Source organism: Pongo pygmaeus, chromosome 15 (genome assembly GCF_028885625.2).
Source record: "Pongo pygmaeus isolate AG05252 chromosome 15, NHGRI_mPonPyg2-v2.0_pri, whole genome shotgun sequence".
Lineage (NCBI taxonomy): Eukaryota > Metazoa > Chordata > Mammalia > Primates > Hominidae > Pongo > Pongo pygmaeus.
Genome location: NC_072388.2, coordinates 39,719,005 through 40,007,362, shown reverse-complemented (window position 1 = coordinate 40,007,362; position 288,358 = coordinate 39,719,005). Strand labels below are relative to the sequence as shown.

At 34.5% G+C, this 288,358-nt stretch overlaps 1 pseudogene; it reads left to right on the top strand.

Annotated features, from left to right (window-relative positions):
• The first annotated feature begins 21,859 nt into the window (after positions 1-21,859).
• On the top strand, positions 21,860-22,302 carry LOC129012965 (ubiquitin-conjugating enzyme E2 D3-like; annotated as a pseudogene).
• Positions 22,303-288,358: the final 266,056 nt, after the last annotated feature.

The window sequence follows — 288,358 nt, the reverse complement described above, 5'->3', positions numbered from 1 at the left end:
TTTGTTTATTTGTTTTCAAAGCAATCAAATCAGGTTCTGAAATCACTTTTTCATTTTTCTCCTTCTTAGTGAAAACAAACATCACATAAATCCCCATGTGAAGGGAATGCTGAGAGAATAACTTCTCCAAACAAATTTGCATATGCCCACAAACCAAAAGCATTTCAATGGGGCATTTTATTTTAAATTTTTAAATTTTAATTTAATTTTATCATCATTTGCTTATTAATACACTTTTAAGACTTTGTGGTTGAAAAATTCTTTAAACTGTTTTTAGATGATAAAACTCACTTATTTAGGGAAATGACAAGTCATATCATGTATACTACTGGTAGCTCTTTAAATCACAAGAATATGCAGACATATACGCAATTTAATTTTAACTTTCACTGCTTGATTACAAAATCATAAGCAATTATTTAAAAATATTTTATATGTTAACATACATGAGCATATGCCATGAATCCATATACATCTTTAGTTATATGTAACATAAAATACCAGTTTCCACGTGTATAAATACAGAATTCACTTTATGCAGAAAACATGTTTAAAAATTTTCCACCTGATACTTCAAATACCACCCGAGGCCAAAAATGTTAAATTAAAAGAAGTAAGTGTGTACAAATACATGTGAACATTTTTTAAAAAGACTAAAAAGGTTTATTAGTCCATTTTCACACTGCTATAAAGAAATACCTGAGACTGGGTAATTTATCAAGATAAGAGGTTTAATTGAACTAAAGTTCTGCACTAAAGTTCTGCATGGCTGGAAACTTACAATCATGGCAGAAAGGGAAGCAGGCCATCTTACATGGTGGAGGCAAGATAGAGAGTGTGAAGAAGGAATTGTCAAACACTTACGATCATGAGAACAGCGTGGGGGGAACTGCCCCCGTAAGCCAATCCCCACCCCACCTTGTCCTTCTATGACACATGACATTTACAATTTGATACGAGATTTTGGGTGGGTTCACAGAGCCAAACCATATCAAATGGTAAACACCAACACAGTAAAGTGATTATTTCAGTGTTGTTATTATGGTTGATTTTTAAATCAATTATTGCTGATCTAATTGTTAAAACTGCTTCATGTTTATATTTTATATCTTAATGCTTTAGGTGTTTCCTGTACTGCATGATTTTGTGTTATTTTCTTAGTGATTATCCTGGTAGTTACAATTTACATATTAGTTGAAAATCTAGATCAGATTAATACTGAATTAATTTGGATGACATATTTAAAAAGTTGTTACAATACAGCTCTATTTCTCCTCCTTTGTATAATTATTCTCATACAAATTACATGTCTATGCATTACTAGCCCATCAACAATATTTTTAAAATATTGCTTTACGCAATTGTGCTTTAAATCAAACAGTAAAATAAAACAATCGCAAATAAAAACTACATTTATACTGTCTATTTTCCTATATAGTTAGATTTACCTGTGTAATTTCTTTTTATTTTATTTTTTTGGATTCAAGTTAATATTTAGTTTTCTCAAGCGTAAAAAACTTCCTCCTGGGGTTCATCTGTTAATGATACATTCTCTTTTTATCTTGGAATGTCTTAATTTGTCTTTGATTTTTGAAGAATAGTTTTGCAGAAGATAGAATGTTTGGGCTGGCAATCTCTTCTTTCAGCATTTTGAATATGTCCTTCCACTGACTTCTGGCCTCTATGGTTTCTGATGTCAATATTATTGAGTATATATGTGAAGTCATTTTTTAAGCTACTTTCAAGGGTCTCTCTTTGTACTTGCCTTTCAAAGCTTTGATTATGATATGTTTACATGTGGATATCCGAATTTATCCAGCTTGGAGTTCTTTAATCTTCTTAGATGTACAGATTAATTAAATTTGAGGAGTTTTTAGCTGTTATGTATTCAAATATTTCTTCCTTCTCTTCTTTCCTTTAAAATCTCCCATTATATATTAGTGTAATTTATGTTGTCAAACAGATCTCTAAAGCTCTGTTTATTTTTCTTCATACCATTTTTTCATTGCCTTAAAATGGATAATCTCAATTAAGCTATTTTTGAAATTGTGAATTCTTTCTTCTGCATGCTAAAATATGCCATTGATCCTCTCTAATTAATTTTAAAATCCCATTGTACTTTCAACTCTGGAATTTTTATTTAGTCATTTTTAAAGTTTTTATCTCTTTATTTCTATCTTCTATTTGGTAAGAAATTTATCTCATATTTTCCTTTAGTTCTTTAAACACGGTTTCCTTTGGTTCCATGAATATGTTTTAAATGATTAATTTAAAGTCTTCACTAAGGTCAACATCTAGGCTTTCTTGGAAGTAGCATCTATTGGCTGCTTTTATTCCTGTCTATGGCTCATATTATCTTATTCTTTTGCATATCTCATAGCTTTTTTAGCTGGACATTTTAAATAATATGATGTTTCAACTCCGAAAATCAAATCACCTCCCTTCTTACCCTGGAGATTGTTATTGTCACTGTTCGCTTGTTTAGTTACTTTTCTGGACAAATTCTGTAGATTATGATTTTTTTGTCACATTTGTTAGCCAAGTCTCTGCTTGCTTCAGTTAGTGGTCAGCTAACGATTGAACAGGAGATTTCCTTCAATACCTTGAACTAATGAATTTGCCAGACATTGCTTACGAGCGCTGTGTTTGTATTGGAAACACACCTTCAACTCTGTAGAAGGCAGTTGACAACTCTGACTTAGTGTTCACTTTCTGCTTGCGCAGACCCTCAAGGTCAACTAAGTCGCAGGGATAAGCACTTTCTCATGTCTTTCACTAGTATGTGCACAGCCTTGAACAAGAATGTGGCTTTTAGATCCCAGATATATTAGTCCATTTTCACACTGCTATAAGTAACTAACTGAGACTGGGCAATTTATAAATAAAAGAGGTTTAACTGACTTGCAGTTCCTCATGGCTGGGGACATACAATCGGGAAACATACAATCATGGTGAAAGGTGAAGGGGAAGCAGGACATATTTTGCATGGTGGCAGGAGATAGAGAAAGGGAGGGGGGAAATGGAACACTTTTAAACCATCAGATCCCATGAGAATTCACTCATTATCACCAGAAGTACACAGGGAAAATCTGTCCTCATGATCCAATCACCTCCTACCAGGTGTCTCTCCTGACATGTGGGGATCACAATTTGACATGAGATTTAGGTGGGAACGCAGAGCCAAACCATATCACCAGGACTTTGTTAGAGCTTTGAAAGCCCCCTGTGGACATGTTATTCCACATTATTTTCTTTTACATTTTTTGATCAGCCTCTTATTATCTCCAACTGGTAATCCTACCCAAGCAGCTATGATGACAAACAAGTGCCACTAATTGTTCTTGACAAATATCTTGAGGATAGGACTATTCGTGCAGAGGAATCCCTCTGTTAGATCAAATGTAGACAAGCCCTGAGAATAAAGCTTTTTAGTGAGCTGCCAGATAAGTCAAATAATAACTATAATCTGGAATTTTGGAGTGCTCCAATCTCATTTTATTCCCTCCAAGTTTCCAAATGGTGGTTTTACATAAATTTTTTAGTTTATTTGGCTGTTAGTTTTCAAGGCTACTACAGAATTGGGGAGGAAGAAGATTGGAATAAGGCATAAAACACATAGCTCACTCTTCTTGTTGAGAGTAAGCTATAAAAAAAAAAAAAAAAAAAAAAAAAAAAAAAAAAAAAGCTCTCTATATTGTTGCAAGTCTTTAGTTAATTTCCAGAGTCCCAAAAAGGTTGATTCCAAAATCTGTGAATTTTGACAGTTTTTGCATTTGTTCTCATTGTTTGTATGGAGTAGATTTTTGGATATTATTATTTTACTTTTCAGAAGAGGCTCTCTCAGGAACTAGAATTGTGGCTTATATAACTTTCCTCCCTAACTAGTGTTCATTTGGATGACTTGCTGTGTCCAAACAATTCGATGACAACCGTCTGCCTACTTATCTAGATATATCTCTGAAAAATCACTTTTTCCTAGATTTCACATCAAGTAGACTACACTAGAGCAGTCATTCCAAGCTCAAAGTCATGAGAGTAACAATTTGTATGTGAGCAACATTATTCCCACTTTGTTGTATTTTTAGTCACATTCTAGGGGTGCGTAATTCTACATCGGTTCTCCCTTTTACTCCAAAACTGTGCTCTCATACAGCATTCCCTAAGATATCTTGACAAAGGAGCAACATATTGGAGCACGGATCGCAGAATACCCAGCATGATATGCTGGCCAGCCAGATGGGCATTGCTGTAGTCTCACTCAGGTAGGGCCCTGAGAGGCATGCAGGAAAGAATTCTTCCAGTGGGCAGAACATCAAGTAGTGCATCCTGTTGTCCACATTGCTTATAATTAGAGCTGGCCTAAAATTAAAATCCGTATTGCTTTCTGAGAATACATGGAAGTTGGGTAGCATAGGATTGGAAAAAAAACAGGAGAAATTATGAGGAGATTGATGGAAGAGATATACAGGTGGACCACTAGTAATGGACATACACCCACAATTTAATAATATTTGTATGTTATATAAATATTCCCACCAATATGTCCCCAAAATAAGTAAAGTAAAAAAAAAACTGCCCACTCAGTGCTTTCTAATAAAGCCATAAAAATACCATCGTAAAACTGGAGGCTATTCTCGGACTCAATATCAACATTTTCTCACAACAAGGCTAATTTGGCTAATGTCTCAGCTAAATGCCTGAGTTTCTAACAGAAGCAGCCAATATTGAGCCACAAAACGGGATGCTGCCTTGAAACGACATGCACTGCAAGCTACAGGTGAAAGTTTGATTACATTAGACCCACTTACTTGAGCTAGTCTTGTTCTCATGTGTAAAAAATAGTATAGATTTAAATTTTTTTATCATATTTCAGCTAGAATCATCCTTCGAATTTCTGAGTGCCTTATAGAATGTCATGATATTTCACATAATATTACTTTCTAAAATGAACTTATTCTACAGTAAACAAAGTGAAATGATTGACAAATGTTCAGATAATTCACTGTTCGTATAAGGTTCTCCATCAGCCAGAAGTCACTAGACATAAAGGAAACTGGAAGGCTTATTAAGGCAACAGTTAAGAGACAGTACCTTGTCAATATTGGGATACCTTCTAGCAGTGTGTGGTATGTGCTCCAAGCTGGTGAGCAATATAAAATATTTTCTTTCCCCATAGAATACATAAGTTTGAAAATAAAATGTAGAAATAGAGGTGGTATCTCTCACTCATATATATCATGACTTATTGGCAAAAAAAACAACAAAAAAACAAAAAAAGAACTGCTTTTCATTTCTATTACTTGGGAGTTAGTTGGTTTAGAGATTGTAAGGTCCAAGGAAAAATGCTCCTATCAGTCTCTGTATCTTCAGTAAATAGACACAATAGGGTTGTAATGTGTTGACTGAGGTTATGGTGTTTACTATCAAGAAAATAACATGATGCCAGAGAAAAGGGGAAGGGAAGAGTATGAACAAAATCTAGGGCATCCTCTGAGGTTTCTCATTTATGTGACCATCAGTGCTAAATATTAGAGGAAGAATGTTGACGGGCCAACTAAAGATTCAGATTTCTTAGAAATAAAGCTTTCACTCCTCTAGTCTCCATCCCAAGTGGATAATCAAAAAAATGTCAGCTGAAGTGTTGGATGAAGGAAGGGAATTTTGAGTAGCTGGTAAAGAAAGAAAGGAAGTTTTTTTTTTTTTTTTTTTTTGAGATGAAGTCTCGCTTTGTCGCTCAGGCTGGAGTGCAGTGGCGCAATCTTGGCTCACTGCAACCTTTGCCTCCTGGGTTCAAGCAATTCTCCTGCCTCAGCCTCCCAAGTAGCTGGGACTACAGGCGCGTGCCACCACGCCCAGCTAATTTTTATATTTTTAGTAGAGACGGGGTTCCACCATGTTGGCCAGGCTGGTCTCGATCTTTTGACCGCGTGATCCGTCCTCCTCGGTTTCCCAAAGTGCTGGGATAACAGGCATGAGCCACCGCACCCAGCCAAGAAAGGAAGATTTATTCACACTCTTCATGGTCTTGTATTCGTTGCAGATGCACTGACCCTATCTGCTATGTTTACTTGATTTCCTGTAATTAAATTTCAAATTTTAACTAATTTTTCTTTTTTTATTCCATTCTTCCATTATTCTATTTGTAGAAGTTTTCTTTATAATTCATGTAACAATATCCACAATGCTAAACAAAATATAGTACACTGTTCTTTTTTACTAAAGTAAAAAATTTGATAAACTTTCTAAGATTTCTCTGTTTTTTAAGGGAACAGAGATTTGTTTTAATTTTACTTACAACTTTGTAGCCTAAACTTTAGTAAAGTGATAATGGGCTAAGTACTACAGTTATATTACTGAAAAAAAAAATGTTATGCCTAAAGTAAAAATGATTAATTAGTCTTCTTTTTTAAAAAATTCCCAGTTGTAATGATTGTTTATGTGTGTGTAGGAATTCGTGTATTGGGAGATTATTACATATCTGCAGTATTAATAATGTACAAAATTCATTTGCTGATATTTAAAGTCAAGAATTCAACACTTTTTCACAATTAATGGTATGAAGTTACCGTGAGGCTTTTTCAGATATTAAAGTTCACATATACTGACAATCATTGCTAGAGAAAAGCAATTTATTTTGGAAGTTAGAATATTATAGCCAGCAGAAATCTCTTCAGCTATTACATATGTACACAAGTTAGTGTTATCAGCAGAGTATAGGTGTATATAAATGGAAAACTTTCACATTTAACCTATTGCCAATTATATATCATAATTAGCTTCATTCCTTTCTCCTCCATCTCTTCTTGATATTCACATTTTATATATTTACTATTAAAACTTCTACCAAGGTGTTTTTGGAGAAAGTTGTGGGAGAGATTTACTTTCTTTTAAATAACAGGTCAGGACATAGACAATAAAATTTGAATTTTGAAGTTTATTTGTGACTGCTGTTTCTTTCCACCATATGATCTAAGAAGACTTGGATATATTAGTGTGCACATAGGAGATCTCACTTAAAGCAGTATTTTTAAATCTAATAGATTTGGAAATTTAAATACTAACCTGTGGATTATTAAAAACTGTACAGATATTTTGATGTTTCTCAACATTACACAGGAATCTACAAGGGTGGTGGAATTTGGGCATCTATATCTATAAATTTCATGGACTCCTATTATAATTATTCCTAGTAAATGATTCCTAATTAAAATGTCCACAAAATTGACACTTATATTCATTCAGGTTAGGAAATGATTTTTTTATATACTTTCAAAAGTAATTTGAGCACGCATGTGAAGAGTCTACTCACTTTCTTATATTAATTTCTATAAGAAGAGCTGCAAACAGAAACTCATATGGAGTTGAAGGAAACAATTTGTAAGTGTGGATTTTCATAAAGAGCAAGTCTTTGGCATGTATAGAGAATGCAGCTATATCAAGTATATTTTGAGAGATGATGCATGAACTGACCCTGTTATAGTATCTTACATTCTCACATTGCTCACTCCCTTAGTCTCAGCTGAGAGGATAATAATTTTTAAACTACAAAAACTTTAGTTTATAATTATGTTTCAGATTAGATAATAATGCACCTGGATTGAACCCGCATGAAGAAGGGGAGAAAGAGTAACAAAAGCTGAAGCAAATGTGCTGTTGGCAAGGGCACTGTGGATACTGCATTAGGAAACCCTGTTTTGACAACAGAGGGTTCCTGGAACTGGGAGATAAAGTACTAATTTGGGGGCAGTTGACGTGCACTAAGCATTAAGCTAAAGGAATTATTCTCAGATTGAAGTAGAAGAATTGATATAATGACTAGCATTCTATAGGAACTTAAACAGTAATTGAAATGAGCAACCCCTGTGTTTACATTCACTCATTATACACATACATTGAAATTATACAAAAACATTCTGAATTTATCATTTGGCATCTGAAAGCAGAGGTGGCAAACTCATCCATAGAAAGAGGCAAGTTCTAGAGCTTTTTGGCAGCCTCATATTCTCAAGCAGTAACACCCTTTCTTTCCTTTTTACAAAACTTATGCCTTCCCTAGGACTTATATTACCTGGAGAGTAATTTATTATAGGCACCAGTGCATTTCTGTGTTGAAAAACATGTAAAAGTGTTCATACGGTCTAAGACAGCAATGCCCTTACCTGGCACTATTTTGTGGCCATATGAGAGGTTTCTGAAAACCTCTTCCTATTTCCTTGTTGTTTCCTTTCATGGATTTTGTGGATTAATTTCATTTTTTTCTTTTGGATGCTCAAAAACATAACAACTTTAGATCCTAATAACTAAAATAGGCAGCATTTTATTACAATTGTCTTTAAAAATACTGTGATACATGTGTACTCTTAACAACAATCTATGTTTTTGTTAGCAATCATAAATTTTCAGATATTTAATTTCTGCTACTTCAAAATCTTTCGAATATTCAAGCTTTCTGCTATCTGTAGCACAGACAGATAAGGATCAGTTGTAGTAGTAGAAACTAGAAACATTCATTTAGTAAACTAATATTTGTTAAGTACATAGTATATGGCAAAGATGTGGCACAATTGTGAAGTCCTATCGGATAGCCTGAAAGGCATAGGAAGAATATCAAACAAGGTAGGAAAGTGCTTGGAGACAAGATGGCATGAAACAGTTTTGGACTAAGACATGTCTTAATTATTTCTCAGTATATATTCACTTACTTAAAAAAATAAAATAAGATATGCATGTGACTAAAGAAATAATATATTTGTTGATATACAGCAATGGGGAGAAGGGGATTTTTCTTTTAGTCTGAGGCCAAATACCAATATTGTAACACAACACTTAGGTGACTCATCTTCGCTTTATTTCCCTTGGAAAATACTACTGCATGTCTTCATATTATCGAACTATTTTCTAAGCACCAAATTTGTCTTAATAAAACTTAAGTTCTTACATAGAGATTATTTTATAGTTTATTATCTAGAATCAATAGACTAATAATAACATAGTCAAGATAATACTATTTAATAAATCCATTAACTGTCATAAACATTCTGGTTTATAGGTATTAGAGGTTTTCTGAAAGTCATTTTTCCCCTAAATATGTTGTCATACTAGAAAGAATTACATAAATAGGGTTCTGGTTTTTTAAACAAAGGATAAATGCAGACTATTGAGTGTGTGCATACACACACACAATGTTAACTCAAGATTAACCTTTGTTGTTAAATGAACCAAATTTTATGTCATCAGTTACATTTATTTCATTGTGATAAAGTAATATGACCATATTGTAATAAAGCAAAAGAATAAAAAATTAATTCACACTTTCATTATACAATTCAGAATTATCCTCTAGTCTTTGTCCGAGCTTTAATTTTTTTTTTTTTTGAGACACAGTCTCACTCTGTCGCCCAGGCTGGAGTGCAGTGGTGTGATCTTGGCTCACTGCAGCCTCCACCTCCTGGGTTCAAGCAATTCTACTGCCTCAGCCTCCCAAGTAGCTGGGACTATAGGCGCGCAACACCAAGCCTGGCTAATTTTTGTATTTTTAGTAAAGACGGGTTTCAGCAGCTTTAATTAATTTTAAATGCTAAACACATCTATATTTAATGGCAAAGCCAATATACATATTATGAATAAGTTAGAAGAAAATTTGGAAATGTTCACATTTAGCCAGTTTGTTATACGGTAACTTTTATACCAATAATTGTCTAAAGATTTTATTTCCATCCATGATGAAAAGACACAATGCCACCATTAGAAAATTATAAACACTGTGTCCAAGTACTTTCAAGTGTCACGTTTTGTTTCTAAAATCCAGTCTGGATTCTGCCTTGCCACTGGCAGGCAGCTTTAATGAAAATCATCTCCCAGGCAGCTGAAACTTCCACTTCAGTTTTAGTCACAGCAGCTCTCCTGATTAGCACCTGCAGGAGCTGCCACAAGGCTGAACCTAAATCTGCTCTCCAGAGTCACGGACATGCGTACCACACAGCCACTAGTTATCAAAATTTGTAAACGCAACGTGATAACCTTTCTGTTTGGCTTAAACATTTTGTATGCTCAGAATAGCCATAGATGTTCCCATAATACACATTGTTAGAACTTTGATCATAAGGCTAGTAATTTGTTATTATGTGATTTTTGCCCACTAATGATATATGATGTACAAGAGCATGGAGAACTAAAATAACAGCAGAAACCATAGCCACCTAAGGTTTCATTCTATTCTTTTGTATTTAATTGCATGTGTTTGCATTCTTGGTTTCCTGTAGGTTTTCTGTATAACTCAACAGGTGCAGGATCTGCACAGTTTTCTCCAATTCTTATGTAGAAAAGGCACAGCATGCAGGTGAGCTTTTATTTAGAATAAATTTTACCATCAGAAGGTCTAATTGAACAGTCCTTATGCTGGGATAGATTGTTTTGAACATGCAAGGTTTTATTATGATACAGTTGTAAGTTTGGGCTTTGTTTATTCATTCTGACAATGTACTACGAAGTCTTATATTCTCACTAGTTATTCTGGACTCAAGAAAAAATTTTAATTCATGGATGTGCAAACATGAGTATGTGTTTGTGTGTGTGTGTGTGTGTTTGTGAGCACGCGCTTTGGTACATCTATCCCATTAGATAGATGGGGTCCTCAAGGGAGCTAAAATTGGAGACAAAGGCATACACAGAAGTGGTAATCAGACAAAGGACAACATAAGTTGAGCAATTTTAGGAGTCAAATGGAAAACAAAATTAGGGTGTAGAGTGGGTAGGGAAGAGTTTGAGAAGTGGGAGGTTCTGTTTTATGAACAGAAAATCAAGTTGGAAGGCAAATATGAGCACAAGACCAAAGAAGCTATGGTAGGAATTTGCATGTTGATATGGTTTGTCCATGTCCCTACCCAAATCTCATGTTGAATTGTAGTTCTCACAATCCCCATGTGCCCTGGGATGTACCCGGTGGGAGGTAATTGAATCATGGGGACAGTTACCGCCATGCTGTTCTTGTGATAGTGAGTGAACTCTCATGAGATCTAATGGTTTCATAAAGGGCTTTTCCCCCTTTTCTTGGCACTTCTCCTTCCTGCCACCATGTGAAGAAGGAGGTGTTTGCTTCCCCTTCTGCCATGATTGTAAGTTCCCTGAGGCCTCCTCAGCCATGTGAGACTGTGAATCAATTAATTAAACTTTCCTTTATAAATTACCCAGTCTTGGGCAGTTCTTTATAGCAGCGTGAGAATGATCTAATACGCATGGTATCTCCACATCCTAGTAAATAGTTCCATATGAGTCTAAAATAATTGGAGGTTTTAAGAAAAGCTTTAGGTCCACTTCTCCCTATTTCCCTGCATCCCCAAAACACTTATGTTTGGGTGAGAGAGGGAGGAGATACTTGAGCTGCGCTACACAGCACTGGCAATTAATTTCAGAGAAAATCCTAGACCCTGGTTTTTTCCAGAGTCTGGAATGGGTAGAAGTAAAATAATAATATAAGCTGATACTTATTGACTAACATATCTTTGTTGGGTCCTCTTTTAAGAGAAAGCGGCAAAAAAAATAATAAATTTTAATGTGGTTTTTGGACATGAAAAATGAGGTAAAGCTGAGTACCAATTGAGGACGGAGAATGATAAAGATATGCTTAGCATAGATAAATGATTGATGAAGGAGACTAAGGGAAGACAGAGAAGGGAAAAGTGTATTAGAAGAATTGGAGGAGGGAGTACAAGAAGGGTGTGGTTGCATGAGTCCTCTCAGTAAAAGCATGGCTCAAGTCCACAGTGTGGGTACACAGTATGAGGTAGCACTCAGAGCTTGAGCAGGAGGAGTGGAGTCTGTTTGGATTCCCCTGATCTAGACACCAATCACTGACATATTTATGGTCATTATATAACATGACCATTTAATTCAATGCGTGAATTGAATTGGATATAATAGGGTAAGGAATGGAATTGACATTGAGAGACTTGGAGAAGCATTTCAGATTCCGATCCATGTAAATAGATGAACAGATCCCAGGTACAAGGCTGCCTGCCCTCAAACCTTATCTGAGCAGTTATTGTGTCGTAGCTGATTAATATGGATGCCCCAGTGATGTTGGGCTGTTTGCGAGGAGCAAAGACTCTAGACAGAACTAGCAAAGAGGCACTCAGAATAAAGCTAGGAGAGGTGCCTTTTCTTTATATTTAAGTTACAACATACACAAACATGAACACCAGGACTAATATCCTTTATGGAGTAACTTCACCCCTTTTTTAAGTTTCGCATCAGATATATTCATAGAGAACAGTGAGGGGATCACTTCTGTAAAATAGTATTTAAGCAAAAAAGTAGGATTCAGGACTGGGATTCAGCAACATGATTTCCAGGAAGATGGATTAAACAAAATGGCACCATCTCAGTAAATGCTCATGTGCTCAGGGTAAATGTACAAGTTTGTTACGTAGGTAAACTTGTGTCATGGGGGTTTGTTGTACGGATTATTTTGTCACTCAAGAACTAAGCCTTGAATCCAATAGCTATTTTTTCTAATTCTCTCCCTCCTTTCACCCTCCAACCTGTGTCTGTTGTTCACGTCTTTGTGTCCACAAGTTCTCATCATTTCAGCTCCCACTTACAAGTGAGAACAAGCAGTATTTGATTTTCTGTTCCTGCGTTACTTTGCCAAAGATAATAGCCTCCAGATCCATCCATGATCCCACAAAGACATGATCTTATTCTTTTTTGTGGCTACGTAGTATTTCATAGTATATATGAACCATATTTTCTTTATCCGATTTTTCATTGATGGGCTAATTCTGCGAAGAATGTTATTGGTAGTTTGATAAAAAACAGTATTGAATCTATGCAACTCTTAATCCTTCTTCATTTCAGCAAACTCTCTGTTCATTTATTCATTGAGGCCTAGGGCTAATGACAGCTTCAGATTTACACTCTAGTCCTTGTGATTTTCCCACACCCTTCCCATGCTCTGTAATTAGTTGTTTGCAAATAAGTTTTCCTCAAAAGATCCTAATGTGAGTGAGCCATCTGTTTGCTGCTAGTGTCATGAATAATAGAATCTCTAAATTAAAAATAGCTTGTATAGTCACTGATTTTATTTGTGAAAGAAGATATATTCCAGAAATCATTTATTAACATATAAGAAATAGCATTCCAGAGACTCCTTAAATAATTCCTTGGTAGAATGAGGAATTATTTAAATAAATAAAATACAATATTTATGTTATTGAAATAAATTCTTGACTCACTTAAAACATTCCAAATAGTGTAGACTCATTTCCAGTGAAAAATATTTTATAAATATTGTATAGAAATATCATTGTTTTTGGCTATTGCCCTTCTAAGTCATTTATGTTTTTCAAGTATCACCTGAATCAGGATTAGGAAAACGAATGACTACTATAAAATGGTCAAGTTTGTGTTTAAGATTCATTTACCTGCAAACAGGATCATATAGCAAAGGTTAAATCAATAAGCAAAAATATCAAAATGAGGGGCAGCTTGATCAAAAGAATGTCTCAGTAACAACGGATTATCACAAGGAATGAACTTTAGAGACAAATAGGCTGGCCTAGAACCCAGGTTTGCTACTTAATACCTAGGTGAACTCAGACACATCACTTAACCTGTTCCATTGCTTATAAGAATGTAGATAATAGGACTATCATGCAGCATTGTTTGAATGATTAATTAAAAATGAAATGACTGATGGTACAATGTATTACAAAGAGCATAGGCTTTGGAGTCAAAACATTCGTGTCAACACTGGCTTTTCCACTTAGTAGCCATGTTCTTTTTTTTTTATTTTTATTTTTTATTAAACTTTAAGTTTTAGGGTACATGTGCACAATGTGCAGGTTAGTTACATATGTATACATGTGCCATGCTGGTGTGCTGCACCCATTAACTTGTCATTTAACATTAGGTATATCTCCTAATGCTATCCCTCCCCCTTCCCCCCATCCCACAGCAGGCCCCAGTGTGTGATGTTCCCCTTCCTGTGTCCATGTGTTCTCATTGTTCAATTCCCACCTCTGAGTGAGAACATGCGGTGTCTAGTTTTTTGTCCTTGAGATCGTTTGCTGAGAATGATGGTTTCCGGCTTCATCCATGTCCCTACAAAGGACATGAACTTATCATTTTTTATGGCTGCATAGTATTCCATGGTGTATATGTGCCACATTTTCTTAATCCAGTCTATCATTGTTGGACATTTGGGTTGTTCCAAGTCTTTGCTATTGTGAATAGTGCTGCAATAAACATACGTGTGCATGTGTCTTTATAGCAGCATGATTTACAATCCTTTGGGTATATACCCAGTAATGGGATGGCTGGGTCAAATGGTATTTCTAGTTCTAGATCCCTGAGGAATCGTCACACTGACTTCCACAATGGTTGAACTAGTTTACATTAAAAAGTCAGGAAACAACAGGTGCTGGAGAGGATGTGGAGAAATAGGAACACTTTTACACTGTTGGTGGGACTGTAAACTAGTGTAAGCCATGTTCTTTTAGTCACATTCATTATTTAACTTCTCTAATCCTCATTTATCTATCTGTATAATTATATGGGAAAATAATACCTAATTTATATACTCATTATAAGAATTTAAATGGACAGAAATTGAAGAATGCTATTTGAATCCAGGCATCAAGGTGCCAGAATACCGGAAGCCTTCATAGCAAGGCCTTTCTTTTATGTTTCAAGAGGGCAGAGTCTCATATTGGTTAAAGCATGTGACCTCTGATGTCAACCTGCCTATCATCAGTTATTGTCTGTGTGACATGTTCCTAAGCAAGTTACTTAATCTCAGTTTCCCTGCTTGAAAACTGTATATAATGATAGTACAGAACTCTTAGAATTATCATAAAAAGTAAATGACACAATGTTTCCAAAGCAGTTTATAGAGTAGCTGGCAGATTGAGTTAGCGTTCAATCAGTGTAATGTATGTATAAATAATAAAGATGGTATTCAGAAAATTAAACAAAAGAGGAGGAACACATAACTGTGTTGATTTTCAAGAATGTTATCATTTTGGTCTATCATCCTTCTAAGTAAAAAGGAATAGAGAATTGTATGTAATTATGTATAATTAACTGTGAATTTGGGGTCAGTAGAAATATATCTAGACATGATATTTGGAAAAATATAAAAAGACCAAAAAACCATTTTAGATCTAAAATTGTGTAATTACACATACACACACAAACTCCTACTAAATTTAGATTTATTTGGCTTTAGATTGCATAAAGAAGAAAAAGAAAATTTCAACCTCCCCCATGAGAAAAATTAATTTTACTTATTCTTGAGTTTTCATGTGAAAATACTATGATTCTTCATAGCTCTTATGAGAGACATAGAATGGTGCTAAACCTGATGTCTCTGAGGCCACCAGGAGCCATCTCCCTCTGCATGAGTGAGATGATGTTCATCTCAGAATAAAGATAATGCAATTCTTGAGCTTCCGTTTCTGTGTACGTATTTTACTGTATAATTTTTAATTGAGAAGTTTTCACATTGTTATTAATTAGGAAATAAATCTATCTCTAGGAATTCTGAAGGACAGAGACTCTTCACTTTGTTGATATTTACATATAGACCAGGGGAAAAGTAAACAGAGAATATAGTTTTCTTCTAGAGTTTTCTCTCATTTACTGTTTACCTCTTCCTTTTGTAGTTCCATGACTAGTTACTCCTCAGCAATCTGAGAACCTGCTCTTCATTAGGCATCTGTTATAATTTCAGTCAACTTTCTTGTGGCCTCTTCAATGTAGGGTCCCTCTTCAGTGTAGTGTCCCACATCTTTGTGCTTCTTGAGTCATTTCCTAGCTTGTGTATCATGATTCCCTAAGAGTTTTAAGTTACCTGTTTTATATTTGCCAAAAAATATGGTTTAGATCCTTGCTGACTAGATTTCTAGGGCATAATTCTGGCTTTAATTGCAATTTCATGATGTACATGGATGTAGACATTTGCTCTATATTGTAAACACAGACCTCCTTCAAGGACTGAAAAATCTTAAGTCTCCAGGGGTAGTCTTGATTGTTGTAAGAGGGTGATGACCAGAGCTTGAATCAGTTGTATCATCAGAGAAAGAATGCTATAGCTTAAAGGAAAACATATATAATTGAGTTTTTTTTTTAAATGGTTTTATTGTTTAGGGTTTAGAAAGAGAATACTTGGCTGGGCATGGTGGCTCACACCTATAATCCCAGCACTTTGAGAGGCTAAGGTGGACGGATCACTTGAGGTCAGTAGTTCAAGACCAGCCTGGCCAACATAGTCAAACCCCGTCTCTACTGAAAATACAAAAATTAGCCGGGCATATTGGTGAGCCTGTAATCAATTCTAGCTACTTGGGAGGCTGAGGTGGAAGGATCACTGGAACCCGGGAGGCAGAGGTTGCAGTGAGCTGAGATTGCGCCACTGCATTCCAGCCTGGGCAACAGAGCAAGACTGTCTAAAAAAAAAAAAAAAAAAGAAAAAGAATTCTTGATCATAATAGCACATAGAACATGTGTTTTGTTAATTTATCAACTTTTAATTTGAGATTTAAAAATTTACCCTATAGCTAAACTGGTCTCCTAAGAATCCTGGATAACACTATACATTGTCAGTTATGTATTTTAATTAATAATAATAATAATATATTTTCCATTTTTTTTCCTGGGGGAAAAAGCTTAAAAACAATTGCAGAGATACTTGTACAATTATATTAATGTAGGGGCCAGCCCACTCCTAAATATCCAGCCAACTTCCCTATAAAGTTAAAAGGCTTGGCAAGCCTTATGATTAGTCTGTGTTTGACACAGTTGTGGCCTTAATAATAAAAATTAGAAAATATCACATAGATTGTTTGGTTTTCATAAGTATTGTCTCCAACATTAAATATTAAGGCATTGGTATTTTGTAGACTGGAGAAAAACTACAGATGAATAGCATCAGTAATTACATAATGTCTTAATATTTGTGGGCAATAGACTATCAATCTCTGATGTGCTCACCTCTTACATTAGCTGCATAGCAATTGGTAGCTGATGACACTATACATTCTACTAATGCTTTCCTATGTGGAACTCTCCAACGACTTGCAAAGGGAAAATTCAATTATATCCGAGTCTATGAAAATGCTAAAGGGCAAATAACTTTGACAAATATATCTTATCACAGGCAAGTGTATTTACCAGGAGGTTTATAACTATTAAATTTTATCTTTGATGATGTCTAGCATCTTACCTAGATACTAGACACTCTGAAAACGAGATACGAGACACTCTGAAGCTGCTCAATTTTAATACTTATCACACTGCAGTGATGCTTCTCCTGGGTACTCTCTAGTCTAGGCTAATGCATGCTAGACGATGAGCTTGTTAAACAGAAAAATCTTTCCTTATATAGTTCAACCAAACTAACATCAACAGCTGATCTTTACATACCACCTACTATGTTCTAGACACGATTCTAGGTGCTTTGTATAAGCTAACCTACAGTCTTCTAATGCTGCTAAGGAATTTGTATTAATGTTAGTGTTAATCTATGTTTTACAGATAAGGAAACTAAAGCACAATTATGAAGGAACTGAATTCCCAGGAATTTGCTGAAGCCTCACAGCTGATTAAATATCTGATCCCAGTCCACATAGACTGACATCTGTGTTCTTAACCACTGTAAAATGCAGTATGTGCTTCTTAGTAGTTCACCAAACTTTGGTTGACCTAAGATAAATTATATAGTATTTCTTGTAATTAAATTGTACAGCTTCTGGATCCAGAACAATATTTGGAATTACCACATGGAGAAACCTTCCTTTCTTTCTGATTATTCCACAGGAGGAGAAAGTATTCACTTTTTTTCCTCTGGAAATTATAAATTTCCCTTTACATGCTTATGAAAATCTTATTCTTGACTGGCAGTTTGTAGAATCAGGTTGATATATATATATCGTAAAGACCATTATATTAATACCATAACTTGCTTTCAAATGCCTCATAATTCAACTGTGCTTACTTTTTAATGTGCCTGAAAAAGCGTTTAAAATGCATTAGATAGCACATTTCTTTAAAGGAATTGTATGATAAATTTCTTTGCAAAACAAGAATGTCTGACATCATACTATGAACTCATTTGTGGGACTGGATAGTCAAAATTACATTGCATTAAAATGAGATAATTATTTCATTAATTGACTACAAAACATATATAAACACAAAGTCGTGTTTCTATTTGTTCAGTGGTGTAAAGTACATTCTTCCATTGTAATAGACACACAGACAGAGAAAAAAATAAAATGTAAAGAATTGATTAAATTTACTGCTGCCAAGGATTATAGGCACTTCATTTCTTGTTAGTGAGCAATAAAGCTTATCCATTTTTAAACAGTAATTTGGCAATTTCTACATCAATTTAAAATATGCATGACACTTGAACCTAGAAAGTTTATACCTCAAAATCTTGAAGAAATTTTTATAAGATTGCACATGCATATGCATGGAGTTATGCATACATTTTTCAAGGGCACTTTGTTTCTTAAAGGCTAGAATTTGGCTTTATCAATTATAGGGCTTCGAAATTTGGATTTAGTGGAGAAACAATTCAGTCTATAGTAAACGGTCTCAAATTCACAGGGCTCATGTTAGGTTTAAAAAAGGTAAGTGTAGGAGAGGCAAAACTTCACCTCTACCCTCTAGTGTCCCAGCTGGGCCCAAGAATCAAATTGACATAAGACAATAGAAGAAAAGTGTACACATTTCATATAAGTTTTACTTGACATGGGAACACTCATAAGGAAATGAAGACCTAAAGAAGTTGCAAAACCTATGCACTTCTGTATTAGGTTGAAAAAAGAGAGGCTATGGTGGAAAAGTAACTAAATTGTGTGAGGAGGCTAAATAATAAGAATTATTTTAACAAGGTTTGTACGTAATAATCTTGACTATGACTCCCCATTGAAGAGTGTTTATTTTCTCCTGGTACAAGGAGGACATCATTCACACAGGAATGTTTTTTTCCCTGTTTTCAGGAAGAAACGGGGAAATTAGCATGTTCTTCTTGCATCTGCTGTTTTTCAAGTGCTATTAGCTTGAATTAATCCTTTTGTCAAAGTGGCATATTTTGGGGTGGCATATTCTGCCACTCTTCATAAGCACATAATTCACTTGGCACAGTGTAAACACTCAATACATTAGAGATGACAGTGTCTTTACTACAGCTGTTGGTTATGATTATTCAGCTTAACAATGAATCAAAGTCAAGCTATTCCAGGCTGCTCATACAATATCTCCCTGTATTCTGCAAAATATACTGTTTTGTTCTGCTTAGGCTATTTCTTCACTATCCTATAAATAACAAAACCCTTTATTCCTCTGTATATATGTATGTATGTATGTATGTATGTACATATATATGTGTTGTCTAATATTGTTATTTTCCTAGCATCAAATAAAAACAAGTCTGGACTTAGATAAGGAGGGTTTATTTGAAGACTGTTGCAAGACTGGGAAAGGGATGATTACAATAGGGTGAGAGGAACCACTGCAATAGAGAGAATACTCTGACCAGAAGACCTGCAAGTTATCTCAAAGGTCATGGAGAAAAGGGGTTTTCTTTTATAGGGAAAGGTAAACAAAGCTATAAGAATCCTGGTGAGAGGAAGCGGGACAACTGGGTGTTGTGATAGGATAATTGGTTGGGGAATATCCTTACTTGCAATCAGCTGATTCTTGGAATGGGCCCTTACAAAGCTCAGGGTGAGGATGGGTCACAGTTTGTGAGCCTGGAAGAAGGGGAGAAACTTATGTTTGGTCAAGTCAAGGAGCATTTTGTCCTGATTGGTCAATAGGGAAAAAACATCTCAGATAATTATTTATGAATCAAAGAATGAAAATTTGGAGGGTCTGTGTCTGGCTGTGCCTTAAGTAAAGAAGTAGGACATCCATGGTTATTATCTAAATCACATGGGGGAGGATGATTATTTGAAGCAAGTTGTTTCCCAGAAAACAGAAGGATGGGGATCTTCTTAACAGTTGCTCTTTTCCAGGAGCAAAGGACTCAGGCAGGAAAATTTAATCTTGTCACTAGAAATATTCTCTCGTTTCCCTTTCACCCATATAAATCTTAATCTCTTTCAAAAGGTTCACTTCCTTCATTAGATCTTACCAAAAATATCCCACAACTACACTAGTTTATAAAAACCAAGTCCTAGGTTGGAGTATGAAGAGTTAAAATTCTGACATGCTTTTTTTTTTTTTTTTTTTTTTTTTTTTTTGACTTCTCTACTAGAGAGTAAGGTTCTGGGAGAACCTTTGATTTCTTGTATCTCTTCAACTTCCTTACCTTGTAGGATGTGATGCTCCTCATACTCACTATTGTTTTCTTCAAGTGTGTGGGTTCTAGAATCAGATGGTGCAGGTGGGAGAGCTACTCAAAACATCCTATCTAGGTAACCTTGGATAAGTTACTTAGGTTCTTTGTGCTAGAGTTTACTCATATATAAAATAGAAAAGAAAACCAGTAATAACTATCTAATTGGATTATTGTATGGATTATAAGTGTTCAGAATATTTTCTATCACATTGTTAAGTGCTCAATAGATATTAGTCAGCTTTTAACATGTTATAAGTACAGATTTTGAAAACAGAATGATGTTACCCTTATTGAATTCCAAGTGATACATGCAGTAGATTTATTTGTGTTCTACAAACTTTTTTTTAAAAAGAGGGAGAGCACTCTATGGTACAAGACAAGCAAATTAGTCCTCTTAACACTCTGAAAGTCTTCCTAAATATTGGTCCTTTTTATTTTTTTACAAGACCAATGAATATGAACATCCTCCTTGTCCTCCTTGTCTCCTGTATGTAATTTACCATTATAGTATCACATAACATAATAAAATAAATATAATTATTACCATTATTATTGGGGTCAGACCACAGATTTGGCCCTCTGAGTCCTCTGGCTCTTTGTCTAGTCTTCAGGAACCTACCGGGCTATTTATTGACATAAGAACTAATCTCTCACTTTCTTTCCTTTCTCTTGACACTCTATCAACAAACCAAATGGTGTCCTTCATTTTGTTCATTTTATTCCCCTGGTTTCCTGATCATGATCACCATGTCTACTTTATCTTGATATGTTTAATACAGGAAAAAGTTATGTATTTATTCATATTACCATCTAATAAGAAGAATATAGTAACAATACAAAGTAGGAAGATGAAGGGAAATTGTGTAAAAATGATATAAGGGAGAGGACTGGTGAACAATAAAGACTGACAAAGATAATGCCATCTAGCAAAAGCACATGGAAATTGACAACACTGTTCTTACCCACATGATCTTTTATGAAAAGAAAAAATAAGGAAAAGAAAAAACTTAAAAACACAAAAACAAAAAAGACGTTTAGGCAAAGCTAATTCTATTGACATGTTTTCTAAAGTTCTTCTTCTTGTCTATTCTTAACAATTCTGCCCTAGAAGTTATTTCCCACTGGAAACAAATCTACCATATGACTTTTCTCTTAAAGACTTATTTTATAATTTCTTATTAACAGAAATAGCAGGAGAATAAGGCATTAGTACTATTTTCAATAAATCATTTTCTTATCAAATATAAAACATTTTCCACAAATATTTTCACTAAAATTTTACCTATCTAGCCTCCCATCCCATGATCTAAATCTGTCCCCTGCCCTCCTAGTTCCATCCCCAATCTGTTTAGTAAGGTGACTGTGTATGTCAGAGCAGGTGTGACAGTAGACAATCCTTCCACGCTGCTTGAATAATCGAGTTTTGGCCAGTCCTTTAAACACATACTGAGATAGTGAGGAGCCAGATGAAAAGTACAGACTATGCCACAAAAAATGGATTAACACAAACTTAGTGATTTGGCCCATGACCTTCCAACTCAACGTTCTGCAGGTCCAGCTGGAGACGATATGTTTCATTGGCAAGCCACAATTATGGAACCTAATAACAGCCCATATTAAGACTGTGTGTTCCTTTTGAAAATTCACTTTCCTATAGACTATCCCTTCAAACCACATGAGGTTGCACTTAGAAAAAGAATTTATCAACCAAATATTAATAGTAATGATAGCATTTGTCTAATATTCTAAGATTAAATCTTCTGCTTTAACTATTTTCTGCTTTAACTATTTCTTCTGCTTTAACTATTTCTAACATTCTCTTATTCATTTGTTCGCTACTATGCAATCCCAACCCAGATGACTTCTATGTGCCAGAGATTGCAGGGAACAATAAGACAAACAGAGATAGGTACAAAAGAATATCTCGAAAATGGACTTAGAAGTATGCCATGTGATGCTTCCTTAAAGTCAAAATGAGGTGCATTGTAGCTCAAACATTAAAATATTGTTCAAATGTTTATAATTAACATTATACACACTAAATTATTGTTCTTTTATACATACCTAACAAGCTCAAAACAGAATGTCTAATCAAAAGGAACTAAAGATTAATTTTGATTTTGCATAATTAAGTGGTCCTTTATCATTTCAAAGATGCTTCCTTAATTGCCTTATTTATTTTACACATGAAGTACAGAGGTAGAAAGAATCAGGGACACATTACCTTATTTCTCTGTTTTGCACTGCCAATTTATGGTAAGCTCAAATAATAACTCAGGTCTTCTTACTGTCTCGCAAAACTTGAATGCCAGTTGCGGTATGCAAATTATTCAACTCATTTTTCTTAAAATAGTTTATTCTCTGAAATTGGTCCAGTTTGTGAATATAGCCAGACCCTCAAATTGTTTTGGTACTAAAATGCATGGACTTGGATTATTTAAATCGCTTTAAAATTTGCTCAGCTCATGGCTGCATGTTTCCCTTTTATATACCAATGTTTGTGATGAGAATAATAATGAAATATTCTGCTCCAAAATGTCTAAATTGCCTCTAATATATTTGAAAAACCTTGAATTAATGAAAAAGTCTTTAAAAAATATATTTCTAAGAGGAAATCCTGCTTTTCTTTCTAAGACATTGTTTGTTCCAAATGAGAAGAGTTTCTACCAGGTTCTTGGCATGCTCACAGTACTATAAAGAAACCAGTCAAGATCAATGGAACAGAACAGAGCCCTCAGAAATAACGCCACATATCTACAACTATCTGATCTTTGACAAACCTGAGAAAAACAAGCAATGGGGAAAGGATTCCCTATTTAATTAATGGTGCTGGGAAAACTGGCTAGCCATATGTAGAAAGCTGAAACTGGATCCCTTCCTTACACCTTATACAAAAATCAATTCAAGATGGATTAAAGACTTAAACATTAGACCTAAAACCATAAAAACCCTAGAAGAAAACCTAGGCATTACCATTCAGGACATAGGCATGGGCAAGGACTTCATGCCTAAAACACCAAAAGCAATGGCAACAAAAGCCAAAATTGACAAATGGGATCTCATTAAACTAAAGAGCTTCTGCACAGCAAAAGAAACTACCATCAGAGTGAACAGGCAACCTACAAAATGGGAGAAAATTTTCGCAACCTACTCATCTGACAAAGGGCTAATATCCAGAATCTACAATGAACTCCAACAAATTTACAAGAAAAAACAAACAACCCCATCAAAAAGTGGACGAAGGACATGAACAGACACTTCTCAAAAGAAGACATTTATGAAGCCAAAAAACACATGAAAAAATGCTCATCATCACTGGCCATCAGAGAAATGCAAATCAAAACCACAAGGAGATACCATCTCACACCAGTTAGAATGGCAATCATTAAAAAGTCAGGAAACAACAGGTGCTGGAGAGGATGTGGAGAAATAGGAACACTTTTACACTGTTGGTGGGACTGTAAACTAGTTCAACCCTTGTGGAAGTCAGTGTGGCGATTCCTCAGGGATCTAGAACTAGAAATTCCATTTGACCCAGCCATCCCATTACTGGGTATATACCTAAAGGACTATAAATCATGCTGCTATAAAGACACATGCACATGTATGTTTATTGCGGCATTATTCACAATAGCAAAGACTTGGAACCAACCCAAATGTCCAACAATGATAGACTAGATTAAGAAAATGTGGCACATATACACCATGGAATACTATGCAGCCATAAAAAATGATGAGTCCCCTTTGTAGGGACATGGATGAAATTGGAAATCATCATTCTCAGTAAACTATCACAAGAACAAAAAACCAAACACCGCATAGTCTCACTCATAGGTGGGAATTGAACAATGAGAACACATGGACACAGGAAGGGGATCATCACACTCTGGGGACTGTTGTGGGGTGGGGGGAGGGGGGAGGGATAGCATTGGGAGATATACCTAATGCTAGATGACGAGTTAGTGGGTGCAGTGCACCAGCATGGCACATGTATACATATGTAACTAACCTGCACATTGCGCACATGTACCCTAAAACCTAAAGTATAATAATAATAAATAAACATAAATAAATAAATAAATAAATAAATAAAAAGAAACCAGTCAAAATCTTCATGAAATTGCTTTTTTACCAGTCAGTGAAAACCAACTCTGAAAAGGTCATTTTTATTTTGTTTTGTTTTGCTTATCAAGATTAATCTTTTTTTAGAATGTAACCTTCAGTCTATTTTGTCAATATAGCTATCGGAGATAGGAAAATATTATGTTATTTTATTTTCTGAATTATAGGAGAAACCTGATTTACTTATTGAATAAATACATGAAAGCTAGAGGAGGACAACTAATGAACAGTTGATTCAGGTGAAACATGACTTTTAGTGATTGGGAACAGTCTTATGAGTTAGTTCCCCTATGTTAGCTCTAATGTCTTTTCTCCCTTCATCTTTCTCACTCTCCCTTATTCTGTTATTCTGTTACTGTCTTTATTCCTTCCTTTCAAGCCATCTGTTGTTGCAATATTTCCAACCATAGAAGGCCCAGAGTCCCAGTTTATGGTTACCAGTCACATTTCTCTTCAGCTGATTAGCCACCGCTCACTGACTTCAGTCAATGTTATTCTTACTTTTTTTTTTAACTTTTATTTTAGGTTAAGGGGTACATGTGCAAATTTGTTATAAGGTAAATTGTGTGTCACAGCGATTTGGTGTACAGATTACTTCATCCCCCAGATAATAAGCATAGTACTTGATAGGTAGCTTTACGATCCCCACCCTCATCCCACCCTCCACGCTCAAGTAGGTCCTAGTGTCTGCTGTTCCCTTCTTTGTGTCCATGTGTACCCAACATTCAGCCCCCACTTATAAGTGAGACTATGCGATATTTTGTTTTCTGTCCCTGTGCTGCTTTGCCTAGGATAATGGTCTCCAGCTCCATCCATGTTGCTGCAAAGGATATGGTCTTGTTCTTTTTAATGTCTACATAGTATTCTATGGTGTATGTGTACCACATTTTCCTTACTAGTCTACCGTTGATGGGTGTTTAGATTGATTCCATGTCTTTGCTATTGTGAATAGTGCTGTGATGAATATATGTATGCACGTGCCTTTATGGTAAAAAATTTGCATTTCTTTGGGTATATACCCAATAATGGGATTACTGGGTAAAATGATAATTCTGTTTTAAATTATTTGAGAAATCTTTAGACTGCTTCCAACTAATGAACTAATTTACATTTCTACCAGCAGTGTATACGCATTCCTTTCTCTCTAAATCCTCACCAGCATTTGTTATTTTTTGACTTTTTAAAAATAGCCATTCTGACTGGTGGGAGATGGTAATTCATTTTGGTTTTGATTTGTATTTCTCTAATGATTAATCATGTTGAGGATATTTTCATATGCTTGTTGGCTGCATAAATGCCTTCTTTGGAAAAGTGTCTGTTCTTGTCTTTTGCCCACTTTTTAATTGATTTGTTTTTGCTTGTTAACTTAAGTTCCTTATAGATTCTAGATATTAGACCTTTGCCAAATGCATATTTGCAAATATTTTCTCTCATTGTGTAGGTTGTCTGTTTTCTCTATTTTTCTGCAGTACAGATGCTCTTTAGTTTAATGAGGTCACATGTTTCAATTTTGTTTGTGTTGCAGTTGCTCTTGGCATCTTTGTCATGAAATCTTTGCCAGGGTCTATGTCCAGAATGGTATTCCCTAGGTTATCTTCCAGGGTTTTTATGATTTTTATAGTTCTAGGTTTTTACATTTAAGCCTGTAATTTATTTTGAGTTGATATTTGAATATGCTGTAAAGAAGGGGCTCAGTTTCAACCTTCTGCATATGGCCAGCCAGTTATCCCAGCTTTGTTTATTGTATATGGATTCCTTTCCCCATTGCTTGTTTTTGCCAACCTTTTTCAAAGATCAGATGGGTGTAGGTGTTGGGCATTATTTCTGGGCTCCCAATTCTGCTCCATTGGTCTATGTGCCTGTTTTTTTGTACCGGGACCATGCTGTTTTTGTTATTGTCAGTTTGTGGTATAGTTGGATGCCAGGTAGTGTGATGCCTCCAGCTTTGTTCTTTTTATGCTCAGAATTGCCTTGGTTATTTGGGCTCTTTTTTTTGGTTCCATCTGAATTGTAGACTAGTTTTTTCTAATTCTGTGATGAATGTCACTGGTAGTTTGACAGGAATAGCACTCAAGTTTTAAATTGCTTTGGGCATTTTAACAATACCAATTCTTCCTATCCATGAGCACATAATGTTTTTTCATTTGTTTGTTTCATCTCTGATATCATTGTAGAGATCTTTCACCTCTCTAGTTAGCTTTATTCCTACGTATTTTATTCTTTTGTAACTATTGTGAATGAGATTGCATCTTTATTTGGCTCTCAGCTTGGATGTTGTTTATATATAGAAATGTTACTGACTTCTGTACCTTAATTTTGTATCATGAAATTTTGCTGAAGTTGTTTATCAGATCAAGGAGCTTTTGGGCAGAGACATGGGTTTTCTATGTATAGATTACATCGTCCTCAAACAGAGATATTTGACTTCCTGTCGTCCTATTTGGGTGCCTTTTATTTATTTACCTTGCCTGATTGCTCTGGACAGGACTTCCAGTACTATGTAGAATAGGCTGGTGATTCTTGTCTTGTTCAGGTTTTCAAGGGGAATTCTTCAAGCTTTTGCCCATTCAGTATAATATGGTTGTGGGTTTGGCAAAGATGGTTCTTATGGAAAATATTATTTTAAATGCTGTATGAACAGTGACTATGTCCCCAATTAAAGAGAATGGTACTTTGTTGTGTGTCTCTCTTTAAATGAAGAAAACAACTCACTTCCATAGAAGCAGTTGTAGCTCTCAAATATGAAAATATAAGCATTACTCTTGATGCCTGATCAGGACCTAGGCACCATTTATTTTCCCATCATAGATAAATAAATAAGGTGCTGTGGATGGGTGGTAGAGAAGAGGTGTGAGTAGACAGAGACAAGCAAGGGGGTGGGAATTGACTTGTACTAAAAAGACAATCATCTAAATGTCAGTGCCTGCATGTATATATAAAGCATATATTATTTTAAATCTGATTATTTTGGATCATGTGCCCAAAACAAGAGTGATTAATTTGTTGTTTTTAATCTTAAGGTTAGTAGATTCTATTTTCCATTTAAACATATACATATGACTGGGTATTTTTTTAGTTTGAAGTTATTTCTATGTGAATGTATGTCACATAGCATATATTGTTTACTCATGACAACTCCTCACTCCCGATCCTGGTTGTACTCAGCTCTCCTCCTTCTCCTTGTTCATATCAGGCAGCAAACATGGTCAGAGAAAAAGGCAAAATTGTGCCCATTGGTCTCACTTTAAATTAATGCACAGTGACCTACCTATTTGGCCTTTAGCACTGCCTAGGAAGTCTAATACATTTCTTAGTTGTTGTTTTTTTTTTTATGCTCCCAATCTGAGACTACTATTTTGCCTCCTTTCCCCTAAGTCCTTCCTCGTGCTTCCTCCTTCCTCGTGCTCACTCCCTGTAGTTATTTTGCCTTCTGTTTCACTGAGAAAATAGAAGAAAGGAAATTATTTATACACATTCCCATACCTCATTACTCAATCTAGTCATATTTCCTCTCTGCCCTCATTTCTGTTATTTTTATTTAAGACCATTTATATTTAAGAACAACCCTTCATTCAGTCACACCAGCTCTCATCCACTCAAGTATGACACTTAAGCAATAGACCCCTTCTGTATTCCGCAACATCAAATTTTCCACTCCAATCGAGTTATTCTCATGATCATTCAAACATGATGTAATACTATCCATGTTAATTAACAAAAACCTTGAACACACATATATCTCCAGATACCACCCCATTTCCCTGCTAATTTTAAAGCAAAATTTATTAAAAGATTTGTTAGATTTTCTATTTATAATTCCTTTCATTCAGCGTTGAAACTTCTCTAATTAGGCTTTTTTCTCACAACTGCAATGAAGCAGATTTTGTCAAAATCACCACTGGCTGTTATGTTAATTTCTGGTTCTCAATCTACAGTTCTCATCTTCTTAATCTATTGACTTTATTACTTTCTCCTTCTTCATACAGGATCTAGACAGGGTTCTCTTCTTGTTCTCCTCATACTTCATTGGCCATTTTTCTCTAGTCTTATTTATGAATTCCTCCTCACCTTCCTATGAATGAATATTGGTGTGCCCAGGTCTAAGTTGCTGACAGTTCCCTTTTATCCTCACTCTCTTAATGATCTCATCATATGGCTTTAAACATTGTCTATGTCTCGGGGGAGGGTTGGTTGGTTGTTTGTTTTTCAAGACAGGGTTACTCTGTTACCCAGGCTGGAGCGCAGTGGCATGATCTCAGGTCACTGCAACTTCCACCTCCCAGGTTCAAGCGATTCTTGTGCCTCAGCCTCCGGAGTAGCTGAGATTACAGACATGCACCACCATGCCAGACTAAACTTTGCATTTGTGGTAGAGACAAGATTTTGCCATTTTAGACAGGCTGGTCTTGAACTCCTGGCTCCAAGTGATCCACCCACCAAAGTGGCTTCCCAAAGTGCTGGGATTGCAGGCATGAGCCACTGCGCCTGGCCATCATTTATTTTAAGAACACGTGATTCCAGACTTCTAATTTAACAACAGCGTTGCATTTCCAATTGTTTATTTAATTCTATGCAGTTTCTAATATGCATTTCAAACATCACATTCTCAGATGTATTTTTTATTTCACAACTTCTCTCCACCTATTTTTCCATAATCTTATCCATCTCTTTAACTTTAATTCCTTTCTTACAGATGCTCAGGGAAAATCCCTGGGATCCTCTTTTACTCTTCCTTTTTAAAAAATCATACCCATAAATCTGTCACAAGTGCTACAATTTACAGCCTCAAAGCATATACAGAATTTGGCCATCTCTACAACATCCACTTTTACTATTTTTGTCCAAAATCATTTCTCTCCTTGCTTCTGCTTTTTTCTTCTTAAGTCTCCGTAAGCTCAAACTAGAAGGTCCTATTAAAACAAGCCAGATCCTGTCACTTCTCTTCCTCAAATCCTGTAATGGCTTCTTATTTATCTCAGACTGAGAGCCATAGATTTTAGAATAGCTGACAAGGCCCTTCTGGAACTTCTCTGCTCTATCTCTTACAATCTTTTCTTCAAACCCTGCACTCTTGCACACTGGAGTGATTCAACAAATATTTATTGAGCCCCTAGTATAAGGTCAGCACTTTAAAGATAGTACAAAGTAGTAAAAAGCGTATCTTTTTACTACTCCTCCTTGTTTTTCCTCAAATATAACATACCTGCTACACTGGATCTTTGCATTTGCTAGTTATGCCTGTAAACTCTCTATTATTGTTTGGGCTCAGAAGATGGTACACCAAAGTGTGATACTTTGGCATGCTGACTACTTTGAACTGAAGGAGATGGGAAGGCCTCAGAAACAGCTTCATAAGCAAAGTCTGTCTCTGATCTTTCTCTGCCTTCTTATTTTCTGCCCCTCTTACCAACCCCCACAAAAGTGAGTCATAAAAACCAGAATTATTATTTCCTAAGGTGAGTCATAGAAACTAGAACCTCTCTTTCCCAAAGCAAACCATTCAACCTAGAAATATGCTCTTTCTCCTGCCTTTCTGTGTAGAAGTTGCCCATAGAGAAATTCTCTGACTTACCTTGTCTGATAGTAAGTCTTAAGACCCTAATTCCAGAGGAGTCCTGTCCCCTACCTAGGACGAAGAAATGCCACGCAGAGAGGCCATAAAGCATCTGAATGGACAGGCCTTACCAGATTTTCCTCCTCAACCTGCTACCATTAGATGTATCCTCTTCTCAATCAGATTTCTATATGGCTTTTCATTCTTTATTGAAGCTATGAATAAAAATAGACAGTTTTCCCTAGGTCTTTGGGTCTTCATTTCTGAACACTCCCATATCACATAAAACTTTGATTATATAAATTTGTCATTCTTTTCTCTTGTTAACCTGTCTTTTGTTACAGGAGTGTTGGCTGTTATTGTTATGATAGGTGAGGAAAGTATTACATCATCATATAGTCATATGGATGGCTCCCTTCCCTCCTCTCATCTTTGCTGCAGTAAAGGCTTCACTGATCTCACTTCTTTCTCATCCCCTAGCAGTATGCCCTACACTTTAGCTCTCCTTTGTTTTTCTTCATATCACTCATCACTAACCAACATGCTCTATATTTAGCTTTTTTTATTTGGTTATTTAGTATCTCCACCCATTAGAATATATTATTTTTTTTTCTGGCAATAAAATGGGATAGAAAAAGAAAAGGAAGAATAGATTTATAAGTTATTTTTAAAAGCAGGGATATAAATAATGCAGATGAAAAATTTAAAGCTACGTTTATTACAACATTTTTCATTTCACTGTTTTGTTCATATACCACTTTCCCCAAAATCAAGTCAACAGACCCCTACTTGGCTTATTTAGATTTACTTGTGAACAATACTTCATTAACACAAATGGTTTACTTGGCTTTTTAGGGACTCATAGCAGAATAGTGCTAAATAAAATCTTTCTGATTACTTGATTATCAAAATATTATCCAAATCCAAGCACAGTGCATACAGCCAAAACGTTGTTTATGCTTATTGAGAATTGGAGTCATTGCTGGGAGAATCCAAGTAGCTCTCTATGCTATTCATGGATAAGAGCCAACCTTAATCTAGTTGCTGGCTGGATTCATCACCCCAAAGTATTTCTACAGAGTCTATTGCAATCAGAGTCTATATTTAAATTTATATTTATATTTTGTTTATTTGTTACATGTCATAAAAATCTTGTATATAATTTTCAGCCTTTGTTATCTGAAGTAGTCATCTTTTCATTAGGAAAGCAGAGAAGTAGAAATCATGATTGGAAATTGGATTGCTTATGAGGCTAATGTTCATGAAGCTCTCATTTCATTGGAGTTGTGTGACCTGCCATTTGGCAAAACCATCAACAACCTTGGATATGTTTTGAAATATGATTTTATCATAATATTATCTTAAAATATATTTTTTAAATTTAAAAATTATATTCATGAAACAAATATTGTTCCAGTATGTTTTAACATATTAGCACTTTAGTACTTGATGGAGAAAAAAAGTCTAATTTCTTATCTTAGCGTTGAGGATCTTCCAAAACATGCCCTCAATCTATCTTGCAGTCTTCTAACCCACAACTTACCCTAAAACTGTCAGGGATTTTCACTATTTCTCAAATACTTGCTTTGCTTTCATGTTACTCAGCCTTTGTGTGTGCTATTGTTTTTTCAGTCCCCTTATACATTTTTTGGTCTACTCATCTTTGAAGTCTGCAGTCACATTTCACTTCCTTTAAAGAATATTTACTGATTTTTCTTCTTACTTACTTTTCCTCTGAATTATTTTACTATGTTTTCACAAAATTTTGCTGAAATGTATCTGCTTATACTAATCACAAACTGATTTGAATTAGGTGAACTAAAATACATTTTTAGTAAATATTTCTTCCTTACCAGACGATAGCTACCTTGAGGAAAAGAGTGACTTCTTAGTAGGCATTTCAATACCTACTAAAGTCTAGCACAGTGATTCTCAAATAGGAGATGATTTTGCCCCCCCAGGAGACTTCTGAGAATGTTTGGGGACATTTTTATTGTTATGACTTGGGGGAGGGGGTGAAGTGACACTGGCACTTAGTAAGTAGAGGCCAGAGATACTTCTAGACATTCTACAGCACACCGGATGTCTGTCGCAACATTGTCTGGTCCAAAATGTTAATAGTGCCAAGGTTAATAAGCCCAGCATATGCCCACCTGTGGTATCTACCATATTCCTTCTTATGAAATATGTTCATCAAATTTAGGATATCTGAACAGTTCTGCCAAAATTTCTTTTAGTTTGTTTTTCTGTTATACATTTTCAATGATCATCTTCATTTTCATACAATTTATTAGGACTTACGACTCTAAGTTAGTTCCCAGCTTTTTCTCTTGCTTTACCACTCTCCTACAAGCTTAACGGTAGCAAAGAGAGGGTGAAGATTAAGAGAACGTAGTTGTGCAGTACACTGACCTATAAAAAAATTGTGATGGTCTTCTCTACAACCTACTGAGCTGCATGCCTCACCTTGTCATTCCCATGATAGGAGACAACCTATAGCCTCACTTGTTCCGTTCATGGCAGTAAGTTCAGCCATTTTATTTCCCTGAAGATTCCCCAGACTGTAAGGTTATAATATTTTTTAGTATAACATAAGAAGAATGCAAAGTAGAAATATGTAAGATTAACCAGTCAAAAGATCTTGTGCACATGTGGGCTATAGTTAAAATTAATGTACTGTATTCAAGAATTTTGCTAAATGACTAGATTATACCTACTCTTGTCATGTTGGGGGAGGGGGATGAGTAACTATGTAAGATGATGGATATGCTAACTTGTTTCACTATAATAACACTTTTACTATATATGTATGTATCTTAGAACATCATGTTTTATACTTTAAATAGATACAATAAAATTTATTTTTAAAAATTAAAAAGTTTTAAAATAAAAGTATAAAATTCTTTAACAGAACTACTCAAAAGAAACAAACCACAGAACAAGACTAGAGGAAAAACATTGTGGGAAATTGACCTTGGATTTCTGACCTTGTATTTCTGACCTGGAAAGGAGAAGAGGGAAAGAGAAGTCTCTGATTATTGCTCCCATTACTCTCTTGTTCCCCCAAGCCCCCTGCTCACAACTATCACATCACCTTAATTATTTTGTATGCTTTTTTCCAAGTCTTCTGAACGTAGACTTTGCTTCCTCCTGATCTCTTAATTTCTCTTCTGGGTCTTGGTCATCCCACTTCGTTTTACTGAAATATCTTTCTGTTTCCTTTGATTATTTCTTCAACTCTTATTTAGACTTTAGGAGTATGCCTAACTATTAAGTCAAAGAAACCTTCCCTGGTTGCCCACACCTCTTAAATGAGGATTAAATGTCCTTCTAAGTAGTCTCTTAGCCCTCAGTGCTTTCTCCTAACAGAGCACTGAACACACTGAATTACTTTCTGATTCCCTCCGTGAGGAGAGGTATCGTGTCTTCCTTTCAGTGCTAAAATAATTATTTTTTGAACAAATGGTTAAGAGGAACAAAATAATGAATGAATAATACAAGTCATACTGAGTATCAGTTGCAGGCTTTTGAAGTACTGAACAGTGAGGTCCACGGAGGAAATGTCCAAGGAGTTATTCTGCTCTTTTAGGCCTATGTGAGAGGTAAATATTTAATAACTGGAAAAAAAAAAGGAAAAGAAAAGGGCTGGTCATGGTGGCTCACACCTGTACTCCTAACACTTTGGGAGGCCGAAAAGGGTGCATGGTTTGAGCCCAGGAGTTCGAGATCAGCCTTGATAACACAGTGAAACCCTGTCTCTAGCAAAAATACAAAAATTAGCAAGTCTCATAACCCGGACTCAAGATAAATAAATAAATAAATAAACAGATTAATGTGTTTTAAAAATGCCATTATGTCACTCTATTTCCCATGTGACAATATTGCCTTGTTTGTTATGTAACTTTCTTTTTTTTTATATTAGCTGTGAGCTTTTAATAAATGGCCTTTGTTGAGGGAATTTCCTTCTGTACTTATTTTGCTGAGAGTTTTTATGTTTTAAAATCCTGAATGGATATTGAAGTTATCAAATCTTTTTTCTGCATCTATGGAAATGATCATTTGGTATTTACCTTTTATTTATTTACCTTTTTGAGGGTGAATAGTTTGTTTCTTTATGCACTGACTATTACAGAGGGTATAAAAAGAGGTGTTTTTACTAATATGCACAATGTTTTTATATAAAATGTTACTATACCATGCAGTAATGTGTGAAAAAAATGAATGTGACAATATTCAGTTAAGAGAAGTTCTGTTTCTGAGACAATTCTTTTTTATTTATTTATCTATTTATCTATCTATCTATCTATCTATATTTATTTTACTTTAAGTTCTGGGATACATGTGCTGAACATGCAGGTTTGTTACATAGGTATACATGTTCTGCAACTAACTTTCTATTTGAAAGAAATATGGCAAAAATTTCAGTTTCTTGTATCCCAGTATCTCTGCAAAATAAATTGACCAAAAAAAAGTAATATTCTATCTGACACTAACTACTTGGAAAATTTATGTAAAATATAAGAGTTAACATAAATGTAAAATGAGAGCTTATGAGCTGATTCTCCATAGCTACATCCTTTTGTGAAGGCATGGGTATTAATCATAAAATCTAAGAACTGTAAGACAACTCTTGTATCATCTTATCCTTTACTTTTATCCTACAAAATTATAATAATCACTTCCATGGAATAAACAAAATATATTGAATAGTTGGAGACACCCTTCAGTGGGAAGCAGTGGTTGAATAGTTGTAAACGCAGATGTTATTCTCAACATGGTATGCAGTAACCTTGAAGTGGCTTGACATCAGACACAGCAAAGGTATTTGATTTCTCATCCTAACAGCAAATAATGCTGAGACTTAAGCTGACGAAACACTGTAGAATAGTATAGTAGGATATGAACTGTCCTGATGATGTCCTGATGATTTAGGTAGAAGAGGTTAACTCCCAGAAAGAGTCATCTGCTCCCAGGTGTAGAAAAGAAATGGGGCTCATGTGAAGGACCGATCCCTTCCACTGAACTGTTCTTAAGCACTCAGAACAGGTGCTGCTTATTTCAGGTTCAGTGGTAAAGAGCTAAGATTATATAAATAGATGCCAAAAATGAGCACAGTGGAAATGTTGTAAAGCCACCTGATGTTTAATGTAATATAATCATATCTTCTTCTGGGAACTCTCAACCCACATCTCTTCACAAAACCTGGGAATACTTCGCATAGAGAAGCAATACTCTTACAGCAGCAATAGTATTTGAATTCTCTGAGAGTACTGTGAGCCTTCTAAGAGGGCTCATCGATCAGGAAGAGTCATAACAGTCATGCACTAAGAAAAAGATGATGCCAGCTGAAAAAATCTATCCCATTGTGAATCAGAGGAAAAAATGGCAGTTCAAAAGACTGAAACCCAGGGTAGACATTGAAGTTTTCATTTTTATTTTATTTTTCACAGTGAACTAGAACTCAAGGTGGTAAAAATTTTAATTACACCTAATAGCAATATCTATATCCTCATTTCAAGATCCTAGTGCCCTGGGTCAGCAAACCAGGAGCAGCAATTGTAATGAAACACTGCTTTACCCTGGCTTATTTTTGAATAGGCAATGAAAACAAGGTTCAGAGGTGGGGGCAAAAGATGGGCAATTAGACAGCCAGAAAGTACTTCTCTAAACCTGAGAAACCAAAACACCAAGTAAACCATCACACTTTCAAGAGATCTTTTGAGAAAAAACACTGAAAGTCAATGGAGAGGTAATGCAGACAAGAGGTGGATGTTTCAGGAAGCTAGGAAGCATGCAGAGTTGCCAAGTACCAGGACCAGCTTCCAGCCATGAAGAATTCCTAAAAAAGGGATAAGTGAAGAACCTGCAGGGCAGCACACTCCTGCTGTGGACCTCTGGGAGTCTACTCCAGGAGATTCCACAACCCTCATAGACATTTGAATTGGCAGGGGGAACCGCTCAGAGAGGAGGCAGAGACAAAGCTGGAGCCTGTGTGGTTATGTGTGAGGGGCAACTGCAGCAAAACGTTCCCATAGGCACCCATTCCCTAAGGCTTTGAGTGGTTCTGGTCCCTCTTGACTGCCAGCCCTCTTGACAGCAGGGCTGTTTTTCCTGTGGAACCAGGGTGCATCCAACCTACATGCCCTTTGTCAACCAGCCCCTCCAAAGTCCCCTGTCTGGCTGCTCCCACAAGGGCATATGCACAGCACATCCTCTACTTTCCCAACTAGGTGTTTTGCCAGTGGCCTGGGAGCACTTCAGCCCCCCGGCACAGCTGGTGTTTGACCCTGAGGAGCCAGAGGACAAAATCGTGGGACCGGTCCCCATCCCCCAGGGTGTAAGGACTGGTACCAATCCCTCAGCCCTGGAATATGGAGCTGAGATCTGTGCCTGGAGCTCAAGTAGCGGGGAGCCCCCACTCTCTGAGCACTGGGAAGGGTGAGGCATGGGTTCATGGGCCAGCTCAGGAGCTGGGTATGCTTCCCTCAGTAAGACTGGTCCAGGAAGGATGTAGCCTGTTTGCCATCCACAGCATTTGCCTAAGGGAGCCTTGTGGCCTGGAACACCAAACAGCCCAGTGATCTAGGTGCAGAAGGCTTGGGACAAAACTAGCTGGTTGGGCCAGCTACTGGGACAGACATGGGAAGGAAACCCAATTGCGGCACTATGAGGTAGATGGTACCCACAGCCCTTTACTGGGCAAAAATCTCTGGGCTACGGGCACCACAAAGCTGCACACCACCCACAGCAACACTCTCCTGCCTGGGAACCCTTTGCCTTTGGCCCAGTACATCAACAGACTACCTCCAGACTTATCTCACAAACCACTCCAATTCTGCCAAACACAGAAGACCAATAGGCCCCTAGAAAATTGCAGGTCATCTGGCAATCTAAACTTTGGTTCCAGCTGCCCTTAAGGGAGGAAGGAGGGCAGCCCACTAGGGACCCCGTAAGTACTAAGGAAATGTGGGCATGGCCCCAGTGACTGGAGAGAGTTCCTCAAAGGCCAAAGAATGGATGTAGTAAGTGGGTCATCTCTTTCCCACCTCCTGTCTTCCGCACCCCAGAACACTGCTGTGAAAGTGCTGAAATACAAAGGAGGCATGTAGTTGAACCTATCTGCAGGCCTTTACTTTTAACCACCATCTACTGGATTTCAGCCTGAATTACACCAGCAAACAAAAATTATTTCAGCACATATGGCTGGGTAAAACCCAGTGCAGGAATATAGCTCCACACAAAGATTCTGCACAGAGCCTTGGCCCTCTGAAAGCACACTGAAATGAAGTTAATTGACTACACTCAACACACATCACAGTCAAATCCTCAAAAGAAATAAAGACAACAAAAAACAAAAAGCTTCATTTAAATGACAGCAACTTCAAAAAGATAAAGAAACACTAGCCCTCTCAGATATGGAATAATTAGTACAAGAACTCTGAAAATTATAAAAGTCAGAGCATCTCCTCATATCTAAGTGAATGCATTAGCTTCCCAGCAATGGTTCCTAACTGGAATGAAATGACTGAAATGACAGACATAGAATTCAACATCTGGATGGCAAAGACACTCAATGAGATTCAGGAAAAAGCTGAAACTCAATCCAAGGAAGCCAATAAAGTAATCAAAAATTTGAAAGGCTATTTTTACAAAGAACCAAACTTAATTGCTGGAATTGAAAAAAACTCACAACAGGAACTTCACGATACAGGGGGAAGCAGTAACAGCAGAATATACCAAGCTCAAGAAAGAATGTCAGAACTCAAAGACCAGTCCTTCAAATCAACAGTCAGACAAAAATAAAGAGAGAAGAATTTAAAAGAATGAGCATAACCTCCAAGAAATATGGGGTTAGGTAAATAGACCAAACATATGACACATTGGAATTCTTGAGAAAGGAGAGAGGGTGAGAAACTAAGGAATATAGTCCATAAAAATTTCTCCAGTCTCACTAGAAAGGTCGACATACAAATTCAAACAACTCCTGAGAGATACTATACAAGTTAACCATCCCTAAGAAATATAGGCAAAAGATTCTCCAAGGTAAACATAAAAGAAATAATCTTATGATCAACTAGATAAAAGGGTCAGGTCACTTACAAAAGGAGCCTCATCAGGCTAACACAGGACTTATCAGCAGAAATCTTACAAGCTAAAAAACACTGAGCGCCTATTTTCAAAATCCTACAAGAAAGAAATTCCAACCAAGAATTTCATATCCTGCCAAACTAAGCTTCATAAGCAAAGAAAAAATAAAATACTTCTCAGACAAGTAAATGCTAACGGAATTTGTTACCACTTGACAAGCCTTACATGTGGTCTTCAAGGCAGTTTTAAAAATGGAAACAAAAAAACAATACCTGCTGCCACAAAATACACCTAACCACACAGCCCACAGACCCTACGAAGCAACTACAAAATCAAGGCTACAAACTACCAGCTAACAACATGATGACAGGATCCAAACCTCATATAACCTGGAAGGTAAACAATCTAAATGCCCCCACATTTTTTTTTGAGACGGAGTCTCGCTCTGTCACCCAGGCTGGAGTGCAGTGGTGCAATCTTGGCTTACTGCAAGCCCCGCCTCCTGAGTTCACACCATTCTCCTGCCTCAGCCTCCTGAGTAGGTGGGACTACAGGTGCCTGCCACCATGCCTGGCTAGTTTTTTTTGTATTTTTAATAGAGACGGGGTTTCACCATGTTAGCCAGGATGGTCTTGATCTCCTGACCTCGTGATCTGCCCCCCTCGGCCTCCCAAAGTGCTGGGATTACAGGTGTGAGCCACCACGCCCAGCTAAATGCCCCCACTTAAAGGGCAAAGAGTGGCAAGTTGTATGTGTATATATATAAACTTTGTATATATATATTTTATATATATATATAAACTTCATATATATATATAAACTTCATATATATATAAACTTTATATATAAATATATATAACTTCATATATAAATATATATATAAACTTTATATATATAAACTTCATATATAAATATATATATAAACTTTATATATAAACTATATATAAATATATATAAACTTTATATATACTATATATAAATATATGTTTATATATATATATAATTATATGTTTATATATAAATATATATATAATTTTATATATAAGCTTTATATATAAATTTATATATAAAATTATATATATAAACAAAAAGCTTTATATATATTAATATGAATATATATAAATTTGTGTGTGTGTGTGTGTGTATATATATATATATATAAAAACTTCTGGCTTCTGTCTTTAAGAGACCCATCTTACACATAAAAATACCCACAGGCTCAAAGTAAAAGAATGAAGAGAGATCTGTTATGCAAACAGAAAACAACAAATAAGTGACCACTGTCACTTATTCTTGTACCAAATGAAACAGACTTTAAGCCAACAACAGTAAAACAGGAAAGGAAGGGCATTACATAATGATAAGGTGTTCAATTCGACAAGAAGGCATAACTATTCTAAATCTTTATACACCCATACAGCCAGATTAATAAAAAAGTACTTCTAAACCTATGAAAGGACTTAGCCATACAATAATAGTGGGGGCCATCAACATCCCACTGACAGTGTTAGATCATCAAGGCAGAAAACCAGCAAAGAAATTCTGGACTTCAACCCATGCTTGACCAATTTGACCTAGTATACATATACTGAATACGCCACCAAACATCCAAAATAACAGAATATACAAATATATATTCTTATTTGCACACAGAACATACTGTAAGACCAATCATATTCTCAACCATAAAGCAAGTCTCAATACAATTAAAAAAATAAAAATCAGACCAACCATACTCTTAGAACATATTGCAATAAAATTAGAATCCAGTGCCAACAAGACCTCCCCAAAACACACAATAACATGGAAATGAAACAACTTACTCCTTAATGACTTTTGGGTAAACATAAAATTAAGTCATGCTTACAAAATTATGTGAAATTAATGAAAACAGAGATAAAGCATACCAAAATCTGTTATTCAGCAAAAGCAGTGTTAAGAGTAAAGTTTATTGTGCTAAGTGCCTATATTGAAAAGTTAGAAAGCTCTTAAATTAATGCTCTAACATTACACTTAGAGGAACTAGAAAAACAGTAACAAACTTACCTCAAAGCTATCAGAAAAAAATAACTAATTAAATCAGAGGAGAACTGAACAAAAGTGAAAACCAAAATCCATACGAAAAATCAAAACAAAAAGTTGGTTTTTTGATGGGATAAGCAAGATTCTTAGGTCACTAGCTGGATTAACAAAGAAAAACGAGAGAAGATCCAAATAAACACCATCTAAAATGAAAAAGTTGACATTACCAATTGAACGCATAGAAATACAATAGTATTTGTATTTCAAATCCCCAAAGACTGTTGTGAACACGTCTATGCAAACCAACTGGAAAATCCAGAGATGGTGGATAAATTAAATTCCTGGAAAAACACAACCTTCCAAGATTAAACCAGGAAGAAATGAAAACATTAAATAGATCAATAATGAGTTCCAAAATTGAATCAGTAATTTAAAAAACATATCAAACAATGACAATAACAACAACAAAAGCCCTGGACCAGATAGATTCAGTGCCAAATTTTACCGCATGTACAAAAAGGTGGTATAAGCCCTGCTGGAACTATCCCAAAAAGCATGGAGGAGGGTCTCCTTGCTAGTTCATTTAATGAAACCAAAATCTTCCTAATACCAAAATCTGTCAGAGACACAAAAAGAAAACTACTGACCAAAATCCCTGATGAACATAGATGCAAAAATTGTCAACAAAATACTAGCAAAATGAATCTAGCAACACATCCAAAAGTTAATTCACCATGAGCAAGTAGGCCTTATTCCTAGATTATAAGATTGGTTCAACATATGCAAATCAACAAATGTGATTCACACATAAACAAAATAAAAAATAAAAACCATATAATCATCTCATTAGATCTGGAAAATGCTTTTGATTAAATCCAAGATCGCTTCATTTTATAAAACCCTCAAGCAACTAGGTATCAAAAGAACAGACCTCAAAAGAATAAGAGCCATCTATGCCAAACCAACAGCCAGCAACATACTGAATGGGAAAAAGCTGAATGCCTTCCCTTTGAGAAATGTAACAGGACAAGGATACTAACTCTCACCAGTCCTTTTCAATATAGTACTGAAAATTCTAGCCAGAGCAGTCAGGAAAGAGAGAGAAATAAAAGACATCCTAATAGGAAAAGAAGTCAAACTATTTATCGTTGCTGACAATGAGATTTGATACCTAGAAAACCCTAAAGAATCCACGAAAAGGCTTCTGGAACAGATAAAATGTTTCACTGAAGTTTCAGAATACAAAATCAATTTTAAAAATTAGTAATATATCTATACATTTATAATGTTCACGCTGAGAGTCAAATCAAGAACACAATCACTTTTACAATAGCCAAAAAAAGAAAAAAATCCAAGCACGTATGTAACCAAGGAGGTAAAATATCTCTATAAGTAGAATTACATAACACTGCTGAAATAAATCAGAGATAACACAAAAAATGAAAAAAAAAAATCTATGCTCATGGATTGGAAGAATCGATATTGTGAAAACTGCCATACTGCCGAAAGCAATTCCCAGATTCAATGCTATTTGTATCAAACTACGATTGTCATTTTTCATAGAACTAGAAATTAAAGTATTATAAAATTCATATGAAAACAATAAGAACTATATGGTAAGGATACAGTAACTCAAACAGCATTATATGGATACAAAAACAGACCTATAGAACAATGTAAAATTCATGAACTATTGTTCATGAATTAAGCTGCACACCTATAGCCATCTGATCTTTGACAAAGTGGACATAAACAATAGAGAAAATACTCCTTATTAATAAAGGCTGCTGAGATAGGTCACTATGAAGCAGAAGAATGAAACTGGACCCCTTCCTTTTGCCATATATAAAAATTAACTCAAGATGAATTAAGGATTTAAATGTAAGACCCTCAAACTATAATAATCCTAGAGTAGACATAGGAAACATCATTCTGGACATGGCAAATTATTTATGACTATGTTATGAATAGCAACATAACAAAAACAAAAATTGACAAGTGGAACCTAATTAAACTAAACAACTTCTCCACAGCAAAAGAAACTACCAACAGTGTAAACTATCTACAAAATGGGAGAAAATATTTATACACAAAGCATTCAACAGAAGTCTTGTATCCAGAATCTATGAGAAACTTAAATAATTGAAAAAGCAAAAAACAAGTAACCCTGTTATAAAATGGACAAAATACATGAACAGACACTTCTCAAAATAAGACATACAGATGGCCTGCAAACAGCTGAAGCAATGTTCCACATCACTCAGCATCAGATAAATGCAAATCAAAAACAAAAAAAGATGCCATCTCACACCAGTCAGAAGGGTATTATAAAAAATGTCAAAAAACAACAGTTGCTGGTGAGGCTGCAGAGGAGAGGGAACATTTACACACTATTGGTGGGAATGCAAATAAGTCCAGCCACTGTAGAAAGCAGTTTGGAGTTTTCTCAAGTAACTTAAAACAGAACTACAATTCAACACAGTAAGCCCAATACCAGATGTATATCTTAAAGAAAATACTTCATCCTATCAAAAAGATGTAGGCACTTGCATGTTCATTGCAGCACTATTCACGATAGCAAAGACATGGAATCAACCTTGGTGCCCATCAGTGGTGGATTGGATAACAAAAATGTGGTATATATATACCATGGAATACTACACAGCCATAAAAAAAATAGTCTTTGCAGCAACATGGGTGCAGCTGGAATCCATTATCCTAAATAAAGTAAAGCAGGAAGAGAAAACCGAGTACCACATGTTATCACATATAAGTGGGAGCTAAGCATTGTGTACTTGTGAACATAAAGATGGCAACAATAAAAACTGGGAGCTGCTAGAGAGGAAGGGAGTGGGGTAAGAGTTGAAAAGTAACTAGTGTGTATGATGCTGAGTTCCTGGGTAATGAGATCATTTGTATCCAAATGCCAGCACCATGCAATATAGCCAAACAACAAACCTGCACATGTTCCCTCTTAATCTAAAATAAAAGTTTAAAAAATTAGAAATTACCTAAGAGAAATTACAGTGGACTTGTCATCAGAAATCATGCAATCAAGAAGAGCATGGAATGAAATATTTAAAGTGTTTAAAGGATAAAACTCAACAACCTTGAATCATATATCCAGTAATATTGTCCTTTATAAATGGAGAAACAAAGGTTTTCTAAGACAAAAAACAAAACAAAACAAAACAAAACAAAAAACCCTGCAGGATATGTCACCAAAAAAAAGTTGAAGAAAATATTTTCAGGGAGAAAGAAATGATAACATTATGAAACATGGTTTTACATAAGGGAAGAAAGAATGTCAGATAAGGAATATATAAAATAAGTACAATCTTTTATTTTTCTCATTCTTAATTTATCTTATGGACCTCTGGATTCAAAATAGTAATAGTAATAATCTATTGTGTGATGACAGTGTATTTATAAAGGAAATAAATCAAATCAATATTAATAAAAACTGGGGAAAACAATTAGGAATATTCTGTTACAAGTTAACGGCACTACACCTGAAGTTCTATAGTATTATTTGAAGGTAGACGTAAATTATCTAAAAAGACATATTGGAAACTTTAGTGCAACAACTAAAACATTCTTTTAAAATATAATTGATACAATAAGATATGAGATAAATGGAAACATATAAAACATTCAATTAAAACCAGAAAAGACAAAAAAAGAACAAAAACAAGAAATGTAATGACTATCAAAAAGTTATAAATATGGTAGATATGAATGTGACTATCACTTAAAATGTGACTAATTTCAGTGTAACTATTAAACAACTGAGGTTGTCAGATTATATAATAAAACAATAATCAACTGTATGCTATATGTAAGAAACCCAGTTAAAATATAAAGACTCAGGTTAAAAGTAAAGGGATAGAAAAAGATATACTACAGCTAAACAAAATGTTATCAGGACCCGGGTGTCACAAGTTCCTAGGACTAGTTATTATTTTATCTGATTAATTGATCTAGTTTTAATTACATACATAGGTAATGTGCAAAAATTAAGTGTTTTAATTTTCACAAGGCAGTAAAAAAATTCCAAAAAATTACATATATTATGTATAATATACTCCTTTCTACTAGAAAATATCTGCAATACTACTATATGAGACAGCAAAAACATTATATTCTAATGATAGTAACAATAATAACTTTCTAGATCTTTCTGTTTTCAGAAAATTATTATTTTAAAATCAATAGCTTAATAAAATTGAATCTTATTTTGGTTCACAGTTATGAGTCACTTTTACCATAGAGAAATAATACCTAGTATATTTATTCCAATAGACAAAATTTCTAAACTAAACTTTTATTTAATCTTGTACACACGTTTTACAAAATAAAATGAATTATCTTCATTTTTATTTCTACTTCTACTTTTTCTTATATCAGTTATATATTGCTAGAGTAAATACATGTGGTAATATCAGAACCTTGTTATATCTCATCTCTGAGTTCTATTTTTACTATAATAATAAACTATTTTTACTATCTGTACTGTATTAAAGATGCTCAAAAAAACTAAAAGATGAGAAACTCAAGAAAATTCTGCATTAACAAAATGTTAATATCAATAAAGATAAAATATATAAAGAAAACAGAAAGAAATTCTAAACTGAAAAGTACAATAAATGAAATAAAAATTTTACTTGAGTAATTCAAAGGCATATGTAAACAGGCAAAAGAAAGAATCAGTAAACTTGAAGATAGAACAATAAAAATTGCCAGTGTAAGGAACAAAAACAAACAAAAAAACATTGAGGAAAAGTGAACATAGCAAAAGGTGTTTGTGGGACAACATCTTGCAGACCAACATTTGCAAGGGGGGAAGAGAAAGAGAAAAGGGCAGAGAAAGTATTTGAATAAATATTTACCCCAACTCCCCAAACTCAATGAAAAACATGAATATAAACAACCAAATATCACAATGAACTTCAAGAAGAATAATTAGAAAAAGATCCACACTAGAGACATTATACTCAAACTGTCAAACCCGACAGAGTTAATTTTGAAAGGAGCAAGAGATAAGTGAATCATTACATATACCAGAACCTCACTAAAATTATCTGCAAAATTCTCTTCAGAAATTTTGGAGACCACAAGGCAGTGGGATGATTTATTTTGGATATTAAAAGAAAAAAATGTCAACTAAGAATCCAATATCTGGCAATATTGTTCTTCAAAAGTGAGAAAAAAATTAAGATATGACCAGATAAACAAAAGCTGAGATATCTGCTTACTATTAGACCTATTCTGCAAAAAATGCTAATGATAGTCATGCAGGTTGAGATGAAAGAACACTTTAGCGTAACTAGAAGCAATCAGGAGAAGTAAAGATCTTAGCCAAATAAATATATGAATAATTATAAAAGCTAGTATTATTGTGACAAGGGTGTGTAACTCCAGTTTTTGTTTTCTGCATGATTTAAGCAATTAATACATTTTTCAAAACCCAAACACTTATTAGTTTCAAATATAGTATTATTGTAACTTTAGGTGGTAGCTTTACATTTGTATTTTACATAACTTAAAAGTTTAATACATTTTAAAATTATTAGTTTATGTTTTTGGACACAATTTATAAAGGTATAATTTTGTGACATCAACAATTGACATGGGTGGAAACAGAGTTATCAAAGGAATAGAGTTTTGGTATGTTATTAAAGTTAGGCTTGTAATTATTCAAATTAGAGCATTATACCTTTCAGCTGTTAAATACCCATGGAAACCACAAAGAAAATATCTTAAAAATAGGTACAAAATGAAATAAGAAAGGAATTTAAATGCTTAACTACAAAAAAAATCAGATAAACACACAAATAAATAAAACAGTAATGCAGGAAATGAGGAAAATAACAGCATATGGAAAACAAATACCAAAAGGACATAAGTAAGTTATTAACAATTACTTAAAATGTAAATGGCTTAAACATTTCAATCAAAAGCCCGAGATTAATAGAGGGTGTAAAAACACATGGCCCAACTATATTTTGTCTATAAGAGAGTCACTTTAGATTCAAAGACACATGTAGGTTGAAAGGATAAGGATGGAAAAGGATATTCCATAGAAAAAATAGTAAGCAAAAGAGAGGAGGAGCAGCTATATTAATATTAGACAAAATAAATTTTAAATAAATAAATTTTAGACAAAAGACAACTAAAGACATCTATATTAATAAAAGTTTTAATGCAGCAAGAAGATATAACAATTACAGACATTTACACTTATAGTAATAGACCATAGAAATATAAAGGAAACACTGATGAAATTGAAGATAGAAATAAAAGTTCTATAATAATAGTTGGAGACTTCAATACTCCACTCTCAATAATAGAACAGCCAGACAGAAGATAAGTAAGAAAATAGAGGACTTGTATAACACAATAGATTTAACAGATCTATAAGAACACTCTATCCAATAAAAATAGAATATACATTTTTTCCAAGTGTACAGCTGACATTTCCCAGGATAGATCATACGTTATTCCACAAATCACATCTCAGTATATTTAAAATAATACATATCTTGCATAGTATCTTCTCCAAACAAACTGGGATGGGTTTAGAAATCAACAGTAGGAAAAAACTGAAAGATTCATAATTTTTAAGACATTAAATAATATACTCTTAAACAAGTGAATCAAAGAAGAAATCATGAGGTAGTTATGAAATACTTAGAAACAAATGAAAATGAAAACATAACATGCCAAAACATAACATACAAAAACTGTGGGGCACAGCAAAAATAGTGTTAAATCAATATTTATAGCTTTAAGTGCTTACATTAAAAAGCAAAAATGATCTCAAATCAACAACCTAACTTTAAATGTAAGACACTAGAAAATAAATCAAACTAAACCCAAAGCTATCAGAAGGAAAATAATAATAGGTATCAGAACAGAGATTTTTTTAAAAATACAGAATATAAAATAATAGAGAAAACCAATGACACTGAAAGTTGGTGCTTTGTGAAAACCAGCAAAATTGATGTCTTAATAGACATATAATTGGTATGATGATTAAATCAGCAATCAAAAATTTATTGGCAATTAAAAGCCCTGGACCTGTTTGCTTCACCAGTGAGTCCTACAAAATAATGAATACCAATGCTCCTCAAACTTTCTTAATAATTTTGTGAGGAAATAACATACTCTAACTCATTCTGTTAGTCTAGCATTACCCTGACACCAAAGACAGACACACACAGTTCAAGAGAAGAAAGCTGTAAAACAATTTATGTTATAAATACTGATGTAAGGATCTTTATCAAAATATTCACAAACCAAATTCAGCAGCATATTAAAAGGATTATAAACCATGACCAAGTGGAATTTGTTCCTGGAATTCAAGTATAATTCAACACACTAAAAGTCATCAATATAATATATGACTTAACAGAATGAAGGAAAAAAGAACATATGATCATCTTGATGGATGCAGAAAAAGAATTTCACGGAATTCAACCCACTTTCATGATAAAAAAAAAACTCAACAATCTAGGAATAGAAGATAATTACCTTAACATAGTGAAATATACATATTAAAAAAACAGTGAACCTCATCCTTAATGGTGGAAGATTGAAAGCTCTTCTTTTAGACTAAAGAACAAGGCTAGGATGCTTACTTTCACCATTTCTATTCAACTTAGTACTAGAAATTGGAGTCAGATAAAATAGGGCAGAAAAAAATCCAAATTGTAAGGCAAAACAAAATTATTTTCATAGATAACAAGTTACATATGTAGAAAAAATCTAGATTCCCCTCAAATCAGAACTAATAAAGGATTTTAACAAAGTAGCAGGATACAGAGTTGACACAGAAAGATCTGTTATGTTTCCATACACCAACAATAAATAATCTGAAAAGAAAATTTAGAAAATGATTCCGTTTACAATTGCATCAAGAAGAATAAAATACTTAGAAATTAATTTGACCAAGGAAGTAAAATACTGTACAATTAAAACTTCAAAATATTGCTGAAAAAATTAAAGAAGGCATAAACAAATTAAAAGATACCCATGTTCATGGATTGGAAGCCTCAATATTGTTAAGATGTCAGTATTATCAAAAGCTATCTACAGATTTAATGCAGTCTCTATCAAAAATCACAATGACATGTTTTTTAGAATTAGACAAACCCATACTAAAATATATATGGAATCTCAAGGGATCCCAAATAGCTAAAACAATCCTGAAAAAGAATAACAAAGCTAGAGGATTCACACTACCAAGCTGATTTCAAAACTTACTATAAAGCAATAATAATGAAAACAGTGTGGTACTAGCATAAAAAGAGACACACAGACCTGTGAAATAGAGTCTAGAAATAAATCTTAAAATATATGTCTAAATGATTTTCTACAAAGGTGCCAAGACCATTTGAAGAGGAAGAGTCAATCTTTACAACAAATGCTGCTGGGAAAACATACAGTATGTTCGCATAAAAAAGAATAAAGTTGGACCTTACCTAACACCATATATAAAAATTAACTCCATGATCTATGATCTAAATGTATAACCTGTAACTAAAAATCTCTTAGAATAAAATATAGGACAGAAAATTCAAAACATTAAATTTGGCAATTATATTTTGAATATGACATCAAAGGCACAGAAAACAAAATAAAAAGTAGATAAATTGACCTAAGGAATTTCTTTTAAATATGCATCAAAAGACACTGCCAACACAGTGAAAAGGCAACCTACAAAATGAGAGAAAATGCTTGGAAATCATACATCTGACAGCGTATTATTATACAGAATATACAGAGAACTCTTGAAACTAAACAACAACAAAAAGCAACCCAATTAATATTGCTCAACAAATTGTGCAATGTTCAAAGTCACTAAAAATTAGGGAACTATATATCAAAACTACAATTAGATACCACATCACACTCATTAGGATGGTTACTATAAAAAATGGAAAATATATTGGCAAGCATGTGGGGAAATTGGAACACTTGGACATTGTCGGCGAGAATGTAAAGTGATACAGATGTTTGTGGAAAATAGTATGGTGTTTACTGAAAAAAATAAAAATATAATTAGCATATGATACAGCAATTTCACTTCTAGATATTTGCTTGAAAGAATTGAAAAGAGGGTCATAAAGAGATATTAGAACATCCATATTCATAGCAGCCTTATTTACAATAGCAAAACATGGAAGCTACTCTAGTGCCCGTGAATGAATAAATGGATAAGCAAAATGTGATATATGCATTCATTGAAAATTATTCAGCTTTACAAAGGAAGGAAATTATAATATATGTCATAACATAGTTGAATCTTGAGGAAATTATAAGTAAAATCTCAATCACAAAACATAAAACATTATAACATTCCACTTACATGAAGTACTTAGAGTAGTTGAAATTATAGAGACAGAAAGTAGAAAGCTTGTTTTCAGGGTCTGAGGGGAAGGGGGAAAGAGGTGGTTATTTGTTAATTGCTATAGAATTTCAATTTTTTCAAGAATAAATGAGTTCTGGAAATGGCTGGGAGAAATGGTTGCAGAACAATATGAATGTATTCATACTTACAAATTGTATACCTAGAAATAGTCAAGATAGTACAATTTTTTGTTATATGTATTTTGCTACAATAAAATATTGGAAATATATATTGCATAGTGTGTACATAATAAAAATAATGAGTGTTTAATGTATTATATAAAATGTGTATATATTGAGGTAGGTAACAACATATCACATATATGTATATAATATATACAATTATGTCTATACATTATGAATCTCAATATATTCATAGTTTTATACATTTTAATTGCTGAAAAATACCATTGATGGAAGATTTTTTTTCTCCTTTATTAAACTTGCTTCCTGGAATTTGGAGAAATAAACCTCTCTTACATCTTCCATTGTTCAATTTAGTTTATATTTAGTTGTATGACAAATCTGACACATCATTCATCAACATTTTACCCTCAGTAAGTGGCTAAATATTAGTCAACTGTGATGGCATTACATCAAAATACCAAATATTTTGGTTTAGGCTTTCTCTTAATTTGTAAAAAGTAAAATGCTTTGTCAAAAAATAAATAATGCTATTTTTAACAATAAAATTCTATGCAATAGTTTGACAGATAATTTTATATTTTTTATATCGGGGGAAGAGTGATCAGCTAAACAACTTTATCAGTTTTAAAAGAGGCAAAATTTTGTTAGCAGGAATATTTTTGTTCCTGCTTTCTGAGTACAGTATGTCTTATGTTTTACCACATGGAAACTTTCCTAGATGGCATCTGTCAATCAATGAAAGGTTTTACAATAGGCATCAAGGTACAGCTAAAAAAATAATGAATTTCAAACCTTGGGTGCATAGAATAGCAGAAAGAGGACCTTTTATAAAACAGTGGTTTTATGAAATCAGAGGTGGTTTCTCAGGGAAAGCCATTTGTGGTAACTCCCAGACAGGGCAGCTGTCCACCTGAAAGTTTAAAGCATCCTGTAGAATCCCTGTTGCCCTATTGATTTATATCTTAGAGCAGTTGTTCAAAAATGGAATGATAAGCAAAGAGTAGAAAATCATCAGTATCAGAGCAGAAACAGAGGCAAAGAGAAAAACAGACAGAAGTCCTGGGAGAGATTGACAAAGACACTTCATTTTCCAGTTGTTGGTTTACCCAGCTGATTCTACCTAGACATTTATCTCACTTGCAAAAAATTTAATTTTCTATTTCTTGGATCATTTGGAAATGTGAAAGATCTACTTATTCTTAAAACTCTCCTTGGTGGTCTAGAATGTTCAAGATGTGTTTATACATTTTTTTTATTTTTTCATATTTTTCCATACTCTTTTCAGTTTTGTGGACTTCTACAATCTCTGTTACTTGTGTAAATAAATCATTAGTCACATTTGTGCAAGCTAATCTTTGGCTAATCCTATTACGAAGGGAGGGGCAATTTCAAGAAATGCAAGTATGCTCTAATAAATGTAGTTTCCTAACAATGACACCTGCAATAATTCTATCATACAACTTCAAACTGTGGAATCTAAAGAATATGGATAATATACTTTTTTTAAATTTTACTTTAAGTTCCCGGATACATATACAGAATATACAGGTTTGTTACATAGGTATACATGTGCCATGGTGGTTTGCTGCACCTATCAACCTGTCATTTAGGTTTTAAGCCCTACATGCATTAGGTGTTTGTCCTAATGCTCTCCCTCCCTTTGCCCCCCACTCCCTGACAGGCCCTGGTGTGTGTTGTCCACCTCCCTGTGTCCATGTGTTCTCATTGTTGAACTCCCAATTATGAGTGAGAACATGCAGTGTTTGGTTTTCTGTTTCTGTGTTAGTTTGCTGAGAATGATGGCTTCTAGCTTCATTCATTTTCCTGCAAAGAACATGATCTCATTGATTTTTATGGCTGAATAGTGTTCCATGGGGTATATGTGCCACATTTTCTTTATCCATTCTATCACTGATGGGCATTTGGGTTGGCTCTATGTCTTTGCTATTGTAAATAGTGCTGCAATAAACATATGTGTACATATATCTTTATAGTAGAATGATTTATAATCCTTTGGTTTATACCCAGTAATGGAATTTTGGGTCAAATGGTATTCCTGGTTCTAGATCCTTGAGGAATGGCCACACGGTCTTCCACAATCATTAAACTAATTTACATTCCCACCAATAGTGTAAAAGCATTCCTATTGCGCCACACCCTCACCAGTATCTATTAAAGCAATTGCAACAAAAGCCAAAATTGACAAATGGGATCTAATTAAACTAAAGAGCTTCTGCACAGCCAAGGAAACTAGCATCAGAGTGAACAGGCAGCCTACAGAATGGGAGAAAAATTTTGCAGTCTATTCATCTGACAAAGGTCTAATATCCAGAATCTACAAGAAACTTAAACAAATTTTGAAGAAAAACCAAACATCCCCATCAAAAAATGAGCAAAAGATATGAACAGACACTTCTCAAAAGAAGACATTTATGTGGCCAACAAACACAAAAAATAAAGCTCATCATCACTGATCATCAGAGAAACGCAAATCAAAACCGCAGTGACATACCATCTCAGACCAGTCAGATGGTGATTTTTTTTTTTTTTTTTTTGAGATGGAGTCTTGCTCTGTTACCCAGGCTGGAGTGCAGTGGTGCGATCTCAGCTCACTGCAAGCTCCACCTCCCGGGTTCATGCCATTCTCCTGCCGCAGCGTCCCGAGTAACTAGGACTACATGTGCCTGCCACCACGCCTGGCTAATTTTTTGTATTTTTAGTAGAGATGGGGTTTCACCGTGTTAGCCAGGAGGGTCTCAATCTCTTGACCTCGTGATCCACCTGCCTCAGCCTTCCAAAGTGCTGGGATTACAGGCGTGAGCCACCGCGCCTGGCCCAGGCTGGTGATTATTAATGTAGTTTTTAAACAATTAAAAAACATTTGTTTTGCCTTTGAAAGAAAATGTATTTTATTTTAATGAAATGTCTACCATCAGTTTTGGAACATTACCTAAGTGAAATAAAGAAGTTTCTAGTAGTTTTGTTTCAAACATAGGAAAAAAACCACAAGAAAAAAAACCAAACCTTTTTCCTTTACATATTCTATATCAAGAAGTGAATACTACTGCTCAGAAAGACATCAGAGACAGGGGAAGGCAGAAGAAAACGTAACTGAGATATTTGTTAAGAATACCTGAGAAGATACTAATTACATAGTAAAGGGAAAAAACATGGATTTGGAAAAGGAAAGTAATCAAGAAGTCTAACTATCATAAGTAATATGCAAAGAAGGATCCAGATAAATACATTCTGTAAACTCTTGGAAATGTGAGTGTGGAACTTAGGAGAGATACCAAAAAGGAGATACAATGATACACAATTTTATCATCTACAAGATACAGGTGAAATCATGTGAATAGATGAGACCATTATATTTATATAATATATATAATATATTTATATCTATATATATAGAGAGAGACAGAAGGTGAAGGAGAAAATAAAAGAAGAATGAAGATTATGAAGAATAGAGAAAGGAAGAATATGTTGGGTCATAGGTACAGAGGAAGTGACTCACCAGGGAAACATACCAGGTGTTAGAACAAAGAGACCACTCAGGAAAGTTCTGTGTCATGAAGATGTCAGAGATGCATGAGTTAAGGAAGGAGGTGGGGTGATAGGAGAATAACAGGTAGAGGAGAGACCTTGACTTCATTCATGGTTACTAGAGCCTATCTCTGTAAATACATCTAATAAGTTTGTATGGGTAAACCATTCAATAAGAGCAATGCATACATGTTTTGGATGATTCTTTCTGTGCTTGTACTTGAAATAAAGCAGAATGTCTTTTGGTGTTGTATACTTACCAAATCGGAAAATAGTGAAGTATGAAACTATAGAATTCAATATGCAATTTGTATTCATATGTCTGGAAGACTGATTATAATCTTTAGTAATGAAACTTGATTTGGTAGTTAAATAATAAATACTACTTGGTTATGTGGGAAGGATAAAGGAAGACATTCCAAAGAGTTCGGAGACACATTTGGGAAAGAGTAAAAAATTAAAAACAAACAAACAAAAAAACATAAAGGCACAAATGGCAATGGAGTGTCTATGGAGGTTTTAGAAACAATGAAGAGGTAAGCCTGGCTAAAATGGGATAGCTATGCCGAGAAAGTGTGAAAAAAATAAATTTGGGAGAAACAGGTAATAAACAAATGTATTGGGTTGGTGTAAAAGTAACTGCAGTTAATAAAAGGCTTTACAAATATAACAGTTTTGGATTTGTGAATAGATAACTAGCTCTTTTTTTAATTTATAAAAAAAAGTAATTTATTTTCTCACAGTTATGGAGGCTGGGAAGTTCAAAATCAAGGTGCTGGCAGGAGCAGGTTTGGTGTCTGGTGAGGGCTTCTCTCTGCTTCCAAGATGGCGCCTGAACACTGAATCCTCCAGGGGGAAGAATATTGCGTCCTAAACATGGTGGAGGGCAGAAGGGCAGGAGTAGCTTAATTCTGCCTGAAGCCTCTTTTCTCCAGGCCTTAATCTCATTCATGAAGGAGGAGTCCTAATGACCCAGTCACCTCTTAAAGGTCCCACTTCTTAATACTACCACATTTACTATGAAGTGTCAATATATGAATTTTGGAGGAGACACATTCAAATGATAGCATATGCTAAGGAAAACAGAAATGACTGCTTATGGCTGGAGGGAACGAATCCAGAGTTGGGCCACCCAACTACACTTGGCTTTCCTGAAAGCCAAGAGGCCAGCATGTTTGTGTACCAGAAAAGCATTCATGGCATACCACTGGAAAGCTCTGCTCTATGGCATATATTTATGACAGCCTTTCAAATTGAATACATGATTGAAACCATCCTTAAAATCTTTGTGGAAGGAGGCAGGAAACAATCAAACAAACAACAACAACCCCCACCCCCTATAATCAAATAATTGGTCAAAAGCAGAGAAAAAACAAAAAACTTAGAGTGCCAAGATAATAGAAATGCAGAATAGAGTTTTAGTAGCAGTCAGGTCATCAGCATTTTGCAAGGTCTCTAAAAGAAAAAGAAAGCTCTTCAGTAATCCTGTGACTTACTATGTAAGAATAAATTTGACTTCAATGCCCAGACAAAAACTCAGAAATCTCTGACGTGTAAGGAGACTGATATGGCTAAGACAATTACCAGTGCAGATTAGTAGGAAAAGAAGATTGGAGACCTAAAGAAGTATATTATCAGAAACTGGAAAACAGAGGAAGAAATATGGTTATTGCCTACTTTTTTTTTTTTTAATTTTCTTCTTCTTCTTCTTCTTCTTCTTCTTCTTCTTATTATTATTATTATTATTATACTTTAGGCTCTATGGTACATGTGCGCAACGTGCAGGTAAGTTACATATGTATACATGTGCCATGCTGGTGCGCTGCACCCACCAACTCGTCATCTAGCATTAGGTATATCTCCCAATGCTATCCCTCCCCCCTCCCCCCCCCCACAACAGTCCCCGAAGTGTGATGTTCCCCTTCATGTGTCCATGTGTTTTCATTGTTCAATTCCCACCTATGAGTGAGAACATGCGGTGTTTGGTTTTTTGTTCTTGCGATAGCTTACTGAGAATGATGATTTCCAATTTCATCCATGTCCCTACAAAGGACGTGAACTCATCATTTTTTATGGCTGCATAGTATTCCATGGTGTATATGTGCCACATTTTCTTAATCCAGTCTATCATTGTTGGACATTTGGGTTGGTTCCAAGTCTTTGCTATTGTGAATAATGCTGCAATAAACATACGTGTGCATGTGTCTTTATAGCAGCATGATTTATAGTCCTTTGGGTATATACCCAGTAATGGGATGGCTGGGTCAAATGGAATTTCTAGTTCTAGATCCCTGAGGAATCGCCACACTGACTTCCACAAGGGTTGAACTAGTTTACAGTCCCACCAACAGTGTAAAAGTGTTCCTATTTCTCCACATCCTCTCCAGCACCTGTTGTTTCCTGACTTTTTAATGATTGCCATTCTAACTGGTGTGAGATGGTATCTCATTGTGGTTTTGATTTGCATTTCTCTGATGGCCAGTGATGGTGAGCATTTTTTCATGTGTTTTTTGGCTGCATAAATGTCTTCTTTTGAGAAGTGTCTGTTCATGTCCTTCGCCCACTTTTTGATGGGGTTGTTTGTTTTATTCTTGTAAATTTGTTGGAGTTCATTGTAGATTCTGGATATTAGCCCTTTGTCAGATGAGTAGGTTGCGAAAATTTTCTCCCATTTTGTAGGTTGCCTGTTCACTCTGATGGTAGTTTCCTTTGCTGTGCAGAAGCTCTTTAGTTTAATTAGATCCCATTTGTCAATTTTGACTTTTGTTGCCATTGCTTTTGGTGTTTTAGACATGAAGTCCTCGCCCATGCCTATGTCCTGAATGGTATTGCCTAGGTTTTCTTCTAGGGTTTTTATGGTATAGGTCTAACATTTAAGTCTTTAATCCATCTTGAATTGATTTTTGTATAAGGTGTAAGGAAGGGATCCAGTTTCAGCTTTCTACATATGGCTAGCCAGTGTTCCCAGCACCATTTATTAAATAGGGAATCCTTTCCCCATTTCTTGTTTTTGTCAGGTTTGTCAAAGATCAGATAGTTGTAGATATGTGGCATTATTTCTGAGGGCTCTGTTCTGCTCCATTGATCTATATCTCTGTTTTGGTACCAGTACCATGCTGTTTTGGTTACTGTAGCCTTGTAGTATAGTTTGAAGTCAGGTAGCGTGATGCCTCCAGCTTTGTTCTTTTGGCTTAGGATTGACTTGGTGATGCGGGCTCTTTTTTGCTTCCATATGAACTTTAAAGTAGTTTTTTCCAATTCTGTGAAGAAAGTCATTGGTAACTTGATGGGGATGGGATTGAATCTGTAAATTACCTTGGGAAGGATGGCCATTTTCATGATATTGATTCTTCCTACCCATGAGCATGGAATGTTCTTCCATTTGTTTGTATCCTCTTTTATTTCCTTGAGCAGTGGTTTGTAGTTCTCCTTGAAGAGGTCCTTCACATCCGTTGTAAGTTGGATTCCTAGGTATTTTATTCTCTTTGAAGCAATTGTGAATGGGAGTTCACTCATGATTTGGCTCTCTGTTTGTCTGTTATTGATGTATTAGAATGCTTGTGATTTTTGTACATTGATTTTGTATCCTGAGACTTTGCTGAAGTTGCTTATCAGCTTAAGGAGATTTTGGGCTGAGACAATGGGGTTTTCTAGATATACTATCATGTCATCTGCAAACAGGGACAATTTGACTTCCTCTTTTCCTAATTGAATACCCTTTATTTCCTTCTCTTGCCTAATTGCCCTGGCCAGAACTTCCAACACTATGTGGAATAGAAATGATGAGAGAGGGCATCCCTGTCTTGTGCCAGTTTTCAAAGGGAATGCTTCCAGTTTTTGCCCATTCAGTATGATATTGGCTGTGGGTTTGTCATAAATAGCTCTTATTATTTTGAGATATGACCCATCAATACCTAATTTATTGAGAGTTTTTAGCATGAAGGGTTGTTGAATTTTGTCAAAGGACTTTTCTGCATCTATTGAGATAATCATGTGGTTTTTGTCTTTGGTTCTGTTTATATGCTGGATTACATTTATTGATTTGTGTATATTGAACCACCCTTGCATCCTAAGGATGAAGCCCACTTGATCATGGTGGATAAGCTTTTTGATGTGCTGCTGGATTCTGTTTGCCAGTATTTTATTGAGGATTTTTGCATCAATGTTCATCAAGGATATTGGTCTAAAATTCTCTTTTTTTGTTGTGTCTCTGCCAGGCTTTGGTATCAGGATGATGCTGGCCTCATCAAATGAGTTAGGGAGGATTCCCTCTTTTTCTATTGATTGGAATAGTTTCAGAAGGAATGGTACCAGCTCCTCCTTGTACCTCTGGTAGAATTCGGCTGTGAACCCATCTGGTCCTGGACTTTTTTTGGTTGGTAAGCTATTGATTATTGCCACAATTTCAGCTCCTGTTACTGGTCTATTCAGAGATTCAACTTCTTCCTGGTTTAGTCTTGGTAGGGTGTATGTGTTGAGGAATTTATCCATTTCTTCTAGATTTTCTAGTTTATTTGCGTAGAGGTGTTTGTAATATTCTCTGATGGTAGTTTGTATTTCTGTGGGATCGGTGGTGATATCCCCTTTATCATTTTTTATTGCATCTATTTGATTCTTCTCTCTTTTTTTCTTTATTAATCTTGCTAGCGGTCTATCAATTTTGTTGATCCTTTCAGAAAACCAGCTCCTGGATTCATTTATTTTTTGAAGGGTTTTTTGTGTCTCTATTTCCTTCAGTTCTGCTCTGATTTTAGTTATTTCTTGCCTTCTGCTAGCTTTTGAATGTGTTTGCTCTTGCTTTTCTAGTTCTTTTAATTGTGATGTTAGGGTGTCAATTTTGGATCTTTCCTGCTTTCTCTTGTGGGCATTTAGTGCTATAAACTTCCCTCTACACACTGCTTTGAATGCATCCCAGAGATTCTGGTATGTTGTGTCTTGGTTCTCGTTGGTTTCAAAGAACATCTTTATTTCTGCCTTCATTTCGTTATGTACCCAGTAGTCATTCAGGAGCAGGTTGTTCAGTTTCCATGTAGTTGAGCGGTTTTGAGTGAGATTCTTAATCCTGAGTTCTAGCTTGATTGCACTGTGATCTGAGAGATAGTTTGTTATAATTTCTGTTCTTTTACATTTATTAAGGAGAGCTTTACTTCCAAGTATATGGTCAATTTTGGAATAGATGTGGTGTGGTGCTGAAAAAAATGTATATTCTGTTGATTTGGGGTGGAGAGTTCTGTAGATGTCTATTAGGTCCGCTTGGTGCAGAGCTGAGTTCAATTCCTGGGTATCCTTGTTGATTTTCTGTTTCGTTGATCTGTCTAATGTTGACAGTGGGGTGTTAAAGTCTCCCATTATTAATGTGTGGGAGTCTAAGTCTCTTTGTAGGTCACTCAGGACTTGCTTTATGAATCTGGGTGCTCCTGTATTGTGTGCATATATATTTAGGATAGTTAGCTCTTCTTGTTGAATTAATCCCTTTACCATTATGTAATGGCCTTCTTTGTCTCTTTTGATCTTTGTTGGTTTAAAGTCTGTTTTATCAGAGACTAGAATTGCAACCCCTGCCTTTTTTTGTTGTCCATTTGCTTGGTAGATCTTCCTCCATCCTTTTATTTTGAGCCTATGTGTGTCTCTGCACGTGAGATGGGTTTCCTGAATACAGCACACTGATGGGTCTTGAGTCTTTATCCAATTTGCCAGTCTGTGTCTTTTAATTGTAGCATTTAGTCCATTTACATTTAAAGTTAATATTATGTGTGAATCTGATCCTGTCATTATGATGTTAGCTGGTTATTTTGCTCGTTAGTTGATGCAGTCTCTTCCTAGTCTCGATGGTCTTTACATTTCAGTATGATTTTGCAGTGGCTGGTACCAGTTGTGCCTTTCCATGTTTAGCGCTTCCTTCAGGAGCTCTTTTAGGGCAGGCCTATTGGCAAAATCTCTCAGCATTTGCTTGTCTGTAAAGTATTTTATTTCTCCTTCACTTATGAAGCTTAGTTTGGCAGGATATGAAATTCTGGGTTGAAAATTCTTTTCTTTAAGAATGTTGAATATTGGCCCCCACTCTCTTCTGGCTTGTAGGGTTTCTGCCGAGAGATCCGCTGTTAATCTGATGGGCTTCCCTTTGATGGTAACCCGACCTTTCTCTCTGGCTGCCCTTAACATTTTTTCCTTCATTTCAACTTTGGTGAATCTGACAATTATGTGTCTTGGAGTTGCTCTTCTTGAGGAGTATCTTTGTGGCGTTCTCTGTATTTCCTGAGTCTGAATGTTGGCCTGCCTTGCTAGATTGGGGAAGTTCTCCTGGATAATATCCTGCAGAGTGTTTTCCAACTTGGTTCCATTCTCCCCGTCACTTTCAGGTACACCAATCAGACGTAGATTTGGTCTTTTCACATAGTCCCACATTTCTTGGAGGCTTTGCTCGTTTCTTTTTATTCTTTTTTCTCTAAACTTCCCTTCTCGCTTCATTTCATTCATTTCATCTTCCAGGGCTGATACCCTTTCTTCCATTTGATCGCATCGGCTCCTGAGGCTTCTGAATTCTTCACGTAGTTCTCAAGCCTTGGTTTTCAGCTCCATCAGCTCCTTTAAGCACTTCTCTGTATTGGTTATTCTAGTTATACATTCTTCTAAATTTTTTTCAAAGTTTTCAACTTCTTTGCCTTTGGTTTGAATATCCTCCCGTAGCTCGGAGTAATTTGATCGTCTGAGGCCTTCTTCTCTCAGCTCGTCAAAGTCATTCTCCGTCCAGCTTTCTTCCGTTGCTGGTGAGGAACTGCGTTCCTTTGGAGGAGGAGAGGTACTCTGCTTTTTAGAGTTTCCAGTTTTTCTGCTCTGTTTTTTCCCCATCTTTGTGGTTTTATCTACTTTTGGTCTTTGATGATGGTGATGTACAGGTGGGTTTTTGGTGTGGATGTCCTTTCTGTTAGTTTTCCTTCTAACAGACAGGACCCTCAGCTGCAGGTCTGTTGGAGTACCTGGCCGGCCGTGTGAGGTATCAGTCTGCCCCTGCTGGGGGGTGCCTCCCAGTTAGGCTGCTCGGGGGTCAGGGGTCAGGGACCCACTTGAGGAGGCAGTCAGCCCATTCTCAGATCTCCAGCTGCGTGCTGGGAGAACCACTGCTCTCCTCACAGCTGTCAGACAGGGACATTTAAGTCTGCAGAGGTTACTGCTGTCTTTTTGTTTGTCTGTGCCCTGCCCCCAGAGGTGGAGCCTAGAGAGGCAGGCAGGCCTCCTTGAGCTGTGGTGGGCTCCACCCAGTTCAAGCTTCCAGGCTGCTTTGTTTACCTAAGGGAGCCTGGGCAATGGCGGGCGCCCCTCCCCCAGCCTCGCTGCCGCCTTGCTGTTTGATCTCAGACTGCTGTGCTAGCAATCAGCGAGACTCCGTGGGCGTAGGACCCTCTGAGCCAGGTGCGGGCTATACTCTCCTGGGGCACCGTTTCCTAAGCCCGTCAGAAAAGCACAGTATTCGGGTGGGAGTGGCCCGATTTTCCAGGTGCCGTCTGTCACCCCTGGAAAGGGAACTCCCTGACCCCTTGCGCTTCCCGAGTGAGGCAATGCCTCGCCCCTGCTTCGGCTGGCGCATGGTGCACTCACCCACTGACCTGCGCCCACTGTCTGGCACTCCCTAGTGAGATGAACACGGTACCTCAGATGGAAATGCAGAAATCACCCGTCTTCCGCGTCCCTCGCGCTGGGAGCTGTAGACCGGAGCTGTTCCTATTCGGCCATCTTGGCTCCTCCCCAACTAGCTCTTATTGAACAGTCTTTAATCTGGAAAAAATGTTTTTTGGGAGATGATTATTTGCAAGATTTTAGAAACACTGGTGATGGTGTTGGTGGCAGAGAGAGAAGAAAGATTCAATGGTGAGCACATCCTGAAAGCAGAGAGATAAGCCAATAAAAGGCTCCTGAGAGGTGGCAGCCACAGGAATGAAAGGGAAAAATCTAAATTAAAATGATTTAAGCAAATTATTGCAATAGAAGAAAAATAGTCAGTGTGATGGGATACTGGTCTACCACACAGATTTGGTTTAAGCTAAGATACTAAAGAAGCCAAAAACTTAGAATTGGTTATTTTCAACGGTAACTAGTAAGCAAATCGGTAATTGTGCATGCTTAAATATAGTATTCCAGCCAACACAGTTGAAAGTATATGGAAAGGGATAAATAAAATACATTTTTCGCCTCAATTAGAACAGGGGAAATTATTTAGGGGATTGTGAGTCTGAGAATCTAATTGTATGATTATGCTTTCCTCTTTTAAAGAATAATAAGAGATAAGATAATTTTAAATATATACTAGGATTTGTCCTTTACTTATGTATTTATCCACTTATTTATTCAGTTATTAATCAACATATTGAAATTTAAACATAAAAATAGGATTCATTTAAAAAAGAACCTTTACTTTTCAATTAATATTGGTGAGATAGCCATAATCTTTTACACTTCAATATGAAAATTAAAATATATCACAATACCAGTTTTATTTTCTCCCTTTAAATCTCCATTTTATTTTTCAGGAATGTTAGTAAATATTAAAACTTATCTAACAACTAAACTGGTGTGCTTAAGTAGACTATGTTTTAAATTTTAAAGAAGTTTTCTCATATTGAATTTATTAACTTCCTGTGCTTTATACCAACTATACTCATCTTTCAGGAACTGATGTCCTTTGTTCCTCCTTGCTGTGACTCCAGGCTTCTGTCTTCCATCCCAATGTGTTCCTTAAATCCATTTGCACACTTCCCCATACAAGATCCATGATACTTTCTTTAGAGATAAAAATCCCTCAGGCTTATTCATTTCCTATAAAACCCAGTTTAATGCTTTCCTTTTTGGTGAATAAATCCCTTATTTACGTTTGGGCAAAATGTCCTACTCTCCAAATTTTTGTTGCCTTTCCTTTGCATTGGAAAGTACTGCACAAATATTTATCTTGTCTTGTACATTCGTAGGCTGAACCTGAACCTCTTATATTACATTCTCCTGAAAAGCCAAACTCTAAAAGTAGAGCAGAGTTTATTTTCTCTACTGTTAAGTTTCTTTGTTTCCCATCTCAAGAAAATCATATACGTAGAATGATTGCAGAAAATGTGGAATATGGTGTTTTCTGTTGGGACATATTGAGGAATTTCAGTAGAAAAATGGTCATTGTTTTATTTGAAAACTGAATTCGTGAAATCTTTAAAATTTATGATGGTAGAATGAACAATAGATGGTAAGTAAAAAACATTCTATTTGACTTCCTATAAGGGTGAAAAGTATTCTGTCCCCCAGGCATATATATTTTCTCTGCTGGATTTCATTGAAAGCTGACTTTTTGTTAGAAAAGGTAATAGCCTAGAGTTATTATCTCAATAGCATAAAACACTGCAGCCAATTTTAGGTGAACTTGCTCCTAGGAATATTTTATTGATTATATGCCCAATTGTCTGCAAAGATTAATAAGATGGCAAAGAAAAAGAATTAAAATATCTAATTTAACAATCTTTCATGGATTACAATAAAGTGTCTATCATTTCAGCACAGATTTTTATTATTTTCTTTATACTTTCTCTTCTGGATATTCTCTGTGTGACCTTCTACTGAACTATTTTGACTAGGTATGAAGATCATTCCATCAAATTGATAGAGGAAAAAAAGGCTCTGCTTTCATTATAGTCTGAAATATCTATTTGTTCAATATACTAAAAACAGATATCTACTAGCACAGCAAGTTTTCTTTCTTGAATAATAGTTTTCCAACTGGATTTTGAAAATGTTTTTAAGAAAATCTGTCCAGTTTTCTATTATGTTCAGTTAGTTTTAAATAATTATCCAGGAAAATATTTTCAAATTTCCCATTATTACATAATTACACTATATTTTTCTGAAAAGTATTTAGAAATGGACTCACCTATTTTGGTAGCAAATATGAATCTGAACAGGAATTTTATAATACTTAATTTCATACTCATGTGAAATTATATATTTAATAACAGGGAGATGGTTTTATTTTATTTCACTGGCCTATCACAGTTTCCAGTTGAAGATTGACTTGTTCTACATACATTGAATGGTTTTTTCAAGTAGTATATTATAACCTACAAATAACTTTCCCATATATCACTGGTCATATAGCTGACTCTTGCTGAATGATTGTGAATAAATAAAATAATGTATAGCAATAAAGGAACTATAGGAAAACAGCCTGTTGCATGGCAGGAGTGATGACATCTTGAAACTAAGCAGATATAATGACTGACATTTGACTCCTGCTAGCAAGGTGTTCTGCAAGGCCAAGAAACAATGACTGTAGCATAGATAATCCCTCATAAAGATGCTATCTAACTTCCTCAGCAATCAAGAGTTTCACAAAATGGTCTGAGACTTGACCAGCTGCACATATTTTACCAAAAAAGCTTGCTATATAAAGAATACTTTCTGGAGGTCGGTGTGGGATCCACCATCCCATGGCCAAGAACTTGCTTCTGTTCATAAGCCCCTATTAAATGTTTCTTTCTGAGAAACTGGAATTGTCAGTCCCTTTCTTTGGCCTCTCAGCTCCCTTGACCTTTATAGGTAGGTTTGAATATACCCGCTCAGAGTGGAACATACATTGTTATCTAATCTACTAGAAGAGATGTGAAGGCATGTAAAGAGTGAAAAAGGATTACACAGTAATTTACGGGGAATATTGTTAGATGTAGGCAGGAATACTAGAGCAACGACAGTTTCTTCTCAGAAGGGGTGTGTGGCATAAATATTTTAGATCCTTACAAGAGTCACAATTGGAAAACCATAAATTAATTGACTAATCATCTAATGAAACATCTTTGTTTTTTAGGTGAGAAAATTGTATTCCAGAAGGTTAAAGGAAAGAGTTGAAAGTCATATAGCTTCTTATTGTTAACCCTGTGGTGATGATTCACAACTCCTGGCACCTTAGTTAATTTTTAAAATTATAATAATAGTTGAGTTTACATTTTAAAATGATTTTTAATATTAAAGAACATATAGAATACAGATTAACAATTGAACTGACAGACATACCAGCCAATAGCTTTCCAACTATCAGTTAACAGAATGATGCTATCTTACTGTGAGGATTCTGGGCTTACAGCATTCGTTTCCAGCATAACAGTGATGATATGCTTTATTTATTGAGTTTCCTCATAATAACATGTTAAATATACATTTCATATTTACTTTTTATGATTATGGAAGTAATGTATTAACCCTTCATGAAAAAATGAAAAAATATCAGGACAATGTAAAGGCAAAAAGACACATCACGCATCTCATTCAAAAATGAATTATATTAGTATATTTTGTATTAATATTTTTCTTTCACAAATATTGATTTATAGTTATATTTTATAACATTAGAGCTATAATATACAATAACTTAGGTGTCTGACTCTTTACTTTGGCATTTAATGCAGTTGACAACTGTGTAATATATTTCTTTGCATGGATACAGTAAAGTTTATCTAAACCATTTAAGTTAATCTAGTTTCAGCATATGTAATGTTTGAATGCACAGCACTGTGTAAAGGTATTTATACAAATATCTAATTGTTTTCTCATCTTGAATTCCTGAAATTTAGTTACCTGGTCAAAGTATTAAAATTATTTTAAGGATTTAGACCTTTTTCTATGCTGCTTACTTTCTGAAAATGTTTCAGTTTATACTTTATCAGTGGTGGATATTAGTTGTATTTTTACTAAACTTTACTAAACATTTAGTGTTACCTAGGGGGAAAAAAAGCAATTTGATAGGAGTAAAGTGTATCTCATTAAAGTCTTGTACTATACTCCTGCTGATGCTGTAACAAATTTCCACAAATGTAGTATTGTATAATAACGTACATTTAAGGTCTTAACAGTTCTGGAAATCAGAAGTTCAGAATGGCTTTTAGAGCACGAAAATCATCAGAGGTTCTGCAGAGTTGCATTCTTTTTAAAGGCTATTAGGAGAGAATCTGTTCAATACCTCTTCCAATGTCTAGGGCCTGCCTACATCTCTTGGCTAGTGGCTGCATTTCTCTGATTTCTGCTTCCATCATCATATCTCCTTCCATGACTTATTTGTTTCCACCTTCTGTCTTATAAGACACCTTCTGTCTTATAACCAATATAATGTGATTATATTGGTCCTACCCGATAAATCCAGGATAATCTTCCATTTTATGATCCTTAACTTAATCACATCTGTAAGGTCCCTTTTGCCATGTAAGATAACATACTCATAGATACAGGCAAGCAGGAAGTGGACATCTTTGGGTGGTTATTACTTGGTCTACCACAAACTTCTTTTGCATTACATGTTTATTGTTCATTTGAGCTTCTACTGTAAAATATCAATCACTTAATCATTTATTTAGTACTATCTTATTCTAAGAAAATATTTAATTTTGCTTAAGAAAAAAGTGTATAATAATGTCACAATATTAAACATTTTAATGTAAAAAAAGTGAGGTTAAAAAAGTAAGAGTAGGAAATTCAAGCTAGCATTAAAGCTACTAAATACAGAGCCTGAATAATCCCAAAGACCACCACTCTAAGGCACAGATACACTAATATTAGCATTTGCACCCAAATTTCACATTTTTCTTTAACTCTCACCATCATAAGCGTAGGAACCGGTGTCCCTGAGAATTTCTCCTTAAGCATTCCTACAGGTTCAATATGTCTCAGTGTTGAGGATGGACATGCTTCAAGCCAATATTATTTTACCAGGCTGCATCTTGTCTTTACTGTCTCCACTGGTGCTCTCCTGTGCCAGCTACCACTGCCGCTCTGGGAAGAACATGTCTTTCTCCAGCACAATGCTCAGGCTACTATAACTGCAAAACAGTAGGTGCAGTCCTTCCTCAGTGTGTTGGAGCACAAATGGGAAGATAAATTATGTCTCCTACTATGTGTTTCCCATTGGTACCTGGGTCCAGAGGAGCATTGCTTATAGCCAGAGTCGCACAAGATTCCTCTTGGAAAAAGCTTCTGAAGCTTTTCTGTACCACTCCAGAAGGACTTACAGGGCAAAGTCCAGTGGGAAGGCTAGATCTGGGTAATAGAACAGCCGTCGTCATGCCCTATCATTGTGCTACTGTTCCTTTCTTTTGAGACAGGGTCTCACTCCCATTGCTCAGGCTGGAGTGCAGTGGCATGATCTTGGCTCACTGCAGCCTCGACTTCCCGATTTCAAGTGATCCTCCCATCTCAGCCTTCCATGTAGCTGGGACTACAGACATGCGCCACCACGCCCAGCTAATTTTTTGTATTTTTAGTAGAGACAGGGTTTCACCAGGTTGCCCTGTTTGGTCTTGAACTCCTAGGTTCAAGAGATCCTCCCGTCTCAGCCTCCCAATGTGCTGGGATTACAGATGTGAGCCACTGCACTGGGCCTACTGTTCCCTTTCTTGTTTGCACCTTTCCTCTTTACACACTCCCAGAGAAGTTGACCACAGTGTTTTTGTTGTCTTTTCTTGTTTGTTTGCTTTCTATAACCTTTTTAGCAGCCAACGTCAGACTCAGTACATTATGAGGTTCACAGCAATCAACATAAACAAAAGATTTGTTTCTTAGGAGAAACACAACCACTCTTCATATCAAGACAAGTGAAACATTTCTCCTGTTGTTTTATAAAAGATGACACTTCTGTGCAACGAATTTGATATGACCAAGAGTTTCATAGTTAAAATTTTTATGTCTCCCAAAACAGACTGTACTGATGGAAACAAACATGGCTTTTGCAGGAATGAATTTTATCACAATTCATTCGATAATTTATGTAATTTTAATTAACTATATAAACTTTTATTGATATAAATACAAATTTTTAATTATATAAAATTCTAATTATATAAATTATATAAATTTTCTAAAAATTTTTGTATTTTTAGAAAAGATGGGATTTGGCCATATTGACCAGGCTGGTCTCCTACTCCTGACCTCAAGTGATCCACCTGCCTCAGCCTCCCAAAGTGCTGGGATTACAGATGTGAGCAACTGCGCTTGGCCTATCGGTATTATTTTCAAATGAAAATTTAATTATATAAATTATATGGTTTATATAGTTATAATTTTATAATTATTGCAAATTATGACATCATGTGAAATCATAACAAGTGATTTGTGGGTTTTTTCAGGGTGCAGAAGTGAATACATTTGAATGCTGCACAGTATATTGCTCTTGTAGATGTACAAATCACCTTAGTTTATTATCAGGCTCTGAGGAGTCTTGTGGAAGAGAATTATTTTTACCTTAGGTGAGCTTAGTGTGTTCCTAATGTTTTGTCACAGAAATTTTCCTTTATGTTTCTCTACTAATAATTCTGGGAATATTAATCTTCACATGAACACAATTTGAGGAATACCTGCCAATGAAATTGGAAGGTATATCCTACAGAGAGTTCTCCATAAATATTGCTTGTCACAGTCAAGTTTTTGAAATTTCTTGAGTGGAAACAGGTTCAAGATTATATTCTGACAAAGTCCACAAATGTAGTTATTCTACCGAGCGTAGGGTTGGCCTTCATTATGAAAATAATACAAGCACCCAGAACAGATATCATCTGATTGGAAGGGGTGTTTCAGCCTTCACATTGGAAATACAGTTTGTCTGAGAGTGAAATTCTTAGGAAAACATATTTTTCCTTAAGTTTTTGTATTCATTGTTGCTTTAATTTCAAGCATTTACCAATGTGAAAGAAATGCAGTTTTTCCTGGCAGGTGTTAATTAATAATCTGGTTTTACTTCCTTCATGTCTTCTCTTCACTGAGTACTTGTAGTTCTTTTTCTCCTAAAAACTTGTCATGTGTTCTAGATAAATGGTTAAGTTATTTTGTCTTAAATATTAGTATAATTTCCTTTTTGTTTCGTTTTATTTTTTGAGATGGAGTCTCACTCTGTCCCCCATGTTGGAGTGCAGTGGCATGATCTCAGCTCACTTCAGCCTCCACCTCCTGGGTTCAAGGGATTCTCCTGTTTCAGCTTCCCTAGTCGGTGGTATTACAGGTGACCACCACCACGCCCGGCTAACTTTTGTATTTTTAGAAAAGACGGGATGTAGCCATATTGGTCAGGCTGGTCTCCTACTCCTGACCTCAAGTGATCCACCAGCCTCAGCCTCCCAAAGTGCTGGGATTACAGACGTGAGCCACTGTGCCCGGCCTATCAGTATTATTTTCAAATGAAAAATATTTATTTCCAGTTTTATTTCTGATGACTGCTTTTGTTCCTGTTCTGCATTTTTTTTTTTTCCTGAGGAACACCTACTATTAGGCTTCCATGTTGTTTCATCATATCTATCACCTTCTTGTTGACTGGTTTTATCTATTTAGTCTTTTCTGCTACTCTAGGAAAAGGATAGCTTCTCAAGTTTATCCTCCTCATAACTGTGCCATAGTCATTCTGATCCTTACCATCTCCAGGGAGGCATTTAATTTTCATAATAAAATATGGATTTCCTTTTGATCATTTTGTTCCATTCCATCTCTTTTCTTTTTGGTTTGTGTCATTATATCATTTTTTTTAGCTCAGCCTCTTCTGTCCTTTTGCCTGTTTTTTTTTTATGTGTGTGTGTGTGTGTGTTCCTAGAAATTGAGACTCTTACCTCCCACTAAAAGATGTAAAATTTTTCTGAATTTTTTATCGCTGCTCTTTTTTCAAGTAATTTTCATAGCTGTCATATTTTATCGAATCTACAATAGTTAACTATATGATGCATCATTATTTTTTGTATAACTAAGAGAGAAAAAATATTGCAAATTAAGTTGTAAAATTTCTTAACGCATTGTTAGCTGAGTCCTAATTTCAGACATGTTAAAATATATTAAAATTATGTGTATTAGGATAAATGAAACAATATATTATTTTTCTGAAGCTTCAATATGTTATTCTTGAGTTTTTTCAAACTGTTTTTTTCCTATTCTTTGCGATTGCTTTAGTTATGTTAAATAAAATTTATGGGAAGCCATTGTTTTAAACTGAGATCCTGCACATGGCCCAAAGAGACCAGACCAAATCATGAGAGTCACTTGTGCTTGGTGCCACATAATAAAATGTAACTTAGAAATTGGCCAGTTTTCCAAAAATAGGACATTTATAGCAACCAATAAAAAGGGGCCCAGTCAACATGAATCTGCATGATAAGAAGGTTCCCTCTGCCTTAGTCCTTTAAGGAAAGGAACTTTGAAAGGGCCAATCTCCTTTCTGTTCCCCGTTTTAGCTTTCTTCAACCTTTTCTGTTTGTAAAGCTCATCCTCTCTTTTCAGCTCACAGGAGCGCCATTCTATTTTACAGATGAGATACTACCTGATTCATGGATCATTTTAAAAAGCCAATTTGATCATTAAATTCAATTTAACATTTTGTTTTTTGACATTTATTTTTGAAAAATAAAATTTATAGGGACTCTACTTGACAGGAAAAGGGTGTGTGGATCTCCTTTTCTTCTATTCACTGTACGCCTGCCTGCTAGTATTCAGCAATAGAATGCTCAAACCTCCCACCTCTGAATCTTTACACTACTGTTCTTTCCAGCTGGAACGTAGTTTTTGTTTTGCTTCTTAATATAGAAGTCCAGTGGTGATCTCGCTTTCCTCCTTCCAGGTGGTTCAAATGTCACATTCTCAATATGGGCTTTAATACCAGCTTATTTATTATTATTATTATTATTATTATTTTGAGACAGTCTTGTTCTGTTGCCCAGGCTGGAGTGCAGTGGCACAGTCTCGGCTCACTGCAACCTTCGCCTCCCAGATTTAAGCAATTCTCCAGCCTCAGCCTCCTAAGTAGCTGGGACTACAGGCACGTGCTATCACACCTGGCTAATTTTTATATTTTCAGTAGAGATGGGTTTTAACCATGTTACCCAGGCAGGTCTCGAACTCCTGACCTCAAGTGATCCGCCTGCCTCGGCCTTTCAAAGTTTGGGGATCACAGGCCTTTTTAAAAATTTAATAATCAATTTTCTCAGCAGCCTCTAATGTTTTTCTCTGCTTATTTTTTTTTTTCGTAGCACTTCTTGCCTTCTTTATATCATCTGTTTCCTCTGAAAGAATGTAAGTGCCATGTATTTTGTCCACTGTGTTTACTGCTGTCTCAAGTATATAATGTTCTCCACTTAATACATACTCAATAAATAAATTTCTTTTGTAATAAATGAATGGTAAGTCTAAGTATCACTGTGACTATTTTACAAGTGAGAAAACCGAGGCTTAGAATTACAGACAATGAGTAACAAAGCTGGGATTCCGATGTAAGTCAGTCTGATTTAAAGTCTATGCTCTTAGCATCTAGCTGGACTTGATAATAATGGTTGGGAAAATCTTCTTTAATATTTTAGTTTTGGATGTCAGGTAAATTTTAATATGTGTGTGGTTATTCTCTCACTTACCTAAATCTCAAGCTGTAGATCAATTTTCCTGGTGGTTAAGGGGCTTTCACCACCCACAGATAATTCTGTGCACCTATTTCTGAATCCCACTAAGTACGATCACGGGACACATAAACCTTCCACTTCATATCATCACAAAGTTCGAAAAAATTATTTAAAAAAACAAAAATCACCAGAACAAAAATGAATCTTTAAATTTTACTTGGAAATTCTTGGTGCTTGAATGGCATTAAGAAATTGAAAGATCAACCCCCTAAACTGCTATATCAGGTTCTGTGATAGACAGGAATAGATATTATTGGCACCTGTGTAGGTATCAAGTACTCTATGTATTGCTAATGTCATCTGGGTTTTATGTAGATAGTACTAGATAGTACTGTGTGCTCCAGCATGTTAATGTTCTTATCATGCTAAGCAATTTTTTTCTAATTTCCTATTTAGGCCATTGTATACACTAATTAGAGAAGCTGCCATAACTGGGTAATAAAAATATTTTCAGCTGGGTGCTGTGGCTTACACCTGTAATCCCAGCACTTTGGGAGGCCGAGGTGGGCGGATCACGAGATCAGAAGATCCAGACCATCCTGGCTAACACGGTGAAACCCCGTCTCTACTAAAAAATAGAAAAAATTAGCCGGGCGTGGTGGCGGGCGCCTCTAGTCCCAGCTACTCGGGAGACTGAGGCAGGAGAATGGCGTGAACCCGGGAGGCGGAGCTTGCAGTGAGCCGAGATCGTGCCACTGCACTCCAGCCTGGGCGACAGAGTGAAACTCCGTCTCAAAAAAAAAAAAAAAAAAAAAAAAAATTCTTCAGAGAAAAAGCAAGGTGAAAATAACTAGAAGCAGAAAATGAGAAAGGCAAAATAAAGTAGGAACTAGTTTGGGATCTTGTTGCTTTTTAAATCCAACTTATAAATTGACTTCTAAATTTGATTTTGTCTATGAATTTTAGACCTACGGGTTTTCAAAATAAATGCCTTTATTTTTCTGGATAGCACCATTCATGACAGAATCTACTAGGAAAGTCAAAATGGTGTTAGGGCTCAAAAGTATGAAATAATGCAAATTTTATTCAGAGTGCTTTTCAAGGCTACTGCAGAAGACTTTCTACTTTCTTAGGTATGAAACCATTGAAAAATGATGGATTAAATCTTAAACATAGAATTAAACTTAAACATAGAATTGTGCATTCTAGACTACAACTAATATAGGATTCCAGGCAAGAGACAGAAATTAATATGCTGAAATATTTTGCTGCAATATGAGTCCATTTGTTACTAAGGTTTATTGTCAATTGTCTAATTCCTCCTCCCCAGTGAAATGAGTAAATTAAATAATTAAGAAGGTGAGTCTTGAGTGTGACTATAGTCTAGCATATTAGTTTAGAGGACTGGCTGGATGTTGAATTCTCTTGGAACTTATGTTTTCTTATATCTTATAGTGTTATGGATCAGGAATTTGGAAAAGGCCCAACTAAAAAATTAAGCATCTCCATGAAACATTGACTGACTTCGTGAGCAGCTACTCTGGTCTTGATAAAGTAAAAAAGTCGGTTTCCCTCACATGCCTAAAGCCTTGATGAGTATGATGACTGGACCTCTCTGCCTTTCTCTGTAGTCCCAGGGCCTCTTCATGTACTCTCTGTGGCTGAGTAGTCAGAATTCTTATGTAATCCAAGTCCACAGCATCCTGCTGTTGAGGTTTTGGGCTTACTTTACGTTTCCAAACCCTAGATCTCCTCATTTGGAAAGTAAGAATAATAATTGTACCCACCACACTGTAAGTGGTAATTTGGATATTGGCACAATACCTGGCACATAAGTAATCATACCTATAAATGGTTTTTGGTGAGCTGGATTTTAAAGCACAGGGAGATTTTACTAGGTATGATGAAGAGAGAAAGGTATGCAGGGTGGAGCGAATGCTCCAAACAAAATCGCCTGAATGAAACTCACATGGAAAAGTACTGAGGTGCCATATTTGAAGGAAATAGATAGGCAGGGGTGCAGTATTTAAAAACTCATTTGTAGATAGGTGGGGATGACACATAATAGAGGATCTTGAGTTGGTAGAAAGAATATAACTGGATTGTAATAATTAAAGCGAATCTCAATTATAATTAAAATAATATCATATCACTGCATAATTTGAATTCTGCCTAATAACGAAGGTCTTTCTCTAAATATTGACTGAAAATTTGACTATTTCTAAACACCTTGGTTTTCCCAAATGTACAAATGTGTACCATGAAGCAACAATTGAATTTTATTTACCTGTCAGCATATAAATTCACACTTCATGGAATAACCTTTTAACGTAATTACCAGGTGATTAACTTTAATGTTAGTTTTCCAAAATTTCCCTCACTGAAGAGTTGCCTTTTCTAAATGCAGAGATTGGCTATCCTGCTTTAAAAAGGAAACAGTTATCTAAATACTAGGTTTCATGAGTAATTGTGATGTTCTTTATAAACTAAAAGAAATTGCTAATACTGACTTTATAATTGGAATTTCATACTCCTGGAAGATGGCTGCAATTTAATCAAAGTTATATTAGAGTTTTGGAAAAAATATAGTATAACTTAGCACTAAATTAATAGTTCAAATTTTATACTGAAGTCTAATGTTACTAATTCCCTCCAGCCATTAAAAACAAAACTCATTTTGTAATATTGTTCTTTTCACTGGCTATAATATTATACTAATTTCTTACCTCTTTGACAGCCTCAAACATTATAATTTACTTATCTTTAATTCATGTATTTATTCAAATTTTTATAGAAAACCTACTACTTAAACATTACCTATACCACGTTCTATCTTAATATAATATTTGGTATGTAGTAAACATAGTCCATATTAACTGTTATTATTAATTTAAATATTATTAACATTATCATTATTTTCAGGCAAATAGCCAACATAAAGTAGTTTAATTAAAATAAAATTAATAAATTTAAAATTATTATAATTTTTGCTTTTTATTAAGAGATAATTATAGACTCATAGGAAGTTTCAAAAGAATGTACAGGAAAGTCCCCAGGTATACTTTACTCAATTTCCAAACAGTACAACTTTAGCATTAGGATGTTGACATTGGTACAATCCACAGATTTTACTCAGATTTCCTGACTTATGGATGTAATGTAGTCCAAAATTAGACTGGATATCAGTTAACATCTGTGTATCTTCCTACATTCAGTTGTTGAAAAATACAACAAAAATTAGCAGAAAAATCCCAAATACCACGTTTATTACTCACAGAAGTGAAGTTGGGAAATGCAGCTCAGTGTGAGAGCCTAATGGTTTACTGATGAAACCCAAGAACTAGGTAGACTTATCTACCTGATCATAACAGCAGGCTTCCCCTCCTGGAGGGTTACATCCAGTCCCTGAGGGCAGAGGAGAATGCTTGCCTCCAGGGTCAGCTGCATACTATGTGGTGCCTGACACAAAGTGAAAATGTGGGGCCACTTCTTTAGTAAGTTGGAAAAATGTATTAAAACATTAAAAGTTTCTTTTCTTTGTTTCACGGTCTCTCTCTCTCTTTACCAATTAGGACATTTTTCTTTGCTACTTAATGTCATTCTAACTAAATGAAAATTGAAAATTTAAATTATTAGCATGAATTTTACTGTTCAATGTTGTATTGTGCAATGGCAGTTTTAAATGAGACTATAAGAGAATTTAACTCATTAGCAGAATTATCACAATTACTCAATCTGTATTTTGTAGCTTATATATAACCTATGTATTTTGCTCTTAACACAACTGTGTAAATGATGCACAAAACTAACTCAACTGTTTTTATTTCACTTCTTGATATATACCCATTCTACCAACACTTTGCCTTTGGCCTACTGATGAGTAAGGAATGGTTGAAATGAAAAGAAACCAAGGGTGTCTCTATTTCTCCCTCTTCCTTCTATGCCCTTATTTCAATGTAGTGGCTGGCTAATACAGAGAAGTAACACGAGTAATAAAGTATATGAAAGGCTCTCTTGGTTGTCCATGCTTCTTAGAGCACCATTGTCTTATTTCTGCATTCAAAGCAAGTTCTGGTTTGAATGGAAAACTGGGACTCTCTAGGTTGTCAGCACTCCCACTTTTTCAGTCTGAGATGTAACAGGCTTACCTTGAACTCTTTTTAAATCTCTTTAAACTCTCATGGAAGGTGGGTCCACAGAAATTCTGTGTTCATGGGGCATTACGAATATCCTACGCTAACGGAGCAGCAACAATGGTAGACGTATATATTGCATTTATCTACTCTACTCCTAAGTGTGCTCCATTTTCCTGCTGGACTTCATTTCCATAATACAGTTTAAAGATAAAATTATTAAGAATTTCAAGATGGCAACAGTAGAACATTAAACCAAGGAGGGCTCTTCTCAGTAATAAGTTCTATGTGGCCTTAAACAGGTGATACATTGTGATACAAATGTATCACACAGGTGATACATTTGTGAAGCCAATTCTGCTTGCTCCCTCGAGGTAGCTCACTCTCAAGACAAAGTTTACCCCGTGGAAAGAACTAATGTTAGCATGTCTAATTCATTTGTCCCAAATTTATCAATTGATTACTCATTCTCCTGGGGAAAAAAGTGTAAAAGATGGAGAGGCCACAATTTACACTAATTGAGTTCTCTCCAGGTAGAAAAAAAAATTATAAGAATAGACAAGAAGTATTTTTTCTCATTTCTCTCCTGACTTGAGAACCATCAGGGAGTAGACACTGGAGTCTGAATTTGTGAAGATCCTATGTGGTAAACTTGTTTGACTAGCTTTAATTCAGCGTGTCTCCAAATCATTATTATCACAAAAGCCTTTGAACAATAACACAAATATCCCTCAGAAAGTCTTCTGTGAACCCATTCTTTGGAAATGGCATATTATAGAGGCAGCATGTGCATATACACGGGAAAGGGATTACCTTTCTCACCTTTATTTTAATTAACATATCTATTTTTCATTTCTAAAAACGTTCTGTTTCAACATGTTTCTTTCTGGATGTTGGAATATTCTATGTTTTATCCAGATGCTGATTACAAGGGTGTGTTCAGTTTGTGAAAATTAGCTGAACAGTTTACTCATAAGTTGTGCTTAGACATTTATTTATGTTTTCTATATTAGGTTATATTTCAATAAAAAAAGTTTAAAAATGAAGAAAGAATAGAGAAAACTTTTTTTGTGTTCACAGGTGCGTGGAGAAAACTTTAGGAAATGAGGATAGAGCTTGAGGAGATTAGGGAGGAGTTCGCAATCCATAAGGTGACCTTCACAGCCTCATGTCCTGCTCATGGCGAGTGCTCACTAACACCAAGGTAGAAAGCATCATGTGCTGTGGGATGATTTTGCGTTTTCCTGTAGTCATGAGTGACTCTTGCAGAATTGATAGCTAACTTTTGTTCAGAGGTTTTAAGTAATAGGAATGTTTCCACTGAAAATAGTACAAACACAAAATGTTTGACCCGTTTTCTCCCCTTTCCTTTAGCTGTATTTTTAAAGATGTTTGATGCATTTGAGAGAGTATAATATAGGCTTCAGGCTTTGAGTTATAAGTTAGGAGTCTCTGCAGCATTTCAGCCTACTAACCTCAAGCATAAAAAGTCAGAGAAGTAATCTAAAGAGTTATGAAACTGAAAAATGAGCAAAAAAAATATTTGGGGCAAAAATAAAATTACTACCATTATCACATGCTGTATTCAATTGAGATAGTTGATAATTTTCAGCACATTCTACAAAGATTTTTTGACTATTGTCAAAAATAAAGCCTTGCTAAAAAGTCAGGATATGGAGAATAATTACAAAGGGAAGGGGTTTGACATTCTACATAAATGTATTACATGAAAGATGGCGATTTGAGGCTGTTTTAAAACTGTTTAAAAAGTCAGTAGTATCATCAACTTTGATACTTTAGTGCTTATTATACGTTACCCTGTATACTTGCAGCTCACCACTAGACTTCACGAGCCTTGAGAAAGTAAAATCACTTTTTACTTTATTTATTTATTTATTTATTATTATTATTATACTTTAAGTTTTAGGGTACATGTGCACAATGTGCAGGTTAGTTACATATGTATACATGTGCCATGCTGGTGTGCTGCACCCATTAACTCGCCATTTAGCATTAGGTATATCTCTTAATGCTATCCCTCCCCCCTCCCCTCACCCCACAACATGTCCTTTGTAGGGACATGGATGAAATTGGAAATCATCATTCTCAGTAAACTATCGCAAGGACAAAAAACCAAACACCGCATGTTCTCACTCATAGATGGGAATTGAACAATGAGAACACATGGACACAGGAAGGGGAACATCACACTTTTTACTTTTCAGTCACCTAGTGGGCTTGCACATTCTGTATTTTTAAAAATTTAATTATTGCAATTATTTTGTCACATGAGTGACAAGATAAAGTGTTGAGAAAATGGAATATAAGTAATAATTTAGGAAGAAAATAACAAAGAAGATTGATAAAAGAAGACGAAATAACTGCATGGATTCCCATGACTGAGGGCCAGGGGGTAGACCTAAATAATCACTGAGTAATTGTTAATGCTCAGGTTACGAATTTAGTGTTTAGTACGAGGTCACTAAAAGGTGAACATAGAGCTGAAAATCTAACTGAATTAATTACTCAAAATAACTCACTCTACTTAGGCTATTTTGTCTAGGGTTAGACCTGATAGATGAGAACAGACCTGTGGTAATATTATCAAAGTTGAAAATTATTTGATAAGTAGTTGAAAGTTATTTGTGTTTTGGAGAATTGAACTTGGATCCCTAAATAATTCAAGTAGGACAGAGCACGGCAGTAAAGCAAAAATCAGATTACAGTATATTTTGCATTAGTATTTTTATTGCTACAAAACACAATCAGCTCTGTGGTTCTATTACATGAACTCATTATGGCTAAGCTACCGTATTAAAGCATATATAGTTGTAAATAAGCAATTTAAAATGTAATATACAGAAACTAAAGTGCTTTAATAGAATGACCTGTAAATCTACCAGCACTTAGGTGAAATACATTCATTTTACAACATAACAAAAAAAAAGTGAATTAAATGTTTGAGGAAACTTATTATGTCCTTTAAAAAAATAAGTTAAAATTTAACCTGGTTATTTTTAATATTTATTTATATTAAGTACATATGAATTAACAAAAACCTGCAAAATCTTCTGTCTATAAATATAAACTGTATAGCAATTTCAGAGGATTAATACTTTGAAAATATCTGAATCTCAGCATTTGTGTTACAAGTTAATTTTATTTCATTAGAAATTATTTTGTAAAAGTAGGGCTCTTGCGTCTAGTTAGAGTCATTTCCACATAATTCCTTTTTAATGCTCTCTATTTGAAAATGTACCAGAATTTTTAATTCAAATCACGTATCTAATTAACACCTGCTTATAAGTGCAGCCAAAATAGAAACTAACCTTCATTCTTACATATACAAGGAGCCTGGTTCCTATTATACCTAAGTTTTGTTTTGGCGTTATATAATCTAGTCAACATTTCAGAGGTTATTAGCGTACCTGATGCCAAAAGGTCATACATATTAGCAGTAATTGGCTTTTAGAAATATTGCTCATTATGCAAATGCATTATTTACAAGCACCATTAGGCCAAAGTGGATGTAAGAACTTGAGTATTAGGTTTTCTGCATTCATTATGAGGCAAAATATTTGACAATAGATAAATTAGAAGTTCATCTTAGATATTAGAATGTAATTTAGAACATGAAAAACTTCAGATGTTTGCTGGCTTAGAAGCCTTAAAACAAGACTGGTTAGGAGACAGAAATGACAATCAGTTGGTTGTGAATATCTGTTCAGGATATTGATTCTTAATGATCTATCATCAGCATATTGGTTACAAACTTTAGGAACTGATGAGACCATCTGAGAAGATACTATAAAGAGGCTGGAGAAGGGCTTCAGGATCAACTGCATATCTCATAACGTTTTTTACCTGCATATTTTTGAAAATATATTGTAGCAACTCTGGATTTTTTTCTGAGATTTTTCACTTTTATTTAGTTGTTGTTTTTGATTGATTTGTTTTAATAACTTGCTTGGGCTAAATTTGCAGGATCTGCCTCTCTCCATGGTGTGCAGCAACTAATGCGTCTGCTTAATATTTTTGAATACTTTTCATCTTTTTTGGTTGGCTTCCTAAGAGGTTGTGGCAGTTTTTGCATAGATTAGCGGTCGTACAGTAAATGATCATATGTTGCCTTCAAACATCTCAAACAGGAAGGCTTCTACCCCTTACGAATGGAGCTTAGTGTGGGTTGGGAGCACATTTCAAAGCTCAGTCATTTTCCAATCTATCCTGGCTTTATTTTCTGGTAGGCCTTCTTGTGTTTCTTCTGCACACATATGTAGACTCCTGGTTAGCCACGGATATATGGAGATATTAGTAATGCTTTCTGTCAGAGAGTGATCTTGGTGAGAAGCACATGGAGAAAGTCAGAAAATTAAGAGGAAAATCCTGTATATGAGACAGCCATTTGTTTCTCACTAAGATCACTCTCTTACAGAAAACATTGCTAGATTTTTCTTCTTCTCCATCAGTTTTTGTGTTCCTTCTCCATCAGCAAAGCTGCTGGCTTTCACGGCCAGTGCTACCCTTGGAGAACCACTTCTGTTTGTCATTTAATAAAAAAAACCAAGGCAGAATATTGTGTTTAATGTGTTCCCAATTTTGCATTTTATAGATGTCCAAGATGTGTACCAAGACCATTATGACATTGAGGTAGATGTGAAAAAGAATTCCTGACCAAATATAATTTTATGGAAAATCTAGAAACAAACATAAGACTCCTTATGCTAATGCAATATACATGTACAAGGTGACAGGATTTGAATTATGGTGGTAGCAATGGGAATGAAAAGTGTCTATGTAATATAATTTAAGAGTATTAAAAATAAGTGGTAAAGATAATTTTGGCATTTTTAGCATGGAAAAAGGGTGGAACTATAAATCAAAAGAGAATCCAATGAAAACTTTGTTTCTGAGAAAGACAATAAGTTGCCTTTTAGACACATTGAAGTGGCAAGATTAAGGACATTCAAATGGTCAAGTCTAATAGGCAGTTGAAAAATGAGGGTACTCAGTTAAAAGTAAGAACTGGAGATAAGATGTGGAAATCATTCTCATAGGCATAATAATTTAATTTATGAGAAGGAATGAGTTTTCTAAGATTATATAATTTTATCTTTAATATATATGTGTGTGTATATATAATTGAGTTTTTAAATATATATTCTCTCTCCCCTTTCCCATATAAACAGATTATATTCTCTCTCTCCCTTCTGCCATATAAACAGATACATCTAAAACTTTATAATACTTGAAATACAATTTGGAGATTATTATAAACAGATATATCTGTTTGTGTGGGGGAGGGGAGGAGGGAAGAGAGAGCATATAGCATATAGCAATATCTATGTCTATCTATCTGTCTATCTATCTATCTATCTATCTATCTATCTCATCTATTATCTATCTATTTATGGATAGAGAAAGAGATAGATGGTAAGGGCATTTATCTTACAATTACCTTACAAAAAAATGTTAGAAAAATCTGAAGAAATTTCTCCCCGAAGGCAGGAGAGGAAGAAGAGGACTCATCAAGGAGGGCAGAGAAAGAGTAGTCAAGAAAGCAGAAAATGAATTGAAATAAAGTTCCCTAAGAACTAAACATAAATGGGGATTCCAAACAGAAAGCCTGATGGTGCCAAATGCTGCTGAGTTCCAGCAAGTGGGATGACTGAGAACGGGGGTTTAGTCATGAGGTTGTCCTTGGAGATTTTAACCACATAACCTCCAGGCAACCTAAATTTAGGGTAGACAATAGCTTTCAACAGAAAATGGAAGTTATGTCTAATTAGATTCCTTAAAGGCCTTAATTTACTAGTCTTTTTATTGTTTGAAAATAGGAAGACATAAAAAATTTTTCCACTTCATCTATTCAGTGTTCTTAGTAAGACAATACTAAAGCGATACAACAATCATATCAATAATTACTACTCTAAAGTTGTATTTTATTTTTTTATTTTGGAACAGATTATTTTAAAAAAGACTTTTTGAATATTGACCTCATTGTAGGATTGAACCTAGTGCTTTCATGCATTATGAAATTTAATTCTTGTAACATGCCTCTAAACTTGAGATTGCGCGTGAGGAGTAAGAACCAGAATGATGATAAACCATTTGCCAAAGTGATACAGCCAGTGAGTAAAGGAGCTAGAATTTGAACTCAGCTGTTAGAGCTGGTAATCACTTTGCCAAAACATGCTCTTGAGGAGACAGGGATACGAACCTCTGTGTATACACACAAACTCACAGCATGCATATAGAATTCCCTCCCTTCTTATGTCCGAAAACATGTTATATCCTTTCTACATCTCCTCTGTATTATTTCTCCTCTACTGAGCAATCTTTCTCATCTGTAATTTAACTTATATAGTGCTGCCTCCATTATCTTTTGAAATAATAATAGTGATCATCTATTCAAAAAAATTACTCTCACCTCTTTCTGAGCTTGAATTTCTTAACCCTTTCTTTAGTATGACACCACATTTCCTTCTTTATCATATTTATTAATAATTTGTCTTACTCCTTGTCCTGACTTTTACTTTCACAAGATTCCATTTGCACTAGATTGCAAACCATTTAACAGAAAGAACCATGCTATTCAACTTGATGTCCCCTTTCCCCCAGATTTTTTAAAAAAATTATTATAACATTAATCAGATTGCCTGATGTTTGTGAATGACATGTATGTTTCATTGACTATCTCAGTACCTAACATCTTTTCCTTTTGGATACTCAGTAGGTATTTATTGACTGTAAAAACGAATGTGTGTCTAAGTGAAGGGAAACTTCTTAATTATCTACTAGGGGTGCATTGATAATCAGATACATAGTGTTGCTTACCTCTACTCACTCTTGATAAAGCAGCAGGTGTTTCTTGATAAAGCAGAAAATCAGCAGGTGCTTCTTTTCTGTGCCAAGAAAACTCTCATTGAAATTCACAATGAATTAGAGCTTTGTAATAGTCAGGAAAAAAAAAAAAAGAGAAATGTCACCCATAAAATCCATAATACCAAGCACCTGGATCCAGATCTAGTTTGGCTTTCAGGTTTGATGAAAATAGTTGGGGGTTGACAGGTGGATAAAGACAATAGACAGCTCAAAATAACACAATGTCTTGGGTCAAATGAAAGTATATTTCTTCAAAAATAGGGATGATTATCACTTAATTTTTAGAGGCCCACCTTGTCTATAGAGTGTATAGTGTGTGTGTGCATGTGTGTGTGTGTGTGTAGTGAAGGAAGGTGCAAAAGAAAACAGAACACTGAGTTTTTAAACTGTTACCATCACATACTTGTGGTCCTTATAGAGAAATGCACTGTAGTCTGGCAAGAAAAGGGGGCTATACAGGTCAGATTAAAGAATAATTAGTCTTGAATTTATTTTTTCTTTAGGATTGTTGTTGATATAAACAGCTTTTGATTACCCAAATTTTCATTTTATAATAAGTTGTATTCAAGATGTGTGCATGGTCCAAAATAGTAAACTAATTTTATTGCATCTTTACATAATTACAACTAATTGTAAATAGAAATCACATGTAAAACTTTATAATACTTCAAATACAATTTGGAGATTATTATGAATGCTGATTTACTCTTCTTATAGCTAAATAATGGATTAAGTTGCCAATCACAAATTAGTAAGAAGACGATAAAATTATTGGTTATGTTCTCATATGAGGACCATAATCTCAAACCTATTAAATATTTTTGTTTGGCTGAGTGATAATGGAATTGTTCAGATCAGCAAGTGCTTAATTTATGTGCCAGGAAAACTCTTACTGAAATCCACAAAGAAATTACAACTTTGTAACAGATGTGTGGGGCTGGGGAGGATGGGTGGTATGACCCATAATACAAAGCATCAGGATCCAGATCTAGTTTGATTTCAAGTTTGATAAGAATAGTTGGGAATGGATGAGTGGATAAAGACAATGAAAACGTTCAAAATACTGATTAAGTGTGTGCGTTGGTACTCATTATATTGAATAAATGTATAAATTTCTTTTTATTTCTTTTTTTTTAAATTTTACTTTAAGTTCCGGGATACGAGTGCAGAACGTGTAGGTTTGTTACACAGGTATATGTGTACTATGGTGGTTTGCTGCACCTATCTACATGTCAACTAGGTTGTCAGCCTTGCATTCATTAGCTATTGGTCATAATGCTCTCCCTCTCCTTGCCCCCGACCCACCAACTGGCCCTGGAGTGTGTTGTTCCCCTCCCTGTGTCCATGTGTTCTCATTGTTCAACTCCCACTTATGAGTGAGAACATGTGGTGTTTGGCTTTCTGTTCCTGTGTTAGTTTGCTGAGAATGATGGCTTCCAACTTCATCCATGTCCCTGCAAAAGACATGATCTCATTCCTTGTTATGACTGCATAGTATTCCATGGTGTATATATACCACGTTTTCTTTATCCAGCCTAGCATTCACAGGCATTTGGGTTGGTTCCATGTCTTTGCTATTGTAAACAGTGCTGCAATAAACATATATGTGCATGTATCCTTATAGTAGAATGATTTATATTCCTTTGGGTATATACCCAATAATGGGATTGCTGGGTCAAATGGTATTTCTGGTTCCAGATCCTTGAGGAATCATCATACTGTCTTCCACAATAAATGAACTAATTTACATTCTCAACAACAGTGTAAAAGCGTTCTTTATTTCTCCACAGCCTCGCCCACATCTATTGTTTCTTGATATTTTAATAAATGCCATTCTGACTGGTATGAGATGGTATCTCATTGTGGTTTTCATTTGCATTTCTGTAATGATCAGTGATGTTGAGCTTTTTATCATACGTTTGTTGGCCACATACATGTCTTCTTTTGAGAAGTGTCTGCTCATATTCTTTGCCCACTTTTTAATGAGGTTTTTTTTTTATTGTAAATTTCTTTAAGTTCCTCATAGATTCTGGATATTATACCTTTGTCAGATTGATAGATTACAAAAATTTTCTCCTGTTCTGTAGGTTGCCTGTTCACTCTGGTGATAGTTTGTTTTGCCATGCAGAAGCTCTTTAGTTTAGTTAGATCCCATTTGTCAATTTTGGTTTTTGTTGCAATTGCTTTTGGCATTTTTGTCATGAAGTCTTTGCACATGTCTATGTCCCAAATGCTACTGCCTAGTTTTTCTTCTAGGGTTTTTATGGTTTTGGGTTTTACACTTAAGTCTTTAATCCATCTTGAGTTAATTTCTGTATAAAGTATAAGGAATGGGTCTAGTTTCAGTTATCTGCATATGGCTAGCCAGTTTTCCCAGCACCATGTATTAAATAGGGAATCCCTTCCCCATTTCTTGTTTTTGTCAGATTTGTCGAAGATCAGATGGTTGTAGTTGTGTGGTCTTATGTCTGAGGTCTATGTTCTGTTCCATTGGTCTATATGTTTGTTTTGCTACCAGTACGATGCTGTTTTGGTTACTGCTGTTTTGGTTACCGTAGCCTTGTGGTATAGTTTGAAGTCAGGTAGCACAATGCCTCCAGCTTTGTTCTTTTTGCTTAGGATTTTCTTGGCTATATGAGCTCTTTTTTGGTTCCATATGGTTCAATATGATTTTTAGTTCTTTTTTTCCATTTCTGTGAAGAATGTCAATGGTATTTTGATGGGAATAGCATTGAATCTATAAATTACTTTGGGCAATATGGCCATTTTCATGATATTGATTCTTCCTATCCATGAGGATGGAATTTTGTTTGTTTGTTTGTGTCCTCTCTTATTTCCTTGAGCAGTGGTGTGTAGTTCTTGAAGAGGTCCTTTATATCCCTTGTTAGCTGTGTTCCTAGGTATTTTATTCTCTTTTTAGCATTTGTGAATGAAAGTTAATTCATGATTTGGCTCTCTGCTTCTCTATTGTTAGTTTATAGGAATGCTTGTGATTTTTGCACATTGATTTTGTAACCTGAGACTTTGCTAAAGTTGCTTATCAGCTTGAGGAGTTTTGGGGCTGAGACGATGTGACTTTATAAATGTAGAATCATGTTGTGTGCAAACAGATACAATTCGACTTTCTCTATTCCTATTTGAATACACTTTATTTCTTTTTCTTGCTTGATTGCCCTGGCCAGAACTTCCAATACTATGTTGAATAGGAGTGGAGAGAGAGAGCATCCTTGTCTTGTGCTGGTTTTCAAAGGGAATGCTTCCAGCTTTTGCCCGTTCAGTATGATATTGGCTCTGGGTTTGTCATAAGTAGCTCTTATTATTTTGAGATATGTTCCATCAATAACTAGTTTATTGAGGGTTTTTAACATAAAGGGATGTTGAATTTTATCAAAAGCCTTTTCTGTATCTATTGAGATAATCATGTGATTTTTGTCATTGGTTCTGTTTATGTGATGGATTAAGTTTATTGAGTTGCATATGTTCAAGCAGGCTTGCATCCCAGGGATGAAGCCAACATGATCGTGGTGGGCAAGCTTTTTGATGTGCTGCTGGATTCAGTTTGCCAGTTTTTATTGAGGATTTTTGCATCGATATTTATTAGGGATATTGGCATGAAGTTTTAATTTTTTTTTTTGTTGTGTCTCTGCCAGGTTTTGGTATCAGGATAATGCTGGCCTCACAAAATGAGTTAGGGAGGAGTTCCTCCTTTTCAATTGTTTGGAATAGTTTCAGAAGGAATGATATCAGCCTCTCTTTGTACCTCTGGTAGAATTTGGCTGTGAATTCATCTAATCCTTGGCTTTTTGTGGTTGGTAGGCTGTTAATTACTGCCTTCATTTCAGAACTTGTTATTGATCTATTCAGGGATTCAACTTCTTCCTGGTGTAGTCTTGGAGGGTGTATATGTCCAGGAATTTATCCATTTCTTCTAGATTTTCTAGTTTATTCGCATATAGGTGTTTATAGTATTTTCTGATGATAGTTCGTACTTCTCTGGGGTCAGTGGTGATATCCCGTTTATAATTTTTATTGTGTCTCTTTGATTCTTCTCCCTTTTCTTTTTTATTAGTCTGTCTAGTGGTCTGTCTATTTTGTTAATTTTTTCAAAAAACAAGCTCCTGAATTTATTGATTTTTTGAAGGGTTTTTCCTGTCTCTTCTTCAGTTCTGCTCTGATCTTAATTATTTCTTGTCTTCTTCTAGCTTTTGGAATTGTTTGCTCTTGCTTCTTTAGCTCTTTTAATTGTGATGTTAGGGTGTCAATTTGAGATCTTTCTAGCTTTCTGATGTGGGCCTTTAGTGCTATAAATTTTCCTCTTAACACTGCTTTAACTGTGTCCCAGAGATTCTGGTACGTTGTCTTTTTGTTCTCATTGGTTTCAAATGACTTCTTTATTTATGCCTTAATTTCATTATTTACCCAGGAGTCATTCAGGAGCAGGTTGGTCAATTTCCATGTAGTTGTGTGGTTTTGAGTGAGTTTCTTAATCCTGAGTTCTAATTTGATTGCACTGTGGTCTGAGAGACTGTTATGATTTCAGTTCTTTTGCATTTGCTGAGGAATGTTTTACTTGCAATTATGTGGTTGATTTTAGAATAATTGCCATGTGGCACTGAGAATAATGTCTATTCTGTTGATTGGCATGGAGAGTTCTGTAGATCTCTATTAGGTCCATTTGATCCAGAGCTGAGTTCAAGTCCTGAATATCCTTGTTAATTTTCTGACTTATTGACCTGTCTAATATTGACAGTGGGGTGTTACAGTCTCCCACTATTATTGTGTAGGAATCTAAGTCTCTTTGTAGGTCTCTAAGAACTTGTTTTATGAATCTGGGTGCTCCTGTATTGGTTGCATATATATTTATGTTAGTTAGCTCTTCTTGTTGAATTGATCCCGTTACTATTATGTAATACCCTTCTTTGTCTTTTTTGATCTTTGTTGGTTTAAAGTCTGCTTTGTCAGAGACCATGGTGCTGCAAAATATGTGGTTTCAAAATTTTTAATTGCTGATTAGTATTCCATTGTGCATATATACCACAGTTTTAATCCAAGCTGTTGATAGGTACTTTGGTTGATTCCACATATTTGCTATTGTGAATAGTGCTGCAATAAACACATGAGTACAGGTATCCTTTTGATATAATGATTTCTTTTCCTTTGGGTAAATACACAGTAGTGGGGTTGCTCAATCAAATGATAGTGCAATTTTTAATTCTTTGGGATATCTCCCTACTGTTTTCCATAGAGGTTGTACTAATTTACGTTCCCATCAAAAGGGTATGAGTTTTCTTTTCTCTGCATCATCACCAACATCTGTTATTATTAGTCATTTTAATGATAACATTCTGATTGGTGTAAGTTTAATACCCCTTTGTGTTTTTAATTTGCATTGCTCTGATGATTAGCAATAATGTGCATTTTTTCTTAGGCTTGTTGGCCATTTTTATGTATTCTTTTGAAAAATATCTATTCATCTTCTTTGCCCACTTTTTAGTGGGATTATTTGTTTGTTGTTGAGTTGTTTCAGTTCCTTGTCTATGCTGGATATTAATCTCCTGTTGGATGTGTAGTTTGCAAATATTTTTCTTATTCTTCATGTTGTCTGTTTACTCTGTTAGTTATTTCTTTTGCTATGTAGAAGCTTTTCAGTTTAATAAATCCCATTTGTCTATTTTTGGTTTTGTTGCCTCTGCTTTTGCGTCATGAATTCTTTGCTGATGTTAATGTCAAGAAGAGCTTTCCCTAGGTTTTCTTCTGGGATATTTATAGTTTCAAGTCTTACATTTAAGACTTTAATCCATCTTGAGTTGATTTTTGCATATGGTGAAAAAGATAGGATTCAAGTTTCATTCTTCTGCATGTGGCTATCCAATATTCTCAGCACCATTTATTGAAAAGGCTGTCCTTTCTGCAATGTATGTTCTTGTCAACTTTGTCAAAGATCAGTTGGCTGTGTGTGGCTTTATTACTGGAATATATTTAACCAAGAAGGTGAAAGATTTCTATGAGAGACACTACAAAATGCTGATACAAGAAATTGTAGATGACACAAATAAAAAAAATCCCATACTTATGGATTGAAAGGATTAGTATTGTTAACATAACCATTCTGCCCTAAGGAATATACAGATTAAAAACAATTCCTATCAAAATAAAAATGTCATTTTTCACGGAATTAAAAAAAAATTCCAAAATCCATATGGAAATGAAAAACACTCAAATAGCCTAAGTAATCCTAAGCAAAAATAAAAAAACATAGAGCCATCATATTACCTGATCTCAAATTATACTGCAAGGCTATAGTAACAGAAACAGGATGGTAGTGGTAGAAAAATAGATCAACATGTTTTCTTTAAGATATTGGAATAAAATGTTGTGTTGATGATAAGGCCAATAATTTATATTTACATAATAAATCACATCATCTTATTTGACTCAACCTGTGAGTCAACAACCTGTGTTTAGATTAACAAATTTATCGACTCATAGATGCTGTAATACACTTATTTTCATACTTCTTGTAAAAAGTGGAATCAGACCTCAAATTTAGGAAGAGTACCATTACTTAGATTCATGCTTTCTCTTCTACATCAGAGCTGCTCCCAGAAGTTTATCATCTGCCCTCTCACTTAAGCCATTCACTCACCCTGATGGGAGGTAGGATTGGTATTATTGCCTCCATCTCATATATGTGACCACTGATGCACAAAGAGAGTCAATGATAGAGGTTAGTGGCAGGTCCATAATTGGAATTCATTTATATGAGCTCAAGATACCTTTCAAAATCATAGCACTCTCATGCCAAATAAAACAACAATTCTTTGCTTGAGTTACTGCAATTTTTTATGAAGACCATATGCAAGTTTTCAGGTAGATAATCTACCATTTCCTGAGCATGTATTTAATGGTAAGAGTGATGCTAAGGCTCAAGTTACTATTAACCTTTGATAAACAGAGAATAATATAATGTGTATTTCTTACCATGTCTGTTCATGTGTTTAAAATACAAACTCAGTGACTTCCAATGAGAATGATTTTCTTATTTACATTATATGTTCATTTGTGTGAGCCAACTACTTATTTGAGGACCCAGTATGAACAATCAGCCTCTGTTTGGAAAATGCAATTCTCATTTCAAAGGGAAAAGAGGAAGTCAGCTTGTAAAAAATGACTTTTGAAACTTCTGCTCAAACTTGGTAAATGTCATATCTGCTCATTCCATTGGCCAAAGCAAGTCACATGGTCAAGCTCAGTGTCAGTGAGGTGGGCATTTATACTTTTTCTACAGTAGGCAATACAACTGCTGGGAATCATTGGGAATGTAATCCTCTTATAGGAAGGGAGTAAATAATTATGAACAATAACAGCTACGCATGTTGTTTAACTCAAAGTAATAAATGATAGAATTGAACTTTTAATCCAGGTCTGTAGACTTTACAATCATATTGCCTTTTAAAGGTAGCTGATTTTATAGAACAAAATAAGATTATAAAATATATGCATTATTCTTGACCCATTCTTCTTATGATGAAATTGACAGAGGTGGGATTTCAATTCATTATCATAGAGGACATGCTCATGCTTAATTATAAATACTAATTTGTTTTTTAAAAAATGAATTATTTGCTTTATTTTTTTCATTTTGACAGAAATTGCATGTGCACATTTTATACGACATTAAATAAGATGTTTAGAAAACTGTAAGTGGTTAATATGACAGCCCTTTTCACAGTTTGCTAATTTAACCAAGGTTTTGTTTTCATCAAAAAAGCCAACTATGCCTGAGAACATTACCAAATAATTAAATCAAAGTTCTCTGTTTTCTGGGTTGTGACTCTCAAAATGCTGTAGGCTAGGTCTTTAAACAGAAATGCAAAAATATAAAGCTTGAAAGGATTAACCACCCATTTCAAGAAGTCAATATCTTGCCGAATCACTGAGTGACCAAGTGTAGAGGAGTCATGAGGTTGGAAATTGAATATAATAAAAGTCAATACAATAGCCTTCTCTTTCTTGTGTCAAGAAAACATTTTGACGTTGTGAAGGAAAAGTTTGTCTTCACCTTTCAGGTTCTTCTTGTCCTCCTCTCTGCACCCATCTGGTATAATTAGGAATAATTAGTAATCTTCCTCCACTGTGTCCCTCCTCTCTCAGTCCTGGTACACCACAAGTATGTGCATTTTGAGAATAATTCAGATATTGCTAGGCAAGTTCAGGTAGTTAGATGCAAAGACAGCAGAAAGGGAACATTTAGCATGGTGAGTTCTCCAGTCTGTCCTAGGCTCAGAGACATTGATTTATTTCTTCCTTTTTGTGGACAAAGAGGTAATATAGCTTAGTGGTTAAGTAAATGCATCCCAGTTCTGATCATTTCTACCTGTGTGATCTTGGCCAAGTTTCTCTCTGTGTCCCAGATTCTACATTTATAAGATGGAGGTAATAGTAGATTTGAATTAATGATTAAATGAGTTTATGTATCTATATTTATATTCACATTTATATTCATATATAGCTTAGAATATTTTCTATATAGAATTGGTACTTTTTTTAAGTTATTCAATAATAGCTAGCTATAACTGAGAGGAAATATGTATTAGAAAACAACATATCAACCCATATTAGTTATCTAATGCTGCATTAAAAATTACTCTACACTTTAATGACTTAAATCATAATAATCATTTATATTTATCATGATTCCTGTGGAACTTGAAAGTGGGTCAGCAGAGAGATTCTAACCTGGGTGAGTCTTGTGAGGTTGTCATTTAATGTCAACTGCTGCTATAGTCATCTGTAGGCTGGAAGAGAGCTGCTGATTCACTTCCAAAGTAACTCATATGCATGGATGGGAATATGGTACTTGCTAGTTGAGTGGGGTCCTCAATTTCTCTCCATGCAAGTCCTTCAATGATGCTGCTTGAGTTTTCACAGTATGGTAGCTGGCTTACTCCTAGAAGGAATGATGCAAAAGACCAAGGTGTACTTTATCATACTTTTTATGACCTAGCTTGGAAGATTTTCTTTCCCACTGAGGACAATCGAATACCTTCAACTGAACAGTTGCCTTTTGAATTTATAGGTTAATGCTTAGAGGACAATTTTATCAAAACTGAGAGGGGACAACTCAGTGTTCCCTCCATATGCTGTGGATACACCCTAAGCTTTTGTTCTGCTCTTTCCCATTTTTCTTGGCTTCACCATAATTTGTACCTCATGCCCCAACTGGGTCTCTCAGGAGGGATTTATTCCCAAATTTAATTTTCACTTCCTATGGTAAGAGACTATAGTCTACTACTCTTTGATCCACTCACTCACTAACTCACTCACTCACTCACTCCTCCTTAGTGAAAAATGACTTAATCTCTCTCCTTTTCCTTGGAGTGAGCTACCTGTGGGAAGCAAGTTTTATTATTTTCTCCATGTTTAAAAGAATGTCAGGAATAAAGTCCCTAAAAAGAGAGACTAGCCCTAGCCTAGTCTAGTACAAACAGGTTTAGGGAGTAAGTTACTCTAATTTTATTTTTTGGGAGGAGAGGGGGTGGGAGGACCAAATTATCTTAAAGCTGAGTCACATTCTTTATCAGTAATTGAGATGATATTTGTTCCTCTTCTGCCTTACTTCTCCTGTGATTTCTGGATTGGTTCAAAGCCCAGGCAGATTGGTATTAATTATTGGCTCACTAAAATTCCCTAGAGTGCTCTATTGCTTCTTATTTCCACATGATCTTTCTCTGTGGTACTGAAGTGATGAGGTTACAAAGTGAGGGGGTTACAAAGCCAAGATAACAATTACATTCCAACAATGGGTTTCCTCATCAAAATGCCCTTATCTGTGATAGACATCATGTTTTGCTTTGGCCTCATGAAATTTTTTGCATGTAATTTGCCTTACTAAAACCCTTTAATTCCTGTTATAGAACATTATTTATTAGTATATTTACTATCTATACTTTCTCTATATCTGAAGATGATTCAGTGTTGCTGTTTAAATATTATGCCAGACAATAAATGCAAATGACTTATGAATACTCATTCTTTTTCTCTTGCATTACCACATAATCCTATATGTAACTTCAAAGTCTTCAACTGGGCTTCATAGCATTGTGAAATATTACAAAAAGAGTGGCAGTCAGAAACTTTAATTTGAGCTCTAGTTTGTGAATTTAGTGAACTCATTTATTAATTCATAACTCAATTTATATATAATCATATCATCAAAATGCAGTAGTTTTGAGGATTAAACAAAATAGTATAGGTAAAATAAATTCAAAATTACTATGAAATTGCATTTATAACTAAGCTATTAATATTTAAAAGGATTTCTCTAATAGTTGTAATTTTAAGATATTATTCCAAGTCTTTGGTGGTTTATGAAGGGAGTTATGTATTTCATTTTGTTGTTAATAGTAATTATTGATACAATATTTTAAGGATATGTACACCATGAGAGAAATACTGTTTAAAATCTTCTTTACAAATATGCTCTTACAAGATTCTTGAGAGAATAACATAGTTGTTCCTGACTAAAAATAGTTTTCAGAAAGTATAAGCAGATTCTCTGATCTACCCTTGTGACTTGCTCATGTAAATAAAATGGTTACATGTATAAGAAACTGTTTAACTTTTTAATATCAAATAAATATTTATATTATTGTATATTGTGTATTAAAATATTTGTAGATACAACAAAAGAAAAGAAATTATTAAGAATGTATGTTCACTACTGATGGCTAGAGTTTGTATTTTATGTTATTCTATTAGAAGTTAATTGTGGATTCATGATTATTTATATCCAGTTCTCTTTGATTAGCCTTAAGAATTTTTACTCATCTTACTTCAATTCTTTCTCTGAATGGGTTTCCTTGTCTACATTTTCTTTTTCCTTTTTTTTTGTTTCATTGCACTTTATTGTACTTTGCAGATATTGTGTTTTTTTACAAGTTGAAGGTTTGTGGCAACCCTACGTTGAGCAAGTCTATCAGGATATTTTTTTCAAATTTTATTTTATTTTAAGTTCCACGATACATATGCAGAACTCGCAGGTTTGTTACATAGGTAAACGTGTGCCATAGTGGTTCACTGCACCCATCAACCCATCACCTAGGTATTAAGCCCCGCATGCATTAGCTATTTATCCTGATGCATGTCTCCATTTTCATGCAGCAGTAACAAACTGTGGCCCAAGGGCAAAATTTGGCTCAGAAAATTGTTTGAATTGGGCTGCAGAGTGCTCACTTTTTAAAGCCAATATTTTGAATCTGGATGTTTTAAATGAAAATTTATGTCATAAATTATACTGAAAAATTAGAAGGGCTGTAACAGTGATTTTCATTTCTGCATGGCTAAAATTCACTAGAGACAATTTTCCTCTTTTTAATGCGATAAGTTCTTTTGAATTCACCATACTAGCCTGCCTCTTCACACACTGCCCATTTTCTGTGATCTTCTCCTTGTCTGTTTCACCTGAGTATTACCTACCTGATTCTTAAAGCATTTGCATTTTGGAGAAGATAGAGGTCTAATTCATCAAAATTGTCTAGATTTCCCCTTTAAGTATTTTTCTCTTTGATTTTGTTTACTATCCTTAGAATATTTCTCTAATTTTGAAGTTAATTTTCTAAGTTAAATCTTAATTATGAAATTATAATTATTTCTATTCTTAACACTCAAAATTCTCACTATTGTTATGGTATGAGTTCCTTGACTATCAACATACACACATACACAAAAACATCAATTGGATTTTCACAGTTTAAGAGGAAGAATACATATACTGAGAAGTTTGTGTGGTGGAGGTGCTTTTCAGAAAACCAAACTGATGTTATGAGCATGAAATATTTACTGTAACATGTCAAATAATTCAAAATTTGCCTATCTTGTGTTCGCCCTTCTTAATGTGGTTAGTCTGTCTGTTTTCTTCTTACAAATGCTAACCTGCAAAGTAGCTGAAAACACATAGCAAAACATTATTTGTGAAATCAATGGATAGCATCTGGACATTTCATAAAGAAATGATTTTAAATTATGGAAGAAAATTTAGCAGGCTGTGGTCAAAGTATTAAATATCTGTCTCACCATTTTTCAGTAGATGTTTCTTGTGCAGATTCCTCAGAATACTTGGAATATTGCTTCAGTTACAACTTATTTGTTGAAACTACACATCTATTTTCTCACAAAATGGGCTATGAACATTCTAGAAGTGTTTCAAGTTTCCGCAAGGTACTGATATATAGCCCTGGTTTATGTTATTGAGGTTGTGAAGCTAGTGGCTATCACCCCAATTAGACTTAGGATGAGTGTTCCACTGATATCCCTCTCATTTGGGATCATATGTGAATGAACCCTTAAAATGAAGAACACTGCTTCAACATCTGGAAAGAAGTTGCCTTGATTCCTATTAGGACTCCCTGTACTCCTGGTGTGAATGAAAGAGAAGACACTTAACATATGCATTTTATCTTTGGATCGTTGTTTCTCTTTGTATCTGGTTAGAATGTGGAGATCTGCTTTTTAATTAACTAGAATCTGGTTTGGGATTTTTAAATTTTAGTTTAGTATGCACATTACTCTCCCAGATGATTCCCACATTTGGCATAGAAATGTTTCCATCTTGCAATTCAGATAGAAAGTACAATTATTCTATTTCCACTTGAACATTCTACATAGCCTTATCAAAACTTTTTTTTATCTGTATTTCTATCTTCTGCCTTAGCTTACCATGTATTACTATGAGATTTTAAATAATCATTTTTGCTTTTCAAAAATGTGTAAGAATTGAATTCTATTTACACTTTGAGATTATGTATGTTCAGACAGGTGTCAAAAGGGAGGAAGGGCTGGCTTGACATATTATGGACAAAGGCTTTACTGATAGGAAATTTGTGGAAGGGAGATACTATAACTCAGTCCTTGTATTATCCACTATTATTTCGTAGGATAAAATTATTGAGTTAAGTACTCATTTATCTCAGTTACTAAAGAAACATTATTAATAATAATTATTTACATAAAACATATTGGGAATTGATGATACTGTCCCATAGATTTATTATTGTTTTCACTATTTTCTGAGACTGTTTCCTGTTTTCAGCTCCATATGATGATACCAATTAGGAATAAGTATAAACCACTTTAATAAAGTGGTCTGGTTAAGTAACTATGTATAATAAGATTGCGGAGGAGGAAATGAAACTGTATTTCATTTATTTTTAATAAGAATAATGTACAAACTAGCACCTAATTTGCTGAATTTGTTGGAGGGGCATTATCAAATGTTATCAAGTGTTATGGATCGATGGATCGTATGTTTGTATACCCGTAAAATTCATGTGTTGAAACCTAATTCCCGATGTGATGGTATTAGGAAGACGGACTCTTGAGAGATGATTAGGTCATAAGTGTGGAGCCCTCATTAATGGGATTACTGCCCTTATAAAGAGCTGAAGAGACCAGAGCTTCCCATTTACCATGTAAAGACAGAAGAAGAAGGAGCCACTACCAACTATGAACCAGAAAGTAGGCCCTCACCAGGCACCAAATCTGCCTCCATCTCTGACTTCTCAGCCTCCAGAACTGTAAGAAATAAATTTCTGTTCTTTATAAGCTAGTGATTCCACGGTATTTTGTTATAGCAGCACAAATGGACTAAGACAACAAATAAACTCTCCATTAAATTAAATATTTGTCCACAAAATCTGACTTGTTTGGTAAAGTATTGGCAGAGTATCATAACACTTTTTTCGAACTCTATTCAATCAGTCTGTTCACAGCACGTGTTCAACCGTCCTTTTTCCCCTTTTCTCTATAGCAAACCTACAAACCCCTTACTTTAGATAAAGGTTCCATTTAAGTAACCACTTTAGAGATATATACTTTCTGATTGAATCCAGCTTAGCCAGTTCATAGGTATTTCATTTCTAGTACCAACTGTCAGTCTCCTAATATTCTTTCAGACTGTCTGACACCAGAGTATTACTCGTTTTTGATAACATTGCATTCACCTTAGAAAAAGGCCCTCAGATCCATAGCCTCAGCTGCGTAGCTGTTTTCTCCATGATTGACTCATTTTTCCAACAGCAGTGACAAGCTTTTCCTTTTATTTCCAAAGTGGGGAAATATTCAAGGTTGTATATTGGAGATTTAAAAATATATATTTTTATTAAATATTAATATGTGCATATCCCTTTTAATGATAAAATAAATATTATTCAATAAAATTAAAACACAATTAAATATAAGGAGATTAAATTTAAAAATATATACATATAAGAAACCATGAAAAACTACTCTATATAAAACTATAGCTAATGTTATTACTCTTATAACTGTGGTTGATGTAGTTATACATATATAATTACATATAATTCACATTTTGCTTTTTTTCTTCATTTTACCTTTAATATTTCTAGATTCTCTGAAGGCTATTTCACATATGCTCATAGACTATTCACAGTAATGATGTGGCAACTTTGGTTTTATTTCAATACTTTTCCCCAGCCCCATTGGACATAGATCATGGCCCCTAGGCACCACCAACCCTATTGCTTTTTGCTATGGCTCCTGCTTGCTCACTGATGCATTATTTGGATTCACTGTATTTTGCACAAACCACCAAATTATCAGGCAAGCTCTGTGGTTTCCTATCTTCATTCATTGCAGCCTTCAGAGACAAAGTGGCCTCCAAGTTGAGAGAACTTTATAGTCACTAGCAATCTGAGATTTGGTCATATAAGAAGAAAAGATCATCATCTATGAACAAGTGAGGTGTAAATGGTTGCTGATTAGAGGGAGTTTAGGAATATAATGACTGGTCAAGACAGAGGAATAGGGGATGAGTGAAGGTGGCCGAGGAGATGGAGACATGTTATGATTAATTTTTTTGTTTGTTTCACACAATTTTCTAGGCTGACCACAATGGCTCACACCTGTAATCTCAGAACTTTGGGAGGTCGATGTGGGTGGAAATCTTAAGCCTAGGAGTTCAAGACCATTTGGGCAACGTGGTGAAACCCTGTCTCTACAAAAAATACAAAAATTGGCTGGGCATGGTGTCATGTGTCTCTGGAACCAGCTACTTGGGAGGCTTAGCTGGGAGAATCACTTGAGCCTGTGACGTTGAGGTTGCAGTGAGCCTTGATGGCACCACTGCACTCCAGCCTGGGTGACAGAGTGAGACCTCGTCTCAAAAAAAAAAAAAAAGGAGTAGTAAGCAGCTCCAGGATTAGCCTAAAAGTGAGCACCATTTAACTCTGCCAAGACCATGCAGCTGTCCAGTCTCTACATACCTGATCTATGAGGAAGCCTGGGACCATAGGAGGTGGGAGAGCAGATTTTTCTGCCAGAAGCTCTGTGCTCATGCTATGGTCCTGTCTCCCTAGTTGATTTGCCTTCTCTGTCTTCTGGGCTGCATTTGATAATGCATGCTACAGGAGAATAGCCAAATCAGTGTTTAAAATAGAAATATAAAATTTTTTATAGAAAACTGTTTAAATTTTCAAATATAACAGTATGAGGCTAGTCTTTCAATGTAAGGTTTCAGGACCAAGAGACAAATCTAAGTGTCAGGCACCATGTTTTCTTCAAAGTCACTTGGCCCTGCTTAAGACTAAAACTTTGACATTAAGTCAAGCTCATCTGAGTTTTTTTTTTTTTATTAAAACAGGTTGAGTTATCTCCCCCCAAATCCTAAGTAATTTATGCAAAGAGATTTCAGTTGGGCAGGTGCCAATTATCTCCAGATATGTCCAGATTGAGCTGCAAATAAAGCTTAGACCGCAGGAGAAACATCTGCTACATTTATATTGTGTAAATACTCTGCATTTATTAATGTAGTTTAGTTTATACATCCACAATTTTAATGCATTTCAGTTAGTCATTTCTCTATTTAGCTTTTGGGTATTATTTACAAATTGTGTCTTTATTTGTAGCAAAACGCTTTTTTCAGTTGTTTGCTTGTTGGTCTATCTTCAAAAAGAAGTAATTAGAGCAAAACTAATGAAAAGTTTTAAAACACATGTTGTACATTATCCTCCTTTCGTTCACAAACTATATTGACGAAACAAAACTTCAAGGCATTCAACTATAAGCTGAATACACAATGGTAGGCAAAATAGACATGCTTTCTATATTTATGACCAATCATGTAAATACAGAAAAATTACTAGAAAATTAGATATGCGCAAATACAAATAATTATAATAATAAAATTAGGAAAAAAAAGAGAGAGCATGCTAAGTTGGACCTAGAAATCTAAAGAGTAATCTGAGGTTTAAAGCATCAGTCTGTCTGCTAAGCAAAGAGCCAAAGGGGAAGTGCTACAGTAGAAAGGCTGTATTTTAATTGAAAATGGGTCAGTGTGTCTGTCAGGTAGTGAACTAGACAAGAGAGGTGTGAGAGGAGGTGAGAGAGGTAGGCAAGAGGTTATGCGGGTATGTAGTGGCTTACAGGTCAGTGTAATATTTAAGAAGTTATTCCCAAGTGTAGGGGAAACAGTTGACAGGTTTTAAGTGGGGTATGAAGGGATAAAAATTTTACTAGTCTTATATTAAGATCATTTTGACATTTTATGTATGATAACCACATGAGGTAATGGAGTGGGGGGTGAAAAAATTTAAAAATTAGAGAAGCCAATTTGAATACATTTACAATAGCTCAAGTAGGAGGTGATAGTGAGTTATTCTGTGTTAGTGGGAGAATGGAAATAGACAAAATGCAGGTATCAGAATAAGATTTTGGGGGTAGAATTTAAAGAGTCTAGTATTGTCAGGTGTTAAAATTCTTTCATATCTGTGGTTTGAGCAAACTGAGAGTTGGAAAAGTCGCCATAGAAATTTGATAAATATTTGCTATCTCATTGAAAGCTGAGGATACTGAAAACCTATCTGTGAGCACATTTCTGCATTAGGATATATTTGGTCAATTGTGCATTTTGAAAAACCATTTATTAGTACAATATGTGTGCCGGACATTTTACTAAGTATTGAAGATATAAAAATGAATAAGATATGGTCCTAGCTTAAGAAGCCATCATTATTCTGCAAAAGATAGACAAACAATTTTGTGCAAGCCGATTTTATTCATAAATATTTATGAAATGATCCAAACAAATTATAATCAAAACAAATCCATTGATGTATATAAGTGATAGTGCATCAAGACCTAGTTGGTTTTGTCCTAGGATGCAAAGATCAATTAACATTGGAAAATATGTAACATATTAACAGATAAAGCATGTATAATCATCTCAATGGGAGCTTTAAAAGATTCTGATAAACTAACATTTCATGATAAAAAAATCTCTTAATTAAATTTAGAAGAAAATTCCATTCACTTACTAAGAAATATCTATTAAGACCTATACCATATATTATTTTAATGGAGGAATTTTATAAGGAATCCTCTTAGAATTAGGAAAAAGTGTACCCCCTGTCCCACTTGTATTTAGCACCATACTAGAGACTCTAAAAGGTACAGGAAGACAAGAAAAATAAATTCCACGTGGGAAAAACAAAATAGGGTTTCATGCTATTTTATATGAGGTTGGACTAAGCTTTCAGAAGTAACATAAAAATCCCCCAAATTCCAGTGTCTTAACACAATAAATATTTACTTCTTCATCACATAATATTGAATTCAGTAGGTCAAGAGCATCAAGAGTATGATATTTTACCCGACTTGCAAGCTATAAATTAGGCCAATGTATGAGAAAAAGTGAACTTTATTCCTCATGGCAGCAAGCAGCATGCACATCATGTTTGTTTAGTTCCTATTGCCTCAATTCCCCAGGACAACTCAAAGAAGGCCAGGTAGCATCTCATACTAAGGGGGCTGCATAAAAGGGAGGAACCCTGAGTTAGACAACCTGAACCTAATACTAGAGAATAAGCATGCCTGGCCTGTGAAACAGCATGAGAGTATCTCTGTCCTCCAATGTTGTTTGCCATACATAGTCCTTGGAAACATAGTCCAGACAAAGGCAATCAATGCCTCTGCTCTTCAAACATGCAAAAATGCAAGAGACCAATGGAGAAGAATTGTCTCCCAATAGAGTAAAATCATCCTCCTAATCTTATCCTTAAGTATTCAAACACCCTCCTTCTTGGAACACTCTTCCATCTCCCACACAAAACCTTGTCACTAAGCCTGGGGAAGAGAGAATGTGGAGAAATCACACCCACTCTCAAATACTTCATCCAGAAGTATCAAGCAATACTTTCTCTTATAGACTCTGCCCTGCTCCCTAAAATGAGAGTGTCTTAGTCCATTTGGGCTGCTATAACAATATTCTATAAACTGGGTAGCTTATATACAACAGAAATTTACTTCTCATGATTCTGGAAGCTGGGAAGTTCAAGACCAAGGTAGATTGAGTGTCTGGTGAGGGCCTTTTTTCCGGTTTATCGATGGTGACTTCCTGCTGTGTATTCACGTGGTAGAAGGGGCACAGAGCTCTCAAGGGCTCCTTTTATAAAGGGCACTAATCCCGTTCATGAGGATTCTCCCCTCAAGGCCTAATTACCTTCCAAAGGCCCTGTCCTTTAATAACATCACCTTGGGGATTGGTTTCAACATATGAATTTTGGGGGAACACAAACGTTCCGACTGTAATAGAGAGTATATGGATTATTTGGTTGATGTACTGTGCCTGCCATGATTTTAAATCACTATCCCGCAAAGTTTCTAAGAAATGTATTTAGTTGATTTTAAATATTGATATTTAAAAGCAAAGGCCCAAGAAGAACCAAGATTCTCCTAAAGAAGAATAAGGCGGAAGGTTTGTGATGTTTACCAGCTATCTGCTTGTATTTATGCCTATTAAAACCTAAAGTAAAGGCCATGAAGTTTTAGCATAAGCGAAACAAAATAGAAAGACTAGAAAAACTCATGCATATATAGAAACCTAATATATGACAGATATGGTAGATGACTGAGGAAAGGAAGTTCCATTCATATAAGTGTGTTGATAAATTAACCAAACTATAGAAAAAAATAAATTCATTTCTTAATGAAAATGAATAAAACTTTTTTGAAATTTAGTAAATAAATAGGGAAAAAGATGATGAAATTAAAACAAATACAATAAAATATTTTTAAAAATAACTTCATGACCCCAGGATAAGAAAGAATTTACTAATAACAAACGTGCTAAATATAAAAAGATGGTTAAATTAGAACACATTAGAAAACTAAAATTCTGTTCTACACAGCGTATCACAAAGACTCTGAAAACATAAGATACAAAGCAGCAGAAAATACTGGCAATTCATAAAACTGATAAATGTTTGGTACAAAAATATAAAAGGAACTCATAAATCAACAGAAAAATAATTTAAACAAACCTTCAGATAAATTGCCAAAGACTTAAAAAAGCATTTTTAGAAAGAGGAAACAACTTCTGAGTGAACATATGAAAAGATGTTTAACTTTATTAGTAATCAGATCAAGGGAAATTAATACAAGATGTTCCTATTCTCATGATCCAGATTGGTAAAAGTTTAAGAGTCTTAAAATACCAATGTTGATAATGATATAAAATAATGAGAACTTATTTGGTTTATGTGTGAGTGTGAACTAGGATAAAAATAATCTAAAACAATCAGCTACTACCTAAAATTGATCATAGGTACACACTAAGATTTAACAATTTCAATTTTCGCCCTAAACTCTAGAGAAAGTCCTTCATATAAGAATCTCTTGTTTCTGGAATATTCTAACCCAAGATATACTGGATCTATACCAAAATATCCTGCACCCATGTGTTTATTATCAAAACCAAGAGAGTGTGAATAACATCTTCATTAGCAAGAAGTTAGACAAATTAATTGTACTCTTTCATCACCATGAAAAAGTATACAATAGAGAAAAGAAATCAACTTCAGCTACATGCACCATTACAAAACCGTGTTATAAAAAACATAATATTAAATAAGATAGTTAAAATAAATGCATGATATAAGGCTAGAAACTTAGAAAAAACAATAAATCAAGAAAAAGATGAACAGGGAAGTCAGGGTGATTATCTCTAGGGCAAGAGTGATATGAAATAAGATAAGAGCAATAGGTAGTTTCAGTGGTTGATAGTGGTCTAGTTTAAAATGGGTAGGAAATTACCTGATGATCATTTACTATTTTATGTTTCATAATATATATGTGTGTGTGTGTGTATCATAACCTATTACACACACTCACACTAGATGTACAACATGAAAAGAAAGGAAAATGGTATTTATTCTCTGGGCTTGAGAGGGTTGAGGAACATTTCCATAAAGGGGGCAAAAATTGAGAAAGAGACCTTATATAGTAAGTAGGCTTTTGTCAGGGTAAGAAGGTAGAGTATTCTTCCTTCTGACAAGAAGGAAGAATATTTAATAATGGCAAGAAACTGTAAAATTGCATGGAATATGCAGAAAAACCAAGCATTAAGGGGTGGCCATGGTGTAAGTAGGATTATTAATAAAAGTCAGAGAAATTCACCAGGATCAGATTTGTTCCAAACTTCACATACTAAAAAATTTGGATTATATTGCATAAGCACAGAAATATTAGCTTAAATTTAAATCATGTTTACTTTCAGATTCAAGTATAGAAAGAAAACCTAGGAAAATTATTGTGATGTTTAATTTATGGGTACTTGACTGATCTATGGGGTGCTCAGGTATTTGGTCATATTTGGTCAAATATTATTCTAGATGTTCCTATGAGGCTGTTTTTGGATGAGATTAACGCTTAAACTGTTAGAGTGAGTAAATCAGATTGCTCTCCCTAATGTGAGTGGTCTCATGCAACTAAAAGGCTGACTCTTCCCTGAGTAAGAGAACATTTTTCCTGCTTGATTACCTTTGGACTGAGTCATTAGCTTTTCCCTGCATTCAGAGTTGAACTAAAATTTTGGCTCCTCCTGAGTTTCTGCTGTGCCAGCTGTCAAAGTGGAATGAACTGGAACTACAATATTGGATCTCCTGGTTCTCAGGCCTTTGGACTCATACTGGAACTATACTTTCTGCTCTCCTGGGTCTCTGACTTGCCTATTTACCCTACAGATCGTGGGATTTCTCATCCTCTGTAATGACATGAACCAATTCCTTATAATAAATTTCTATCTCTCTACATCCTACTTATTTTGTTTCTCTAGAGAATCCTGACAAATACAATTACTAAGGTCATCTGATAGTATTGATAAACTAATCAATAGCAAAAAATACTAGATCCAAATTGAGTGAAAGGGAAAGAACCAGGAAGTTTAACCCAGATTTGAGAGTTTTGTTATAGTTGCTGGAGTGAGTAATTCAGAAGGCAAGAGGCTGAGAGGCTCTTTTGAGGATTTTGAAACTCTAAAGTGACAGAAATTGATGTCCAGTTTCTATCAAAGGTGAAGGAATGGCTGGTGGATCTGCCTTGCTTTAGGATGAGAACTTAAAAAACTGTAATCTGAGAGTAAGGGTCAACCAGAATAGGTTTTCTGTAACCTAGAGCTCATGTTTGAACATATAAATCTATGATTTTAGACAAAGATAATACCAAATTATAGGCATTAATAGGTTCCTCAAGAAAGCACACAAAAATATGCTATGGAAAAAGATAATATGATTCTAGTTCTCAAAATTATTTCTACAAATATTTAAAAACAAATGTTGGACACACATACAAAAATTACTAGACCCACAAAGAGATAAGAGGGCAAAACCAAACCAAATCAAAACAAAAATCACATAAAACAGTAAACATTAGATAATAAAAACAACAAACAGTTGAGCCAAATACACAGGGGAAGAGACATTGGACACCTCACATACACTTCAGGTAACTTTATTTACTGTGCTTATTAGAATAAAAGATAAGAATAATAATATAAGCATAAAACTGGAAAATATATAAAGGTAGAAATTCTAAAGTTGACAAATTCATTACTCAAAGAATCAAATGTGTATATTAAACAGAGGATTGTGTATATGGAAATGAAATAAGTCAAAAGAAACTACTGAGAATAAAGTAGAGAGAAAAAGCGTTTTAAAATTAGAAGGGGGAAGAAAGACATAGAAGATACAAGGTAAAAATCTATTATATATTATCCTGAAAACCAGAAAGATAAAAAAAAAAGTAGGCAGAAGAAATAACGTGTGAAAAAATAATGTCTGATCATCTTCTTAAAACCATTGAAAGATATTGTACTTCAGATGCAGCAACCTCAATAAATTCTAAGCAGAAAAATTATAAAGAAACCAAATGGGTTGGGCAATGTGGCTTATGCCTGTAATCCCAGCACTTTGGGAGGCTGAGGGGGGCGGATTATGAGGTCAGGAGTTCGAGACCAATCTGACCAACATGGTGAAACCCCATCTCTATTAAAAATACAAAAATTAGCCTGGCGTGGTCATGCGCGCCTGTAATCCCAGCTACTCAGGAGGCTGAGGCAAGAGAATCGTTTGAACCCGGGAGGCGGAAATTGAAGTTAGCAGAGATTGTGTCACTGCACTCTAGCCTGGGCAACAGAGGGAGATTCCATCTAAAAAAAAAAAAAAGAAAAAGAAAAAAAGAAAAGAAAACCTAATGTAGGAACATTATACTGTATTGAATTTCTATTGTGGCATCACAAATTTGCCAGCTTAAAATCATAATTATTTCCCAGCTCACAGTTCTGTGTAGTTGGCTTCTCTACTCTGAGCATCACAAGGCGATGGGAATCAAGGTGTCTATTGTGCTGGGTGTTTGTCTGAGGGCTCTAGGGAAATAAGTTCTTTGGCTCATTCTTTTTGTTGGTTTTCTTGTGATAGCAGGACTGAATGAGGTCTTTGTTTCCTTGCTGGCGGCCAGCTGGGAGGTCTCTCCGAAGGCCACCCATATTTCTTGTCACACGGCCTCCTCCATTTTTAAGGAAGCAACAGTGCATCAAACCTTTCTGGTGTTTTAAATCTCTGACTTCTTGTTGCTACCAGCTGGAGAACACTCTGCTTTTAAGGGGTGCACACGATTAGGTCAGAGCTACCTGGATAAACTCCCTACGAACCAGTCAACTAATTTGTAACTAATATAATCAACAAATAAGAAATCAACTAATAGGATATCTTAATCACATTTGTAAAATCCCTCACAGGTGTCCTGGCTGAATGTTTAATTGGTGTTTGTATATCAAGGACTAAGAACGATAGGGTCTTCTTAGGATGCTGCCTACCACACACGTGAAAATTGCTGAGAAAAAAAGATAAAAAGAAACGATTAAAAGCAACCACAGAGGGAAAAATAAATCATATCATCTTCAAAAACCATCAAAAAATCTCAGGAATTAATTGAATTAATATTAATTTCAGATAAGAGAAAAGTGAGAAACTTTATCACCATTAGACACATTAAGCAAAAAATACAAAGAAAGGTTCTTCAGGCAGAAGAAACATAATCAAGATAAAAGTTCAAAAAACATGGAAGTGCAGATATCTCTTTGATATACTGATCTCCTTTCTTTTGGGTATATACCCAGCAGTAGGATTGCTGGATCATACAGTGGCTTTATTTTTATTGATTTGAAAAACATCCATGTACCTTATAAATATATACACTTAGCTACGTACTCACAAAAATTAAAAAGAAAAAATGAAAAAGATGAAATTTTAGAAATACAAGAAGGAATAAAATGAAATGAGTAAATCTAAAGTAATATTGAGTAAATAAATGACAAAATATCCTATTGAATTTTAGACATACATAGAATAAAGCATGGAAATAATATCAAATAATTCAAAAGGAGGTGAATTGGGTTAAAGTGTTTTAGTGTTCCTTAAATTATTCAGAAAGAAAGTAAATTATCAATTCATATTAGATTTTGATTATTTGAGGATGCAGGCTAAAATTGCAAAGAAAATCATTAAAATAAGTTTTAAACAGTACATACCAAGCTCACAATGGAAAAAATTAATAAGAAGTAATCAATGGAAAAGAAAGTAAGTAAGTAAAAAAAAAGAGAGGGGAGGTGGAGCAAGATGGAGGGATAGGAGGCTCCACTGACCTCGACCCCAAGCCACCCAGTGCCCCCAATCCCCTGGCGACAATTTCCTCCACTCTCATCCCTGACAGCAGCAGTATGGTGTGGAGAGTCTCTTTGTTCACTGGGGAAGGCATTTAACTCAGTGTTATCTTGTTAGAGCAGCAAGGAAAATCACCCCAAACTCAGCTGATGACCTTTCATGGAGGGAGCATTTAAAACAGCCCCAGCCAGAGGAGAATTGCTTATTCCCAGTGATCCTAACTTGAGTACCCACAAACCTTGTCACCGAAGGCTACAATTCTCTTTGTCTCTAAGTAAACTTGAAAGGCAGTCTAAGCCATAAGGGCTACAACTCTTAGGCAAGTCCTACTGCTGAACCAGGCCCAAAGACTGGGCTGGCAAGGCATACCACCTACTGAAACACCATCTGGGTGGCTAAGGAAGTGCTGGCATCACCCGTCCCCTAACCCCAGGCTGCACGGCTGGTGGCTCTAGAAGAGACTCCTTCCTTCCACTTAAGGAGAGGAGAGGGAACAGTGGAGAGGGCTCTATCTTGCATCTTGGATACCAGCTCAGCCACAGCAGGATAGGGCACTGGTCAGAGTCAGGATTAAGAATCATTGAGTTATGGCTCATATATACCAGTATAAATCTGATATGGAAAAACTTAAAATAATATTTCAGATATGGCATAGTAACGAAAAAAAATACTATGCAAAGGAAGAATTAGAATATTTGGGAGTGACTCTTGGATACACTATACTAAGTGATTGTATGGCCTTAAATAACTTCCTTGAAGTAAACTCTACCTGTGTTTTCTCATCATTTTCATGAGACTGTTGGATTTTTTTTTTTTAGAAAAAAAATTTAAAATACTTTTTATAATAGCCACAGAAAATAGCAAACAACTAAGGATAAGTCTAAGTAATTCCATATAAAGCAGTACATTAATTTATTAAAAAATAACTTCATTTCACATCCTCCCCTAAACAAATAGTCTTCAGGGTGAAAAATAATAAATTTATCAGAATACAATATAGAATATGCTTATGACCTTGATACAGGTAAAAACTTATTTAACACTTTATAAAAAGTAATAAACACTAAAAAAATTTACAAATTAGAGTAAGATTAAAAGAGAGACTCTGTATATCCAAAGATACCATTTAGAAAGTGAAATTTTGAGCCACCACGTAAGAAATTACATTTCAAATGCATATTAAGAACTTCTAAAATTAGTAAGAGAAAGTCAGAAATTACTAAATAAAAATACTGGCAAGAACTTTAAATAGGAATAAAAGAGAATATTCATGTGGTCAAAACGATAAGAAAACTCATCAAATTTCATTAGACATTAAGAAAATGCCAATTAAAGTCACAATGGGAAACCACTGCAAGTTTACCAAAATGATTCAGATTAAATAAGGGCAATGCGTAGTTTTAGGGAGTAAAGTAACAGAAACTCAGGCACTGCTGATGGAAGTTGAAACTGTGCATGCTACCTGGGAAAGGCATGTGTGGGCCATCACAGAACTGGCTGAGAAGTTTGGAATTCAAAATCTCCTTGAATTTTTCTTGCTAATAGAGAGAGCAATCTACTCCTCTCTTTCCTTAAAAGTCTTAGCTATGGAATTTGTCTCACAGGAGGATGCCACTTTTTCTCAGAACGCAATCTTCACCTCCTCCAGGTCCAAGAGAATTAAACCCCAGGATAGAAAAAAGCAGAGCGCCAGAATTGTATGGGAAGGTACTGCCTGGGAAGATTTCAGATACAGTGAAAAAAGACATGGGACTTTATCATTTTGTATTGGAAGGAGGCTGGAGATTGTTATGGATTTATTGTGACCCACCCCCAAAAAAGATATGCTGAAGTTCTAACCCTCAGTACCTCAAAATGTTATCATATAACATTACTTCATAGAAGTAATCAAGATAAAACGAAGTTGTTAGAGTGAGCCCTAATATAATATGACTGGATATCCTTATAAAAAGAGGAAATTTGAACCAAAAAAGCCAACCTTGCACAGAGGGAAGATAAAGTGAAGACACAGAGAGAGAAGGTGGCCACTATACTGGCATGATGCATCTAAAGGCCAAGGAACACTAAGAATTGCAAGCAAATCCCAGAAACTAAGACGCAAGAAAGCACTTTCCTGTAGAGCCATCAGAGAGAATGTGCTCTGCCAATACCTTGATTTTGGACTTTTAGATTTTATAGCTGTGCGAAAATAAATTTCTGTTATTTTAAGCCACTCAGTTTTTGATACTTTGTTACAGCAACCTTACAAAACTAATATAAGCAATGTATATAGTGATGAATTCTATGGGAAGTAGATGAAGGAAGACTGAAATATTAGATTAGATGGAGTCAAATTCATGGGTACACTCACCTGGGATTCAGGACTTAACACAGTAGCTTGAGCAGTTGGAAGTAGTGTTAATAATCCAGTGAATTGATTAATTGATGCCTGGACTGATTGATGGTCTCATAGTTAATGAGGGTAAAATGCTAGATGTTCCACTGTCATCCTGGAAAAATAATCTGAAAGATTAGGAAGATGATAATTTTTGAATGGGTTATGAGCAAATTATTTAACTACTCCTTCAGTATACTCTTCAGTAAGGACCAGAGGATACTCTCTTTGCTAGGCTATTATAAAAAGCAGTCATGAAGGGTCCTTGATGAGTGCCACAGTGGCTGTCCTGGTAAGCTAGAGTTGACTATGGGGGATGCCCTGATCTTAATGGAAACAATGAGACCTATAGGGATACAAATAGATGGAGACAATACAGTTATCAAAATAAGCCATAGGAACAGAATAGTAGACTATTTTGATTTGTTGGGATTTTTTGGCACTGACAAAATGATCCTGAGATCCCCAGAAAGGAGCAATTATAGTTGACTTATATAGATATATTGATTATATATTGCTACATACATTACAAATTACCCCAATATTTAGCAGCTTAAAATAACACGTTTATTAACTCATAATTTTTGAGGATCAGACATGTAGGAGCAGCTTATCTACGTGTCTCTGGTTTCCAGGTCTCTCATGAAGTTGCTGTGAACATGTCAGCCAGGAATGCATTCATCTGAAGGCCTGACTGAGGCTGGAGAATCCACTTCCAAGATAGCTCGCCTACATGACTATTGACAGAAGGCCTCAGTTTCTTGACACATGGAACTCTCTATAGGTTGCCTGAGTTTCTGTCATGACATGGCAGCTGACTTCCCTAGAACAAATGATCTGAGAAAGTCGGCAAGGAGGAAACCGAAATGCCTTTTATGACCTAGTCTCAGAAGTTATACTTTATCAGTTCTGGTACATTTTTTTTCATTACAAATGGAGTCACTAAATACAGCCTATAACCAACAGGAGGAGAATTAGGCTCCATCTTGATGGAAGTATTGGTACATTTATTTGGTAGACAGACACCTAACTTGAGTCTCCATAGTGGAAATTCAAGGATTTTTGCTGAATTTTTGTGTGTCTGTTCACAGACTTGAAGCCCTTTGAACAACTGGAAGAACAGAGTACTTTGAGTAAGGACCCTGCAACAAAACCAAGGAGTGTGTGTGTGTGTGTGTGTGTGTGTGTGTGTATTTTTTTTTTTTTTCATTCACTAGGGTGACTGTGCTCTGGAGAAAGGGAAATAAGGAGACTTTCAGGAGGACAACAGATATTGGTTCTGATCTCCTGCTAATCCCCAAAAACTCAAAATGACATCATGGTGTACTTTTCAAAGTGCTGTGAAGGGAGGACGGTGATACCAAACTTTGTGTGTCTCCATTTTACTTTTTTTGTTTGTTTGTTTTGTGTTTTTTGTTTTTGTTTTTTGAGACAGAGTCTTGCTCTGTCGCCAGGCTGGAGTGCAGTGGCGCCATCTCGGCTTACTGCAAGCTCCGCCTCCCAGGTTCACGCCATTCTCCTGCCTCAGCCTCCCAAGTAGCTGGGACTACAGGCGCCCACCATCACGCCCAGCTAATTTTTTGGTTTTTTGTTTGTTTGTTTGTTTTAGTAGAGATAGTGTTTCACCGTGTTAGCCAGGGTGGTCTTGATCTCCTAACCTCATGATCTGCCCACCTTGGCCTCCCAAAGTGCTGGGATTACAGGCGTGAGCCACCACGCCTGGCCGTGCCCATTTTACTTTATGGAGCACGAGGTTGACAGGGCAGCAGCTGCCTGGGCCATGCTTTCTTTATGCAGAGGTAGAAGTGTTTATTCAGACAAATGACAAGAATAGATACCAACAGGTAAAAGTACTGGACTCTGCTAGATACTTCCTGATTGATTCTTCAGACCCACCTGCACTCTGCTTCATTCTGCTTTGTGCCTGGCGAGGCTTTAACTTTAGAGATTGCATCAGCAAGCTATCTTGCCCTCTGGATCCCAGTTAGATTTAGCCAATAGCAAGCACCAGTAAAAAATCAGCCGGTGAAAGTAAAGTTTAGATATTTATTTTCCTGAATTCATGTTTATTTCTCCATCTTTTTCTCTTTCTTCTGATAGGCAGTGGCTGCTTTTCATTATTGAAAGCCAGAGATGCTATAGTTGCAGGACTCTCCCTGGGTAACTAAGGTAACTATTCCCTATGGATAATCAACTACACTGGGATATGTTGAATTTGAAACATGACTGTCTTTGGTAGGTGAATTTGAAAGGTAACTACATCAACAGACAGTTAGATACATGGTTTTGATTTTCAGGTGTGATATAAGACCTGTTGAAAAAAGATATGAGTGTTGTCAGCTTAATGATGGTAGTTAGAAGTCATGCAGGACGGTGGAGGATACTCACAGAAACTACACACAATGAGAAAAGAAGGAGGCTGGTAGCTGACACTTGGGGAAAACTCATGGGCTATTTAAGGGATAAGCCCAGAAGGAAGTAGTTGCAAAGGAGATTAAAAAGCCATGACTAGAATACAATAAAAAGAACCAGTGTCAATATATGCCAAAAGAACATTTCTAAAATAAAAGAGTTGTCAGTGTTGTAAAATGAGATAGAAAGTAGGATAAGAACTCAAAAATATTCAGTGAATTTAGAAGGAAGAACTAGTGAATTTGGTAAGAACAATTTGAGTGAATTAATGGTGGCAGGACACAGAGTTCAACGGTTTGAGATAAAGAGTAAAAAAGTGGTGAAAAAGTAAAAACTGGGAATGTTTCTTTCATGAGTCTTGTATGTGAATGGGAAGAGAAAAGACTGAAACTAGAGGATTGAGAGATTCATTTGAGGGGTTGTGGTGGTGGGGGATACTTATGAGTATGTGTAAAAGATAGGTGGGAAGAAATAAAGAGGGAAATGTCTATGGTACAAGAAATGACGCTTTTAATTTACTTCCCTACCCTCCATTTTTTAAGAAACGTGCATTTCAGTCTCTTTAGTTCTCTGATTCATAGTATGTGTATCAGGTGACTATTGATTTCTTTGTATGTGATTGGTTTATATTTTGACTATCAACACTCTCCACTGGCATTTACTATCCATTTATTATCTAGGTATTCAAGCCTGCCTAATAATCCTATGCTAGATTAATTGAGTCATATATTTGATATCTCTAAATTTTTGGTAAAGTAGTCTCAAATTCTTATCCTAAGCTAAAATATCAGGAGAGGAGGGTTTACCACTTAACAACTGTGAGAACTAATGTCTCCTTTTCTCAGATGAACTTTAAGTGATATCAATAATCCAACTATTCATTAGAAGAGAAAAACAGACATCTATGGTATTAAAGAAAAAAAATTATTCTGACACATTAAAACAGTAAAGAAGACTCCAATCAGGAATATTGCAATAGAAGTCAATTCTACTGTAATAGGGAAGAGAGAGTGAGTCCAGCTCCAAATACAGCAAAGACAGCTGGAGATTCATAGCCAAGGAGCAGAGTGAGGAAATTAGAGGATGGCAAATTATTAAGAGGAAACATCAAGGATAAGGGGATTCTTACTGAAGGCAGGTCCAAGTGATCAGAAATCAAGGGTAGGGGTTCCTGCTAAACTGATGTAGCGATATTTACTGAAAACAGGCCTAATTGAGAAGAGTGCTTAGAGGAACCTAATTTAGTTTGAAGAAAAAGATAGTCTTTGTCAGGGATGATGGTGAAATAAACTAGTTGAAATGAGCTGATTCTAGTTAAAAACATATCTGCTAATGGAAGTCAGGCAATTTTGTGCTATCTAATATTTTATGATTGAACAATATGAAAATTTATCTTGTATCGAAACCTATAGTATTATGATGATAAGAGTTCACGTTTTCAAAGAAACAATAAAATAAAATAACATCCAATGCATTGTCTTTTATTATTTACTAGATTAAATGGAGCTATGTCAAAAATCATTAAGAACCACATTGTCCCTTACAAGAAATTCCCCCTCTCATACAAGCTACATAAATAAACCATTTTTACATGAACCTGTTCTGGGAAATATTTAGTCAAAGCTGTAACTGTTTTTTTCCTTGCTTGCCTGTTATTTACTATTATAAACAATGAAATAAAAATACTTTAAGAGAGTAAGTCACAAAGGAAATCAGTGCAAAAATTCAGTCAAATAAAATGGACTTTTCTGGTTATCTCAGGATGCTCTTTCTTTCCCATATATTATTTGGTGATATGGAATATGCAAATAAGTTGTTTAAATAATGTTGTATTGAATGTATATCCTATTGCTTAGAATCCTGAGAAAGAAGGTCTCAGAAGAAAAGTACTAGAAGGTCTCAGAAGAAAGAACTAGTAAGCAATGAACTCACTAGTTCTTACTATTGTTCTGTTTCTGTTAGATTTAATAGATTACAATAGATTTAATAACCTATTTACTTGACTGTCAAATGCGAAAAGCACAGAAATAAGTTATACATTTTTGAAGCTTTCTAAGGTAGACAACTTTGTTCTTAAACATTTTTAGTATGACATTCATTAATTGCTTTGAAATGGGAAGATAGTAGGAACTAAATTACCCTTTATAATTCTGATTAAGAAAATAGCACCTGTAATCCCAGCACTTTGGGAGGCCAAGGCAGGCGTTATCAGGAGGTCAGGAGATCGAGACCATCCTGGCTAACACAGTGAAACCCCGTCTCTACTAAAAATACAAAAAAATTAGCCGGGCATGGTGGCGGGCACCTGTAGTCCCAGCTACTCAGGAGGCTGAGGCAGGAGAATGGCATGAACCCAGGACGTGAAGCTTGCAGTGAGCCGAGATTGTGCCACTGCACTCCAGCCTGGGCAACAGAGCGAGACTCCATCTCAAAAAAAAAAAAAAAAAGATATTAAAGTCAGATTAGCCATAACGTCTATAAGTACTTTTCTACTTAGTCATATGTGCAATCATTTATATACTTCAATGTAAGCAAAACAGTTAATAAAAAACATTAAGGGATCTTTTTATAGGGAACTCTTCAAAATCTGGCAACTTTTTATGTTTTCCAATTAAAAAACAATCCCCTTTGGCATTTATATTTCTTTTTTTTTTTTTTTCCATGAAGACCATATTGCATTTTGCAGAATTAAACCAGATGGCCTGTAAAAGGAATCTATCACCAAATTTAACTAGTGCATTTCATAAAAGTCTTTCAATTTCTACGTGACGTTTTCATGAAGAGTTTTTGCTTCATACCCTTATGTAAATTAGCACAGACCCTGAGGCCCAAAGTTTGAAAAACGTTAGGCCAGACATAAAAGAACCAGGCCCTTGAAAGATAAGAAGCATAAAGTGAAGACATAGCACTAATCTATACTCATGCTTTCAACAAGCATTAACTGCACTGGCTCATATGCTAGTCGTGATTATGTTTAGAAGTTGTTAGAGAAGGTTGTAGACTAAGAAAGGATTTAAAAAGAATAATTCTATTTAAATAGCTAGCCTAAAGCCTTCTTAATGTTTATTGTCCTTGCTTTTTAATGTAAATTGATAATTTAAGTAGTTAGCCTCCTTAGCCAGTTCCCCAGACCTGGTTTTTCTCTCCATTGCTAATCATTGACTTTGTTCCCTTCCTCCAAGTTTCCTTATGGAATTAATATTTATAGCTCTGAAGGTCTATGAGGGCTCTGTTGAGTCAGTCATTTTCTATCTTCATTTATTGCTGGGTGCAGCTTTAGAGGGTGAGGAGTTGATCAGGTTAGGATTTAGTCTGACAGGAATTTCTAATCATAGATTTTCTTTAAGAATAGGATATGGGAAAGACATTAATAATAAAAGACTCTGTCCCCTTTGCATTTGAAAATGATACTGTGACTGGTATTATCATTCTAGGTTTTGGGGTGTGGCTGAAAACCTGGAGCCTTTTGCAGCAGCTTTCTATATGCTGTTAGAATATTAAAGAGAACCCTTTGGTCTACAGCTGCTGATACAATTCACTAAGCCTAATGCAGCTTGGAACTGTTTCCCTTTTCTTTTTCAGAAATTAATTCAGAGCATAGAAAGGCTTCGAGAATGAGCATATGTTGGTGCACACATGCTAATACGAAATCAATGAGGAGCCTTTCATAAGTAACAGAATTTGACTCAAGCTAAATTATAACAAATTTATTATCAGACACTAGGGATTACAAAGAATTTTGTTTTTAAAAGTTTGGAAAACCTGTATAGTAGTCAGGATAACCCAGATTGCAAGTCAGGAGCTGATGACTAGTTTCCATATTCATGTTGGAAAGAGAAGCCGAAAGCCTTCCTGTCTTTTTGCCATGATGATTGAGATTAAAATTCTATGGAGGGACAGATATTGATTGGCTTGTTTTGTGGCACAGTGAATGACAGCTCTACCAGAACACTGTGGAATTGGGAAGGGTAGTACTTAGGATTAACTAATGCTAAAGAAAATAGAAGGTACAAGCAGTGGGCTATTGGTCTTATTTCATTACTGCTACTGGTCTTTGGATAATGAGGTGCAGGACTGAAGAATTATCATTATGGATCATGTTTTAGAAAGCAGCTGTTTTAATCTTTAATATTATCAAGATTTTTCTATTTTCTCTCTCTTTTTCTCTCTCTCGCTGTCATTTTTTTCTCTCAATAATCATTCATTAGATCATTTCATAGGACAACTTCTGAGTAAAAGCATTTTGAAAATTGTAACTGCTACTGTCTGAATGTTTGTGTTCCCTCAAAATTCGTATGCTGAAACCCTAACACCCAAGGTGATGGTATTAGAAGATGGGACCTTTGGAAAGTAATTAGGTGTATATTAGGTCATGAGTGTGGGTCCTTATGATGGGATTAGTGCTTTAATAAGAAGAGGAAGAGATCTTTCTCTATTCATGAGCGTGCACCCAGGAAAGGCCATGTGAGGACACAGTGAGAAGGTGGCTGTCTATGAGACAAAAAGAGAGCCCTCACAAATAACCAAATCTGCCAGCACCTTGACCTCAGACTTACCAGCCTCCAGAATGGTCAGAAAACAAATTTCTGCCAATTGATTTACATAACCTTTTGTTATTGCAGTCCAAACTAAATAATACAGACAGGTTCTAAGAAAGGGACTATTATTATTATTATTATAGTTTGCTTTGTACTTTCAGTTAGTAGACTAGCATGTCCACATTTGTCCCCAAAAATGAAATAAAGCTAAATAATACAGAGTCTAAGAAAAAGATTATTATTATTACAGTTTGCTTTGTACTTTCAGTTAGTAAACTAGCATGTCCACATTCACCCAAGAAAATGAAATCAGTTCCCAATATGAGTAACTCAGAGAAAAACAATATAGGGGTGTTAGTCAAGTTACCTATTTTCCTGATGTCTTTGTTTACTATTTCAATATTTTAGTAATATTAATAATACCAGGAAGTGTCCGGGAATTACATACAGCATTCTTCACCGAAAAACACCTGTATTTTACCTTCAAATACTGCTATTATATTTAGGACTCCTCTCTTTTGAAACACAGCCTATTCAAGGTCACAAGTTTCAAGGACAGGAAAATTTATGCTCTTAGTGAAATGCCTCCCATGCAAATCTCACATAAAATTACTTTTTCCAATTTTCAGACTTACTGTAAGCATTAAATAAAGGACATATAATCCTGAAGAAGTTAACACCAAATTTCTTTTCAAGGGGATATGTTTCAGAGTTTCAAATAGAGAACAAATTTTTCTCTTCTTTAAATTAAGTTATCTTAAGGCCTCTTTTGCTAGGAGCGGAAAGTTGATGAGATAAAGCAAACTCTAAGTGAAATAAGAAATTGAATGCACACGTTAATTTATTGAGAGAACAAATTACTGATCTTCTTGCAGAGTTTAACCAATAGGCTTTTGTGGAATGATAGACTTTTGTGGAAAAAAGCTAATACCAGTTAATGGTGGTGATGGTGGAGACGCACAATAATCTAATTTCAGCCAAAATACTCCAATGGGATTGATGAATCATATTATATAGATTGGTTGTCACCAAGGAGTGTGCTGGCACACAAGTAATGAGACTAATAGTACAGAGATTACCAACCAGGTAGATTGAAGCAAAAGAACATGAGATTGAGTTTAAATTTGGAGAAATTCTTCGCATAGTCTGTAAAGTAAGACAACTTCCACAATGACACCATTTTCCAAGGTTACTTTCTAATCTCTATTTCTGCGAAACTTCAGTTTTAAGGTCTACAAAATTTCAAAGGCTCAAGTATTATTTCAGTGGAGATAGCAACCTCTCTTTTCTGGTATGACATGTCTGGCTTATTATTGTATAGTTTACATAGAAAACCACATTTGAGGTACATGCAATTACCTAAGAAGTAAATTCATTTATGAAAATGAACTTTGTACTGAAGAGAGAGAGATTTATACCAATGTTCTTTTAGGTAAATTCTAAAAAGGAAAAAAAGATTCTAAAAGAAAGGAAGTATAAATCTATTATTTGGTTTGGTTTTTGTGCTTTAGTCAATTGTAAGAGAATCTGTAGTCCAGGACATTAAATCAATAAAAAGACAAAAAAAAAAAAAAGCTGTAAAAATAGAGAACATATGCATGTTACTTGAAACCTGGTAATCTTTGGCCCCATTCATGTCAATCTAATTCTGTAGGACTTTTTTTTGACATTATCTCCTTTCCAAAGATGATCTGCTCCTGAGAAATCACTAAAATCTTCAGCTTGAGATGTCTGATTGAGGTAGTTTTCCAGTAATCTGAGGATGGCTTATGTTTCTTTTATTGAAAATTATGAACCCAAGGATTAAGTTTCTGGAGTTTTACTGATATCCTACTAGTTGACGTTACCTGATGTGGTCCTTCCAACTGTGTTTCAAGAGCTGTATTTATCTGTATCTCTTCTAGAAGACTAGATCTTCAGGCTTTAGATCATGTAAGAGTTGTTTGGGAGGATGTTGAAGAAAAGTTGATGATCAGATATGGTATATTGCTTGTATGGTATTGGTATAAACAATATCAATATATGTAATGTATTGTTTTTCAGTATTCATCCATGTTTGTGTTGAGTTGGCCTATTCTTTAACCATGAGGAAACAGCCAATTAACCCCAGAAGTTGATTTGGTTGTTAAAACCCATGGCTTTACCTTATGAAATGGAAGTTTGAGTGTCTCCAAGCTTTGCTGATTTTAGTTTAACAATTCAATTCTCATACATTTTGCAGTGATTGAGGGTGATAAGAAAGTGAAGTTTCTGAGTTTGTTATTACAAAGTTATTACAAAGCTGTTAAGAACCATCTCAGTAAAACACAAATTTAAGCTTTTATTTATTTATTTATTTATTCATTTGCTATGATCAGAATGCAGATGTTTGCTAGGTAGCTTTCTGGCAAGGAAAATTGTCACTCTATCCTAAGGCTCAGCAGACAATGACAGAGATGTATTCAAAACTATTTAGGGTTAGTCTTATGAAACATTTTGGAAATTTTAAAAAGGCCTAGGATATTGGTATCTTGTTAGTGCCTTATTTTTATCATTTTTGCAAGATTATACTAGTGATGGGTGAGTCAGTCACCAGAAACTTACTCAGCAAATTTTATAACATTCTCCACCAATATTCATTGAGCCTATTGTCCAATTTGTACTTTATTTGGTAGGCAATTTTATTTAAAATTTTGGATGATTTCTTTTGAGTTACTTTGGTACTATTCAGCAGCTATTTTGAAAGTGCCAGAAATTATCATCATGTAAATTGCAATCAGACTGTTCAAAAAATCTTTTTTTTTTTTTTTTTTTTTTTTTTTCTGAGTCTAGATCACTAGCACTCTATATAGCCTCTTTGAACTTTTCCAAAGTTTTGGTCTTTTCAAATGTAGTGGGAGACAGGATGTTGGGAACAACTGCCTGCCTGTCATGCTGATCAGCTTGGGCATTTCCTTTAGCCTTCTATTTTCCTTTTATACATGTGTTCCTACTTTTATACTAGCTATCTTCTTAGGAAGCTATAGAGCACTTTGCAAAGTGTTCTATTGCTTCCTAAGAAGATTCTAAGAAAAAAACTATTTAATTGTTAATGATTTAAATTAGGTTTCCTAGGTAATGTCAAGAACCCTCATTGTTTCCAAAGCATTCCAAAATTAGGTACTGCCACAATAGCATGTTGCTACCAATGAATGTATTGATTCTTCTATCACTAGCCAACTGGCAAGCTCTGATGGATACAATGAAGTTACCATTCCTGCTGATGTGTGCTTCTGAAAAGCAATAATTATCTATGGTTGAATGGACTTCTAGTTTGGTAGTAGAATTTGAAATTTTTCTATTTCAGTCTTAAGGTATGACCTAAGAGCAAAAGAAATTAGCCTTGTGTTTTCTAGAAAAGTTCCTAATAAGTTTCTTTAGAACATAGTTTACAAACAAAAGCTAATATTAACTTTCCCCTTATGGGAAACACCTCCCATCGTGCCCTACCTCCAGCATCGCGGATTACAATTCAACATGAGATTTCAGCAGGGACAGAGATCCAAATGATATCGGAAGTCTTTGCCAGTTTTCTCCTTGTCAAATCATAATCATTAATTTCTCACCCTAAAAATACAGCAATTGGCAGGCATCTTTAGCTTTGATTAATACTCAGCCAGTTTTTGTAATCTCTATCTTGTATAAAAATGTGCATAAGATACTTTGTAGTTTGTATTGATTTTGAATCTGTGGACATGAACTAAAAATGAGCTACAATGACTGAGCTTATCAAGGAACTCCTGTTATCTCTAGAATTTTCCAGAAACTTCATTAAAGCCAGTACAGTACAGTGACAGTGTCCTGACAGATCAGATAACACAGTGAAGAGTGTCACATTGGGGGGAATTTTTGAATATTTTTCTGCCAGATTTTTATCTTAATAATTTATAGTCATTTTTCAATTAACTAAACTAAATGTTTTTCCCCTTGCCATTGAGAATAGAAATAATAATTTTCTACAAAGGTGGTTTAAGTACCATAAACTAGGCAGGTTCTTATTTGGAAAATTGGTCATATTTTCTAATTTTTGCACCAAATGCTCTAGAATAATAAAAGCTCTGAATCATACATTGTACTAAAACCTTCAAAGGTTTAGTACAGTGGTCTAATCTAAATTGTATCATGTGTACAACGGTGCAGATAGTCTTTTGATTTTTCTAGGAATAGCAATTCTAGGATTTAGGTAGTGAAGGGAATGTGGCACAGTCTGTTTAAATAAGTTGCCAAGTTGCTTGGCTACCAAGTACCAGAGCCAGGATCTAAATCCAGGTAGTCCTTGAACCTGAGTGTTTAACCCTCTACTTTGTAAACTATCTCTATAATACCCTAATGATCACATCTATTCACTCCTGGCTTTGATTACATGAAGCTTCTGTTTTAAATGGACTTAGAATAGGAGATAACGATGAAGATTGGAGACAGCAGAAGTGCTCACCATAGGGAACAATTCTCATACTGTGGAGTTGGCTGTGTAGATGCTGTTTGGTTAAGGACGCATGCTTTACTGGAAAATACATGTAGGTTGAATGGATTTTTCTTCCATATTTATTGTCTTTTGGTTGCAATTTCTGTGGTCAGTATGTGCATCAAGTATTACAATTTCCCTAGTAATCTTATGTATTTAGAAGTGTTGCTGTGACTTCGCTCTTCACTATCTCAGACCATGGGTACTCCAGGGTTGGTCAGGGACCCTTAAAGGTGCAGAGCTGTTATTTTCTCTAAAGTTCTCATTAGTCCTTCATAGTAGGGATGATCCTGCATGGTACTGCCTCTTTGCAAAAAACAGTTTCAACAAATTGAGTTTAAGAATGTAATTGTCTTTTATTAGTGACTCATAAATCGGGGAACACTCTATCTATAAAATATTGAAAGGTGTTCCATTAGGAATAGCAGAACAGTCAGTTTTTATAAGACAACTTGAGCAGGAACAAGGAAACAATGTAATATAAAAAAAGCTGACTGGTTAACATCAGGGTATCTTAGGTTACTTTCCTTGTAAGCATTAAAGCAGAGGGGATTTCTTTATCATGCTGGCTAAAACTGGTCTGTTTGGGGATTTGGCTATCATCTCTCTCCTGATTTCTCAGAAGGTCAGATAAACAACTTAATTTCAGTCTGATGACATGGAACTTTTAGCATGAGTGACTCCATTTTGGTTTGGTCTTTTGGAGTCTAATGCAGATGCTCAGTCTAAATTGACAATGACCTTCCATAAATTGTATTTACGATTCTCATAGAACTACCGGTCAAATTGAATTTTAATTATTTAGTTAGATATCTATCTCTGGTCTTGTTGGAACCAACTTGAATGTCCCTGTCCCCACTTCCAAGTCACTTTCATGTACACAATGACTTCAATTAAGTGACAAAACCAATTATTCCAATTCTTATCTATGCCCTTTTTTTCTCTCCCGTTCTCAGAAGACTATCTCAACCATGCAGAAGAAAGAGTCATATACTCTGTTAAACAATGCATCAACTTCAGATGTGGTCCATATAAACAAGCTAAAGGTCATCTTATCTCGGAGATATTTGCCCCGGAAAAATGAGGAAGTCTAAAAACCTTTCCAATGACAAACTCAAATTACATTTATTTTCTGATAGGAGATGGTTGAGTAGATAGAATCAACAAACACTTTCATGAGGATATAAAGAAAGGGACCTAAGATATCACCATTTAATGTTGACTTGATAGAAACATTAAAAAACAGTTACAGAACAACTTCAATACATTGTGTATTTTTAAATAATAATTTAGTGATAGTACTTTATGTTAATGAAATTTTCCATCTCATTCATATATAGCACACAAAATTAATTCGTTACACATAGAAGACACTTCCTAAATTTTGTGAAATGAAGAGTTTTACTTCCAGAAAACTATATACAAAAATGCTTTGTCATAAAATATGTACTCCAAAAAAAAAAAAAAAAAACCACAAAAACGAAACAGCTTGTAAGTCAAATGAGTGTAACCCTTCTTGGTTTAAGGAATTCTATGGAACCCATTTATAAGACTGAATATGAATGATTTTTGTTTTGCAAATACTACTATTATTCCTGTTAGTGTCTTTGTTAAGATTATCCTATTCTTAAAATGCTCATGAACTATAGATGGGAGTAGGAAGGTTCAGAGCATTTGTTTATGAAAAAGTGCCCATTTTCTACAAGCTTTCAGAGTGGTATTATTTTCCAAAGCTATCTCCCCTAATGCATTTAAAATTATGTGCTTGATTTTAAAAATCCAATTTATATAATTTTTCTAAATTTGCATTTCATGTACAAAGCAAGCACGAAATATTTTAGTGTTATTTGTTACTATTTTACTTTTACTGGGTTTTTCCACCTGCTTATATGAATATATTTTTCATTATTCATTGACCTTCAATTTCTCCATAACCTTTAATGGATTGCCTATGACACAGAAAAGCCTCAGATTATTATTTTATCTAATATTGAGGGGAATGAATAGGACTATCTATCTTTCACTCTTTCAATTACAATATTTGATATGTTACAAAAATCACCTAAATAGCCCAATAATGATACTTAGTGGGTTCATGAAAGCCTAATAGCTATGGTTCATGCACTTTAAATTTTCAATTTTTGCTGAGAAATTGAGGTTTGCTCAATGGTGTATATTGAATTGAATCTCTTCTCTGTTTGCTATCAAGTATGTCTAATTTTTGTTTTTAAAAGATGGCTCTTGGTTAGGTGATTATTAAACATAAGTGTATATGCTGAGAGATCTATTTGAACATGTAAAATAAGGATCCTTTATAAGTCACGTTTATAAGAAAAATAAAGGCTTGCTTTTTCTTCTAAGTGTTGATTTTCTGGTTTGCCTTTTAAGGCAATTCAACTTTATGATTTGTTTACCACAAGCTAGAGAATATGGTTACACAATTGTTTATTAAATCTGGAGAAAATAGTAGTATCTGAGCTGCATGCTAATGATCCCATAACCAGAGTTTCTCATTAGTACCTGTGTTTTACTTTTAAGATCAAAATTAGAAAGTGTGAGCATATTTGCTCATTTTCTGTCTTTTAAAATCACTTCAGAAAAATACAGCTACCAGTAAATCACAGTGTCTGATTTAACGTTACTTCAGTATCAGAGGATAATTTAATTTTTATATTATTTGCACAGTTGAAACTCATTCTTTATGTTAATCCAACTTGATTTTTATCTTAAAATATTTTGATGTAAAGATGCCTATATGATTCAATGATAATCAGCATTAGAACTACTGATTCCAGGTTATGACCATTGTTCTTTGCAATTGTACCATTTTATTTTGTGCCATTGGATTTTATATCAGGCTAATTTTTGAGGCATTTATTACATTCTTATATCTATCATCTTCCCATTAAATAATTTCTTAATTGTTTTTAATGGAAGACAGCTACATCTAAGAAAAGATTATGAGAGATATTTATAGGAAGGTTTCTTATTTGGGGGCTTTCATCAACGTAATTGAGGCAGTCTGTGAATCCACCGAAATCGTCTGCAAATTTTCATGTGCATATATGTTTTTCTGGAGAGAGAACCCAGTTACCCAAAATGTTAATAACACTGTTCTCTACATTGCTGAGTACTAAAGCCATAAAAGAAAATAAGAGAGTTAGGAAACTAGAGAAATAATGTAAATGTATGTACAATAATATATAAACATATATATTCTAAAACATATATCATATATATAATCTAAACATATATATGTTTAGATTGATAGTAAATAAGCCTTGGTTAAATCATTTCCTGGAAAAGACATGTTGAAACTGAAGAAAAGCAGAGTATTTTGATAAGAAACTATAATCTGATGAACTGAATGCTCCATGCCTAAATGTAATAAGCATTCGAAAATAGTAAACGCTACATTTTCTTTAGTAGAGATTGTTTCAGTTGATCTAGGAAACTGCAAAATCTTGCTTTTTCTGCTTTCACTATTGTTTATTCTTTACATGGTAGCAGGATAGAGTTTGTAAAAACTTTGATAAGATTATAGTCCTACCCTACTTAAAGCCCACTAGTTGCTTTCCATTCCAATTAGAATAGAATCAAAACCCTGAAGTATGTCTTACTAAGTTGTTTGTGCTCCCTGCCATTTTCTCTAATTTCATTTTTTACAGATCATCTTGTCATCCTTAATGGTTCTGTCACAGGTGCCTTTGCTGGTGACCAGAGTTTGTTCTCACTCTGGATACTTTGCATCAGCTATCTCTTCTGCCTCAGACTCTCCTTCTCTAGATCTATGCAGGATTTATACTCTCTCATCATCCAGTTTTTTCTTTGAATGTCATTTCATCTCATACAAGGGGATTTTCTCAACTATCAAATATAAAGCTAGTCTTTTCTATCACCTCATCTTGATCCATTTTCTTCTATCACTTATGATTGGTCAAAACCAGCTTATGTTTGTTCACTTGCTCGCAGTCTGCTTGTGGACTATTGAATGCAAGCTTTATGAGAGCAGCAGTGCTGCCTTTCCTGTTCACTATTGTGTATCTTCTGTGTTTGGGAATGTACCTGGGACATGGAAGAAACTCAATACGTATTTGTTAAATGAATAAAATGTCATTGAATAATTGATTATGTTTACCTCCTAATTGACATGGATAAAAAAGTTGATGACAGAGAATAAGAAATAGTTAAGCCTTTGACAATGATGTGCCTAGCTACAGTCATATCAGAGGGATATTTATTAGATGAGCTCTGCTCTGCAGTTATTGTTTCTAACCTACCTCGAAGGAAATAGCAAACTATCTACTTTTCTCTGAATGACCTTGATATGGCACTGATATTTGACCCTTCTAAATCTTTTCTTTCATTTTCTCTCTTTCTTTTTGTTTGTGGAGGTGTACCTGGTTTTCCAGTTTGATATTTTATTAATAATTAAAAATCTTGTAATTTCACTGATGAAAACTAATACTTGTCCAAATTTGAACATTCATAGTTTTGCAATTCTTGTAAAACTTTTAAACAATATTACAAACTACTAAAGAAATAGATCCTCAATTTTTGCTGGGCGCGGTGGCTCACGCCTTTAATCCCAGCACTTGGTGAGGCCGAGGTGGGCAGATCACTTGAGGCCAGAAGTTCGAGACCAGCCTGGCCAATATGGTGAAACCCTGTCTCTACTAAAAATACACAAATTAGCCGGGTGTGGTAGCACATGCCTGAAATCCCAGCTACTCAGGAGGCTGAGGCATGAGAATTGCTTGAACCCAGAAGACAGAGTTTGCAGTGAGCCTAGATCCTGTCACTGCACTCCAGCCTAGGTGACCAAGTGAGACCTAGTCCAAAAAAAAAAAAAAAAGAAAAAAGAAAAAAACTCAATTCCTATGAATATACTGATTTAAGGGAAGGAAGATTTTCCCCTATCCTCTCAGGGTGCATAACTGAGTCCATGAAATAAACTGACAACAGGCAGATTAATGGGAGAAATGTATACAAATTTATTACTCGCAAGGGGACATCACAGGAAAGAAAGGTGAATATCCCAAAGCCCAGTGATATCCAGAAGCTCATATGCCCTCTTCATAAGGAAGCGGGAAGAGCGGACTGTGTAAGCAACTTAAGGGAAGGTAAATAATGTTTTGGAAAGATAAATAGGTCCTTAGGAGAAAAGATGATTTTTTGTGACAGTCTTTCTGGCTGGGGTGTCAATTTCTCCTTTCCTCTCCTGTGATATGAGTCTTCTGGTTGATGAAACTCCTGGGGAGGAGACTGATGACAATTGAGTTATTTTTGCAGGATCTTTATTCAGATAAGGAGAGCTCAGAGAAAGCCTCACACTGCATCTCCTGTGCCCCAAGTGCCCTCTGGTTAAGTAATCGGTATACCAAAGTAGCATATTTTGGGGTAGCATTTCCTGCGCTCCTTCATTGTCAAAACATAAAACATTCTGGCCACAGTAAGTTATCTCCTTTCCAAGAAAGCACATTTTAGTTTCTCAACAGCTTTAGTTTGTTCACACTTTCTTCCAATACTGGGAATACAGCAGCTTTTCACTAGATTTGATTAATTGAAAATTCATGTGAAGTTCCTACTAAATTGTAAATGGTTTAAATACTGAGTTTACAATTTTTATTCTTTCACTTAGCAAATATCCATTGAGCCCTTTATTTGTGGTGATAGGGAAGTGGTGATAGTATTTTTAAAAACTGACGGTATTCTTGTTGTCAAGGAACCTATGCCCTAATAATATCAGATATATAAATTTACCTTTAAGTTAACTAGAGTTTTACTGCCTGTAATAGCAAATTATTTAATCAATAAATCTTTCACTATTGAAAACTTTAAAACGTAGAAGAAATAATTGTATTAAAAACATTAAAGAGCTAATAAGAAAGACAAGCATCATTTGGTGAAAGTTCAGGAGTAGGTAAAAATCCAGCGAGACAGACATGGCATTTGACAGGACTTTTGCCTTGGGATAATTTGCTGACCTACATCTTGGGGCCTTAGCATAGCTTTGAAATCCTCATCAGTCTAAGTAAACAAAAGTTGGATTCCAAGTTTCACCGAGAATAGGAGTCATGTTTAATTACTCCTATTTGGGCTGTCACTTAGAAGCCTGATCTTTTGGAATAGCACAGAACATGTGTAGTAATCACAGAGACTGCAGCACTTCCTGGTTTTGTGTTGTCTGGTGGCCCAGAATATTGCCCGACCTATACCTGGTAGTGCCTTCAGGTGATAGACAGAAACAAAAATTCTCTTTGGAGAAAATAACCTGATTGTAGTTCTCAAATTATTTTTATAAGTGTTTCTATGTGTCTGTGTGTGCAAATACCTATACGCCAGCACACAGTCAATGATAAACAGACAACATTAAAAAAAAAAAATAGAAGATAAACATCAGACAATAGCAACACTCTAATTAGGTCTTCAGATATTTGAATTATCAAAATAGACTCTGAAACAACTATCCCTTGACTTCAAGTAGATAAAAGGCATTCCAAAATGTTGAAGTGGAGAACTAGAATCCATAAAAAATGACGTGGCAGGTTTGGAAAAAAAAATCAAGCAGAAATTCTAGAACTACCAATTAAAGTGACTGATATTAGGAATTAACAGAATGGACTCCAGAGCAGATTAGAGATAAGTATGCAACACTCACTTTAGTAAACAACTCCAAACCATTTTCCAAGGTGGTTGTACCATGTCACGCTGCTAACAGCAGTGTGGCGAGGTTTATACACACAGAAATGTGCCCATGTATGTGTTCTAGAAGACACAGAAGAATGTTTATAAGCAGTGTCATTTGTCATAGCTAAGAATTGTAAAAAAAAAATGCAAATGTTAATTAAGATCAGAGATTTTAAAATGTGATATTATCATTACAATATGTTACATAATGGCAGTGCACAAACTATAGTGTACACAAAGTGGATAAACATTACAGACACAACTTTAAGTGAAAGACACCAGACATAAAAAAATTATACAGTATGATTTAAAAAGCAGGCAGGACTTAACTAGTGTGTTTTGGAATATATATTTCCAGGAAAACTATGAAGAAAAATAAGAAACTATTCACCATAAATGTCAATATAGTGGTTAACTCTAAGGTAAAGGAAGGTCATTTTGATTTTGTAGGCACATGAAGGGTGTCCTGGGGTGGGAACGAGTGGGAACCATATTCTATTCCTTAAACTTGGTTGTAGTTACAGAGATATCAACTATATACTAACTTATTAATTTGTTCATTTATGTTTTATATTATTTTCTTTTTGTCTTTGGCATGTCAAAATGTAAAATACCTAATTTTAACCACTAAGTAATTAATATAATATTATATATGTACCATAATATAAATGTTTAATGGTACCACCTACATAAATATCCCTTGATATAAACTTGGACAGAATAAAAGTATAATATTTTTATACATTGTGTATTATCTCTATATTAAAATATTTGAATATTTTTATGATATCCTCCTGAATATCTTCTCTTCTCTTCTGAAGATCATAGGAAAGTTTTTCATATCCCAAGATTACTGGTGAATAATGCTGTCCATTTGCTACTATGCCTAATGAGTCAAAATTTCCGATAAGGTTATTTCACATTCAAAAAAGAGTTATTCATAAAGTGCCTTATTATTCTTATCATCCCCAAAAACTTAGACATGCTCCAAGTTTTTTATTAGCTGTTGTAACAGTGACCCCAAAATATTGTCATTACTATGTGTTATCTTGGATTATAAGACAGATATCCCCCAAATTACCAAGACACCAAATTTCTCTTCTTTTATGGTTCACTGCTCTTCCAGTTGTTGTCCTTGGTGGAATGTTTAAAGGTTGGTTACTGCCATATTTGTGTTACAGTTAATGGAAAGAAGATAAGAGGAAGTCCAGATTATTCTATTCTAAATTAGTATGAGCCAAATTCTAATCTCAGAATTTTATAATGTTTAGATTGCTGAGTGGATAAAAGTGCTCAAAACAAAATTATTTTTTCCAGGATATGGATTTTCATTCACTAGTTGACTCACCCAACCACTTCCTAAGTCCAAGCTGCCATTTATTAAGCTCCACACATATTTACAGGTTGCAAATCAGCCTTCTGAGAGACCTATTGAGAAAATATGCAAAAACAACTGGATAAACCTCTATAAGTGATAGTTAGCTAGATGCATAGATGTATTTATTTATGGTAACATCAGATTGTCAAATCAGGAGAGAAATTATACCTCCATAATGTAAAACTTAAAAGTTATTTTAATACATTCAGAAAAAATACGTAACAAGTTAGATTTCTATCTTATACCAAACCAAGTCTAGACATGTTAAAGATTAAAATGATATGTATGTTATGTATGTTCACTTTTGTTTGTGTCTATGTACATTTACACTTGCACACAATTTAGTATAATTGTAGGTAGAAAAGGTTTTCCTCAGAACAACACACACACACACACACACACACAAACACAAACATCCTAACCCAGAAACTATATAGAAAGAAATAATATAGACATTTATGACAACTGCTCTAAAATTAAAAACACCACAAATCAAATGAAAGGACAAGCTATAGGCTTTGGAAAAAATGTAAAACACATATGACAAATATTCCATTGAAAATATTTCAGAAGGACATGGGAATTGTGGCAGAAATCAAAGAGTAGAGAGTTGACAAATAGTCTTAAACATTTTACACTCTCTCTCTCCCTGTCTCTTCTTTCTGTCTTAACTATTAGAAGACTGCTGGTTTTATTTATAGCTTAATGAATCGAATTCAATTTCCTATAATAAGCATATTTTATAGCCTAATGAACAAATATGGTTTCTCAAAACAACATAGTTTATGTCTCTTTATTAAGATTAAATTCCTGAGATTTAGCAAAACATTACTTTATTTGAAGATTATTGGTTAGAGTACACCAGCTGATGTAAAAATGCATTCATATGTCAGTAATTTAAAGCAATACAATTTTATTTTACCCTAGGAAAAAAGTCCAGCATGGATATTCCTTGGTTGTGTGAATTTTTTTTTTTTTTTTTTGCATGGTAATTCAGAGAGCAAGACTCTTTCCAAGTTGCAACCTTGTCATCCTAAAGGGATGTAAATTTATGATGAGTAACTTGCTTTGTTTAACACAAGAGAATATCATTTAAAAGAGGAATTCTTGTCGTGGTAGCAGGAAGCAGAGTTTCTACGGATTTAGGCTTGAATAAAAGCTTGGGTTCACTTGAGGTCTATCTGCATATTATCTATCTATCTACCATCTTCTGTGCTCACTAGAATGTAAATGTCTTCTCAATATCTCTTCCTTTTATTGTAGAAGAGAAATTTAACAAGAGCTGTTAAGTGAGCTGTGTGTGTGTGGTGTTTTTATATATATATATACGTATATAACATACATTTATATGTCAACATGATTAGTCTATGATTTTTATACGATTGAAACATATTTATCTAAACTCACAATTTCTAATTACATGAAAAATAAAGCAAAACAATAGATTAAGAATAGGAACATAAGGATGTAAGTGTACTGACTCCAACCATATTTATTCTACCATTATAAGCCAACTATAAAAATATTACTAATTTTTCAGCAGGCAAGTGGGGAAGGTTGCTTTTGAGCAAATCTTTATTTTCTTACAAAATAACTCCAGTAGCTCTCTTTGTTATACAAGTGTAAAAATAATAGATATCTATAGTCCTGGACAAATACACCTTTTGTCTTGTGGAACTACGCAGAGCTGAGGTTTTTCTTGCTCTATAGGGATCTGGAAAAGGGAACAGACTGATTTGTAACTGAGTGCTTGTTTGTGTAGTAGTTAAGCACGTGGTTTCCAAAGTCAAGAGCTTAGCTAATTCTTGATTCTGTCTCTTACTAGCTGTGTGAATTGGAGTCAAATTTTCCATGCCTCAGTTTCTTCATTTGAAAATAATTAACAAATGAGGCGATACCTATAAAATGCTAAGAAGAAGATCTGGTATATAGTAGTGCTCAATAAATTCTGGCTCTGTTAATTGCTATTATTTTATAGAAGTCTAGGATTTTCTCTTGTGGCATGACTTTTTTTGAAAGATAATTAGGCCACAAATCCTTGTTTTATAATAGGTCACATTAGGGGGATATGTTAGAATGAATAATGATGGTTTGATCAATGTCTAGTGATAAGGGCAAGAAAGCCTCAGAGGAAAGGGTGAATCCAGTCTGTGGCACTGGTTTAAAACAAAGACATAAAAGTTTATATCATAGGGTTGGCCTCATACAGAGTAGGTACTGGAATCTCCATGCCAAGTGAACTTGCCACAGTGGGATTCCATATAGGCAGGCCTATGTGAAATAAAAACTGTTTTAAACTTGGCCATCAACATGGGGCACTGCTGCAACTTGGGTAGGGAGGGAGCTCGATATGCAGCTAAATATATACTTGTTTGTAAATCTAGGGTTGACCATACAGCAGTAAGAAAGAAGATCACCAGCCCTAATGAAAACAAAAGGCTGCAACTTACTCTCTCTTCTATTTACAAACAAATTTAACTCCAATTGGGTCTAGTAAGCCCATTAATATAATACGACTGAGACATCAAAAAGAGATACAAGATTTCTAGCTAGCACACTTGATAAACACAAACAATGCTATATGTGTAATAATAAACTATGTAATTATATAAAGAAACATTATCTATATCATATTAAATAATATAAAATTATATGAAAATAGAAATAAATATTATATAAAATATAATAAATTACATGTAACATACTATATTTCAATTTTGTAATGTGAGTTAATAGACAGGCTTATCAATTATGTATCTCATTATGCAAATATCAAGAATTATTTTTAAAGTAGCTGTTCAATAATAAGAATAATATGGATAACATTACATCAGAGGGTCTAGTGCAGGGAGTAAAAGGATATTGAACTATCTTACTTGGAATGACAGTATTTATAAGACAATATATTAACCCATATGTGTTATGGAAAGAGTAACAGTAAATTCCTAATATATTCTAAAATACCAGACACTAAGCAGTAAGTAAATAAATGTCCAGGCACAGGAAGTAAAGGAAGTGTAAAAGAACAGATAAAGTCAGATGACAGAAAGAAGACACACTGTTTATTATAAAAGGTAATGCTTATATTATTAGAAAGGGCAAGTAGATAAGAACAAAGAAAAAAGCAAATATGTATTTTTTAAAAAACTGAATATTCAGCTAAAGTTGCTAGAGTATAACAAAATATATAAAAAGAAACAGGAGAAATAAGCTGATAAAAATGAATTAATGAATTAGAAATTACTATAGCATAAATTTGATAAATTCAAATAGTAGTATGTAAATCATTTAAAATAGCCAAGTTACTGTTAAACTTATTTAAGGAAAAAGAAAACACTTAGGAATCATTAAGTTGATTATACCATAATTATGGATGAGGTTAAAACTAATAAACTATGTGCCACATATAAGCTCTGAAGATAAAATGATTATCAAAATGTAGTATATATCTTACACTCATGTAATTTAGAATTTATAAAAAGAACAAAATAATAACAAAAATATTAATTGTACATATTGCAAATTATGAAAAGTACTCTAAAAATAGAATCCTCTCATGAAGAGTATTAGGCTGTATCAGATTTACAAAGGTAGTAAATGCAAGGCTATCTGAGGAGGAAATATTTAACCTAATACCTAAAAGGTGAAGAAGGAGATTAAGATCACAGACAAAGGCCCTGAAATTGGCCAAAAATTGTAATGTTTAGGAAACATGAAGGTCAATGTGGCAGAAGCATAGGACATGCTTGTTTCTTTAATGAATTTGAACAGATTCAAGATCATTTTTATAATATCATTATCCACAGATTTTGATACCAGCATATTTCTCATGTGTATGAAAAACAAAGATTTACGCTAGAGATTACATATGATTAGGGTATCCCCACTGGGGTTTATTTTGCATGTGAACTTCATCTATCATACGTGTTTTAGCAATAAAAAATTAGGGAGTAGAAAACCATTGCTCCAATTATGTCTTCCATTTTCTGCCCATACTTTTAAAGCAGAGAGTTCTAACATTTTGTCTCAGTACTCCTTTATACTCTTAATAAATTATACTGAGAATCACTGAATACGTCTTCTATAATTATTTCTATGTCAAATCCACTTTTCTACATAGAATGCAGTTTTTTTCTGCAACTGGTCATTTTAATATTTTTCTCCGGAATTTCAGTTTAAAGCCCTGCTGATCAAGTCAAAATCTCTTTTATAGTAAAAATTTCCTCTATCTTTTTCTGATGGGCACTGTTTTTTATTTTTTGCTATCAAATTCAGTTATTTTTTTAATTTAGAATTTTATTTTCATTTTAATTTTACTTTATTTTATTTTTGAGATGGAGTCTTGCTCTTGTAGCTTAGGCTGGAGTGCAGTGACATGATCTTGGCTCACCGGAACCTCTGCCTCCTGGGTTCAAGCGATTCTCCTACCTCAACCTCCCCAGTAGCTGGGATTACAGGCGCCCGCCACCACGCCCGGCTAATTGTGTTTTTAGTAGAGACGGGGTTTTGCCATGTTGGCCAGGCTGGTCTTTAACTCCTGACCTCAGGTGATCTACCCTACTCAGCACCCCCAAAGTGTTGGGATTACAGGTGTGAGCCACTGCACTCAGTGCAAATACAGTTATTTTATTCCACTGGATAACCTACTATTTACTATCCACTTATCATGGTACTCAGTTGCAAGGAATAATGAACTCTTCGCCTAAATTTCAGTTTACTGTATATAAAATTCTATTTACTTGAAAGGGATACTATGGTTATTCTGTCTCTGGTCACTTGTTACCAAGTAAATCAACAGAATTGGTATCACAGTTTTTATGAGTCTCAGAAGGGTCTCCATTACTTTGAGACATACGTGAGGAAAGTCATGTTTGTTACAGATAGATGTCATGTACTCACATGGCTGCCTTTGTACTTCAGAACAGGGAGTCACCGATTACCACTGATATTTGGGGTTAGAAATCAAATATCTGCAATCAGCTCTTTTCCTTGAATTTACATACAGCGTTTTAGAACACTTTGTATTGCTTCTTCACATGACTCAGAGTTACTTTTCATGGAGTAGGTGTTAAAAACCATTGTCTTAATTCAAGAGTTTAGGATTTTCTTTTTCTTGTTTCCTCATCTGGGCTAATTTTTTTCTCTGGTCTGAACTTTTCTGGCTTCATTTATGGGTAATGTCTTGCATTATATTCGACAACTACATTTTAGAGCTGTGCTCCTTGAATCTTTTCACCAATTCTAGTAGGAAAACTACTTTACAATTACAGTCCATGTACGTACTGACTTGCTTAAGAAGGAAGCCAAGCATGTTTGTGACCAGCAAGGCACTGGGAGAATTCCAAATAATATGAGCAGAGCAGCTGTTAGTGCTCATTTGAAATAGATCTATCCATGCATCTAATAAGAAATTCTTCTATATGTTTTCATTAACCGAAACCATTTTCTGCCTTTCCATAGACATGATGCTTTTTTGAAATGAACTATTTCTACTAATACCGCAAATGTTAATAAATCACAGTCATTTGTCTCAGTTATTTTTCAATGTAAACTCATTTTAGTAAAAAATATAATATTGAAAGACCCTTGACCTCATTCTCAATGAGCCATTCATGTCTTTATTTTTTTTCCAACCATAATAGAGAAGTATATTTTAAATATGTTCGTATCTGTAGAACTCACATTACGTAATAATAGTATTTTCCATATATAAAATAGAATCTGCAGAGTTCCATAGGACATTTGTGATAAAATTATTTTTACATCTGAGTTATTATTAGTAATTAGCCATTAGTCATATAAATGTTTATATGTCTTTTATCTATACTTATGTCTTTTTCATGGGTTTATCTTTATAGGGTAGCTTGTACTTGTGACTGAAGGGAAATAAGGAATGCCTAATCTTGTAGTACTTTTAGTATTTGTTGAACCAGATAGTAATTATGATATAGTGGACAGAACATGACATTTGAGGTTATCAAGGGTGGATTTGAATCCTGGTTTTCTCCTTTATAAATATCTTAGTGATCTGTTTTTTATTTTATGATGTACTATTAATTGGCTTTTGAAGTTTTGAGTATTTATCACTTTGATAAAAAATATTTATTTTAAGAAAATATGTTTTTATGTTCTAGAGGCATATATATTCTTTTCATAAATTGTTGCAATGATAACCATCAAACAAAGCAACTATAACTTATTTCCTTAATCATGGGTTTGTTTGCTCTTGGTTTATATGTATGTACATAAACATTTTTTATATATTTATAATTTTAGGTATTTTTCCTATGGACAAATGCATAATCTTAAAGTATACACATTTATGAGTACTGAAATATGTATACATCTGTGTAACCATCACACAAATGAAATTATAAAACATTTTAATCATGCCTTAAAATTTTATTTTTCCTCTTTTAAGTGAAAAAGACTATGTTAGAGAAGTATTTTTTTAATGAAGAAATACTATGGAACCTTATGCGGTTCATCAAGACCTTTAACAATAGCTCAGGTGTGCCTTTTCACCATTGTTTTTCATTCTTTTCTTCCATATGCCATAGTCCTATTTAAAGAGACAAATGTAATCTACCCTTAAATTTACTTCCTTTTGTTAATGCTGTTCACTTTTTTCAAAAAACTAATTTTTTTCTGCTCTCATTTCTGCCAATCAAAATAATATTATTATTTCGAGACTTATCTCAAACTTCAGTTCCTACATAAAGACTTTCTGGATCCTTGATTGGCTTCTTCTATGAATGCCTGTAGACCTCATCCAAGACACTCTATTTCAAGTATAAAAAACAAAGTTATTAGAATGTCTATAAGTTTCTTCATTGGTGTTCTTCTGCCCAACCTGTACTTGTGGTTTTACAAGTGTTTCTGTTTTTTCTAAATTTGAGGCATTTCTTATGTCATTCTTGCGGCCTGAAATTCTTGTTATTCCTCATTGTCTTCGTCTAGCATTTCCAACTCATCCTTAAATATCCCTTTCCCTGGGAAAGACTTCTATGGCCCTCGATGGACCTAGACTGGTTTTTAGGTGTTCTTCCTATCATTCACTCAGCTCTTCCTGCTTACTTAGAATAAAGAACTTCATCTGAGCATTTGCCACATTACGTTGTCCTTTCTGATTTATCTGGCTGTCTCCTCTACCATAATATAAACTTTTCTAGAAAAAAAAATTGTCCAACTTACTGTTGATGCTTCAGAACCTGGTATAATTCTGGGTGCATTGTTGTATACTATACATACATTGCATGTTGTATATGCACTCAGTGTGCATTTTTAAATAAAAGATTAATTACTATTTAATAAAGTGAGGATATTTTTGTATTCTTATTTGAGGCATATCTTTATTTGCTATATTGTAAGTTCCTTGAAGTTAAGAATTTTCTTGTAATCTTAATTTATTATTAAGTTAACAGTACCTAACCTAGTGTTCAATTTATGTCTTTTGAATTTAATTTGTGTTCAAGGTTCTTATTTAATGATAATTCAAATGAAATTTAATGTATGGCAAATTATCTATCAAATATGACTATTAATTTATTTATTCTTGTTTAGTTTTTTATCACCCTCTTCACATATCCTGGACAGAATGTCAGATTAAATTAGTTTATCACCCACAGAATATAAAAGCTTTAATAAATCGTATATCCTGAAATCTACTTACTAATTAAACCGTTCTAGAGTTTCAAAGTATCTGTATAATGATTCCATAGCACAAATATCCAATGCATGGTGTGTGTGTTTATGTAAGTGTGTGTATGTGTGCATGGATGGATAGATAGATAATTGATAGATAGATAGATAGATAGATAGATAGATATGGACACAGACACACTTATAAAAATTAGAACTACAAAACTCTATTATCATCACGAAACAGTAAGAGAAAAATGATTCTAGGAGAAAAATCCTCTGAAAAGAAATTACATAACAGCAATGCCACTCTTGAGAATCTTACAGATTCTAACACTTATCATGTTCATTTTTGCTAATGCCATCAACTAACAATGTAAAGCAAAAATATTCAGCCTTATTTCAACTTCTGGCAGAAAAGAAAAGCAAAAATCTTGATGCTAAAATATTCCGTAAGAACTTTTATCAAACAAGATCTTTTATGAAGATGGCAACTATGCATCTATATTTATATATTATAAAACATTTTACAAGCTATAGATAAATATATGTTTTGGTCTATAGGTAAGAACAGATAATTCCTGTTCACAGTCATGTATTAATCTTTCTCTGCAACTAGAAAACAATCTTGTAAAATATACATACTGTGTTAACTTCCTCTCTTGAAAACCATCAACAATCTCCAAAATTGTTGTGATAGGATTCCTCTGGAAAGGTTTCTGCTGAGTGACTTGGTTTTTCATTTGGAAAAATAATAATCCACAAACTTTAAGCAAGGCTGCAGCACAATGCATATGGTAAGTAACATGATCAAAATATTTGCCCTAGTAAGAGGCGTTTCTTTTTTGCCTCCCAGAACTGAGTCAGGGATCAATGAACTCTATGATCGCTTCAATATATTTAAAGCTGTTCATTCAAAAGAATAAGTAGCAAAGCTTGCTTAAAGGATCAGTATGGCTGCCTAGAATTCGATTGTGACATGTAAGAAGCCTTAACATGGCTTTTTTGCCACACTGAAATTATTTTCAATACCATTAAATGATGAATCTAACAAACAATGATAGAATTATCAGATTATTATATTGGTGAGTCATATGAATAATTGAAACCCTCAAACCTGATATAGATGTTTAGCTTTTTTTCTCGACTAATGGGAAATATTAGAGATGAAGTGAGTGTTGGGGCATGCAGGTGGACACATAAATTGATTATTAAATAAATTGGATTTTTTATTGAGGTATGTTAAAAACACAGTTAAATTCATAGACTTTAAGTGCATAGTTTCATCAGCTTTCACAAATATAAACAGCCATGTAACCATAATCCAAAGTTCAAGACATAGAACATTTCTCTTATCTTGACATTCTCCTGTCTTGCTCTGGTTACTGTTACACTCCAAGGACCCAAGCCATTATTTTCAGGACAATGAATTTCTTAAACTACATGTAAATTGAATCAAACTAAATACTTGTGCGTGTGCCTGACTTATATTGCACAACACGATGTTTTGAGATTTATACATTGTATTAGTCTGTTTTCATACTGCTATAAAGAACTCCCTGAAATTGGGTAATGTATAAACAAAAGAGGTTTAATTGACTCAACGTTATGCATGGCTGGGGGGTCTCAGGAAACTTACAATCACGGCATAAGGCAAATGAAAAGCAAGGCATGTTTAACATGGCAGCAATAGAGAGAGCAAGGGGGGAAGTGCCACACTTTAAAACCCTCAGATCTCATGAGAACTCACACACTGTCATGAGAACAGCATGTGAACAACCCCCCTGCCATGATCCAATCACCTCCCACCAGGTCCCTCCCTAACGTGGGGATAGCAGTTTGAGATGAGATTTGGGTGGGGACACAGAGCCACGCTATATCATACATATTGCTGCCATATCAGAAATTTTATCTTTGTACGTAGAATATTATCCTATTATGTAAAGATAAAACCCTGTATTTAATTATTCTCTTTATTGTTATTTGGATTGGTTCTAGTTTTGGCTAATACAAATAATGATGATTTCAATGCTCTTATACAGATGTGTTTGTGGGAATGCTTTCATTTTCATTTAGTAAATAACTATGAGGGGAATTTCTGGACAAATGAGGTAATCTGGAATTCAATTAGATTTTCTTAAAGTGTCACATACATTGAAACTCTTTAAGTAACCAGCTTTGTTATATGTTAACGTCTATATTGGAATCTGAGAGAATCACATATTTGTTGACGATACTAAGGTAGTTTTATGGGGAAGCTTCTTCAGAGTGATTATAATTTAGAAATATTAGATAAAATTATAGCTCATGTCAATGATCAGAGAGTTGACTTTGGGTAAAGCCAATTATTTATTTATAATAACATGCAATTTGTTTCCAGATAGTGGTAGGTTAAACATACTTATTATATGCTATTTAGAAGCTCTGTGACATTGCTCAATCCACTTGAACTCTCTAAGCTTCAGTTTCATTTTGTAAAAAATAATTAAAATAATGATAACATCTACAGTGCAAGGTTATTATAGCATATGTAATAAGTATGCTATTTTCTCCTTTTCCAAGTTGTAAGTTGTATTCTGGTGAAAAGGAATGACAGGGACAGACCTTTTTAAACAAACTGCATGAAAGTTTATCAAATGACTTAAAAAGAGAGGTGTGTGGTGAGTCGCATTCCTCATGAAGGCTTGTGAGTCTGTTCTTCTGCATAACTTCAAAGTAACAGATCAAGTAATTTTATTTAGGAAGACAAGCAATAATATCTAACCCAATGGTCCAATGGAATGTTTGCTAATCACGTGCTATACCGAATATAGGGAAAAAGCACAGAGATATAAACTTTGTATTACAACAAACCTATGATACACAGGTAATTACAGGTGCATATGAAATCATTTAAGCTTTGCAATTAAATGTAAAGATTTAAGTACAGTTCATTTAAAGTGTAAATAATTAAAAAAACAGTAGGTTGGCTTTACTTAAACATAGAGGTTTATCCTGCTCTAAAATAAAAGTTTTATTTTGATAACTACTTAAATCTTTTTCCAATAGTCTTCTAATGAGAATGCTGTGCTGAAAGTACATGAATTTGAAATAGAAATTTTTATTTTATAAATTATACAGCTGGACTTATACATTGATATTTACTTTAATACATGTTAAAAATAAAAATCGTTCCTTTTCTTTCTTATTACCAGAAACTCCTTATGGGATTAGCAATTCCACAACTGCCTATATTTTTATTTAAAACCAGATACATAACAATAGTAAGAAATTCATACAGTGAGACAAAAATAAAAATTGATCTTTTTTTTTATTGTAAGGTGATTTTACTCTTTTGAGGTTACAAATCCAGCTTTCTGATTCCTTGCTCAAATTATTCTGATAGAAAAAAAAGCTATGCCGTGAAGATAACCTAGATATCATCACTCATGGTAGCTCTACCTGACTTCTGGGAGCTCAGAAAATCCTGTTAGCAAATGTAGGCTTCAAATATTTTCTGTTTCCTCTTTCTGAATGCGTACTCTGAAACATTATGCCACTGGGGTGTTGAGATAATGTTTCCCAACGCATTTTAGAGTCTTAAATCTGAAAACTTCATAGACAGAAAAATGATTTTGTATAACCACAGCTTTAATGCTTTTATTTCCAGGAGAAAGCACCAAATTATTATTCTTTCACCAATAACTAAATATTTTCTTTTACATTTTCAATGCATGGTCCCTGAGGACAAAGACGATTGAACACAATTAAAAAGGAAGCAGACTTTTCTGTTGGCAACCAAAAAGAATCGGTTATTTTTCCTATTTATTTTTATGTAATCTGTGAGACTGATGGCTCCCTAGTGAGATGATAATATGAAGTCAGCAATCAGGTCAATATTTTAATATCCCTTATGTGTCATATTAGGTTCCTACATGGCATTCCCTTGTGTCAGGTTGAAGACAAAATGATGAAAAGTCTTTTGGAGCATAATTTTTGAATGTTGATTCATTAATTCAAACATATCAGAGGCTCCAAGATGATTCAAAAATACAATCAACCAGAAAATATGTTTTCTAGAGATGTTAAGTGGTACTACCTGGCTCTGTGTTGGATATAGAATTATGCAGCTACGTTTATTGCATTTGGTGATTATAGATATCACCAAAGGAACTTTCAGATAAGTTTGTCCAATATGACCAACTCAAATGTGGACAATAAATTTAATAAAAGGCTAGAAGATTTCTGATTCTCAACTTGCTTTGTTTTCATGAATGCTATCCTCATTTTATTCATGATTAATTACCATCAGCAACTTTTAGTGAATTAATGGCATTACTGGACCAGCCTTTGTTGTGTCATTTTCATGTGCTTTTTTCCACTGTAACTAAGTTACAACTTTCCAGGCAACTTAGCAAAACAAGTTGTTGATCTTTATGCATTATGAAATTGGATGATAAAAATGCCCAAATACAGGATAATCTGATAGAATATATTGCTTTATCATTGTTTTTGTGTTCTTCTTCTTTCATGTATTGATGACAACATAAACCATTGCCCTGTAACTAATCCAAGATTTAGAGCCAGCCTGTAAAATTCCAAATAATTACAGTGATACATTTTTGATGTGAGTAGTATGTAATCTTTTACTCATGCTTGATTGTATTAAATCTTACAATGCATGCACTCAAGAATGGCCTTGTGTAAGATACAGATTTTTGGTAATGATAAAAAATAAAATATTGTATTCCACTTTTTAAAAAAGTGATTACTCTCCAAAATTATCTAAGACTTAATCAAGAAGAACTTAAAAATATTATCTAAAATTTCCAGTGCAAATAATGTAATAGATATTATGGTGTTATTAAAGGAGGAATGTCTACAAAGTCCAAAAATCAAATTATAATGTATTAATAATTACATATGGTGTTATTAAAGGAGGAATGCCTACAAAGTCCAAAAAACAAAATATAATGTATTAATAATTACATATAGGAAAAAGAAGAATTCATTATATTCTACAAAATACTTATAAGTACATAAAACTCTAGGTTAAGAAAAAGTTAGATAAATTCATAGCTCTGTATTTAGTTTTATTATATTGAATAAATTACATAGCAGACACTTTACTTAAAGGGAATGATACAGTAGTGTTTGGGTAAAACTATTTGCATCATTGAATTATTGAATTATTGCTTAAGACAGAAATCACAGTGAAGGAAAATGAAAATGGAGAAGATAAAAGATTTCTAGCTGGATTATCTGTTGATCAGTACATAAAAGAGACAGATGCTAGCACTATTTTATCTGAGTGCGGTATCATGGTATGAAATGTGTATAGCTGAGATAATTTGGCAAATGTTACAATAAAACTTTGCAGCTGACTCTGATTTTACTGTAATAAGATCAAATTTTATATTCTAACCATTTGCAAGGGCACATAATTTTTACAAATTATTACAAACTTAGCTGTTCATCTCTAAAGTCTAGATATCTCATGTGAGCAGTTGATGCAATGCTAATTTGTAGGACTGTTTAAAATCATACATTTATTGGTAAAGATTGTTCTTCTTTTCTGAACAGCAATTAGATTGAGTAAAGAGTTAATGACCAAGCTACCATGATTTCATGGTGCCTACATTTATTGTAGAAATAAGGAAATTTTAAAGTAAAATTTGGAAGATGTTGAATCCATTAGTAGATATATAAAATTAGACTTTAGGGATAGTATATCTAATTGACTATTTTTGAACTTTTAACACAATATTTTTAAAGTAGTCTTTTTTTATTTTAAAAGGAATTTTAAAGAGTGTAATTGGATTGTTAATTATTTCTTTAACTGAAAAAAATAGTAATTTTCTGCAACCCAAATTCAGTCAAGCCTTTTCTTTAAATAAAGTTATATTAATGTATAAAACTCAAATGCCCAATTCTTATCGATCTATTACATGAAACCACTGTTTCACTGGCTTTTACTTAAAGCTATCATACTGCTTAGCTGCTAAAAATCCAGTCTTTTTTCCAAATTCATATTCTTTTTGGGGAGATTTCTGGGGCAATGTTTCTGAAATTTAGCATTCATCCACATCACCCAAAGAGTGAAATAGCTGGATCCCATCCCCAGAGTTTCAGTTTGGTAGGGGTGGGTTGGGTTCAAGAATTTATATTTCTAATGTTCCAAGTTGATGTTGATGCTGTTATTTCTGAGCCCATAGTTTGAAAACTATTACATTTAGGAGTGCCTATAAACTCCACGACCCATTTTGTCTTTTGCTCACTACATTGGCCAGCCAGCTGATTATAGTATTCTGAATTCAGTTCCATTCTTAGTTGACTGTTTCCGAGCAAAAGAACACTTAACCGAAGACTCTGCATCTGCGTCCCTTGAGCTGATGCTGCTAAACCCAGTACCACTTTGTCCTACTTACAAATGTACATTTATTTTCTTAATTTTCCCCAACACAACTAAGGGCATCTCCAAATATAGCTTAAACTGAAAGCTTTATTGTCATGGGACAATACCTTCCTATCAGTTCATTGGCTACTAGAGAGAGTCAGGGACTACCTAAATTTGACACAGATTTCTCTGTCTCTTTGTGTGTATGTGTTGCACACAGAGGCTCATATGTTCTCTACCTATGTACTATACCTAACTTTTGAAGTAACTCTTTGACCAAGGGAAGTAATCTCTTCGTATCTGTTATTACTCAACACCAATTCAGAATTCCTTTTTCTTTTCAGACATAGACTCAGCACCAATCATAGTTATCACTTGAGTTATTTTTACCAGAAGCAATTTGCCTCCATATAAATAATTTGAAATCAATAGAGACAATGCATTAATAGGGCAGTCAACAAACTCATCTAACTAGTCCTCACTTTGCCTTAGCACTGACACTTTAAATTTTAAAATATTCATTACCATTTATAGGAGGGAATCATAAAAATCATGACTTGTTCAAAATAACATTTACTGCAGCAGGAAAAGCTAGTAAAACATTTAATTTCAGGATCTATTTTATAGGTTTAAGTAATAGGTGTAATAAAAATATACAATTGAAATATTGCTAACATATTTTTTCAAAGTGATAATGCATTCTATTGCCACGGGTAACTTGGTAATGATGATTATGACATAAAAGATCACTCTATTCTGCTTAACTTGGGATAACTAGTGCTAAATTTACTGATCTGATAGTTATATTAAATATTAGCCTGAGCATCCATTAAATAACAAAATAATTGGAATATGGAGAAATAAATCACTTGAAAGGAATCTAAAATTGCATAAATTTGAACCTGTTTGTCTCTACAGAGAAACGAAAATATATGGCAAAACTTGTGAAGAAATACTACAGATAATTCCCAACTAAAGACACAAATGTTCTTTATCTTCACAGATAAAAGTACTACAGATCTTAACAAGTCTAAAGCTTCTTTCCTGAGATACCTATTAACTGGCAGAAAATAGGCCTCTTCAAATAAATTCTGGTGATTATTTTAACACCAGCACTTCTTACTGTTTAAGTTAGAGAACTGCCTTTTACTGCTTTTTAAATTTTTGAAATAAATTTCCTAACATGATCACTGTCTAAGGAAATACTACATGCAGTGCAGTCCTGAGGTGCGTAAGAGACTGGGTAGGAAAGGACCTGAGAGAAGGCCAGAGGGCCAGAACAGGTTAAGGTGTGAAGTACAGCTTGAAATATGTTGGGGATATAAGAACAGCACCATTATGAAAAGTATTGTAAATAAATAAGGAGTTTTGGGTTATTTTAAGTACAATGGGAAGTTATTAGAGAGTAAAAGCATTAATCCAGGTATATATAATTTTTTAAAGTGACACTAATGGCTTTATAAAATTAAATTAGAGCAGAAAGACAATATTTATTTCACTCAAAATTATGTCCATTAAACAATTTCATCGCAGCTTTCGTGATGCATAACTCTAGGCACGTAAATTTTCTTTCCTATAAACGGTAATGAATATTTTAAGAAATACGTTTTCTTGTGCCAAGAGTCATGCATCAGGAAAGCTCTGATGAAACTGTTTAATGGACATAATTTTGAGTGAAATAAATATTGGACAAGAGAAAATACATAATTCTTGAAGTTACTGCATTCAAATTTATTTCTAAAACATGTATTTTATTATAACAAACATGGAAATATTTGAATATATCAGTATAAAATGTTCATGAATTATTTTCAATTATATTTGGGTCCATTAAACATTATATTACCTAATTAATCTACAATAAAGAAAACAAAACCTTACATTTTTCTTTTCTCTTTTTAAAAATTGTGTTTTATTTTAGATTCAAAGGTACACATGCAAGTATGTTACATGGTGGATATATTGCGTAATGTTGGGGCTGGGGTTTCCAGTGTATGCGTCATCCAAATACGAAAATTGTACCCAATAGGTAAGTTCTCAGCCGTTACTCCTTCCCACCTTCCCCACTTTTGGAACCTCCAATATCTATTATTTCCATGTTTATGTCCATATGTACCCATAGTTTAGCTCCCACTTATAAGTGAGAATATATAGTATTTGATTATCTGTTTCTTAGTTACTTAGGATAATGGCCTCCAGCTCCATCCATGTTGCCACAAAGGAAATTATTTCATTCTTTTTCATGGCTACATAGTATTCTATGCCATATATATACCAGGTTTTCTTTATCCAATCAATCACTGATGGACACTTAGGTTATTTCCATGAACTTTGCTATTGTGAATAGTGCTGCAATAAACATACAAGTGCAGATGTCTTTTTATATATAATGATTTATTTTGGGGGGTACATACTCAGTAGTGGAATTGCTAGTTCTATTTTGAGTTTTTTTTGAGAAATCTCCATACTGTTTTCCAAATGGGTTGAACTAATTTGCATTCCTACCAACTGTGTATAAGTGTTCCCTTTTCTTTGCATCCACACCAATATCTGCTGTTTTTTGACTTTTTAATAATAGTCATCTGACTTGTGTAAGATGATATGTCATTGTGTTGCCAGCAGTGAACTGGGCCATGTCTGCAGCAACTTCAATTCTTATCTCCTCAGAAGAAAGAATTCGACTGAGGGGCATAAGGCAGAAGTAGAGATTGAGGCAAGTTTTAGAGCAGGAGTAAAAATGTATTAAAAAGCTTTAGAGGGCCGGGCGCGGTGGCTCACGCCTGTAATCCCAGCACTTCGGGAGGCCCAGGCGGGCGGATCACGAGGTGAGGAGATCAGTACCATCCTGGCTAACACGGTGAAAACCCGTCTCTACTAAAAATACAAAAAATAAAAAATAAAAAATAAAAATACTAGCCGGGCACCATGGCGGGTGCCTGTAGTCCCAGCTACTCGGGATGCTGAGGCAGGAGAACGGCGTGAACCCGGGAAGCGGAGCTTGCAGTGAGCCGAGATTGCGCGACTGCACTCCATCCTGGGCAACAGAGCGAGACTCCGTCTCAAAAAAAAAAAAAAAAAAAAAAAATGCTTTAGAGGAGGAACAAAAGGAATGAAGGAAGGAAGGAACAAAAAGAACACTAGGAAGAGGGCCAAGCAGGTGACTTGAAAGCCAAGTGCAGGGTTTGACCTTTTGACTTGGGGTTTTGTGTTGGCATACTTCCAGGGAATTGCATCCCTTCTCCCCTGATTCTTCTCTTGGGGTGGGCTGTCCGCATGTGCAGTGGCCTGCCAACGCTTGGGAGGGGCTGCATGTGCAGTGTTTACTGGAGTTGTAAGCATGCTTACTTGAGACATTCTTCCCTTACCAGCCAAATATCCCTAGGAAATCATATACCAGTTAAACTCTACCATTTTGCCTCTTAGTGCGCATGTGTGAGCCCACTCACCCAAATCCTGAGATCTTATCTGGAAGCTGCTGATCACAAGCTTCAGGTGTTTCTGTTTATTGGGAGACTGCCTTTCCCTGGTGCTGGCTGTGACCAATTATTATTTCAAAGAGATAGTTAACAACTGCCTATCACCTGATGGTCGCCTAATATTCCCAGTGTGTGGGGGGCTGGGGAGTGACGGGAGCCCCCTACTGCTCCGCTCTTGTCCGACTAGCTATCTACTGTAACAATTGTGGTTTTAATTTGGATTTATCTGATGATTGGTGATGTTGAGCATCTTTTCATACGTTTGTGGGCAGCTTGTATGCCTTCTTTTGAAAAAATGTCTTTTTATGTCCTTTGCCCACTTTTTGATGGCGTTGTTTTTTTCTTGTTGAGATGTCTGAATTTCTTGTAGATTTGGATATTATTAGTTCTTTGTCAGAGGCATAATTTGCAAATATTTTCTCCTATTCTTTTTTTGTTCGTTTATTTGTTTGTTTGAGACAGAGTCTCGCTCTGTCGCCCAGGCTGCAGTGCAGTGGCGCGATCTGGGCTCACTGCAAGCTCTGCCTCCCGGGTTCACGCCATTCTCCTGCCTCAGCCTCTCCGAGTAGCTGGGACTACAGGCAACCGCCACCACGCCCGGCTAATTTTTTGTATTTTTAGTAGAGACACGGTTTCACCGTGGTCTCGATCTCCTGACCTCATGATCTGCCCGCCTCGGCCTCCCAATATTTTCTCCTATTCTTTAGGTTGTCTGTTGACTCTGTTAGTTCCTTTGTTGTGTGGAAGGTTTTTGGGTAAATTAAGACTCATTTGTCTACTTTTGTTTTAATTGCATTTGCTTTGGGGGCCTTAGTTCTAAGTTCTTTGCCTAGGTCAATACTCAGAAGAGTTTTCCTAGGTTTTCTTCTTGGATTTTAATAGTTTCAGGTTTCATGTTTAAGTGTTTAATCTATCTTCAGTTAATTTTTGTCTATGATGAGAGATTGGAGTCCAGTTTCATTCTTTTGTGTAAAGAATTGGTTAGCCAACTTTCTCAGCACCATTTATTAAATAGGGTGTCCTTTTTACATTGTTTACTTTTGTTGACTTTGTCAAAGGTCAGTTGCTTCTGGATATGTGACTTTACTTCTGTGTTCTTTGTTGTGTTAAATTGACCTGTGTGTCTATTTTGGTATCAGTACCATGCTGTTTTATTTACTATACCCTGTATTATAATTTGAAGTCAGGTAATGTGATGCCTTCAGGTGTGCTCTTTTTGCTTAAGATTGCTTGGCTATTTGGGCTGTTTTTTGGTTCCGTATAAACTTTAGGTTTTTTTTCTAATCTGTAAAAAATGACATTGATAATTTGGTAAGAATTGTCTTAAATCTGTACATTGCTTTGGACAGTATGGTTATTTTAACTGTGAACCCCAAAAAATCTGAGTCAGGTCTCAGTCAATTTAGGAAGTTTATTTTGCCAAAGTTAAGGATGTGTGCCTATGACACGGATCAGGAGGTCCTGATGTCATGCGCCCAAGGTGGTCAGAGAATAGCTTGGTTTTGTACACATTAGGGAGACATGAGAAATCAATCGACATATGTAAGATGAACATTGGTTTAGTTTGGAAAGGAAGGACAACGTGAAGAAAAGCCTGGACAACTCAAGGCGGGGAAGGGGGCTTCCAGGTCATAGGTAGATAAGACAAATGGTTACATTCCTTTGAATTTCTGATTAGCCTCTTCAAAGGAGACAATCAGGTAGGCATTTATCTCAGGGAGCAGAGGAATGACTTTGAATAGAATGGAAGGCAGTTTTGCCCTAAGCAGTTCCCAGCTTGACTTTTCCCTTAGCTTAGTGATTTGGGGGCTCCAACGTTTATTTTCCTTTCACTTAACTATATTGATTATTTATATCTATGAGTATGGGATGTTTTTCCATTTCTCTGTGTCATCTATGATTTCTTTCATCAGTGTTTTTAAGTCCTCCCTGTGGACATCTTTTACCTCCTTGGTTAAATGTTCTCCTAGGTGTTTTGTTTTTTTGTGTAGCTATCATAAATGAGATTGAGTTCTTGATTTGGTTCTCATCTTGCATATTATTGGTGTATTGGCTACTGATTTTTTTACTTTGATTTTGTATTCTGAAACTTCACTGAAGTCGTTTATCAAGTCTAGAAATCTTCTGGAGGAATCTTTAGGGTTTTCTAGGCATGTAATCATGTCATCAGTGAACAAAGATTATTTGACTTCCTAGTTTCCAATTTGGATGCCTTTTATTTCTTTCTTTTGCCTGATTGGTCTGGCTAGGACTTCCATTGCTATGTTAAATAGGAGTGGTGAGAATGACATCCTTGTCCTGTTCACATACTTAAGGGGAATGCTTTCAATTTTTTCCATTTATCCTGACTTTTTTTCTTTATTAACTTCCCTACACCTCCTTCAAATATCTAATAACTATTTATCTGTATCTATATTTAAAATATCACTGCCAAAATCTAATGTGGAATAAAGGAATTAATTTACCCATTCAAAAAAACTATTATTGAACACATACCTCATTTAATAGTCTCTGGAGGACTCTGTAGACAAGAAAATCTGGAGAAGGACTTGTGGCTTTTATTTCATTTGGTCAAGGCTGATATCCTCATTCAGTCTACATACTCCATTTGAGGATGTGCTGTTCTGCTTTTCTGGGAAAACATTTTTAACACATAAATTGTATCCTCCTAATATGTGACGAGTCAGAAATATCTCGTGCATGAGAAAGAAGGGCTTAAGGTCTAGTTATAAATTATAAAATCTATCCGTAGAGAATATTATTCAATCTCAAGCAGCAACCAAATAATGAAATAAAATCTTAAACATTATTTGTCTTTTACTGTTTTTCCCACAAGAAGACCCTGGAATAAAGATTGATTGATTTATTTTGAGAAGGAGTTTCTGTCACCCAGGCTGGAGTGCATGTGGCAAAATCTCGGCTCACTGCAATCTCCACCTCTTGGATTCAAGAGCTTCTCATGCCTCCACCTCCCGAGTAGCTGGGATTACAGTTGCCTGCCACCAAGCTCAGCTAATTTTTGTATTTTTATTAGAGACGAGGTTTCGCCATGTTGGTCAGGCTGGCTTCAAACTCCTACACTGCCTTGGCCGCCCAAAGTGCTCGGATTACAAGTGTGAGCCACCGTGCCTGGCCTGAAACAAGAATTAGATGGAGGTAGATTATTTGAGGTCATTCCTTCAAGCACCGGTAGTTGAACAAGATGTGAGATTAAGGAAGTACAATACAAGGCATGTTACCAAGCAGGCAGTCAGTATGTCCAACTTGGGTTAAATTCCACTGGGGCATGTGGGAGATACTTGTCCCATTGGTAAGCAAATATTCTGCTGTATTTATCCATCAATTTCTGTTCATCATTGATTGAAGGATACTCCTGAAAGTATTAATTCCTGGCAATTCCAGCCTGCTCTGTGTGAAAGTAAGCATGCTCTTGAAACTGCCTTTGCAAAATTATAACTGAGGAAATTATGTCAGTGAAAGACATCAGACCTAACCAACCCCATCTTTCTTCTAATCTCTGAACTGTCTTTGTTCATTCCTGGGTGTAAGCCAAACTAGCGAACTAGCATTGGGAAGGAATTTAGTTTATAGTTTAAACTCTGAAACAAAATGGATAATAGCCCTTTCCTGAAAAACCCCTTCTTGCCATGGAACCAGTCTGCCTTTGTAAGACTAACAAATTATGGTTTAGGAGCCATGCAGGCTCTGGCTGCAAGAGTCTGATCCTCCCCAAATTTCTTCCGGGAATAACATTACTATTGTAAAACCTATGATCAGTGCTTGAGATATTTTGCAGACCCTGCATTCCAATGCAGCAGATGACACTACTGGCCCAACCAGTTCTGCAATCCCACCTGGGAACAGAAGTCAGCAAGAACTCACTTCGATCCCTTATGATTTTATCTTCAACCCGACCAATCAGCACTCCCCACTTTCTGAAACCATACCTGCCAAATTATCCTTAAAAACTCTGATCCCTGAGGCCAGGTACCATGGCTCACACCTGTAATCCCAGCACTTTGGGAGGCCGATGGGGGCAGATCATGAGATCAGGAGTTCTAGACCAGTCTGGCCAACATAGTGAAACCCCGTCTTTACAGAAAATACAAAAAATTAGCCAGGTGTGGTGGTGTATGCCTGTAATCCTAGCTACTCGGGATGCTAAGGCAGGAGAATCACGTGAACTCAGGAGACAGAGGTTGTAGTGAGCCAAGATCGCATCATTGCACCACTCCAGCTGGGCATCAGTGTGAGACTCCGTCTCAAAAAACAAACAAACAAACAAAAACACCTCTGATCCCTGCATGCACGCTCAGGGAGACTGATTTGAGTAATAATAAAATTCCAGTCTCCTGCACAGTGGGCTTCGTGTGAATTACTCTTTCTCCATTGCAATTCCAGTCTTGATATATCAGTTCTGTCTAGACAGCCAGCAAGGTGAACCCATTGGGCAGTTACCCTCTTGTGACCAATGAAAACCCTTAGGCAGAGACCAGCAGGCTTATAGCAACATTGAGTACTGAGAAGAAAATATCTGGGTCCCACGGAGCACCTATTATTATGTTATTTTTAAAAATAACATACTTACCTCAGGAGCTACAAGAAACTTACCATACCTTGGGTAAATAAACTGAGGTCTAAGTCCCGTGTTACCTGGAGCTGTGCATCGTAACTGTTAGAAAGCTTGAGGAAGGAGAATACAGACACCAGGTGTCTATATACAAAGTGAGGGTAGAACAAACTAATTTGTAACCGAAGGCAGTTAAACTTCCAGTGCTTTACATCTTCATCTGCAAAATGGGGACAAGGTGTATGTCACATAAGTGTTGGGAGAAATAAATGGAGATCATGGCTGGCATATAGCAAATTCTTATTTGTTAAGGTTTTTTTTTTTGTGGAAAGAATAAAATTTATAAAAGTACTTAGGAAAACTGAATCTTTCAAAAATTTCTTATTTCTGAAAAGCATGTCATTTTATAATACACATGTCTCATGTCTCTCTATTCTCTCTGATCTAGAGAATTTTAAGGGTTCAATCTGAAATCTTCTTTCCGTCATTCTTTTAACACAAAAAGTATAAAAAATAGTTTAGATACCGAGCTGTAAAATCCAAATTAATGTACTCTGATGAGTTTCTATTGTGCATACTGAAAAAAATTTAGAAGAATTAGTCACACAAAACTGTAAAGGCAAAATTATTTTGTCTAATTTCTTCATTTAAAGAGGAGGAATCTAGAGCCCAGAAGAGTTTAGACGTTACTTCAGGTAATATGGAAATTGAAATGGAGATATTATTTGTCTATTTTTAATTATTTTCTACTGTTTGTTGATAATTTAGCAAAAAACAGGTTGCTATTAACACCTATTAAGATTTGGGTTCTAACATTAGGAGAATTTAAGCCAGGCCCACTGAACTCCATATGTTCCTTTTGAGATCATATTTTGCTCAAGTTCTGTACTCTTTAGGAGTGTAGCTCCTAGAGAGCAAAATTTTTAGACTTTATCCTAAGTGACAATCAAGAAGAATTTCATCATATGTTATTTTCCTGCTTACCTTAGGCCCTGCAGAATCCCCATTCCCCTAGACATCCAGTACTCACTTATTCCCATATTCGTCTTTTATCTGCTGAACTGATTCAGTCACTCACCAAGCTGTCCCCTCCTCTGGTAAATGCCTCTTATTGTGCCTGTCAGACCTAATAATATGTACAAAAATTTTCCCCTACCCTTACTTCTTCTCTGAATGTTTGCTTATCCCTTTTCTCTAAATGAAGCCTAGATCTACTCTGGAGACACTTCTTGCTCATTCAGTCATCTCACATAGCAATAGTTTTAATATATTTTTCTCACGATCAATATACACAGGATCTTGAAGCGACTGTAAGTGCCTCTCATGATTATTGTAGGTCATTCTCTACTCACCTTTCTCAAAATCCTCTATTCTTTTAAAGTACACTTGTGTATAACATAGAAAGAAACAACCAACAATGAGCAAAACTCAGGAGAAACAACAGTGCAACAATAACAAAAACAGCAAAAACACAACAAATTTAGTACCTCTAATAACTTAAGAAAATAGAATTATCAGAAATATATCATATTACATAAGATGTTCAAAAAGGTAAGGGGTAAACCTAGTAACAGTGAGCAGAAAACTAGTGTTTATCCACATTGCTAGGATAATTTGGAAAAAAATTAAAAAGAGAAAACTAAACTTCTAAAGCTAAATAATTTAGAAAGTAAAATTAGACAGTACAATGAATGGGCTAATTGATTGATTATGAATAGATAAACATAGCATTTGGAAGCTTGAAGAAATAACTCCATAAAGAATCTCCTTGGAGTGCAGAACAGAGAGAAAATCAAATCCAAAATATGGCAAGGAGCTTAATGGATTTGGTGGACAGAGTTAAATAGCCATTTTTCAAAAATAGAAAATACAGAGAATGGTTAAGGGCATTCCAGAACTGATAAAATATGTGAATTCAATAATCAAGAGAGGATCAGCAGATCATTTTCCAAGAATAGAAAATTATACTGGAGGAAGATTTCTCAAGTGAAATAATAGAAGACAGAAAAGTAGTGGAATATCCTGAAAGTACAGATGGAAAGTTCAACTTTGAATCAAGTCCCAAACTATCTATCTTTCTCAAACCAGATCAACATTTGCTGAAATAAAAATTGAGTGTACTGTCCACAGATGCACAACAAAAAGGTTTAAAGAATGTACTTCGGTAGGAAAGGAAATGAATCATAAGATACAGCTGAGGTCAAGAAGGAATGATAAACTGATTTCCTTTCTTTTCGCTATATACCCAGCAGTGGAATTGCTGGTTCATATGGTAGGTCAATATTTAGTTTCTTGAGGAACCTCCAAACTATTATCCATAGTGGTTGTACTAATTTACATTCCCACCAACAATATACCAGAGTACCCTTTTCTCCACATCCTCACCAGCATTTGTTATTGCCTGTCTTTTGAATCTAAGCCATTTTAACAAATAAGGAAACAAATACAAACAAAGTGAAATAAATATCAAGTTATAAAGCAATATTAAGAAATCTATTTTGTGGGCTTAATAAAAAAAGGCACCAAAAAATATACTGAAGTGAAGTTATTGATAACCACGCCCTACAGTAAAGGATGACGTTGATTAGATTTCACTTGTTTTAAGTGACTTTTGGAGAGGGGTGTGAGGCTAGTAACTGAAAATAAAGTTTGTTTAGTATGATTAGAAATTATGTTTGGCTTCTGGTAACAGAAATCTAAAATGACTGTCTTAAACATGTTAGAGATTTATTTTTTATCATAAAATAAAACAGGACGGCAGTCTAGGGCAAAGATGGCAGCTCCATGTTGTCATCAGAAATGTAGACTCTTTCTCCTGTTATATTTTGCACTAATTGTAAGTCAGTGATTGCACTGTCTCCCATCATGGCCAGTTGCAAGACATCAAGACAATTAAGTAAGCTACTAGGAAGTGTCAAGCGCAAAATAACCTTCCAGTTAACTCAGACCCCTTTTTAAAGAAAGCTTTTACAGAAGTCCTGACCTAGGCTGGATGTGGTGGCTCATGACTGTAATCCTAGCACTTTGGGAGGCCAAGGCTGGTGGATCACTTAAGGCCAGGAGTTTGAGTCCAGCCTGGCCAACATAGTGAAGCCCCATCTCTACTAAAAATACAAAAAGTAGCCGGGCGTGGTGGCGCATGCCTGTAATCCCAGCTACTTGGGAGGGTGAGGCATGAGAATCGCTTGAACCCAGGAGGTGGAGGTAGCAGTGAGTAGAGACTGTGCCATTGCACTCCAGCCTGGGTGACAGAGGGAGACTCTGTCTCCAAAAAAGAAAAGAAAAGAAAAGTCTTGACCTAGTATTTCCTCTTACATTCTATTGAATACATACTTAGGCTCAGTTGCTAAACTTTCACAGGAAATTGTAGAGTGGAGTTCTCAATCAAACCAAGGATTTTTGAAACAAAGAATTAAAAAAAGAGTATTCAAAATTTATTAGGATCTGTTTCTAGTAAATAATAATAAAATATAAAAGACCATCACTAAAATATAGAATATAAGAGACTAATTCTAAACCAGGAGAGGTGGAGAAAGGCACTTTATTGAAAACGTTATTCTTCCTCCAGTGAATTACTTTAGAAACTTGGTTGAAAATCAATTGACCAAAAATGTAAAGATTTATTTCAGGAGTGCCAATTTTATTCCATTGACCTGTGTATCTATTCTTACTCCAGTACCATACTATTCTGGTTAGTGTAGATTCCCAATAATTTTTGAAAATAAGGAGTGAAAGTCCTCCAACTTTATCCTTTTTTCAAGGTTGTTTTGACTTTTCTGAGTCCTTTGCTTCTCCATATGCATTCTAGAATCAGATTGTCAATTTTGGAGAAAAACATCTGCAATGAATCTTTTGGGGAGAATTTTTATTGTAATAAAACAGAGTCTTCCAATTCATGAACATGGAATAATTCTCCTTTCCTTTACATCCTTTTTATTTTTTTCTAAGCAAAGTTTTTTTGGTTTTCAGGGTGAAAACGTTCATTTGTTTTGTATACGGATCTTGTTTCCTACAGTCTTCCTAAGCATATTTATTAGCTCTAGTATGGGTATATTTCCTACACACAGGGTCCTGTCGTCTGAGAATAAAAATAATTTTAATTGGCCAGGCATGGTGGCTCACACCTATATTCCCAGCACTATGGGAGGCTGAGGCAGGCAAATCACGAGGTCAGGAGTTCGAGACCAGCCTGACCAACATGGTGAAATCCTGTTTCTACTAAAAACAAAAAAATTAGCCGGGTGTGGTGGAGCGCGCCTGTAGCCCCAGCTACTCGGGAGGCTGAGGCAGGAGAATTGCTTGAACCTGGGAGGTGGAGGTTGCAGTGAGCCGACATTGTGCCACTGCACTCCAGCTTGGGTGACAGAGGAGACTCTGTCTCAAAAATAAATAAATAAATAAATAAATAAATAAATAAATAAATAAATAAATTTTTTAAAAAAATTTTAATCCAGTCTGCATAATTTTTATTTGTTTTCTTGTCTGATAGCTCTGGAAAGAGTTTGCAGTACAATGCAGAATAAAAGTGGTAAAAGGGACATTCTTGCCTTGTTCTCAATTTTAGAGTGAGCCCATTGATTGTTCCAGCATTACACATGATGTAATATGTAGTTTTTGTAGATATCTTTTATCATATTGAAGAAGTTCTTTTCTATTTCTAGTTTGTTGAATCTCCTACTCCTATCCACCCCCAACTAAAAGAAATCAAGAATGGGTAGGGCTCTGCTTCTCTGATCATATTATGACTGATAAAAGCAGAAACCGTCTTTTCCTACTTTTTTGTCTTTTAAGAGTGAGTAAAACTTCCCAGGAGCCACCAGGTACACTTTTCATGGTAATATCTCAAGATACTGGTTACAACTAATTGAGATCCACTCCCTGGGATGGATCAGTTTGGTTTGAAGCACATAGTCTCATGGATTAGTAAGGGTAAATAAACTCTTACCCAGGCCACTGTGACCTCAGGTTCCGTCTGTTTGTTTGCTGTCCTTATTTTCAATTTTGTCCTAAATCTGATTTTACTTTGTAGTAACTTGCTTTTTTTTAATGTTCCACTGTTGAGAGAGGAAAAAGAGAGAAAGGAGATGGAAAAGGACAGATAAAATAATAGGCATAGAGTGAGAAAAATAGGGTCATATATATATTTTTAAATAAACAGCTTGCTGCTTAAACAATTTTTGTTTTTGCAATTTACCTGCAAATACAGATATAATTGGGTGGAAGAAAGGAGTAGACAGAGAAGGTGTTCCTGATATTTGGCTTTTGATTTTTTGTCACATAAGTGGTAAAGATGTGGAGAATTAGGCTGAGTGAATGGAGGAGGGACCTTTGAGAAACTGTAAACTAGTTTGGAAATAGGAGAGGAAACTTCACAAAATTATGGCTTGAAGAATATTTTGATAAACAAGTGAAATGATAAACCTGCTAAATTGTCGCCAAGTTCTTTGAGAATGTTCTAATATCCTGATAGAATTTTTCAAACTAATTTCTACAATTCCATTGATTTTAAAGGAGTATTCTGACCTAGAATCTTGTCTATTTCAGTTTTAGGATCAATACCACAGACTGCTTTTTGAAAATAGTTGCTATGAGTAATGTGGTGTCGAACATGATAAGGTTTCTGAAATTGCTAGAGTCTATCGAGTTTTGTGCCCTAAAGCTAAGGACCAAAACCTTAAATTATTTTCAGAATTTGATCAGTATCAGTACAGGGTATCAGTACAGGGCAGAAAGTACTGATGTGATGTGACCTCAGTGTTCTTGTCCTCGGAAAGAATTATAATTGCCATAGAAACTTCTGCTTGTGGTAGAATTGGAAGTTCATGCAGTAATCTAAACTGCAGGCAGGCAAGGGTGAGTGAATCCGTTAAAAACTTAAATTATAATAGGAGTTAACAATGAACACTTTAAACCAGAGGTTAGAGATGAGCTTCCTTTTATTTATTTATTTATATTTTTTTATTAAACACTATTTTGACATAAGAATTGGAAAGAAATAAATCTTTGAGGGCACAAGAATGTGCATCACCTTGACCATCTGTGCACTGTTTTTCTCAATGGAGGGTGAGGAAATACTTCCTGTCAGAATTTCAAATTCCGTTCTCTAGCCAATTAGCAACACTTTGGATTTTTATTATAATCGGGGTATGAGCCAGCTGGATTTCAGTGAGACTGTTGAAATGAAACCATTTAAAGACTGGATGTAGAGAAGCTATGCCAGTGAGCGGGGGATCTTTTCAATTTAGGGGACTTTGGCTAAAGCAACCTGAGTAGAATGCTGACATTTCTAAGGAAAATCACTTACAGTCTCTTCAAAAGCTTACATTTGTGAATTACTACTTTAGCACACATATAACTGTGAAATCATGTTAAAATAAGTTGTGCCATGATGCAAGTATTTTAATGGGATACCCAATGGAAGAATAAGATTTCTCTGTTTTTTGTCATGACTTTTGATTAGCACGACTATAGATTAGGCAGAGTTCAAACATCCCACGTTGCCACAATGGAAGAATCAGTATGTGCTTGGCTATATTTAACCATGATACTCCCCTTTCAGAGGCATCTTGCTTTAAAACTAAGTGAGTTTCATTACTGTTGCACTTTCTTGCTCTGGTTATACGCCTTCTTTTCTAAGTATTTTTCTGCAGTCAGGAAGAAACACTATGCTCTTTTTCTCTCTTGTGCTTTCACAAGGGCAAATAACCTTTTAAAATAATGCCATGTTTCCTGGGACTACAAGACTTCAAAGGACCAGTTACCGGCCTTTTCAAATTTTACTAAAATTCTATCACTATTATTGAGCAACTTTTGCAGTGGTGATAAAACTCCACAAATTTATTTTATTGAATGACTATATATGTTTTTGAATGCCATAAATCTGGGCAGTTTTGAGAATTTGCTATTCTATTTTTAGTTTCTTTTTAAAATTTTCTAAATAAGGACCATTTTAGGCCCCTTTGTTTTACACGCAAAGCATTATTAAGTGCTTTCTTTTCACCTGTAAAAACACAATTTTATTTTTACTTTTATGAGTTATTGCCTATGTAAATACAAGAAGGAAACTGGATTGAAAGCTGGATGCTAGGTGGTAGGGTAGGCTTCCTCTCTAGCTGTGGACTTTCTTTAGCCTCTCTCAGCCTAATGAGTTTCAGCAGTTTCAGCAATAATAAAAATTACTATATCATGGACTTTTGGAGTGGTTTTCAATTTCAGAATTTACCAGTTCACCAAAAGTGAAGTATAAATTTGTCATTGAAATTTTAATTTGAAAAAAGGGCAAAGTTAGTATCATTTACATAATTTATTATATTCATGAGATAAAAACAAACTTCTGAGAAGATTTTTAATATCATTAGGCACCATGATCATTCCTCTTGGGAGAAATGAATGTATAGTATGATATAACATAATGACTTTAAAAACTCAATAATATCTTTATAATATACAATAAAAAGCTCGTAGGACTATTTATTACAAGAATCCTTAATATAAATAGATGTTATTACTAAAAAGGATAATTAAAGAATATTACATTTTTCAAGGGTCCAACAACACGCAGTGTAGATAACTATATAAGTTTTTTGCTTTTTATAGGAAGGAGAAAAAATGGATTTTTCTCGGACACTCTAGTCAATGTGCAATCTTTTCCTTTTAGTATGATATAGCTACCATTAGTCTAGAAACAACTAATTTGGTCTTAACATGCTCAATATAAAATGATAATATAGACGAGGGATCACCAAACTTTTTTTGTAAAGGGCCAGATGGTAAATAGTTTAAGCTCTGCAGGCCATATTGTCTCTGTTATAATTATTTAATAACCACTCAAGGGTGCAAGCAGCCAGAAACAAAATGAATGGGCATAGCTATGTTCCAATAAAGCTGTACTTACACACACACATACAAACACACACACACACACACACAATACAACAAGTCAGATTTGTCCTTGGGGCATAGTTTGCCCATCCCCAAATGCATGAATACACAAAATAATCATGATATTCTCATTTGGGAAAAAGTATAATGAGAAACATATAGTACTTATATGTCTATAGCAATGATCAAATCTTACCATATATGAATTATAAAGTACAAATTATTTGGCTAGCTTACCTGGCAAACCATAACTCCCTGGGAAGTTCTTCCTTATCGATTTTTCATGGTCATATCTTAAGTTAACTGTGTTAAGAATGCTCTTTATGGGGACTGCAAAATTCCTAGCCAGCATCCTGCTGATGCAATTATTGTGGGTATGGTGGTAAGGTGGGGGCTGGGAGGACTGGGAGTGTTATTCTTGGTAACTTTAGGGACTAAACAACGACTGGCTTTTGCAAGCCAAGGATTTTTCTGTGAAAGTGATTCTTTGACAACTTAGTTTTGGGGTTACATATAACTAATAAAAGGTAGAGATCTTGCCTAGATGTAGGTTGAGTCTGAAGACTGTGGTTCTTTCCTTACGGACCATGCTCAGCTCCATCACAGTCCCTCATCTCCTCTAAATTATTGGAATATCTTTGGAAACCATATGATTAAAGAGGCTCAGGTGAGATGGCAACATCTTATTCCTGTCGTTGACTGCAGGCTTGTGTCCTTGTATGCCAAGATAACTGTCCTCTTCTTTCTTTTTTTAAGTTTTATTTTATTTTTCCATAAGTTATTGGGGTACCAGTGGTATTTGGTTACATGAGTAAGTTATTTAGTGGTGATTTGTGAGATCCTGGTGCACCCATCACCTGAGCAGTATACACTGCACCACATTTATTGCATTTTTCCTTTGCCCCGCAACTCTTCCCCCCAAGTCCCCAAAGTCCACTGTATCATTCTTAAGCCTTTACATCCTCATAGCTTAGCTCCCACATATCAGTGAGAATATACAATGTTTGGCTTTCAATTCCTGAGTTACTTTACTGAGAATAATAATCTGCAATCTCATCCAGGTTATTGCAAATGCCGTTCATTCATTCTTTTTTATGGCTGAGTAGTATTCCATCATATATGTCTCACAATTTCTTTATTCACTCATTGATTGATGGGCATTTGGGTTGACTCCACGATTTTGCAATTGTGAATTGTGCTACTATAAAGATGCATGTGCAAGTATCTTTTTTGAATAATGACTTCTTTTTCTCTGGGTAGATACCATGGAGGAAAAGTTAAACATTAAATTTGATCTCAGTTGAACATGGACACAAACAATGGTTACCAAGTCCTGGAACAGGTTGTGTTAGCCCCTTGAGGCTTCATCCAGCTCTGTTTCCGAGAAATCTGTACTTCAGTCTATTCCTATACGTTAGTTATTGAATAACAATAGAGAATCACGAAAAACAAATTGACCTTTTTGTGTTCCTTGAGCTCAGTGGGGAAGGGCCCTCGTGACTGGGCCTCATGCCAAAAAACTTGTTACAAAAAGAGCTAGGGTCCCAGGCTGTGCCAAAGCTTCATGAGACCTCTCCTCATCTGTGCATGGATGAGTGGCCAAGTGTGGAGCCCAGGCTGTTCCTTCTGACTCTGGAGCCTAGGCTGTTGCTTCCCAATCTGGTGGTGAATCCTCCACAGTCTAGTGAGTGTAAATATCTTTTCCCTTCTCCCCTTCCTATTACAATTTGCTTATTATATCAGTCTGCTTATTATATCAATCTGCTTATTATATCATCTGCTGATTATATCATTTGCTTACTATATCTGCATTGCCATTACATGGGATAAAGGTTGTTTACCCTTAAACGTATTGTGTGTGCACCTTTTCCTCGCCCCACGCACATTTCTCGCATGGAACAGATACCCGGTAGTAGGATTGCTGGATCAAATTGTAATTGTATTTTTACTTCTTTAAGGACTCTCAACACTGTTTTCCATAGCAGCTGTACTAGTTTACATTCCCACCAGCCGTGTAGAAGTGTTCTATGATCGCTGCATCCATGCCAACATCTACTTTTTTTTTTTATTCTTTGATTATAGCCATTCTTGCAGGAGTAAGGTGGTATCACATTGTCGTTTTGATTTGTGTTTCCCTGATCATTAGTGACGTTGAGGATTTTTTCATATATTTGTTGGCCATTTGTATATCTTCTTTGGAGAACTGTCTATTCATGTCCTTAACCCTGTTCTATTCTTTCAAGGCTGCCATTAAGAAGCCTCTATCACACAGCCACATCTAGAGCTAAAGGAATAAGAAATATAATATTTATCCTTGGGAGTGATGGGTCCAGATAATAACCAGGGTTGTTTTGTTTTTTTCTTTTTCTTTTTTGTTGTGGTGACTGGGTAGAATGATTAGCAGAGAATACGTAGTCTCTGTCACCGTGTCTTAGTCTTTGTGAGTATGGCTTGATCTAGGAAGTATTTTAGAATACCAAAAATACAGTTGTGATGCATGTATTTTACAAAATAGGAATAATGAAAAATAAAAAATAATAATTCCTTGATTAACTGAAATTTGATTTGATTTTTGTTAGCTCAAAATCATACTCACTAATAGATATGTGGAAATAATTATTCCATACTACCAGTTGCACAGATACGTACACTTGAACAAGCAATCAAACTGAAAGTAGATTGGCTATCATGATATTTGTTTATTTTTGTATACATTTAAGGCATACAAGCATAGTTTTATTACGTGGATATATTGGGTTTTAGTGTATGGGCTTTTAATGTAATCAGCACCTGGATAATGTACATTATATGCATTATGTAATTTCTCATCCCTCACCCCTTTTTTATCCTCCCACAGAATCTCCAACGTCTGCTACTCCACATTATTTTGTTTTGTTTTTAAGTTAAGACAAGCTGCCTTGCTAGGATATGTACCACAATGGAAGTGTTTCTTCTTTCAGTCTGAGGTGAGCTTAGTACATAGGTATAAAACTAGCTTTGATTATCTGTAGATGATTGTTTTGACTCTGTTCCCATATATAAAGGAATGAGCAATTGACACTCAAGTTCTTTCCACTCAACATTGCTGAAATTGTTTTACTCAGAAAGATTTTTAAGTCAGGGATAATCCAGTGTTGTCTCAGCTTAAACAAAATATGCATAATATATTCATGTAGAGAGTGTATCACTTTGGGCAACATTATTTTACAACAATTCTGGATTTTGGGAAATATACACAAAGGAACGTAATTTGGGAAATATACACAAAGGAATGTAATCTGGATTTTGGGAAATATACACAAAGGAATGTAAATAAGATGTCATTATAAATAAATACACTACTTATAAACTTATGAAATATTTAAAATATATATAACAAGATGTATTTTGGTTTGGAATAGTTGATGTGTAGCCCTTCTCTCCCAATTGTCAGAAAACTAAAACGTTAGCTTTCTGTTCAGCTTAAACCTACTTCTAGAAAACAATATATCATTATTTCAAAGTTTGCCAGAATTTGAGGTAACGAGACAGTTCTGCAGACAACCAAGTCTGCCCTCAGTTTCAATAATTCACACTAAAGACTCACAGATCTCACAGAAAACTATTATATTTATGGCCATGTTTATTACAGGAAAAGATACATTAAAATTAGCCAAGGGAAGAAACACAGAGCACAGACTTTGGGAAAGTTCCAAACAGAAAGCTTTCTTTTTCTTCAGGACACGTTATGCTCCAGTGTTAGTATGTGACAATTAGCATAGCACATTGCCAATCTAGGAAACTCATACAAGCTTCAGTCTTCAGAGTTTTTATTGTGACTTCATTACTTAAGTATGATTGATTGATTATATTGTTCACATGATTGAACTCAGTCTCCATCTCCCTCCCTTCCCAGAGGTGGAATGATATAGCATGACCAAAAGGCTCAATCTAATTCTTTCCTTTGGTTATTCTTTCTGGCATGGCCAGCCCCTACTCTAAGACTATCATGTGTGGCCAGCCCCACACTGAGTCACTTTGTTAACATCAACTATTAGGTATAGTGTGAGCAACTCATCAGAAATTATATGGAAACTCTTAGCACTGGGGAAATTCCAATGCTTTAGACTTTACCTCCTGGGAGCCAGAAAAAAATGTCAGATGTCTCTCTGAGTGAGGCCAAATTTCCTTCGATACAATTATCAATACATAATGACCTGCATGCAAATGACTAATGCTGATTTGTTATTTAAAAACAAATAGATAACAAAAACAAATATTTGTTTTCTCTATTAACAAAGACTCATACAAATTGGTTTCAATATGGTTATAAATAATGTTTAAGAAATAAGGAGGATGATGAGAATCTGTTTTACATCTTTTGAAATTTCTCACTGCTTCATTTAAGCAATGTTCCTGCCATGTTTGATACTACGCTACAGCTAGAAGATGCAGTTTCTGAGTGCTGACAGTAATCATAGTCTTTATTGAACTTGTGTAGCTTGGGCTATAAATATTATTTCTAGCCACAGTGGCCAAGGTCCAGATAGTTTTGGTATAATGATAAAAAAAATAAGCAATTTTTCCTCAGGGAGTTTATAATAAAGTATTGCAATCATCTGTGTGGAAAAAAATGGTAACTAAAAACATCCTGGTCCTCAGAGTATTTAATCAGTAATAGTGGATTACTACTTGTCCAAGAAAATAGCAGGCATTCTATTTGGATAGTATATGCAGGAAAGAAAGAAATTGATGTTTTTAAGGAATAGGAGGTCACCATTTCAGAGTTGGTCAAAATTATTGGGGCTATGTATGAAGAACATGCTATCAATAATTGGAGATTACCTTATAGGACTTCTTAGGATACTTTAATAGATTTAAGTTTTTAAGTCACTGAATATTAAGAATGTTAATATCTCACAGTCAAATATGTATTGAAAATTACAGCAATTAAACCATTTTCTAAATATATTGGAAGAGACCCTTTTAGTAGTCAGCGTAGATCTAGGCCTCTGTAACTTCACTTGTCAGATTTGTGCTTCAAACAATAGATATTTCAAAATCTCCCTTCTGTGCCAAAACTGACAACATGGCCCAAATTTCCACTTCCCATGAAACTTTTTATTATTTTTTAAAAGTTTTTGCAAATAGAATTTGTAAATGTCCTTAAAATTTAACATACAATGTTAAAAGTATTCCAAATATTTTAAAACTAGAGAAAGGAGTACAAAAACAATTATACTTATCAGAGATTATAGAGACAGCATTTTGCAATATTTGTTAGAAATTTTTTTTCTGTTAACAAATGAAATGTTAGAGATAAATCTAAGATCCACATAAACATCTTTTTTACCTCCTTCCTTGCTAGACTTAAGCACTATCCTGAAGTTTTTGGATATCATTCCATTCATATATTTGCATTCTAGTGTAATTAAATATAGCCAATCCTTATTATTTTCACAGATTACATATTTGTGAATTTGTCCTCTTGCTGAAATGTATTTGTAATGTCACAATCGATACACACTAGACCTTCATGGTCACTCATAGAATTGCACAGAAGCACAAGAAATTTTAATTACCCAATGTGTCTGTTTCTAGTTGAGGCTGAACAAGGTGACACTCATTCTACTTTCTTTATTTGGTTCTCATACTATAAATATGTGTCATTTTTACAGTTTATTTATTGGCACATTGTCTGCATTTTTGGTCTTTTTTTTTTTTTTTTTTTTTTGATGGAGTCTCGCTCAGTCAATCAGGCTGGAGTGTAGTGGCACAACCTTGGCTCACTGCAACCTCTGCCCCACCAGGTTCAAGCGATTCTCCTGTCTCAGCCTCCCGAGTAGTTGGGACTACAGGTATGCGCCACCAGGCCCGGCTAATTTTTGTATTTTTAGTAGAGACAGGGTTTCACCATGTTGGACAGAATGGTCTCGATCTCTTGACTTCGTGATCCACCCACCTCAGCCTCCCAAAATCCTGGGATTACAGGTGTAAGCCACTGTACCTGGCCGAAAATGGCTCTTAAGCATGGTACTGGACGGACTGGCTGTCTAGTTTTTTTTAAGCACAAGAAGGCTGTGATGTGCCTTATAAAGAAAACACATGTTTTACATAAGCTTTGTTCAGGCATGAGCTGAACAAAGTGCAATTGGCCATGAGTTCAATATTAATGATTCAAAAATATACTATATCCAGACAAAGGAAGAGGAAACTCATCGATTATACAGGAGACCACATCAGAAATTGCTCACATCACATTTACAGCATGTCATAAAGTTATGAAAATATGAAAATGTGGCTAGATTTATGAATTCATGAGATAACAATCAATTTTTAAAAGTATAGTTGACAGCATTGACTTATGAGGCTGAAAGACAAAAAAAAAAAAAAAAAAAATGTATGGTCACATTACCCAGGGTCAAGACAATGTTAAAACCTTCTAAGTTAATGCTGGGTGGCTCACGCGTTTCAAAAGACGACACGGCCTAAGAAATGTTAAACATGCAGGTGAGGCAGTTTCTGCAGTACGGATAGTACTGCCATGAACATAATTTTACATATCTCCTTACACACATGTATGAGAAACTGTCCAGGATAGACGTTGTTAAAGCAAACTAAATATGGCCTGAGAAGGACTTTGTACTTCTATATTTGAGTCTTTGTGGATGAACTGTAACGTGGCTTAACAGTCAGACAACATTGACAACCTAACTTAAGAGTATGCACCTGTAACAATAGCTAAGTCTTGGCCAATCCCAGTGGCCATACTTCAACCATTCATACACTGCTGAGTGTTCAAACTGTGTTCCAGTAAGTCATATGCTGAGCTGTAGCCAACCCTGCCATTCTGTATTTCACTTTCAATTTCTGTATGTCATTTCCCTTTTTTTGGTCTATAAATCTTCTGCACTGGAGTCTATGTTAATCTGCTGTGATTATGGGGGCTGCCTAATTCGCTGATTGTTCATTGCTCAATTAAACTCCTTTAAATTTAATTCAGCTGAAGTTTTTCTTTTATCATAATGCATCAAATTCCTGGGTTATAGAATACAGCCATGCTCCACTTAAGAAGTTGTATCAATCATCCATTACCACAATAATGATGTATAACAAATCACTGCAAAATTTAGTGGCATGTAGGAGAAGACATTTACTTTCCACTTATATGTCTGCAACTTGGTTGATGTTCAGATAATCACTTGGCTGGGCTTTGCTTTAAACTGCGGATTGGGTCACAGTCATCCTCATGTGTCTTTTATCCTTGTTGAATCAGCAGCTACCTAAGGCATGTTCTTCTTGTGATAAAAGGAAGGAACACTCAAGGGAAGCACATTGAAAGTCTCTGCTCATGTCTCATTTTGTCTCATTTGCTAACATCTTATTGACTACAGAAATTCACTGGTCAAGCTCAATACCAAATTCATGGTGAAAGATACTCTTTCTATGAAGGTTAGAAGGAAAGGGGGAAATAATATTTGCTGAATCATAATCAAAGCTAACACATTACTTAGCTCCATGTTTCTATTCAAGTGTTTTACCAATTTATATTTTTAATATATAATTTATAACATAAAGCATATGAATTCCTTTTTCTTATGTCTGTGCAAATGATAAACATCAGTGTTTTTAGTTTTACTCACATTTTATTATTTGTACATTATTTTAGACTTCATATTTTCATGCAAAGTGTGAGAGTGCTTCCTTGGCAGCATTGCAAAAGACTTCTCTCCTACATCTGGATAGCAGACAGAGCTGAATATTAATTTTAGGAGTGGCAGAATTTCAAAGAAACCTTATTATTTAGCCCAAGAAAGTCAGAGACCTGACAGGGAAGTGGTCAGATGTGAGATTTGGGATAGGGATACTAGGTATATGTACTTCAGAAACTTTAACCTCCAGGTTCCTACAGCTAGGGGAAATCTCAGCATAATTGCATAATTTAACTAGAGGATTTCTGTTCCTATTAAAGGTAGAAAGGGGAAATATACTAAAGAAACTGTAGGTACTAGCTAAAATTACCAGCAGAAACTGGGAGAACAAGCCCAGTAATAGATCTCAAGTGGCCTGGATCAAACAAACAAATGAAAAACACTTCCTCCTAGATGAGAGAAAGTTTGTTCCCGATTTGAGTTATGTTGAGATTTTTTCCTAAATTGTGAGTTAAACATACGGGGGCTCCTTTCTGTGACATAGTATTTAACAGCTCAGCAAAGGACCTGGGAGAATGTTGTAATACACTCACTGGATGGATCCTGGAGGCTGTATAAAAGTGACAGCACATATTAAATGATGCCAGATCTGCTATGCCCTTTGGAGGAAGAGAAAAAGCTCAGAGAAGTCTGTGTGCTAGAATAGGTGTACTCTATATGACCAAAATGTCCCAAGCTCATTATATTCTATAGGAAAGCTGGAGGGCATTCCATTTACCAAGTCAGTGAGAAATGCCCTGGTAAGAGAGGCACAAGCATTATTGAGAAGCTAAGAGGTTGTCATCTTTTGTAGGCTGTGGTACTGAAAAGAAATGCTGTAAAACAATTGGGCATTCTAGTAACAACAAAGATAACAGAATTTCAGAATCATTGAGCCAAGTAGGAGCATTTGATTGTCAGAACAATGTGGATGTAATTATAAGTAGCATATATGAATGGCAGCAAGGAAGCCCTGACTTACAGGGATCTTTGGAACTTACATAGAGAATATAATATTCATAGAGGCAAAGTGTTTTGGAAGCCAGCAATAATATCTGTATCTATATATCTCAGTCTAGCTATATCATCTATATCTATATATTTGTCTTTCTATATCTCTATATATTTATCTGTCTTCAGACATACACATATATATTTACACAAATATGTTCTTGATCTTTTCTATATATGTACATAGGAATATGTACCTGTATACATTCATATGCCTAGAACTCATGTACATTTAAACATGTGTATATGCACACAAGCACATACAGAAATACAAGGCTTATCTCAGTCTTCTGCTCATCCATTATTGATCATTTCTATATATCTAGATTATGTATTTTCTATATATATTGATTCTGCATATATATTCTTTATATACAGAAAATATCAAGAATGGATGAGCAAAAGGTTGAGGCAAGCCTTCCCAAGCTAACTCACATTTCACATGTCCCTTACCCACTTTTCTGAACTGAACCTGTTCTCAGAAACCAGTGACTGAAGGAGAGGTTGAGACCTCAGGTGAAAAGACCATGGGGCACCACAGGGAGCATTTGCAGTAGTGAGTCCCCGACTTCCTACAAAGGGCCATGTGATTATTCTATTGGTTAGTCATATGCTTTTAAAAATGGGAAAACATGTAGGTTTGTGAAGGCTATTTGATTCAAGGTGTCTTTGTCTGTTCCAGCTGCTGAAACAAAATACCAGAGACTAGGTGGCTTATAAACAACAGAAATTTATTTCTCACAGTTCTAGGAGTGAAAAGTCTAAGATCAACCAGCCAGAAGATATGTCATCTGCTAAGGGACCACTTCCTCATAGACAGCCCTCTCTTCACTCTAGTCTTCCATGGCAATTGGGTCATGGGCCTCTCTGAGGCCTCTTTTACAAGGGCACTAATCCTGCCCATGAGAGTTTCACCCTCATGATGTAATCACGCCACCTCCTAACATCATCACTTTGGGGGGTGGGGTTAGCTTATGAATTTGGGGTGGGGGGACACAAACATTCAATATATAGCATAAAATTTGATTTGACGTAGATACATAGATAATTAAAGTATAATCATAGCTCCATATTAAGCTGGGGGTGTTTAGGGGCCAAGTAATATTCAGAATCCTAAATGAGGTCCATCTCAAAGGATGCTTGGCTTCTTTGGCACCCATAGTAAATTCTTTTATGTTGTCTCTGCATCCATTTTTTAATACAAGTTCAAAAGCGCTTCTCATATCAGAAGCAGGGCTCAGTCACCCTTGACAGTTTATAGTTCCACACCCCACCCATGGTTCAAGCCAGTGGCCAGAGATAAGAACTTAGGGGCATCTGTCTCACCTAGCAGACTGAGCAATTGGATTTCCATTTCCTTTAAAGGGACTTTAAGTTTTCAGGCATTTGCCCACAAATTTAAAGTGACCAATACCTTATTCCCTTATGTATACTGCCAGCTGCTATGTGCATGTGCTCATGAGTGCTCTCTCTCTCTCCTTCTGCCTGCTGACTCTTCATTCCTGCTTTGAGTGACCCAGAAATGGAGGACTGCCCTCCCAGCTAATTACACCCTCCTTCCCCAGGATCTGTAAGTAAACACCTTTGAACTTATTTCCTTTAGTGGTGATGTATTAAATTTGCTCCTTCCATCTAAACTAGGTGCTACCCCAGGCCAGGTTTCCCAGAAATCTCCCCCTATCCTTTGTTACTGAGAACACCAAGGAGAACATTGTGCCCTCCCAGCAACAAAGCAATGGTCATGCAGGTATAAACTGAACATGGCTGAGATAAGAACTACAAGGGCATCTATCAGTATAAACACATTTTCTGCATGAGGGATCCCCTGGTCTCATGTAGGACATCTAGGAATTAGGCTATGCACTAGGTAAAAGAAGTATTCCATGAAAGGCACACGATGAACACCCATGTCCAGTTCCCCTTTGTTTTCTGTTAGGGCAGGTTGCTACCTGCTCTGGTACTGGAACCTTAATTTACCTGCAGGCTCTCCACATAGTACCCCAGTTGTCATTCCCCAGTGTCAACGTGGTGTAATTATAATGGACATAGCATTTGACAGAACCTTCACATTGGTTCTTCAGCCTTTAGGGTAAGTACGATTTAATAGAAAAGGTCAAGTAGAAACCCTGATGCTTCCCCACTATAGTAGCAGTGGACCCCTTGCCATGGGAAGCATTGGTCCTACCATATACTGCATCATTCTGAAATTGCCATCAAATAGAGAATTAGAGCAGCATCTTTTAGTACACCTAGGTACGCCCTTTAATACGCCTAGGTACCAGCTTGGAGATGACACCCTCTGAGAATGGGCTATTATCCTTCAGGGTACAGTATCCATCTTAAATGATGCTCACTATATGCTGTTGTGTTACTAAGTAGAATATATGGATCTTAAAATGAGATCATAGAAGTAGAAGTACCTCTAGTCACCATTGCTTTCAGAAACCAACAGAGGTGATTTATACTCCTACTCCTTAGGATCAATGGCCATAGTGATGCTGGCTCTCAAACAGATAACACTTTTCCCAGGGAAAGTGAGGAAAACTAAGAATCCTGCATAACATAGAGCTCAAGCTTCCATCTGTTCATGTGGGTCTTGAACAATAAGCACAGAAAGGAGCTACTACACTGTGGAAGTAATTGACTTTAGTCATGATGAAAAGTAAGCTGCTGCTTCACAATGGGGACAGGGAGGAATATTTTTGGTGCTCAGGTAATTTACGGGGTCTTATTTTTGTAGCTTCTTTCTCCACTTATCTGTAAGTGGACAAATGTGGGAAAATGATTTGATAGGGGCATGGTACCCAGGAACTCAGATCTTTGAGTTATAAGAGACTGGGTCACTCCTTAGGAAATATCACATACAGATATAGCACAAGGTACTAAGAGAAGAAAGAAGGAATCTAGAATGGGTGGTAGAAGAAGGTGATGACAAGTACCACTTATGGCCTCAGAATCAACTGCAGCAGTGGGGTCTGAAGTTTTTGTCTCCCTAACCTTCCTCTTATGAGGAAAAAAATCAACACCATGGATTTTGAATTCCTGGTTCAGATATTTAATTTAATCTCAAGTGTAGGACAGGGAAAAACAAGCTAGAGCCCATGAGCCAAATCCCCACCCAACATCTGCTGTTGTAAATATAGGCTTATTGGGACATAGCCACACCCATATTTATGTGTTGTCTTTGGCTGCCTTTGCACTGAAATGATAGAGTTAAGAAGTCAGGACACAGACCTTACCACTTATAAAGCCCTTTACAAAAAAATGTTGTCTGACTAGGTCAGTACAGAAAAGCACTCTTTCCTGGATAGATTTCCACAATTTTGTCTAATTTATATTGCATCAATTTTTTTTTTTTTAACCAATATTCCTCCCCTTGAGGGTTCCAGTTAATAGTTTTCTTATGAAGTTCAAGAGTTTATCCATGTTTTCTGTACTGGCATTAAAGTCTAAGATCTCCATTCTTCTGCAAAGAAAGAGGTGGATGGAAGAATTAGAAAGCAAGACTTTCAGTTAATGGAGATGATATAACCTCTCCTTTCCTACCCACTTTCTGTCCCCTAGCAGCAATAAGTTCATTCCTGCTCTAATGGCAGTTTGTTCTTGGTTTTGCACACCAGGACATTTTCTTTATTATGGGCTCAAGCACACACAGAGACGTACATACAGACACACACACACACACACACACACACACGGAGACATACACATACCAGTGTGCATAGGCACGCATATACATTTCCCTCAGCATTTCTGTGTGATGCTAATGTAATGTTTACTGTGATCCTAATTCACCAGTAACGAAACCACAGCTTTGTGATTTATAGTTCAAAGGCTGTCACATATCAATTTTGTGATAACTCACTACATCTACCATATCTTTTTTTTTGATACCTGAGCTTCCAAGTAAATGGGGACTATATGTGTTCTTAAAATTCACAATTAATACTGATATTATTTCTGATCTATTGGCAATTAATAACATGTTCTGAAAGATACCTGTAATAGGATTTTCAGTAGTCTTCATGAGGCAATAATTGAGTTTGAATGTACCTCAGTATAATTTACCTTTCACAATTCCCTGCGTTTCTTTTTTCTTTTTTCTTTTTTTTTTTTTTTTAACAGTACTGTAGTCTGGAATATGTTCTTCGATGAAATATCTAGAGCCATGATTTTTCATCCAATCCGGGACATGGATTCCAAGAATGGTAGGTGGCTAGACATAAGGAAGAGATGGAAGGGAAACATTCAAAATGCTGACCTAGAGTACTGGCACCCAGTATGGATTGAGGATTGGCTTCAGCAAAAATTTGCCAAATAATGAATGCCATCAAGTTCTATTCCTAGGCAAGTTTCTTCAGTATTTATATTATAGATAAATATATTTATTTGTGAGGGTCAAGCAAACTTTTCATTATTAATAATTTCAGTTGGCATTTAAATCAATGACAAATATTAAGTTCTTCAATAGAAGATCTAGAATTAATGTCTTCTAAATTTTCACAAAGATGAGGCCATGTGTGTGTCTAAACAAAATAAATACAACTTATAAAAGAAAACACACATAGTACATCAACCTAATCTACCTTTGCTAGAGCTCTGATCCTAAATAAAAAAGAAGAGATCCTTGTCTGAGGAGAGGAGCAGGCTAAGAGAGATAAAGGAAGTCCATAGAAATTGAATTCAGACAGTGTTTTTTCCTGATTGCCAGAGAGCTTGTACTACTAAATTCCTTAAGATAGGGAGATGAATGCTCTAAAATGCAAGGATTTTTTGGCAGGCACATACTGTTCATCATCTCAGGAATGTCTGTGCATCAGAGACTTCATATTTAGAGCTTGACTGCTGAACTTTGTGGAATAATTTCTTAGAAGTCTTTATGAGGCAATGCTTGTAATGTATTAATAGTACCTAAAGTTTTGTTAGCTCTTTGATCTCTTTTTTTTTTTTCTACACCTCAAATTTTTTCTTTACTAAATAGAGAACAAATAATACATTATTTGCTCAGAGAGGAAGAGAGAAAGAAAGGAGATAATATCCTGAAACTCATAATTCAGATGAATTGCTATGAGTTGATGGGAAAATATAATCTAAAATAACACATTCTCCCAGCCTAGAAATTCTCTCCACAAAGGTAAAAAGAAGGAAAATTGTTTCACTATGGAATAAGTATCAAATCAGAATGTGATGCTCATCACAGGCAATCTGCTAAGAAATTGCAAAGACAGAAAGAAATCTCACCGTTTTATATAGCCAAGCAGATGTATAACATCTTTCCAAGATAAACAGTAACTAGTCCTCAAGTGAGAGGACTTGACAGCATCATTTGCCCACATAGTTCATCCTCACTTTACCTGGTAATTAGGGGGACCATCCATGCTAGCTAGGTGCCTTTTTCTTCTGGAGAAACAATCTTCTCATTTCTTTATGACAGGAGGTAGTTTTAAAACTTGGAATAAGGGCACTGAAGTTAGGGTCCTGCCTTCCCACAGAAAGTTGGAGATTGGGCTGCTATCTGCCTTGATTTTTACATGTCAAAGAGATGGCTCTCAGATCTTTGAGAAAGACATCCCTGGGTCATAAAGCTGACAAACGACCTATCTAGTTTTGAAAAGGATATATATACATTTCAAAGAGAAAAGAAAGTAAAGGTTCTAAAAAAAAAAAGGACTTCTCTTACTATTATCTGGAAGAATGAAGCTTTTTCTTTTTAATTTTTATTTGTCCTTAGAGGTTGACACAAAGATTTTATATAAAACAAGATAAACTATTGAACATTTTCCTTCCCACCTTCCTTACTCCCTTGTTTTCTTCGTTCTGTTTTCTAAATTTCTGTTTTAGTTGATAAAATTGAGTCTCCTGTTTTTGCAATCCACCATTTAAAATATTTTTCTTACTCAAAATTTGATAAAATTTCTTTTAGATAATGTGAAAACTATAAGGAAAATGTACAAAAATAAAATCACATAGTGCACTTTTTAAACATTATTTTATTATAGACATTTCCCCAACATATTATAGTATTTTATTTTTTTCTCCATCTTTGATTTAGAAGGTATACATTCTATTTTTATCTATTAGTTAATTACTTATAATTAATAATAAGAACGTATTTAGACTTAAATTTTTTAATTACCTATATACAATTGAAACCATATTTATTCTCCAAAAAGTGTAGCATACTTACTCCTTTCTCATTTACTTCTTCCATTTAACTTTCCTATTAAATCTAAATTCAATTTTTAGATGTAGAATAATTTTATTAATTTGACTGCAATTTTTCTCAAAGAAGTTGCTCTGATATTTACATTAAAATTTAGCAATGATTTAGAATTTACATTATGTCTTGCAATTTTTGTAATAGTTTTTTTTCTTAATCACTGTCATTATTATATCCTGATTTCTCCATTCCTGAACACTTACCATGATTAATTGCCTGCATTTTTTTAATCCAAAAGTCTGTGAGGGAAGTTTAATTCTGAAATATAGTAGTATGTAAATATATTTTTCTGTGCTTGAACTGGAAGAACAATTTACTGAAGTTTGAATTTTTGATTCTCACAGGCAACTCTGAGAAAGGCAGTAGTCGACAATCCAGACTTTGAAGACAGAGAACGTAATCTGAACTCTGCCATTGACAAACTATAACTTTAGAAAACAGGTGGGGTATGGTGGCTCATGCCTCTGATCCCAGCACTTTGGGAGGCTGAGGTGGGTGGATCACCTGAGGTCAGGAGTTTGAGACCAGCCTGGCCAACATGTCGAAACTCTATCTCTACTAAAAATACAAAAATTAGCCAGGCATGATGGTGCATGCCTGTAATCTCAGCTACTGGGGAGGCTGAGGCAGGAGAATCTCTTGAACCTGGCAGGGAGGAGGTTGCAATGAGCTGAGATCGCGCCACTGCAATCCAGCCTGGGTGACAGAGCGAGACTCCATCTCAAAAGAAAAATAAAACATACTCTACATTTGAACAGCAGTTATTCACAGGCAAGAAGGGAAACAGAGTTTTTGTAAATGTTATTTTCATTATTATTCACTCCTCTCTGTTGTGACCTTTATACTTATTGAGAAGCAGCATGGCAAAATGCTTTTATGTTTTGATTGGTTGCTCTGGCTCTTTATGGAATCATTTCTTAACCCATAAAATTCAAAATTCACACCAGGATTTGCTGAGGTATCAATTAGTTTTATACTATTTTACTATTCATAGTTTACCAATAAATATTTTCAATATGCAAAACAATTTTTCCTGCTTTAATAATTATTTTCAGAATAACTTGCAACTTCCAAGTCTAGTAGCATAGAAGATATGCCCTCTTATCTTGTTGTGATCACAAGTCAAATGTTTTATACAGTCTTTTCCTACAAGTTTACATTAGGTTTATTACATAAGAAAGAGCTTTTTCTGATTATTCATGTAAACTTAAATTTACTTATACTTTTCCTGTTAATCATTCTTATCAAGACTAGTCTTAGCCCGTGCTGGGATAAGAATTTGTAAATTCTGATCAGTTCTTTTAAGCTTCATTGAAAGAGAAAAGGAGAGATCAGAGTTGTCATTATTTGAATTTGTTTGTTCAGTGTTAAGAGCAACCATAGCAGATAAGGAATGTGGCCTAAGCAAAGGCAGCCATGGCACTTAGTTTGATACTTAAGTAAAAACAAAAATGTTCTTCCTTAGTTTCAAGTGGTAGCCAGCAGTTATTTGGGGTGAGGTGCTGCTCCCTCTTTTTTTCTTTTTTTTTGAGATGGAATCTCACTCTGTCACCCAGGCTGGAGTGCAGTGGCTCAATCTCAGCTCATTGCAGCCTCCACCTCCCGGGTTCAAGCGATTCTCCTGCCTCAGCCTCCCAAGTAGCTGGGATTACAGGCATGTGCCACCACGCCCAGCTAATTTTGTTTGTATTTTTAGTAGAGATGGGGTTTCTCCACGTTTGGTCATGCTGGTCTCGAACTTCCGACCTCAGGTGATCCACCCGCCTCGGCCTCCAAAAGTGCTGGGATTACAGGTGTGAGCCACCACGCCTGGCCGGTGCTCCCTTTTGCCTGGCAGTTTCTTCCTCATCAGATGTGAGCAATAGTATTGACTGTGGCATGTCTGTCTAAACCAGAATAGGCCAAGGATAAAAAATGTAGTGGCCTTTAACCTAGCGCACTTTAGAAAGTTACTGGTTCCAAGCAGACGCATCTCCTGACTGTCCTACACTCTGTCTTGGCTTTTCAGGTTAGGGAAGATTACTGAAATTCTGTTTCTTTCATTTAACACATAGACAAACTGTTCCTTCATAGGAAGTTTTGCTTAAGTCACCCTTTCTTCATTATGATCAATTTTGAGAAAAAAAATTAAAAAGTATATTTTATATATAAATTATAAATTACATATATAATTATATATATATACACGCACACATAATTATTTGATTTTTCCAGCAAAAGGCTGCTACTTATCTCTGTTTTCCAGTATGGATGAACATATTTCCTAATTTTAATATGCAGTTGGTATCCCAGTAGGACTATTAGGGGAAGAGACTAATACATTTGCACAAATTACCATTATACTCGGAAATTCACTTCCAAAAATATCAGAATAAATGGTGGTTCTTTTTCTTTTATCTTTAAAAATGTCCTTGTGAAATTGCTTTATGCTAGGGAACACACATACCCGTGATAATTTTAGTTGAAGTAAAAGTCAGTAAGTAATTTCAACGATCAGCTAATTAACCCACAAAGTTGAACTTAAACCGTCAGCTAATTATCCTGTGGGCCTGAGCCATAGACCATTGAGAAAGGATCTGGAGGACACAGGCTGAAAGACAAGGCACTCTCCTGCTACAGTGAGCACTTTGGCTGGGTGTGGGGGTGGAGTCTGCTATTCTTTGAGTGATAAAAATACAGTTAAGCAACCTGAAGAACAGTTGATAATTATGACTTTGCCTATAAATATATTTATTTAAAATCAGGTATTATTATTTTCTATTGTCATGTCCTCTCTTACGAATCTCCTGTGCACATTCTTTACCGTTTTTCCCCACTGGGTTTATTGTTGCTTTTTTTTAAATTTTCTTTATTGATATCTAGGCATCCTGAAAATTGATCCCATTGCTATGGGTTGCAAATGTATTTTTTATACTGCTGCTTATCTGTTGACATTTTTATAGTCTTTTCTTTACAAAGGTTTTTAATTTTGTTGTAGCTGAATTTATCTATTGTCTCCATTATGGTGTGTGTGTGTGTGTGTCTGTTTTCTTTATTAGGAAAGACTTCTCTACTTCAGGGTCATAAAGTTGTTCTCCAAATATATATATTTTTAATTTTTTACAACATTTTGTTTTTCACCTTTAGGTTTTTGACCCAACTGAAATTTTTGTTTTGTGTAGGAGGTAGCAATCTAGACTTGTTTTTTTTTACCCAAGGAAAATTAACTTTTAAAAACATGATATACTATTTATATACATATATGTTTCCCCACAAATGGTACCAGCCTGTCTGATACCAAGTAGTCATAAATACTAGGGTCTATGTTAGAATTTGGTCAGTATCAAGGGTGAGGGATTTTTTGCTAAATCGACCTAGCACTCTTGCTGAAACTGGACTAAGTGGGCTAAGGACAGTGCCCAAAGTCAAGGCCTCAAAAAGAGCACTAAGGAGAGCCTGACTCTAATTTGGTCAAGAAGAGTCTTAGTTGCTAATTCTTATTTGGATCTCGAAACTTGAAAATTAATTTAACCTTTACATTGTAGAATCTTTCTATAAACACCATTACTTACAACATTTAAATTTATTCTCCTATTTCTAAACATTAATTATTTCAACAAATATGTATTGCACATGTACTATTTTCTAGGCACAGTCTTCACTGTGGGAATAAAGATGTGAACAAAGACTAAAAGCTTTTTTTTTTTTTTTTGTCGAAAGTGAACAAGTAAACACATAAATACATAAAATGATTTTAAGTGATGAATTAGTGCTATCAATGTTTTAAAAGTAAAGTAAAATAATAGAGTCCTTAGGGAAGATCTTTCCAAGAAATGATACTTGATCAGAGTTCTGAATAAACTTGGAAAAGAAGATAATTCCATTAGTAGGAAAGAGCATAATGGAAGACTTTGGGGCAAGAAAGGGACTGTCATGACTCAGAGACACAGAATGGGTGGTGAGGCTAAAGCTAGGAAGTGAGTGGGTAAGAGGGAGCACGGTAAAATATGCGTCAGGGAATCAGGGACTCAGGGGTGGAGGGTTGAGTTTGGATGTCGGCTAAACTGTGTTTTAGGGGGCCTTGGGGAGTTTTGGATGGCAGAAGGGTAAGATCTATCTATTGTATTATTTATAAAAATTGACTCTGGCTCTTTGGTGGGAAATAAATAACAGCTTGAAAAGGAGATATAAAAACTGATTTTCAAACAAAGGATGAATTATTACAAGCCAAAATATTTTATTTTCAATAGAAATTGTAAGTATTTTCTTAACATTTCTAAGCTCTGCCTGCACATGTTATATCAGCAATCCATTAATTCTTTTACTTACTCATCCATTTATTTATCAAAAACTATCGAAGAGCTATTCTGGTTTTGCACTTTGCTGGATGCTAGAAAATCAACAGAAAGCGAGACATGTGATTTAGATGGAGAAAATAACAAATAAATAGCTATATTTAAAATGAAAAGTGGGGGGAGGGGGGAGGGATAGCATTGGGAGATATACCTAATGCTAGATGACGAGTTAGTGGGTGCAGCGCACCAGCATGGCACATGTATACATATGTAACTTACCTGCACATTGCGCACATGTACCATAAAACCTAAAGTATAATAATAATAATAATAATAATAAAAATAAAATAAAATGAAAAGAACCATAGTGATGGAAATCAGCAAATGGTACTGAACAAATGCTGAAAGAAAGTGTAGGTTACTAAACTTTTATTTTTACTAACTTCGGTGTATTATCATCAAGCTCCTTCACACTCTCAGTTAGGATGTACCTTAATTTTTTCCCCACTCTGTCTTTGGCCATCCAAATACCCTGGGCATGGTGCCTTTATTTCACATTGCCTGCTTTGTTGACTTCAATCTGTTTGGGCTTGCTCCAGCTGTTTGGGGGACTTTGGAACATTATTAAAGGGACTTAACTATCTGTTTGCAGTTTATTAGAGAGAAAGTGTTAATTTGCTTCTTAGCATTTTTAATTAGCTCTGGAAACCTCTAAGCATCTTTGCAGTAATTCCAGGGAAACTCAGGCTTTGTAGTGAGTAGAACGGTCTTCTAATTACCCTTTCAGACATTCTGGCCTCATCTGCCTCTTATGGTAAAAAGAGAGAGAGAGAAAAAAAAATTGTGTTAACTGCTGCCTGTTTGCATTTACAGCTTTGTTTTATTCCACTCAGGAGTAAATTCCTTTGACAGTAAGTATTATGTCATCCCAACAGATGCCTACATCCATCTGATCTTGAAGACTTGGCTTTGTAAAAAGTGATTGTTTTTGAAATACTGACCATTATTCATTAGTTACTTTATACATACTCCAAGTTTAAGAGCTTATTGTTTGTAAGTTTGTAAGTTTGTTTGTAAGAGCTTATTGTTTGTAAGTTTGTAAGTTTGTAAATTAAGAGCTTATTGTTTGTAAGTTTGAGCAAAATAGAAGTTCTATAGCAGTAAATGGATCATTAACTTAATCAAATCTTAAATATAGTAATTCTAATTTATAATCTTTATTTAGAGTCATTTATGTTAAAGAATAGCAGCTTAGTGTGTAATATGATTCTAATACTTACATGTACTGAACACATGCGAAAGATTTTATTAAACTTACTTATTAAGAAGGAACCTGGTAATAGTTTTCAAGTGGTACAAAGGAGAATTCAAAGATTGGAGAGACATATTGGGAATAAGGAACTCTAAAATGCACTTACAGATAGATGCAAAACAAATACTTACAGGACAATAATCAGTTACATTCCACAGGATGCAATTAATTTGAATCTCTATAATCAAGAATAATTGGTATTACTATTCATTTGCTACAATTTATAGAGTTTTAAAATAGCTTAAGACAATAAAATAAAGAGTTGAAAAAGTAAGCTGGACACTGTACACATTACATTAGTCTTATTTTATACATTTCAAAGTCTTTCATAACCCACCTGTCCCCACCTTGTGATTATAATAATTCTATAGAAATACAACTCAATCACAAAAGGAGGTGTTTCACATTGGGCTTGGCCTGATTAATTTTATAGGCATAGAAAGAGTATTACTTTACTATATGAAGCCTCCTTCAATTTGCTCTGAAAAATCTAGAGCCATATGGTATTGAACCTTTACCAAGATCACAAAACTAACTCCTGTCTGGAAATTTTCTTTTGGAATCTCAGGTAAGACTTTTAAAAGTCTGTATTATTTGATAACCAGAGACTATGAAACTAAGCCCAAGACTCTGCACAACATTTCAACTGCTTATATATTTGGGGAAATTAGTCTCTTCTAGAGTCTATAAGTTGTCAACCAAGTAACTTAAAAGTGGCGTATCATACCTGATTAAAGGAGCATCATTTACAAATATGGCACGCCAGGTCAAGCCTATCTTGTATAGTGTATCAAATTATATTCTAGAGAAAGGAAAACAGATTCTCACTGAAACTATATTAATAACAATATTACATGAAAAGAAAAAAATGGCTTAGGGATTTTATACATATATATATTTTTTATTATGCTTTAAGTTCTAGGGTACATGTGCACAAAGTGCAGGTTAGTTACATATGTATACATGTGCCGTGTTGGTGTGCTGCATCCATTAACTCATCATTTACTTTAGGTATATCTCCTAATGCTATCCCTCCCCTATCCCCCACCCCACAACAGGCCCTGGTGTGTGATGTTCCCTTTCCTGTGTCCAAGTGTTCTCATTGTTCAATTCCCGCTTGTGAGTGAGAACATGCGGTGTTTGGTTTTTTGTCCTTGCGATAGTTTACTGAGAATGATGGTTTCCAGCTTCATCCACGTCGCTACAAAGGACATGAACTCATCCTTTTTTATGGCCGCATAGTATTCCATGGTATATATGTGCCACATTTTCTTAATCCATTCTATCATTGCTGGACATTTGGGTTGGTTCCAAGTCTTTGCTATTTTGAGTAGTGCCGCAATAAACATACTTGTGCATGTGTCTTTATAGCAGCATGATTTATATTCCTTGGGTATATACCCAGGATTGGGATGGCTGGGTCAAATGGTATTTCTAGTTCTAGATCCCTGAGGAATTGCCACACTGTCTTCCACAATGGTTGAACTAGTTTACAGTCCCACCAACAGTGTGAAAGTATTCCTATTTCTCTACACTCTCTCCAGCACCTGTTGTTTCCTGACTTTTTAATGATCACCATTCTAACTGGTGTGAGATGATATCTCATTGTGGTTTTGATTTGCATTTCTCTGATGGCAAGTGATGATGAGCATTTTTTCATGTGTCTGTTGGCTGCATAATGTCTTCTTTTGAGAAGTGTCTGTTCATAATTGGGGGGAATCAGTGAGAATCAAATTTAGTTTTAAAATGTTTCATCACGGTTCATAAAAGCAGAATCTACTAAATTTTTGTAAGTTAAAGAATAGCTTAAGAAGAAGCAGAAAGGACTTCCTTAAATATCTGGAAAAGACAACACTAAAACCACATCAAAAAATTTCAAAGAAATTACAGTAAAATTTCCCTGATCAGTTCTTTTAGTCCCATATAATTTGTTCATATTCCTCTTGATCTTTGATTAGCAATGGCATGAAACTGCCTGTTGTCTGAATTTTTTACAAAATCTGGAAATCCTGACTTAATATACGGGTATGTTCTGAATGTCATGTCATCTAAGCAAAGTCTGCTTAAAGACTGTGCCCAGGAATCTCTTTTTTGAAATGTCAATAGTTTAAAGTACTGAATCAAATTATTTTCCATGAGGTTCCGAGATTGTTCTTTGTTGAAGAAACAAACTCTCACCTATAGCAGTCTTTTAAAAAGCATTAGAATAAAATAAAAACTATTTTGGAGAACAGAAATATAATGATAATTGTTATTTTATTATTGAAAATTTTCAAATGTAAAAAGTCTGTTGAAAGTTCATAATAAGAATAATGCAGCTGACACTGAAATTTTTCCCTCCAGTATAATACAAAACAAAGAGATAAAAAAGCCATTCAAATAAAAAGAATTAGACAAATATTTCTAAGGATAATGATTAAAATGACTGTCTATTTTCAAATAAGTTGGTGAATGTTGCATCAGATTTATAAAAATAAATTAATAACATAATATGTATAGAGGAAAAATGCTCTAGATATGATGTGTAATAATCCTGAGACATTATTCCAGGAATATCAACAAAATCTGGGGTTGAGTTTAGATATCCATATTTTAATAGAATTCATGAATGAATCTAATACGCACAGGCCTAGAAGAGGCTACATTGAAATTAAAGTAAAAACTGTGACCAAATTAATATTTTAAATAATAACTGAAATTGTAACTGACAATTTATACTTTTGTTATGTAACATAATCAAACAAACATTATCAGGATTCCAATAAATATTAGAAAATTCAAAAGAACAATTTCATAAAAATACTGAGCAGTGCTTTTCCTGATAATAAAAACATACCATGGACGGCCAGGGCATTGGCACATCTACAGGGGACCTTCCCCAAATCACATGTTTTGACTTACTAGTACAGACATACTAGCCCTCACTTAATGTTGTTGATACGTGGTTGGAAACTGAGACTTAAGTGAAAAGATTTATAACAAAACCAATTTTAACATAGGCTAATTGATATAAACAAGTGTTAAGTTCCTATGGCATATTTCTGGTCACTAAAACATCACGAAACTTCTAGATAAAAACCCAAACACTTGCCCATTGAAATAACCATGAGGTGTATATACATTTAAGAAATATTCATAAAACCAAGTAAGATAATTTTTTGCCCAATTTTTAGTGAATTGGTGAGTGATGGTGGTCATAGTGGTGGTGAGCTAAATGAAGGAATAAATGTTTGCAAAGGGAAAATTTTAAGGAGCGCATCATACAGTTCACAAATTGTAGCACAAACAAACAGTAACAGATTTATGGTGGGGGCTGGCCCAGTGCTTGCTTATCACATTGTTTATTGTCAAGCATTTGTATGACTTTACAAAGTGTTATTTGAGAATTAATTTGTATTGATCCCTTCATTCAGTTTCCCAGCCTGCTTATTCCAGTTCAGGGTAATGGGTGCAAGGAAGAAACTAGCCCTGGACAGGATATCATTCCAACATAGGTGCACTCACATGTATATACACACACACACACACACACATACATACATTATAGGGCTAGGACCATATAGACGTGCACACATCTTTAGGACGTGGAGAAAAAACAAAGCGCCCAGAGAAAACCCACATAGGCGTGGGGAGAACACACAGACTCCACGCAGACAGTGCCCCCATCAGCTTTCTAACAAAACAACATTGAACAGAGCAATGTTATTTGAGGACCTGCTATATTTATATTGATAGCATTTTAACTATAAAAATGTAACCTAGAAAAGGCTGTATATCTCTTTTGGTTTAACAATTCATCTCAGGAAACTGTTCAAGCAAATCTAGTTATTTCTAGCATCTCTCTTATCATAAAGTTATTTTTTTTTGTAATTTTCAGGAAGCTCTCAGAAAAATTTCAAAAAGACTTTTCAGCACAAGGGATATCCTGAAAATGTTATTTTATATTTTTCTGTGTTTAGGATCTGGTGGAATAAAATTTTTAAAAAGTTGTGAGAAGAGACTTGACCACTTGATTAAGATAAGATCATGGGTCCCTGAAAAACCATACCTGGTTACTTACTTAACATAATAATGAAACACTTAAAAATAAATATAGTATACAATAGGTGAGACATATTGTATTTTCCATTTTTTTTTTTAGATGATCAAGGACATACTGTAGCCAACACAAAAGACAGAAAAGAACTCTATGAAGACAGTTTTTGCTATTTAGGAAGATTGCAAAGAGAGTAAAGAATAAGCATTTGCTTTTAGGTGTCCACCTAAATACCAAGAAACTAAGCTTATCATAATTGAGCCTACTATGCTAAAATTTTAACACATTTTACAGTTTCTTTTTCAGAGTTGAGTATTATAAACCAAGGCAACTACAATCCACTTTTAAGTGTTGCCTTTCATTATGCTTTTTAATATTCTAGAACAAAGTGACATGTTGAGGACAGCTCTTAGAACATGCCTGCCTAAGGGCAGTACCACTGGGGAATGCTATTGTTATTGCTATTGTAACTGTTACATTGTTGCTATTTCACAGGGCAAAATAGCAAAACAATTTAGAATGTTAGTTGTTAGTATAAATTACGGGAAATAAGTCCTTAACTGGAAAGAGTTTGTAAACTTTTATTTAAAAGAAAACTACTCCACCAAAAAGAAATAAATCACCATGTAATGATTATTTATAACCCATTGCACATTTTAGTTAACCAGTAAGAAGACATGCAACACAAAATTAGTTTAAGAGGCTGTGAATTTTTCCAGTCAGATTTACCTTTGAATCATAGTTTGGTCATATGTGTGCCAGGAAGTATTGGGTGCAATAAAATGCAGGTAAAATACTATTGCATTGCTTAACACATAGTGAAATCTTAGTACACATTACTTAAATACTGAAAGTATAATTGTGTAGGTAGAGCCAACGTGCTGAGAACACAGGCTTCTGGAATAATAGCTTAAACAAATGGCTACTGACTGTGGTATTATGTCCTAAACAATTAATAACATTGTAGATAATATATTTTAATATATACCTATACTAAAAACAAAAAAAGGGAGTATAGCTCTTTATATCTCTCATGTAAAGCAAGACATAAAGCCAACATTTAATTCCTTAGAAGTGGTTTCCATAAGGCACCTTAAAAAGAAATCTGGAGGTACAGAATGATTTTTTTTATGCCAGCTTAATCTACTATATTGAACTAAGCCTAAATTGGATATATTTTAAGGCAGGTAAATTAACTTCTCACACAGTAATAAAAAGTTCTATAAAAATATTCCTATTAAATACCTTCTATATCCCCAGGAAACTCAGTAAACTTACCTTCTCTTAAACTACCAAATTAAATTAGTAGAAACTCTATGAGGTGACAGTGACCAGCTCTGTAGAGTTGTTGACTTAAGCCAATTACATTTGGGAAGACATGAACTAAAAAATGATGATTTTAAGAATGAATACTCTTAAATAACTCCCCCTGACATAATTCAGTGATAGAGTAAACTCTCTACCAAGGCCACCTCTAAGTCAGGACAATAAAATTAGGGGAATCACTGAAAATATATTTATCTTGATATTATCTGTGGAAGCAGAAAGAATGGAGTCGATTCCCATAATCAAAAAACAGTTTAAAATTGCTAATATAATCATTCAACATTTGGCTTTGTTCTACACTAAATTAAGATGTTATGTTATGCAAGGAAATAATTTCTTCTGCTCAGAGTACAGTAAGCTAAATGTTTAAGGGAAAAGAACAGAATATTTGAATCATTTTTACATTGTGAGAATTTTACAATTATCCATTTATAAATAATATATGTGTTTAGTCATTTTCTTCAATAGTCCTTTTAGAAAGAAAGGAATCTGATTTAATTTTTCCTTAATAAACTATTCAGTTTCTAAAAGAGATATTGGTGCTTTCTTGCATTCTTGAAAGAAGCCAACCACCATTCTTGAAGAAGTACAAGTGATTTGTCCTTATCATCTTTTCTACCACCATCATTATAATCATAATTTTTTAAATCTTGAGAATATTTTCTTTATATCTAACTATGATATTCTCACATTTCAAATAAAAATTATTACTTCAAAAAACCCAATAAAAATCATGAGCACTCCATATCAGACTTTATGTAATGAATTTGTATACAAAATATTTTAAATATCTAGATAAATATAGTCTATCTTTTTTTTTTTTTTTTTTTTTGAGACTGGGTCTCACTCCATCGCCCTGGCTGGAGTGCAGTGCAGTGGTGCGATCTTGGCTCACTGCAACCTCTGCTTCCTGGGTTCAAGCGATTCTTCTGCTTCAGCCTCCCGAGTAGCTGGGATTACAGGTGCACGCCACCATGCCTGGCTCATTTTTGTATTTTTAGTAGAGATGGGGTTTCACCATGTTAGTCAGGCTGGTTTCAAACTCCTGACCTCGTGATCAACCCGCCTCAGCCTCCCAAAGTGCTGGGATTACAGGCGTGAGCCATCGCACCCAGCACCAATATAGCTATACTTTAAACTGTTACTGAATTTATGCTGATAGCTATAAAATACTCCAAATATTAATGAATATCCTTCTCCTAATTTCCTCAACTGTACATCAAACACATTTTCATAGTGTATTAGAGTTTTGCATGTGGTTCCTTATTGTCCCTATGCAAATATAATTTATTTTATAAAACAAACATGTTCCTGGAAACTAAAATAACCTTCAAAAATAAAATATTTCAAATAATGTTTGAAATTCATTAATTATATGCATAATATAGTAAATCTGTAGGTGAAATAGGTGATTCTTGTATAGATAAAAAAATTCAAACCAGAGTGTTTGTGCTTAAAATTTTTTTCTTTAATTTTTAGATAAAGACAAAAACAATGCTTACAATTGGGTAAACCTATACAGTTCTCTGACTGTAAGTTGGAAATCTTTTGAGATTGTTAGTTCTTTATAATAATCATGTAAAAGTGGTGTTCATTTAACTTCTAAGTACATTTTTCCAAAAATGTACTTAAAATACCTGAATAGATTGGTAGATTGGTTTTAGTCAGCAAGGCACAATAATAAGATATTTGATTAGTATTATGCTTTATTATCTAAGTTGACATCAAATCATATCTGTGATGAGATATCCTAGATTTCATAATATATAAACTATGTGCATATGTGTGTATATATTTTAGAAGTAAATGAACTTTCAAATCAGGTTTTAAAAATTAAAACCGATAGGGAAAATTGAATTTAAATGATTATAGTATAGCATACATGTTGATTAATCTTTGTTTTACGTAAGAAGACCTCTCAAATTCAGGAAGTGGAACAAAACATGAAAACGAAGTTGGTTACTGCTTAATATTGTTATAGTGATATTTAATGTATTTACTTCTTCTATGGGCCTTTAGAAAAATATGTCAAAATATTTTCAGCTAACCAATTGGGCAAACCTAGAAAACTTATTTCACTTCTTTAAACCTCAATTTCCTCAACTGTAAATGCGAAATTATTGCAATTATACTTATACATCTGCTATGAAGATTAAATAAATCATGCATTTAAAACTGTTAGCCCAGAACCTAGCAAGTGTAAGTACTCTCTAAATAGTATTTGTTTCTTTTCCTGTTGGTTGTTATATAATAAGTAGGTAACACGGACTCACTCTGATACTTTTCTGGCTATTTTTTAAACAGAAATGCTCAATTTTACCAATTCAAATACATCATTAAAAAAAAAATCCAGTGGTTGATAGTCACATATGGGAAATGATTGTCAAAGACATAACTGGTGGTCAAAAAAAAGAGAATATTTGTTAACAATTATGATGATTACTACTGAGCCCATTTATTGAATATATGATTCTTAACTTTTCAATCTGGATTTTTTTTCAGAACTTCATGTTTCTATTTGAACACAATAAATCAGTTGTTTTCACCAATTTGATTATGTGATTTTGCAAGCCCAGATAAAAATAACTTGCCTAAACTTACATAGTTTTGCTAAGCTACCTCAGTCAAGACAAAACTTTAGAGACTATCTTTCAGTATTTTATATAGAGAAGAATTATCTCATGAAGCTTAAAAAAAGAAATACAAGAAAAAGCAATATTGAGAAAGGCTATCTTAAGAAATTTCCAGGGACAGAGGCCAGTATTTATCTGGACTGACTGCTGATATCACATATCAAATTAGTTTCCTTGTTTGCTGGTGCACTGGAGTGCAGATATTGGAATATCTCCAAATTCCACACAAAATATATCCTTGTATGTATAACTACATTTAATAATGTTAAAGGTAGAGTACTTTTCCCAAATTTTCCATCTCATTTTATACTGAATTTGGTGTGATACAGTATTTTGCGACATGTTTGTAACCTCTGGTTACTGCCTGAGCTCTGCCTCCTGCCAGATCAGCAGCGGCAATAGATGCTCATAGAAGCTGGAACACTATTGTGAACTGCGCACGTGAGGGATCTAGGTTGCATGTTCCTTATGAGAATCTAACTAATGCATGACAATCTGAGATGAAACAGTTTCATCCCCAAACCATCCCCCAACCACCCCATCTCATGGAAAAACTATCTTTTACAAAACTGGTCCCTGGTGCCCAAAGACTGGGGACCACTGACCTAGAAGCTGGAAAAGCTGAGGAAACCAATTCTTCCCTATAGTCCCAACAAGGAACGCAGCCCTGCTGACACCTACTGAAACACATTTTGTACTTCTGATTTACAAAAGTATACAGTGATAAATTAGTGGTGTTTAAATCATGAAGTTTGTGGTAACTTATTACAATAGCCACTTATTACAATGACTGTAATTAATACAATTATTTGTTGCTTAAAGATGGGATATATTGTGAGAAATGCATTAGGCAATTTCATTGTTGTACAAACTTCATAGAGTACTTACACAAACCTAGATGGTAGTGCCTACCACCCACCTAGGCTATATAGTATTGCTTGTTGCTCCTAGGCTACAAACCTGTAGAGCATATTACTATTAAATGCTATAGGCAATTGTAATACAATGGTCAGTACTTCTATATCTAAACATATCTGCCATGAAAAGGGTACAAGAAAAATATGATATTATAATCTTATGGTACCAACATTGTATAGTTGTCTGTTGTTGACTGAAATGTCCTTATGAAGTGAATGACTTTACAATCTTCATAGAACTCTTTACATTTTCATTCTGCAAGTATTTAACGTATTATAGCCACCCTTGTGTTTAATATAGTCTTGCTATATTAAGAATTATGAATTTCCTACCAGTTAGTATTGAGCTACATTTGTTTCTAAACATATTATTGAGCTATATTTTTTTCTTATCCTTTCCTATTTCTATTTGGTAATTTAAGGCATTTTTTAAAAAATGAACACAATATTAGATTAATAAGGGAATCACTTTCTAATTTTATAAGAATCAGAATTATTTATATGCATTTTCTTTCTACATTTTGAGTAAAGCAGGGCCATTTCCACCTCAGGAGCCTGGGATTCGCGTCACAGCAGGGGTCATTTATGCTTTCTTTTGGGAATTTAGCTCTACCCTTGATAAATTTACTTCTAAAGTATTGCCTTTCCTATGCAATTTGTATAGGATGCAGTGCGTGGAGAAAGCATGATGAAGTAACACTAACAACAGCACCTTAACAATATAAGAAGATAACCATAGGATAACCAGCAAGAAAAGACAAGCTGGCTGTGTTTTCAGGGTTCTCGTGAATGTCATCATCTTATTGAACTTCCTAAGATAGGGGATTCTGGCCGTAATCATCGTCAGCTGAATAAATGTAGCTACTCTATATTTCTCTAAAGAAAGGACTTCAATGGAGCAGTGCTTAGATGATAGCTGAAATCTATGGGACTATCTATAGGCTGAAATATACATGAAAAGAACACTGATTTTAATTAGATTTCATGATTTTGGGGATGACTAGGATGAAAAATTCTGAAGACCAAGCAACAAAGAAAAACAACCCCTCTATAACTAAACCTAGATATAACCACAGATAAAACATCTTAAACTATTAAGTTGAGAATGGGTTGCCTGCTTAGATGTAGATTCAAATTTACCAGCCCCATACATCTGATTTTAAAACTAAACAACACATCTTTTGTTACCAAAGGTATACAGAACAGAGTTGTCTGGTTTCAGTAGAATCCTGATGTTTTGAGACCCTTCTGTCTTTTCAAGGTGACTTTGCCTTACCAGTTTTATGATGATTCTATGTTTTAACTCTCAGAGCAATTGGATCAATTTTACTCCCCTTATTTTTATTTCTTTGAAGGAAATATGGTAGCTCCCATATAAAAATTGCAGGTTTCTTTTGGGATGCTAACATAGTAGAGTAATGAGTCCAGTTATTTCTTTTCATCTAGTGTTTAAAACTAGCAGAAGTTCGCTTGACCACCAAATGACATTACATCTCAGGTATGTTTTTTACTGAGGAATGGTTCAGGGAAGATTTGATGGCAAGTAAATAAGGTAGCATCTAAAAAGTAAGCTGCTGGTGTTCAAATCTTATATATCCAATTACTGAGGAAATACCTCCACACCTCTCCAAACTGTGCTTCTCTCTCATTCCCACTGCCATGACATGGTTCAGGCCTCATTATTTCTTATGTAGATTAATACATCAACCTTCTAATTGGCATTCCCTGTCATCAGTCTTATCCCTCCTCCAATCTACCTTCCTTATGGTTACCAGAGTAATCTTTCCTCAGCAGAAAATGCAATGACATCACTTCTTTGCTACAAATTATCCAATGCCTCTCACAGCCTGCAAGATAAAAGTCCAGATTCTGAACCATGTTATGTAATTCCTGTCTCACATAGTAACCCTGATGGGTCACTGTATAACCTCATTATACACAATTCTTGAAATTATTTAACTACTCTGTTTCTGGAAAGTATATTGCTTTCTTTTGCTTATTTGTTTGACCTTCATACTTTTTTCAGTCACTATCTGGAATGCCCTCTTTTTCGAAGCCCTCCAGACTCATCTGTGATAACACCTCTCCCTTGTTTACACCTGTATCTTCCCTTAGGTTTACTTTTTCTGTCATAGGCCTTATCACATGTGATGTATTTATCTGTTTATTATTCTGTCTAGTTTTATTGCAACATCTTTTTAGTAGAAGCTTTACCTTCAGCTTCAAGATGGTGGCCAGGCTTATTTTCTTTATTTATTTTGGAATTAATGAAGAGACTCATGAACATACAAGAGTCTAAAAAATGTATCAAAACCACAAAATCAAAGTGGCCTCCTGTATTTTGGATACTTGTATTCTCAAAAACATTCTCCTTCCTTGAGGTCCCAACAAGATGGCAAACATTAGTTAGGAGGGATTGGACTCTAGAAATAAATAAATCCCAGTATTTCACTAGCGTAATACAATAGGAACTTGTTTATTGCCACAGTCTTAGTTGTGTGGTCAAGATAAAGGCATGGCTGTCCTTCACGTAGTGGTCTAGGGACTCAAGTTTCTTTCATTTTGTGGTATGCCTCTACTAGGAAAACACAATTATTTGCCTGAAGCTAATGGAAGGGGAATGAGATGAAGAAGCAATGTGTTAGGTTTCAATAGGCCAAAAATTGGGTTACATCACTACTAGTCACATTTCAGTTCCACTGTGCGGGAAAGAATTCCACACAGCTGTACTTAACTGCAAATGAGGCTGCTAAATTTCTAGCTCTATGCCCAGGGATAGGAGATCGATTTTGGTGCATGGTATAGTGTCTCTCACAAGAGGACAAACAGTTATTACCCATATACCCTACTCCTTTGCAGTTTCCTATCCCCCTTTCTTTTAAAGTGTTTATATCAAATAGCATGAGCTTCCAACCCATGTTCTTGATGAAAGCCCATGTTTTCCCTAATGTTCCTAGAATTCACATATTCTTGTTTTGTATGTGTTTACACTTCTTGTTTGTCGCCTATCACATCTTATTCTGAAAGTTTGCCTCAGGTTCATTTATCAATGACTTTGGATTCTCTTGTGCTGTCTTGTACCCTTTATTTGAGTGAGAATAAGGAATGTATGAAATCTTCCAAGTGATCATTAAATATGTGATATGTGGTACAAAATTTTCATATAATATTTGCTCTAATGGAAGAAAATTATAGCAGAGAATAGTAACCAGTTTGAATAAACATCATTGCCACTATCATCACTCCTAAAATTTGTTGAGCACATCCATCTTTACTAACAGCCAATTATCTAGGTCTCTACTACATTTTTGTGCCCTGTGAGTACCTTTTTAAGTGCTTGCTTTTCCTTAAATCCCTTTATCCTTTTAGATTTTCAAGGCAACAAACTACAAACCATTGCCATAAAACTAGAATTTATTTTCTTTATATATAAATCAATCCAACACAATTAAGCTGTCATGCTAAAATAAGTGTACCTTGAGACAGAATTCTCTTCTATTACAGAATGTTGAATGGGTACAGTGAGAATGTTGAATGGTTACTGAATGACTAAGTGAGGGTTTGTTTCTTTGCTTGTTTTTACTTTTTATACTATTCTTACAGTGCTAGAAGTTTATTGTGAATTTATTCATTTATTGTGAATTGGAAGGAGAATTTGCTCTACTGCCATGCAGTTGTCATAGTCTGCTGTTCCTCCAATTCTGAGATGTGTAATGAACTCCATAAGTAAGTCAGGTGCTTGAGAAGTGTTGCTCAGTCAGCAATTTTATCCAAGTAATCTGCCCTTCCTCTCTAATTTCTTTGCATTTACATTATGAAAAGGAGACCTAAATTCATTTAATATGGTGTTAGCATGACTGATATGCTTCCATTTTTCAGAGTTCTCATTATTTATCTTAAAATTCAGGAATTTCTCTTGTTCCCTGCTTTTACTGTTTACTTTTCAGCTAGTGCAACCTTCCCCACTACAGACACCTACAGCTTTTGTATTGGAAGGCTTCATCTGCAAAGCAAAGAACATGGTACAAAAAATGGAAAATTAACCAAAAATAAAGAGGAAACAATCAAAGCAACCAAAATAACAAAATTCTTGGAGCTACTGTCCTTAAAATTCTATATGGTAAGCATAGAAGATTTATGGTCCATCAGTATATTACGACACATTTAGAGAAATGATTTCAAGACTACACAACAGACATTTTCTCTCTACCATCTAATTCAATAATATTTGGGGTTGCTGTGAGCTCCAGGAAATGGATTATCATAGACACCTCACCTCTTTGAACATCAGGATTAATTGTGCTATTCTGATATGCCCTCTTGTATGGCATTGGAGGGAAGAATACTCCCTCAAGAATATAAAAGTAGGATTTCTATTCTTTATGTAGAAACATACATGTTAAGGGTATTGTGTACACTGTGAAGCAAGAGTTATTTTTCACAGTAGAAGAAGAGAACCTGAATCACAGTCATTAAATGGCCTTAGAAAAATATTGAAAAATAGTTCTAAGTTATTCTCCCACGTTCCCCTTTGCCATGCCTATCACATTCCTTTGCTTGTTTACTTATACTTGGAGGGATTTGTTCATGTATATGTATGTGCATGTGTCCAACATGGATATCTGTGGCAGGGTAGCTGCTGTGGCAGTTAATAGTCTTTTGTAATCTTAAGTATTCAGTTTTGTGAGAGAATACTTTGTGACACAGTGGTTTAAATATAGGCCGCTTTACCCTCTAATTTAATCTAAATTTTTGATATTTTCCTTAAAAAAATTACATTTGTCATGTCCCCTATTTCCTGCAGACTTTTTCATGCCCTCTTTCTTTCTTCACTCTCTCTTTCTTTGACCATCCGTATTTCTCCCAGTTTCTCTACCTTGACTTGAGAGAAGAAAGGGGATAATTATTAAGAGGGGCAAAATACGTAATTGGTTCTGTGATCATGATTCTCATAATTCTTTTATTTTTCTATTTCTTCCTTAATATTTTTTGACCCTTTGTCAAGTGGTAGAGATAAAATATGATTTCAATAAATTTCCTCAGACTAAGAGATGTTAAAGGTGTCTATATTCATAAGTCTATAATTACATTTTACAGTGATATTTCCATAAATCTAGAAAAACAAATATCTAGTATTAGTTAATATTTTTAACTTAATATTTGAAATAATTATCTCTTATTACCCAAATGTTATTTTTATAATACATTCTAATACTGAATTATATTATAGTAAAAGTCATTTATGAAGTTAGGAGCCAATTTCATGATTTTATTATTTTACAGTAATACTTTTAACAACATTAGAAATAATTAGCGGCTTTTCTTGGAGATATAAAAGGAATGTATATCCTTTTCTTATATTCTTAGAGATATAAAAGGAATGTATATAGAGATATAAAAGGAATGTATATGGAAAAGGGAAGTCACTTTTTCTTTATATAATCTTATATACCAATATTGAACTCCTGGGAAGCTTCAAAGAGAATATTTAAAAAATTAAAAAATAAAAACATACGTAAGAGTATATAAACATATAAATTAAATTATTTATGTGTTATTAAGAAAACAACACAATTTTACTTTTAAACAAATACACAACAAAGAAAGGATGCTACATGTGTGGTGTGAGTTTGGTATACGTGTATGTGCATTTGTTTATGTGTCTAATATGTGTATGTCTGGCCATGGTGTGTTAGAATGTATATGCACGTGTCCTATATATACCCATACCCATTCTGTAGCACACTTAATATCCTTAGCTGTTTGTCACTTTTGATAAAACATCACTGCTATATTTGCATGTCTGTGATGGGAAGAAAATACAATCACAGTCAGAGGAAGACTGGAACATTAGAGATAAAGATGAAATGTGAATAGTGCATCATTGCCTCTCTTACTGCCTGGTGAAATGACCTTTACCTGTGTCCTAATGTCCAGTCATGTTCTTAGCCATTTTTTCACCTGCATGAACTGTACACTTTTTATTCTGTCCTGCCCAGCCACCTCTCTCAAATGCCTAGTTTTGCCTAAAGGCAAGGTTGTACACCATATTAATAGAGGAGAATGAGCTAAGGTATAAAAATGGCATTTAATACTTACAAGCACACAACTAACAGAAAGCTAGGAAGTACTGAATAAGTGTGATATAACATAAGAACAAGAGTTAGGGTGAGGAAACATGCAAGTAAATACCAGTCATTAAAGATAAAAATAAATTGTGCTGATAGCAGGCAAAACATATTCCACACTACCTTCAAAAATAAACATGAATAAATAAGTTACATGATGATTTTGGAATTATGTAACTGACCTAGTAAAATAGCTGGCTTAAAGTATCAACAGATTGAACTTTACAATGAGCTAATTATTAGTGAGAGGAAATAACAGCTGTGCAGTAACAACTTCCATAAAATTTTTCCCCTCAGAAAGGATGGGGGAATTATGGTCTATCAAAAAACAATTTAAGTTAACACATATACCATTTTTAAAAGTCTTGACTACAGGTATTTTTAAGTGAACCGTAATTTTTTCCAACATTCTAAAGCATCTTAATTTTCACTTAAGCAAAAAAAAAGCTGATTAATGGTTGAAATTTTCCATATAAAATGGTCTTGACCCATCCTGGCTAACACGGTAAAACCCCGTCTCTACTGAAAATACAAAAAAAAAAAAAAAAAAAAAGCCAGGCGTGGTGGTGGGTGCCTGTAGTCCCAGCTACTTGGGAGGCTGAGGCAGGAGAATGGCGTGAACCCAGGAGGCGGAGCTTGCAGTGAGCTGAGATCACGCCACTGCACTCCAGCCTGGGCGATACAGCGAGATTCCGTCTCAAAAGAAAAAAAAAAAAGGTCTTGGCTTACTGGTGGTTACAGTAATAATTATGAAAACCAAAAAATTTTAACATCACAAAAAAGGTTTATATTGGTTAGGAAGGGTAGTTAACATCCAGAATCTAATTCTGATTTTTATGAAAGAGTCCACTAGAGCTAAGTTAGGTATAAACATAAATATATATTTATTTCTCCTTGATTAATGATTTAGGGCAGTGAACATCAAATCAAGATTATTAATGTCATAGACTTAAATTGTAAGGAATATTAATGTGTGTGAACAGGAGAAATAAACCATTTGGTGGAGAAAGAACCTTGAGGGCAGTTGAATCATCCCCCCTCCCAATCTTTTTAATGTGGAGGGAATACCTGCTATTAGTATTTCCAAGCTCTACTACTCTGAGTACAAATTAGGTCACATTTACAATACCTCACAGCTTGATACTTGGCATTAGACACTTTCACTGTTCACCCATGACTTTTCATCGCAGATAAATGAAGCCATGTGACCAGAATTGGCAGAGATTTCTGAATGGAAGTAATGTGTCATTCAGGGCCAAAGCCTTTGATTACCGGTGAGAGACCACCTAGCACTGCCGTTCTCTTCCAGGTGGACTGAGGAGACTGCAAACTTCAGATGGAGCACCTATAAAGTAGACGAAACTTCATTAGCCTGGATTACTGAGTTGCTGCAAAAAGAATGCTTTCCTTGGAAAGCTGCTTAGTGCCTCAGATAACTTTATTTATTTTTATTTTTTTATTTTTATTTATTATTATTATTATACTTTAAGTTTTAGGGCACATGTGCACAATGTGCAGGTTAGTTACATATGTACACATGTGCCATGCTGGTGTGCTGCACCCAGTAACTCATCATTTAGCATTAGGTATATCTCCTAATGCTATCCCTCCCCCCTCCCCCCACCCCACAACAGTCCCCAGAGTGTGATGTTCCCCTTCCTGTGTCCATGTGTTCTCATTGTTCAATTCCCATCTATGAGTGAGAACACACGGTGTTTGGTTTTTTTGTCCTTGCGATAGTTTACTGAAAATGATGATTTCCAAATTCATCCATGTCCCTACAAAGGACATGAACTCATCATTTTTTATGGCTGCATAGTATTCCATGGTGTATATGTGCCACATTTTCTTAATCCAGTCTATCATTGTTGGACATTTGGGTTGGTTCCAAGTCTTTGCTATTGTCAGTAATGCCGCAATAAACATACGTGTGCATATGTCTTTATAGCAGCATGATTTATAGTCCTTTGGGTATATACCCAGTAATGGGATGGCTGGGTCAAATGGTATTTCTAGTTCTAGATCCCTGAGGAATTGCCACACTGACTTCCACAATGGTTGAACTAGTTTACAGTCCCACCAACAGTGTAAAAATGTTCCTATTTCTCCACATCCTCTCCAGCACCTGTTGTTTCCTGACTTTTTAATGATTGCCATTCTAACTGGTGTGAGATGGTATCTCATTGTGGTTTTCATTTGCATTTCTCTGATGGCCAGTGATGTTGAGCATTTTTTCATGTGTCTTTTGGCTGCACAAATGTCTTCTTTTGAGAAGTGTCTGTTCATATCCTTTGCCCACTTTTTGATGGTGTTGTTTGTTTTTTTCTTGTAAATTTGTTTGAGTTCATTGTAGATTCTGGATATTAGCCCTTTGTCAGATGAGCAGGTTGGGAAAATTTTCTCCCATTTTGTAGGTTGCCTGTTCACTCTGATGGTAGTTTCTTTTGCTGTGCAGAAGCTCTTTAGTTTAATGAGATCCCATTTGTCAATTTTGGCTTTTGTTGCCATTGCTTTTGGTGTTTTAGACATGAAGTCCTTGCCCATGCCTATGTACCAGATACCTTTATAGAAACTAAAAATAAGCTTTTACTGTATAACTACCAATGATTTTGTTGTGGTTTACTACCTCAGTATTTCTTCTAGGTTTTCTCGACTAACAGATGATCATATCTCCCATCTTGACCAGAAAAAAATTCAAGCATTTTCCAGAATTTCAAAGCATATCTAGAGTATTATACTTCGTTTGAAACAGTTTTTATTTTTTCTAACCACATACGGTGAGATGGAAATCCTTGAGGGCAAATTCTGCAACTTATGCCCTTCTGCCAACTTTGAGAATGAGTTTTCTCAATGTATTCAACTCCATCTGTTGATCTGGGTTTGTTAAGCATCCCCGATACCTGTAACTAAGGCAGGAAGTTTGATCAGATGTCACTGCTTCTTCTGCCACACCAAAAATTGGGAAAGATATCTGTCAAGGTGAATGCCTTATATCTCAAGATTTTATAGCTTCAACGAGAAGACAAATGAAAGGAAGTGATTTTGGTCAGTTTACCCATACTTGTCTTTAAGGTAAGTATAAATTTTAGGTAATTTATCTAGGCAGAAATTGTTCCATAAGATGAGAATGCTCTCCTCACATCCTCCAATCATTAGTTGAGAAACGTACTATCACAAAGTGGCTTGTGGCCTGAAGTGCAGCAGCTACTAGTGGAAAGTTGTTGTAGAGTCTCCAGAATCTTACATGTCTGCAAAACGTTTTCACTCAACTCCTTGAGCTGCTGCTTGAGTGCTTCCTACAGCAATCTTCTGCACCAATCACACCTCTTGTGGTTCTCTTACTAATAATAATGTTCTTTTGGGAGCTTCTCAAATGACTAGCTTGAGGCCTTCATTTTATAGCTTGCCAGACTAAATTATCTACAATTTACTTGGTCTCCTGGAACCTGAGGTATAATTATCATACATTTTGATGACCAGAACTTTTAGAAATCTGGCTCCAGGTCAAAAGCCTGTGTGTGATCTTTCAGGTCTGACTACAGGTAATTAAAAAGACCTTATCTGGAAAGCCTCATGAGGGAGAGCTGCCGTCCTCACACGAGGCTTGGTGCGCAGCCAGTGCAATGCACTCTCTGGAAAGAATTGCAGTCAAAGACTCAAGCTACCTGCCCACCTCAAGCCAGACATACTTATACTATATATAGGCGTTTCTAACTCAAGAACCTTGTCTCTGAGGCTTTTGTTTTTTCCACATGGACACCTCCACCAAGGCATTTTTCAGTCAACTTTGCCTACACTTTCTTACTGAGGGCATTTGACTGAGATACTATGTGTCACACTAACTCAGTGTTTTTCTAGTCCTAAGTCTTCCCCTCTCAGGATCCTCAGCCACCCAGGTCCATGAAACTGCAAAAGAATTTTGTTCAGGGCTCCTCCACAGTGAGATATTTCTCACGCCTGAACTGCATGTCATCTGAGTGATCCGTGCCTGATATCATTCCTAAACAAAACATTTGGAATATGACACATATTTTTATTTGCCTCTTGCCTCCACCATCACAGTAAATGAATAAAAATTTGATTGTTACTTTTACTTTACTTCACTGCTCTAATTAACCACCTTGACATCTGGCAGATCAGCAAACTTTCTCAGATGTTTTCTTCTAACTTTTCTCTTTTAGTGATACAAAACAAATAGGCTGGTTGGGTTTGGAAAGAGGAGGACTGAATGCTCCACCATTTTCAATGTTTCTTTATCCTCTCCCTTACTGCTTCTGTAAGAAGAAGACAAAACAATGGCAACAACAAAATCTCGCATACAAATAGAAAGTGCCAGTAGTTACATTCCTCATGACCCAAACAGAAAATCTCTGCAGACTAACAGAGTGCAAATAACTATACTATAATACATACAAAGACTTCTACATGCCAATCAGAGCATCAATTTTAAAACTGGCATTTGCTGAGAATTCACTAGTGTTTGCTGTTCCTTTGTGCATCTCATCAGTTAACCACTTAAATTTGGGTGCGTGTTTTTCAGCGAAAGACTCTGTTTCTAAAATTACTAGGGCAGAATTGTTTATCATACCTAGCTAAAATCAGCTTTACTCTTTTGAAACTCTCTAAGTAGATGCATATATTAACAAATGCAGGTGAAACTGAATGATAGCTTACATAGATATAAATGATAGCTTAAAGAAACATAAAACCTGTGAAGAAAGTGTACTGCAACCACAAATGTATTGGGTAGGTTTATATTCAAAGATAAAGGAGGTTCTTGGAAGTAGCAGGGTGAGATCTGTATGCATGTCTTTGGGAATGTTTTGTTCAGTTCCCATGTTGCTAATGTACCAACATGGACTAAACATGACTTACATTCAAGTAATATTTTTAAAATGAGTGGATGAAAGAAGGAAATTTGTACATGTTGAAACTATGATAGCTTAATATAAATACTTCTCTTAGAATTGACTTTTTTCTTGACATAAAAATCATTCCCTATTGTTCCTCTGAAATGATTATTAGAAAGTATTAAAATGTAAAACACCATTTCTGTATCAAGAAATGTGGCTTTATTATGGGATCTTACATTAAAAGAAAGGTCATAAAACATTATTTGGTATGAAATAATATTTGCAGAATTGGTTCAAAAAGGGCAGTATGATAACATTAAAGATGTGTGGAAAATACATATTGATGGCTAGAATTATACTCCATTTATCTCAATATTTTTAAAGAAATAAGATGATTAATACCAGAATAAATACTAAAAGTTTTCTCATATAGACATATTTAAATAGACTATCTACTTTCAAATGTCAGTTGTGATCGGAACCAAATCCTAAATAAATGAACAAACCCTTACATTCTTGAGCATAACTTTCTCTAAAGATACATAACAACCGAAAATTCCTACTGAAGACTTACTCTAAAAACAACATGCTTAATATTAATGTAGACATTTTGGAGGATCAACATACAGACACAATACATATTGTATTGTGAAACACATACATCTTGGTTTATTATTATACTATTATTATTTTGGAGATGGAGTCTTGCTCTGTTGCCCAAGCTGGAGTGCAGTGGCATGATCTTGGCTCACTGCAACCCCCACATCCCGAGTTCAAATGCTTCTCCTGCACTCCTCAGCCTCCTGAGTAGCTGGGACTACAGATGTGTGCCATCATCACTTGAATGCCTGACCTCAGGTAGTTCACCTACCTCGGCATCTCAAAGTGCTGGGATTACAGTCATGAGACACCATGCCTGGCCTCACAGCATCTTGGTTTATTATTCTAAAAGAGAAATAAGAATATGGCTGAAACAAAAATGACTAGCAGAACATAACAGCATCACTAAAGTGCCTGGAAAGCAAAGATGAATAGGTCAAGTGAAAAATAAAAACAAAACAAAGGAAGAATAATTGTATTTTTGCAAGTACTGGAAAAAAACGAGAACACTGAAGAGAGAAATTATGCCAGCTAAATGAATTTATAAAGATAAAAATCACCTGATAAGGCTGATAGACCATGGACACACACACACACATACACACACGTCATATGAAAGCCACGTAACAATAAAAATACTTACCAGTTTATGAAATAACTTTAGTGCTGTGGCAAGTCTCTTTGAGAATGCTCAGTTGATTATTATTATTATTTTTTATTTATTTATTTTTTGAGACGGAGTCTCGCTCTGTCTCCCAGGCTGGAGTGCAATGGCGTGATCTCAGCTCACTGAAACCTCTGACTTTTGGATTCAAGCAATTATCCTGCCTCAGCCTCCCAAGCAGCTGGGACTACAGGCGCACACCACCACACCCAGATAATTTTTGTATTTTTAGTAGAGACAGGGTTTCACCACATTGGCCAGGCTGGTCTCAAACTCCTGACCTCGTTATCCACCCACCTTGGCCTCCCAAAGTGTTGGGATTACAGGCATGGGCCACTGAGCCCCCAGCCTCAGTTGATTATTAAAGAAATAAATCAATCTTTTAAAAATTCACTCACAGTTCACACAGAAAAAATTGCAAATTTTGTGGAATTATATTTTATAAGCAATATACTTTTAGCCAAAAATTATAAATTTGATAAGGAATCACTTGATTGGCACTATAATCTGAATACTTTGCCAGATAGACCATATTATTTTTTTCATCCAAGCATCTGATACTTCACTGTGATAAATTTGTTGTTTTAACTTTTTGTATGAAAATTGAAAAATGCCAATTTTGTAATTGGAAAGCAAGCCTAGAAGCTGAGAGGTAGCATTCTCTTTGTTTAGCTGAGTGCTTCAATGTAAACTTTTCTGGTATCACATAACTCCTATGTTCCATTTCATGTACTTTTAATTTTACCCCTCTCCAGAACATTAGGTCACATGTTCTGACCTGGGTAATGACTGCAGCGAAAAATATGCATGTGATCCAAATAACTATATGAAGGCACAATCCAGTAAGAACTCACCTCATAACGTAAGACACACTTACTGCTTCCCGCTCCCTGCTGATATTAAATGCTGGAATTCTGTGAAACCTACTGGTGTCACCTACATGCCATCAGAATGTGCAAGGAAAATAGTGTCCTATGGAGCAAACCACTGATCAATGGGAAATGAAACCTGGCAAATAAAAAAGTATTTTCCTCCTTCCTTGCAACAGACTGTCCTGAGAAGCATCCATTATATTGTCTAAAGGAAGATGATCCTGATATTTTAGCAATTAGTTGTATCGGGTTGGTGCAAAAGTAATTGCAGTGTTTGCCACTAAAATTGGAAAAACTGCAATTACTTTTGCGCCAACCTAATACTTGACAAACCAGCTTGCTAAAACTCCCTTGTTATTTTTTCCTGTTTTACTTCATTTCTTCCCCATTTTCTGTTCTCCAGGACACACAACTCTATGAGGTAGGAGGAAAGCCTCCTTGGCCTCAGATGCTACTGACATAGAAAGTAAGGCCAAGGTAGTTGAAGCCAGGATTACTTTAGAAAGCAGCTGCTGTGGATAAGATCTGGAGCTAGATTATTATACATGGTGATATAATGGACATTGGCAAGGCATGGAGGAGAGTTGGGTGGAGATGAAGGAAGAAAAATTACCTATTGGATACAATGTAGACTATTCAGGTGACAGGTACACTGAAAGTTCAGACTTCACCATTATATAATTCATCCATGTCACAAAAAATGAAATTAATGTTCAAACAAAATTATTTATGAGTATGGCAATTAGGACCCTATCCCTGGTAACAAGTGACGTGGTGGTAATACTTTTCATGTAGCAACTTTAAAATTATCAAGGCTTTAAGTTGCAGTTGATTGAGACAGGATACAGATGCTAGGTATGGTATTAGAAAATGCTATGGGCATGGCAACTGGAAGGTATTGCAGCAATTAGATAAAAGTATGAATCTGGGCGGTTGATGTTATAAATATTGGAAACTTTGGGAAGATTAAATGGAGGGTCCAGGATAACCAACTTTCAATGCTAAGAAATTATAAAACTGGGGACTACAGTGGAATATATGAAAGGCAGAATGTTCGGAAAAATTATTTTGATGATCTCATTGTAAATCAGGAAGAGACTAAATGCGTATCTCTAAATCTGAAGAACATTTGGGTTTACAAGCCTGATATCTAGTACCCTGAAACCTATGGGAAGAAAGAAGAAAAAAAAAGAAATTATGATGTGAAGGGTCTTGAGGAAAATCATAAAACTGACCTTTTCTACACCAACCAATATATTAATCAGAAGCAGCATTGCTGTACATTAGATCCCCAGAACTTATTCACCTTAAAACTGAAAGTTTGTATCCTTTGATCGACATCTCTCCATTTAGCCCTTCCTTCAGCTCCTGATAACCACCATTCTACTCTCTGCTTCTATGAGTGCCACCATTTTAGATTTCACATGTAAGTAAGATTATGTAGTATTTGTATTTGTCTTTCTCTGTCTGGCTTATTTCACTTACCATAATGCCGTCCGGATTCATCCATGTTACTGCAAATGGCAGGATTTTCTTTATTTATGGCTGAATGAATACTATTCAAAAATGAAATATTAAAAAATAAACAGCATTGCCAAGAAGGAAAGAATTCAGAGATTAGTGCTACCAAGAAACTAAATAGATCTTGAATAATGAAGGTAGACTACCATCTAAATAACCGGGTGATAGACCTAATTACAGTTGCATTTTGAATCTTTATTGGAGTAGATAAAACACAAAACTTCTAGTTCTTCATATACGGTCATTGATGTGGCAACTAATTTCTTCTCAAACCCAATCAACGGAGAGGATCAAGTTTAATTTGCATCTACATATTAAGGACAGTGATGTATAATCAATATTATGTATGGATAATTTGCTTTTAAATTATCTAGTAAAGGACAGGGATTTTAATGAGTGCTAAGTGGAGTGAGAGTTGTATTGTTACTATTAAATAAAACATTTTTTGTCTTTTCTAATTTTCTCATGGTGTCACGAAGGCCCCCTTTTTTATTATTTCTTTGATGAAAAGCAGTTTATTAGATTTCCATAGAACTTTCATAGTTGTAGCCACATATAGGACCATTAGTAAAACTGAATTTTAATTTACATCAAGAAATACTAGGTTTAGTTTCCTTCCATAACTATTTCAACAGATTTTACCCCTTTCTAAAACTTTTTAAAGAATTAAACAAAGATCTTTATGTATATTACTAACTATATTATATATATTATATATATGTATATATAACTTTATGTATATCACAGTAGTAATCATCCATTTTTATAAACAGTTACAACTGTTGAAGGTATTGCCATGAATATGTTGATAGGATTTTAAAGTTTTCTTTACCAGTCACATTTAGCACACTAAAGAAGTATCCTATTAATTAGTTAAGCAATCTGTTTAATTATTTACTTACCTTTCCTTAATTGTATTTCTTATTTTTAAAGTTTAAGTGAATATAAATGTACACCTGAGGGAGAAATGAAAGGCAAAAAATATTTCAGCCTTAAAAATGTATTAACGGTAAGAAAAGCACAATGAATAAAAAAAAGAAATGTCAATTTAAAAATATCTGGGTTGAATTTTGGGCCCCAACATCTTTGAAACTTGGGGAAAATTATTTTACCTCCATGAAAGCTGGCTTTCTTATCTATAAAAAGAGATATACCCATATCATAAATTAGTTATGTGGCATAAACAAAAAGGCATGTAGAACATATAAAATTGAAAACTTCTCCAGCATCAGCTTTGAATTGTCTGTGATAATTGGTAGTTTTTAAAAAGATTTAGCTGACCATAGCTACTATGATTTCTGATTATGTTTCCATCCGAAACATCAGATGTCTGTTAACGCCTCTGTAGGGTGTAAACTATAGATGATAGGTTTATGTCATGATGGACTGTCAATGCAAGTAGTTGCCTATTCAATTACCAGTCTCTCTTACCCTACTAACAAGAACTCTAATTTTCCTTGGGTATCAACAGGCTAATTAAAATTATTTATCTTCTCACATTAACCTGGGGCCAGAGAATGCCAATTAAGATGCAGTTTTGGCCAATGTACTTTAAAAAGTTGCTGGATCAGACTTTCAGGAAACTTTTTATAAAAGGAAATACAACTTGTTTGCTCTCTTTCTGCTTTTTTTTCCCCTTTTTTCACTTCTCTCTCTCTCTCTGTCTCTCTTTCTCTCTCTTTTTTTTTTTTGAAATGAAAACTTGATACCTGGAAGTGTGGCTGCCGTCTTGTGACCATAGGGATGAAAGCCACCAGCTTAAGCTGATAGAGGAGGACAATGGAAGGGGCATAGGTTCCTGTTGACAAAGATAAATTTCCATGCCAGTGTGGATTCTTGTTGTGTAAGATACATACTCACTCTTTTTTTTTTTTTTTTTTTTAAGACAAAGTCTCACTCTTGTCCCCCAGGCTGGAGTGCAATGGCACAATCTCTGCTCACTGCAACCTCTGCCTCCTGGGTTCAAGCGATTCTCTTGCCTCAGCCTCCCGAGTAGCTGGGATTACAGGCACCCGCCACCACGCTGGGCTAATTTTTTTGTATTTTTAGTAGAGACGGCATTTCTCCATGTTGGCCAGGCTGGTCTTGAACTCCTGACCTTAGGTTATCTGCCTGCCTCGGCCTCCCAAAGTGCTAGGATTATAGGCATTTCTAAGCCACTGTTTGTAATGTCTTCTGTTATTTGTGACTGAACACACCCATATTGGTCAGGCTGGTCTCGAACTCCTCACCTCGTGACCCACCTGCCTCAGCCTCCAAAAGTGCTGGGATTACAGGTGTGAGCCACCATGCCCGGCTACACACCCAAACTAATAATAACATTCATGTAACATGTCATCTGACTAGGCAAATAAAAATGTACAGAGAATCATTCTTTAAAGCAATATATTACAAAACTGTTAAATGTTTATTTTAGAAAAAATAAATCTGACTTATGCATTACATATATAAATCTATTAAGAAAGTAATTTAGATAATTTGAAAACTTTCTATATATATAAATGCATAGAGATATAAAGAAAAATAGAAATCTACCTGAGACATAAAAGTCAGTATATCCATCTTGTTTCTTTTTTTATCTTAACCCATGTTGTTCTCTTTATTACAATCACTATTACTCATTTTCATGATCATCATTTTTATAAGTCATATTGTCTTTTGCTGCATATTGGTTAAATAACAAATTTCTAAGCTTAACATAAAAGGGAATTCCCACTGTAACTATACGACATATTTCCTCCCACTCATTGGTTTTAGTGCCCTATACTCAGGGGAATTGAGTCTCTTTCCAACAAAACTGTTCTATTGGAGGGTAAAAAACAGATTTCCTGTAACTCACAGTGATAGGCAAATAATCTAAGACTGGGAAGTTTCTGTTGTTTCAAATATCTGGACTTGTTAATTGTCCCAAAACTGACAAAATAATCCAACCTAGGCCAGTTGGAAACTGTCTTCAAGGGTGTTAATCCTGGAAATGGATGTTTTTCCTAAGTAATATTGCTAAAAATATTTCATCTCATGGCCATTTGTGAACATGGTTCCAATTCTATGGAGAAAACGGAATTTAAAATATGAGATTGTGAAACAGAAATATAGACAGAAAGCTAAAACCAAAAGGAGGACTTGATAGTGTTCATGTGTCTCTCTTTCATGGTGTCTGCCTTGACTGCCTATTTTGAAGAAGTCAACTCCAGAGTTACTTCAAGTTGGATTTTAGTGGTTATGACAAAACCACCTCCTTTTACTTTAATAGAAATTGTTTAACTTTTAGTTGTTTTTGGTCTTTTTGTTTTCTGAGACTGAAATTTCTGACTTTTAAGTGAAAAACACAAACTCTTCATAAGCATAAAAATAAAAATTGCTCTCTACACATAGGTAAGAGGCATTTTTAATCTAATCTTGAAGAAACAGCTTCCAGCAGGCCATTTAAGAAGCTCTCTACCGAGAATAATCTCAGCAAGTGTTTCTATTTTTTTTAATGATTCACTAAACCTTTAAGATCAAAGGGTGTTCTTTGACATGAGACCAGAGATTCTAAAATAGCCTCATTAATACTATTGTTTAAACCATTTTCATATCCATTATTACTATCATAAAATTAGAAATCACGAAGCATGATGATACATACTTGTAAAATTAGCTTAATCCACCCATCAAGCTTGCATCATTTGAAGAAGATAAAACTAAAGCATGAGCAATGTAAATTATTGTCACAGTGTCACAGCACTAGTAAGAAGGCAGCAGAGCACAAAATTGATCCCAGGACAGTCTAATGTCAAGACTAAGCATGTTCAGGTCACCTAAAATATGAGCAGTGGAGATGGAATGACAGTGATTTTCCATCTCTGCCATAGAATATTCACTTGCCAAGTTGACTATGTTTCATACACTTGTCTTTCAGTTTTCTTAGAATATAATCTCTTAACTATTTCTACCCCTCAGAGTTTGTTCATCTTGTCTATTTGTGGTTCATAAACTAGTTAATTTTGCTCTGTCAATTTCCCCATGAAATTATCAAAAAAAGTCCCTTTTCTCTGAAGTCATAAAAATCCCACTGGCTTTATGAAACTATAAAGCAGCATTTAAATTCAGGTTTGAAGTTGACCCACATTTGTTCTACTCTCACTATTTATTGATGTTTTTGGATAATTCAGCAAATTTGCTTTTAAATGAGAGCTTATTTTAAAAAGTAATTACCTGTCATATATATCTTATTGCACATTATTAATCAGAACAGGCAAACCTATCTTTTTTATTTTTCTGATAAATGCAATTTTGAGCAGTGATGTTCAGTCATAGTAAGTGCTGATTATATAATAGTCTCACTGAGGTGACTGTAGGAAAGACATTCTTTCTGTGATATTGTGATAGATGTTGACAGAAAAATGATCATGAGCTGATGCAATGCAAAGTTCATCACAGTGCCTTTTTGAGCTTGACAAGAAGAGGACATGCTTTATAGTAGAGGAGACAATAAAAATTGGGTATTGGTAATATGACATTGAAAGCTAAAATATGAATCAGTCTTTATTGTAACAAACAAAAAAATTATTAATTCTTTTCGGAAAGGAAAGTTAACCTAAGTCAGTCTACTTTAGCACTTTTGTTCAGGCGGATCATACACATGGAATGTATCTGACAGTTTTTAACTTTTAAAACACTGTATAAAAGTATAAATGTGAAATTGCCAAACTTGATTTACTTAGTTCTATTTTGGTAAAATAAATGTAGCAAATAAAAATGTTCGCTACGTCTTAAAAATTCATTAATATCTTTGACTATAGGAAAATCTATATGATCCTATGATCTCAAACTATACTTAATTCATTCAAATTGATATTTTAGTAAATTGACAAACTCGCATTGATTATTTAGTCCTACAAACATATTTCTTCCAAACATATTGAATTTTGTCTAGCTATTTTAGCTTCTCTCTGTTTAAATAACACTAAAAATGTTTTCTAGGAAAACTGCTATTATTTTAGTTATTTTGGTAAAGAGATTTTTGTAACACGATTTTGTTAGAATAATATATAGGCAGGTTCTCCATTTCCACATGTGGTTGGCATTACAGATAAACCAGGTTCTAATTAAAATATTGTCCCTGAAATTTTACCACTTTCCTTACCATTTAACTTAATTTTATTAACTAGATTAAATTTTCCAGAGTTTTTTTAATCCCCTTGCAGTTATAAAGATGCTAAAATCAGAAATTACTGGATTATAGAGAATGAATGGACTGAGCTATTACTGTGACTCTCCGGAAGGACATATAGAAGTGGCAGGGTCAAACAAGTTTCACTATTTCTTTTCATTAAAACCTATCATTATTCATTGAGTAATCCATAATACCATAATCTGTTCTAGACAGTTATTATTATAAATTTGTGAAGGTTATTTTATAATACATTATCAGCTTGCACTATATCTTCAGATGTGAAGGAAGTCATAATAAGGAAAAAAGGGATCAAAGTTTTCCTAATGTGTCAAAGACATTTTTATCTCAATATTAGGCCATCTTTTACAGAGAATGTCTTTTCAGTATTAACTTTAAGATATTTAATTTGGCTTTTATTCAGTTAAATCTCATATAATTTGCATGCAAATACTTTAACATTGTACTGTAAAAGAGTACAGAAGAATATATATATACTACATAATTGAATTAGAGATATTTTAATATCCATTTTTTCTTTTCAATAGGTCAAAACATAATCTTAGTTAGCCATCCGGTTGTGTTGTGCTGAAATATGCCTTTTGCTGAGAGACTTTCTTGTTGTTTCTAATATTAAGTAACATGCAGTGGTTAAAAAAAAAAGTAAATATAGCAACCAAAATTATTGGGAATTCATGATCCTGATTTTGAAATGCTTTCAAGAACACATGTAGAGTCAAAATTGAAAGAACTGAAGCTGTTTGCAACTCGAAGGAAAAGATCAAGTTGAAATACATAAATTGATATTACTTACATGCAGACTAAACTATTTCAGGTAGGCGTATCTTCTGTGTTGTCTGCCCAGACAAGTTACATTAGAGGTGCTTCAGGACCCTGACTACTTGGTCCTTTTAGGCCTAGTAGCTCTGAGTACATCTGTTCTATTCTTAAACACTCAGAAATCATTCTGCTACTCTGTGTCATGCAGGGCACAGAGAATCTCAGTAACACTATCTGGGGCACCACCTTTTAAACACATCAAGTAGCATTGTTTGTTTCTGGGAAATTGCTGCTTTTTTACTACTCTAGGCAGTGAAGTCACTCTTTTTTTACATTGGAAATTTGTACAGAGTATCTTTCTGCTTGAAAAAGGACTGGCAAATTTGAGAAAGTAATAGGTGAATATTGTTAAGAATTTAAAATATTCTCCTGCAATATGGTTATCCTCCTTAAGATACTAGTCCCCATTGCAGAGTGTACAATGTTTTTCATGTTCTGATTCCTACCTACCTACCCACTCTCTTCTCATGCCTAAGCTGAGCTCAGTTTTTTACTGAAAACTCTCCTTTTGTTACAGTAGATATACACTTGAGTTCATTGATTAGGCTACATAGATATTTCTACCTTCAAAAGTAGTAGCCATTGCAAGCCAATTAGGACATCCTTAAGGGCAGTAAGCTTGGCTTATTTCCAATGTCTACTAGACTTTTCAAATAAAGGGCACAAACCTTACTGAGTGCCCCTTGCTTGCTGTGGTGCTAATCTGCAATAGGAAAGAGCTGTTGCTCCACTCTCATGAACATTCAATGGTATGTTTTGAATAAATGAAAAAATGTGTACTCTATGTTGCCCAAATTCGCTATATAACTAAAGTGCCTTTTTTAAAAAAAATCTCTGATGCATTGGCCTGTCTGCAACTTTCATATCTGTTGACCATAATCTACTTCCTGGAGCTCTCTCTTCTCTTAGGTTCCCTAATGCTGTGTTCTCTTTTTTTCTGTGATTACTTCTGTATTTTTACTGATATCAACTACTCATTTTTATCTATACACAAATGCAGTCACTTTTGAGGAGTCTATCTTCAATGCACTTTCTCTAAAAACTGTCTCTAGAGGACTTTCTTCATTTATAAAACATCCATCATCAGCCTGAGTAGCTTCCTCATTTTTGTCCTTAGCATGACTTCTCCCTTGAATATTGGAACTGCTTTTTTAAATGCCTGCAAATTTTTTTTTTCACAGAGATTTCTAACTGGTACCTTAAAAATGAGACAAAATGAATTAACCCTTTTTCCTATGGGTGTGTTATTTTCCTATTCAGCCACATTGCATAATTTAACACCATACTTTGTCTCTTTTTATTTTTTCTCACACTCCAATATTCATAGATCATTTTATAATGCATTTTATAAACCCCATGAGATCTTTTATCCATTTAAATTTTCTTTTTATTTGATATCCTACTTTAGGTCATCGATTTCTTATGCTAATTTTTTATTCTAACTTCTCCCCATCTCTATTCTCTTCTATATCTCTCTAATTTGTCTACCATAGAATGATACATTACTTTCTCTAAAGTACATTATCCATAAAATCACCGTCTTTTTCAGAAAACATTTGATGATTTTTCATTACCTACTGAGTAGAGCTCAAATTGCTTCACTAGTGTACTCTGCTATCATCTGACACCAAAAGCCATTTCCTTTATTTATTTTTCAATTTTTTTCCCATTGCAAATATAAAGTAGTTCAACAAACACGGGCTTTTAATTCCTTTTGAAACAAGCAAAATATTTTTCCTAGAAACTTGAAAGTGAGAACTAAGCCAGAAATACGGACCTAGGAGTCATTAGAATGTAAATAAGAGTTTACATAATAAAATTTTATCAACAAAAAGTGGATGTAAGATAAGAACCCAAAGACAGACATTTGATTGGGCATGGGGGTATGGGGATGATAGCAGTGGTAATGCTGAGAGAGAGGGAAGAAGTATGAAACTCAGAAAATAGTGGCATCCCAGAGGCCAAGTGAAATGAGAATATCAATATATCAATATTTCAGAGAAGTTTCTTGATAAGAACCTAATAATACATTAGATTTGGAAATAGAGAAATATAGAAAAATTATGCCAAACAATTTTAGTGTACTTTAAAAAACATAAGCTCAGATTTTGTAGGATTGAGAGGGAGGTGATATATTGGATATGATATAGGAGCTTGTCTGCAAAAGGAGAGATGATATTACATCATAGGGTGGATCGTTAGTAGAAGACAGTCACTGGAATGTTGTAGAGGACATGCGATATTTGCACATATTCTACTGGGAAATAAGTGAGTAGAGAGGGAAAAGTTACACATACAAGAGAAAGCAGGGTGGGTGGCTAAGGGAGCAAGTACCTGTGACACAGGAGATTAGTATCAGAAACACAGGTGAGAGGATTAGCCTCAAACAGAAGACAGGATTCTTTGGTTTCCAGAGAAAGAAATAATGATAGACAGAGATGTAACTTTTTATGCAGAGTAAGAGTTTAAGGAAATCCATGCTTTATAGTCTATTTGTTTTCAGTGAAATCTGAAATATGGTCTTTCACTAGAGAGTTTAGAAAGAGCTGGTGAAAAAGTTTTACTGTTTCAATCTTGCCCAAAGCTACAGTACAGCCCTGTTCATCAAGTCGTGAGAGTAGTCCAGAACCTACTCCTCAAATCCTGAGAATAGTCAAACTAAAATATCATTATTTTTTGAAGGTTGAATAGAGAAATGAAGTATAAAAATGTTAAAATTCTAATCTGAATCAATACATAAACTATATTAATTTTATACAATTTAGTATTTAAAATAAAAGGGTAATAAATATAAAAAATACATAGTGCAAAAATTTAAAAAAAACACTATTACAGGAAGATGGAACCTTTGTGAACTTGGAAAGTCTCACATTATAAGTAGTGAAAACAGAGAGAAGTACAAGATTTTTAAAATGCATAATCATAGCAGATATGTCGATATGTATTTTTTAATAAAATAAAGGATTAGGAAGACAAAAATTAATGAGGATACAGACTATGTTAACAAGTTTTATCTAAAAGATGTATAAAGTACTCTGCTTCCAATAAATACAGAATAAAAATATATTGATTTTAAGTGTCCTTTTCAACATTTCCAAAATTTGACCATATTGTAGGTTGTAAAGGCAGTTTCATCACATTTACAAAAATTTATAACATCAATTCATATTTTTACTATAATATAAAAATATTTTAAAGGATTAAATCTTATGTATTTTTATACATAAATATATGTATTAACTCACGTGAGTTAAGACAAAATTATTGTAGAAATAATTTAATATTTATGACTAATGAAAAGGAATTTACCATTTGTCAAAATTCGGAAATAGAATAAAATATATATTTATGGCATTAATGACTTAGCAAAAAAAGTTTGAAAATGAGTGAATTCAATTTACTAGAACCATTTTAACAGAGTTAGTCTAAAGAAATTAAGAGAAAGAAAAAGTTTAATTCTTAATAAGAGAGAAACTAGAAATCATTGAGAGGACAATCAAAATCAAAAGCTGTTTTTTAAGACAAACAGAAAGACACCTAATAAAATTGAGTTGCTTTTAGTAAAATTGCTCACGATAAAATGAAAAAAAAATCATGAATAAATAATAATGAAAGAGAATATTAGACTTTTTAATCCTCCAAATGCAAGTCTTATTTAATATTGTAACTCAATCCCTGTAATTACCCATATTAAGAGACCATATGATCATCTCATTACATGCAGAAGAAATGTTAGCTAACATCTAACATCTATTTCTCATAAATTCTTAGCACTTTTTTAAAAATAAATTGACAGGAAGGGATCCAGTTTCAGCTTTCTACATATGGCTAGCCAGGTTTTCCCAGCACCATTTGTTAAATAGGGAATCCTTTCCCCGTTTCTTGTTTTTGTCAGGTTTGTCAAAGATCAGATAGTTGTAGATGTGTGGTATTACTTCTGAGGGCTCTGTTCTGTTCCATTGGTCTATATCTCTGTTTTGGTAGCAGTACCATGCTGTTTTGGTTACTGTAGCCTTGTAGTATAGCTTGAAGTCAGGTAGCATGATGCCTCCAGCTTTGTTCTTTATACAAAAATTAATTCAAGATGGATTAAAGACTTAAATGTTAGACCTAAAACCATAAAAATCCTAGAAGAAAACCTAGGCAATACCATTCAGGACATAGGCATGGACAAGGACTTCATGTCTAAAACACCAAAAGCAATGACAACAAAATCCAAAATGGACAAATGGGATCTAATTAAACTAAAGAGCTTCTGCACAGCAAAAGAAACTACCATCAGAGCAAACAGGCAACCTACAGAATGGGAGAAAATTTTTGCAATCTACTCATCTGACAAAGGGCTAATATCCAGAATCTACAAAGAACTCAGACAAATTTACAAGAAAAAAACAAACAACCCCATCAACAAGTGGGCAAAGGATATGAACAGACATTTCTCAAAAGAAGACATTTATGCAGCCAACAGACACATGAAAAAATGTTCATCATCACTGGCCATCAGAGAAATGCAAATCAAAACCTCAATGAGATATCATCTCACACCAGTTAGAATGGCGATCATTAAAAAGTCAGGAAACAACAGGTGCTGGAGAGGATGTGGAGAAATAGGAACACTTTTACACTGTTGGTGGGACTGTAAACTAGTTCAACCATTGTGGAAGTCAGTGTGGTGATTCCTCAGAGATCTAGAACTAGAAATACCATTTGACCCAGCAATCCCATTACTGGGTATATACCCAAAGGATTATAAATCATGCTGCTATAAAGACACATGCACATGTATGTTTATTGTGGCACTACTCACAATAGCAAAGACTTGGAGCCAACCCAAATGTCCATCAATGATGGACTGGATTAAGTAAATGTGGCACATATACACCATGGAATACTATGCAGCCATAAAAAATGATGAGTTCATGTCCTTTGTAGGGACACGGATGAAGCTGGAAACCATCATTCTCAGCAAGCTATTGCAAGGACAAAAAACCAGACACCGTATGTTGTCACTCATAGGTGGGAATTGAACATGAGAACAGATGGACACAGGAAGGGGAACATCAAACACCGGGGACTGTTGTGGGGTGGGGGAAGGGGGGAGGGATAGCATTAGGAGATATACCTAATGTAAATGACGAGTTAATGGGTGCAGCACACCAGCATGGCACATGTATACATATGTAACAAACCTGCACGTTGTGTACATGTACCCTAGAACTTAAAGTATAATAAAAAAAAATAAAAATAAAAAATGGCCAGATAAAATTGTATGTATTTATACAGCATAATGTTTTGAAGTATATATACATTGTGGAATAACTAAATCAGTTACCATGTGCATTATCTCACGTAGTGATCATTTTTGTGGTGAGAACACGTCACATTCACTCCCTAAGCATATTCTAAGAATTTAATATAGTATTAACTATAATCACCCTGTTGTATATAGATCTCCTTAACTTACTCTTTTGCTATTCAACAGAAATGTTGTCTTCTATGACCAACATCTGCCCCAATCTCCACCCCTCAATCACTCCAGCTGTGGTAATCACCATTCTACTCCATTCTACTCTCTACTTCTAGGAGGTCAACATTTTTAGATTTGGCCTGTGAGTGGGATTGTGTGATATTTGTCTTTCTGTGCCTGGCTTATTTCATTTAACATATATATATATATAAAATTTCCAAAGAATATTAAATTTTAAAACATGGTATGATTGATCATGGGTGGGTCTTAAGAAAAATCAATCATAAGAAAATATAATTTCTGAATAAATTAGCAATCATAGAATAAATTAAATTGTAAAATAAATTCAATTACTCCTGTCACCTGGTGTTACAGATGGGTTTACAAAACTGTTAAGGAAAAAATAACCTCTATGAAATGCCAACTTCTTCAGAGACTGGCATAAGAAGAAAGATTATCTAACACAATACTTAAGTTAGAATAAACTACAGTTCTGGAAGTCACAAAGTTGCCATGGGTCTCACTGGGCTAAACTCAAGGTGTTTCGGGGCTGCTCTCCTTTCTGGAGCCTCCAGGAGAGAATTTATCTCCTTGTCTTTTCTTGATTCTAGAAATCATTCACATTCCTTGGGTGGTAGCCCCATTCTTTTGTTTATAAAGCCAGCACATTTTCTTTCTGACTATTATCCCACAGTAACATTTCCTTCTGACAAGAGCTGGACAAAGTTGTTCCCTGTTAAGGATATATGTAATTTGATTGGGCCCACCTGGGTAATCCAGAATAACCTCCCAATTTCAAGGTCCTTAACCAAATCACATCTACAAAGTTCCCTTGGCATGAAAGCAACATATTAACAGGTTCTGATGATTAAGTCATGGATATCTTTGGTAGTGGGAGGGGAGCAGCAATAATTCTACCTACTATAATCTAATTTTTGAATGTTGGAATGCAAAAGTCCTTTAAAAACTTTATCAAGCCTTGTATATTGAAAGTAATGGCAAAAAAGTGAAAGTAATGGCAAAAAAGTAAAAGTAATGGCAAAAACCACAATTACTTTTGTGCCAACATAACTGTGTGTGTCTTCGTGTGTATTATAAACCTATTGGTTTTAACCTAGTAATGCAAAGATGATATGACATGAGAAAACCTGTCATTAAAATATGCCACACTAATAGACTGAATGAAAAAGATGAATAATACTCCCAGTTGGCACAGAAAAAAAATTCTTAAAAAAATCATTTTTTTAACAGAAAATTAATCTTAGCAAAACAAAAATAGAAGTAAATTTTCTTTATATCATATAGCATATCTATCAGAAATCTTGTTATAAATGTATTAGACATGTTGGGTACTCTGCCTTACATCCCTGTGGTTACAACCCTAATTTTTTCTAGGGATAGGAAAGACAGTTCTGCATTGGATTCGCCTCATTGCTCTCTGATAATGTCTTGCCTCAAGCACAATGCCTGATATCTCAATTTTCTGCCCATGCTTGCCCTGAAATTACAGATGCTTGTGTGAGTGTGTAAATCTCTTGCATAGGTCCAGATTAATGAAAGATATTACATCTCTGGGATAATCCTTGACCAATGGCAAATGAGAGTCAAATGATTATCACAGACATTCTGTAAACTTCTAGAGGTCCAAGCAATGGATCTAAGAGCAAACAGGCCAATTATTTACACTTTTATTGTAAGTATTTCAACTTTTGTTTCAAATTGAACTGTAGTACTTAACCAAGCAAGTAAGAGGTTGAGAGTGAGAAGAAAGGGACCTAACCTCCTCATTTCAAATGATATGGAAACTTTTGTAGAAAAAAAATGAATGAAAAAATAAAAAGTATTATTCAAGGATAATTTTATTACATAACAATATTTAAGCTAGTATATGAATGCTTCTGTCTATCTATCTATCTGTCTATACCTCAACCGATAAGTTATTTAAAAATACAATAATCATGTTCTTTTATAAAGCATTTTTTGTGCTACTAGTAGTCACAGATATTTGGGAGAAGCTAGACAGTAAGTCAAACTCAGAAATAATTTTTTTCCTCAGTGCTATAAATATTGGTTGACCTAGAATATATAAATCAACAAGATTCTCAGTAGATGTTTTGGTAAGCAGATAATTGATTAAGAGAGCAAAGAAAATGAATCATTAAGTTCTGGGGAATAACTGTAAACATTGTTGTAGAACTAAGATCAATAGACAGTTACATAGATTTTGTTAAATTTTGTTTAAAAAGTAAGTCCAAATGATTTTTAGTTATTGGGTGATTTCTTCTGTAGAGTTGAATTTTGATTTTGATAATTAATATAGAATGAAAGAAATATTATTACATTAATTTTTAATGCTTACAATTGCTATTCATAAAGCCAGTTAGAAAAGTTAACCAGATTTAATTTTGTAGAGTGTTGGATTTGTTAATTTAAGTCTAAAAGTAGCTCAAAGTAGTTGGAAAATAGAGATGAGAGAGAGACAGTGTGAGAAAGAGAATGAGAGAGAGATGATGGGAGAGGAGAGGAGAAAGAGAGAGAAAGTGTGAAAGAAGGATGGGGGAGAGAGAGAGAGAGAGAGGCAGGGGTGGAGAGAATGATCTGTGGTTACATTCCCAGGAAGTCAGAATAAGCAAATAAATTATTTTGAAACAAAGGAAAGACAAAAGAAAGGAGAAAAATGGGGAAAATAGAAAAAATGAGAAAAGAATCTTCAGGCATAGATTTCTGTTAATTAATTGTACTTTAAGGCTCAGTATACCACAGTGTGCTCACTACACTGGAAAAGGTTTTCTTCTCTATAATGCTTCCTTCACTAATTTCTCTCTTTCCATGCAGGAATTCAAGGAATGGTCCTTCAGTTGTGTACAGAGGAGGACAGGGGCTTTACTGATACATTCTTCAGTGAACCGAGAGATTTTCATACTACCTCAGGTGAACAAACCTTCAAAAATCTACATATATAATATTATTTTCTGTGTCCCCTTATTAAGAAGGCTAAGTGCTAAGTGACTTGTGAAAGATTACAGATCTCTGCCCATGAATAAAATGACAGGGAATGAAATTTAAATGACTGTTTAAGAAGCATAAGGCAATGAGGGTCTGCTCAAAGCTGAAACAGAGAACAAAGGCAAGCGAAATCTTGGGAGCAAATATTATTTTCGGAGTAAGATTGCTTTAAGGAGATGAATTAGAGAAAAGAAAACAAAAATATACCACAATCTATAATTTCTGTTTTTGGATACATAGGATTTTGGGTTTTCATATGATCGAAAATTTTAGACTCAATTAATGGATACTCTCATTAATTCTACAAATGTCTACTGAGTATCACACACTATTTAATGACATGAAAACTACAAAGATGGAGTAAACAGACAAGATCTGAGTGCTCATAGAGTTCAGTTTGGCAGCTTGCTTCATTCTTAATATGGAAAGGCCATCTAACATAGTAGTTACAATAAGACCCAGTTTTGAATAACAAATCTGGCAATTATTGGCTTTATGACCTTGAGCAAGTTATTCAACTTCTCTGAGCTTTGTCTTCTTATTTGTAAAACAGGAATAATAATATTTAACTCACAGGATTGTTGTATTAAAATTGAATGAAGAATATATAGCATTTCACACACTGCCTGGAGCTTAATATTCATTACATGTTATTTTATTATTATTAAAAATTTTATTATTATGATTTAGTGCATATTGTGTTAACTGATCCTTATTGAACAAGAAATATTTAACCATATTTCAAAGGTGGCTAATAGGACTTGCATTAGTTGGAATTATGCGAAGAGAAGGACGTAGAGGGATAAAGGATGGGTTTATATAAGCCTAGAAAAGTAAGCAAAACGTGTATCAATTGGGCTTTTGACGTTAAAGAAAAAGAGGTCATGACTTTTTTAAAAAAAGGTATGGTCAAGCATCACCTTTGTATGAGCGTAGAAGGAATGATCAGCCTAATATATCAATATTTTGCTCATTTTTAGCAAAATATTATATAAAGTAATCAAACACCAAAATTTTATATTTTGACTTATAAATTAACAAATTTAATTTGAACTACAATTTTGAGTTGTAAAAATAGAAAATAGCTTGTAGTTGACTACAAATTTAGATTTATCCATAATTTATTTATATCAGTAATAATAAAGTCACCGACTTGCTATTACTAGTGGTATTTTTTTAAATACCAGATCTATATCAAGACTTCATGTACTATCCAATGTTATTTGACTTAATAGAAAATATTAGCAAGTTCAAAAGTATTCTTACAGAAATTAAACTTTGAGTTTAAAATTGCATTTATTACTTTCCATCCATAAAACAATAATGATCTAAAAATCCTTGAATGCTTCTTCGAGAATCTTGTACTTTTAAACCATTAACTTGAGATATAAGACATAATTTTCTTCCTCCCTAGTGAGACTGGTTCCTCAGAGTAAGTATACAAGCCTGAAGCATTAAATCAGCTTTATCTACAGATAAATTACAGTAACCACCTCCTTATGAACTTTTATTTCATCCTTGCTTCCCAAAGACAACTGCATATTTTCAAAAATTTTTAGTTTTTTTTAAGTTTTGTTATCCGTACTTGTTTAACATGCATGTACAAATAACTTTAATAAATCAGTTTTCTAATGCCCACAGAAGTTTTAGTCATTTCTGGAAATTCCACTATATATGATTTAAATTAAATATTTTAAGATATTTTTCTCTTCAAATAAAAATCCAAGCCATATTCTAGAAAATTAGAGAAAAGTATGGAATAATTTTGATCTGCCCATTGCTGCTAAATATCTCAGAAGATTAAGCTGTGTGATGTCGCCTGTGTGAACCCCTGGGATAAGATGATAGAAGCAGCATTTATGGAATTGAATTATCATCATCAAACCAACTCTTTCACATTTAACTAATCCATTTGAAAACTGAGACAATATCATGCTATTTTAAATAGCCCTGGTGTTTGGAAAGAGAGAATAAACGTTACATAAATAATTGTTTATCTTCTCTTAGAAGACTTGCCCCAAACTTTTTCATTACAATGGCTGGCATTAAGGGAATAGCTTTGGTGCTTCCAAAATATAAAATCTCCCTGGAGAGATTAGAGAAGCTTACATGTGGTGATTAGTATCAATAACAGAAACAGAGTAGGTAACTAATTGTTGATTTGTCTAAGGAAAAACAAGAGTATCAGGTTTTTTATTGTAGCAGGAATTTCATAAAAGCCAATTAAGAGAACTTAAAATCTGATGTGTTTAGTAGTGATGATAGATTCTTGCATGAGGTGATCGAAAAAGAGGGAATAGATTAGAAAGTAAATGTAACTAAAAACATTTCTAGTGAGAAAAAGAACTATGTAGTCCAGAATTTCTGATAATTCCAACTCAACTAAAGTAGAATATGAGGGGGCTTCAAAAAGCTTGTGAAAAATTGAATTAAAAGATAAACATGAAAAATAGAAACTTTATTTCTAAATATAACCTCATTAAGTTGAAGACACTTTTATAAATGATGATGCCAGCTATTTAGTCTATTTCTAAAGAACTGAGAGTCCTGGGAATTTAACTCTGTCAGTGCAATCTTCTTACATTATTAACTAAAGAAAACTGGGTGACCTTAAAAAAAATTAAATTAGGCAACAAAAAGAAGCCAGAAGAAGCGAAGTTAGAACTTTAAGGTGGATGCCTAATAATTTTTCATTGAAACTCTGGCAAAATTTCATTGTAATGGTGGAGAAGGCCTCACTGGTGAAGTTTCCTGCGTGTTTTTCAGCTAAACGCTTGGATCACTTTCTCAAAACTCATTATAAGCAGATGTTATTGTTCTTCAGCCTTCCAGAAAGTCAACAAGCAAAATGCCTTGAACATCCCCAAAAAACTGTTGTCATGACCTTTGCACTTAACTGGTTCACTTTTGTTTTGATTGGACCACTTCCATCTCTTAGCATCCATTGCTTTGATTGTGCTTTGTCTTTAGGATTATACTGGTAAAGCCATGTATAACTGGTAAAGCCATGCTTCATCTCCTCTTGTAATACTTCAAGAAAACGTTTCAGGATGTTCAGCCCACTTGTTTAAAATTTTCATTGAAAGCTCTGCTCTCATCTATGGCCAATCTGGGTGCAATGGTTCTGGCATCCATTGAGTGGAATTTGCTCAACTTTAATTTTTCACTCAGAATTGTGTATGCTGAACCAATTGAAATGTCTATGGTGTTAGCTGTTTTAGCTGTTGATTCTCAGCCCCCTTCAGTTATGGCCAACCCTAACTCTTCCAGCCACACGTCACCATAAATTTGAGGTTTGTTCTTGCTTCTATTTTCTCAGAATTCATGTTGCTCTGATAGGGGTTCTTTCCAAACTAATGTCTTATCCTTAGTGCCTCAAACTAGATCCTTTTGGTTTATTTTTATGCAAAAATATTTTGAAATCCATCTATATATATTTTTCCTAATACACATTTTCCACGACTTTTCTGAAGACCGTTTTCATAGTAGTCTGACTCTTGCCAACTACTTTTAGTCAATTTTTAGAATACATTAATCATTGTTCTGCATTTTATATATATATATATACATATACATCATATGTATATATAATAAGGAATGTGAAGTGGGACAAAAAGCGATTGGAGAAGAGACGGGCATTTACAAATAATGTTATACGTAAGTGCTATGTTCTACTTGTAGCACAAATTCTAGTGGTGAACAAATTCTCTAAACTTTAATAGAGAAGATCCTTTTCTTTTCTTTAACATCTAGAAAATTTCCAACTCAAATAAATTAATTACCATTAAAGTTCTAGCCTTGAAAATCCCACACAAAAATACGCTTTTATCTTCTCGTGGTCAGGGAATTTTGTATTTTCACTATTCACATAACAATAATTCTATACATAATTGGTTTTTGTCACCTTTTTCTCCATTATCTAACCTAGGTCATTATCAAGATATGCCCCCCATTTCCAGAGTATACCAACTTACTATCAGGCTTTTCTCTACTAACCTCACATGTGCTGCCATCTTCCTCAACCTAACCAAAGCTGTTGTCAAATAAAAAATCGGCTACCATTACACTTTTCTTACCAGTATATTGGAAAATGTCTTATATGTTTTTATATCATTGTCAAGGAACTGCAGTCAAACCTATTCCCAAATCATGTAATGGAAAAATCTTATCTTTATTTATCTCTTAACTCTCTGAGTGAACAAATAGGAAAAATAACAGAAATATAACATTTATTTTCTTTTTGGGGGGTTAATATTCTGTTTGCCTGAAGTCAGAAGAAATCTTTGTGGGCATCCTAATGCAGAAATCATGGAAAACCTTCTCTTGGCTCTTCCGATTCACCATAAATTTTGGGGGGATTATAATGGGTTGAATTAAGAAACCTTTGTGGGCATCTTAGTGCAGAAATCCTGTAAAACCTTCTCTTAGCTCTCCTGATTCACAGTAAATTTGCTGGGGATTATAATGGGTTGAAATGTGTCTCTCCACCTCCGTTCCCCCAACCCCTGCCAAAAAAAACATGTTGAAGTCCTAACTCCCAATACCTCAGAATGTGACTTATTTTAAAATAGGGCCATTGCATATGCAATTTGTTAAGATGAGTTCATACTGGAATATGGTGGACCCTCCAATATGACTAGTTCCTTTTTAAGAAGAGGAGAGACATAGAGACACAGAAACTCAAGGGGAGAACATCATATGCAAATGGAGGCAGAGGAGATTGCAGGTGGGAATTATAAAAATAAGAAAATAGTTATTAATTTCTAGGTATATCAAATGTTTTAAATAAATATTCTTAGTAAGATCATGTGCTCTAAAAATAACATGACCACTGCAATTCCATTTATTTATAGTTATATGTAGTAAGCTAAATAATTTGGAAATAAAATTCTTATCATCATTTTGTAACAGGCTAAATCATTGAAATGGAAATCTTAGTATTTTGTAAATCTTTGTATTATTTTGTAGATCAGGTTCACTGGCATAAATAAAAAGTTTCTATTTCATGAGTCATTTTATTAAATACTTCAAGAGAGATGAAACAATATAAAATACAGTTTCATTTTTAAAAAGTGATGAATGCTAATGAATGTGTATCTGGTAAATTAGAGGTTATTAATTTAATGTTAACTTTTATAGAAGTTTCTCTAAAGCTAGTTTTCCTAGTAGGGTATGCTTAAATATGATTAAACAAAGTGTTTTTCTTCCACAGCATTATACACTTCATTATAAAGCTGCAATGCTGAATCTTAATATGGTCTTCAATAAAATCATGTTTTAGCTTAGTAAAATTGAGAATGTTGGAAAGTTTTCTGAAGTTAGAATAGTAAAATAATGATAAATTTATAATACAAAATCACTTGTCAACTTTTTGAATTTTAATACCTAATTCAAATTCTAGCACTTCAAAAATATTAATGAGAAAAACAAAACCAGAATACTTTATATCCAATTGTACTATTTATATTTTGTAGATTATGTATGTGCATCAATACTATTTCTATATTTATACGATTCATGCAGGGAAAACTAGCTGGCAGGGACACATTTGTTTTACTTTTTACAGTGTAGAATTGACATTGTAAAGCAGCTACACAAACTTGGACTACATTTCCCAGACGCCCTTGCATCTAGCTGGGCCATGTGGATAGTTCCCATGAATGGAATATGAACAAGTCATGTGTCATTCCTTTACCAAAGTAGTTAACAAGCTAGTGTGCTTTAGCAATTTTTGCTTTTCTCCCCTCTAGCTAACTGGGACTCTAAACATAGTGGAGAGAAGCCACAAGATGAAAAGAGCTTGGATTCCTTAATTACCATGTGATAAAAGCTACCTGCAGACTAAGAGCTGTGATGAATTGTTTGGTGAATGAAAAAAAAAGTTCTAAATTTTGAAGCCACTTACATTTGAGGTTAATTTAAACCAACTTTCATTATTCTAACTAAAACAATAATTAAAATAAAATGTCACACACTAAAATATATCAGTTGATTAGTTAATTGCATTAAGTAATAAATATTAAAATCCTAATTTTTTTCTGATTATCCAAAGAAGATATGTTAAATTTGTTAGATATGTAGTTAAAATGGTAATTCCCTGTAGAGAGTTAAATACTGATCTTCACTTTTATTTTGGTTGGGAAAATATAAAGAGAATTACATTTATTTTACTTTATTTTATTATTTTATTTTTCATTTTTTTGAGACAGAGCCTCACTCTGTCACCCAGGCTGGAGTGGAGTGGCACGATCTCGGCTCACTGCAACCTCCGCCTCCTGGGTTCAAGCAATTCTCCTGCCTCAGTCTTCTGATTACCTGGGATTACAGGCCCCTGCCACCACGCCTGGCTAATTTTTTGTATTTTTTATAGAGACAGAGTTTCGCCATGTTGGCCATGCTGGTTTCGAACTCCTGACCTCAGGTGATCCACCCACCTCGGCCTCCCAAAGTGCTGGGATTATAGGCGTGAGCCACTGTGCCCAGCACGTTTATTTTAGATGTCTTCCCAGAAGTATAGTCTAAGATATATATTCATAAAGATGAAATCATTTGAAAAAACAATAATTTATTCTAGTTATGTTAAGCAATATATGGATAACACATGACTATACAAAATTGTTTTGGGTCTAAGCACCACCAGTTAGTACATTTTTCTAATTCTTATATATTTGTATAAGACCTGACAATATCCTTTAGAAAAGCTCTAAAAGGCCTACTAATGTCAGCCACTCTGCTTTATGAAAATAGTCATTACCCTTCCCCTCATTTAGTTAGTGAGGGAAGTCAGACATTAATTGGATAAAAACAACAACAAAAAATACTGAAAGCAATATTCTATGAAGGATAATTATAGAGCATGATGGGATGGCATAACCAAAACAGCTAAGTGAAAGGAAGGACTATTAGAAGAAGTACCTTTAAATGTAGACCAGAAAAATAACTAGGCACGATAGGAAGAAGATGTGAGGCAGAGGGACAACACTGAATGTAGACATTTGTTATTGAGTTTAAGGCAATGAAAGAGAGTCCATATATCAGAAACAGACTGGAGAGGGGAAAATGACAGGAGGTGTACACAGAGGATATATTTATTATATCTTAATACGTATTTAGGATTTTGTTCTAAGTGAAATGAAAGGCTAAAATATTTGGGTCATGCTAATGATGAATCAGTGTATGTTTTAAGAAGAATATTCTGAGTAGCCTTTAAATAACAGATATGGGGGACAACAGTGCATGTGGACAATAACGCCATGGCTTGAGAGTTAGAGTGGAAGGCATGGAAACTAAAAGAAGCAGAATTAAAAGTGGAATCAAGTAGGGATGTATTTCAGAGGATGCAAGAACTCTCCATCAAAAGGTTAAAATAAAGTAGATGTAAAAATAACAATTCATGTTTTTATAATGTTTATTTTACTAAAGTATTAATATCTACACTACCTTTTTTTCTGTACAGCTATCATCTGAGACTAGTATTCCTGCTATCATTTTTTTACATATGAAGAAACTAAAAGTTAGTTATGTGATGTCTTCAAGAAAGTTTTTGTGAACATTCACTTTGGCCATATCTGTATTTTCATGCATTTATTCCTTTCTCCAAACACATCTGTGCACCACACCCGATACTGCACGCAGGATATAGAAAGCCAGGCAGATCACAAAGTACACAAAGCCAAAGAGATTACTACCTAGAAATGAGAGACAGATATCTAAACAAATACACATATTGAACTACTTCAGTATAAGCAAATAGAGAGCACAGTAGGGACCAAATTTTATGATGGAGAGTTAGATAATCTCATAGAAATGAATAATTTTGTTTTAATTTTCAAAGACATGATTTAATATATTGGTGTAGGATGGTCTCTAATGTACAGAATTAAATAGTCATGGATGAAGTAAGTGCTCTCATTTTGAATAAAGAAAAAATAAGCCCTTATCTATGAGAATGAGGTCTTATCATGGATCTTTGTTTGATCTTCCTCATAAAATGGAAGCCATAAGTAGTTGTTTTAAAGGTGAATTTTTATAATCACCGGGAGTCTACTTTCAGTGCTGATTTGATCACCAGTTTGGGCGTTAGCTACCACACTAGCAATAAAGGGAAGTAACAGGTGGTTCAGGACTCAAATGTATAAAAGTCCAACCCCATAAATGCTGATGTGTGTTGGGGGTGGGATGGGAGCATTTGTGCATTTTAATATGAACGTTTGTGTGTGTGCTTGTTATGTCTGCTTGTGTACCTTTTTATTGAAATATTGGCAGGAGTGTGTTATTGGCTAACCGCAAACTCTGTATTTAAGTGGGAAAAACACAGATATTGATATCAGTATCTAGATCCAAGTTTGCACTATCAAGAAGACTTTGTGCAAACTGCTTAAACCTTCTGAATCCTGGGTTTCCTCTTTTCATGACAATAGTGTCCAAAGCACTATGAAGTTAACTATCAAGTCAGATATAAAGCCCAATAGCTAAAGGTAACAGGCTTTTTATTGTTTTTCATATGTTACTCTGTTTTCTGTATTAGTTAAAATTATCTTTTTTGCTGATAGAAGCCCTTTGCAAATGAGTCATTTAGAAAATCTTTAGGAAACATTGAACAAGAAAAGACTCAACACCATAAAATCAATTTTAGCAAAATCAGTCTATAAGATATGAACTTTAAATTGAATATTGCTTTTAGACTATCTTGTATTAGTATGCATGCTGGATAATTAATTTTGCCTTTTTAAATCTTGGTTTTATCTTCAAAACTACAACAACATACATTTGTCCCCTGATATTGGTGGGAGATTTGTTCCAGTACCTATCTGCAGATATCAAAGTCTGTGTATTCTCAAGTCACTTATATGAAATTGAGCAGTATTTGAAGATAACTTACGCATATCCTCCTACATATTTTAAATCATCTCTAGATTACTTAGAATCCTAATACAATGTAAATGCTAGTGTATATAAATAGTTGTTACAGTGTATATTTTATTTGTATTATATTTTGTTCAATTGTTATTTATATTTTTTTCTGGAAAATTTTTGATCCATGATTTTTAGAATACATGGACATGGAACTCTGGGATAAGAAGGGGCTGACTGTGTATTGATTTCTTGCTATGTGCTAAGCATTACTCTAGGAATTTTACATTTATTAACCAATTTAAATCCTCAAATTTGTCCTGATAAGCAGGTCATTATTATCTGCATTTTATAAATGAAAAACTGAGTTCAGAGAGATTCAGAAACTCAATCATGGTTACAAAACCATTTTGTATTGGTTACAAAACCATATTATATGGTGAAGGCCTACAGAAAGGAAAACATTTAATTTAGGGAGAAATGTGAAATAAGCTGTTGTATTAGTTGGTTTTCATGCTGCTGATAAAGACACACCTGAAACTGGAAATGAAAAGAGGTTTAAGTGGACTTACAGTTCCACATGGCTGGGGAGGCCTCAGCATTATGGCAGGAGGTGAAAGGCACTTCTTACATGGCAGTGGCAAGAGAAAAATGAGGAAGAAGCAAAAGTGGAAACCCCTGATAAACCCATAGTATCTCGTGAGACTTATTCACTATCATAAGAATAGCATGGGAAAGACTGGCCCCCATGATTCAATTACCTCTCCTTGGGTCCCTCCCACAACACATGAGAATTCTGGGAGATAGAATTCAAGTTGAGATTTGGGTGGGGACACTGTCAAACCATATAAGCTGTAAATCACCCCAACCTCTTATAAAATGTAAAAGTTAATACTATTAACATAATTCATGAATACACTCTTTAAATTTATTTTTTAATTAAATGAAAATTTTTATGTTAGTGAGCAACTTCTATTCATTATTAACCCCAAGTTAATTTTACTTTATTTATATGTAAACATATAAAATCAATGTCAGAGCTTCCTATAAAAACAAAGGTAGATAAACATTGCATTGCATGGTTTACTGTTTTATTTATTTTAGAAAATATCTTTTAGGCAGCTTTAAAATTTGGTTTATTGTATTATGATTAAACGTTATTGCTCATATCTATGGAAAATAGAGTAGCAACTCCTGGACAGATAATTAAAGTTAAGATATTCTTTCTTGAGGGCGGCGCCCTAAATTATTATGATGATGATTTAATTGAGCATCAGATATACTCATGATGCTCATAAAGCATGAAGCAGGCATGCAGCTGTTTTTCCTCTGTAATGTTTTATCCTTTGCCCCACTGCTTTAATGACTAAAAACCTGATTTTTACTGTTTTTCTTGTGTACTCCAATTTACACCTGTGACCAATCTTTTTAATTATCAGGAACACTGCAGTTGACACAATTTGGTTCCATGTGACAATATCCATTATATTCTCTTGAAAAACTCCTGGCAAATGGCATTACCACAGATGCCAAATTACATGGATAGTTAAGGTTGTCTCTTTTTTGCTTTCAATTTTAGATGTTTATATGAGCCAAGAGAATCATTTTGAGAAACAATTACTGAGCTTTGATGTAATGAAAATCTTCAAGTTATTAAAATACTTTGTTCATTTTGTTCCAATTACCATAAAATAAAATACTTCTGTGTAATGGAATTTGTTTATTGTTATTCACTGAAATGGGAAATAGCCAGGCAGAGGAATCAATTTATGGGAGCATAGGTGAACACCTGAAGTTTAAGCATTGCCAAAAATAAAGTCTATTGCAAATAACTTCATGTTTTCTCCTCCAGCTATAGAAATGCTCCCGGATAACTGTTAGATGAATGGGACTACAAGTTGGTCAGTGTATAATGGATTAGAACTCTTTGTTTCATCTTCAGGAGACTACTTCACTACTTGTAGTGATTATGTTCGAATTCTCCTGTGCATAGAACTATCAATAGGCTTAACTCAAAGACTGTATGGGGAATGGCTTTAAGTAAAATTATAACTGAACCTGTAACAAAATAATTGTGTCTTATTTACAAGGCCAAGTGTGGTATGTGCAATATATTCATCATGCATTAAACATTAAATATTATTATCTTCAAATAAAACCTAAGCTGAAAAGTAATATGTATTACATATAACTTATCAAAGTGTAATCTGTATGAGCAATATAAAGCACAATACAAAGAAAATATAATAAGGATACTGATTATGTAATATATAGTCCAAACTGGGATACTTTGCACAGAAAACGGGGTCTATTAATTAGTTATTTATGCTGAGACAACACACATAACCAGGACTGTCCTGCACAAACTGGAGCATATGGTTCTCTATACAGAAATATACTTAAGATATAATTAACAAAAGCAAGAATGCTGTGAAATAATTATGCTAATGACAACGAATACTTTACTTTTGTATTTAAAAGTATAAATAACTTAAAATTATGTACTGAGATCCATGGAAGCTTAGTTTCTCCTTCTTGTTACTCCTTAACTATTCCCTTGTTAGCGTCTGCTTACAAGATTTATCTTACATATTTTCATGGCAGCAGAGGAGAGTGACTTGCTTCTTGGCTGCTCTGTGGGCTTCAGGTGGTTCACACCAGTGTGGCTTCTCTCATGTCATCCTTGCTTTCCTGTTCAGGCATTTGCTACACTTTCTGTGACCTGGCCACATGAGGCTTTGGGTATCTCATAGTATGTTTAAACCAAAGTTAAATTAATGTAAATCTTATATTTACATGTTTTCAAAACCCTCAGATGTTAAATACTGAAGTTTTGGTTTAATATCTTTATATAACTAGATCTTAGAAAAATTAAAATTCTATATTTCAGATCTTTTTTTCTGGTCCAGAGTTATGTTCTTTTGTGAAGTCATTAACAAATGTTCTTTAGCTTTTGGCAGAAACAATAATATTTCATTTGGCCAAGATATATTTGATGTAATCTCTAGTTATCTGAGAATTTCTTAAAACATCTGGGCACTTGGATGCTTAGCCAAGATAGGCAAAATGCCAGTAGGAAAAATATGATTGTATAGTGCAGTTAGTTTTGTGAAGATATTGCATAGGAGTTTAAGCACACATAACCAGGATGCTATGCTCAAATAAGAACATGCTCAATAGCTGAACAGTTTAATGAGTTTGTGCACCCTTTAAATGATATTTTGGCCCAAATGCTTAACTGAAGTAAATTGCAGGATTAAAATGAAACCATTGGAGTGAAAAAGCAACTCATTAACTGATGTTATACTATATCACTATATTTTTTAAATGAATGATTACTATTCTTTTAAACATAACTTAAACATAAATGATGCCTCATTAAATACTATAGGAGAAGTCATTTGTTAATAGTGGCCAGTTACATTGGGTTAATTAAAACTGTTGTCTGCTTACAGAAAAAGAATGTTTAAGAAAATTTATTTTTTAATGTGTCATACTGGACCACCATTGGTATTCTTAGATATCTGAGAAATTTTCTTATTTGTAGCATGACTAATAGCTTCATTCACTAAAAAGAGAACATAGAAGAGAAGTAGTTTTGAGAAAAAAGAAGTAGTGAGTGCCGCCAACTGAGAAGAGTATGCAATTTTACTCTACTTGCAAGCTAACAATTTAGCCTGCCCACACTATGTAGGCAGTGGAAAAAGACATGAGACTACTGAAGCAGAGACAAAAGGCATTAATAGCCACAGAGAAAGTAGTAACCAGTGTGTCAGAAAGTTTGTGCTTGTTCTCTGACCCCTAATTGCACTAGGCAATATGGAGGGACAGATTATGCCTGCACAGGAAGGGGTTTGTCTTACAGGAGAAGATCCCAGGGCCAAGGGCCCAGTACTTTCTGAGCTAGCAGCAAACTTGGTAGCAAGCAGCAAACAAGCCAGTCTTCCTCCGTCCAGGGAGCAAGACTTTACATGGTCATCATTCCCTTGTGGGCTTGAGCTACATAGTTGCCTATGTGGCTAATTACAGAAACTACTTAGAATTAAGAGAAGAATGTCTTGAGGGTGAGCACAGTAACCAAAATGTGCAAAAACACTCAGGGTCTATGGTGGACCTCCCTCCAAACAGTGGTAATCGGTTTAAATTTTTTGCTTAGGCACTTAAATTGAAACCTTCATCTAAAGCTTAGTTTATCACGCAATACCACCCTGGAGGAAGACTACAACATGGGTTTAAGAAACAAAGAAACATCATAACGAAAATAATTTAGACTCCAATTTACCCTCCTCAAATTGCCTCCTCCCTCAATAGAGTTCTTAATTCTTTCTTTGTTGGCTGTCTCCCTGTTACTGTTGACACAGGTCCTTATTTAGCTTTATGTTAGTCCAGGTCCTCAGAGAAGCAAAAGCCAAGAGAAAAGGAGAAATAAATTGGGAAGACTGGGATAGCCATCAGATCACTATGCAAATCTAACACAACATAAAGGGATAAGGCAAGAAGAGAGTTTTGATGGAAAAGTCCTAGACTGAGGCATGTCTGACAAGGCCTTAAGCATTCTTTAGCCTAAGGAGCCATATGTCACCCAGGAAATGGCCTGCTCAGTATCCTATGGAGCTTAGTAATTGGCTGGGAGCAGCACATAGAAGCGTGGTCTCTGCACAAACACAGCCATAATCTCAGAGCAGCCTCTCATGGCCTAGGCCAGTTATGCTCCTTGTAGTTGGAGGTCTGCAAGGTACAGCCTCATGGCTGCCACAGTCTCTTTCTGAATTACATATTAATTCAGTGCTGCTTCCACTGATGAATGAAAGATTCTCATATTTCTTAGAGGTTTTTCACTATTATTTGTACTTTCAATTAGCTCCAACATACATAGCTTTTGGAAAGCCATGCAGATGGAACCTTGAAGGCTGAATTTGTTGGAATATGTAATTAAGGCAGAAAAGTTCTCATAGCATTAAAAAATTATTAAAAAATAAAGTATGGTATGTTGAATGTATAAATGAATGAATAAAATCACACTGCCAGGGAAATGTGTTATTTTGGTACATTATGTGTCCTGTTGAAGGGGGAACATCCTGTTACAAGAAGGATGAGGGAAAGATAAGACAGGCAATGAAAATATGAACCGCAATATTGAAAATTTTAAAATACAACTTGTTTTATATATACAGTGGAATACTATTCATCCACAAAAATGAATAAAAGCATATCTTTTGCAGAAAGATGTGCAGAACTGGAGGCCACTATCCTAACTGAAATAACTCAGAAAGTTAAATATCCATATTCTCACTTAAAAGTTGAGAGCTAAATAATGTGTATACATAGAGTGTGAAATAATAGTCATTGGAAACTCAGAAGGGTGGGGAAGTGTGAGGAAAGTGCGGTTGAAAAATTACTTAATAGGTACAATGTACATTATTTGGGTGATGGTTACACTAAGAGCCCAGACATCACCACTATGCAATATATCCATGTAACAAAACTGTACTAAGTGCATTGTGTCTCTCAAGTTTATATAAATAAACTTTCAAGTACTTCAAAGGGCAAAACTGATCTACTTTTGAGCAAATTGACTGAAACTCAAAGTCTCAGTGTTGATGTTATTATTGTCTTGGATATAAGATTATAAAGGTTGAGTTTTTAAAAGGTATATGGATTTCATATATATCTCACAGCATAAGCAAATAAAGTGTTTGAAATAGTTTTGTGTCTATAAAACATTTTACAGAAATATACTATTAGCATGTTTATTGTAACAAAATTTACAACTGATATGAATTAAATATAGAGCAGATTTTGTATGTTTAGCTTTGTATACAATGTGCCTCTAATCGAGAGTTTCGATTACTTAGACATCAATATCTAATTGTTGACTAAATGACTGAAAAATTCATGCGATTTTAATTTTTCTCATAAATCAATAAACTCATGATTACATATGTCAAGGATAAAGTATAATACTGTGTGTAAACAAATTTTATGATTTAAACATAATTTATATTGGATTTATTTACAGATATATTTGGATTTATTTTTTTACATAGTAGAGTGACAGATTACTCACTAATCTGATCTTTAAATCATGTGTTTTGTGTTTTCATACTGGTGATATTTTCACATAATTGATTTGCCCATTTCAAGTAAGGATTTTAAGTAGGCTTTTGTATGAGCTATACTAATATAGTTGAAAAGTTTTATTTATGAATTAATAGATTGTAGTAATCGATATCATGTTATTGTAACTGAGAAAAAATTGGAGATTTTAGAACATGTTCTGTCTTTCCAAAATTGTTAAGATTGCCCAAGTCTCTCTGATCATTGAATGAAAACTTTTTACAGCTTTAGGGGAAGGGCAGATACATCCTAAAGAATGAAAGTTAGTTCAACTTCACAATGGCTGAAAGTATAATGGTGACTACCAGAGTCTGGGGAGGGGAGGGGAGCAGGGAAGGATTAAGAGAGATTGATGAATGGGTACAAAAATACAGTTAGTTCAGGGGTGTCCTATATTTTGTTTTTCCTGGGCCACATTGGAAGAAAAATTGTCTTGGGCTACACATAAAATACACTAACATTAACAATTGCTGATGACCTAAAAAAATCACACACACAAAAAAATCTCATAGTGTTTTAAAAAAGTTTATAAAGCTGTCCTGGGCCACATGCAGCCCATAGGCCTCATGTTGGACAAGTTTGAGTTAGATAAAAGAAATAGGTACTAGTGTTTGATAGCATAGTAGAGTGACTATAATTAGCAATAATTTTTGTATATTTTGAAATAGAAAATTTGGAACATTTCCAACACAAAGAAATTATAAATGTTTGAAGTATTGGATATCTGTTATCCTGATTTGATCATTACACATTGTATACATGTATCAAAACATCACCTGAGCCTCACAAATATGTACAATGATAACGTATCAATAAAAAATAAAATATTTCCTTATATTTATCTTCAAAGAAAAGCACAAGGCAGAGTATTGGCTTGAAACCAAACTCACATCAGTGAGATAGAAAATAGTTCTTCCTTGAAATCCGAAAGATCTTGGAGTGAAATATTAAGTTAGAATATGGGCATCTATAGTGGAGAGTTTATTAATGATAATGCAAATATAGATCTATGTGGAATCTAACTTAAAAACAGCTTTCATTCCCACCCTAAAAGACCAGTCAAACCCTTGCCTGTCATGGAGGAGGGAGCTGAAGAGTTTCAGAGATGAGACAATTGAAAGGACTTACTTTCTGCCCATTACCTGCCAGCTGACAACCTGGAGAGCTGGGAATAAAGGCCTTTATATTAGTTTTGGGAGTTTTAAAACAAAGGTGGTTTCTGCCCTGCCACCCAATAGGAACTCTGTGACCAGGATCACTGAAAAAGAGCACCGATGATAACAAGGAGTCTTAGCACTGGAATAAAACTCAGGAGAGGGCTTCAGGTAGCCCTTCTGCTGGAACCCCATTCCCCCGCCTATGCTCCACCTCCATCCCTATAGTCCACTGTGGTGTAGAGAACATCCGAAAATTCCAACACAGCCACCAAGTGTTGGGAAGCTAGTGGACTGAAAGCATTTTAGCATTAAGATGAGACAATTGCAGAGTAACTGGATCTTTCATCTAGAAGTCATGGTATTAAACATAGATATTGCCAACAGCAGATGCCTACATATCTCCTAGGCCAAACAAGGTGAACCACTTAAATGAAAATCATTGACTCTAAAGTGCTTTGTGTGAAAGTGAAGCTTCGCTTCAAAATACCATGATGATGTATAAACTATCCCATGCAGCCAGGTGCCACCACAGGAGAAGGCAAAGACTAGGGGCAGGAGGAAAAACATGGAAAGACTAAGTATTGACTTGGAAGACACTAACTAAATGTGAAAAATTAAGTTTATACTAGAAGTGATGATACTGCCATATGTGGACAAGTTCATGTTTGTTTAGACAATAAGATGTTGCTAGACTGAGTTCAGTTCAGAAAAATAAAGTTACCTATGTGCATATCTGTATTGTGATAGTATATTTAAACTTACCTCATATGATTCATTTTTCAGTTATTTGTTTTTATTTTTTAGTTTTGACTTTTGGAAAGTATTTCTTGTGTCTTCAATATCTAGTTGATTTCTTCACTCTTCCTAATGTGGTATTTAATAACCAGACTATATTTAATAAATATTAATGATATAATGGTTTGGACAGGTTAGAGAAAATCTCTTTGGCATGATAATCTTTTCTTTTTCACCTGCTTTTAATATGTCACAGTATCCTAGGGGTGTTGCTTTGCTAACCGGAAACCTCTGTGGCCTACGGCACCTTCTGCCTCAGTATTGCTCATTCCCAATGGGCTCGTGTTTCCCACTTGGCCCAGCAGGTTGAGCTTGACTGGTGCTATCAGCCCAGATCCCACACCTGCCATGGGCAAGCCAGGCACAGAGAACAGTGAGGGGTGTGTGTGTGAATGAGCCTGTGGTTCAGCCACTGGCCACAGCCAGGAATGCCAGCTGCTGCAGCAGGAAGGGAAGCTCCAGGAGCCAGCACAGGTACTGGCTCCATGTGAGGCTGCAGCTAGACCAGGTGTACCACACACAGCTTCCAATGTGGGCACCCGCGGATTGATGAAGGGAACACGGTGGTGCTCAGTAGCGTGGAGATGCCAGGAACCACAGATTCCCAAAGAGGGTATCATAGCGCTGGCTTGGAGAGCCCCTAGGTCTGGGATCCCCGAAGGACAACAGCTCTTCTCTCCCTCTTGTCACCAGCATCTTGGGGAGCCTGGGGCTGTTTAAGCCCTGCTTGTGTTACAGTTCTTTCAGCCCTGCCATTCGGTGGGTCCCAAGTTCTTGTCCAGCAGCAAGGAAGAACGAGGTACATGGAAAACTGGAGGGTGAGCAAGGTGGAGAGGAGCTTCATTGAGCAGCAGAATGGTTCTCAGGAGACCTGGAGTGGATAGCTCCTTTCTGCAGACAGGTTGTCCCGACAAGTGTCCAGCTCTCAGCAGAGAGACCCGCAGTGGAGAGGAAACCTTTTTTTGCAGGCAGGACGTGCTGACAAATTGAGGAGACCAGAAGTGGGTAGCTCCTTCCTACAGCTGGTGGTCCCCATGTCTGTGTGAGTCTGGCTGGGTTCTGGGTTATTGTGGGCTCAGAAGAGAGTAAGTGTGCGTTGATTGGTCCAAGGATGGCCATGGGTGGGCCCAGAAAAAGCACATAAGTTCTCTCTCTAGGTTGTGGACTTCATCTGGAGCCACAGCTTGGCCCCCAGACTTCCGTCTTTTCCTGGCTTAAAAATGGGGCTTTACTGAGGACCCACCCCTTTTCACCCAGGAACTTGTCTGCTTCCTGCCATCAGCATGCTGTCGACAGTGCCGATGCTGTTTGTGCCGAGGGTCATCTGCAGGCCTATGCCAGGCCACTCTCAGCCTCCCAGCCCCAGCCTCTCTCCCTGATTTTGTTGGTGTCCAAAGTCCAGAGGGGACAGAGGTGGCACGGGGCTAGGGTGTCAGCACCACCCTGAATGCGTGCACACCTGTCTGGGTTGTGACAGTGCCCAGGCTTGGCTTCAACTTTGCTCTAGAATCGGAGTGGGTGCCAGGAGCAGGGAGAGGCCAGGCAGTGGGAACAGGTACTTCTGAGTTCTACGGGGACAGGGAGATTCCTGGGCCCCTCAGAGCAGAAGGATGCTCAGGTCCGCAGCCGCAGCTGCAGCTGGCTGGCTGCAGCTGTGCCTGGGAGCGTGGGGGTCCTGCCCTGCCAACTCAGAATGGGATGAAGCTCCTGCATGTTCCTGGTTCCTGCTGGCTCTATGGAGTTTGTAGCCCTGGCTGTGCCTCCCCCGCTGCAGCTGGCATCCCCAAAGTGGCTGCTCCAGACAAGCCACCACTGCCATCAGTTATACAAAACATGAGCTATGACTTTCAGCGGTACTGCCTGGAATTGGCTGTTTCTTGTTAGATTTCATAAGTTTGGTTCTAGTTTGTGTGTATATATTAATTGGGCTGTGTGTGTGTCTGTGTGTGTGTGTGTGTGTGTATGCATGTGTGTATGGGAGAGGGCAGGTGATGGCAGGAGCTGTATCTACTACTCTAAGGGTATAGGTGTCAATCGCCAGCAAAAGATATTGAGGCACCACTATGATTTTTAAACAAGTTCTAATTTTATTTAATATTTACATGAATTGTCACTGTACTTTTGCACTAAAATCTACTTATTAGTCATTGAATTAGAGAAAATTGATGACTAAAACAATGGTAATAACTTTGGTATGTGGGAGTGAATGTGAACTTCCAGATTTTAATATGGGTTTGATAAATACTGTGAACTAATAAGGATGAAATTGAAAACATTTTAAGCAGTTTACAATTTTCTGGAATGATATTAAATTCTTATTAAAATCTTTAAGAGGAAAACTAATATGAATGGGACCTAGCAGGATATTGCTGAAATGATTATGTAATTTCTATGGAGATACCAGGAAAGCAGGTGTGTGCAAAATGAATTTCAATTTCTTACTTCAGATATTCAATTGCAAAAGATTTACTGTTTTACTAGAAAATGTGTTAAATAAGGTCACACAAGATAAGAGAGAATCTTTAGTTATATTTTGGCTTTGGACATCCACCCAAGTCAGGGGTCCAAGAGAGAAAGAAATGTTATTCCGCTGTTATGGACACCATAAAAAAAATGAAATACTACTTAGGGGTTACTGCACCACTAGAAGAGAAAAGTGCGTTGGACAACTGACTATGGCATGCTCTTAACACTCTAAAAAGAGAGGAGAAGATAAACAGAAGGCCTTGGAAACCTGACATTCTCAATGTTAAAAATGAAGCAGTAAGAATGCTTCAGGCTATTTGTGAATCATAGGATAGATCAGGTCTGAGGTCATACCACTTGCTGATGGTGGAAAAAAGGTATTTCTCTAACAATAATATTGATTATTCTAATACAAAAATGGTACTAGAAATGAAAAAAATAGCAGCATTTTCACTAAAGTGAGTCCTGAAGGAGTAATAGCTAAAAAGAATATTTCAGTTCAAGAACAGCTGTTATCCCAAACTTCTTCCAAATATTGGAATTACTTTAGAGAAGAGTAGAGAAAAAGAAGACAGTGGGCCAATAAATTAGAAGAGGAAGCCAGGAGTAATTGAGGTGAATACAGAAACACCATAAAACATCCTGATGACAAATATAGATAAACTCCTGACAAAATATGTCTTAGGCCAGACATCTTTTGGGAAAAAGAAATCAAGGGCAAGCCCTTAAAGTGTAGACATCAGTGGAAACCAGCAACCCAAAGATAAAATAAGTCTGCTCGGGAATCTCTAAAAGGTATAGGGAAGTCAGGAATTTTATATATATATATGTAAATGTCTATAAATTATAAATTTAATATATTGATATGCATAATATATTAATATATATTTATTATGTATAAAAATATATATTAATATATATTTATTATGTATAAAAATATTTATTATATATAAAAATATATATTATATATAAAAATATATAAAATATATATTATATATAAAAATATATAAAAATTATATATAAATATATAAATATGTATTTTTACTTATATATTATATACTATATATAATATATAATATACTATCTATCATATATAATATATAATATATAATATATTATATGTAATATATAATATATAATGTATACAATATATAATATATAATATACATTTAATATATTTTACATATTAAATAAACATATATTTAATATATATTTATATATTTAATATATTAAATGAATATATAGTTAACATATATAATATGTATTATATATTATACATAAATATATATTTAATATATATTACATATATTATATATTACATATAAATATATATTTAATATATACATATATAATATGTATTATATAATATGTGAATATATATTTAATGTATATATTATATAATATATATTATATATTATATAATATGTATTTAATATATATTATATATTCTATATAAGATATATTATATATTATCTAATATGTATTTAATATATATATTATATATTATATATTATATGTATTTAATATATGATATATTATATATAATATGTATTTCATATATATTATATGTTATATAATATATTTCATATATATTATATGTTATATATAATATATATTTCATATATATTATATATTTATATATAAAATGTATTTCATATATATTATATATTATATATAATATGTATTTAATATATATATTATATATTTATATATAATATATATTTAATATACATTGTATATTTATATATTATATATTGAATATATATTATATATTATATATAATATGTATTTAATATCTATGTTATATATAAATATATATTTATATGTAATATATTTATATATATAAATATATATATATTTATAGATAAATGTATTATTATATATTTATATATTATACATTTATCTATAAATATATATTTATATATTATATATTTATCTATAAATGTATATTTATATATTATATATTTATCTATAAATGTATATTTGTGTATTATATATTTATCGATAAATATATATTTGTGTATTATATATTTATCTATAAATATATATTTGTGTATTATATATTTATCTATAAATATATATTTGTGTATTATATATTTATCGATAAATATATATTTGTGTATTATATATTTATCGATAAATATATATTTGTGTATTATATATTTATCTATAAATATATATTTGTGTATTATATATTTATCGATAAATATATATTTGTGTATTATATATTTATCGATAAATATATATTTGTGTATTATATATTTATCGATAAATATATATTTGTGTATTATATATTTATCGATAAATATATATTTGTGTATTATATATTTATCGATAAATATATATTTGTGTATTATATATTTATCGATAAATATATATTTGTGTATTATATATTTATCTGTAAATGTATATTAATATATTATATATTTATATATAAATACATATTTATATATTATATATTTATATATTATATATTTACATCTAAATATATATTTATATACCATATATTTATATATTATATATTTACATATAAATATATATTTATATATCATATATTTATAGATAAGATAGATTTATATATTATATATTTATAGATAAGATAGATTTATATATTATATATTTATAGATAAATATATTCATATATTATATATTTATAGATAAATATATTCATATATTATATATTTATAGATAAATGTATATTTATATGTATTATATATTTATAGATAAATATATATATTATATTTATAGATAAATATATACTTAATATATATATTATCTATTTATATAATATATATTTAATACATATTATCTATTTACATATAATATATATTTAATACATATTATCTATTTATATATAAATATATATTTAATACAGATTATCGATTTATATATAAATATATATTCAATACATGTTATATATTCATATATAAATATATATTCAATACATGTTATATATTCATATATAAATGTATATTCAATACATATTATATTCATATAGAAATGTATATTCAATACATATCATATTCATATATAAATGTATATTCAATACACATTATATTCATATAGAAATGTATATTTAATATATATTATATATAGAAAGATATATTTAATATATTATATTTATATATAAATGTATATTTAATACATTATATTTATGTTTAAATATATATTATTAATTAATAATTATAATTAATTAATTATATAAGTAATAAGTATAATTAATTATGTAAATTATATAATTAATAAAATATTAACTAATTATATAATTTATTAATAATTTTAATTAATAAGATATAATATATGTTACATATATTATATATAAATCTATTATATATTACATATATATTATATAGAAATATATAAAAAATATATATAATATACATTATATAAATATATAAAATATATATATAATATATATTATATAAATATATAATATATCTGTAACACATAATATATAAATATATAATATATATGTAACACATAATATATAAATATATAATATATGTAATACATAATATATAAATATATAATATATATGTAATACATATTATGTAAATATATAATATATGTAATACATATTATATAGAAATATATAATATATATGTAATACATATTATATAGAAATATATAATATATATGTAATACATATTATATAGAAATATATAATATATATGTAATATATTATATAGAAATATATAATATATATGTAATATATTATATAGAAATATATAATATATATGTAATATATTATATATTGATATATTAATATATAATATATATTTATATATTACATATTTATACATTATATATTTAGAAATTTATATATAAATTCATATATATTTATATATTATATATTTATATATTATATTTATATATTTATACATTATATTTATATATTTATATATAAATTTATATATATTTATGTATGTAATTAGAATTTATATATGATATGTGAATTATATATGTTTTTATATAATATATATGTACCCAAGTACAAAACCTATTGAAATTAGTTCTAATTTTGAAATTAGTTCCAATATTAATTGTAAATTGAGGAATGGCTTAAATGATCCAAATGTCCTTATGGAAAGAAAACAGCAATGACCAAACCTTATAAGGATGAGCGACACATGGGATGATGGTTTATTCCATCATCCATGGTGGTTCATCTTTCATGATGCAGAATAAATGGAATTGATTTGGTGCTCAGTGATACTATTGTATAGTCAAGAATTAATGCTCTTTTGTTCCAAGAAATAGAAATATAATAGAAACATGGTATGACTATTTAAAAGTCCAGAAAATGATTTATTGGCTAAAAAGTCCAAATGCGAAAAGAGTACATGGAGAGCTGGTGTTGTGATAATGGATGCTATTTATGTTGAATCCTTTAAAAATCATAGCACTGATTATTACTGAGTTTTTCTTGTTTATCTTTAATTTATTCTCTTTCTCCACATAATAGAAAATCAATATCATGATGAGTTCAGAAATCTTACTGGATTGTTTATTGCTGCATCTTTTTTCTTCCTTTTTTAAACTTTTAAGTTCAGGGGTACAAGTGAAGGTTTGTTATATAATGCAGTTTAACAAGTGCAGTTTGTTAAACTTGTGTCATGCGGGTTTGTTGTACAGATTATTTCATCACCCAGATGTTAAGCCTAGTAGTACCCATTAGTTATTTTTCCTGATCCTTTCCCTCCTCCCACCCTCCTCCCTTCAAAAGGCCCCAGCATGTGTTGTTCCCTTCTTTGTGTCCATGTGTTTTCATCATTTAGCTCCCACATATGAGTGAGAACATGTGGTATTTGCTTTTCTATTCGTGTGTTAGTTTGTTAAGGGTAATGGCCTCCAGCTCCATAAAACCACCATGAGATACCATATCATGCCAGTTAAAATGATTATTACTAAAAAGTCAAAAAATAATAAATACTGTCAAGGTTGTGGAGAGAAAGTAATGCTTATGTTTTGTTGATGGGAGTGTAAATTATTTCAGCAATTGTGGAAGACAGTGTAGTAATTCCTCAAAGACCTAAAGACAGAAATATCACTGCGGCATCTTTAGCATCTGGAACAATGGGCATGTGATGTGCTCAATTAGTATTTCAACATTTAGTATATTGAATGAATGCATAGATGAATAAAATCACCTTGCCAGGGAAATATGATAGTTTGGTCTTTCATGGGTTCTGTTTAAAGAGAATGTTCTATTACAGGAAAGACAAGGAAAAAATATGAGGGGCAAAGGCAATGCCAACCAATGATATTTAAAAGTTTAAAGTAGTTCAAAGGGCAAAACTGATACACCTTTCAGCAAATTGAGTGAAACATTAAGTGCTTTGAATGTTGATGTCTTGGATATGAGATTATAAAGGTTTTTCTTTTTTAAGGTGTATGAGTTTCAGGATAGTAATAGAAAAAAGAATACTGAATATAAAATGTTTTTCATTAACTTTAGTAAGAACTTAGTTCCAACTGTTTCTTAATATCCTTCTTGTTAAACAAAAATTGCCCAGCAACAGATGCTAAACCATAAACCCATTCTTTCTGCCACTACCATCTCATTACTAATGCAACTTCAGTTTCCCTGTACTTTCTGAGCATTGGAACAGTGAACGATATTCAGAGCAAGGTGAACTTTGAGTTCCATCCCATGTCAATTCTTTCAGTTTCTTGCTTTTCTTATAATTGTCATCTCAGAACTGTTCTTTTTGGCAGCCTTTTAATAAAGGCTTGCGCTGACGGTTTTTGGTTGGGTTTTCTTCCCCTATAGAGAAGACATAATGAAGGTGACTGCTAATCAGGGTCAACTTTATATTTTCAAAGTGTGTCTTCAAAATTATACCCAACATACCTTAATAGAACATCCGGATATCTTTTCTACTTGGTGATTGCATACAGAAACCTGCCAAAAAATAGAGGTAGAAAATGTTCAAATACTTTAACCAGTGTTTTTATTCCTGAAACTGTCCCAAATGCCTGTTTTCAATTTAACTCATGTTCCTTTGATTCTGGGCACTCCTAGTACCTGAAAAGGGAAAAGAAATATTGAAAAATTTGTAGCCAAAAGGGGTTCTCACTCATCATATATTCAATATGACCTATGTGCAGGCTCCCAACTTTCTCTAGCTAATGTCTTGTGGATCGTCTTAGAAGAATAATTTTTAAGAATCTTTTCCGAGAATCCCTGACAGAGACATTGTTGTCATACTTTTTTGAGGGAAAATATTGAGAAAATTCAGATTCCTGTACTCTGAATTGCACAGCATAACCTTCAACTGCATGTTCAAGATTCTCTAGAACACTTCTATTGAATAAAATTTCTGCAATAATGTAAATGTCCCAGATCTGTGCTGTTCAATCTCATAGAAGCCATGTGTTACTAAAGATTTGAATTTTCATTTTTACCTTCTGTAATATTAAAAAAATTAAATAGACACACTTATAGTATGATCTGTTTATTATTAGCATCAAACAACATATTAAAAATGAAAAATCTCGGGCTCCAGCCAAGACCTACAGTATCAAAATCTACATTTTTAACAACATCTTCATGTGGCCCATATTCGCATTAATATTTGAGAAGCACTGGTCAGTACAATGGCTGTCAAACTTAACTTAGCCTGTGTCAGAATCACATGAAAGCTTGCTGAAACAGATATTGCTGGTCTCTACCCCAAGCTTTTTAATTCAGAAGTTATAGATTATAGCCCAAGTTTCTAGACAATGTTGATTCTGCTGTTCTGGAGACCACATTTTGTTAAACACTAGAGCACTGGTTTCTTTCAAATCAATAAAAGGATCAGTGCAGGGTTGTCTGGCTTGTGGCCATGTGAAGAGCTTACTAAAAATACAGACTCTTAGTTCTTAAACTTGTAGATTCAGTCTCGTTAGGTTTGTAATGAAACTCGGGAATCTGTATTTCTGATAAGACCTTCATGTTTTAATAATGTACAAGTAGATTTGGGGAGAATTGTCATAAGATTCTCTTTGAGGAATGGCATTTTACAGTGCTGCATTTTACAAGTGCTTACTGTCAAATGAAGTGTAAGAATCCCTCCATTACTAAAGAGTCAGTAATTTTATTTATGTACTATCCAGAGTGGTTATTTTATATCGATGATATTTTAAATTCTATGAATAATGACTACTTGAAATACTCAACAGTCTAAAACAGTTAAACATGAGTTATTGCTTAGAAAAACCAATTCTGTTGCATCACTAAGATAATTAAAGCATGTAGTATCACAAGTTGAGTATAGACCCTGAACTTATATTTCTTCTCTATTACTGTGATGGTTAATACTGAGCATCAACTTGATTGGATTGAAGGATGCAAAATATTGATCCTGGGTGTGTCTGTGAGGATATTGCCAAAGAAGATTAACATTTGAGTTAGTGGGCTGGGAGAGGCAGACTTAGCCTTAATCTGGGTGGGTACCATCTAATCAGCTGCCAGCTCAGCCAGGATATAAAGCAGACAAAAAAACATGAAAAGTTAGACTGGCTTAACCTCCCAGCCTACATCTTTCTCCGGTGCTGGATGCTTCCTGCCCTTGAACATCAGGCTTCAAGTTCTTCAGCTTTGGGACTTAGGCTGGCTTCCTTAATCCTCAGCTTGCAGACGGCCTACAGTGGGATCTTGTGATCATGTGGGTTTAACACTCCTTAATAAACTCCCTTTAATATATAAATCTATCCTATTAGTTCTGCCTCTCTAGAGAACCCTGACTAATACAATTACTAATTATGTGGATTTAGGAAAGGTAATTAATATTTTAGGACCTCAGACTTTTCATCTGTAAAAGGAGTAACATAACATACTTCTTTAGGTTACTGTGATTAAATGAGATAATACCTTTTAAAGGCTTTAAACTAGTTGCCATTATTATTATCATCATGATCATTATTACCACTGATTGGGCAAATTATGCAAATTTCAAGGAATTTAAAACATTATTTATGGTTGGTGTGTACAAAAGTTGGTTTTTGAAAAAACAGTTGACGAATCAAAATACACTTTATCTACTCAATCCAGCATTATCTGATCAAAACTGAGGCATAATTATAAATATTCAGTGCTCCTTATACAAAGAATAATTCTAGATGGATTAAAGACTTAAATGTAAAATCCCAAACCATAAAAACCCTAGAAGAAAACCTAGGCAATACCATTTAGGACAGAAACATAGGCAAATACTTCCTAAATAAAACACCACAAGCAATTGCAACAAAAGCCAAAATTGACAAATGGGATCTAATCAAACTGAAGAGCTTCTGCACAGCAAAAGAAAATATCATCATAGTGAACAGGCTACCTATGGAATGGGAGAAAATTTTTGCATGCCACCTATCTGACAAAGGTCTAATATCCAGAATCTACAAGGAACTTAAACAAATTTACAAGGAAAAGAAAAAAAAAACATCAAAAAGTGAGCGAGGATATGAATAGACACTTCTCAAAAGAATACATTTATGTGGGCAGAAACATATGAAAAAAAGCTCATCATCACTGGTCATTAGATAAATGCAATCAAAACCACAACGAGATACTATCTCACGCCAGTTAGAATGGCCATCATTAAAAAGTCAGGAAACAACAGATGCTGAAGAGGATGTGGAGAAATAGGAACACTTTTACACCATTGGTGAGAGTGTAAATAAGTTCAACCATTGTGGAAGACAGTGTGGTGATTCCTCAAGGATCTAGAACCAGAAATACCATTTGGCCCAGCAATCCCATTACTGGGTATATACCCAAAAGATTACAGATCATTCTGCTATAAAGACACATGTACACGTACATTTATTTAAGCACTATTTACAATAGCAAAGATTTGGAACCAACTCAGATGCCCATCAATTATAGACTGGATAAAGAAAATGTGGCACATATACATCATGGAATACTATGCAGCCATGAAAAAGAATGAGTTCATGTCCTTTGCAGGGACATGGAGGAAGCTGAAAGCCATCATTCTCAGCAAACTAACACAGGAACTGAAAACGAAACACCACATGTTCTCACTCATAAGTGGGAGTTGAACAATGAGAACACATGGACACAGGGAGGGGAACATCACACATTGGGGCATGTCAGGATATGTGGGGCAAGGCCTGTTCTCTTGCTCCCATTCACCCTTCGCAGTTCAGCATGTGGCCTTGTTGGATTGTTACTTCAAACTCCTAGCCTAGTAGAAAAGTTTTTTTTGTGCATGGATTTTAGTTTGGAGGAACTTAGAAACAATTGGCATATGTCAGAAGCAGCCTAAATAGGTGATCAGAGAAGTGTGTCTGCTTATGAGATGCCACACCCTATCCACAAATTATGTATCTAGGTTTACAGGGCAACACTATATACCACAATACAGAAGAATTCTCTTATCATGTGTGGAGTTGTATTTTTATTTTATTTTTTATGAATCTCTGTGATACAATTTGGCTGTGTCCCCACCCAAATCTCATCTTGAATTGTAGTTCCCATTATCCTCACGTCTCATGGGAGGGACCTGGTGGGAGGTAATTGAATCATGGGGTTGGTTTCCCTCATGCTGTTCTTGGGATAGTGAGTAAGTTCTCATGAGATCTGATGGTTTTATAAGGGGCTTTCCCCTTCACTCAGTTCTCATTCTTCTCTCTATTGCTGCCTTCTAAAAATGGACATTTTTGCTTCCCCTTCTGCCATAATTGTAAGTTTCCTGAGGCCTCCCCAACCCTAGTGAACTGTGAATTGATTAAACCTATTTTCTTTATAAATTAACCAGCCTTGGGTATGTCTTTAGAGCAGCATGAGAACAGACTGATACACTCTGTGAGCATTAGTTTTCTTCTCTAAAAATGAGAATAATGCCAATACCGACATCATAGGCTTGATCTAAGAAATAAAAAATTCAAACACTATAAATCTAGTACAACTGCCTGAAATATAACAATCAGTATTATTTATCTTATAATTTATTAGAGTACCATATTTATATTTATGCCTCTTAAGGTCTACCAGGTTTCACCAGTGGCTGACTAGTAAAGTTCCTTTCATTTCCCTCTTAACTTGGTAGCACTTTGGAAGGGGTTCTCCAGAGGCTCAGTTCCCTAAAAGCTCAAAAATTAATAGGCAATCAGGGTTTCCACCTAAACTTCCATTCTTGGTCACATGGATTTTTCACGTGAATCGGAAATGGCAACAGTGCTGTATTCCCTCATTCACTTAGATCTTTTACATACATGTGTGTATCTTTTACATACAACAGGGCTATATTCCCTCATTTACTTAGGTACGTTTATGTTACCTAAAGATAGTGAAAGAGGGTTGAAAGAGGTTGCATATTTCAGGTTGATGGACACATTGGAGTTTAGACAGGTACAAAAACCAGTGTTATTATGTGGAATAGGTTTTATCTTCCTAGTGACTGATATCTTCACTGTTCTTTTCTGTCCTTTCTCATTACCATGATCTGTTTCCTTTTGAATATGATAATAAGTTGCTTGGAGTTGCAGAGATGGGGGCAGACAATGAGATTCAGCCAGCATATGCTTAAGTAATAATAGATAGCCTTTGGGATGTCTCTAGGAGGAAAGGAAGTAGCTAATTCCTGGGCTTTAAGGCTTTAATTGTGGATTAATAATGGTTATTTTAGAGGTGAAAAATGGAAATAGACATGGAGTCGAGTGGCTGGCATTAAATGAGAACCCTTGCAGTAAAGAACAGATGTTTTTGAAAGGAGTTATATGGTACATTGTTTGGCATGTGATAAAAATCTTCTTTCACATATCTTTGCCGTATAGTAAATTCTACAATATCTGAAAGTACCTCACACTGAAAGTGAGGTAGTCTTACTACATTTAGGATTTTCCAGACAGCAGGAAGATATTATGCACTAAATAGCTGTCAAAGTTTGTTTCTTGATTTTGGTGGATTTCAGCAGAAATACTGCACTCTATGGGGTTTCTCTTAATAAACTCTAGGCAAATATGAAATACTACTTGTTCTACAAGGGAGGGAAGTGTAAATTTTTGTGTGTGTGGAATTATTGCCATGAAATATTGACCTATCATATTCTAAGACATTTATGCACACTAAATCTACAGTAATCATTAGAATAAACTAGGAATTTTTTTTGAAAAACTCCCAAAGGTCAGACCACACCCCAAAGGATTAAGTCAGATTTTTAAAATATAAACAGAGGCACTGGTACTTTTTAAAGCTTATGGGTAATTCCAATGTACAACCAAGTTTTAATATCACTACTAAGCATTTTATCGTTGTCCATGGTATCCAAATAAACTGTCAGTTTTCCTGTTTTGAACTATTTATAGGCAATGAAATAAACATGTCTCTTATTTGAACTTCATAGCCACAGCCATGTTAGGCAAACATTGTCCTTTATTTAGTTGCACCAGGAAACTGATTTGAGAAACTGTCATTATGAAGTAGCACATTTTATTTTTTGTGCTTTTTATGCTCACACTAAAATAACCCAGAATGAATTCTATAATGTATAGAATCACTGTGAGCTAAAGACTACTGATTCAAAGTATTAAGATATTTGTATGTTAATTTGCATTCTGATTCTTAATAAAACTCTTCTTATATAGTTAAATTCTGATCAATCCTATTTAATACTCCTTTACATTTTTAGGGGAGTCATTCTATTGTTTACAATTCACTTTAATAGAGAAATATAATCTACTTAATGCTTCCATAGCATTGATGATTGAAAATACAAGGAACATCAACATATCAAGTATTTATGATGCATCTGGAAGAAGCAGCCAGTATCTGAAAATTACTTCTCAATTGCTATTTCTGCACAACATAATGGGCTGGAATTTTAGTGAAATGGAGCTATTATTTTAGTTGCACTAAAGACAAGCCAGTATGTATGTGTGCTTGTGTGTGTGTGTGTGTGTGTGTGTGTGTCTGTTTATCAAAGTTTTGCAGCCTTGTAGTGAATTTTACTAAATTACAACTATGAGTTCTTTCCTTAATTACACACAAACCATCACTTATATTCCATCCCATCCACATCAGGCATTTTGGTTCTCAATCTTGGTGGTACACTGAAATCACCTGAAGAGCTTTAACAAATACTGATCCCTGGATCCCACTCCCAGAGATTCACATTTAATTGTTCTGTAGCTCAGTGTGGGCATTAGGATTTTTTAATGTTCCAAGGGGATTGTACTGGAGCACCAAAGTTGAGAACCAAAGAACTAGGCTAAAGAATACAGCATTAACTATTAAACTATCAAACAAATACAAGTTTCTGGTAAGTGCATTTTTAAATTTTCACATCTAAAGTATTGTTTTTAAACACACTCTTTATTATGAGTCCATATATATGGGGGATTTTTCTGAAAAAAATAAAAGGTCTAATTTTTTTTATTTTAGAAGATTAAATGAACTAGGTGCTCATTAAAAACAAGGTGGAAATGGTAGTAAAAATAATTCTTCTCTATACTGATAATATTCATGTAAATATTTATACATGTATATGTGTATACATATATATGTGTCTAGATACATATTTACACCCAGAAAATATATGAATATATATGGATACACACATACGTATTTATATATGTGTAAATATATGTGTATGTGTGTGTAGATGTTTGTTTGCCAACACACATGCAGTAGTCCCCTGATATGGTTCGGTTCTGTGTCCCCACCCAAATCTCACCTTGAATTGTACTCCCATAATTCCCATGTGTTGTAGGAGGGACCTGGTGGGAAACAATTTGAATCATGGGGGCAGTTTCCCCCACACTGCTCTCACGGTAGTGAATAAGTCTCACGAGATCTGATGGATTCATCAGAGGTTTCCGCTTTTGCATCTTCCTCATTTTTCTCTTGCCACTGCCGTGTAAGAAGTGCCTTTCACACTCTACCATGATTCTGAGGCCTTCCCAGCCATTTAGAACTGTAAGTCCAATGAAACCTCTTTTCATTCCCAGTTTCCAGTGTGTCTTTATCAGCAGTCTGAAAATGAACTAATACAGTAAATTGGTACCAGTAGAGTGGAGTGTTGCTGAAAAGATACCTGAAAATGTCGACTTGACTTTGGAACTGGGTAAAAGGCAGAGGTTGGAACAATTTGGAACCTCCTAGAGACTTGTTGAATTGTCTTGACAAAAAATGCTGATAGTCATATGAACAGTAAGTTCCAGGCTGAGTTGGTCTCAGAGTGGTAGATCTACCCACCACTTGCACTGTGTATCTGGAAAAGCCCCAGACACTCAATGGCAGCCCATGAAAGCAGCGGGAGGGAGGCTGTACCCTGCAAAGCCACAGTGGCGGAGCTGCCCAAGACAATGGGAACCCACCTCTTGCATCAGTGTGACCTGGTTGTGAGACTTCAGTCAAAGGAAATCATTTGGAGCTTTAAAGTTTGCCCTTATTTGTATTCATCACTTAGCAATATTTTTGTCAGCTGCATTTCCTACATTAATTTTCACTGCTGTCTAATTTTTTTTTGTTTAAGTAAACAACAGTTTATTTAACTCACCTGATCATGGACACTTGAATAGTTTCTAGTTTTTTCTTTTAAGACCTATGCTGCTAAGAATATTCTTGTACATAACTGTTAGTTTAGACATTGCAGAGATTTTATAGGGCATGTCTTTAAGTATAACCCAATGATATGTAGTTTTAGTGACAATGATACATCCTTTCCAACATGGAGCTTAATTTTATACTTTGAAAAGAGTAAGAGCCGCATTTTGTTCCAAATTCATACCAACATTAGTTATTCTCAGAATTCTAAATTTTTGTCAAATCTATGCATGTAGCCATAGTATGGAATTTTTTGGGAGGGTGGTTAAATTACTTTTCTTTACTACTAATGAGGCTGAAGATCTTTTGTGTGTGTGTGTTTGCTCTTTTTGTCTTAGAAAAATTTAATTTTTTTATGTAAAATTTCTTTCTTCATTTCTCTCTCTCTTTCTTTCTTTCCTTCTTTTTTCACATTTACTTGTTTATTATAAAGGATATTACAAAGAATGAAGAAAGATGTAGGGCAAAGTATGGGGGAAAAGGCATGAAGCTTGTATGCCCTCCCTGGGGCGCTGACCCTCCAGGAACCTTCACATGTGTACCTGTCTGGAAGCTCTCTTAATCCTGTCCTCTTGAGTTTTATAAAGGCTTCGTTATGTAGGCATGATTGATTAAACCATTGGCTATTGGTGATCAACTTGACCTTCAGCCCCTCTCCCCTCCCTGGAGGTTGCAATGTGGGGCTGAAAGTCCAGTCCTCTAATCCCACCTTAGTCTTTCCTGTGACCAGCACCACCCTGAACCTATCAGACAGAAGACACACAAAAGACAGCACTTTGGAAATCCCAAGGATTTTAGGAGTTATTAACCAGGAACCATAGATGAAAACTAATGAAAACATATATATATGTATCACCACAACAGGCCACCCCCTGGTTTTTGGCCATGGATCTTTTACATCTAAAGAATAGACAGAACCATTAATAATTAGCCCACTCCACCACATTGTAAGAATGTCTGCCAGGGTGAGGTTACTCATGCTTATAGGCTTCCTTTCAATCTTGTCAGATTCCAAAAGTAGGAGTGGTCTCGGCAAATGTATATCTTCACACTTTCAGGCATCTGGAATAATTAAGCTGAGAGACAGTATCATCTCTTGCTTTGAGAGTCTTTCGAGTTGTTAATATAATATTGAATTTTCCTCAATTAATACTCCATTTATTCATTTGTTTACTCTCAGCTACTGTTTGTCCTCTCTGTTAATATCAGGCTGATGTCCTCCAATTCAATTCTGACACTATCTACCTGCAGGTAGCATCAGATCCCACACGCTGAAGGCTCAGTTCTCAAGACCATCACACCAGCCCAGGTCTCCAGAACTTCTGAGCTATTGGCTTCAAGTTCACAACCCCCTCTTTGAGTTTGACTAATTTGCTGGAGCGGCTTACAGAACAGGGAAACACTTAGGTTTACGAGTTGATTATAAAAGATTATCACAGAAGATACAGATGAAGAAATGAAGATACACAGAAGATACAGATGAAGGGGAGCGAGCTTCAGTGCTCTCCCTTGTTGTGCCACCTTCCAGGAACCTCCACTTGTTCAGCTATCTGGAAGCTCCTCTTTCTGTCTTCTATTTTTCTATCAGATAATGTATTTTACCTGTAGATTTTCAGGAATTCTGTCAATAATCTGAATATCAACATTGCTAGTTATTTGTGTTGCAGCTTGCATTTTTGCTTCAGTGTATCCTTATCCACAGAAGTTCTTAATGAAATAAAATGTACTGTCTCCTACTACCCTCAGTACATTTTGAAAAGTATTAAATAAATCTTTCTCATGCTGAGATTACAAAGCTATTCTGCTATAGTTGTAAATATTCAAATTTTGTCTTCCAGGTTTAAGACGCTAAATCATTTATTTTGATTTGTAGCAAATGCGATGTTGCATAAGAATCAAAATTCATATAATGACTATATGAAAAACAAACTAATCCAGAAATATTTATTAAATAAACTCCTTTATTTACAATCATCTTCTGTTCCAGCTCTTTCACATCTGCTATTTTAAATAGAAGTAAGTTTATTTCTGCATAATCTTCGCCGTTCCGTTGGCCCATGTACCCATTCTTGTGCAAATACCACAGGATACTTAGTACTGTAGCTCTCCCTAAATTTTACTATCTCCTATGACAAATTTATGCACCTTGCTCTTTTTCAGGAGCGTCTTTGCTCTATCTGGCCCTTACCCCTTCTATGGCCATGTCTAGTCTTTTATTATTTAGGTCCTTAATTTCTCTCAATCATATATTTTAGTTTTCTATATAGAAATCTTTACCATTTGTTGTATTTATTATTAATTATCTGATTATGTGTGCTATTACAAATGGTTCCTATATTAAAGCATATTTTCTATTGCTGATGGTGTAGAAAAAATTTATTTCTGTTAGTTCACAAACATGCTATGCTTCCATTAAATTTGCTATTATTTTATTAACTGCAAAATGTTCTCTGAAACATTTTTAAAAAAATGTTCTACATTCACAATGACGTCTTCTCCAAATAGTTATTTCTTTAAAATAATTTTCTGTCCTTAGATGTTTTATCTCTTTGTTTTGCCTTAATTCACCAGCTAGGACCTTCAGTCCTGGTTTCATAGAACTATTTATTTCAGGTATCCTTGTCTTATTATGAATCTAACAGGAAAATTATTTAATAAATCATAGTCAACCACGTTACTGATGGTAAGTATATCATAGACATTATTTGTCGTATCAAGAAACTTCTTTTCTGCCTTCAGAGTTAGGTATTTTTACCAAAGGTACTTTTTTCTTCGTGTATTGAAATAATCATATATTTGTTTCCATTTCTGTACAATGTCAATCAATTCGTTTTTGGTGTTACATCACTGTAATATATCTGGAATAAACTCAAAATTGCTTGTGATACCTCGTTCCTAATTTAATGTCTTTTATGGTTGTAAGTAATTTGTAAAAATGTGTATTTTCAAATTGTTGTTTCTTGAAATATAGACATAAAATTGATATATGTTTACTTTGTATCCAGATTTAAGGATTTAAATTTTCTAGACCATATGGATAATTTGAAGCAGTTTATGCTAATGCTGCTGTAGTCTCAATTTGCTCCAAATAATGGCGTGCAGCCTTTTGAGGTCACTACCAAAAACATAGGAGTGTTCAACAGAGTTTTCATTCCTGGAGGCCTCATTGTTTCTAAAATATGACCCTATACTCTTGGGAGGCTGCATACTCGCTACTAATACTTTTACCTTCCTCTTCCTTATCAGCTAATACCCTCAGGCTCAATGCCACCCAAATGCTGGGCTCATCTTCACAGATTTATATTTTATGCCACAGTTGGCTCAGGAATTCTTCACTACTGTATTACCATTCTGATGTCTTAAGGCATTTGTTTGCATATATATATAAATAGCCTATCTCTATCATGAGTGATGGTCAAAATTATGTTCTTTATTGTACATTGATGTTGGATCTTGTAGTGTTTTACTTTCAATTATTGTATTTTTATATTTTCGTGTTCTATTCATTTTTCTAATCTTGATGCCAATATTTATGGTCTCCTGTTTTTGCATGTTTTTATTTCATTTTTTAATTGATACATAGTTATTACATATTCTGTATTTAAATATTTCAACATGTCTAATATCTAGGCGTGGTACTAGGTCTGCTTTTTTATGTTTATGCTCATTAATTAAAGTTTATTCATTGTATGTTTTTGGTAAGTTTTTATTTTGTTGATGTAATCTCTGGTGTATAGAGGTCCTAAATTGTGGATTATATATTCAAGAGAGAATGCTGCTTGCTTCTGTTGGAAAACAGTAGATATTCCTATCCTAGAAACAGTTATCGCTCATGGAGGACTCCTAGGTTAATGTTTCAAAGTGGGGGGATGTATTCTCCTTATTTTAGTGAGTCATTGTCAATCTCATTTTTTTCTTATTAATCATTACACTTTAATGGATTTATTTCCCATTTCTCCCTTGCCATACTTATTAGAGATCCCAATAATTAATGAAATGTATTCTTTATGGTAAAAATAAAATACAGTTTTATTTAGCATGATAATCCGTGTGCATACTAGCCAGAAGCAGAAACTGAAATTCTTAATCTTTCAAACAATTTATGTGTCTTTACATAATCTATAATTACTAAATACTGAATAAGGAAGAGTAGCTTAGTCAGTGGCCTTTTCCCTGTCAATATGGAATAATACTTTATTAATACTTTTTGGTCTACTATTCAGTTAAAGAAAAATATAATGTTAAAAATGTATGGCATAAGGAGTTAATGAAGTGTTCATATATTATTCCTGCTTTTAATATCTGACTCAAACATTGAACAAAAAACTGAAGAAAAATATTAATTAATACTGCTTTTATTAGGCTTATTGATGGCATGTTTGGTTACTTTCAGTTTATTTGAATATAAGTCGGAATCTTAATAGCATAAAACTTTGGTTTAAAGTTTCTGAGGGAAGATCAGTCACTAGAGCATTTGAAAAGCCCTGTCGGTAGCACGTATCAAATACATATTAAAATTTAACAAAAAAGGAAGCATTGTTTTCAGACTTGTGTTTTGGGGGGTTATTATAATTCTTTTACTAATATGTTAAGTGATATTGAATGAATTAGTTGTTGAAACATTAATCTCCAGGACAGAAAACGTTTGAAATACAATTTTTTTATTTTAAAATGCCTTTTAGAGTAGGAAGAATGGAAAACTGTTCATGTTGTTAGACCATCTAATTTAATCTGAGTTGTGATTGTTTGGGGAAGCTAATGTAATTGAAGTTGATGATGTCTAAAATTCTGTTGACTTAGCATACACAGTTACTTTCAGTCAGAAATTTTTCTTTTGTAATATCTTATGGGTACCAGTTACGTATTGCTTACATTTTGGACAACTCCAATAGTGTCAGTTACTTTTTGTTAGGAAATAACTTTGTCAAGAAGAGTTGTATGTTGTTTAAGAGGAGAAAATGGAGAAACAGCAATTGGAAATAATGATGAGGCTTTTAAAATTAAACTTTTAACAAAAATGGGAAAGGCACAAAAATGGACAAAAGGCCCAGGAATTATGTTATGCTGATGCCTGTGTGAATGGAGCTCTCACGGGGACCATGACAAAGTCAGCCACATCATGAACAGCTATATGAACAGTATAATTAAAATGCCAAGGGATTCCAGTGGAGGTGGAAATGGACTTTCCTTGTTGATTTGGAAGAGGTTACAGTTCAGCTGAGGCTTTAAATGAGTAAGATTTTTCTGAGTGGAAGGAAGGGTAAACATTTCCAGCAGAGGGAAACACAGTCAAGGCATAGGCTTATGCCTCAAATGCAATATGCATGTATGTGTGGAGTATGGGGAAATGCAACTAGAGACAGTAAGTAAACAGATAAAAGGTAGATTGAGGCTAACCAGGAGACATTTGAAGAAGTTCAAAATTTATTCTCAAGATTTTAATTTTAGATGTTATTCAGTTTGATGGCCAAAACTAACCTTTCCCTTCTCAAACTAAAACCTCCCTGGGAAGAGGGAGAGACTGCAATGGATGACACAAAGCAAGTAAACGTTGGATTGAGGTAGACATATAGTGAATATGGTGGAAATATTTAGTCTGTGCTGAGCTAAATATTTCTGAGAAGTATAGAATTGAGACATCTAGAGGCTGAACTGCCTGGTGATAAAATAGCAGCAAATTACAAAATGTAACTGAAGAAAGATAACTCTGATGCATAGGGAATGTCTTTGATGAACCTTTGGCATTGGAGTTCCTAGAGATAACTTGATTTTTATACTTCCCAAGATACCAATATTAGCTCCTTTTGGAATGTTGTGAGAATTCTCTAATATGCTTTAAACATTTTAAAAAAATGTTTAGGTTTTTAAAAAACATTTTAATCTGGTTAGATTTGGTTTTTATTCTTTGCAACTAAAATATTTCTGACTAGAATTATTAATAACAATTATTGAAAAACAAGCAAATAATATGATTCTTTTTGAGTTTTGAAAAGATACTCTTTTTATTTATTTTTTATTTTATTTTATTATTATTATACTTTAAGTTTTAGGGTACATGTGCACAATGTGCAGGTTAGTTACATATGTATACATGTGCTGAAAAGATACTCTTGAATTTACATGTTCACTTATTAAATTAAGTTTTAAGTACTATGCAATATACTTCCAACTCTTATGTACCTAACTTACATGTGCCAAAAAAAGTTATCCTCCTTTTTTGCTGTCAATTCTGCCAGAGACATCAAAGGTTACTTATATATTCATGCATTTGAGAATCAACTATCAAAGCTTATTTTTTTAGTGCCAGCCACTATTCTTCATGTTGAATTAAAAAAATGACATCAAGAAAGTAGGAAGTATAAAAAACAGACAAAAATCTCTGCTCTCAGAGAGCTCCCAGCTGAAAGACAAAGTGTTTGAGAAAGATTAAATTTAATTAACGATGTTTTTTCCAAAAAATTTTTTTCAACTGTAAAATTCAAATATAGGATTTATTATTCTTCATTAGAACTGGCATAAAATGGTTTTTGTGGTCTTCAAGTTTGGCTTTTTTATCATTAGGTAAATTACTATGTTTTTCTTTCTTTCACTTACTTCATCTAAAAATAAATAATTAGACAAAATAATTTCAAAGAATCTGCAACATTCTGTGGTAAATTATTCTTGACATGATTTAAAGAAAATATAGTTATGACTTGACATCATTGTGCAAATAAATACTGAAATTATTTTTGAAATTTCAATTTTATTTGGTCAAATAACCTTGACATTATAAAACTTGTCAGTCAGGGAATACAATATTTAGTCATTCCATGAAACAGTCAAGAGATCACTTTCAATCAAGTCCACAGCTTATGAAATGTTAATCATAATTAAATTTTAGGTATTTTAAGTCTCAAAAATTAGTAATCTCCAAGATATAAAACAGTAAAATTTAGCATAAAAAACAATTATCCCTTATTATTATGTAGGTTTAATTCCAGCTTTGAAAATTTCTTCTTCAGGATATTCATGGGGATGGTTATTATAATCAGTAACTGAGTTATTTTCTCTTATATATACCACAGATCTCTTTAAAATTATATGTATCAATTCAACAAGCTTGTAGTTTTATCTCAAGCATATGCTCTCTGTTTTTAGTGAAACATAATGCTACTTAAAAGCTACTTCTATCTGAATTTCTGTTCCTAGTTTTATTCTTCTGTTACTCAGAAATGTTGAGTATTTAACTCCAAGCACCTAGCTTATTTCACTTAAGCTCATTCTTACTTGACTTTAGAGATTTTCATACAGGTATTCTGTATTCAGCTACAAGACCAGTCCTTCAGTTCTTTGTGAATAATCTATTGCTTTCTATAAGCTCTTATTACATTTTACAGACATTTATTGATGTTTTACATTGTGAGTGTGAAATGCAACTGTTCTCTTAAAATAATTTGTCTTTCTCTGCACTCTGATATAATTAATGAAAGCTTACTTTTTGTGTTTACAAGATAGTTACATGAAAATGCTAAAATGTTACATGCATGTAATTACATTTTAACATATTTTTCCTTTAATAAGTGATAAACTTTAAAAATTATTCTAACAATTTTTGAGAAAGTAGAAAATGTATAGAATGTGACATTAGGTTATCTCTTTACTTAGGAATAAGATACTTTGATTATGATATTAAGCACCAATATTGTGATATGTTAAGCTGCTGATTTCCCTCACCAAATGTATTGTAATTTTGTTAGTAACATCAATTTATGTTCTTTAATAAAATGATACATTGTTCTATCTCTTCTTGGTCTTTAGTATGGGGCACTGAGTTAATCTCATCGGGAGTAGAGCTGCTTTGGGAAATATTGTTGCTACAGTTACCCTCAAATACCATAGGCTTCAAATTTTGCTAGTGTTACCTTGTGTGTATTTTGATGGTTGGTGTGCCAGAAGATTTATCTCAGTGTGCACCTACCCTTGGTTTTGAGTCTTTCCTTTACACTTCCACTTCAGGGAACATTTTTGCCTATTGTCTTAGCTCTTGTTTAGCTGCAAAGTCTTCATGAGTGGGCAAGTTCTCCTTGCTTTCTGATTCAGCCTCAGATTTAAGCAGATACTGTGACTCTGGATTGTCAGGGGTGAGATCTGCCCTCATAGAGCAGAGCCTAGAACGTCTAGACGGAGTGCCTCTCTGCCAGCATTTTGATTTCAGCCCATTCAAACTGATTTCAGACTTCTGGCCTGAAAAACCGGGAGAGAATGCATTGCTGCTCTTTTAGTTCAACATGTTGTGCTAATCGTTACAGCAGCCCAGGAATATAATATTCATGTATGCAAGCCATCTTGTCCTGCCTTTTCTTGGAAGCTCCTAGCTTTCCTTATATTTCAGATTAGCTGGTTTGTTCCAAGAAAACTTTATTAAAACAGGCAGTGGGCTGGCTTTGGGTAGTAGGCAATAGTTTGCTGAGCCCTGGTATACATCATTCCAGACCTATAATTATGTAAGTACATAATTATTTATGTACCTGTGAGCATGTTGCACAGAAACATATATGGAACATCTGTGCATTATTCTGATACTTGGTATGTTAGTTTAATAATACATTTTAGCAGCATAGATGAAATGCAGCAGCAGGATGAAAGAGATCTATGGTAAAGTGAGAAAGAAGACCTTGTCTCCCTTTTGGTTCTGTGCGTGTTAAATTGTTACCAGTCATTGTTAGCTGTACTTGAATGACTAAATTAATTTTTAGTGAAAATGCTCTTTTAGTCTGTACTCAGAAATCCCTTTCCCTTCAATTTATATAGAATTCTATGAATTTTGGGCAGAAAATAAAGTTACTGTAACATATTATTTCTCTCTGCTCAAATATATGATGCCTGACTTCCCTTCACCTTGTTATATATATATGTTTATATATATATGTATATATATGTTTATATTATATATATGTGTATATATATATGTGTATATATATATGTTTATATATATATAACATATGTATGAAAATTATACATAATTTCTTCCCACCTTTGGGAGCTTCTTGGCCTCAGATACCTATATAATTATAACAATCCTTTCCACTAGTTTAGCGGCAAATTAAATTATGAAACCTAGCATAAGCAGGACCTGAGTACCTTACACATAATAATGACTATTTAATTTAGTATGTTTATTTTGTGTTTTGCACCTTTATACAACCCTACTAGCTCAAATTATTTTCATTGGATTTATTGAGAAATTTACATATGTAAATTTCTTGTATGCCACTTTCTCAACTCTTTTTATTTGAAGGTTAGGTATTAGTCAGAAGTTTAAGAACCATGCCAAATATATGTGAAGAAATTTTGCTTCAGGAATATCTCGATGATCTCTATAATATCATTATTAGCTGTATTGTTGCTTTAATTTTGTTATTTTTTCCATGTTATATGATATTATCTTCAATTTTTGATAGATCTTTTTGGATTCATTTTTTATCATATATTGAGATTATCTAATTTTCTTTGCCAAAATAATAATGTAAATTTTATTTTTAAACTATAATTATAAAACATACTTCCAATAACAGTATAAACCTTTACAAGCATCACTACTAATTTTCAAATATGTTTATGAATTTGACTTGCATCTTTAAGTTGGTTGTTGACATATTTATTCACTGAGTGATGTTTGTGTAGGAATGTGCATTTCTTGTTCATATTTAGAATCAGAGATATTCTGGCATGATGGGTCTGATTAGGAAGATTGTTTTCTTCTCTATCTATAATTTGAAAACTTGCAATAATTTACGTAAGAAAATTATGTCTTCTAAGACAGTGAATTAATTTTTCTGACAATATTTGTGAAAATGTTTCCAGCTCAAGTTATACCCTGTTGGGAAAGTTTTCCTTAAAGCTTAGCATTTGTTAGTGCTCTTGATTTCCTGAAGCAGTTGCTTTATGTTACCTTCCTTCTAAAACCCATATTTATCATAAACATTCAAAGAGTGATTAACCAAGACCCAGTGAACACAACAGTAAATTCAAAATCTATTGCTCTTCCCATCCTACAGTAATGACACAGCCATTTATTGTTTAATAATTACCACCTCTATGGTATGTTTTACATATTTTTTTACAGTATTTCCATTTAGCCTAATGTTACAACTGCATAATTCTGAAAGTTATTCTTGTCAATAAAATATTCAACTAAAATTTTAGGTTCCAAGTTCCTGCATTATCTATCTGTTTATCTGACTACTAGTCATATTTCTATTTATCTAATCATCCAGCCATCTGATTTGCAATGCTTTATCTGGTCCCATAATTTTGAGAACAGGGGCTAGAGGCTGTTGCTTTGCATTATAATATCTAGCAGAATTTGCAGTACATATCAAGCCATAGTAAATGTTTGCTGTTGAGAATGAAAAGAATCTATGTTTATGGAAATATGTTTATTGAGACTGTACATCACTTAAATTATGTAAACTTCTTGAAAACCAAGCAGCAGAACATCTGTTCTAGTGTGGGGCTTATTTAGCATAGTTTTTTTATGTTTTCAGTTAAAAACTTTCTAAATCACAGGCAACTTCCTTGTGAGAGTGAAAGCTATTGTTATAAAAAACACTGTTTATTCATGTTCTTAGAACTCATGTTTAAGCAATATATAACAAGGCATATTTGGCAGCTGCAAAGAAACAAATTTAAATATCTCCCAATAATAATGCTTAGTAATATGCACAAAGGAGAAATACATTTCATCACGTGGTTATCCATGCTGAGTGATCAAACTGAACCAGCTGTGATAAAAAGGACTTATCATTTATAACTCAAGCTCAGCAGTCTCTCTCAAAAGTGTGTCTTCAATTAAAAAACTCTTCTAAGGCCAATGTAAAGGAAATTTTTTTCCATAGATTCTATAAATTGCTGGCATGATAACTAGTAATCAGTAGCATTTTAACGAAATATTAAAACAATGGTCTATAAATTATTTAAGGCCAAATTAAGTGACTATACATTTTGAGAACATGATTCTTGAGAGGCATCAAGTATACTAAGTTTATTAAAATAAAATGGCTCTTTAGGTTAGGATAGTATATTAGTCTGTTTTCACACTGCTGATAAAGACATACCTGAGACTCACAAGAAAAACAGGTTTAATTGGACTTACAGTTCCGCATGGCTGGGGAGGCCTCAGAATCATGACATGAGGCGAAAGGCATCTCTTACATGGTGCCAGAGAGAGAGAAATGAGGAAGAAGCAACAGCAGAATCCCCTGATAAACCCATCAGATCTCATGAGACTTATTCACTATCACTAGAATAGCACCGAAAAGACCAGCCCCCATGATTAAATTACCTCTCCCTGAGTCACTCCCACAACATGTGGGAATTCTGGGAGATAAAATTTAAGATCAGATTTGGGTGGGGACACAGACAAACCATGTCATCTAACCCCTGGCCCCTCCAAATTTCATGTCCTCATATTTCAAAACCAATCATGCCTTATCAACAGTCCCCCAAAGTCTTAACTCATTCCAGCATTAACCCAAAAGTCCACAGGCCAAAGTCTCATCTGAGACAAGTCAAGTCCCTTCCACCTATGAGCCTATAAAATCAAAAGCAAGCTAGTTACTTCCTAGATACAATGAGGATACAAGTATTAGGTAAATACAGCTGTTCCAAATGGGAGAAACTGGCCAAAATGAAGGGTTTACAGGACCCATGAAAGTCTGAAATCCAGCCAGGCAGTCAAATATGAAAATTCCAAAATGATCTCCTTTGACTCAAGGTCTAACATCCCAGTCATGCTGATGCAAGATGTGGGTTCCCATGGTCTTGGGCAGCTTCACCCCTATGGCTTTGCAGGGTACAGCAACCCTCCCAGCTGCTTTCGTAGGCTGGAATTGAGTGTCTGGAGCTTTTTCGGGTGTACAGTGTATGCTGCCTGTGGATCTACCATTCTGGGATCTGGAGGATGGTAGCTCTCTTCTCACAGCTCCACTAGGCAGTGCCCCAGTAGGGACTCTGTGTGGGGACTCCAACCCCACATTTTCCTCTCGCACTGCCCTAGCAGAGGTTCTCCATGATGGCCCCGCCCCTGCAGCAAACTTTTTCCTGGGCATCCAGGCATTTCCATACATCTTCTAAAATCTAGGCAGAGATTCCCAAACCTCAATTCTTGACTTCTGTGCACCCACAGGCTCGATACCATCTGGAAGCTGCCAAGGCTTGGGGCTTCCACCCTCTGAAGCCACAGCCCAAGCTGTACATTGGCCACTTTCAGCCATGGCTGGAGCGGCTGTAATGCAGGGCACTAAGTCCCTACACTGGACACAGCAGAGAGACTCCGGGCCCACTTTTTCAGGCCGGGCACGGTGGCTCATGCCTGTAATCCCAGCACTCTGGGAGGCCAAGGCAGGTGGATCAGGAAGTCAAGAGATTGAGACCATCTTAGCCAACATGGTGAAACTCTGTCTCCACTAAAAATATGAAAATTAGCTGGGTGTGGTGGTGCGTGCCTGTAGTCCCAGCTACTTGGGAGACTGAGGCAAGAGAATCGCTTGAACCCAGGAAGTGGAGGTTTTGGTGAGCCAAGATGGCATCACTGCACTCCAGCCTGGCAACAGAGCGAGACTCCATCTCGGAAAAAAAAAAAAAAAGAAGAAATCACTTTTTCCTCCTGGGCCTCTGGGCCTGTGATGGGAGGGGCTGCTGTGAAGGTCTCTGACATGGCCTAGAGACATTTTCCCCATGGTCTTGAGGATTAACATTAGGCTTCTTGCTGATTATGCAAATTTCTGCAGCTGGCTTGAATTTCTTCCTGGAAAATGGGTTTTTCTTTTCTATCACTTAGTCAGGCTGCAAATTTTCCAAACTTTTATCTCTGCTTCCATTATAAAACTGAACGCCTTTAACAGCACCCAAGTCACCTCTTGAATGCTTTGCTGCTTAGAAATTTCTTCTGCCAGTTACCCTAAATCATCTCTCTCAAGTTCAAAGTTCCACAAATAATCTAGGGCAGGAGTAAAATGCCACCAGTCTCTTTGCTAAAACATAAAAGTCACCTTTGCTTCAGTTCCCAACAGTTCCTCATCTCCATCTGAGACCACTTAAGCCTGGATTTTATTGTCCATATCACTGTCAGCATTTTGGTCAAAGCCATTCAACAAGTCTCTAGAAGGTTCCAAACTGTCCCACATTTTCCTGTTTTTTTTCTGAGCCCTTCAAAATTTTCCAATCTCTGCCTGTCACCCAGTTCCAAAGTTGCTTCCACATTTTTGGGTATCTTTTCAGCAATGCCGCACTCTACTGGTACCCATTTACTGTATTACTCCATTTTCACACTGCTGATAAACACATACCTGAGACTGGGAAGAAAAAGGGGTTTGATGGGACTTAACAGTTCCATATTCCTGGGGAGCCCTCAGAATCATGGTGGGAGGCCAAAGCCACTTCTTACATGGCGGTGGCAAGAGAAAAATAAGGAATATGCAAAAACGAAAACCCCTGATAAACCCATCAGATTCCGTGAGACTTATTCACTATCACGAGACTAGCACGGGAAATACCAAGATTCAACTACCTCCCCTGGGCCCCTCCTACAACATGTGAGAATTCTGGGAGATACAATTCAAGTTGAAATTTGGATGGGGACATAGCTAAACCATATCAAATAGTATCACTAAAAGTAAAATAATTGTTTTCTTGGTAGGCTGGTTTTATAAATGTTAATTTGGTTTTTGAGAAAAGCCAATTTTATTATTTAATAAATTACAATAATCAGTTACTTTAAAAAGAGATAAAATGTTATAATCATTGTAAATGGGAACATCATAGTAGTTCACAGCACAGACTCTGAAATCTCAGCTCCCCCACCAAAGATGTGTTTTTTTGTAGGCTACTTACTTAGCAACCCATGCCTTGGTTTTCCCACCTATAAAACAGGCATGATAACAGAAATAGTCTCATTAGGGTTGTTATGAGTATTAAGTGAATTAATATTTTTGAAGTGGTAGAAAATGTGTCTGGTACACAGAAAATTATATGTATTTTAAAATATTCATATATAGTCACCTTTCAACCTAAGTATACTGTAACAGTAATAAAAAGCAAGCATTTAAGCATATTTTCTATCATTAATAATATGATCTACATAATTTTTTCTTTTTTTAATTATTTAAGTTATAACATTGATTTGTAGCCAAAAAAGGGGATAGAAAATACAAAGCACTTTCAGGTAATATAAATCATCCATGATTCTCTGCTATAGATAATAACTACATAACATTTTTGTGTTAATTTCTATTTTTTCTATGCATATTTTATTACATATTTGATATAGTATGTTATGTACAACTTTGTGTACTTTCTTTTTTACTTAATTCTGAATCAAAGGCGTTTATCTTTAAATTTGTTTCATCTTGATAAATGAATGCATTCATTTCATTATAAGGATACATAATTTTTTACTTGACTATTCCTATTTTGAGAAAACATTTTTTTCAATTCTATAACATATAGATAATAAAAGCCAATGTCTTAATTCAGACATTAGATTATTTTATTAGAGTAGATTATGAGTGAAATGCAGAGTTACACAGTCTTTCAATGTCTTAGCCATAAGTGTACTTTTGGTAGGTTCCCTTTTACTGCTCATATGGTCTATACATGCCTGTATCAAAACATCTCATATACCATATACACCTAATATATACCCACAAAAATTAAAAATAAACATTAAAAAAAGTGGTGAAATACTGAGAATCATTGAATTTGAGAAGGAAGCTTCTAAACTGGGAAAGTGGTTCCTTAATTTTGCTTGGCTCTTGGGGAAATTGAAGTCCAAAAATAAACTCGTTTTCATTGATAATCTTTGTAGTAACTTGAAAACAAAAGATGCTATGTAAATGAACCCAAAAAGAAGACTTTGCCATAACCATCAGAAGTGAATATTTTGTAACTGACTATTCAACTTTGTTGAATTTGAAAGTAGTCTCTAAAAGAATTGGCAGCTACATTTGCAATGCCTTTCTTTTATTCAATAAAATGAAATATCTGATTGTGTTACCAAAATCAATTCCCCACTTTAAAGCTATACAAGATGCAGGAAAAATGTCAAGCAAATTAGTACCAGCATTAAGAAGATTTTTGCAATGGAAAAAATTGTAACAGAATACTGGAGTTATTTTTATAAGACTTGAATGTTAAGGGTGCATCATCCACTTGGACAGTGTGACTGTTGACAACAGTACTTACCCAACAGTGGAAGTGCTGGATGCCCCAAATGGGCCATTATTCCAAACCATTCAAGTCACATAATTTCTGGTTTGACATCTGTGCTGGGATCTCACAATGTATGCATTGCTTGTAAATGTACCACATTGAAGTTGAGAACTGATTGTGATCTTAACAAAGTCTATATAAGATAGTCTCCAATTCTTAAAATTTGTAGATATATCATCTCTGCCATGATCCAATCAAGTTCATTTTTATGGAATATTTCTTAGGATATATTCCATGTGATTCTTGGCTATTCATGGTATGAGATAAACTCCAGCTATACATAGCATTAAGGCAAGGTATAGGGCTGCTGGGTAGGGAAAGAACCGAACATCTTTTCAATGAGAAAAACAAATGTAATGCTTTTCTGTAACACTTGTGTAAATCAATTACAAGAAAAAATATATGTTAAAATCTGGTCAGCTTTAAATTTATGATTTCTGATAACATCATTTTACAAATTTATTTCTCATGAGTAAATTAAGTAAATTACTTTAAAGAGAAAAAGGATTACTTTTATTTAAGTGATGAGTTATTAAACGGGGGTTTCATGTTGAATAGCTATTGTGGTAAAGAGTCAAGGAGTATAAAATTAAAAATATATACACTTCCAATTCTATCAATTTTAAAAGTTATTAGGCTTAACTTGAGATTGCTATTTTTCTATAAATTTGTAAACATAATAAAATACATAACTTAAAAAGTTATTGCTTCAATGTATAAGCATATTTGGGTCCAGCTAATCTGAGCCACCACATATGACCCGTGCAATTCAAGTGGGTGAGATACCATGTATATATCCCAAGGCATAAAGCCTGACTCTGTAGAATATGCAATACATTTCCATCCTTGTATGTGGTAACCCTAAAGTTAATTTTAGCTATAAGTAATACTAAAAGATTCTTAAAAGCTTGGTAAAAATGTTCTTACTTGTCATTTAGGGAATTCTACTCTAGAAGCTATGAAGTCTCTACTGATATTATAATTTTATGCTCCTTGAATCATTTTAATCAACTCACATTAATGATTGCCACAGGAGTATGTTAAGCTTTGAATATACAAAGGTGAGATAGACACTACACCTTCATTGAAGAACATATTGTCTAAAAGATTAATTACTTTAATGAAGTGATTAATGCAATGATAACTTTATGAGCATAGGAGATGCACTGTTTGCCTGACACAGTGAATTTAGGGGTTTTGCAGGAGGCCTGAATTTCTGAGATAAATATTAAAGGATGATACAAGAAAGCAAAGGAAGGAAGGGCATTTAAAGAAGAAGAAAAAGCAAGACTGTGTGTAAAGTTATGGCACTACAATGCACTTGGTGGTGCTTGAATACAGATTGTGTGTTCAATTTAATTGTTAAAAAGGAGAAACGTGATAAAGGACATTGAAGAACAAAGCACAGAATTTGTGCTCCATCCTCTGTGATAAATAAGCATTGAGAAGTTTTAGTAGATGAGTGAGAGTTTCATTCTAGCCTGAAAAAGAAATTTATAAAGGGCAAGCCTGGAAAGAGAGAGCAGTGGGAAATTATGCAGTAATCCAGGTAGGAGATGATGAAGGCCAGACTGCTAATATGAGGAAAACTGAGTAGAAAGTTGGCTTAAAAATATTTGAGAGGTAGAATTGACAAGGATTTGTGTTTCATAGATTGCTAATGTTTTATAGGGTAGACACAACTCAACAAAACGTCAATGACAGGATTTAAAGAATGTGAAAATAAACTAGTCAGACGGTACGAACTGAAGTGTTTTTAAATAAGTGGGTCTCAAACTTGGATGCACAAAATAGTCACCCGGGGAAAATAAAAATATTGAGGTTTCATTCTCTCTCAAGGCCAATTATATAAGAATCCCTGGTGATAGGATTCCGGCATCTGTGTTTTCACAAAGCTTCCCTAGTGGTTCTAATGTGCACACAGCATTGAGCACCACTGCTGTCTAAATCTTTCTCCAGATGTGATTCTGACTTATAAAACAAGAGAAGAATAAATAGAAAATAAAAATAGCATTAAGAACAAACTGGTATCCTGTAGTTATTACAGGCAAAATATAAAGCTGTGGTCATACCTTATGTCATGATAACCCTCTGACGTGGATATTATTATCCACATTGTATAGTTAGAGGAACTAAAGTGTAGGGTGTATAAGTGAAATTCACAAAGTCATTGAGGGATTTGGTAACACAGGCTAGACTTAAACCAGAATCTGTCCAATTTTACATTCCATACACTAAAATTTTAAATTGCTTTTTCAATGTATCTAAAGCCATATAATTGCTATATGGTACAATTTATTTTAAATATTTTAAAAAGTATACATTCTTGGCTGGGCACAGTCGTTCATGTCTGTAATCCCAGACATGATTTGATTAATTAATTTTAATACAGTTTTAAAAAATATGTTTTCAATTCTATCAATTTTGAAAGTTATTAGGCTTAACTTAAGATTGTTATTTTTCTATAAATTTGTAAACATAATAAAGGTTACATAACTTAAAAAGTTATTGCTTCAATGTATAAGCATATTTGGGTCCAGCTGGAGCTGGGAGGCTAAGGCGGGTTGATCACCTGACTTCAGGAGTTTGAGACCAGCCTGGCAAAAACGGCGAAACCCTGCCTCTACTAAAAACACAAAAATTAGCCCGGCATGGTGGCGCATGCCTGTAATCCTAGCTACTCTGGAGGCTGAGAGAGGAGAATCGTTTGAACCCAGGAGGCAGATGTTGCAGTGAGCTGAGATCGTGCCACTGCACTCCAGCCTGGGCAACAGAGCAAGACTCCATCTCAATAAATAAATAAATAGATAAATAAAAGTATTCATTGTTGAAGTGTTATTCCTTTCTCCTTGTAAAATTTTGGAAATTCTATGGTAATGTTTAATAACTTGTTCTAGGATATTTACAGTAAATAGAAAAGTAACTTTGGGGAAAACAAATGTTTAGCTGATAAGGGAGTTAGCAAAGGAAAATGCCAATTCATGGAATACCTTCAGACACTTTAAAAATACAGATAAGTTAAAAGAAGAACATAGAAACCGCCCTGTCCAAATCAACTAGAATTAACTCTGCCATTGGCTTGGCACATTTTATACCATATTTCCAAAAGAAGTGTGAAAGCTTTGTGAAATAAATATTTTTTTGTTTTGTTCACCAAATTTGTTATAGTCAAGGAACAAAAACTGATGTATGAAATATCTTGAACTGAACATTCTGTATCAAATTCCCCTAAGCAGAGTGCATAGTAACAAAACTCAGTTTTATAACTCCCCCAATTTCAAGGAAATTCTTTTGTAGTGTCTAGTTGAATAAATCCTTGCCATTTGTTGACTTCTCTGCTTCAGAAATATTGATTATATGTTAAATTTCCTTTGTCTTCCATATGTATTCGTTTATTTATAACTGATTAATTAATTTGTCATTTTTCATCTCTATTCACTGTGACTTTCAAAGCCCTATTTGGAATAATTCTGTTTTCAGTACTGTTGCAATTATCTGTACTGTTAATTTGAATTTACTTTTTAAGTATTTGATGATATTGTCTTCATTCTTAATATGTCTTCTTAAGTTTGGAATTTTACCTTTCATATTAATTTTTAATTAATCATCTCATGTTAAGAACTTATGCTTTTTATTTCATTGACTTACAAAAGTTTCTTGGGTTCCTTATTTTTCTTGTTGTGGCAGCCTTTATGTATATCTTTTGTTTCTTTCTTCTTTTATTTCATATTGCAGTATTTTCAACATTTTCATTTTATATCTTTTTATCTTATTTGTGCTTGCATGTTTCTGTCCATACATAATCTTTCATAAACTTTTGGTTCTCTTTTTAAGGTATCTCAGACTAGTTTGACTTTCCTTTCAATATACTGTGAGGGCAAGGAATTTTGTGTTTTATGACCTTCTTGTAGCTAAAGAAAAGGTAATATGAGAGGAGTTTGCTCAGTGAGGATGCCTGTAGACTACCTGGATGCTTCTCTGTTTTCTTACTGGGTTAATTTTAAAAATATGTATATAATGGCACTACAAACATTTGTTATGTACCATATCCTTAGCATTTCGATTATTCTGTCAAGACTTCATTTCCTTTTTAGAGAATCAGAATCATTATCCGTATTCCTGATCTCCCAGCAGTCAACTTCAATAGTCCAAACATATATAGGCCTCCATCTAATTGGTTCATCTTAAGATGTTGGCATATTACGGAAACTTCACAGATTTAGTCATCTCCATAATGTGGATTTTGAGGAGCTGATACACATAGAGGAGAAGTCTTTCTCTGGCTCTGTGTGCCAGTCCAAAATCATTTATTTATTTATTTGATCCTCTTTTTAAAAAGTTAAGTATATTATCTTTCTCACCTAACCTCCAATTTTTTAAAAAAAATTTGGTAGATGTTGGCATAGTCCTTTTTCATTTCTGTTTAGTCTTTTTTTGAAGTGTTTCATGTTGCATAAATAAACTTCTATAAGATGTTTCTACTTTTGAATTTCCTTTTTCTTTGAGATGTGAACACATATTCCTAGTTTTTAAAGAAAATAATTTGTTGACACTGAGAGTTTTAAACTGTTGAGGCCTATAGGGGCTACACAAATACTGCCTGAGCAGAAGAAGTTTTAAATTATAAATATAAATGACAGAGTTGACTTCATACTAGATGTGGACTTAAGTACATTCCAAGAGGTGGTGAGAAATATGAGGGGTTTTATAATTGATTACTTCACTTATAAAATAATATAAAAAATTTAATGGGGAGAAAAAATTGGGTTATAGTAGGTGGTGAAATGAATTGAAGGAAAAAAAGAAAAAAACTAGGAGAAACAGTACAAACTACTGTTTCCAGAAACTTGTGTTTGTAGCTTTTATCTCTCCTTTACCTTCTTACTTATGCAGGGTATAAAAACATTTTAACGTTTTTGTTTGTTTTTCTTTGTTTTATTTTTATTTTTGTTTTGTCAATATTTCTTTTTTGCTCTGTTCCTTATTAACATGCTCAGTGCAATCTGCGGCTTCAAACAGTTGATGGCCTCTCTGCAATTTGAGGTAATCTCAATAAATATTGAGGTACTGCACCATTAACTCAATTATTCAACTGAATGGAGAAGCACTAATACAGTTCAGAAAAAATAATTTGTTTGCTTTTGGGATGTGATAATGTTGCACAATAAAACGGTTACTTTTCAGAGACAGATTTGCCTAGATGAGTATTAAAATTAATTGTTGTCACTAGAGCACAGGTTCAATAATGAAATGGGAGAATAAAAATAAATTGTATTTTGCTTATAATCATTAAGAAATAAAACAAAATATTTTCACCTAAAATGCATATCCAGGAAATATTAAAAACAAGACAAATTATGTTTACATATTAGAAAATATAGTATTCAAAATATAAGAAAAAAGACTTGTTAATATAAGAGAACAAAAGGTGAATCTGATTTTGAGGAGTTTAAAAAAATTATCTTTCTCATAATAGGCAAAATTACTGCCATTACTTGCTTTTGTTGTTAATGTGTATGGAAACGTAAGAATCACATTTATTTCAACTGTGTGTGTCAGGATTCAGAAGACTGAAACATAATCAAATACATTTATTTATTTTCCCTTACTGTTGTCTGAATTCTTGCTTTATAGTTTTATGATGATTAAAATTATGATTAAGAAGAGGGAGACATCATTAACTGGTCCAGTGGCTCTGCAGTTTTTTTTTTTTAATACTCTGCAGTGAATCTTTGCACCTAGATTTGTAAAGGACTGATTTCCACAAGAGTGGAATATGTTGTCTAGGTTTTTATTCTAGCATCTGGATAAAGCTTCAAGGCATTTAATGTGATCTCAAAGCCATTCATCCATTGCAACCCCCTGTTGTGACAAACAATGAGAATAGAGAGCTGTTTCTTAAGCTTGAGGCACATATATAAGGTACTTCTCCTAAATTTTTTATTTGTGTACAACTTGAATCATTCATTTAAAATATTTTGTCAGTTTAAATTAATCATCTTTATGAGATACGCATGGAATACACTTTAAAAACTGTATTCCACAGGCTTTGTGTGCACATGCAATGAAACAACAACACATTTTTGTATCTGTATAGACACTATGGAAAAATACACTTCTGAAATCTGCTTCAATGTGCAATGAGAATAGATTGATTATTTGTGGTTGAGATTATTTTTCATGGTGTCAGGGACTATCAGTACTTAGCTTCTTTGTCCTTATACCATATGGATCAGTGCCATGAGAAAACAAACAAGTAACTGAAACAAACTTGCTGAAGATTAGTGAAATGCTTTACAATTACATATGGAAGAAATACTATCTTTTAGTGTTCTTGAGTATTCTTTTACCATATTTTGACATATATGCATATAGTCTATGCTTTATGATGAAGTATTTTGCAAGTGAATGGTAAATATGTAGGCCCTACGAAGGAAGAGGTAGGAAATTATTTCAGAGAAATAAAGAAAGAAGATCATGAAAGCTTGCAATTAAGCGCTACAAAGTTTGATCATTTGTTTTAGTAAATGGAGATTTACTAAGTTTAGAAACAGAAGAGGCACTTATATGGTTAAATTTACATTTCTGACAGACTTTCACTTGCTTATGTTGAGGATGGATATATATGTAGTGAGCCTAGAGGTAAAGAAAATAAAATATGAATGTAACAATACAGGTGAAACATTGGGGATTATGGGCAAAAGAAGCTCTAACCAGAGGAAGGTTAAATAAATATAATTAAATGGATTTATTAACCATTAATTGAATGAGAGAGGTCCGTGGAATAACTCCTGTGATTTTGGTCTAAGTATTAGAAGAATGCTGTTACTACTTATCCAGGTGAAAGACAGGAAAGTGCCTTTGGAATATCATATAGAGATATTTAGTAGCAGTTTATATGTATCTAAAACATAAAAGACAAAGTAAAAACTAGTTCTAGAACCATTCACCTATGGGTAGTAACATACATTTTGTGTTGTCTAAAGGGCATACAGAGTAAGAAAAAAGCTAAATATGAGCTCCACTGATAAATGAATCACAAATAAGAAATACAACTGAATTTATAAAATAATAAAATTATTTCTCCCTCCAAGTTTATATATTAATTTCTATTTAATTTTTATTGTCTTACTGAGTGATTTCCAAGATACTGGTCCTCTGATAAGGGGCACATTGTTTGGTCTTTGTTTCCTTTCATCCTGTAAGTAGGTTTTCCTAGGAGCCTATTCAAAATTTTGATAAGAAAGGATACTTTTCTGAATGTACTAATTATTTTTTCTGAAGGTTTATTTCTCCTATTTATACTACGAGATGAGTGCTAAATGGAGTCTTTTTCAGTGCTGAGGTTAGCAAAAAGTGATAAACCATATCATATATGCTAAATTATGTTGCTGTAAAAACTAATCTTCAAATCTCAGTGACTTAAAGAAAAATGTTAATTTCCTCTTTATGTTAAATGCCAGTGCTCTGCCCCACATCATCATTACAGCAGAAGCTTCTGATGGCTCTCACACAACATTTATGTTCACTTATATTGCTTAAAGCAAGTCTCATAGTTAAGCTTGATGGCAGTTGGTCAGACACACAGAATCCTTCCACAGGGAGAGGGGCAGCAAACATTTTAAACAATACAATCTGCCACACATACTCTGTGCTTATTTACATAATCACATTATTAAAGATACTTCAACAACATTCCCTTTTCTACCTGTTTTGTTCCTCCCTGAAGGGAGGTGAGGGGGTTTCTATTTCTCTCCTCTCTAACTAAAACTCTATAATGGCCTAATACAGTGGGGTTTTTTTTTCCTTTAATATACAAGTAAAGTTTAGAGGACTTGCCTGGTTGATGCAGTTAGCACAGAATCACATCACAAGTCATTAATCTGGATTTTGGCAGTGCTTCATTTTGTTTAAGTCTACTTCCAAGAAGGGATATAATTCTCTAGCCTGGGCTCTTCCTAATATTTTAAAAGATACTGTATGCAAGAATAAGAAATACAAATATATTTTTAAATATCCTATTCATATAAACTTCATAGAAGCTACAAACAACATGGCTCCCCAAAATATATGCATTACCATTAAATGCATTTCTTTAAAAAATAATCCATTTCACTTTGACAATGAAATACTACTGTGCAAGGGAAAGTAGTTTAAACACAACAATGATTCCATATATTCTCTAATAATTCAAGAGGTTATGAATACTATAAAAACAAATGTTCTTCCACATCAAGAACAACTTATATTCTAGCATCAACAGGCAGGAATTTTATAGGGCTACTTATTTAAATTTATATTTAATAAAGATTTATACTTCAGCATTATATTACTGTAAATGAAGTAATTATTTCAATTTTTACAAAAATAAAATATTTTAAGTACATTAAGTCAATATTCAGTACATAACTATTTAAACTCCATTTTTATCCAAATTCAATGAAAATATCAATATCTAAACATTAATGGGATTCTGCATAGACTTGCTGAATATTCAACATGTTTCAGATTACTAGATAGAAAGGAATATGTTGGATGGTTGAAAAGAGCTGCTTTATGTTTAGAGGAGATATGTTATAACTTTGAACAGAGAATAAAAAAATGTTACTTGTTCACTCAGCAATTATTATTGAGCTGTTATAAAGTGCCAGGTACTGAGTGTAAAAAAAAACATCAACTTGTGTAATTCTAGCCAGTGTGAGGTAAAGCCCATACTCCCATAGCAGTAGTTTAGGAAACCACCTTCTTCCAGCTTTTGAGTTACCATGGTCCTAGGCATGAAGCCAGGGGAAAGAAAAATGGCATAGAGGATGGCAAATGGAAACTTTGTATGGAAAAGGCCTTAAAGTGGATAAGTACAGCTAATTATAAGAAAGGCTGAGAAATATCATATAATTGTGTGCCCATGAAGTAGAAAAAGAGCCCATCTCTGCCACAATGATGAATAAGACATAGAACCTTAAGTTTAAGGCAGTCACAATCTGTTTCATAAGCTGGCAGATAAAAAGATATTATACAGAGTGATGAGAATTTTAATAAATATATGTAGATGATGATGGTACAACAGAGAACATGTTCAATTTTTTGTTGGGAAGATGGAAAGAGTTGGTAGGAGTGGAATGTATTTGAGAAGTTTATAGGGAAAGTGATTCTTGAACTAAATTTTGGTAAACAATAGATTTTCACCAGTCAGATGGGGCCAGGGGGAAAGAAATTTCAAACACATAAGAAAAAAGCACTGGAGCATGAAACTTTACATTATGATACACATAATTGTTTATATATTGGCAATAATATGCAACACAGCTTTACGCCTTAGATTATTTTTGGTTTGCAAATAATATTGTTGTTCTTTCCTGATTTAGGGATACATTTATTTGACATACTTGTTTGTCATCTTTTATTTTTAACTATTCTCAGTTCCTTGTTTTAAACAAATCATTGGTAAATAGCATATAGTTTGGATTTATTGTTTTAAATTAATCTCAAGACTTTATCTCTTATGAAATTGAATTAAATGCTACAACTTAAATATTTGGAAATATACTACCTTGTTTTGTATTTGTGCATGCTTATAATTTACATTTTTATGTTTCATGTGAACTAAGTTAAATATTCTTTTATGTCTGATAGTTATTTTTAAAGTGGTGGTTATCTGTAAACAATCAAACACATTTATGATTATATAATATATATTTACATAAATAACTTATCAAAGGATGAAACAAAACTATGTCATTTGACATTTTGTCATATGACACAAACAATTTAGCATCCATTTTATTTTCCTGGAACCTACAACTTAGGATTCATAAATTAAAATGAGATTATAATTCGATATTTTGATATATCATCAATTTTACCATCAATATGATTTTTAAAAAAATTATCTTTGATTTTAAAATTTAATTTAAATGAATAATAATCTTCACACAATTTGTTTTACTTATCTCTACATATTACTTTGTTTGATATTAATTTCAACCCATGTAGACATCTATTTTACTATTCTCTAGTCCTTTACTTTTCCATTTTTTAATATTTTATTTTGGAAAAGAAGTAACATTAAAATTGATGCTTTAGGTATATAAACGTAACAATAAAAATTTAAGATCCTGCCCTCATTCTGAAAGTTTGAAGAATAATTTTGCAGATCTAATTTACTTACCCTAAGTCCTTAGTTTTTTTTCTTCAGTTGCCCACAGCTCATGTTCAGTGTCCTCTCCAAAATCTGTATCTAATTGTATCCAATAAAATTACTTTATTTATCTGAATTATCAACTTCTTTTACTGATAGTCTTAATACTTTTATAAACATAGAGCATAGAAACTCAGATGGCATTGCATGACGTAGTGTAGGAAGAATCCCATAATTGCAGGCATGGTATCTGTTAAAGGAAATTTTACTAGTCATTACCCAAAGTTTTTATTTCTTTAAATCCTGCTGTTTTCTGAGATTTCATACATGAAGTTAAATAGTATTGTTGAATTACTTTATTCTGCTATTAGCCATTTGTTTTTATGAACTAAATTTTGTCTCTTGGACAGTCAGTCCAACGTTTCTCCTGGAAACATTTTTTCGAGAAGAAATGTTGGACTGCATGTCAATAAACTCTTGTCATTTTTGTGAATAAAACTGTAAGTAAAACTGTGATCTGTTCAGTCTCTGGTAAGCTTCCAAGATGAATGATTCAGAGATACCTCCAGAATTAAACACTCCCCAGTGAATTTCCTCTTTGGAGATATTAAAAATGGAGATATTCTTTTGAATATAAAATGGCCTTAGTTAGCTGTGTTAAAAAAGTAAATCTTTTGAAAATCAAAATTATGCAGCAGTATTTTCTGAATTAGGATCAGGTTTTACAACTCAAACATTAAATATTGTATTCTATTTCAATGCACAGTTAGACAGATTCCAATAGTGAAGAATGTCATTTTCAGCAGTGGCAAGAAGATACTTAACACATGTTAATTTCCCAAAGTAAAGGTTCCTTATTTTCTCAGCTCATTGACAGAATGTGTATTTAAACTCCCATGCCTCTGAGTCTCATATTGTGACGTTTTCCTCAAAACTGTCAAGAAGAGCCATCTTTTGAGAAACAAAATTTTGTTGCTTGATATTTGTGGTAACTTTCCACAAAGTCACAGTTTCTGCAAACAGCTTTTTTCATGTGTCATAATTATCTGTTAACATTCACACTTCGAAGTGCTCATATCTACTAGCTGAAACAGAGGTGGGGTTTTTAACATTTTTCTGTATTACAGAAACAGAAAGATATGTTATCAATTTTTGTGCAGCATGTTAAGTTTTATGTTAAGAATGGACAGAACACTTGTTGTCTTATTGTGTCCTTGATTGCATGTGCAAGTAAAGCTTCATTTCTATTTTATTTTATTTTATTTTTTGCTGTTGTCCCACTATTCCAAGAAGGCTTCATTGACAGCTAAATGCAGTCTTTGCCAGTCCAATTTGGATCAGACTAAAGTAACTGATATATTTTTACCATGTACCCATAATTTACATAAGTAGTTGTCACTCTGGAGAGAAGAAAACTACAGGTTCCAGGTCTTCTGTTTATCACCAAAGCTTTAATTATTGGATAAATTTTACAACTAGTAAAGATATCACTGTCTTCCATAATCAAAGTGAGATATAAAACAAACACCCTGCAGATAAGACTAAAAGATGATTAATAATATCTGCTAACTCTGAGAAAAATCTCGTCCCTGTAACATCTTGCCCCTCTAAAACTACAAATTCACAATGGCCACTTGGCTCACTGGTTACTGGTGATGTAAAACTCGAATCCATGACTACATCATGGTGTCAATGTAAACATGTGTATGTGCGCTTTTTATGAGCATCAAAACTTATTCAGTGATGATATTTGCAATTAATATGACCCACTGCTATGCAGTTTCACTTTGGGTGAAATGCTTCATAAGTAAATTTATTCTTGGTACTTATGTATTCATCATTATCATCTTGATAACGATAAAGAACATTTTAATGTTTTAATTTAAAAAAATCAATAAAAGTTTGGTATGGTGGCAACATATTGTCCTCATTTGTAAAGGTAATACATTTATGTTACCTGGTTTATGTAATCTAAAGTAAAGGAAATTCCTTAGCTTGTTTTTATTGTCTTGATGATTTTGGTAGTTTCATGAGAACTAGCTGAAAGCTATCTGGAGCTTCTTTATTTATCATAAAAATGTAGATACCTATTATAGGTAAGAGCAAGGAAGACATGTTGCTTATGTACAATATGAAAGTCTTTATGGGAATGCCATCTATACAGTCCCACAGCTAAATTTTGACCTCAGAGGAAAAAGTGTACAGATGTAGATAGTTTTTAAGGTAAGCTGGAATAGGGTCACCAAACTGTTGTGTCTCTGCAATATGTGTGTATACAGTCTTCTATAGACATGCCTTTGTTATAGAGACCCAGAAGACATATCTGGATATTACTCTTATGTGGCAGAACATTGACAACCCATAGAAGCCTCAGTTATCTCCTCTGATTCATATGATAGCATCAACAATAGACCTTTCAATTATAATCTGCACAGAACAGCATCTCAACATTCTGCTCCCTGCTACCACAAAGAACCACACAGGGGTTCTCATCTTGCACTACATTTGCTCAGGCACTGTTACTTCCATTCTTAGTTTCGATCTGATTAATCATTTTGTTTCCTGAAGAATGTTAGGGTTTAATCTTTGATTTGAGGAAAGATACTCATCAGTAGTGTCTTTTCTAAAACTTTCTACGGCTGTCATTATTTTTTCTTTATTTGCTCACAATAACTTATTTAGTTATAGAATCCTTGAGATGTTACACTTTTCATGCTAAATATTGTAAATACTGATGTTACTGTTGAATATTTTCTAGAATTTGATGATGTAGATAAAAACTTTGAAACCATTATAATTCCAATTTCGTCTTGTACATACACACTTTCGGACTAGATGAAAGATTATTTTGTTTAGACATGAAGTCACAATTGTCCAGTATAGGAAGTTTGTCTTCAATTTTTCCTGTGATTATCAATTTTGTTTAATATATTCTGTTTTTTTCTTTCAGAAAACTTCCTTTCAAAACTTGAATAATTTATACCTAACAATCTCGCATTATTTCTACTAATATTTTTACCACTTTGTTTATTTTTCTTTGAATTCTTAGAAATGTTTTAATATTTAAACAATTTTTAGTGATTCAGTTTTCATTTACTATTTTATCAAAGCAGATTTTTAAAAAAATGAATACTATGTTAATTTTATATTTTCATGCTAAAGTCTTGTGTGTGATATTCAATGCATAGTGCAAGGTGTTTTGGAAAAAAGACAGCGAGCTTGTCTATAAAGGTGCTTCTGCAATTTCTGTAATAATATGCAGTGAAAACTTTAGAATAGTTATAATTAAAGTAAATTTTGTGATTGCCTTATTTGGTAATATTGTATTCAATAGACATTTTACTAAAACGTACTTTCATATCCATTTTCTTATTTAGCTGCAAATTTTGATATTCTTTAATAAGGATCAAGAATAAGTATACTTGTAAGGTCAGTGTATGCTTATTAATGGACATAGTTCTAATTCCATAAGAGACATTTCAGGATGTCTCTTAAATTGCCCTTTAAACTTGTGAGCTCTTTTTTTAAAAAAGTTAAGAAACAGTCTTTTTCACAAATGCTGTACTGAATATCCACATGCAAAAGAATGAATTTGGATCCCCAATCCACAGAATACAAAAAAAATTAACTGCAAATGGATTATGGAGCAAAATGTTGCTAAAACTTTAAAACTCTACTAAGAAACAGAAAAGTTAACTCACAGAATGAAATACAATATTTTCAAATAAAATGTCTAACAATAGATCTACATTCAGGATATATAACAAAATCATAAAACATAACAAAAAAGACAACCCAATTTAAAAATGATAAGACAATATTTGAGTAGACATTTTCCCAAAGACTTACAAAAGGTACACAAAAAGGTGCTCAACTTCATTAATCATTACTTAAATGGAAGTCAAACCACATTGAGGTACAACTTTGTATTCATTAGGAAGCCTGTTGAAAAGACAGATAATATAAAGACTGTGGTGGCAATTTGGAGAAGTTGAAACCCTATACATTATAAAATGGTGCAGCCACTTTGGGAAAAGTTTGGTGGTTTTAAAACCTTTTTTTTTCCCTTCCAACTCTTAATGTAGGTTTAGTAGGGTACATGTGCAAGTTTCTTACAGGAGTAAATTGTGTGTCATGGGGGGTTGGTGTGCAGATTATTTGATCACCCAGGTAATCAGCATTGTAACAAACAGGTAGTTTCTCTGTTCTGACCCTCCTCCCACCCTTTACCCCCAAGTAGGCCTCAGTGTCTATTATTTCCTTCTCTGTGTCTGTGTGTACTCAATGTTTAGCTCCCACTTAGAAGTGAGAATGTTCAGTATTTGGTTTTTCTTTCCAGCATTAGTTCACTTAGGATAATGGCCTCCAGCTGCATCCATGTTGCTGCAAAGGACAAGATGTCATTCTTTTTTATGACTGTGTAGTGTTACGTGGTGTATATGTACAACATTTTCTTTAGTCAGTCTACTGTTCATGGACACCTAGGTTGATTCCATGTCCTTGCTATTGTGAATATTGCTGCAATAAACATATGCATTTATATGTCTTTATGGTAGAATGACATATTCCTTTGGATATATATCCAGAAATGCAGTTGCTGGGTTGGTTGGTAATTTTAAGTTCTTTGAGAACTCTCCAAATGGATCTCCACAGTAGCTGCACTAATTTACATTCCCACCAGCAGTGTATAAGAATTTCCTTTTCTCCACAACCTTGCCAGCTTCTATTATTTTTTGACTTTTTAATAACAGCCATTCTGACACGTGTGAGATAGCATCTCAGGTGGTTTTGATTTGCATTTCTCTAATGATTAGTAATGTTAAGCAGTTTTTCAAGTGCTTGTTGGCTGCATGCATGTTTTCTTTTGAAAAGCGTCTGTTCATGTCCTTTGTCCATTTTTCAATGGGGTGTTGGTTTTTTGCTTGCTAAGTTCCTTAAAGATTCTGGATATCAGAACTTTGTCAGATTCATAGTTCACAAATATTTTCTCATTTATTCTGTAGGGTGTCTGTTTACTCTGTTAATAGTTTATTTTGCTGTGCAGAAGCTCTTTAAATAGATCCCTTTTGTCATTTTTGTTTGTGATTCAATTGCTTCTGACATCTTCATCATGAAATCTCTGCCAGGGATTATGTCCAGAATGGTATTTCTTAGGTTTCCTTCTAGTATATTTTATAGTTTTAGGGTTTACATTTAAGTCTCAATTCCATCTTGAGTTATTTTTTTGCATATAGTGAAAGGAAGGAATCTGGTATCAATCTCCTGAATATGACTAGCCAGTTTTCCCAGCATCATTTATTGAATAGGGAGTCCTTTCCATGTTGATTGTTGTTGTCAACTTTGTTGGAGATCAGATGGTTGTAGGGGCGCAGCTTTATCTCTGGATTCCTTACCCGGTTCCCTTCATCTATGTGTCTGTTTTTGTACCATAACCATGCTGTCTTGCTTCCTAGAGCCTGGTGGTATAGTTCAAAGACAGGTAGTGTGACGCCACCAACTTTGTCCTTTTTGCTTAGGATTGCTTTGGCTATTCAGGCTCCTTTTTGGTTTCAAATGAATTTTAGAATAGCTTTTTTCTAATTATGTAAAAAATGTCATTGGTAGTTTGATAGAAATAGCATTAAATCTGTAAATTGCTTTGGGCAGTGTGGCCATTTTAACAATATTGATCTTTCCAATCCATGAGCATGGGACGTTTTTCCATTTACATATGTCCTCTCTGATTTATTTCAATAATGTTTTGTAATTTTCATTGTAGAGATCCTTCACCTCATTTGTTAGCTGTATTCATAAGTATTTCATTTATTCAGTGGCTATTGTGAATGCAATTGCATTCTTTATTGGACTCTCAGCTTGCACGTTATTGGTGTATATAGATGCTACTGATTTTTACATTGATTTTGCATCCTGAAAATTTGCTGAAGTGTTTATTAGATACAGAAGCTTTTGGGCAGATACTACGGCTTTTTCTAGGTGTAGAATCATATCGTCTTCAAAGATACTCTTAAGATAGGTGGACAGAATGGTCTTTAGGCCTTTGAGGAATTGCCACACTGTCTTCCAAAATGTTTAAACTAATTTACACTCCCACAAACAGTACATAAACATTCTTTTTTCTCCACAACCTGGCTGGTATCTGTTATTTTTTTGACTTTTTAATAACAATCATTCTGAGTGGTGTAAGATGATATCTCATTATCGTTTTGATTTGCATTTCTCTAATAATAAGTGATGTTGAGCTTTTTTTCATATGATTGTTGGCTGCCATGTATGTCTTATTTGGAAAAGTGTGTGTTCATGACCTTTGCCCACTTTTTAGTGGGATTTTTTTTCTTTAGATTTTACTCAAAAATCATTCATGAGCAGATTGTTTTATTTCCCTGTAATTGTATGGTTTTGAGAGATCTCCTTGGTATTGACTTCTATTAATATTTTTACTTCACTGTAGTCCAAGAGTATAGTTGGCATGATTCTGTGTTTTTCAAATTTGTTGAGTTTTGCTTTATGGATGAGGATGGGGTCAATTTTAGAATATGTGCCATTTGCCAATGATAAGAATGTATATCCTATTGTTGTTTTCTTCAGGTTCTGCAGTTGGTATGGTAGGTCCATTTGGTCAAGTGTAAATTGAGGTCTTGAATATCTTGATTAATTTTCTGCATCACATCTGGCTAATACTGTCAGTGGGGTGTGAAAGTCTCCCACTATCATTGTGTGGTTATCTGTGTCTCTTCATAGGTCTCTAAGAACTTGTTTTATGTATCTAATTTCTCCTGTATTGGATGTATATATTTAGGATAGTTAAGTCTGCTTGTTGAATGGAATCCTTTATTATTATGCAATGCCCTTCTTTGTCTTTTACTGTCATTTTTGGTTTACAGTCTGTTTTGTTTGAAATAAGAATAGCAACCCCTGCTCTTTTTTGTTTTTCATTTCCTTGGTGCATTTTTCTCCATTCCTTTACTTTTAGCCTACAAGTGTCATTGCATGAGGGATGGGTCTTTTGAATGCAGTATACAGTTGAGTCTTGTTTCTTTATCCAAATTGCCACTCTATAAATGTTATGTTGGGCATTCTGCCTAATTATTTTTAGGTTAGTATTACATGTGCAGATTTTGTCCTGTTATTCTCTTAGCTGGTTGTTATGTAGACTTGATTGTATAGTTGCTTTATAGTGTCAATGGTCTATGTACTTCAGCGTGTTTTTGTGGTGGGTGCTAATGGAATTTTGTTTCCATGTTTAGTACTCCCTTAAAGACCTCTTGTAAGGCAGATCTGGTGGTAACAAATTTCCCTAATATTTGCTTGTCTGAAAAGGATTTTATTTCTCTTTCACTTATTAAAGCTTACTTTAGCTGTATATGAAATTCTTGGTTCTAATTTATTCTTTAAGAATACTAGGGAATACCATTCAGGACATAGGCATGGGCAAGGACTTCATGTCTAAAACACCAAAAGCAATGGCAACAAAAGCCAAAATTGACAAATGGGATCTAATTAAACTAAAGAGCTTCTGCACAGCAAAGGAAACTACCATCAGAGTGAACAGGCAACCTACAAAATGGGAGAAAATTTTCGCAACCTACTCATCTGACAAAGGGCTAATATCCAGAATCTACAATGAAGTCCAACAAATTTACAAGAAAAAAACAAACAACCCCATCAACAAGTGGGCAAAGGATATGAACAGACACTTCTCAAAAGAAGACATTTATGCAGCCAAAAGACACATGAAAAAATGCTCATCATCACTCGCCATCAGAGAACTGCAAATCAAAACCACAATGAGATACCATCTCACACCAGTTAGAATGGCAATCATTAAAAAGTCAGGAAACAACAGCTGCTGGAGAGGATGTGGAGAAATAGAAACACTTTTACACTGTTGGTGGGACTGTAAACTAGTTCAACCATTGTGGACGTCAGTGTGGTGATTCCTCAGGGATCTAGAACTAGAAATGCCATTTGACCCAGCCATCCCCTTACTGGGTATATACCCAAAGGATTATAAATCATGCTGCTATAAAGACACATGCACATGTATGTTTATTGTGGCACTACTCACAATAGCAAGGACTTGGAACCAAGCCAAATGTCCAACAATGTAGACTGGATTAAGAAAATGTGGCACATATACACCGTGGAATACTATGCAGCCATAAAAAATGATGACTTCATGTCCTTTGTAGGGACATGGATGAAGCTGGAAACCATCATTCTCAGCAAACTATCGCAAGGACAAAAAACCAAACACCGCATGTTCTCACTCATAGGTGGGAATTGAGCAATGAGAACATATGGACAAACGAAGGGGAACATCACACAAGGGGGCCTGTTGTGGGGTCGGGGGTGGGCGGAGGCATAGCATTAGGAGATATACCTAATGTTAAATGATGAGTTAATTGGCGCAACACAACAACATGGCACATGTATACATATGTAACTAACCTGCACGTTGTGCACATGTACCCCAAAACTTAAAGTATAACAACAACAACAACAAAAAAGAATACTGAGTATAATTCTCCAATCTCTTCTGGCTTGTAAGAGGTTTTTCTTTCTCTTTCTGTTGAAAGTTGTGCTCTTATCTTGATGGGGTTCCCTTTGTACGTCACCTAATCCTTTTCTTTACATGCATTTCATATATTTTCTTTCACATCGACCTTGATGAATCTGATGACTATGTGTCTTTAGGATGGTTGTCATTCATAGCATATTGCAGGGGTTCTCTTAATTTCCTGAATTAGAATGTCAACCCCTTTAGCAAGGTTGGGAAAATTCTCCTAGAAAATATTATCAAGTATGTTTTCCAAGTTACTCGCTTTCCTTCCCAATGAGTCATAGCTTTGGTCTTCTCACATAATTCCATGTGTTTCAGAGGTTTTGTTCATTTTGTAAATTTTTTGCCAATGTGTCATAGGTTTGGTCTTCTCACATAATTCCATATTTCTCAGAGGCTTTGTTCATTTTCAAATTTTTTTTTCTTTATTTTTGTCTGACTGAGGTGATTTGTAAACCCAGTCTTCAAGGTCTGAGATTCATTCCTCAGCTTAGTCTTTTCTGCTATACATAGTTCCAATTACATTATGAAATTCTTGTAGTGAGTTTTTCAGCTCTATCAGATCAGTTTGATTCTTTCTTAAAATGACAATTTCATCTTTCACCTCTTGTATCATTTTACTGGATTCTTTAAATTCCTTGGATTGGGTTTCAACTTTCACCTGAATCTTGATGATCTTCATTGCCATCAGATGTTGAATTCTATGTCTGTTATTTCAACCATTTCAGTCTGAACCATTCTGGGTAGCTAGTGTAGTTGTTTAGAAATAGGAAGACACAGTGGCTTTTAGAGTTGTCAGAGTTCTTGCACCTGTTCTCTCTCATACGTGTGGACGGATGTTCCTTTAATCTTTCTTATTGCTGTCCTTGGATTGGGCTTTCTGCTTTTATATTCTTTGATGTCCTTGAAGGTTTGACTATGATATAAGTGTGGCTCAGTCAAGTGACATTATTTCTGGAAGATTTCAGAATCCTGGGGCTCAGCTCAGCACTTCTGAGCTGCACCATCTATCTCTGAGGGGGTGGAGCTAAGCCCACGGCTTAGTTCTCTGCCCCCTTGAGGTTAAACACTTGCTGTGCTGAAGGGGCTGAGGAGGGGACTGGGATCTGCCTGCAAAAACACTTCAACCGGGGGTGCTAGCAAAAGCACTTTGTTGGGGCTGTGGCTACAGGGTCCACATTCATGTGCATGTGACCACCACACAGCAATGTGGTGAGTTCTGTGCATGTGCACGTGTTGGCAAAGTGTCCAGGGGAGGCTCTGGGCAAGTGTGTGCCACTGGGAGCTCTTTTGCAGATCTCTGCTAGTTAGACAGGGTCTGCTGCCACAGGAGCTATGACAGTAGCCACTGGGAAGCATGCTGTTTGAGCATCTGAAGCTGCACTGCAAGTGGGAGTGGCAAGGCAGAGACTCTGGGAGAGGCTGATAGATGGGGGCACTCAGGACAGGCTGTCCCTGTCCCAGGGGAAAGATAGCCCTTTTTTGTCTAGATCTAACAGTCAACACAGGCCAAAGCCACCTACAGAAACATAGTGAGCCTTGTGGAATGTGTATTGCTGGCCATGTCCCACGGTAGCCATTCATGCCCCAAACCCACTGGACTCTGTGCAGGCTGAAGTCCTCTCCCCGCCAACGCTCCAAGCAGCTCTCTCTGTCAGGTTAAATGTCCTTGGTGGTCCTGGTGTCTCCTTCATCTTGGATTCTGAAGTTCTGTTATGAGAGTGGGTCACTCCATGCCTGTGTAACTCACTCCTTCCTCAGGAACCAATGGGGGCTGGGATTGATCCTTGAGCTCGGCAACTCCATGGATCATTTCCACCTTCTTCCATCTTTAGCCCAAGATCTGCATCATTCCTCCGTTCACTCACAATGCCTTTCTTTTGAAGATCTGCTCAAAGTGTGCTGGTTTTCTTAATGGTTTGGTCTCTCAGTGGGAGAAGATCTTCCTGGCTGCCTCTAGTCAGCCATCTTGGCTTTTCTCAAAGCAGATATTAATTTTACTGTTGTGATTTTTTTAAAACGTTTTTTATTTCTGTCATTTTGTACATGTTATCCTCCACCTTCCCATGTTTCTGTTTTCTCACTATATTTTATTGGGAATATAGGAAAGTGAAATATAGACATTTTCCCAATCCTCTACTTAATATCCAGTTATTTTTCTTTTTACAAAATTTCTAGAATTTTCTCTTTCTTTTGTTTAAACTCTAATTTTCTCGTTGTAATTCCACGAGTCTCACTCTGCTCCCCTTTTCTTCATCAATGGAGAACAATAGTTTTAGAATATTCGGCCAATAAACAGATTGAATAGAAAGTCATTGACTCTCTTACTGTTTACATACACATGTGCAATTTGCCTCCTAGGATATAAAGCTAGACAACAAATTAGTGGTCACAAACAAGAGCTTTTATCCAAAGACCAGCATCACAGTCCTCTTGTGTGGTACCACTAACTAAAGTAGGGTCTTCAGTTAGAACTGCCTAGTTTTTTGTGGTCACTGGAAAATATAATACTACTGTCTACCCTTATTCTAGTCCAAGAGCAATATATAAAGGATAGCACTCTCCTACAAGTCCATACTCAACATAAACTTTTCTTAGTAGTCTTTTTTTCTTTGCCTGAGTTTATGCAATTTTACATCTTAGAGTGCAATATTTACCCAACAGTATCCTTTTCACCCTGTTTATGTTGTACACTAACAGTTGCAGGCTCTGAAGATATGTTAAATTAGAAGGTATGTCTGATAACAGTTTGGAAGGAAAACAGCTCTGGATACCTCTGAGCAGAGTCTTTATAAATAAAATAAAGCTACTTAATTATCAATTATCAAAATTCCTAAATACCCTATCTAGAGTTAGATGGTACAGACAAATCTATATCTAACTTTTTTCCCTGCATTCTTCTTGTGTGGCAGATAGATATTAAATTTATCAGCTCCTGTATACCACTATTTCCCTGCATACCTAGTGCAATTTTGTTTATTTTACCAGTTACTCATCAAGTATTCCTCTTGATGTTCTCATGTTGAGTTGAATACTCCTATTTTTATACCTCTATTTTTAAATCATGCACTAAGTATAATAGTCTTCATTATCTACTCTATTTTATTTTTTGTTTTCTTGTTTGGGTAATACATTTCTAAAGATAATATAGCATTTCTTTTTCTATTTGTCTATGTCTAATATTTAAGATTGTTAGATAGTGTTGGTGATTTATAACTATGTGTCATCATATATAAACGATGTTCAAATGAATAATAAATGTAAATATATTCAGCATGTATGGTAAACAAAATCTATATTTGCACTTCAGCTTTACAAAACATCACTAATTAAGAATAGAGAAAAAATATTAAAGTGTGATATGAAAATATTTAATTATATTTAAGTTTACTGTTTTAATTAATACATTGTTACTTAAAATTTTAAAGTGTTTTCTAGAACAGAAAACCAAACACCACATGTTCTCACTCATAAGTGGGAGCTGAACAAGGAGAACACTTGGACACAGGAAGGGGGACATCACACATCGTGACCTGTCGGAGGGTCGGGGGCTTGGGGAGGGATAGCATTAGGAGAAATAACTAATGTAGATGACAGGTTGATGGGTGCAGCAAACCACCATGACACATGTATGCCTATGTAACAAACCTGCACGTTCTGCACATGTATCTCAGAACCTAAAGTATAATAAAAAAATTAAAGTGTTTATATTATTCATAAGATTTACTTCAGTAAAAATTGATAAACTTTTACCAGAATTTATTCTGAGGAAAATACTTTTATTTTATTCTCTGAATCAAATAAAAGGGTTTTATCACCATGAACTAAATATGTGGATGGTCATTTATTATCCCATTACAGACTTCAAATTTATGTGCAGTAAGGAAGAATATTCTGCATCATAATTATAAACCAAAGTAAATTATACAGATGAAAGTATACTTAGCAGAAGATTTATACACAGAGCTAACTCTATGTAAAAACCAATACAAGCACTCCAAACAAACAATTAAATCCTTTTAGAAACAGCAAGGAATAAGATAACACCACATATAAAATAAATCCAAGATTTCTTGTGCTGTAAGGTTATACACAATGAAAGAATTCTTCTCTTCTCAAGGTAGGCACATTCATATTAGCATAAAGCATATATTTAAACTAAAGTACTATGAATTTAAAAAGTAATTTTAGTAAGTACTAGCTTATTTTTCAGTTCTCATATGTCAGAACTCAGATGTAATAAGAGAACTTGAAGGCCTTATTTCTGTAAGAATTGTACAACACTGGTACTTAAAATTACCTTTTAAATAAGAAATATCTGTAATCAGGAGTAAATACACAAACTTATCTTACTCGTCTACTGAATATTGACAATTTTGAACCTCAATATCTCAGCATCTTAATTCTATCTTTTTATAGTTCCATGTAAAACACATTATCCTATCATTATCTAATAGCCCGAACAATTTTACTGTTGTTCATTTTGAGTTATAGGCACATAAGATACACATCAGATAACAGTGCAGGTGCTCTAAATATAAATATGGAAAGACCCTTAAATGTAACGTTAACACGGCAGACTATAAATGCTTTTTAATACAACCTTTCTTCAAGGTAATCAGTCCTTTCTATGCCACATGCTATGGCAATAAAAAAAAAACTTAACTGCTGTCTCTTGTCTAGAATCTTAAGAAAACGTCAGCTGTTCATCAAGAGCATTTTAGTTTTTACCAGAGCTGCAGCTGAAACTCACATAATTCATGTGGTACATTGGAGCTGTCCATCTGGTGGGTGCTGAATTTTCGGTTGACTAATCATCTGTAATAGAATTCCTGTCCAGTTGTTTGTGCATAATACTATATTCTAATGACTCCAGATAACTTATCCTGCATGGATTTAGAGGAAAATATTATTCAATTTCCTGTAGAGAAATGCTATAAAACAACATTAGAAAGTAATTTTCTTAAGAGCAAAACTCCAGACATTTGAAAACATTTATCTATCACTTATCAAACTGCTAATACGGATTCACACAAATTTGAATCTCTATAAAATTCTAGTGTTCCATAGGTCTCCCAGTCTAACTTTATCTGTTTGGCAATGACTATTGGTAACCCTTAATACTTATTTAGTGCTTACTATTGGTCAGGGACATTTAAGAAATTATAGGTATTATTATAATTTATGAAAGTCCTACAACAAATTTATTAGTTGAGTATTATTATATTGATTATAATAATTACACTAATTTAAACTAGTAATACAATTATACCAATTAATTTGTCACTATTATTAATATTTAAAAGAAAATTGTAATTTCAAAAGAGTTATAATTGTTTGCTCAATCTAATTATTCACTCATTCAGTAAGCACATAATTATAGATTCTATACTCTAGCCACTTGGATAAATGCTTGGATAACAATAATGAGCAAGTTTAGTTTGGGTCATTTAGCTCTTAGTGAGGCAATTAAAATATAATGTGATAGTAGAAGTAGAGATTA